This window comes from Puma concolor, chromosome A3 (assembly GCF_028749965.1).
Source record: "Puma concolor isolate L17-30 chromosome A3, mPumCon1.1.hap2, whole genome shotgun sequence".
Classification (NCBI taxonomy): Eukaryota; Metazoa; Chordata; class Mammalia; order Carnivora; family Felidae; genus Puma; species Puma concolor.
The window spans coordinates 115,793,040-115,999,384 of NC_141669.1; the positions used below are offsets into that span (position 1 = coordinate 115,793,040).

Genomic DNA, 206,345 nt, shown 5'->3' on the forward strand with positions numbered 1-206,345 from the left:
TTTTCTTTTCTGTGTATTGTCTATTCATCCTCTTTGTTCATTTTTCTTTATTTTTAAGTAATCCCTATGCCCAACGTGGGGCTCAAACTCATAACCCTGACATCAAGAGTTGCATGCTCTACTGACTGAGACATCTAGGCATCCTAACCATTTTTCTATTGAATTATCTTTTTCTTCTTAATGTTTTATAGTTCTTTATTCTGAATATTGATTCATTGTTGAATATGTTGCAAATATTTTATCCCAGTCTTTTGCTTGTAAAAGAAACCAAACTCTACTTATGGTGTCTTTGTACATGGAGGAGTTTGGAATTTTTAATATTTTAATTTTAATTCCTGTTTTTGATTCTTTGGGAGGCAGCTCAAAGAATTGGGTCTGAAGTCAAAGTTTTGAGGATCCAACCCCATCTCTGCTTTATGTTAACAGTAACCCGTGGGCAAGTTGGTCGGTGGAAAAGCCCTTTCTGCATATATAGAAAAGGGAAAATAATACCTCTCTCCCTCATTGTGAGGATTGACTGGATGAGTGTATAAAAGTAGCACCTGAAGATGATGAAGTAATACAACGGTTATTATAGCTAACGGTTATTAATATTGTGATGACATTTTAGACATTTATAACAGAGTAGGCCAAAAGAGGGTAAGTGACTTACCCCATGACTTGTTCAGGGCGACAAGGCCTTAACCTGGAGAACTCAGGTGTGGCGCTGTCCCCTCCCCCCTAAGCTCCACCCCCTAGGCCTTTGCCTCCACCTCCCGGCCTGGGTCACCGCCCAGGCCACAGCCGGAAGCCCAGTGCCAGACGAGTGGGCCTTGCGCGTGACGGGCGCGCGTGACACGGGGGAGGCGGGCTTGAGAAGCTGGATGCGCCAGGATAGGGCGGTAGGTTCGCGCGGAAGGGGCGGGGCTTAGCTGGAGCGGGTCTTGGGGCCGGGCTTCCGTGTGCGTTGGTCGGGCAGGCGCGCGGCGGGGGCGTGCCCGGGGGGCGGGGCGGAGCCAACCAGGGGGGCGGGGCGGCGCGCGGCCTAACGGCAGCGTTGGCGGCAGCGGCAGCGGCGGAGCTGGAGCTGGCGAGCTTTGCTGCTCCAGGTCTCGCGGCGGCGCCTCCGAGGGACCCGGGCCGCGGGTGGAGGCGGGAGGCGCACGGCGGAGGCGTGCGGCGATGGTGGGCGTCCCTGGAGCGGCCGCCTTCCAGCGTAAGCAGGGCGGGAAGGCGGGAGGCTGAGGGGGGCGTGTGAGGGGCCTGCTGCTCCACAGGCGCCAGCTCCCGAGAGGCCCCCGGCGCCAGGCCAGATTGGGGAAACTGAGGCCCGAAGCAGGGCGGCGGATCCAAGGTCACGCGGCGGGCCGGGCCTTCCCGGGTTCTCGAGGCCGCCCGGGCGCTTCCTGCGCGGCCCGGAGGGCTCGGAGCTCGCGATGCGAATGAAGCTGTGGGGACCGCGGCCTCGGAGCCCAGGCCGGGCCGGCGTCCATCGGACTTCCTCGCGGACAAGGATTGTTTTGTCCTCCCGGTGCTGAGGCCACTGAGTGTTGTTTCTGGGGGAGTATTCCACACGCCCAATTTCGAGGGGTGTGCGGCGGATGGTGGGGGAGGCGAGGATGGCCTCTTTGAGGGGGCCTGTTGAGTGCAGGCTCGGGGATCAGACTGCCTGGGTTCACATCCTGGCTCCCCGGCTCAGGGGATATGACCTTGGGTCTTTCCTAACCTCAGTTCCATTCTGCAAAATGGGGGTGTAGAGAGCATTTCCACATCCCCACCCCCCATCCCCTCCGCCACGGTTCTTGGGTTTGTGAGGCCAGTAGAATGCTTGGCACAGACTGGGACATACACAAGCGTGAAAGCTGTTATTACTGTAATCGCTGATAAATTTCATCCAGGGTGAACCTCACTCGGAAAAGCCCGAAATTGGGCTCTAGTTGTGTATTTGTTTTACGATTTTTGTCTTAGGTTAGTCCTGCTTTATGATCCAGTTGTTTTTCTTACCTCCATTTCTCCATTCCAGCATTTATCTAGTGTTCCTCCTAGAATTTTGAGATCCTGGTGTCTCTTAATAACAACAATAAAATTTTAATTGTTTCTCGTTACAATAGCAGTGATAGTCAACATTTTTTCAGCAGCAGGCATTTTGCATTCTATTCATTCAGTGTTTCTTAAATCATCTATTAAGTAAAAAGTACCATTCTCAGCCATGGGAATATAACAACAAACTAGATGGACCAAACTCAGTCTTTAAGTTTAGTTTGGGGAAGGGGAAGACAGGTAAATGAGGAAAGCAATAAATCCATTTTGCATGTTTTCTCTTCATTTAATCCTGGTGACAGTGTAAATAAGAGTTAAGAATTTCAATATGACCATTTTGCAGAGGATGAAACTGAGGAACAGAAGGAACCCTGTGATCTAGCCCCAGAGCCCACGTCCTTCACAAAAAAGGGAGACTTTACACAGCCTCTCTTCTTTGACACTCATTAGATACTGGATTGAAGAAATGCAAAGTAGATGCATCCAGCAATGCCTCTTCATAGTCAAGCCCAAAATCGCTGCTTTTTGTAGTTTGCTCTGTTCTTCTTGGAGCTTATAACAAAAGAGAGGCAGAGCTGACCCTTTAGGTCTAAGATGCACCATCTCTGTGAAATGAAAGGAGTTTTAATCTGAACTTAAATGTTTTATGTCCAAATCTCTTTCATGCAATTTTTAGTTTAAAATATGTCCCCAAAGTACAATTTTAGTTCTATTATGTAACAAAGTTTTATATGTTTGTTTATTTTAGTGTTCCTAAGACAATTCTATATTACATTCTTAGCATACTTAATACAGTTTTTCTTTTAATCTGGAAGCATATAGTAAACTGAATTAAAATATTGGGAGGATTTTTTCTGTGAGGTTCCCATGATACAGTTAGATTCAGCATTGACCATCTGCTAAGCTCCAGGCCCTGTGCTGGTGTAGGGTTTACAAAGATGAATAAAAGCAGACTCTTGCCTCTAGGAGCTTACCTATAGGCTTGATTGGCTAATGTTTTTAACGGAAGTGCGGGGCAGAGAATGTAGGAGCTCTGAGTCCTTGGAGGGGGGCGGGGGAGTAGTCTAGAGCATTGGCCTAAAATGTTTTTCCATGTTCTTTGTATAGTAGATAGGGTTGAGTATGCACATACATGTGAATGTTTTAAGTTACAATTACATTGCTAATTAACTGTAGTCTATGTTAGGTACATTTTATAACATGCAAAAATAGACCTTTTTTGCAAAAGGATGATCTAAAATGTGAGTAGAAGTTCCAATTATTGTGTTTTCACATGTTGGTGAATAATAACTGGGCATCTTAGGGGTGGGGACCTTTGGTCTTGTGGTGGGACCTTCTTCTTAACCTCTGAGGTTGGTTGAAATTCAGTTCTGGAGTTGTGCTGAGGTTGAAATCTTGGGGTCCAAAATCCTATTAGCTTTGAGACTTTGGGCACATTATTTAACCTTTTTGTGCACTTTATTTTCCTCATCTGTAAAACTGAGTTGATGAGAGCCCCTGCCACATTTACAGTTTTGTGATGATCAGTAATATGTATGGGGTATGCATATGATAATATATGGGAGTACTCATACTGTGCTTGACATAGTGTTCTGTATGCAGTTTGTGCCTGAGGGTATAAAGAAAACTTAGGATCTCACAGGCTAGTAGGGGCCCTGCACCTGTATGTGGATAATGATAGTGCTCAAAGCAAAGTCTTTTGGGAATACAGGGTTGGCATAACTAATGGTTCTTTGAGGGTCCAAGTAAGTTTCAGTTAAGGAGTTAACATTTGGACCAGCCTAAGAAAAAGAGGGGCTTTTTTCCAGGAGGAGGAGGGGTGGACCTCTTGTGTGCTTGGTGAGTTGTTCTCCAGATCTGGACCTGCAGGGAACCTGATTGAAGCTTTTGTGTACCTTGTTGATAGGATAACAGTGAGTTCTGGCTGGACTTGTTCTGGCAGGGGCCAGATGGCAAGGAAGCCCATTCCAGAACTTTCCACAATACCGCAGCTCTTTTCTCTCTGGTGACACTTGACCTCATTCTGCCTTCTTAGTTATCTAAGAATATAAACTCCTAAATGTAAGCTTCTGCATTTTTGTGATCTTATTTTGCCTAACAAGGTAAGTGGAAAGTCCCTAAGGCTGGAGAAAGGTCTGTAAATTATTGGACTTTCAAAGAATTGTGAAATTACAAGTAGAATGGTAAATGACCACACTTGCTAGTGAACAAACTTGATTACAAATATGGTAGACAGGCCCTGTGCCTTACCTAATTCAAAAGGGGTGAGAATTGTCGTGTTCAGTAACCTTTCCTTATCTGGCATTTGTCCATTAGCATGAAAGAAGAGATGGGAAAGTTTACCTGAAAGACTTCCTGGAGGTTAAATTAGGTACCTTCCATTTGTTCTTCTAGGTCCTACTTTCCATCTGTTGCCTTTTCTCTGCCCTGGAAGGCTGACTTATGCGAACTACATCAAGAGTTTCCTTCTCATCTAAGGTTAGGGAATTTTAATTTCCTTTCTCCCTTCCTATGGGTGTTGCCTCTGGCTGGCTGTTCCTTGATTGAAGATTGCTATTCCTCGAAAGGAGGGTTCTTTCTGCGACTCACTCCTTTGGATTTGCAAAGTTTTAATTTCCTTTGTTCCTCAGGCTTAGAAGTGCTCTCACTAGTCTCAGGATACTACAGCTATTCCTTGTGATTATTACCTATTTGGTCCTGTTATTAAACCCTCCTTACTCTGGAATGTGTTATCTTTCTTGCTGGGACCATGACTATGATTAAAACTTGTATACCTAGTTAATAGCATAACACCTCAGACTTTCACTTAGAGCTCACTCATATTCTGCACATTCTTCAAACAAAGATACCTGTCTGAGCCCAGCTCATAAGCAGATTTTACAGTTTATTTATGTGTTTAAGTAATCTCTATACCCAACTTGGGGCTCAGACTCAGGACCCGAGGATCAAGCATTTGCATGCTTTTCCAGTTGAGCCAGCCAGATGCCCCTTTTCAAGCAGATTTAAAAAGCCACAAATCAGATGGAGAGATGGGAGGCTATCCCAGGTAAGCATACTGACAATGAGAGACAGGGTCTCATCCTCTCCTGTGGTCCTTAAGTACTATGCCACACTGATGCATTTAGTCCTTTTCGCCTAAACTATTGGATAAGAAAAAAAAAAAAGAATACAATTAAAAGCACCATAATGTGTGACCACACAATCAAGACCTGTTAAATTTCAGTTAGTAGCCTATTTAAAAAGGCAGAGATAGGGGGCCTGGGTGGATCAGTCAGTTAAGTGTACAACTTCAGCTCAGGTCATGGTCTCACAGTTCATGGGTTTGAGCCCTGCATCGGGCTCTGTGCTGATGGCTCAGAGACACTTCAGATTCTGTGTCTCCCTCTCTCTCTGCCCTTCCCCAGCTTGCACTGTGTCTCTCCAAAAAGTAAACAAAAAAACAAAAAAAGGCAGAGATGTGCATGATCGCATATCATCATACATTGTGGATCCATAATGGAAAAGCAAAATTTGGAGGCAGACTTTGGGTTTGAGGTCCAGTTCTGGGAAGTTTTTTAACTTCTGAGACTCCATTTGTTTAATCTATAAATGAGGATAATTCTTGCCTAAGAATAATAATAATAATCCCTAATAGTCCATGTTTATTTTGGGCCAGATGTCATAAACTTTTTGCCTTTTAATCCTCTACTCTTTTAGGTAGGTATATGTCCTCATTTTACAAATCAAGAAATTGACTCATTATAGAACTAATAAGTGACCAAGCCCAGATTAAAATCTAGATCTTTCTGACTGCAGAGCCTAAGTTGTTGACATTAAAGTAACTATTATTTAAAAATGTGTTAACTGGGGCACCTCACTGACTCAGTCCATGCAGTTTGCAACTCTTGATCTTGGGACTGTGAGTTCAGGTCCCATACTGGTGTAGAGATTACTTAAAAAAAAAAAAAAAAAAAATCTTAAAAAAAAAAGTGGGCATCTGGGTGGCTCACTTGGTTAAGCATCTGACTTTAGCTCAGGTCATGATTTCATGGTTTGTGAGTTTGAGCCCCGTGTTGAGCTCTGTACTGACAGTGTAGAGCCTGCTTGGGATTCAGACTCTCCCTCTCTCTCTCTGCCCCTCCCCTGCTCTCTCTCTCTCTCTCTCTCTCAAAATAAATAAATAAACTTAAAAAAAATGTGTTGGGGTGTCTGGGTGCTCAGTCAGTTAAGCATCCAACTTCGGTTCAGGTCATGATCTCACGACCTGCGAGTTTGAGCCCCACATCAGGGCTCCATGCTGACAGCTCAGAGTCTGCTTCAAATTCTGTGTCTTCCTCTCTCTCTCTCTGCCCCTCCCCTGCTCACGCTCCGTCACTCAAAAATAAGTAAACATTAAAAAAAATGTTTTAAAAATGTGTTGGCCTTCAGAGTATCTGTCTAGCTCAGTTGATAAAGCATGTGACTTTTGAGTTGTGAGTTCCAGCCTCACTTTGGATATAGAGAGTACCTTAAAAAAAATGTGTTGACCATCAATGAATGGGAAAATCAAACCCCTGTTCCTACACTCGGTCACTGTGAAGTTCCTACATTTGAAAAGTCATTTAAGGGATACCTGGGGGGTTTTGTTGGTTAAGTGTCCAACTCTTGGTTTTGGCTCAGGTCATGATCTCACAGTCTTGAGATCAAGCCCTGAGTCCATCAGGCTGAGAATATAGCATTTATAAGGGAAGGGAAGCAGTACTTACAGATATCTAAATATTACTGCACTACAGAACTTTTTCTGGTTGTTTCTCCCCTTTTTGAGGGTGATGTTCAGAACCTTTGTTGCCTCATGTCTCACCTCTATCCCATGGCAGAGTCCAAGTGAGCTGAAGGCTTTTAGAGTAATAATATTGCTACAAAACTTTACTTAGTTACTTGCTATCTGGATGTTAATTTAGAGTTGATATTTCAGTGAGTCCTTGTGTGGAATTTCAGTGAGTCCTAGTGTTAGAATTGGGTATAGGTTTTCCTATTAGGAACAAAGTTATCCTTTGATTTCAGTTGTTTTGAGAGGGTTATTGACTTTGGTTAATTGGAGAGTTGGGACTTCTTCACTTGATTTCTGTCTTCATCTTTGACTGTTGAATGCATTTGTGCTGGTTTGGAACCTGTTGGCTTTCCTACATACAAATAGATTCTAAAAGTAAGCAAAGATCGACTTTAAGCTTGTTCTTTTTTTTTTTTTTTTTTTTTTTTTTTTTAAATTTTTTTTTTCAACATTTATTTATTTTTGGGACAGAGAGAGACAGAGCATGAACGGGGGAGGAGCAGAGAGAGAGGGAGACACAGAATCGGAAACAGGCTCCAGGCTCTGAGCCATCAGCCCAGAGCCCGACGTGGGGCTCGAACTCACGGACCGCGAGATCGTGACCTGGCTGAAGTCGGACGCTTAACCGACTGCGCCACCCAGGCGCCCCTCGACTTTAAGCTTGTTCTTGAGCCTGTCGTGGGACATGCAAATCTAGACTTTATGATTAGTTATTTGAATTAAAAAATGCTTTTAGGCAGAAAAGATCATTTAAAAGATAGTGTCCAATGAACGAATGCAGCACTAGGAACAAGATGGGTTAATATACTAATAAGTTCCAGGCTAAGGAAAGGAAGAAAAAGGAGGAAAGAGGTGTAAAAAAAAGATTTCTCACCTGCCAGTTTTATCCTCTTTCCTTAGTGTTAGAGTACTGTTTTGAGCCTCATATTATAGAAAGGAGTCACTGAATTGTAAAGATTTACTTCAATTCCTGAAAGCTTGAAGGCTAATGAGGGACAATCTCTCCCTGGTTATTTTTTCTACGCTGGTAAGATTACCAAGAAGAGGGGCCTCACTGTCGCTATACTAACTGGCCCCATGTGCAATATGAGCCAGTATATGTACATGTGACAGATCCTGTCTCTGGGTTTTATTATGGCTGGTTAAGTAGCTTTTTGCCTTTGTCTCTGGTTTCTGTCTCTGGCCCCTTGAAGGCCTTGAGGCTATCTGAAATTATAGGGGCTGGGGTACCATAAATTAAACTTGTGAAATGAGTCCATTGCAGATATATTGACTGAATGAATCTGACTTTTTTTTTTAAGTTTATTTATTTATTTTTGAGAGACAGAGCGAGCGTGTGCGCATGCAAGCGGGGGAGGGTCAGAGAGAGAGGGAGACACAGAATCCGAAGCAGGCTCTAGGCTCTGAGCTGTCAGCACAGAGCCTGATGCAGGGCTTGAACCCACGAACCGTGAGATCATGACCTGATATGAAGTCTGACGCTTAACTGAGCCACCCAGGTGCCCCTGAATCTGACTTTTTTTTTTTCTTTAACGTTTATTTATTTTTGAGAGACAGAGACAGAGCATGAGTGGGGGAGTGTCAGAGAGAGAGAGGGAGACACAGACTCTGAAGCAGACTCCAGGCTCTGAGATGTCAGCACAGAGCCTGACGCAGGGCTTGAAACCATGAACCTTGAGATAATGACCTGAGTGGAAATCAGGCACGTAACCAACTGAGCTATTCAGGCGCCCCTGAATCTGACTTTTAAGTCTTCTTTTAAAAAGGGTTCTTTGCTAAATTTTCTGCTGGGTGCTTTTCACTTAAGTCATCTCATGTAATTCTTGGAACAACCTTGGGAGGGAGTCAATATCTCTGTTTCACAGATAAGGAAATAAGACTCAGAGAACTTAAATAAATTGCCCAAGGTCACACAGTTAATCAGTAGCAGATGCACTGTTCAAACTTAGTTCAATCCTGGTGTTGAGTTTACTCATTTTACGTTGAGATCTGAGTCCAAAATCCACTGTTTTTTACTATCACATGGCTTCTGCTTTTTGCCAACTAGACTAGAGGTTTTTAAACATGTGTTCCTTGGACCCCAGTGTTCCCTGAAAATGATTTCCCATCATCTATCTTCAGCAACTTTCTTTGCCTACCATCTTCTCTTATTTAAAAATGCCCTAGGAATTGGAATATGATTTAAAGACTACTACTGTACTAGGTCTTGGTCTTGTTCAGAGGTATCCTGATTGAAAGAAAAAAAAAAAAGCAACAGAAACTCTCAGCATCCTTTACCAATTCATCCCATATGTTTCCTGGTCTTAGCAGTGAAACAGATGATGGCAGTGAACATCAAAAGCCCAAGAAATGTCCATAGTAATTTTGCATGGCCCTGTGAGGAGCTGTCAAATGTGGATCATCCAATATAGTTCATGGATTTATGCAGTGAACCTTTTCTTTGGAACGTGTCCCCTTAAGATTTGACTCTATCCTTCTATTTTGTATTGCCATAATTAAATGCAGAAATCAAAGTAAAATTTAGAATAACCCAGAGCTAGGTATCCTTCTGTCTGAATTTATAGCCTTGGAGTCGGCTAGACCTTTCAATTAAATTAGCTGATGGCGACAAATATGTAATCTGACCTCTCCAGCAGCTCAAGTGAAATGTTAATACCAGGCATAGCACAGCTCCCTTGACACACTACTTTGACCTTTTCCTCTCTTACAAATGTTTCTCTTATTCCTTTGTTAACTTAGCCATCTCCTTGCAGAGGTCATGCCTGCTTTTAATTTTTCGAAGCCACGTGAGAACAGACATTCACCAGCAGAAATTTATTCATTTTTACCTTAACTTCCTAGAGATACACTAATTATACAGTTTCCTCTAATTCCCATGTATTTTTTAGCTAGTTTACAGTCTCCTTATGACTACCTGTTCTCTGCCTCCCCTCTCTATAAAATCTAAAATACCAGTGACATTTTTCTCTACCAAAAATATGACTAGGTTTTTTGGTCCTTAATTTTGAGAAAGTGATTATGTCTTTGATTTTTGTTTCTTTCTAGAGAAGTAGAGCCAACCTTGCAGGGAGAAGGCAGGCATAAAGTAAGCCCTCTTTGTGGCTGAGATTAAAGGTAGAGATGGTTTAGGAGAGGGAAGTTCTGAGTGGTGAGGGAACAGGAAGGGAAGAGGTGATGTTTTAGTTCCTCAGGCATTCATTCTCTAGCCTCCTAGAACTGCTTAGAGTTCAGTAGCTCCAGATTTTGTAAGCTTCACCTCAGTTTTCTCTTGGTGGGTTGGTCTGGCTAAGTGATTGTTGTTGTTGTCTTGTCTTGTCTTGTCTTATTTTATTTTATTTTATTTTATTTTATTTTATTTATTTTTGAGATTTTATTTTTAAGTAATCTCTGTACCCAGTATGAGGCTTGAAATCACAACCCCTAGATCAAGAGTTGTATGCTCTATCGGCTAAGCCAACCAAGTGCCCCATTTTATTGTATTTTATTTATTTATTTATTTATTTATCCGGTATTTTTATTTAATTTATTTTTTAAATTTATATCCAAGTTAGTTAGCATATAGTGCAACAATGATTTCAGGAGTAGATTCTTTAATGCCCCTTACCCATTTAGCCCCTCCCCCTTCTCACAACCCCTCCAATAACCCTCTGTTTGTTTTCCATATTTAAGAGTCTCCTCTGTTTTTGTCACCCTCCCTGTTATATTATTTTTGCTCCCCTTCCCTTATGTTCATCTGTTCTGTTTCTTAAAGTCCTCATATGAGTGAAGTCAAAGGATATTTGTCTTTCTCTGAGTGACTAATTTCGCTTAGCATAATATCCTTTAGTTCCATCCACATAGTTGCAAATGGCAAGATTTCATTCTTTTTGATTGCCGAGTAATACTCCATTGTATGTATATACCGCATCTTTATCCATTCATTGATGGACATTTGGGCTTTTTCCATACTTTGGCTATTGTTGACAGTGCTGCTATAAACATTGGGGTGCATGTGTTGCTTGGAAACAGCATACCTGTATCCCTGGGATAAATACCTAATAGTGCAGTTGCTGGGTCATAGGGTAGTTCTATTTTTAATTTTGTTGGGAACCTCCATACTGTTTTCCAGAGTGGCTGCACCAGTTTGCATTCCCACCAGCAGTGCAAAGAGATCATGTTTCTCTGCATCCTCGCCAACATCTGTTGTTGCCCGAGTTGTTAACGTTAGCCATTCTGACAGGTGTGAGGTGGTATCTCATCGTGGTTTTGATTTGTATTTCCCTGATGATGAGTGATATTGAGTATTTTTTCATGTGTCAGTTGGCCGTCTGGATGTCTTCTTTGGAGAGGTGTCTATTCATGTCTTTTGCTCATTTCTTCATTGCATCGTTTGTTTTTTGGGTGTTGAGTTTGATAAGTTCTTTATAGATTTTGGGTACTAACCCTTCATCTGATATGTCGTTTGCAAATATCTTCTCATATTCTGTCGGTTGTCTTTTAGTTTTGCTTATTGTTTCCTTCACTTTGCAGAAGCTTTTTTTTTTTTTTTTTTTTTAACGTTTATTTATTTTTGAGACAGAGAGAGACAGAGTGTGAACGGGGGAGGGTCAGAGAGAGAGGGAGACACAGAATTGGAAACAAGCTCCAGGATCTGAGCTGTCAGCACAGAGCCCGACGCGGGGCTCGAACTCACGGACCGCAAGATCATGACCTGAGCTGAAGTCAGACCCTTAACCGACTGAGCCACCCAGGCACCCCAAGAAGCTTTTTATTTTGAGGAGGTCCCAATAGTTCATTTTTGCTTTGGTTTCCCTTGACTCCGGAGACATGTTGAGTAAGAAGTTGCTGCGGCCAAGGTCACAGAGGTTTTTGTCTGCTTTCTCCTTGAGGGTTTTGATGGCTTCCTGTCTTACGTTTAGGTCTTTTATCCATTTTGAGTTTATTTTTATGTATGGTGTAAGAAAGTGGTCCAGGTTCATTTTTCTGCATGTCGCTGTCCAGTTTTCCCAGCACCGCTTGCTGAAGAGACTGTCTTTATTTCATTGGATATTCTTTCCTGCTTTGTCAAAGATTAGTTGGCCATACGTTTGTGGATCCATTTCTCAGTTCTGTATTCTGTTCCATTAATCTGAGTGTCTGTTTTTGTGCCAGTACCATACTGTCTTGATGATTACAGCTTTGTAATACAGCTTGAAGTCAGGGTTTGTGATGCTTCCTGCTTTGGTTTTCTTTTTCAAGATTGCTTTGGCCAATTGGGGTCTTTTCTGGTTCCATACAAATTTTAGGATTGTTTGTTCTAGCTCTGTGAAGAATGCTGGTGTTGTTTTGATAGGTATTGCATTGAATATGTAGATTACTTTGGGTAGTATTTACATTTTAACAATATTTGTTCTTCCTATCCTGGAGCATGGAATCTTTTTCCATTTTTTTCTGTCTTCCCCAATTTCTTTCATAAGCTTTCTATAGTTTTCAGTGTATAGATTTTTCACCTGTTTGGTTAGATTTATTCCTAGGTATTACAATTGCTTTTGGTGCAATTGTAACTGGGATCGATTCCTTGATTTCTCTTTCTGTTGCTTCATTATTGGTGTATAGGAATGCAACCGATTTCTTTGCATTGGTTTTATTGTCTGCAAGTTTCCTGAATTCATGGATCCTAGCAGTTTTTTGGGTTTTCCATATAGAGTATCATGTTGTCTGCGAAGAGTGAAAGTTTGACCTCCTCCTGGCTGCATTTTATTTTATTTTTAAGAAAACTCTGTACCCAGCATGGAGCTTGAACTCACAACCCTCAGTTCAAGAGTCCACATGCTCTACCCACTGAGTCAGCCAGGCGCCTTTAACTTCGTATTTTGACATAGTTTCAAACTTATGAAAAAGTGCAAGAGTAATATTAACGTTCTTATATGCTCTTCACCCTGATTCTCCAGATGTCAATGTTTTACTACTTTTCTATATTATGATTCCATTTATATTGCATATTACTTTACCCCAAATAACATAATGTATATTTCCAGTAAACTAGGACATTCTTACATAACTACAATACACGTATCAAATCAAGAAATAATTAAAAAAAATTTTTTTAATGTTTATTTTTGAGAGAGAGAGAGAGAGAGAGAGAGAGAGAGAACACACACATGCATGAGTGGGGTAAGTGCAGAGAGGCAGACAGAGGTTCCTAAGTGGGCTCTGTGCTGACAGCAAACTGAGATGTCACAAACTGTGAGATCATGACCTGAGCTGAAACTGGCCGCTCAGTTGACTGAGGCACCTGTGTACCCCCATGATTATCTATTCCTATTAGTTTTTCTTCAGTTACTATTTAATATTCTACATAGCATTTTCTTTTTTTTTTTAAGTTTATTTATTTTTTAACATTTTTTATTTATTTTTGAGACAGGGGGAGACAGAGCATGAACAGGGGAGGGTCAGAGAGAGAGAGGGAGACACAGAATCGGAAACAGGCCCCAGGCTCTGAGCTGTCAGCACGCAGCGCGTCGCGGGGCTCGAACTCACAGACCGTGAGATCATGATCTGAGCCAAAGTCAGCCGCTTAACCGACTGAGCCACCCAGGCGCCCCTAAGTTTATTTTTTTTGAGAAAGAAAGAAGTACACACAAACCCTGTGAGTGGGGGAGGGGCAGAGAGAGAGAGGAGGAGAGAGAATCCCAAGCAGGCTCTGCAGGCTCTGCACTGTTAGTGCAGAGCCTGACACAGGGCTTGAACCCATAAACTGTGAGATTGTGACGTGAGCTGAAATAAAGAGCCAGTCGTTTAACCAACTGAGCCACCCAGGCGCCCCCAGAGCATTTTCTTAGCCATACTTCCTTATATATATTGATAAAGATTCTTATTCAGTAGGTTATAATCTGTTGTTTATTGTGGTGTTCACATTATCCTAGTAGGAGCCCCTTCAAGCTAGTTCTTGTATCCTTTGGACAGGTTTCTAACATTCTTGGGCTACTACTTTACTTTCTGGCACAAAAAGGTAATCCAGGCTTATCTTCTTTCCTTTCTTTGAAAAAAAAAAAATATATATATATATGTATTATTTAAAAATATATATTTATTATTATTATTATCTTCTCTTTCTACCTGAGCCTTGGAATCAGCTATTTCTCCAAGATGTTTCTCTCATAATTCCTGTTAATGGAGAAAATTATTTTGAAATCAAGATCTGGGTGCTATGTGTGCTTATTGCTATGTGATAGGATTGCTTCTAGATTCTTTTAATGGACAGAGCTAGGAAATATATTCGTATACATACATATGCATATACATATACACACCCACCTCACTTTGTCTCTACTTATATCTATATATAATAAAAGTCATGAGTTTATACTCATGCCTCCAATACCAAAAGTTCAGTTGTTCTTTTTTTTTTTTTTAATGTTTATTTATTTATTTTTGAGAGAAAGATAGAGAGTGAGCAGGGGAGGGGCAGAGAGAGAGGGAGACAGAATCCCAAGCAGGCTTTGTGCCGTCAGCACACAGCCCGATGTGGGGCTCGAACCTGTGAACCATGAGATCATGACCTGAGCCGAAACCAAGAGTTGATGCTCAACCAACTGAGCCACCCAGGCACCCCTAAAAGTTCATTTATTCTTTCTCTTTTTTGTATTCTTAAGTCTCTTCTCTTGCCAAGGGATAATAAACCTGACTCACACAATCTACAACATTACTTATTCCCCAATCTTAGAATATACAGAAAGTGGCTTCAGAATTGTTAATCCATGTTTCTGTGAAATACCAACCAAGTGGAGTTCAGTTGGTAAACCTGTTTGTTTCCAGATTGTTGTCGTCTGTATAGTGGGGGTATATGGTTGTGTATTGTATTGAAAAGTTACTCTGGGGTAGCTCTTCAATCATTAAAAATGCAATTCAATGTAATAGAAATGAGATGTGTACTTTTAGGAACAAATTTATCATGTAATGCCAGACGTAGGTGAAAAAACAATTTATGTTGTATGGTTTCATTGTTTTCTTGGTGCTTCTGTCTTAGTAAAATTTCAGAATAACTTGAATTTCTTAGTTTCAAATAAATTTCAGTATTTTTGTTCACCTTTTGGGAGAATATTTAATTGATTCTCAGCAATGGAGTGTTTTCCTGACTCTAGATGAATAGTTTTTAATTTTTAATTTTATTTTTTTTCAGGTAAATAGTTCTTAAATTTCATCTGGACCTAGTAATTTGCAGATGCTGACTTGTTGGTTTTGGCAGGTAGTGAAAATTCATTTTTTTTTTTAAAGGCAGAGTGATTTGCTACTGAGTGATTTGCTTTTGAAACTTCAAAGAAGGAATTTTGGTGTTCCAATTTTTCAAATATGTTTGTAGGAGAGAGCTATAGTTGCCCTTCTGGAGGGTTTCGTATGGAGAGAAGAGAAGGAAGGAACTAGATGAATGAAAATCAAGTAACAGTGACTACAGGAGTGAGCACTGTCAACTGCTATTGGTTCCTTAGGAAGAGAAGCCCCTGCCTTGTGACCATAGCAGCAAAGTTCTCCAATACTGATAGAAGAGCAAGAATGGTTTCTGTGAACATATGCCGTCTCTGGTAAAACCTCCATAGAGAGGTTTAAATCCAGCAGTTGTTAGGAGGTTTCACTGAAATGTCTTGATTTGAAGAAGTGCTGAACTGCACTGAGAGTAAATATTGAGGTAATTAAATTCCTCTCCCCTTTTTCCCGCCAGATGTGTAAATGGGGTGGTTTATTTATTTAATTAATTAATTTTTTTTATTTTAGAGAGAGGGAGAGCACATGAGCAAAGGGCAGAAGGAGAGAGAGTCTCTAGTAGATTGCATGCCCAGCACAGAGCCAGACACAGAGTCAGGCATGTGGCTCAATCCCACATCCCTGAGACCATGACTTGAGCTGAAATCAAGAGTTGGGGGGCGCCTGGGTGGCTCGGTCGGTTGAGTGTCTGACTTCGGCTCAGGTCATGATCTCACAGTCCGTGAGTTCGAGTCCCACATCGGGCTCTGTGCTGACTGCTCAGAGCCTGGAGCCTGTTTCAGATTCTGTGTCTCCCTCTCTCTCTGCCCCTCCCCTGTTCATGCTCTGTGTCTCTCTGTCTCAATAAATAAACGTTAAAAAAAAAAAAAAGAGTTGGAAACTCAACCTACTGAGCCACCCAGGTGCCCCCGCCATTTTTTTTTTTTTTTTTTTTTTTGTAGAGTAAGCTGCTTTATGCCCAGTGTGAGGCTTGAAGTTAGGACCCTGTGATCAAGAGTCACATGCTCTACCCATTGAGACAACCAGACTGCTGCTCTTTTTTAAAATTTTTTTTAGTTTTTAGAGAGTGAGCACAAGAGGGTCGGGGGCGGGGGTAGAGAGAGAGAGAGAGAGAGAGAGAGAGAGAGAATGAATCTTAAGCGGGCTCCACACTCAGCCTAACAAGGGGCTCCATCCCTCTGCCCAGAGATCATGACTTAAGCAGAAATCAAGAGTCGCACACTTAACCAGCTGAGCCACCCATCCACCCCCACTTTGTGTAATTTTGATGGATGTTGCTAAATTACTCTCTGGAGATAGTATACACTTTTTGTACTCACATGAAGGTGTAGGAGATGGGGGAAGTTAGGAATGGACTGGGTTTCGGGGGGTACTAAAAGCAGTTATGTTATTGGAAAATAAAGTACTAGGGGAAGAATAGCAGAAGATAAGATTAGAGAAGCAGGGAGGGGTCAGGGTTTTATGCTGGGATTTTATTCTATAGCTAGTGGAGAGCAATAGAAAGGATGAGGGAATGACATGGGTAATATAGCGTTCTAGAGTATTCTGGTGGTCGTAAGAAGATGGATTCAAAGGAGCAAGACAGGAAGCAGCAAATAATTAGGTTAATGCAGTAGCCTTCTTGTCAGACCTTTTCATCTGTATTTTGGGTTTGGAAACCAGCCCTGTAATTCCAAAAGAGATACCTTATGCTAAGGGAGGTAGAGGAGATAAATTTAAAAGAGGAAGAGCATATATCATTGAAGGTGTAACAAGAAAGGCTTCACTAAATAGCTGCATTTTGATGGATCTTGGATTGGTAGATATGGAGAAATGGGATAAAGGAAATCATTTCAGGTCCTGAGAGATGGAATAAGCCAGGAGTTGGCAAACTTTCTATAAAGGGCCGAATAAATGTGTTAGGCTTTATGGGACATATGGTCTCTGTCACATATCCTCCTTATTTATTTATCTTAATGCTTAATGTTTACTTTTGAGAGAGATTGCAAGCAGGAGAAGGGCAGAGAGAGAGGGAGACACAGAATCCGAAGCAGCCTCCAAGCTGTCAGCACAGAACCTGATGGGGGGCTTGAACCCAGGAACCATGAGGTCATGACCTGAGCCAAAGTCAGACACTTTAACAACTGACCGAGCAACCCAGGCGCCCATTCCTCTTTTTTTTAGTGTAGAACTTGTCAGCGACAGCGTTTACTGAAACAGGCTATGGGCAGGGTTTGAAGGGGGTGGGGTGGCAGATTGCTTTAGTTATCAACTCTTGGAATAAGAAAAGACATCCAGCCTGGACGGTGCAAGATACTTAATGAGTAAAGGAGAGGAGTGTAGGCAGGTTGAGGCAGAACTGTGGAAAACTGAATGTTAGGCTAAAGAATTTATCCCTAGGTTAGGGGCATTAAAGAGTCACCTGTTACATTGACACTGATGGCGACATCTTGCTTAGTGCGTAAACTTACTGTATTAACAGCTACAGAAAGTCTGGGAGAATTGCTATAGATGGTTGTACTGCACATTAATACTGCCACAGATTGCCATTAGCATGAAATACTGAGGTCTGACCTACTCACTAGGATGTTGAGTGGTTTAGTGAGTGGTTTAACATAAAAGAAGTTAAGGAGGCTGCAAGTTAAGGAGGCTGCTCCTAGCTGGTTCAGTCCATAGAGCATGTGATGCTGGATCTGGGGGTCGTTAGTTCAAGCCCCACATTGTGGGTAGAGGTTACTTAAAAGAAAGACTCAAGGAAGAAGAAAAAGAATAGTACAGCTCAGAATTTCAGGAATTATATAGCTGTTGCTAAACCTTTCAGTTTTTTGTTTTGTTTTGTTTACTTCTGGTTTTAAAGAATAGGAAATAAATTGTACAACAGTTTGGCTGACTGATTAAACAGTTTCTTCAACTCTATACAGACTTGTAAGCTTTTGTTTTAAGCCTCTGGTTCTAGATGACTGGGACACTGGTTTTCCTTGGGGTGAGAGTCAGGATGGGTGGATTGGTGGTGTGATCAGAATTACTATGGGACTTATTAGAATATCAATAGGGCACTCATATCTTGATCCATTCTTTGGGAGGATGTCCTGGAGGTTTTTGGAAATAGCCTCCCAGGGGATTCTCCACCATTTTTTCCTGGTTAACAGCCATCGTTTGGAAAAATTTCTTTTTTTCTTTTCTTTTCTTTTTTTAATGTTTATTTATTTTTGAGAGAAGGGGGGGGGGGGGGAAGCGGGCTCCAGGCTCTGAGCGGTCTACACTGAGCCCAACTTGGGGCTTGAACCTAGGAGCAGTGAGATCATGACCTGAGCTGAAGTCAGATGTTTAACCGACTGAGCCACAGGCGCCCCGTTTGAAACAGTTTCTGTCCTTTCCCTCCTGCCTTCACTTTATATTCAGTGATGCTGGTAGGATTACATTCCTTTATATTCTAGCATGACGGAAAAGTTGAGATGGAACTTGGTACCCTGTAAATACTTCTGACATATGGTGCATCTTTTGACAGCGAACATTACTAACTCATATTGTCAACTTGCTGATCAGCTTTTCCTGAGGAACTCTGGCCTTATGTTATTTTCAGTTATTGTTGGTTATAAACTTTGTGCTTGTGTTAATAAGTCAGCTTCTTCTCACTTTTATGAAACTGCCTTTTATCAGCACAAAAACATAGACAGTGATGGGATGATGCTCTGCTTTAGCTGCCTCTGTGTCCTTGAACTCAGTTTGAGCCCCTATTATGTGCACATAATGGGTACACAGACTTTTTGAGAAGTAATGCTCTAGATACAGAAAAGGCAAAAGATAAAGGATCTTTGAGGTTCTTCTCATTCCACAATCTCTGCTTCCATGAATTAAAAGACAGTAAATCTTGAGGCCGGCGGCTGGCTCAGTTGGTGGAGTGTGGGACTCTTTCTTGTTTGTTTTATTTATTTATTTATTTATTTATTTATTTATTTATTTATTTATCAACGTTTATTTATTTTTTGGGACAGAGAGAGACAGAGCATGAACAGGGGAGAGTCAGAGAGAGGGAGACACAGAATCCAAAGCAGGCTACAGGCTCCGAGCTGTCAGCACAGAGCCCGACGCGGGGCTCGAACTCACAGACTGGGAGATCATGACCTGAGCTGAAGTCAGATGCTTGACCGACTGAGCCACCCAGGCGCCCCTTAAAATTCCCCAATTTTTAAAAGTACATGTTGGTTGTGGCAGTGAAAGCTATAATACGCAGTGATCAAAGCTTTTTTGATTATAGCCCATATTCATAAATGCCAAGTTGTAACTAAATGTGACAGGATTATCTGGATGGTTGATAGGGGTTTATAAACCAAGAGGAGTTTATTTAAACTTCTATCAAAAATGGAAAATGGGTATCCCATTAGGGTTGAATTGGTTGACTAGCTTTTAAGCTTGGATGCTGCTGAAGTTAATTTATTGTGTGAGAGATTAGCTGAGTGTGGAGTACAAACTTGTTTTAGGAAAAGGATCTCTTTGTAGGTTTATTCATTTGCCAGATCAGTCCTGTTTATATGTGAACCTTTTTGATTCCAGGGAAAACAGGCAGACAATCCATGCCAATTAAATGTTAGAACATGACAGGGGCGCCTGGGTGGCGCAGTCGGTTAAGCGTCCGACTTCAGCCAGGTCACGATCTCGCGGTCCGTGAGTTCGAGCCCCGCGTCGGGCTCTGGGCTGATGGCTCAGAGCCTGGAGCCTGTTTCCGATTCTGTGTCTCCCTCTCTCTCTGCCCCTCCCCCGTTCATGCTCTGTCTCTCTCTATCCCAAAAATAAATAAACGTTGAAAAAAAAAAATTTAAAAAAAAATAAAAAAAAAAAATGTTAGAACATGACAGATTGATTTTAAGGAGGAAAAGAAGGCTTCAGGTTTTATTAAATTTATCCTGAATGATGATACTTTAAAAAAGAAACTTTTATGGAAAGATCTGTCAGTAACAGATGAGTAAATTTTTCTTATTTAAATAGGTTCTTGTATCTAAATAGACAGTATGGCATATTGAGAAAGCATCTTTGGGTTTGTTTTCTCAACACGTGGATTCTAGTTTATAGGTGACTGAAGATGTGGCTTTATAATTCACTTAATCATGAGTTATATTTTATTTTTTTTCAACGTTTTTTTTTTTTTTTTTATTTTTATTTTTGGGACAGAGAGAGACAGAGCATGAACGGGGGAGGGGCAGAGAGAGAGGGAGACACAGAATCGGAAACAGGCTCCAGGCTCCGAGCCATCAGCCCAGAGCCCGATGCGGGGCTCGAACTCCCGGACCGCGAGATCGTGACCTGGCTGAAGTCGGACGCTTAACCGACTGCGCCACCCAGGCGCCCCTCATGAGTTATATTTTAAATGAAAATTATTTTTTTAAGTTTATTCATTTTAGGGGCACCTGGGTGACTCAGTTGGTTGAGCATCCGACTCTTGATTTTGGCTCAGGTCATGATCTCATGGTAAGATCGAGTCCTGCGTTGGGCTCTGTGCTGATAGGGCAGAACCTGCTTGGGATTCTCTCCCCTGTCCCTCCCCCACTTTCTCCCTCACTGCCTCGCTCAAAATAAGTACACTTAAAAAAAAAAATAAAGGGGTGCCTGGGTGGCTCAGTCGGCTAAGCATCTGACTTCAACTGAGGTCATGATCTCGTGCTTCCTGGGTTCGTGCCTCACATTGGGCTCTGTGCTGACAGTTCAGAGCCTGGAGCCTGCTTTCAGATTCTGTGTCTCCCTCTCTCTCTGCCCCTTCCCTGCTCGTGCTCTGTTTCTGTCTCAAAAATGAATAAACGTTAAAAAAAATTAAAAATAATTAAAGTCTATTCATTTTTGAGAGAGCGCTTGAGTGGGGAGGGGCAGAAGGAGAATCCCAAGTTGGCTGAACTGTCAGCTCAGAACTGGACACAGGGTTCAATCTCATGACCTGAGCTGAAATCAAGAGTCAGACATGTAACTGACAGCCACCCAGGCACCCTGAAAATAATTTTTTAATAAAAAAATAATTTTGCTGTAGCTATTAATAGAAGGATGTTTAAAAGATAAATGGAATATTAGTTGAAATAGCTGTTTAGAAGATTGCTTGACAATGTTAATCTTTTCCTGTAATTTTTCTCTCTTTATGCAAAATTTCTAAATTTTTTAAAGTTTATTTATTTATTTTGAGAGAAAGGGAGAGAGAGATCAGGGGAGGGCCAGAGGGAGGGAGAGGGAGAGAGAGAATCCCAAGCATGCTCTGCAGTGTCAGCATGGAGCCTGATGTGGGGCTCGAACCTGTGAACCATAAGATCATGAACTGAGCCAAAACCCAGGGTTTGGATGCTTGACTGACTGAGCCACACTGAGTGCCCCTATGCAAGGTTTTTATTTAAAAAAAAAAAAAAAAAAAAAATCATATGGGGCGCCTGGGTGGTTCAGTCGGTTAAGCGTCTGACTTCAGCTCAGGTCATGATCTCATGGTCTGTGAGTTCGAGCCCCGCGTCGGGCTCTGTGCTGACAGCTCAGAGCCTGGAGCCTGCTTCAGATTCTATGTCTCCCTCTCTCTCTGCCCCCTCCCCTGCTCATGCTCTGTCTGTCTCAAAAATAAATAAAAACATTTTAAAAAATTAAAAAAAATCATAAATATACAGCTCAATGAATTTTCACAAACTGATCATACTTATGTAAGTGCTATCCAGATCAAGAAATAGAACATTAACACTATATGCTAACTAACTTGGATATAAATTAAAAAAAAAAGTTTCAAAAGACTTTCACACACATTAAAAATATTTCACTCATCAAACCTAGTTAAAAAAAAAAGAAATAGAACATTAACAGCAACTACTTGAGAAGCTCATCTCTCACCTGCAAGTTACTGTCCTTCCCTCTCCCCCAGAGTAACCAATATCCTGACCTCTTCACCATTCATTATTTTTAATTAATTAATCTATTTATTTTTATGCAATTTTTTTATGTTTCTGTTCTACTGATTGTTTATTATTATTTTTTTTTATTTAGAGAAAGAGCTCGCACAAGTCGGGGAGAGGGTGAGGGAGAGAATCCCAAGCAGGCTGTGCTGTTAGCACAGAGCCTGACATGGGCCTCGATCTCATGAACCATGACATCATGACCTGAGCTGAAATCAAGTATCAGATGCTTAACTGACTGAGTCATCCAGGCACCCCAGTTCTGTTTTTTGAAAAAATGAACATGATATATAAATAATCACATACTGTGTTTTCTTCTCTATCTGGCTTCATTTGCTCAACAATAATGACACATGTTCTTGTGTTAATAATTCCTTCTCATTGCTGTGTAGAATTCCACTGTAAAAATAGACCACAGTTTGTCCATCCTGTTGTTGATAGATATTTTGATTGTTTCCAGTTTGGGGTTATTAAGAATACTGTTGCAGGAACATTCTATATCTGGGCATATGTATGTATGTCTTTCTGTTGGGAGTGGAATTGGAGGGTCACTGATTATGTGTATGTTTAGCTTTAGTAGATAACTGCCAAAAAGTTTTCCAGAGTTGTTGTATCAGTTTATACTTGCATCAGCAGTCTGTAAGAATTCCATTTGTTCTACATTTTCACCAGTCTTTTTTTTTTTTTAAGTTTATTTATTTATTTTGAGAGAGCAAGTGGGAGAGGGGCAGAGAGAAAGGGGGGGGAGACAGAGATTCCCAAGCAGGCTCCGCACTGTCAGTAAGGTTCTCCACGTGGGTCTCAACCCCATGAACCGTGAGATCATGACCTGAGCTGAAACGGAGAATCAGATGCTTAATTGACTGAGCCACTCAGGTGCCCCCTCACCAGTCTTTTAACATTTGCCGAGCCTCTTCTTTGTACGAGGTCCGAGGGAAGCAGTAGTGAACAAAGTGAAGCCATCACAGATCTTGAAATTTAATGTGATTAAAAATATATTTTATACCCACTTGTTTAGTATAGTTAGGTAGCAGTAAAGTATTAAAAGGTGTGTTAGATAGAAGAGGGTGATGGGGAGTGCTATCAGTGGTTGAGAAAGACTTCTGATGAAGTGCCATTTGAGCAAAAATCTGAAGGAAATGAAGGAAGTAAGCTAGCCATGTGGACATCTGGGAGAGGAGGAGTCTGGACAAAGTGAATAGCAAGTGTCAGTACCCTGAGGTGAGAGCATGCTTGATGCATTCACAAAACAGCAAGGAGGCTAGTAAGACGGGAGCACGTTGAATAGGGGTGACAGTGGTAGCAGCTGATCTCGGGGAGGTAAACAGGGCCAGACCATAGAGAACCTTAAGAGTCATAAAAGGATTTTGGATTTTCTAAATGAGACGGGAAGCCTTTGAGGGGTTTTGAACAGTGACATCCCCTTTACCTTTTAAAGAGATCACTCTGCTCTTGGGGAGAACATTCTTCACAGAGCAAGAGCGGAAGCAAGAATGTGAATTAAGAAATTACTGCTGTAGGCCAAGAGAAGGGAGGTTGGTGGGTTTGGACTAGAATGTTAACAGTTGAAGTAAGGAGAGATAGTTGGATTCAGGATATTTTGAAGGTATGGCTGATATGATTTGCCTCAGTGGATTGGACATGGGGGGAGGTTGTGTGTCAGTGGTGACTCCAAGATTATTGGCTTAAGTTGCTAATTTGCTGATTTAAAGAAGATTGGGGCAATGTTAGGAACCCCAGGTAGGTTTGGGATAGGATGGTGGACCAAGAATTTGTTGGGACATTTTGTACGTGAGATATCTGTTAACTATCCAACTAAAGATGTTGAGTAGGCAATAGGATATGTAAACAACATGGTGAATGAAAATAGAGATTGGATCTAACATGGCCTTTGGAGTGATGTAGAGGGAACAGATAAATTCTCTTTGTCAGTTGAATACTTATAAAGCTCCTTATTTAGCATTTAGATTGTACAGACTTCTATTTTTGTGAGACTTATTCGACAAGGAAGTAAAATATTAGGAATTTATTTATTGAGAAAGTTCCTGGGTATTTCTTTGAAAGATTTATGATTGAAATTTATTAGACTTTGTATAGATTTACTCTAGTCTACCACAGTTTCTGTGTCTGTTACTCTGTGTAAAATGATCGTAGCTATAATGGCCTTAGAAGGTCAATGACTTGTATACAGTAGTTTATACATATACTTCGTATAAAGTACATTGTGAATATCTGAAGAAAGCTTTAACCATATAGTATTTTGCATTGTATTTTAGAGCATACTTGTAATACATACAGAAATTGAAAAATCATAGTAATTTTTAAAAATTTTATTTACTTATTTTAGTTTTTTATTTTTTTAAATTTTATTTAATGTTTATTTATTTTGAGAGAGACAGAGTGCAAGCAGGGGAGTGGCAGCGAGAGAGGGAGACACAGAATCCAAAGCAGGCTCCAGGCTCTGAGCTGTCAGCACAGAACCTGATGCGGGGCTCGAACCCACGAACTGAGAGATCGTGACCTGAGCCAAAGTCAGACGTTCAACCAACTGAGCCACCCAGGTGCCCCTAAAAATCTATTTTAGAGGGAGTGTGCGAGTGGGAGAGAGAATCTCAAGCAGGCTCCATAGTCAATGTGGAGCCCTACGTGGGACTTGATCCCATGACCCTGGGATTATGATCTAAGCCAAAATCAAGAGTTGGGACACTCAACCAAATGAGCCACCCAGGCACCCCGAAAAATCATAGTTTATATGGGGATTTCACATACATTATTCAGTGCTCAAAACATCCTGTGAATTGAGCGGTATTACCATCTACAGTTTATAGTTGAGGAAAAAAGACTGAATGGATGATGAATTGACTCACTCAGGGCCTGTCTTCTCTGATTATGTAGAAGAGACAAGACCTGAACCCAAGTCCTAACTCCACAGCCATATGTAAACTGACACACTTTCTCAGCTATGTTGGATGAATGATCATTTTATAGTATTCTGCTTTGACGGTAAAATTTTTGAAAAGTATTCTACAAAAGTAATACAAGACATTCTTACAAGAAATTTGTATTAAATAGAGTAAAAAGTAAAAATTCCCTTTTACCTCATCACTGAAAGTTTGTGGGTATTTCCAGACTTTTTTGGATACCTTTACATATACATCTGTAATACATAAATGTACAGTGTTTGGCACAGATGGAATCATACTATATGTAATATTTTACAGAGTCTATAAATTTCTGGTCAGACCGGAAGTCCGCAAAATTGTTTTGTCAGATCTTTGCTTTAAACAAGAACAAAGATATTTATCTCTTCAGGTGTTTTTGAATGTTGGAATAAATTTTATGAACAACAGCAACATTCAGTATTTATTTGTTCAGCGTTAATAGATGCCTTTAAAGTGATCACACCTTTCATTTCAGTGAACTTTCCAAATGCTCTATAAAAAGGCAGATACATGATTGTTTCATGAGGTGGCCAACCACCATTCAAACCTTTTTCCCTTTCTTAGAAAGTGCAGGGTTGTCCATTTTGGGGCAGTTGCGTCTTGCAGATCCACCTATTACCTGTGTTTGTAGATGAGCTTATAACTAGACAGAAATGTACTGGAAATGTAAAAAATAGGTCCCTTATGTTATTGGTGACAAAGAGGGTAAAAAGCTTCAGGTGGATCAAACTCTCCAGGCTGCTTATAGAAGCTTTGCCAGTTTTCATCTCATCGCTACCACAAAGATATTTTGGTGATTCCCCCCCGACCACCATTTTTTTTTTTTAATATTTATTTTTGAGAGAGAGCGAGAGTGGGCATGTGTATGCAGGTGCGCGTGCAAGTGGGGGAGGGGCAGAGGGAGGGACAGAGAGAGGGACAGAGAATCCCAAGCAGGCTCCTTGCTGTCAGCTGTCAGCACAGAGCCGGTCGCTTAACCAACTGAGATACCCAGGTGCCCCTTATCCCCCACCATTGTAAACTAACACATATGACAGATTATGCATTTTGCTTTAAAAATCTAACTTAAAAATCTAACTTAATGATACAGTCATCAAATTGTAATCAGATTCCCATGCTGTTCATATTTTTCTCAGAAGGAAAAAGAAATCGAACTCCCATTGTGGGATAAGTTCAACGTTTGCACAAGACCTGCTTTGAGCCAGTCAGGGAATCAAGGAGGCAAATTGGGGAGACAACCAAGTAGGCTCTTGCTGGAGACTGGACAGACCAAACCGGAAATGAATTTGTATGTGTTTCAGAATTCCAGAGTAATGAAGCTGAAAAATGTCAAGCAACTGGTAAATGTATGCTTATAGTAAAATATAAGGAGGGATGGGTACCTGGGTGGCTCAGTCAGTTAAGCGTCAGCTCAGGTCATGATCTTGCGCTTTGTGAATTTGAGCCCCACATCGGTCTCTGTGCTGACAGGTCAGAGCCCGGAGCCTGCTTCAGATTCTGTGTCTCCCTCTCTCCTTGTTCCTCCCTCACTCTGTCTCTCTCTCTCTCTCAAAAGTGAATAAAGATAAAAAAATGATTAAAAAAATAAAACGAGGGAAAAATTACTATATGCAGTATACACTTTGGTGTGCATCTCAAGAATCTGGAAGACTTGTTAAATGTAACATCTGGGACTTCACCTCCCAGAGAGTTAAATACTGGAGGTTGGGACAGGGCCCAGGAATCTGCATTTTCACCAGGCTACCTAAGTAAGTCTCATAAAGGTAGTCTAAAGACTACTTTGGGAACCATTGCCTTAGAGGGTCTAAATCTGACAAAAAGACCATCTAAATCTTGATGGAAGAAGCATTACAAGGAAGGAAAACTTACAGGACACTTTGTGGTAAAAGCGATAAATGAGAAAGTATTAGGGAGAGAGATTAGTTAATACTGACTGAGGTAGGGAGGAGGAGGGACTGATGTTTGGTTTTTTTCACCCAGCGCATATATCTTTATTTTTATTTATTTATTTAAAAAATTTATTTAAGTAATCTGTATACCCAGATTACTTGGAGCTCGAACTCATGACCCCAAGAGTGAAGAGTCACATGCCCTTCCAACCGAGCCAGCCAGATACCCCCAAGGCATATGTCTTTGATTGCTTTTTATATACCAGATAATGCTATGTTGTCTTTCGGTAACCAGGCTCTCATGTATTCTTGGGTTATCCCTAATTTCTAATATTTCACACCATTTTCTCCATAAGCATCAAATATCCTAAAAGATACAACTTTGCAACATTCAAACTAACTCATGGACTATGGCATGAAATCATTGATCGCCTCATGAGTGTTTTTATTTGCTCAGGAGATGATCACTGCTTTTAGTTTACCAATAATAGTGAATCTTCTTCAATGGGGAGAAAATAATTCTGAGGATTTAAGTAGAAGTTAATTTAAGGTCCAAAGTTAGTTGTAAAGTTTCTTTTTTTTTAATTTTTTTTTTTTACATTTATTTATTTTTGAGCAACAGAGAGAGACAGCACAAGCAGGGGAGGGGTAGAAAGAGGAGACACAGAATCTGAAGCAGGCTCCAGGCTCTGAGCTGTCAGCAAAGAGCCCGATGCGGGGCTCCAACCCACAAACCGCAAGATCATGACCGGAGCTGAAGTTGGACGCTCAACCGATTGAGCCACCCAGGCACCCCGGTTGTAGAGTTTCTTAAGTTAAAATTAGGAAGAAAGTCTCATTGCTCACATGATTTTTATTTAGCATTATCCATTCATTTACTCTAGTGACACTATTTTTTTTTTTTTCTGACACTATTCTTAATAAGTACTGGCTGCTGGTGGTTAATGAGCTCGTGTTACTAGGATTATCTTACTATAAATGTTCTATATTAAGGAGTTTGGGCAGTGGCTAATGACTAAATTTGTAATCTAGGATTATCACACTTTATAACAATTCTTTGACATTATTATTTATTTTTAAATTCTTTGATGTTATTGTAGTTTCTTTAACTTTGTTATATTTTTATTTTGGGAATGAGAGGCATTTTAGCATGCTGTAGTTTAAAATGATGTTGGTCTTAATCTGGGCAATAAATGAAAATGCTGACCTGGGCTTGCCTGATCTGCAGCTAGCATTGTTCTAGCAAACTGCATGGAATGGATGTACAGAACCAGGTGTTTTACTTAAGCTGCAGCTGTACCATCTGTGGGAGCAGGTGGGCAGAATCAGTGTCATCAGGAAAACACAGCTGGTAAGACTTAGGAGAAGAGCTAATTGATTGCTTTTCCTCAGCTACAGCTCTTTCCAGTCACATACACCTAAGGATAGCTTTTTTTTTTTTTTTTTTTTTTTTTTTACCTGCATACAGGTGTTGACTCTGGTCGGGATAACAACAAAAGTGAGCAAAAAAAAGTGTACATTTGGCTGTGTTTTAATTGGATTGGCACTGAGAAAAATAAACTTAGAGATTATTTTTTTTTTAATTTTATTTATCTTAAGTAATATCTACACAAAACGTGAGGCTCAAACTCATGGCCCCGAGACCAAGAGTCGCATGTTCACCTGACTGTGCCAGTCAAACATCCCACCTCGGTTTTTTTAAACCTTGGTTTTAATTTTTTTTTTTTTCCTGAGAGAAAAAGCATGAACGGGGGAGGAGTAGAGAGGGAGAAAGAGAGTAAGAGAGGGAGAGAGAGTCCCAAGCAGGCTCTGTACTGTCAGTGCAGAGCCTGATGCAGGGCTCAAACTCAAGAACCATAAGATCATGACCTGAGTCGAAATCAGGATCGGATGCTTAACCGACTGAGCAACCCAGGCACCCCTAACTTTAGTTTAAACTTTTGACTTTAGTTACTTCGGCATATTTTCAGCTCATTTTATGAACTTCTCTGAGAGAGTTCCTTGTAAGGACAGCTAAATGTATGAATAATGTATATATACTTTATGGCAGGCTCTTTGGAGAACTGAGAAGTAAGCAGAGGGCTTTTTATTAGTCAAAAAAGAGCAAAATAAAGGTCACAGATCACATGCAGTTTGAAAGGAACAATAAGAGGGAAATACAGGCTCTAGAGTCATAGATTCTTGAAAGTGAGACTAGAGAGCAATCATGACCTTTGTCCCTAACTATTCACTGATGAGAAAGATCTATTCATAGATCTAGAGAAAATACTTCTCAGTACCAGGGCTTGATTCCTTAGAGAACTGGGTTAAAGTTCAAAGTAACTTCAATTCTCAAATCCAGTGATACTTAACAAAGAAATAGCAGCATGAGTAAGCCTGTTTAAATAGGGGAGCAACCGGTTATGTACATAATTTCAGATCATCTGGGACTACAAACTAAAATGAATCTGGGGACGCCTGGGTGGCTCAGTCAGTTAAGCATCCAACTTCGGCTCAGGTTATAATCTCATGGTCTTGTGAGTTCGAGCCCTGAGTGAGGCTCTGTGCTGACAGCTCAGAGCCTGGAGCCTGCTTTCAGATTCTGTGTCTCCCTCTCTCTCAGTCCCTCCCCTGCTCAAACTCTCTCTCAAAAATAAACAAACATAAAAAAAAATAAAATGAATCTGCATTACATTGTTGTTTCAGAAACAGTCATACCATTAGGTTGCATGAAGGGAAAACTTAAGGTTTAACTTCATATTTACATACCTCAGTTTAAGAGATACACGTCGCCAGCATTTGAGACCGTTCAAAGAAGATCCCTGGTTAGGATTAACAAAAACAGTTGAAAGATTCAAGAAGCCATGTCTGATGAACAGAAAGCATAGAGGATGGATGAGCCTGTAAGGGTCTTTTTTTTTTTTTTTTTTTTAATGTTTGTTTTTGAGAGAGAGAGAAAGCACAAGTGGGGGAGGAGCAGAGAGAGGGAGAGAGGATCTGAAGCAGCCTCTGCGGTGACACCAGAGGGCTCAGCAGAGAGCCTGAGCCCAATGTGGGGCTTGAACTCAGGAACCATGAGATCTTGACTTGAACTGAAGTCAGATGCTTAACCGACTGAGTCACCCAGGCGCCCCGAGCCTTTAAGCATTGTTTTGCAGCAGTTGCCTGATTGTATACTTACTTTCTTTAGAACTAGACAGGAAGGAGCAGGCATCATCAAATTTACCTTAGCCATGAGAAAGTAGACAGACATTATGTATCCTGGGAACTAGCAGCATCACCTGGGAGCTTGTTAAAAATGCAGAATCTCTGGGCATCTGGCTGGTTCAGCTGGTAGAGCAGGCAGCTCCTGATCTAGGGTTGTGAATTTGAGCCTCATGTTGGTGTAGATTACTAAATAAATAAATAAACAAACAAACTTAAAGAAATTTTTAAAGATGTATTGGGTTAAACCATAGACTTTATACTGAATTAAGATGATGAATTACCATTTGCCAAGAGCATATTTTAAAAATGGGATGAAAGAAGTTTTACTTTTTTTTTTTTTTTAATATTTACACTCTTCTTGAGAAGAAGTAAGTAGTAGACTGAGGATAAAGGGAAATGATATCAGCCTGAGCAAAAGCACAGTAACTAAATATGAAGCTAATGAGGTTCCAAGCAAGGAAGGTAAAATGGGAACCACCATGAAAAGTATGGGTTATACCAATGTATAGCTTCCTTTTCTTTATTTTTTTGAGTTTTATTTATTTAAGTAATCTTTACATCAAACGTGGGGCTTGAACTCACAACCCAGAGGTCGAGAGTCACATATTCTTCTGACTGAGCCAGCCAGGCACCCCAGTGCATGGTTGTTTCTTATTTCTGCCTCTTACGTGCAAGGTTAAAGTGAAGTTTTATAAAAATTATTCTGCAGGGAAGCCAGAGAAAAACATCTGAATATTTGACTTCATCCACAAATATAATTTATTCACTCAACTCAAATATTTATTGAGTCCCTCCTATGTGCCAGGTACAGTTTTGGGTTTTAGAGATTCTAGAGCAGTGATCAGAATGAAGGGCCTTGCTCCCCTCAGGTTCAGTCTAGTGAGGGGACCACTGATAACAAGCAGACAAATATGTATGGTGCTAAAGCCCCAGCTGGAGATGTATGCTATAAAGAAAAAGCAGGCAAAGGGAAGACGGTGGGAAAGGAAAGTTATGGTGAAGTGTGTTGCTTTTAACATGGAGTTAACTTTGAGTATCTTTTGGTTTAAGAGCTAATTTAGTTCTCTAGTCTTTTTTTTTTCTTTCTTTTTTTCCCCCATGTTATCACCTGTCTCAGGTTTGGGAGCCAGCTTTGGTTTTAAGGCCACTAAAATATTTATAGGTATTTTTACTTTTGGGGGGGGGGCATGTGTTATTTTTACTTTTTGATTCAGAGAATTAGGTGTAATTCAGTGCCTGGCACATAATTGGCATTTAATAAAAATTGGAATGTTTCCTAGTAAACCTCAAGTAAGATCTTTTATTAAGAAAATAAAAATTATCCTGCCGTGAGTCACACGGGCTAAATTCTTGGTTGGGTAGGAAAGGATGTGTAACCTAGGTAGATTAGGTGACCTTTACATGACTTTTTAAATTTATTTTCTTTTCTTCCCTTTTTCATATTATTGTGACTCTTGAATCTTTGAAAAGGTTGCTGGAATCCAGAATCTGAAAGTTTGAACAGAGAAGTGGTTTCCTCCCACTGCTGCTTACATAACCAGCAGCTAGATGGGTATGGCTTTGGAAAAGCTAAGGGGTTTTCAGACTGTGGGTTCTTGAGTGATTGGTAACATTTCTCTCCCTTTGTTGTTGTTGTTTTCTTCTGAACTTGCCTAGGTGGGCATGCTACATACTTGCAAACGTTCTCTTTTTCAAATAAAAGAATTTTGTTGCAAATTAATTTTAATTTTAATTTTTTATTCCAGTGTTCGGTTACATCCTTAGAAATACCAGGATCAATTTTAATAGAGCAGTGTGGGCTTGGAGGAGGGTTAACTGTATGCTTTCTGTGCTAGAAATTAGCTGGTTAAGTTACACATAGGTAACAAAGTATGATAAGGTACAATATATACATATTTATATATTTTTTTTCGGTATTAATTTGAAAAAGTCATATGTGGGGTACATGTGCATAAGTCAGGAAATAATGTGGAAGGTAGGGATTTTTTGGTAAGCAGCTTTATTGAGATATAATTCACATATCATGTTCTTATGAAGTATACAGTTTAATGGGTTTAGTATATATGTAAGGTTATGCCACCATCACCACTGTATACCAGAGTATTTTCATCATCCCCGAAAGAAACCACATGCCCATTAATAATCACTCCACTGTACCCCAATGTTTATAGCAGCACTCTCAACAATAGCCAAATTATGGAAAGAGCCTAAATGTCCATTGACTGATGAATGGATAAAGAAATTGTGGTTCATATACACAATGGAGTACTACGTGGCAATGAGAAAGAATGAAATCTGGCCCTTTGTAGCAACGTGGATGGAACTGGAGAGTGTTATGCTAAGTGAAATAAGCCATACAGAGAAAGACAGATACCATATGGTTTCACTCTTATGTGGATCCTGAGAAACTTAACAGAAACCTATGGGGGAGGGGAAGGAAAAAAAAAAAAAAAGAGGTTAGAGTGGAAGAGAGCCAAAGCATAAGAGACTCTTAAAAACTGAGAACAAACTGAGGGTTGATGGGGGGTGGGAGGGAGGGGAAGGGTGGGTGATGGGTACTGAGGAGGGCACCTTTTGGGATGAGCACTGGGTGTTGTATGGAAACCAATTTGACAATAAATTTCATATATTCAAAATAAATAAATAAATAAATAAATAAAATAAAATTGAAAAAAAAAATCACTCCACATCTTTCCCTTTCCTAGTGCCTAATCTACTTCTGTCTCTAGATTTTCCTGTTCTGGATATTTCATATAAAGTATTAGAAACATTCTTTGTTTGGCTTGAATTTTATTTAAACTCTCCTGAATTAATTGTCATTATTTAAAATTGGGGGAACAATGCAACATGTGGCCTTTTGTGACTGATTTCTTTCATTTGGCATAATCTTTTTTTTTTTTTTTTTTTTTTTTTTTTTCAACGTTTTTAATTTATTTTTTTTGGGACAGAGAGAGACAGAGCATGAACGGGGGAGGGGCAGAGAGAGAGGGAGACACAGAATCGGAAACAGGCTCCAGGCTCTGAGCCATCAGCCCAGAGCCCGACGCGGGGCTCGAACTCACGGACCGCGAGATCGTGACCTGGCTGAAGTCGGACGCTTAACCGACTGCGCCACCCAGGCGCCCCTGGCATAATCTTTTAAGGTTATCCATCTTGTAGCACGAATCAGTACTTCGTTCCTTTTTTTTATACTACATTCCTTTTTATGGCTAAATCATATTCATTGTATGATACACAATTATCATTATAATCAGAATCAATTTACAGATTCTATATTTGCAAATTTGCCTACTTGATAAAATGTATTTGTAATCCCCGAGCTAATATTTAATTGTCATTTGTGGACATAATCAGGGTAGCGAAAATTTTTGAGTCCCTGAACACTCATCGACAGCTGAAGCTGAAGAAGGTGATGCTCTGCCTTTTGCTTCAGCTCTCATACTCTAAACCAGTCTTTTTAATGGTCTATTTAGTGCTGTTTTCATTTCACATTTTTGTGTTTTTTGTTGGTGGTTTTGCTCTTTAAAATGGTACCCAAGTGTAGTGCTAAGTGCTGTCTAGTGTTCCTGAGTGGAGGAAGGCTGTGATAAGCCTTAAGGAGAAAAAAATGTGTGTTAAATAAGCTTTTTTCAGGCAGGAATTCTATTGTTATTGGCTCTGAGTTCAACGTTAACAAGTTAACAGTATATATTAAATAAGCTATCTTTAAAAAATATGTATCTATATATATTTAAAAAAATTTTTAATGTTTATTTTTGAGAGAGCGTGAATGGGGAAGGGGCAGACAGACATAGAATCTGAAGCAGGCTCCAGGCTCCGAGCTGTCAGCATAGAGCCTGATACAGGGCAAGAACCCACGAACCCACGAATCATGAGATCATGAGCTGAGCTAAAGTCAGTTACTCAAACGACTGAGCCACCCAGGAGCCCCTTTTAACTTTTTCTTTTCCCCACTAGGAATTTGCACTGTGCCAACAGCTCAGTTATTTTCACATGACATTTCTTGCTCTTTTTAATAACTAACCTTCTATTCCTCTTTCAACTCTATAATAACTGTAGAAGATCTTCCCATCCCTTTCCGTTTTACTTTGTTCTCTTTGAGAATGACGGAAAAACAAAACAAAACGAAACAGGCATAAGATTACTCCCAGTACCTTTGTGTCAAGAAAGCAGTAATACTTAAAAAAGTGTTGTTTTTTTTAATGAAAATAGAGATTTGGATATCACTTAGGCCACTGTTGCAGGGGCAGAGGAGGATATTAAGCAAAGACTTAGAGGTGGGAAAGCACAAGATTTGCTTACAAAATGGCAAATACTCTCATTTTTGCCAGAATGCATCTCACATACTGTTGCTTTATATTCTCCTTATCTTGTGTCTGGGGATTTTGAAAATGCATTTTTGTTGGATTATTGCCCTACTAGAAAAAATTCTGATCTGTCGCAATTCCACATTTGAAATTGCTTCCTTTTGGATTCCTTATCCTTAGATCTTCTTAATAATTTCTGCGGTTACACTGGGTCTGATCCATTCCTGTGCTAAACGAAAGCTCACAATCACAAAACTGTGTAGGCATAAATGAGAGTCATATGGGAGTGGTGTAAAAGGACCTCTAGGAGTCTTCATATGCCTGGGTGGGCGAGCTGAACTAATAGCTCCCAGCAGTTCTTCTGAATCAGACATTGTGGAGCCAAGAGTCTAGCATTTGGAATTCCACTGCCTGTGCGAAGGGTCTGTCTTTTATCCTCCAGACCACCATTTGTTAAACGGCTAATGACCCAGTGGACCTGTTGACAACAAGGGGGGAGGCTGGCAAAGATCACATTTAAAAAGGAAAGGAAAGTTCAAAGGTAGGAAAGTAAGAACAAAAAGGGTTTGATCATATCTTCATCTACCTTTTATTTTTTAACAATTTACTGTGGAGAATTTTGAATATACACAAAGTAGAATACTGTAGTGAACCCCCATGTACCCATCCTCTTAGACCAGTAAGCTTGCGGTTTCCACACTTAATCAAGGGAAACCAGAACTCTGGTGAGCCTTGGGTTTGCTCTAGGCCTCTTTAGGTCTTGTCACCTTTGGCTTTATATCATCAACCTCTTCTTGGTTTTAGCACCTGTTACATACAGAATACTGTGTTTCGGCTTTGTGATGAGTAGGACATCTATTAACCTCTAATAACTTAAGGAACTAAGTGCTGTTGTTCCAGTAGAGTTATGAGGGCAGAAAAGTGTAATTAATTCTATCAAGGGAGCACAGTGAGGAGGGGACTTAGGAAGGCTTTATTGAGAAAGTGGCCTTTGGGTTTACTGCAGAAGGGTGGGGCACAGGGTTAGGGACTGGATCCCTGATCCAGACAGCAGTGTAAGCAGTCTGTTAGCTCTTTTCACTGGACTATTTAGAACGTGACATTTGTGTTACATTTATGACAAGAAAACTTTGGATAAACTTATCCTCCTTGTTTTAAGCAATTTAGAAATATGTTAGTTTCAGATATTTTCTCCTAAACTGTGTGTCTCCTTGAATGCTTATCATCAAGATGAATTATACAAGGTGTGTTTGATTCTTTTGAGAAATACCATTGCAGAGCAAGCTGAGCCAAGTTTGATTGGACGGGACCCATATGAGAATATGCGCTTTGTCTGGATCTCTTATTTCAGTTGTATTTATCAGTGAAATAAGGCAGGAGAGCAGTCTGACTTTTGCATTTTCAAAAACTGACTGGCCAAGGGGAATGTACATACCATGAATAGTGTGTTATAGATTAATGAGGTATTGAGCCAACCTGGCATCTTTGCCTTACGCTCTGTCCTCTGCTCTTTCTCAAGGAACGATTCCTCTTTGTGTTTCAGACCCATGTTTCTGACTGCCTACAGATGATGTTTGGCTTATTTCAGTATCTTATATCCAGATGTTTGAGACTGCATGGAATCCTCAGGGATCTATCCACTTGTCCCTGAACAAACAGTGCTTCTTCCTGACTCTTCTTAAACCTTTATCCCTTTTTTTCCCTTCCGTATACTTCTTTGCTTTGAGTTTTTGAGGAACTGAGATATAATGGACACACAATAAACTGTACTAAACCTTTTAAAATGTACAGTTTGATAACATGTATACACCTGTGTGAAACCATCACCACAATCAAGATAGTGAACATGTCAGTCACTCCCAGAGTTTCCTCCTTCCCCTTAGTAATCCCTTTCATCATGCTCCCGTGCACCATTTCTTTTTTTTTTTTTTAAACTTTTAAAATTTATTTTTGAGACAGAGAGAGACAGAGCATGAACGGGGGAGGGGCAGAGAGAGAGGGAGACACAGAATCGGAAGCAGGCATCCAGGCTCTGAGCCATCAGCCCAGAGCCCGACACGGGGCTCGAACTCACAGACCGCGAGATCGTGACCTGAGCTGAAGTTGGCTGCTTAACCGACTGAGCCACCCAGGCGCCCCTCCCGTGCACCATTTCTAAACACTGATCTGTTTTCAGTTATTGGAGATTAGTTTGCATTTTCTAGAATTTTATGTATATACATATTTACCTTTTATATAAATGGAGTACTGACTGTATTCCCTCCTTCTTTCCCTTCCTTTTTCCTTCTGGCTTCTTTCAACATAACATTTTAAGATGTTGTTGTATGTATCAGTTGTTCATTCCTTTTTATTGTGGTATTCCTTTGTATGGATATGTCACATTTATTTATTTTTGATTCATCTCTTGATAGATGCTTAAGTTTCCAGTTTTTGGTTATTACAAATGAAGATACCTTTTAAATACATAGGAGTGGCATGGCTGGACTGTTTGGTAGATGTAGAACTTTTTAATTGCCAAAATATTGTTCCAGATTTTTTTTTTGAGAGAGAGAGAGAATATGCCCATGAGCTGAGAAGGAGCAGAGAGAGGGGGACAGAGCATCTGAAGCAGGCTTTGCGCTGACAGCAGAGAGCCCCATGTGGGGCTCGAACTCACAAACTGAGATCATGATCTGAGCCAAAGTTGGATGCTTCATCAACTGAGCCATCCAGGCACCCCTCAAATATTTTCAAGTACTTATTTGCCATCCATGTATCTTATGTGGAGGGTGAAATGTCTATTTAAAACCATTTACCCATTAAAAGAAATTGACTCTTGGGGCACCTGTGTGACTCAGTAGGTTGAGCGTCCAACATCAGCTCAGGTCATGATCTGTTTCATGGCTCGTGAGCTCAAGCCCTGTGTTGGGCTCTGTGCTAACAGCTCAGAGCTTGGAGGCCTGCTTCAGATTCTGTGTCTCCCTCTCTCTGTGCCCCTCCCTGCTTGCTCTCTGTCTCTCTCAAAAATAAACATTGAAAAAAATAAAAAATAAATAAATAAAAGAAGTTGAGTTCTTTATTTTCTTATTACTGAGGTTTGAGAGTTCTTTATATATTTTGGGTATAAATCCTTTATTGGGTACATGGTTTGCAGATATTTTCTCCCAATCTGTGGATTGTGTTGTATTCTCTTAGTTTGTTTGTTTGCTTATTTTTGAGAGAGACAGTGAGCATGAGAGGCGGGGGTGGGGGGACAGAGAGAGGGAAAGACGGAGAATCCTAAGCAGGCTCTGAGCTGTCAGTGCAGAGCCTGATGTGGGGCTCGAATCCACGAACTGTAAGTTCATGACCAAGCCAAAGTCAGACGCTCAACTGACTGAGCCACACAGGTGTCCATCTCTTAGTGCTTTTGAAGAGTAGAATCTTTAAAAACATTTTTTGAAGTACAATTTATTTATTTTCTTTTACATGCTGGCTCTTCTTTTGGTTTTGTATCTAAGAAATACTTCCTAACCAAAGTTTGCAAAGATTTTCTTTTATGCTTTTTTCCAGTAGTTGTATAGTTTTTGGTTTTACATTTAGGTCTGTTACCATTTTAAGCTCATTTTACATATGGTGTGAAGTATTTATCAAAGTTTACTGTTATTTTTTTACAATGAATATACAGTTGTTCTAGCAGCAGTTTTTGAAAAGACTATCCTTTCTCCATTGGATTGCCTTTATACTTTTGTCAAAAATCAGTTGTCCATATATATGTGGGTCTATTTCTAGACTCATTCCATTGATATGTTTGTTTTCTTTGTATGCCTGTACCACACAGTTTGATTTACTATAACTTAAAATTGGGTAGTGTTAGCCCTCCAACTGTATTCTTCTTTTTCAAAGTTGTTTTGCCTAATTCTAGGTTCTTTGCATTTCCAAATAAATTTTAGGACCAACTTATTGATCTCTACAGAAAAAGCATGCTGGGATTTTGATTATGATTTTCTTTTTTTTTTTTAATTTTTTTTTTAAGTTTATTTATTTTTGAGACAGAGAGAGACAGAGCATGAACGGGGGAGGGTCAGAGAGAGAGAGGGAGACACAGAATCAGAAGCAGACTCCAGGCTCTGAGCCATCAGCCCAGAGCCCGACATGGGGCTCCAACTCATAGACCGCGAGATCTTGACCTGAGCTGAAGTCAGACACTTAACCGACTGAGCCACCCAGGCGCCCCTCTTTTTTTTTTTTTTTTTTTAACGTTTATTTATTTTTGAGACAGAGAGAGACAGAGCATGAACGGGGGAGGGTCAGAGAGAGAGCCGGAGGCACAGAATCTGAAACAGGCTCCAGGCTCCGAGCTGTTAGCACAGAGCCCGACGCAGGGCTTGAACTCACGAACTCCGAGATCATGACCTGAGCCGAAGTCGGACGCCTAACCGACTGAGCCACCCAGGCGTCCCTGATTATGATTTTCAAAAGCATTGAATGTTGGGTGGTGGGGAGAATTGACTTCCTGAACAATACTGAATCTTCTCATCTATGAACTTCATAGATCTCTACATTTATCTAGGTCTTCACTAATTTTTCCTAACCGTGTGTGTGTGTGTGTGTGTGTGTGTGTGTGTGTGTGTGTGTGTGTGTTAAGTAGGCTTCATGCCCAGGACAGAACTTAAAATGGGGCTTGAACTCACAACCCTGTGATTAAGACCTAAGCTGAGGGGCGCCTGGGTGGCGCAGTCGGTTAAGCGTCTGACTTCAGCCAGGTCACGATCTCGCGGTCCGTGAGTTCGAGCCCCGCGTCAGGCTCTGGGCTGATGGCTCGGAGCCTGGAGCCTGTTTCCGATTCTGTGTCTCCCTCTCTCTCTGCCCCTCCCCCGTTCATGCTCTGTCTCTCTCTGTCCCAAAAATAAATAAACGTTGAAAAAAAAAAAAAAAGACCTAAGCTGAGATCAAGAGTCAGACACTTAACTGACTGAGCAACCCAGGTGCTCCTTTCCCCGTAATGATTTAAAGTACAGGTCTTAAACGTCTTTGTCAAATTTATCTCTTAAGTATCTCACAATTTTTGATACCACTGTAATTTTTTTTTTAATTTTTTTTTTTAACGTTTATTTATTTTTGAGACAGAGAGAGACAGAGCATGAACAGGGGAGGGTCAGAGAGAGGGAGACACAGAATCCGAAACAGACTCCAGGTTCTGAGCTGTCAGCACAGAGCCCGACATGGGGCTCGAACTCACAGACTGAGAGATCATGACCTGAGCCGAAGTCGGCCGCTCAACCGACTGAGCCACCCAGGCGCCCCAATTGTCTTTGTTTTTAATTTCAACTTTTGTTTGTTCATTGCTACTATGCAAGAATACACTTGTTTTTTGTATATTGACCTTGCATCCTGCAACTTTGCTAAGTTCACCTAAATAGCTTTTTTGAGGATTCCATTGAATTATCTACACTATCTGTAAGTAAAGACAGTTTTTAATTTTTTTTAAAAGATTTAAGTAATCTCTACACCCAACGTGGGGCTCAACACTGAGATCAAGAGTTGCACACTCTATCGACTGAGCCAGCCAGGCGCTCCGACAATTTTACTTCCTTTCAGTTATCACTTATTTTATTTCTTTACTTCATACCAATGTTTTCTGTGTTGTCACTGCTTCAGAAATTCTGTCCTTTTCCATCCCTTCTTGTTATGTTCTTGGTCCTAGGCATTATCATATTGTATTTTTTGTTTTTGTTTTTAATCACTTAATGCAAGTCTAATGCCAGACATTCTTCTCTCAGAGTGGCTTTGAAAACTTGCCTTCAGAAAACGCTGGTTTCTTTCTGTTCAAGGCCATATCATGGTTCCCAGGTCTCACTTACATGAAGTCCTAATATATTTATCCCTCCACTTTGGGATTTTTTCTTTCCCTTCTTGGTAATAATTGACATCTGTGTTCCCCAGTCCAACTTATTACAGGCTGGTCCCCACCCAAAAAGCATATAAGGGGTGTGTGAGCATCAGAGTTGAGATTGAGAGATTTGGTTTGAATTCCTGCTTTGCCACTTAATATTCTTGTAATCTTGGGTCTTTAACCTCTGGTTACTGCGTACTCATCTGTAGGAATAGAATAACATGAGAAGTTCTTCACAATATGTTGTGAGGGTTAAAAGAAAGAACATAGTAATGCTAGCTGTGTGTCTGGAACATAGTGTGTGGGTAGTCAGTAAATATTTAGCCTGGCACTAATGTGAGTACTGATTGAGAGAATGAATGCTTGCTTGCTTATCTTATTTCTATATTGTCATTTAAGCTGTTAACCTATCTCAATGTACCCTCTTTGCTTTTCAGATTTTCTGAATTCTGAACTCATATTTCAGGATCAGTGAAATCTATTTCAGTTACTCATTTCCCTGCATTCTTTTGTTTCCTCTGCATTCTTTTAAAAAAAATTTATTATTATTATTATTTTATTTGAGAGAATGCACAAGCAGGGGAGGGCAGAGGGGGAGAGAGAGAATCTTAAGCAGACTCCATGCTCAGTTCAGAGCCCAATACAGGGCTTGATCCCATGACCCTGGGATTGGGACCTGAGCTGAAATCAAGAGGCAGAGGCTCAAACAGCTGAGCCGCCCAAGCGCCCCCTTCTCTGATTCTTTACAATCCCTGTTGAATTGACATCTTACTAAACTTAGGATTGGGACCCTGTGAACATCTTTGCATTCATCAAAGAGCCTAGCACAGATATGTCATAGATGCTAAAATAATTAGTTGATTCTACACCTAAATTATGAGCAGTGCAACAAAATACTTTGTAAAGTTTGTTGGTCTTTTGGATGAGATTAAAATTTTAGGGGGAAATAAATTGAATTTTATATGATATAATGGAAATGTTAGAAATATTTTTATCTGATTAAAGGTAGCTTTAGGGGTACCTGGCTGGCTCAGTTGTTAGAGCATGTGATGACTGTTGATCTCAGGGTCCAAGGATCGTAAGCTCCACGTTGGGCCTAGAGCATACCTAAAATAAAAATTCGGGGTGCCTGGTGGCTCCGTTGAGCATCAGTGACTCAGGTCATGATCTTGCAGTTTTGTGAGTTTGAGCCCCACATGGGGCTCTGTACACTGACCACATGAAGCCTGCTTGGGATTCTCCCTGTCTCCCTCTCTACCTCTCCACTGCTTACGCTCTCTCTCTCAAAATAAATAAATAAAAACTGTAAAAAATTCTATAACAATAAATTGAAAAAAAAATTTTAATGGTAGCTTTAAAAGAATAGTAATTAACATGTATGTATATATTTTAAATATTTATTTTGAGAGAGAGAAAGAGAGTGCCCCTGCACTAGCAGGTGAAGGACAGAAAGAGGGGGAGAAAGAGAATCCCAAGCAGGCTCTGAGCTGTGGGGCCCATTCTTACAAACCATGAGATCATGATCTGAACTGAAAGGAAGAGTCTGAAGCTTAACCAACTGAGCCACACAGGCGACTCTAATATAATGAGCTTTAAACCGGAAGATGATACAGGTTACTTTTACTCGTTGTGTTAAATATCCACAGCAGTTATTCAGAGCTGTTAGAACTTCCCTTAGTACTTTGAAAAGAAAGTATGTTATTAAATTCTTGACAACCAGGATACTTGCTGAAACACCTAACTGGCATATGGCTGGCTGTCCAGTAAGTCCTGATCACCATTCACATTGTATTCTGGAGTTGAGCTCTAGGGGGTGCTATTCACATAGAATATAATGTGAACTGGAACCGTAGAGTTGTAGAAATAGGAGGTACTAACTTCTTGCGTTTAGCTCTAATATGTCAGTAAAGCAACCTGAAGATTGCTGAGAGCTAGAGTTTCAGATGCACTATGGGACACTGGAAAGAGATCTGGGTTCTGGAACCCTTTGCCAGCTGACACCTCAACTTCCCCCTGTGATCAGATGTCTTTTGGTTAATATTTTTTAATTTAGGTGATAGGCTGAAGTCAGAAATGTGGCCCAGCACTGAGGATACTAAAGGTGGCAGAGTTATGAGGTTGTTGAGAGGTCAAGTAAAAAGCAGTTTAGGCCAAGATTACAGTCCTGATTTTTGTTTAGAATGCAAAAGAAAATCCACACACCTGCCCCATCTCCATTGGCTGGAGGTTGACTGGTCATCATTCTTAAGCTGTACTGTGGATATGTGGAAGGGACTTGTAATTGATAATTCACATAGCTGAGAAAGGAAAGAAAAGAAGTAGTTCAGTTCCTTAGATGTAGGCCTTCCTAGGGCTGAGGGTTTGTTCCTGCTCTTGTCCATTGCTAAGTAGTAGCTTGATTGTGGTGGACAAAATGGCCTATACATTCTATTCTAGGCTGATGCCCTGTCACTTTGATATGCTGTCTGCATGAAACCGTTTGGTTTTTTTTTCTTGTCGTAGTTTTCTTTCCATTTTCCTTGGTTATAGGTGCATTTCTCCACAAATCATTTCATGTTCTTTGCTTAGCTGGAAGAGACTTTCTCTGTCTTTTTGGTACTTTTTACTTTATATCTCAAATTACTAATGTAGTGCTATAGGTACATTTATACCCTACTATATTACAAGCATATCAAAGGCAAGGACTTTGTTTTAATTATCTTTGCATCTCTTAGCCCCATGATTTCTCAGATTAATTTTTTTTTAATGTTTATTTTCTTTTTGAGAGAGGGAGAGACAGAGCATTAGCAGGGGGGAGAGAGACAGAGCACTAGCAGGGGAGGGGCAGAGACAGAGGGAGACACAGAATCTAAAGCAGGCTCCAGGTTATGAGCTGTCATCACAGAGCCCGACAGGGGGCTAGAACCCACGAACCGCAAGATCATGACCTGAGCCAAAGTCGGAGGCTTAACCCACTCAGCCACCCAGACGCCCCAATAAATGAATAGAACGGAAGCAAGGTAGAGACACATGGTCCCTGTTCTCGTGAAGTTTACAGTTTGTGGTTTGCTTTCTACAAATAAATGAAGTTAACCATATTTTCCATATTTTTTATTCAGTTTAAATACATGTAATTCAAAATCTTTGTAAAATAATAGACATTTACATGTTGAGAAACATTATTTATTAAAAAGAATGGACTCTTGAGTTGTGCTTTAGAATCAAATGAAAACTTATAAAACATTAAAATAGAAAAGCCATATACCAGAAAAGGTGATGACATGAACAATCTTTGAAAAATACTATTAGGTCACTTTGGTTCTTAATTCAGTGCAGTAGAACATTTAATTACAAAAATGTTCTGTGTCCTTGCAATAAAGAGAAATGTTTTGGCTTATAAGTGGGATTCACAAATCAAATGATTTTAGTTCTCATCGAGGGTTCTTTTATTCCTTTATCCTTTGTAATCTACCATAAAAAAATTTCTAAATTTCATTTAAACCCCAAATTCTGTGGTAGAAATCAAATATGGAAGACTTTTGAACAAATATCCAGTGTTGAAGGAAACGTAAATAGTAGATATATTGATGCCAACTGAGGAAATATGATTAGACTTAGTCAATAAATAAATCTGTTAACATAATCTGCCATGTGCCAATTTAAATAATGAAAGCGTTACTGTAGGAGGAAGTTTTGTTAAATGTCCTACAAGGCCTGAGTCTTCTGTGCATGCCTACCATGTAATAGACTCTTAATAATTGGGAAATAATAAGACTGAATTTTCTGCCTCTTGTTTATCTGAGGGAGAAGGTAGTTACTCATACATAAAATGTTAATGGGACTGCTAACATATCTTTTCTATTAGTGACTGACACTTTTTCCTCAATATTTGCAGTGATATCATAATAGAATAAGCATTTCTGTGATGGTTTTTATATTTTAAAAATTAGGATAATTAGCACAGGTTATGAAACTTGACCTTAGTGGCCATACTCTAAAAACTAAAGGAAAAGCAATTTTCACTTGGTGTCTATTTTGAATTTGTTTGTTTACTCCAAAAAGTTACTTTAGCACACCAAGCCTTGTTTGGATGTATGTTCTTTTCAATTAAATTTTATCACTTCTAACAGCAAAGAAAAACAAGCTGATATTGCCTCTCTGTTTTAGAGCCAGAATTTGTTAAAAGTGTGAAATATTAATGTTAAATGCAGGAGAATAATTACAATGATCTGAAAATTTTATAGGGATTTTCCAGCAGGATGTATGAATTGTATATTTATCTGGATGTTCAATAGTTATTTTACAAAAGTAGAAAACTATTAACCTTACTATGTTGTGTCTCCAACAGAGATGTTGACTGTGTGCTTCAACTACTGAATGGTTTAAATTTTCATGTGTTTCGTTTTTCCTGTTCTATCAAAAGACAGGAAATAAAAAGTCAGTTTGGCAGAAAGTTAATTTAGGTGCGTAAAACACTCTGTATAGGCACTCCTACTGTTGAAATGAAGGAATTCTGACAAAAGTAGTTGTAAAAATCTCTCTGAAGTGAATATTTTCCTACTAACTTTTGTTAATAAAGCCAGAAACACTTTCCTGAAGATAAAAAAGAAGAAATAATCCCAATAGACAAAGTGGGAAATTTATAAGTAAAGTAGCATCTCTGGATTATTCTGGCTGTTGTATAAATACTAGGCCTGTTGTGTGTTTTAATCTTCATCTGTAGGTGTGCTTTTATCTTGAGAACTGGGAATTTGGGTTACTTAACTACTTGTCATGGTCTTTGGACTTTGGTTTCTTCTGGGTAATAGGCTTCAGTAATAGGTATACTTAATAAGTTATTCTAGGTTTTTCAGTTACAAACCCTATATATAAAATTCTATTTCAACTTAAGGATGAATTAGGAAAATGAAACCATGAGAACACTAGAAGAACATATGTAGGTGTATGTTTTTATAATCTTTCTAAACATGACACAAAATCAGACAAAATACTGATAAGAACATAATACCAAAACAATCAGAGAAATTATCACTTAAATAAACTTGGTTAGAGTGGCACTTCCAGAATGGTAGGGGGGTAAGGAACTTGGCAAATTCCCTCCCTCCAAGACAGATTAAAATTAGGCAAAATTGTTTAAAACAACCATTTTAAACTTGTATTGGACTGTTCCCAGTGGTGTTATTCAGTAACCAAAAATGGAAACAATACGAATGTCCATCAGCCCTGTGATAGAGTATATAGAGTGTGGAATATCCATCAATAGAATACTGCCCAGCAATAAAAAGAATATTGGTACATGCTATAACATTGATGCATGCTACAACATGAACTTGGGAAACATACTAAATTAAAGAATTCAGACACAAAAGACAACATCTTATATGATCCTACTTATGTGAAATGTCCAGGAATGGCTAAATTAGTTGTTACCTTGTATTGTGGGTTGTAAATAGGGTTTCCTATAAAGAGACATAAGGAAAAAAAAAAAAAAGAGAGACATGAGGGATCTCTGGGGTGACAGAAATGTTCTAAAATGGGATTGTCGTGATGGTTGTACAGTTATATAAATTTACTAGAAAGCATTAAATTGTGCATTTAAAACAGATGAATTTGGGGGCATATTGGGTGGTGAGCCCAATATGGTTAAGCAGCCCAGCTCTTGATTTCAGGTCAGGTCATGATCTCATGGTTGTGAGATCAAGCCCCACAAGGAGCTTGCCTAAGATTCTTTTTCTCTCTCTCCCCCTTACCCTTCTCCCAAGCTTGTACGCTCTCTCTGTCTCTAAAAAACAAAACAAAACTGGTGAATTTTATGGTATATATTATGCCTCAATAAAACTCTTATTTTAAAATGTTTTTTTTCTTCCCCCACCCCAGAATGGCCCTGCAGATGACATTCACCTAGATGGCTGTTGCTTTCAGCTTATTTAGTTTAGGTGTTTGAGAGCTTGGTGCAAGCAGGACATAGAATACTGGCTTTGTTGTTTAGGGTTCTTGTTGTGATCTTAGGCACATCAAAGATACCAACCTTATTTGTTTTTAAGTTTATAGAATAGAAATCAAGAAATACCTAACTTAAAATCTTATAGGAACTTTTGCTCTTCACATAAAGCCTTCTGAAACATAGTAAGAGCCGTGCTCCCAGTAACTTTATAAGTGTAATGCTCTATATAGTCTTTGCAAATAGGAATATGCCTCTAGGATGAATGATACCTTATTTGAGACATAGCTGGGGCAGCAAAAATGGTCACAGTGTTTAGGAAAACCAGTACTGGGCTAGTAATGTTTAATAGTTGTTAGCAAAGTAGTCTTAAGATTATTAAAATGTTTTGCCATTTCAAAAACCAATAGCTGTCCCATAATAATTCTTAAAAGAGAACATAGTTTGATTTGAATACACTGTAACTATAGGAATCTAATTCAACTATTTCAGAATTTATTCTCCCTCTGCCCTATTTTAATTAAATAAAAGAGCTAGATTCAGTTCTTTCTAAAGCTTAATATTCAGTGGTTTGATCCTCGAATTTGTGTTTTAAAGTTTATTTATTTTTGACAGAGAGAGAGTGTGCAAGCGTGAGCTAGGGAGGGGCAGAGAGAGAGAGAGAGAGGGAGACACAGAATCCAAAGCAGGCTCCAGGCTCTGAACTGTCAGCACAGAGCCTGACGCGGGGGCTCAAACTCACGAACTGTGAGATCATGACCTGGGCCAAAGTCAGATGCTTAACTGACTGAGCCACCCAGGTGCCCCTTGAATTTGTGTTTTAAACAAATGAGATCTTTTACTTTATTTGTCCAACAAGTAAGCATTGAATATGTTGATCAAGACATACCCCTGCCCTCAGAATAGTAATGGAGATTCTGGGCAACCAATAACTGAAAATCTTATGTACTGATGTGGTATGATGTACTGTTCAGCTTCTCGGACGTGGGGCGTCCGTCAACTCTGCTTGCTTGCTTTGGAAATCATCTCCCCCAAAGGGAAAACCCTTGAGATAAGTCTTTAAAGATGAACAGTTTCCCAAACGTGTAGAGAAAAGCTTGACAGAAGTGTACATAGTGAAGGAAATTGGTTGGTAATCTGATTTGGGTAGAATAACTGGTTGTGATCCCTTATCCCTTAGAATATAGGGGTATGTGTTGATTTATTCCAGCAAATGAAAATTTCGGCTTCATTTATTTGCTGTGCTTCTGATTCATCAACTTTTAAAAATCTGCTATCACAAATTGAACTCTTGATTTTAAGTGATGACCCACAGCTGCCTCAGTCTGTCTTGTGTCCCATAAGGGCTGGTGACTCAGACATTAAGAGAATTGCTTTTCAGTTTTGTTTTCAAGATCACTTGTGAATTTGACTGCTTCTCACTTTTTTTTTAAGTTGACGCAGAATTCTTCCAAGCTTCGTAATGTTAAGTGTATAAAGCAAATAATCAGCAAATTATCAAGTTCTTAATAACTAATAAAACAGAAATCTGTATGTTGTCATATAAATTGGAAAGTTAGCATACCTTATTTCTGGAGAGCCCCAAACCTCTTTTATTTTCCGATTGTTTAACTTAATGATATTATACACCACATGGTCAATCAGTTTAAATGAGACAAAGAAACAAGTTTAAGCAGGAAAGAAAGCTGTACAGGACCTCATAACACCTCATCCTCACCTGTGATTTGACAGATGAATGGGTTAGTGATTTAGATCATTCATTTATAGCTGAATCTGAACAGGTACTCTTTCTATTGAATGATGAGAGAAAATCAGTGTCTCCTAAAATGTTTGCTGTAAATGACCTAAAAAGCAAGACACTCCATTTTCTGATAAGCCATATATTTCAAACTTTAAACATTTGTTACCAAGCCCTGTGGAACTGAAAGGTGAGTGAGACAGCCTTTGACCTTGGAGGAGTTTGCAAGATTATCTGACATGTAGAAACTGAGACAAATTGGTCTATGTTGTCCGCCTGCCCCCCCTCGACAGTGTTCTATGTGGTCTGGTCCCTTGCTTGTCATTCCCCTTCATCTTCCTTCTACAGGTTTAATGCTGTCTAGTCATACTCCTTCCATTTCCTCACTCTAGCCATGCCACTTCCCAGACATTCTGTTCCCTCTGCCTGAAATACTCTTCATCTCCTTTAAAAACAAAAACAAACAAAAAAACCTAGTTCAGTTTTCAAGTTTCACTTCATCCAAATGTACTCATATAATACACCTTTCACTAACCCTCCCTGTACCCCCTGATGTGAGGCCAATGTTTCCATTTCCTTGTGTTTTTTTTCCTTTATCTCCAGTGCTTCGAATAATGCCTGGCCCACAATAGGTGTGTGAATCTTTCTAAAGCTACCCTATTGGTATAAGTCGGAGTTCAACATAGTTTTTTATAAAGGGCCAGATAGTAAACATTTTTGGTTTTGTGGGCTACATGATCTCGGTCCCAACTGCTGTTGTCATGGGAAAGCAGCTACAGAAAGACAGTATGTAAAGTAATGGGCATAGTCTTGTTCCAGTAAAACTTTATTTACCAAAACAGTAAGCAGGCTATAGGTTGCTGATCTCTGCTATAAATAATCATCTCTTTTTATTATTTTTTAAAAAACTTTTAAAAAGTTTCTTTATTTTGAGAGAGAGAGAGAGCATGAGCAGGGGAAGGGCAGAGAAAGGAGAGAGAATCTGAAGTAGGCTCCATGCTCAGCAGGGAGCCTGATGTGGGGCTCGAAATTACAAACCTTGAGATCATGACCTGAGCCAAAATCAAGAGTTGGACACCCAGCCAGCTGAGCCACCTAAGCACCCTTGATTCATTTTTAAAAATGGAGTTTTTAATTTACATGTTATGCTTCATTCCATTACTGTCATTTCTTGTGATGCTCAAATTGTCCCATAATTGACCATAGCAGCTCCTTCTAACTGGCTTCAGTATCTTTTTGACTTATCTCCATCATTTCTGAGTAGTCCTTTACTTTCTTGGACAAGTTGTTGGAAGCTTCTCTTGTACTTTCTCTTGCCCGCCCCCCCCCCCCCCCCCCAGTATCAGCCATTTCTCCAAGGAGCTGTTGGGGTTTACTAGAAAACGTAGCTTAGAAAATCAAAATCTGGAAATAATATGTGTTCATTGCTACAAAGTGTAGTTGTTGCTTTTAGACAGACTCAGCAGACAGCTAGGAAGTGGAGGAATGTGTTTGTGTTTCTGTGTATTTTTTTAAAACTATTTATGTATTTTGAGAGGTGGGGGAGGGGCAGAGCTGGAAAGAGAGAATCACAAGCAAGCTCCGTGTTGTCAGCGCAGAGCCGGACAACAGGGCTCAATCCCATGAACTGTGCAAGATCGTGACCTGAGCTGAAATCAAGAGTCAGACACTCAACTGACTGAGCTACCCAGGTGCCCCTCTATGTATACTTTTAATGTGGAAATATAAATATAACAAAAATCCAGTACCCCCAGCATATTCCAGTTTTCTCATAGGAGGACATTAAAATAAAAAAAAAAATTAACCCCTTTACGAATTCTGTTGTAAAGCAACCAGTGTAGCAGTTGCATTTACTATTCTGGATGTATTGCACCATTGGCTTCTCATCTTTTATTTATTTATTTGTTTGTTTGTTTGTTTGTTTTATTTTTTTAAGTAGGCTCCATGCCCTTCATGGGGCTTGAACTCACAACCCTGAGATCAAGAGTTGGAGGCTCTACCACCTGAGCCAGCCAGGTGCCCCTCATCTCTTATTTTTAAAAGCTGATGGCTCAGAGCCTGGAGCCTGTTTCCAATTCTGTGTCTCCCTCTCTCCCTGCCCCTCCCCCGTTCATGCTCTGTCTCGCTCTGTCCCAAAAATAAATAAACGTTGGAATAAATAAATAAATAAATAAATAAATGTATGTATGTATGTATGTATGTATGTATGTATGTATGTATGTATGTATGTATGTTGGTGTATCAGGGCGCCTGGGTGGCTCAGTTGGTTGAGCTTCTGATTTCAGCTCAGGTCATGATCTCTCATGATTTGTGAGTTTGAGTCCTGCATCAGGCTCGGGGCTGTCAGCACAGAGCTGGATTCAGATCCTCTGTCCCCCTCTCTCTCTGCCACTCCCCTGCTTTCTCACTCTCTCTCTCTCTCAAAAATAAGCAAACATTAAAAAAAAAAAAGTTGATGGTGTATCAACTCATGATGTGGTCAGTGAGGTAAATGAATATTTTGGTACCACAGTAAACCTCATGTCAGACTTCAATTCCTTTTGTCTGAGTTACTTTAAAAAAATTGTCCGATCCATCTGCCAGCCTCACCCATAATTTGGCATACTGCTTAAAGAAATCCAGTCTTTTTTTTTTTTTTAAACTTTATATTGTGGAATATCAAACTGCTCTTAAAATGGACCCTCATGTGCTTTTGGCTCCTCTTGAAATCTTAGACCACGTATAAACTTTTTAGTAAACGTTTCTGTATGTATCTCTTAAAAGATAAGGACTTTTCTTAAAAATAGTAGCAAATCTATTATCATAGCCAAAAGAAGTTTTAAATAATTCCTTAATATAATTAAATATCTAATGAGTTTTAAATTTTTCCCAGTTATATCAGGTTATTTTTTTATAGTTGGTTTGTTCAAATTGGAATCTGAATGATGTTCACACATTGCATTTTAAGTCTTTTCTCTTTTAATGTATAGCTTCTACTCCAACTTCGTTCCCCCCACTTCCCCCTTTTTTCCTACAAATCTGGGTTGTTTGCACTATAGATTTTCTCACATTTTGGATTTTCCTAATTGCATTCCCATGGTGTCATTAACATGTTCCTATGTCTCCTCAGTGTTCTATAAGCTGGTTATTAGATCTAGAGGCTCAATCAGACTCAGATTTACCTTTTTTTCAAGAATGCTTCATTAGTGGTATGCTTCCATTAGGCACATTAATGTCCATATATTTCTCCTCATATTTGTGGGAATTGATCATGACCTACATTAATGGTTTTCATTAGAGATTAGCAAAATGATTTTGCAAATATAGAATTTTTTCATTTTCGTTGAATTATTTCAATAGGGTTTAGTTTTCACCAACTATGTATTTACCTAGAGGTACAATTCATATTAGAAAGGTAGGTATAATCAATTCACAAGTTTCAGAATAATGAATTGGTTTTCTAGTATCCTTCAAACAGTGATCAGTTTTTTATAAGCACTATTATGAACTCATGAATTCTAACATTTTGCCTGTTTTGATCCATTGCAATTATTATTTTTTATTGATACTCAAATTATCCCATCTTAGTTAGTGGGAGCCTTTTCAAGTTGGCTCCTGAGTCCCATGGACACAACCCCAGAAGTCTTTGGTAACTTAATTGCTTTCTGACATGACAAGTTTTATACGTTTCCTAACCCATACCTGGAGTCAACTATTTTTCTAAATAGCCTGGCTTCCTTGTAGAGGGAAATGGTATTCAAAGTCTATATCTGGTGCTAGAAGCAAGAGAACCATCTTTTTTTTTTTTTTTTTTTAAACAACAATAAATATTTACACTCATGTAGCTCCTATGGGCCAGAATTCCTAGGCAATTTAGCTGGTTGGTAGTGGCTAGGTATGTGAGCAAGTTGATGCTGGCATTGACAAGAGATTTCAATTCCTTACCATATGGACCTCTTTAACTTAGGGCTGCATGAGTGTCTTCATGACATGGTGGCTGGTTTCTCCCAGAACCAGTGATCCAGGAAAGCCGGTAGCATCCTTTGATTCATTTTCCTATTAAAAAGTAGAGTTTAGTGTTCTGGCTTTGGATCCAGACCACCTGGTGGGGGGTTAAATAACTAAGTTACTTAACTCTTTTTGTGCCTTACTTTCCTTAGCTATAGCATTAAGATAATGATAATACCTAACTTAGAGGCCCGATAATACAAGGTTTTTGTGAAGATTCTGACAATTAAAACAGTTTCTGACACTTAGCACTTTTGGGAAGCACTTAGTCCACTGCTATTGCTGCTGTTACTACTACCACCACTGGGATGAACTAAAGACCCAAAACCTAGTCAGTAAATTGCCCTTGACGGAAATAGTCTTTCTTCCTATTTGCCAGCAATTGCCATGACAGAAAAATCGTTTACAGATTCCAGATATTCGAAGTATGATTGAAGATTAAGGGTTAGAGTATTATAGCCACACCTGTTTGATTATGTGTGTGGAGGATGTTTCATTCCTAATCTGTATTCACAGAGATTTTTAGTGCAGGATATGTGTTCATATAATGTGACCCAGGAAGCAGCCAAGTTACCTGCCCCCTCCCCCACCCCCCGCGCCCCTTAAAACTTTTTATTTTAAAGTAGGGATTTGTAGGAGGTTGCAAGAAAAAAAAATGTACAGGGAGGTCCAGTGGACCCTTCACCCAGTTTATATCCCAGTGGTAACTATAGTTGAACTATATAGTACAGTATCACTTTTCAGTGATAAATTTTCACTCACTAGAAATTGAGCGGCTATATACTAGGTATTTCAAGGTATTAAGTGATTAAAACTGACCTTGAGCAGTTCAGTCCTTCTTCTCTGGGTTCTCATTATTTTATTTCTAAAAATGTTTTTTAGTTTGGCTCTTCATTGTTGACACTTGCATTAGCAGTTTCTTTAATGCCAAACATTGTTATTTTTCACATTCCTATTTGCCTTGTTTTAAAACAATTTTTGCATTGTGTCCCCATCTTGCATTTATAATCTTTACAGCATCAGAACCATGTCGTCTGCATTGTCTTATTTTAATCACGTGCCAGTTTTGCAGTGCTACCAAGTCTGGATCTGAGAGGCAGCTTGTGTGAATCATTTACATACATTTCTGTTTATATTCCCCAGATTAATTTGCAACCTTACATTTTTTTTATCCAATTGCATGGTTAAAGCAGAGTTTTAATCATTCATTTTAAGAAGAAATTTGTCATAAGTAGGATTTTAAAACTGGCTCAAAGAGCAGAAGCTATTAAACAATAGCAGAAACCAGACAATATGTAGGACTTTAAATAGTAATTGTTAAGCATTTGAATGTTCCCAAAAATATGAGTCTGTGTATCTATGTGTGTCTCTACATGTTATTCCACTAGGGACTTGCACAGATAGGTTTTGCACAATATCCTTGCTGTTATTGTCAGCCATAAACAAATTACACGTATTTAACAAGTTAATGTCAGATTGGCCAGGAGCCACTGGGAGGTGTGTACTTAGTGACATCAGCTGGCAAAGAGCCCTAGTAACAGGGAGGGTTGGAAGGATAGTGGAGGGAGAGGGAGCAGGAGGGAGGGAGAAAAAGAGAGAGACAGAGAGACTGACTGTATCTGGGGATTCTGGCAAGGTGAAGAGCTGGTCTGTTTGGCAGGACCTTCCCATCTGGGATCCATCTGTGTTTCCCTGGAATGGGACAGGCAGCTCTAGTCAGTGAGAAATCGCAGATGTGAGAGAGCTGACACATGTCCAGCTAATGAAAGAAGGAGGAAGGCTGGTCTCAGATTGGGCTTTGAAGATTAGGAGGAGGAAAAGAAGAGCTTTTTTTATATTTATTTTGAATAAATTTGGTATATTAAGAATCTGGATTGTTATAATCTGGTCATTTGGGGTAAGTACCTTTTAATTCAGTTTTAGGGGCTAATGTGGGCAATTCTCTGCCTTTCAGAGCTTTTTACTTATTTCAGATTAATGTCATGAATTGTTTTATATTTGTTTAGCTCCTCAGTGTTGATTTGATGCTTCATTTGGTCATATTTCTGTATCATTTTTTAGTTGCCACCTTTATATTTGAATGCCATGCTATTTTGAATGGAAACTTGAATCAGATATAATATGAATTCTATGGCTAGGAAAGTAGTCTCACAAATATTTCTGTAAAGTATTCTACATAGAGTCTGTGATATGTTGAGGGAAATTTTTTCTCCCTTAGTATGCATAATACAAATAGGCAGTGTTAAAAAGATGGCTCATAAAATACTCTTCCTTATTGTCAGATTTTATTTCACTGTATTCAGGTAAATTACAACTAAAAGAATGACAGAAAAACTTAGCAGTATCTTTTAATTGTAATGTAGTTGGCTTTTTTTCTTCATTACATTTTACCCCATGCTGATTTCTTCTATTTACTTCCTACGTACAAAATAAACAAGTAACATCACAAATCTGACTTGAATTGTGAGTTTGGAGTAGTTTTGTCATAAAATAAATTCACATGTACATAGCTACTGTATTCTATAGTGCTTGTTATTTGTGCAGCATAATTTAGCTTTTTGCTATTTCTGTACATTGTATGCATGTCTTCCAGGCCTCCAAATGCAGATAGCTAAGGGAAAAGCATGGGTTTGGGAGTTACACATACTGTACAGCCATTTTTCACTAGGTTTTTGGTCTCAAGCAAGCTACTTACTCTCTTTAAGCCTCTATTTTGTGCACTTCCTGCCTGTTGTCATTATTGGGTAAATTTGGCACATAGAAGGCATTCAAATTAGTTTCAGAAGTTTCTAGATATTCGTTATTTTCCTGTGATTCGTTCCTAAACCCTTTGCATTTTTTTTTTTAAGATTTTATTTTTCAAATAAAAATACCCATACCCAACGTGGGACTTGGACTCAAACCCCCAAGATCACGAGTCCCACGCTCCACCTATTGAGACAGCCAGGTGCCCCATAAACCTTTGCATCTTTAACTTCAAACTCTCAGGCTAAGAATGAATCTTGCCTAGGATTCTAGTTTTCAGGGTACCTTCCTCTCACTGTACCTACCTCCCAGATCATCTGTATCTGTTATAAATGATATATATGCTTTCTTTGTTAAGCCTTGCTATGATTATAAATGATTTGGAAAGCATTTTAACTATTGTAATGTAAATAAGCCTGTTATATCAGAATAGAACTTCCGAAAAAGTCAACAGGAGTGAGATACTGAATTATATTGCTTTGTTACAACACTGTTCAAATTGTATTTTTTATTGTTGAAAATTCTGCTAGTTCTCAAATAGGGACTTAATAAAATACATTTATTCCTTAAAGTTCTTCAACATTCACTAATGTCATTTAGGTAATTATTTTAAGAGGACAGTACAATTCAGTTTTTTCTTTCAACTTTACAGTCACATTTCTTGAGGTGGGGGAGACTTTTTAAAGGAATCTTTTTATATAAGTATTCTGTTTTACCAGATTGGCTAAATGATTTAGTAAGAATATTCAAGCTTTGGGGTGCCTGAGTGGCTCAGTTAGTGAGCGTCCTCCAACTTTAGCTCAGGTCATGATCTCACGGCTCATGGGTTTGAGCCCTGCATCAGGCTCTGTGCTGACAGCTCAGAGCCTGGAGCCTGCTTCAGAGTCTGTCTCTGTCTCTCTCTGCCCCTGCCCTGCTTGTGCTGTGTCTCTCTCAAATATAAACATTAAAAAAAAAAAGAAAAGAATATTTGAGTTTCTGTTTTGATAGGTGAAGGGTTCACCATCTTGCTGGACTTGTCTAAATATTTGAGAGGATATATGGAATTTACATGATAGTCCTTCAGTGAGCAAGCACTTCTGGGCACCCTGGGAGATGTGCTCCTTGTTTCACTGCTGAAGTATAGCATAGGCTGGGCCTACTATGAAGGGCTTACCAAAGAGATTTCCATGTGCTGTATGTCCATACTAGGAATACTTTTGATGCTAGAGTTTCAAGAAGCATTAAAAAATGGTAAATGATATACATTATAATATGTGAAGATCCACTGATTGCAAGTAAAGGTGGTTGATTAAAAGTCCTTGCAGGACCCACACAGTTCAGGAGAGTAGCTGCTTGTTACTGAGGTAGTAACCAAGATAATCTTTGAATTGAATACTAGAGAAAATCATAGTACTTTCTGAAGACCATGAAAGCATTGTGAGAAGCTTTACTGCTGTGAAAAGAAGAAACTTCCTAAATTGGCTTCCAGGAATGACCCAACCAAGGATTTTTTTCATATCAAGGGTCCATGTTGGACTGAAGTTATATAATACAATAATGTCAGTAAACTGGAGTTGGGGATAATGACATTTAAATTGCATCTTTGAAATATCAAGGAAGGATGCGTTTTGAGTTTGAATGAACATCTTTTATACACAACTGGAAGAATTCAAGTGAATCTGAAAGATTGGTTGAGTCAGTTCATTGAAGGTTATTTTAAGGCCACACTAGAAGTGTTCATAAGCCCCCAATGATGACCTATAAAAAGTGTTAGGATTGAAGAGGATCTTAAGGACAATCTAATCACAAATGCATTATTTTATAGGTAAGGAAAATTGATGGAAGGGTAGTAGAGTTGTAAAAAGTCTGCTTGGCCTAGTTTAATTACCCTACTTGGTTGTTGAGCTTGGACTGGAATTGTCTTCTGAGTTTTCAGGACATTGATTTTACAAACATTTTTTTCTTTTAAAAAAAGTTGTTTGTTTTTTAAATGTTTGTTTCTTTTTGAGAGAGAGAGCAAGGGGGGGATGGGCAGAAAGAGAAGAGGACAGAGGATCCCAAGCCAACTCTGCGCTGACAGCAGCAAGCCCGATGTGGGGCTTGAACCTATGAACTGTGAGATCATGACCTGAGCTGAAGTCTGATGCTCAACCGACTGAGCCACCTAGGTGCCCCTACAAACATTTTTTGACTGTCGTATGTGATGATATGGTAAGGGATAAAAAATGTCACATAGAGGAGATAGAATGTACATGAATGCAAAAAAGTGGGTAAGTCCTGACGATTAACTCAGGCAATCAGGGAACTTTCACGAGGGACAGTATTTGATCAGAACTTAGGACAGAAGCATTTAGACTTCTTGTCCAAAGAAGCTTGGTGGGTGCATGGAAAGGTTCACTTTCCATTAGACCCCGGTGCCTTAAATAAGACTTTGTCAAATGCATAGCTACACAGTGTTAATTTCTACTGTTCTTTCCATTATGCCTGGCTGTTATGTTTCCAAATCCAAAAGTAATTGCATGGTTCTGAGATATTTATCTGTCTATATCTATGTCTATATCTGTATTTCTATCTATTTCTATCTACCTATCTATAGATAGATATACACATATCCCCCACCTCTTTTTTAAACCAGGAAGGTCTAATTTAAAATTTCTTTTTAATGTTTATTTATTTTTGAGAAAGGGACAGAGCGTGAGTGGGGGAAGGGCAGAGAGAGAGGGAGACACAGAATCTGAAGCAGGCTCCAGACTCTGAGCTGAGGTGTCAGCGCAGAGCCCGATGCAGGCTTGAACCCACAAACCACGCGATCATGACCTGAGATGCAGTTGGATGCTCAACCGACTGAGCCACCCAGGCACCCACAGGAAGGTCTAATTTAAAAGGTTTCTACTCTGGACTGTATGGGTTAATTTTCCCTCCAAGTTGAAGTCAATAAATACAGGAATTGGTGATGAGTGTATCTTGCAGAAAAACAACCCACTGTAACTGGCTTTTATATTTTCACTGGTTGATGGGCTTTCCAAACAGTGTTTAACTTTTAAGACTTATGTGGCATCACATTTATTCTGGGAAACTTAAAATGCACATGGATTTGCTTTTCTAAAGCATGCCTAAACCTGCAAAAGCCACTTTTTGTGCTTGTTTAAAGCAACTACTGGAAATCCTGTTATTATTCAATCCTGAGCTGCTTGTTGGAGATGCCTACCTAGCTAGGTGGGGTGCAAGTCTGTATAGAGTACATATGTACATGTGTCTGCACTTGCTTCTCATAGCTGGAGTTCTGAAGTAAATACAGTATGTATTTTCATTTGGTTGTGGTAGGGCTGGTGGAGGAAAGGCAGTGAATAGATTGCATATAGACTTTGGCATTAGGCTATGTAACCATGAGCTGATTTAGCCTTCACCTCTAAGCCCTAATTTCCTCACCTGTAAAACAGGTAAAAATACACGTTATTGTGATTTAACAATAATTAAATTAAGAATAAAGTTAGAAAGTAGTAAGCATGATGCCCGCTGCATGAATACTGAATAAGATTTATCTTTCCATATGATTTTTCTTAGTTCCCCTTAAACATCAAAGTAAACCAAAGACTTAGTTAAAATGTGTTTTTTGCACATTTTCAGTAAGTCTCTCTTCAGACTGACGAGGAACCAACCCTGCTTCCTTAACTAATTCTTAGTCATGGGAGAAGGGTGCGTGTAGAGAATGCAGCAGCCTTAAAAACTCAAACCTGTTGCTGTGTGGCAAGCTGTTAATGTTTAGGGACCTTGCGTTACTTACCCTGCTGGAAGAGCTGGGGGATGGGCCGCTTGGAGGGTGACAGATGTGCCCTCTGCTGCCGGCGGGCGCGTGCCGGCTCTGTCCCTCTGCTCCCAGCACCAGGTGCAGCCATTGTTCTGGCTGGTCTCTCTTCATCCGGCCTCGTCTGTTACTCTGCTCTTTCTAGCTCATTGTTTCTGTAGGAAATTAGCATTAAAAACCCATCTGAAACCCCCATGTCCCTCAACTGCAGGTGACTGTTATTGGCCCCAGCTGCCACCCTTGCGCTTGATTACTTCCATATGGGTCTGTGCAAAGAAGTAGTAGCCATTTATTGATTTCCACCACAACCCCCACCTCTATTACTCAAACTATAATACCCTGAAATCTATTAGACCCCCAATAGGCTGTATAGCTCAGTTGGCACTACAACTGTGATGAACGTTTTACAAGCAAAACTAATTACACCCTCTTTCTCCCCCTTTACCACCTCCTACCTAAATATTAAACGTAAAAAAACCAGAGTGTTGTAAGTGGAATAGTAAATCTTCTAAATGTCTGGAGATGAATCTGTTTCTGAGTGGTAAAGCTTTTTAGACTTTGGATGGGCTTTTATGGAAAATTTTAGTCATTGGTTTAAATATTTCATACTACACTCATAACATTCAAGCAAACCATGCCCAGTAAGCTTCTAGGGTGGGGGTGGGGGACACAGAAGTTTTGGTCATTTGCTTTTCAGTTTATTAAATTTAATTGGGATGGGCAGTATGTTAGGAAAGGGGCCTAGTTTAAAATGATAATATGTTTTGTGGGAAAACTGCATGCAATTAGAATTAGTTAAATCCTTTAATTTTGCATTGTGTTGCTTGACTTCTATGTTTGCACAAATGGTTGTTCCAGTTTATTTATTAGGATAAATACCACAGCGAGGAATTTGATGTCCTAGACTTCTTTCCTCCTTCATCTGTAAACAAATTTAAGTGTTCTATTTTGGTTATATTGGCCTAAATCAAGATTGTAATCTCAAACAGGTTACCAGGCTTAAAACCCTAAATTGAAATTGTTATTGGCTCCTGATTGTGACCTTGACAAAGTCACTACCGAATCTGTCAGTGAACAGAATCTGGTACTGGTAGCTTTTACAAGTAAATAGCCCAGAAAATCACAGGGGAGGTAATTGACTAAGATCTTTTGACTGCTCAATGTTTGGCTGTGCAACCTGGTCTTAAGGTAAAATCTTGAGTTTACAACTTTTCAAATTAAGTTTTTTAATAATTCTGATATTTAAAGTAACAATTTCAGTATTTTAAACTAAAATTAATACCACAGTATTAGCTCTGTGGTACTTCTATCATAATTAATTATAGAATTTAAAGCCATTTCTGTTAGGAAAATGTCTTTTTGCCTTTCTTCTCCTCCTCCTCCTCCGTTTTTTTTCTTTTACTTTCTCTTCTGGGATTTTGAGTTTTAAAAGGTCCTAGAATTTGAAGAGCCCCTAGCAGCCAGCATTGTATCTGACAGCTCCTAGGAAGGCAAGCCTCTAGGTAAGGTGGTGTGATTACAGTTAGAACAGATTAGGATCTGTAGTTTTTAAGAGTTTTTTGAGAGGTTTTAAATTTGCTGCCTCATTTAAGCAGTGGAGATAATGGAAGGTTAGAGAGGTCAAGAAAGGGGAGAGTTGAGATTTGAAATAGTCTCCTGACTCCCAATTAAGTGCTTTCTTTTGAAGTTTGGAGCTAGTAAAAGTTGGGACTGATTGTAGTAGGCATGATATTGCATCAGATATTATTGTCTCAAGGTGTGTGCAAGTGGTCTTGAAAGTTTTTTCTTTTTGTTGCTCATAAAGAATGGGGTTTTCCTTTAGTGGCCTGGCGAAACAGAAATAGAGCTCTTTTATTCGTTCATAGGAAAAGGAATCTGCAGTCTAGTGTGAGACTGATTTTCTCTTCATCCCATTTAATGAGATAAGTTGTCCATACCCTTCCTGGGTCTAATGCCATGATGAAGCTGACAGTAGCTTTTTTTGTTTTTGAATGGGAACTGTATATTCAAAAGCACAGCATACTTCTGTTGCCCCAAGAAAGGAAGCATGGCCGATAGCCACCTGGACTTTGATTGCCCAAAGAACAATAGTAGAAACTCTTCAACAGAACTGGGACTGGTGAGGCAAATGAGGTTCCCCAACAAAGTTTGAGGCACTCATTCCCAGGGTTGGCTCTGCCCTGAAATTTTGGGCCCGAGGAAGCTCACTTGCCACCCTCCCATCCTGGTTCTGCTTTTCAATAATGTCTAAAGTAGGAAGAAGATGCCAGGCTTAGTAATTGATACAGAAATGTTTTCTGTCTTTATTTTGTTTTGAATTTTTCTTCCAATGTTAATTTTTGAGAGACAGAAAGTGTGAGCAGGGGAGAGGCAGAGAGAGAGGGAAACACAGAATCTGAAGCAGGCTCCAGGCTCTGAGCTGTCAGTACAGCTCAGCTTAACCAACTGAGCCACCCAGGTGCCCCATCCGTCTTTATTTTGGAAAGTGAATAAAATTAGAAGTGTATCTGGGGCAGTGCTCAAGCTCACCTGATGTGGGGCTTGAGCTCACCCAGTGTGGGACTTGAACTCACAAACCATGAGATCATGACCTGAGCCAAAGTCAGACGCTTAACAGCTGAGCCACCCAGACGCCCTTCTGGAATCACTTCCAAACACTTCAGTACAAGTATTTGAAGGTCCTTCAACTTTTTGGTTTGTTTCTTTTTAGTGTGTCACTTTATTCTATTTTCATGCATTTTGCATATACACGTCAATATATACACCTAGCTGGACAAATGAAAATAGTAGGTGAGTTTTAAGATAGACTTTAAGAGACTATTCCATACTCCGTATTTTCTGCTCTTTTGAGGGTGACTGCTCAATACCCTTTAAGTATACTGTACAATCTCATCTTCCTATGGCTTTACCCACACCTATATGCTCATGACTTTTAGGTTTATGTCATTTTTGGTTTTTTGTATTTTCATTTTAAAAATGTTTAATTTATTTGAAAAGAGACACAAAGAGGGGGAGAGAAAGAGTCCCAAGCAGGCTCCACACTGTCAGTGTAGAGCCCAGTGAGGGTCTCGATCTCATGAACTGTGAGATCATGACTTGAGCCAAAATGAAGAGTTGTATGCTCAACCAACAGAGTCATCCAGTCGCCCCTAAACTTTTTTTTTTAATTTGTTTTTAATGTTTATTTATTTTTAAGAGAGAGAGAGGGCGCCTGAGCAAGGGAAGGGCAGAGAGAGGGGGAGACACAGAATCTAAAGCAGGCTCCAGGCTGGATCTCACGTCAGGAACTGTGAGATCATGACCTGAGCCAAAGTCGGACGCTTAGCCACCCAGGTGACCCTGAGCCACCCAGGTGACCCTGCCCCTAAATTTATCTTTAAACTATATTTGTATTCAAAAAAAATTTTTTTAAATGTTTATTTACTTTTGAGGGGTGTGGGAAGGGGCAGAGAGAGGGAGACACAGAATCTGAAGCAGGCTCCAGGCTCTGAGCTGTCACACAGAGCCCAGCATGGGGCTCGAACCCATGAGCCTGAGATCATGACCTGAGCCGAAGTCGGACATCCAACCGAGTCGCCCAGGTGCCCAAATCATATTTGTCTTTTGAGCTATGATATCATCTTACTGCCTAATGAACATTTCCATTTGTCAGACTTGTGTTGTTCATATATGTTGTTCTTATGCTAATTTTTCAATCTTACTGGTTTTTAAGAAGATGTATTAAAACTTTGCACTGTGATTGTGTATTGTCCATTTCTCTTTGCAATTCTATCAAAATTTTGTTTTTGAACATGTGTTGTTGAGTACATACTTTGTTCAGGATTATTATATTTTCCTTGTGAATCATTCCTTTATCATTGGGATAATGACCTTTTTTGGGGGGTCTGCAGTCATGCTTTTTGGATTAAAGCCTATTTTCTCTAATATTAACATTTAATACCTGCTAATCCATTTGCCTTTTTTCATCATTTTTTTAACCTTTCAGTATTGCTAGGGTTTAGACATGAGTTATATCAAATGAGTCTTATATCAAATATTTGGATTTTGTTTGTTTGAATTCAGTCTAGAAATATTCTTTTACTTGGTAACTGATCTATTTATATTTAGTAGGTTACTACTATATTTACACTTATTAGTATCATTTTAGTCAGTCCCCCTGCCTTAACTTCCCTCCAGCCTCTGGCAAATACTTATCTGTTTTCTGCCCTTTTTTAAAAAAAATTTTTAAATGTTTTTTATTTATTTTTGAGAGAGAGAGAGAGCGTGCGCACAAGCAGGAGGGGGCAGAGAGAGAGGGAGACAGAATCTGAAGCAGGCTCTGGGCTCTGAGCTGTCAGCACAGAGCCTGATGCAGGCTCACACTCGTGAACTGTGAGATCATGACCTGATCCAAAGTCAGACGCTTAATTGAGCCACCCAGGCACTCCTGTTTTCTGTCCTAGTTTTACCTTTTCCAGAATGTCATATAAATGGAATCATAGGGTATGTAGCCTTTTGTGTCTGGCTTCTTTCACTTAGCCTAATGCATTTAGGATTCATGCATGTTACTGCATGTATCAATAGTTTGTTTTTAGGGCTGAGTAGTATTTCATTGTGCAATAAAGTGACCAACTTTTCCACCTTGTCCTGGTCCTCAGAGACCCCTCAAACTTGCTTTTCTGTATGGATTTTAGATAAGGTCTATAGATTAGAGAGTGCTACGTTATTAATGTCAGTTATTTTGGTCACATACTGTGGTTATATAAGCAGATATCCTAGCTCTTAGCAATTATGCTATGAAATATTTATGTTTATTTATTTTTGAGAGAGAGACAGTGTGAGCCAGGGAGGGGCAGAGAGAGAGGGAGACACAGAATCTGAAGCAGGCTCCAGGCTCTGAGCTGTCAGCACAGAGCCCGATGCAGGGCTCGAACTCACAAACTGTGAGATCATGACCTGAGCTGAAGTTGGACGCCCAACCAACTGAGCCACCCAGGTGCCCCTCTGCCCTGAAATATTTAAAGGGTAGGGGGTATCATGTCCGCTTACTTTCAGACAGTTGAGACAAAAAACTGTAGAATGAGTGGTAGAGTGAGTAGATGGGTAGATAGGTAAGTAGGTAAACAGATAATGATAAACAGAAATAGGTAAGTTAATTAGTGAAATTGGGTGAATGGTATGAAAAGGTTTCTTTGTACTTTTCGTGAAAGTTTGAGATTTTTTTAAGAAATACTTCTAAGTTCAGATAAAAGAAATAGATACAGTTAAAAATAGAGGGTATTGATAGTCAGTTTAGAGCTGCCTAAAGAAGTAAACTGAGGGGCGCCTGGGTGGCTCAGTCGGTTGAGCGTCCGACTTCGGCTCAGGTCATGATCTCACAGTTTGTGAGTTTGAGCCCCGCGTCGGGCTCTGTGCTGACCGCTCAGAGCCTGGAGCCTGTTTCCCATTCTGTGTCTCCCTCTCGCTCTCTCTGACCCTCCCCCGTTCATGCTCTGTCTCTCTCTGTCTCAAAAATAAATAAACGTTAAAAAAAAAAAAAAAAAAAAAGAAGTAAACTGAGCTATTGTCTGAATAGCATAAACAAGTTAGCCTAGGGGATATCAGATGTAATACTATTCCAGACAGAGGAAAGCAGTGCAGAGGTCTTCTGGTGGGAATGAGCTTGATATGGGTCAATGGGTAGAACAATGGCTAGTATAGCTACAGGGTAGTAGATGAAGAGAAGGTAGGAAGTTAGATAGGAAACAGTTCCTGTAGACTTTTGTAAGCCAGGGTGAGGAATTTGGATTTTATTCTAAGCATGATGGGTAGCCATTGAAGGGGAAGTAACATGGCCTCCTTTATATTTTATAAAGATCACGCTTCCTGTGGTACAGAGAGAATTGTATGGGGGCATGGCTGAAAGCAACACAACCAGAAGTAAAAAAAAAATGACAAGTTTGGATTAGGTTCATGGTGGTGGAGGATAGCTGGTTTGGTATGTTTTGGGGGTAGGTTGAGTTTTCTGAACTTGTTGATGGAATGAATGTTGAGAGAGAGAGAAGAGTGCTTTCAAATAATTATCACATCGGCCCTCATTGGTATTCACCCATTCATTTAAATACTTACGTGCTCATTCCGTGTGTGCCAGGCACTGCTGTAGGCATTGAAGTTACATTAGTAAGTAAAGCACAGCCCCTGCCTTCATGGAGATTAAATTCTATGGGAAAGACAGTTAATAAAGATGATTAATAAGTAATAGATATGTAGTCTACAATATATATGTTTTATGTATTTTTTAAATGTTTGATATGTATGTTACAAAAATGAGAAGTGCTAAGGAGAAAGGGAAAGGGAAGGGCTTAAGAATGAAGATCCAGGGGCGCCTGGGTGGCGCAGTCGGTTGAGCGTCCGACTTCAGCCAGGTCACGATCTCGCGGTCCGTGAGTTCGAGCCCCGCATCGGGCTCTGGGCTGATGGCTCGGAGCCTGGAGCCTGTTTCCGATTCTGTGTCTCCCTCTCTCTCTGCCCCTCCCCCGTTCATGCTCTGTCTCTCTCTGTCCCGAAAATAAATAAACGTTGAAAAAAAAATTAAAAAAAAAAAAAAAGAATGAAGATCCAGGTTAAGTTGAGGAAAGTATAGAAAGGGTAAGGATAGTCCCATCTTTTAGGTGGTGATTTTGAGAATGCAAAGAGATGATGGATATACAGGGTTCAGCACTTAATGTGACACTGTGCTTCTCACCTTTTGAGTCAATACTATGATGAAGATCGAGGATGATAGTTCCTTGTGCGGTACAATCTTGACTCTACTGGTGATGTTGCATTTATCTTTTTGAGCGTAGGCAGTAAATCACCAAGTGAGAGGCTCAAGAATTTGGAGTAAGGTTGAAAGAAGTATAGCTCTCAGTGAGGCCTGGAAAGGTACATGTGAAACATAGAGTAGAAGACTAATTTGATAACAAAAATCTGCTCTTCTCTACAAATAATTTACAAGGTCTTTTTACTTCAACATTCACCTGTATCCACATGGGTTTTGAGGTGGTATGTGATAAAAGATATAAAAGCCCTTAAAACCAGCAGAGGTTCAAAGCCAAGGAATTTGGGGAAGGATCCTTAGTGAAATGGAGCTATTGCCACTCAGCCATACACTAACCTTTTAGCTAAAACAAAAAGTAAGAACACCTATCTAGAAGAGTCTTTTATCCTAGCTTAGTGAATCAGGAAAGATATGCCGTGAAGAGGTGATATCCAGGCCAGCCGTACATGTATGAATGAAGATTAAGAAGATTAAGAGAAGAGTTCCACAAAATATGAGGTCAAAAGTGGAGAATAATAAGCCTATGGAGGTAGTCAGTGTCTTAATTATACAGCATATTCTATGCTGTGTCCAGGAGCCTCAATTTAGGAACAATGTAGAAAGTAGGATTAAGACTCTTAGAGTCTGTTTTTTTTGTGTGTGTGTTTTTTTAAGTGGGCTCCACACCCAGCATGGGGGGCTTGAACTCACCACACTGATACCAAGAGTTGCATGCTCTCTGGATTAAGCTAGCCAAGTGGCCCTGTTTTTGTTTTTAATCAGGGAAGTGTGACTTGATTGACATTTTTGATGATGGAAGCTTCTGGGCAAAAAGTGAATTTTATAGGTGTTGTTTTAGAATCAGGGAGACCATTTTGAGATGATTACTATAATCTAGGCAAGAGATGGTGACAGTCGGAATTTTGTTGAAGGTTGAATAGAGGGCCAAAGGGTTTTTTTTTTTGTTTTAATTTATTTTATTATGTTTTGAGTATTTATTTGAGAGAGAGAGAGAGAGAGAGAGAGAGAGAGAGAGAGAGAGAGAGAACAGAGCATGAGTGGGCAGGGGTACAGAGAGAGGGAGACACAGAATCTGAAGCAGGCTCCAGGCTCTGAGCTGTCAGCATAGAGCCTGATGTGGGGCTCAAACCCCTGAGCCATGAGATCATGACCTGAGCGGAAGCAGGATGCTTAACCCACTGAGCCACCCAGGCACCCTGATGGTCAGAGGGTTTGAACTGGATTGGGGGAAGGGTGTGATTCAAAAGTAATGATTGGTTTTAAAATACAAATGAAAATGAAAAGACTGAGCTGATCAGTTATTGGTTTTAATGTGGCCTGTAAAGAGTTTTTGTGCTTGCTTTCAAGGGGAGGTTTTAAAAAGGACAAATAAGCTTGAGTGCTGTATGTATTTTATTAGACATCTGGGGGTGGCAAAATAATTTCTGAAATATTTCTAGCAACTTTATTTTCATTTTTTATCTGCAGGACAAAAAAGTAAATTCTGGGGTTCTTTTTGATTAAATTAGCAAACCATATGGTGTTTACACAGACTGACTGCTCTGCGAGGTGGCTGTGTTATTTTTCTCTTTCAGGATATGATGCTTTACCTGATGCCAGTGTTCTGAAACATTTATTTTCTAATGAACAGTACGTGAAACAGTTATTCTAGTCATATTCTTTCTTTATTTCATTTATATTTTAAAATTTAATTCCAGTGTAGTTAATATACAGTGTTCTGTTCGTTTCAGGTGTACATTATAGTTTCCATATATTAATCAGTGTTCCTTATGTTAAGTGTACTCTTAATAATCTTTACCTATTTCACCATTACCCCCCCCCCCCCAACCATCTGTTTGTTCTCTATGGTTAAGAGTCTGGTTTTTTTGGTTTCTCTCTCCTCCCCCCACCTTTCCTTCTTTCTTTTTTTCTTCTGTTCATTTGTTTTGTTTCTTAAATTCCACATGAGTAAAATCATGGTATTTGCCTTTCTCTGATTGGCTTATTTCACTTAGTGTTATACTCTGTAGCTCCATCAATGTTGCAAATGGCAAGATTTCATTCTTTTTTATGGCTATATAATATTCCAGTGTATGTGTGTTTGTATACACGTAGAGATAGATATATATATTTATCTATGTATATATTTATCTATCTATCTCTACACACACACACGTATATGTATAAAGATGTGGTGTAGATATATATAGATATCTACATATATATCTATGTATATATCTACATACACCTATATACATATATGTAGATATATGTGTGTGTGTGTGTGTATATATATATATATATATATATATATATATATATACCACATCTTTTTTCTTCATCTAACGATGAACACTAAGGTTGCTTCCATAATTCAGCTATTATAAATACTGCTGCAGTAACATAGGGGTAACATGTGTCCTTTTTATTTTAATGATTTTTTTTTTGGAGAGAGAGCACATGGGCACACTCACAAGTGGGGGAGGGGCAGAGAGGGGACGGGAACAGAGGTTCCCAATCAGGCTCCTCACTGACAGCAGAGAGCTGCATGTGGGGCTCAAGCTCATGAACCCCAAAATCATGACCTGAGCTAAAGTCGGACATTAAACTGATGAAACCACCCAGCACCCCCATGAGCGCACCCATGTATCCTTTTTAGTTAGTGTTTTTGCATTCTTTGGGTAAGTACCCAGCAGTAGAATTACTGGATGATAAAGTAGTTTTATTTTTATTTTGTTTGAGGAACCTCTGTACTGTCTTCCACAGTGGCTGTTCAGATTGAATTCTGAGCAATAGTGCATGAGGGTTCCTATTTCTCCACATCCTCGCCAACAGTTATCGTTTCTTATGTTTTTGATTTTAGCCATTCTGACCCATGTGTGGTGGTATCTCATTGTGGTTTTGATTTGCGTTTCCCCAATGATGAATGATGTTGAACGGCTTTTCATGTGTCTGTTGGCCATATGTATGTCGTTGTCGTCGTTGTCTTCTTCTTCTTTTTTGAGAGAGAGAGAGAGAGAGAGGGAGGATACAAGCGAATGATGGGCAGAGAGAGAGAGAATCCCATGAGGGGCGGAAAGAGGGAGAGAGAGAGACAGACAGAAGTGGGGCTTGAGCTCATCCAAAGAGGGGCTCGAGCTCATGAACAGTGAGATCATGACCTAACCCGAAGTCAGATGCTTAACCGACTGAGCCACCCAGGTGCCCCGGTATGTCTTCTTTGGAGAAATTTCTGTTCATGTCTTCTGCCCATTTTTATTTGGATTACTTGGATTTTTTTCTCTTGTGTAGAGTTATGTAAGTTCTTTATATAATTTGGGTTTTTGTTTTTTTAAGTAATCTCTGTGCTGAACGTGAGGCTTGATCTCAACTCTGAGATCAGGAGTTGCATGCTCTACTGACTGAACCAAACAGGTGCCTCATCTTTATATATTTTGGATACTAACCTTTTATTGGATATGTCATTTGCAAACATATCCCATTCCTTAGGTTGTGTTTTAGTTTTGTAGATTGTTTCCTTTGCTGTGCAGAAGCTTGTTATTTTGATGTAATCCAGATAGTTTTATTTTTGCTGTTGTTTCCTTTGCCTCAGGAAACATACCTAGAAAGTTGTTATGGCCAGTGTCAGTTCCTGTGCTCTCTTCTGGGATTTCTATGATTTCAGGTCTCACATTTAGGTCCTTAATCCACTTTGAATTTATTTTTGTGAATGGTGAAAAAAGTGGTCCAGTTTCTTCTTTTGCACATAGCTGTCTAGTTTTTCCCAGAACCATTTGTTGAAGAGTCTCTAGTCATGTTCTTTCTGGATGCCTCAGTTGATGTCACCATTTGTGTAGTGTTTAACTCTACTTTTCTATTAGTTTAATATTTTATAAAAATTAAATCTGCATTATGGGTTTATACAGGGCTTTTCAACCTTTTCCCATCACAGCACACCGAAAAATTGGTAAGTTCTGATTGGCCATCCCAGGCTGAGGAAATCAATACTTCAGTATACCCAATCATTCACACCTCTTCACTGTTTCTTGGATTATAGTTTGGGAAGTTCTGCTGTAATAGAAGAGGTATAGAAACCTTTCTGTATTACATTTTAGTTAACTGGAATTAGGAAAAGAGTTCTAGGCTATACTGTGTATCAGATATGCTAGGTAATTTCCAAGCGAAGAGCTCAAGGAACCCTGTGGGCTAGTGGAGAGAGACAGGCACAAAAAATGGTAGTACAGCTTGACAAATGACATCGCACAGACATTTGTAAGGGGCTGCGAGAGTGCAGATGTGGGAAAGTTTAATTCTGTCAGAGTGCAGTTGAGGAGTCTCTAGGTGGGCTAATGAGATGAGGTTTGAGTTGGGCCTTAAAGTAAAAGTTTCCAAAGTGCCTGAGACAAGGAAGGCAGGGCAATTTGTGGAGAGGGAACAGTCTGTTTTATAGATTGTATGCCTGTTTAATTTCTATTGGAGATCTCCTCATAATCTATAAGTAGATGTTGGAACTTAGAAGTTTACTGTGATGGCAGATACGGTTATTCACCCTGCCAAAGTGCCCATCTACTTTCCATTTATGTTGTTTGGATTCATTCCCCACTGTAATAATAGCCTTGTATTTGCATTGTGCTTTTAATTTTGAAGGCTTTTTATCTTCATAATAGCCCCCCCAGGGACGGGGAAATAAAAACCAGGTGGTAGTATTTTTATTTTCATGGAGGAAAAAAGTAGGACATTGTCATCATATCAGCAATTTTTCCCCAAGCTTGTTCATTAAGAGGCAAGGATATAAAATCTTGAAGAGAAATTTCTATGACGAATATCATTTCCCAGATAAGTTGTTTTTCTTTTGCTTGATTCCAAAGGGTGCTGCCTAACAGGAAGAACCTCTCACAATTCTCTGGGCACAGTCATAGTGCTGACTGATGGGGCGGTGACCTGGAGGGAGCCAGCAACGCGTATAGCATGGCTGCTGATCACAGAGCTAACAGCCTGACATCTGCAAGGTGCAGCTGTAGCCTTTAGCGGCAGCATATTCATATCTGTCTTCCTACTTGCTGAAGAAGCATGGGGTTTGGAGGAAGAATGCAAGATAAACCATTCCAAACATAGAGCGTGCTTCATCCCTAGAACTTACATTCTGTATTGGGTGGAGTTGTTCATGAGATCCCATAGTTGGTACTTTTCCCAGTTCATTTATTGCCATGTTTATTCCATCTTTCCCATACCAATTTTAGTTTAATGCCAAAATAAGATTGGGCGATCTGAACAGATGAATTGAGTGGGTGCTAATTGCACCACTAAAATGTTTGCCAAAGAGATCTTATTTTCTAGCTGGTTTTGACTTGTTTCTATCCTTCAGCCTCTCTTGGGAAACACAGTAGAATACCTGGTTATATTTTAGGGTGTCATCATGAAAATGGTCATTGTAATGAGCAGTGATGGCTATTGACCCTTTATATTTGTGCCTATATGCCTCTAGGTAGTATTTATCTCTTTTTCTAAAGGTATCTGCATTTTTGGAAATACTGAAGGAAGAAACTTCTTAGGTCATTGATTTTGAGGATCTATACTGAGAAGAAAAGGATGATCTTGGTGTGGAGCCAACATTTTCAAAATTGTGGTTTAATTTTTCTTACTCCTTGAGCCCATTCATTCGACAGACTGGGCCTGCTTTGTCAGAAGCCTCTCTGATTGTCAGTGGAGGTCATAAATGGGTGCCTATGTAATAACTTCTACTTCCGTGTTCTAACTTTACCTGGGCCTACATTAGCTATAGACTCTACATTTACCTTCACACATTTTTGAAGAAAGAAACTGTATAAGAATATGAAGTCTCTTTGCACTAAGATCAATGTTCATTTCTTTTCTCTTATTAAATCTTTGGTCACAGTGTACAAACTTGATGGAATTCTATAATAATTTACTCTTTCAGCATCATTCAGTGTAGATTTCTTTTGGTATAGTTATGGGCTCTGGAGTCCAACAGAGCTATCACCTCTTAGCTATATGACCTTGGACACAATTTAATTTCCCTGAGCCTTATTTTTCGGCTGAGTAAAGTGTTAATCATGATGGTATGTCCCATTGTTTTGCTCTTGTGTAAATAAAATATTAACAGTGTTTAGCACCAATCTTTGCACATAATAAATTAATGTTATGTTATTTGCAAAGAATAAATGGAAATGGAGAGTAGTGGTAGCTGTTATTATTATTATTGTAATTGCTTCCTGACTTCTGTTATCTTTCCACGCAAGAAGGTTGCCCTACTCAAATCTTAGGTACATTGGAAATTTGCTTCATTATCAGTATGGATTAAGAAAAAGCGTATTGTGGGGTGCCTGGGTGGCTTAGTTGGTTGAGCGTCTGACTTTGGCTCAGGTCATGATCTCGCAGTCAGTGAGTTCGAGTCCCGCATCGGGCTCTGTACTGACAGCTTAGAGCCTGGAGCCTGCTTCAGACTCTGTGTCTCCCTCTCTCTCTGCTCCTCCCCCAATCACACTCTGTCTCTGTCTCTCAAAGATGAATGAATGTTAAAAATAAAAATTAAATTAAAAAAAAAAAGTATTGTGTTCATTAGTATCTGAAGAAAGGCTTTTAAATCAGTTTTCCTTTGTTATCAATTGGTCACTGTTTACTGCTCTGGAATAGACTAGATGGCTGCATAATACTAATAACATCAAAATGTCACACCTTAATATAAGCCTAATTCAGACAGTTGCAGGAACAACGTAAAACCAAAAATAAATGGCTCCCTGCCAACGCACATACACCTGACTTTTTTCCTTTACAGCTAATTACTTTGGTGTTTGTACATCAATTCAGATTTTATAAAAGCAAATTTTTACACATCTCTAAAATTTTGTAATGCTTTCTAAGGCAATTTGTATGATTGAATTGATTTACACTGAGTGTTAGTTTCCTTGGAAGTATTAGGGTTTTTTTCTGTTTGCTTGGTTTTAAGTTTTTTCCGTTTTATTTATTTGAGAGAAAGCATGAGTGGGGGAGGAGCAGAGAGGGAGAGAGAGAATCCCAAGCAGGCTCTGTACTAACAGCACAGAGATGGATGTGGGGCTTGATCTCACGACACTGGGAGCATGACCTGAGCCAAAATCAAGAGTCGGATGCTTGACCGAGCAACCCACCCTGGTGCCCAGAAGTGTTAGGTTTTTTTTCAAATAGATCCATGGAAAATGGTAGAGTTGAAAAGTCAAGGCTATGAGTAGATAGAAAATTGGGACCTAAGTTGAATATGGAAGTGAAGTAGACAATTCCTGTTTGGGAAAAGAATGATAACCAAGGAAAATGAACTTGTGCTTGCAACCATTTGCTACTACTTTCCCTTCAATCATGTCTTTCGTACTTTTTTGTATTAGCAGGTTGTGGAGTTGCTGTACTGTCGTGTCCCACGAGGCTGGCACAGCAACCCTCTGCTTGCAATGCCTACAGCTATCATCCACAGGGACCAAGCACATGGCGTTGTAGTGTATTTCCAGATGTCCTTCTGTCTGGTTGGATGACTTAGAGCCTAAGCAGGGTGTTTGCCCTAGAATAGGAGAAGAATTGTTACTTTGGCATCAGGCCCTTCCTGGCAGCATTCCCACATCTGTTATTGATTAGAAGTGAATGCTGGTCAGTCAGGATGCAGGAGTGCTGGTCTGATTATCAAGCTTACCCTTCAGGATGAAAAACTGCAGGAAATTTGAAGGATGGCATAAGCTGGCTCTAAAGTGCTGAAAGAAGATCCTTTCATAGCTATTGTACCGAGACCTGATGTGCAGCTTGAGTGATTTCCACATGCCAAGGAGATATCCTACTGTCAGAAGCTTCCCTTAGAGGAGGGCAGCAGAACAGGTGGTGGATAGCCTTTGGAGCTGATTTTTCTTAAATGTATATCATTCAAATAAAATGCACAGATACTATGTTCTAATAAGTTTTTTTTATAGTTACCACTTTTGTGTAACCATAGTGTTAACTAAAATTTAAAACACTTAGATTTACCAGAAAATTAACCTCCTGCAACCAATATCTCATTTCTCTCCCTGTATTTCCGTTTCTTTAAATACAATTGTTTGTTTGTTTGTTTGTTTGTTTGTTTGTTTAGAGAGGGAGTGCATGCGAGCAGGGGAGGGGCAGAGGGTGAGGGAGACAGAGAATCTTAAGCAGGCTCTACATTCTGCATGGAGCCTGACGCAGGGCTGATCTCAGGATCCTGAGATCATGACCTGAGCTGAAATCAAGAGTTGGATGCTTAACTGAGCCACCCAGGTGCCCCATCCCCCTATATTTCCATTTCATGTAAAAGGAATCATGTAGTGTGTATTCCTTTGTGTCTGGCGCTTGTGTTTTTGAGTTTTATACAATGTAATTATATGAATGAGTGGCTTGTTCCTTTTTAATGTTCTTGGTATTCCATCGTATGGATGTACGTCAGTTTATCCATTTACCTGTTGCTGGACATTTGGGTTGTTTCCAGTTTTTTGCTAATATGAATAAGACTGCTGTAAACATTTTTGTAGTTTTTGTGAACATTTGTTTTAATTTCTCTTGGTAGAATTATTCAGTCATTGGGTAGATATGTGTTTACTTTTATAGAAAACATCTAGGCAGTTCTCCAACAGTCCAAAATGGTTGTACCTTTTACACTCCTCTATCAGTAATGTATGAGAATTCCATACGCTTCATATCCTCCTTAACATTTTTTATTTTAACTATTTTAGTGATTGTGTGATGGTAGCTCATTATGATTATAACATGCATTTTCTTGATGATTAGTGATGTTGACTACCTGTATGTATTGGACATTGCTTTATCTTCCTTTCTGAAGATACATTTGTTCCATCTAAATATTATCTATTCACATCTCACTTTCAAAAATTAGATATTTAAGTTTTTATTGTTGTTGTTTATTGTCAGAATTCTATATACATTCTAGATAAGAGTCATTTGTTAGATATATGAGCTGTGAGTAATTTTTTTTTAATCTATGGCCCATCTGTCCATTTAAAAAAAATTGTTTTTTTAATCTTTATTTATTTTTGAGAGAGAGACAGTGTGTGAGCAGGGGAGGAGCAGAGAGAGAGGGAGACACAGATTCTGAAGCAGGCTCCAGGCCCTGAACTGTCAGCACAGAGCTGGACACAGGGCTTGAACTCACGAACCGTGAGATCATGACCTGAGCTGAAGTCAGACGCTCAACCGACTGAGCCACCCAGGCACCCCGCATCTGTCCATTTTCTTAATGGTATCTGCTGATGAGCAGAAAATCTTAATGTTCATAAAGCCTAATTTATCAATTAAAAAAATTTTTATGGCTTGCATTTTTGTTGTGTAACCATCCAGGTTTTGTGTGACCATCCAGGCTTTGCTTACCATAAGGTCATGAAGATACTCTTCTGCTCTGTTTCTAGAAACTTTCTTCATATTAGTCTGTAATCCATGTTGAAACAGTTTTTGTAGATGGAATAACAGTATCGAGACTAGTTTTTTTCTATTTGAATAAGCAGTTTCAACAATACTTGTTATAAAAAGACTTTTCTTTCCTCGTTGAATTGATTTGGCACTTTTACTAAAAATCAGTTGCCATTGAGTAGTTTGTTCTCTAAGTTTGTTCTTTTTTGACATTGTTTGACTGTTCTGTACCCTTAACATTATCACATAAATTAGCTTATTGGTGTGTTTTTCTCTCTTTTTTGCTTTTTAATGCAGAGATAGTCTGGAATTTCTAAAACTTTTACAAAATCAGGAATATACATTTTATGCAATTTCAATAAAAAATTGCAGAGTAATATTACTGTACAGTATAATTTCTCTGTTATGTTTAAAATACATATTTATAAAAGCATGGAACAAAGTATTAAAATAGAAGAGGGCTTTGTGTTATCCCCCAATGGAAGCAAGTCCAACATTTACCTTGTTTTTATTTGGATTTAAATCAAGGCTGAAGTTCTGGTCCTAATTTCCCATCCTAATTGGTTTTTAATCTAATAGTCTTATTATTGAAAAAACTTGTATAGCCCACTAAGAAAGAGTTGACTTAAACAAATTTAAAAAAATTAAATAAAGATCAAGTGTGTACTATGTTCTGGCCTTTGGACTTGGAACTGGAATACAGCAGTGATCAAGAGGCTCCAAATCTCAAGGGGCTTACAACATGAGAGGCAGAGGCTGGCCTCTTCTGAAACAGAAATGAATGAATTATAAATCAAGCATTTGGGATCTTTTTTTTTTTTTTTTTGTCTGGGTATTCTCTCTTTTTTTTTAATTTTTTTTTAACGTTTATTTATTTTTGAGACAGAGAGACACAGAGCATGAACAGGGGAGGGTCAGAGAGAGAGGGAGATACAGCATCTGAAACAGGCTCCAGGCTCTGAACTGTCAGCACAGAGCCCAACGCGGGGCTCGAACTCACGGACCGCGAGATCATGACCTGAGTCAAAGTCAGACACTTAATCGGCTGAGCCACCCAGGCACCCCCAAGCATTTGGGATCTTGTGATATGAACGAAAGTTTCTTGATGTTCTTTATTATGTTACAGCTGATAGATGTGTTAAAAATATCACCCCCCCCCAAAAATATCACCCAAGTGATATACCTTACCATTTGGGTAGGACTCATCTGCAGCATACAGCTACCCTTGCTAACTTTTGTATTTTCTTTTGTTTGTTTGTTTTTAATTTTAATTTTTTAATGTTTGTTTATTTTTGAGAGAGAGAGACAGAGCACAAGCAGGGGAGGGGCAGAGAGAGAGGGAGACACAGAATACCAAGCAGGCTCCACGCTGTCAGCACAGAGCCCCATGCAGAGCTCGAACTCACAAACTGTGAGATCATGACCTGAGCTGCAGTCGGGCCCTTAACCTACTGAGCCACTAGGCGCCCCTGTTTTTGTTTTTTAATGAAAATATGTCCTGAGGCCTTACTATATAGTATGAACATTGGGATGATTGAGTATGTATATCCATGGTTTTGTCAGGTATGTAGTTACCTTCTAAAATTTTCATGGCAAAGATTTGTTTTGTACCTGTGATCAGTATTGTGACTCAGGTTCTTTGTTTTTGTTTTGGGTTTTTTTTTGGAGGGAGGGGTGTTTTATTTTAATCCAGAGGAACCAGAGGTGTTAGCCTATGTTTTAAAACTCACATTTGATAGTGGTACAAACAGCTGTCACACTGAATAATTGTCAAGTCATTATGAGGGTTTCTGTTGCTCACTAATCTAGGTATAAATCTGGATTTTTAACCACATGTGATGGGTAAAAATTAGTTCTTGGGAGAGTTTATGCTGTGTAGGCCATCTGTTCCGACAGATGAACAGAATGAAATGTTAGCCTTAAAATTTGCAAGCCAGTGAACTAAGATGTGTGATAAGGTGGGCTGAGTGAAGTTTCTAGAGAAGACACTTGAAACTTGGCATCTGTGTGCGGATGACTATGGATTTGGTTGCAAAAGGAGTAGTGTTTGTGGCTAATACCCTTTATTTGATGGACAGGAGTCTTTGTTTTTTAACTGATTCTCCATGGTGGCCATCAACCTGTTTTATCGTCTAACACAGTATGATTTGATTGTTTTTTTATAAGATTCAGGTAAATTTTCCCTTTTCTGTGTGCCTCCACTCCCAGTCTACTTGAGGTCCCCTCCTTTAATTCTTATCACCTAGCTATATCATTAACTCCTTTGAGGGTTGGAATTGTAGCTTCATCTTTGCATTACATGCACTTAGTACAGTGCTTGGGTCATGTTAGTCTTTCAGTGATGATTGATAAAATGAATCATCATTGCAACTTCTTGCTTTAGGAATGACAACAACTTATTTTTTCCACATTCCCTTTCAGTTTTGCCTATGAATATATATGCCTATGAATATATATGCTTTTTACGTGTTATTTCCATGAATTTTTTATCTCTTGTGCCTCCTGTCAAGGCGTTTTCTATGTTGCCATTTATTTATCTGTCATGATTTCAGTGAAGAAATAGACCCAGACTGTGCATTGTTTTCGTCATGTGACATTTGTAATTAGATTACAATTTTTTTGTAATTTGTAATTATAATTAGATTGTTGATTAATTAGGTTGTATTGCCATTTACCAATCCTCTATATATATAAGAGCACTGTTGCATGTATTTGAGCAATCTGTTGTTTCAGTTTAATCATTACTGTAAAATAGTCACAAGATAATGGGCCTGTTCCCAGGGCCCAGCCCAAGCCCCTTATCCTTGGTCTCCTTTTCTTTGGACAGAGTAACCCGTATTGTTTTGTAGTTTAATGTTCTTCAACTAATTGGGGAGATCCAATTATTTCTCTGAACCAGTATTTTGATCTAATGTTTGATTAGGTTTTAGAGAGTATCTTCTTTATTTCTGAGTTATGTGTACATGAAGTCTTAGTATTTTATTTTAAGTAAATTGTATTTAGTAAATATTTTTAAATCACCTTGTTTCTGAAAAAGATAAAATCACACACGCTTGACAATGAGTTATTTGTTGAATTAAAATAATAAATCCTAGAGGGATGTTGGTTAAATATATTTCAGTCCTAAGTCATCTTGTTTGGATTTAGGTGGTAACCAAGTCTCTGCTAGCAGTGTATTTAGAAACCACTTCATCAGATGTATTTTTCTGCAGGGAGTTCTGTTGTAGTATGCATTCATTTTCAGTACTAGCACACTCAGAGGACAACTGTCTCAAGGTGATAGGAGCACTTTCTTGTACCCCCTCTTGTACCAACTGTATCATGCATTTCATTGTGGACTTGCTCTCTATATTCCTTCTTGATTGTGTGCTCTTACCTTTATCATTAGGTTTAAGTGAAATTTTAGGTTTAGATTTTTTCCTCAGCCCATTAGGTAAACTCTAGCCAACTTCTACAGCTGGCTTCCAGGTAGGTGTAATAGAAGTAATAATAATAGTAGATGATGGTGGTGATGGTATGTTTTGTAAGTGGTTTGCAGTTTAGAACAGAATTATTAACTTTATTTCCTGATGACAAAACAGGTTGGACAGAGAGGCCCGCTTAACTGCCTATTTTACTTAGATGTGAACCACTGTTTTAGATGTACTTATTTGTTTAAGCATTTACTGGGTACCCCTCCCCCCCCAAAAAAAAGGTAGCCTTTAAACTCACAATGAGATTTTGACAGGTTAACTGACATGCTTTGGTCATACAACCAAGTTACTGGGATTGTATCCTAGGACAGTTGGGTTAACTAAGAGCATGTTTTTACCTATTTATGCCTCTCAGGAGGAGTAGGACTGGGGTCTAGGGCTTCTGACTCTCAAATTTTGGTTTTTCTGTCATGCTTCCTATTTCAAATAATTTGTCCCATTGTTCCTGACCCTAACTGCTTGTCAAAATTTTGGTTTCAAAAATGAAGTCATGGTAACTAGATCATATTGCTTCTGTGTGAAGAAAGACTTCACATGTTAGGAATGCTTGGCAGCCCAGAGGATGTCTTATAATTCTCCTGTAGAAAAAGAAGTTTAGTGAGAGAGCAAATGAGAATAGTTTATAAGCAGTGTTCCAAAAGGATTCGAGGAAATTGGTATTTACCCATTATTCCCACATGTCCTCAATTCCATTTTTGTGTTCCTTTCCATACTCTGACTACATGTATTTGTTTTTTTTTTAATAAATAATTGTAATTGTACTGTACATATAATTTTTGTAGGAAGCTTACCCACACAGTTTTGTATTGTATGCATTTCCCCAAGTGTTGAATGATTTTCATAATTATAATTTTTAATGCTTTCACAGTTCACATTGACATGCGGTTCCGCCATTTAATTAACCATTTCTCTGTGGTATAAATTGGTTTTTCCCTTGAGTTATTTTCTAAGGACATATTCCCAGGAGTGAGGTCACATAGTCAAAGTGTATGAAACATTTTTCTGGCCAAGAAATCATTTTTTAACCACACTAATTGAATGTCGGTACTTTAACATACATTTATTTCTGCGCTTTTTCTTCCTAGTACATTAGTAATCGGATACTGTAACTAATGGAAGGTAACAGGCATATAGATAAAGCCTTACAGTTTGAACTGGAAATACATCATAATTTTCTCCCAAAATTCACTATCCCATTTCGTTATGCTTTGCCAGAGTGATGGAGGACTGGCTGAGGAAATGTGGAGAAATTGCTATTAAAACCTTGGCCATGGTAAATTGAAAGTAAACTTCAGGAGAAAAGCTTAGCTATAGAAGAAAAGCATGATTACTCTTTGTGGTTGGCTATTGAAATAAGACTTTAATCCTTTTGTCCTTTGCACACCAGTCTCTATTTGATATGTGATATTTGCCCACTCCCCTAAAAATGTAGCTAATTAATGGGTATGGTACTTTATGTTGTAATTCTGTCAATACTGCAATTAATTATTATCATTTTTCACTTATTTTAAAAATGAGTAAATGAAGGTTCCTGTTAATGTTCGTTCTTTATTTACTCAAAACAGTGGTATTTGCTCATCCTATCTTCTATGAAAGTTTTTTTTTTCTTCTATGAAAGTTTTAAGCAGAGATGGGATTCATGAAAACCGTTTATATTCTGTAATAGATTCTTGCATTGAGTTTGAGTTCAAAATAGATAAAATCTTGAGATCCTTCACAGTCAAGAGTTTCTAAGTAATCAAAAGTACTTTGTGGAGCGTAGAGGGCCAAGGGGACTCATAATCAGGAAGTAAAGATAGAAAGGCAGCTCTGAATCAGGATAAAGTCCTGTGATCCTATAGAGGTATGTATTTTGACTATTAATTTTTTTTCCTTAGAAGATTCATGATTAGGGCACAGAAATTCAAGATTATTCTAGTTAATCTTGAAGCTGGAAACTGGATTGATAGCTTTCTCAAAGTACATAGGAGAGTCTACCAAGAATTGTCTTTACCCAGATCTAAACTTCTCTACTTAAATGTAATATTCTTTGCTTTTGCTGATTGAAATTAGTTTTAATTACATTCCCTTAGATAAGTATGGAAAACATTTTGGATGTTTCCAAGACCAAAGTTTAAATCATTTTACATGTACTTCATTTTAACTTGTTATGTCTGGGCTGTTTTGGCATTTAAAGCCATTAATCTTAACTCACAATTTCTGTCCCAAGACAAATGAGAGGCAGATGCTCACATCTGGACCATTTGTTCCAAACATTGTTTCATTCACATAGTTTAAATTGCATTAGAAATTTTGATAGTGATTTACTCAGGAATTTAGAGTGAATCATTGGGTCTTTCCATTGAATGGGGAAGATCGTAACTTCCAACTTAATATAGACCTATAGACTTAAATATTTTTTGTGGATATTATAATTTACAATATGCATTGTTAGTCTGTTTTAGCTTTCTTAAAGTGTTATTTAAAATGATAAACTTTTAGGGGCTCCTGGGTGGCTCAGTCAGTTAAGCGTCAGGCTCTTGATTTCAGCTCAGGTCGTGATCTCATGGTCTGTGGGATCGAGACCGACATCAGAGCATGCTTGGGATTTCCTCTCCTTCTCTCTGTGCCTGCTTGCATGCGCATATGCATGTGCTCTCTCTCAAAAATAAATAACATTAAAAAAAATTAAAATGATAAACTTTTAGAGGGAAAAGTGAACACTTGAAGTATTGTCTGTAATTAGAATAGAAAGTTAGGTGTAAATAAATAAATGTATATATATCTAAACCCAAAAAGTACCATTGCTGTTCAGCTCACTGTATTTCTTTCTTGTCCTTTCATTTCTGGCCAGTTTGAAAGACTTAAACTGCATTATCGTTTCTTTTATTCCTTGGTTTGTTATAAAGAACAATACTGTATGTAAGAGTAACACAGCATAATCAAACAATATGATCCCATAATGCAGGGATAGTTCAACATTTAAGGACCTAAAAGAAATAAACTGTCATTTTAATAAATAGATCCCTTCTCCTTATAGAAAAGCTTTCAGTTTAATCAAAACTGAAGACCTATTTTTAGTAAAAACAAGTAAAAGGCCCCAAGTTTTTGGTAGATGGAAACTTCAAGGATATAAATGCAAAACATACTCTTTAAATTAGAGCTCACACTTAAAGATGGTGAAAGGCAGTAAAGTTTGGTTTGGGCTGTGGGAAATGCACAAATGAGAGAACCCAACCTACAGTTTGGGGGTTGGAAGTCCAGCCAGACACAAAGAACACAAGGAGGCTGTGGCGACACCTCCCCTGGTCTTTATCTGATGTGGACATAAAGACCACATCAGATTGCTTCTCCCAGATTCATTGTAATAAAGCATCTCAGCAACATACGCATCTTACATTCCTCAAAGATTGAGATCAATAAAATGATTAGTTAATTGAGTTCTCTTTATATTTACCTTACTTTCTGGAAAGGAAGAATAAAGCAAAACTATCCTGCCCTTAATTGCTCAACTTTAATTGTGTGAGGTCATCATTGTCCAAATTTCCCTTGAAAATGACAAAAAGATGAATTTGTTTCTGTGGCTTGGGGTCTCTGCTAGGTTGTTCTATTTTTATTTAATTTGATTGTCAACAGCAACCCTGGCAGCTAGACAGTATTGACTGCATGTTATAAGCAAGAAAACAGACTTTGAGAAGGAACTATTCCTGCTATCAAAGAGCTAGACAAGGGGCACTTGAGTGGCTCAGTTGGTAAAGTGTCCAACTTCAGCTCAGGTCATGATCTCACGGTTGTCTCCCTCTCTATCTGCCGCTCCCCTGCTCGCTCACTTGCTCTCTCACTCACTCTTCAAAAAAAATAAAAAAATAAACATAAAAAAAAAAAAAGCTAGACAAGTAGCAGAGCCTCAATTTGAATCCTGATCCTCTGCCCGAATCTAGAGACCGTGTATATCAGTCTCTATCAGTATATCATATTCCTCTAAAAGAGCTGTCCAAGAAAATATAATGCAGTCCACAAATAGGGGCCACATATGTAAATTTTCTAGTAGCTTTATTTAGAAAAACAGATGAAATTAATAATATAGGTCTAAAATATTTCAACAGGGGCGCTGGGTGGCTCAGTCTATTGAGTGTCCAGCTTCGGCTCAGGCTATGATCTCACTATTGGTGGGTTCGAGTCCCGTGTTGGGTTCTGTGCTGACAGCTGGGAGCCTGGATCCTGCTACGGATTCTGTGTCTCCCTCTCTCTCTGCCCCTCCCCTGCTCATGCTCGCTCTCTCTCTCTCTCTCTCTCTCTCTCTCTCAAAAATAAACATTAAAATTTTTTTTAATATTTCAACATATAATCAGTATTAAAACTTGAGATATTTTACATTCCTTTCTTTAGTACTAAATGTTGAAACTTGCTGTTATTGTACTCAGTATATTTCAATCTAGACTAGCCACATTTCAAGTGTTCATTAGCCATTTATGGGTAATGGCCACCATATTGAGCAATGCAGCTCTATATTGTGAAATCCTCTGCAAAAATCTATACCTTGAAAACGTGAATTTGTGTAATATTATAGAAAGAATCTTTGCATTACACATGGATTTGCCAGAAACTTTTTCTGAATAACCAGAATTTGGAGGATATTTGTTGACATGACTCGAGGACATCTACTCATATACTCAAAAATGTCTATAATCCCGTTGTCCTGTCAGAGAACTTCCAGAAAGTAGTTAAAAGAAACCATCAAACCTTTAACTAATTTTTGTTATTTTTTAAAGTACTTGTTTCCCAGAAAGGGGGTTTAATAAATAAACTGTTAGAAACCAGGTTGAATCGAATACATAGAATTTCCCCCCCTTCTTGGCATCCTGTGGCTGTAGGTGCCATAGGAATATATAGTTTGGTGGTTTTGCACAACCATTTGCTTTTGATTACTCATGATGACATAGTTTTCTTCAAATATTTGACAATGTTAAGACCCCTGGAAACAGAACTATTAGTGACCATTGCCCAGAACTACTTCTTAGCTGTCTAGCAGTGGCATGTGCTATTTTTGTAATAAGGCAAACTGCTCAGTGCCCAGAGTTCCTTAACAGAAGCTGGTATCAGCCATTCAGGGAGGTTGTCCAGACCTTCCCATTTTGGATGACAGCTTGATCTTTGGTCTCTGATATACTCCTGGCTCCGCAGTTCTGTTTTTTGTTTGTTTGTTTATTCTTGAGAGAGAAGACAGAGCGTGAGCAGGGGAGATGCATAGAGAGAGGGAGACACAGAATCTGAAGCAGGCTCCAGGCTCCAAGCTGTCAGCACAGAGCCTGACACGGGGCTCGAACTCATGAACCACAAGATCATGACCTGATCCAAAGTCGAACACTCACCCGACTGAGCCATGCAGGCGCCCCACTGCGGTTCTGTTTGTATGGTTATCCACCCTAAGGCCGAAATTGACAGGCTTCATCATCATACTTCAGACTGGAAAAACATTTGAATCAGCTCTTCAAATATTAAAGGGATATGGATCCAATTTGGAACCCTAGCACTGGCAAGCTGTTTATAAAGTTTGAGGAATAACTGTGTACAGAAAATAAAAACATTTGTACATCCAAGTTAACGGAGCATGGTCCTGTGATTTAGAAAAACAATTTTTTTTACATATTTATTTTGAGAAAGAGAAAGTACGAGCAGGGGAGGGGCAGAGAGAGAGGAGAGGGAGAATCCCAAGCAGATTCCACACTGCCAGTGCAGAGCCCAACACAGGGCTTTAACTCACAAACCATGAGATCATGACTTGAGCTGAAGTCAGACACTTACCTGACTGAGCCACCCAGGCGCCCCAGAAAAAGTTTTTTTAAGTTACAGTTAATTTGGTGGTTACCTTACTAATATTTGAAAGATACGGCTGGGTACATATGCCTTTGCATTGGATAAACGTTTTTACTTACTAGAATATAATTAAAATAGTGAAAGTTAATAGCCTTTACAATTTAGTATTTTCAATCTGAAAGGATAACAGCCACACGTGCGCGCGCGCGCGCACACACACACACACACACACACACACACACACACACACACATACAGGGGAGGATGGGTATTGAGGTAAATTTAGCATCTTTGGGATGTAAAAGGCTATTGAGAGAGTTCATATGAACAAAAGATTTGAAGTCTGGGAGGATATTCCCCAGCAGTTTAAAAACAGATATTCAACTTCTCTATCGTTAATAGAATTAATTGCTTATGATTTATATAACATTATACTGCTTTCATTTATGTGTAATAATGCTTTAGTAGTATGTATATTTTTGAGGGGTGATTTTTAAGTGGTACTGATGGAATCATATAATTTTATCTTCATACTTGGTCTCCCTATTGTTGAGTTAAACTATATGAAATTTTAAGATAAATGGAATAGTTTGTGCTCTAGAATTAGAGTAAGCATAACTTGCTTATACTTGTGCTATTAATACTGACATCATGCTTCAACAGAACTAATAGCATAATTACCTCTTATGGATCCCCCCCCCCCGCCCCGTTCAACCAACAATTGTTATGAAACCACTATTCTTGAGCTTGTAACATCCTAGGCATGGTGACAGATGATGAAAATAAGGACCAACAAATTGGAACAAAAGTATCGGGGAAGATTTAAGTGTAACTAGAGAAAGGAGATGGAAGAAGTTCTAGGAAATAGAAATGGTATGACCAGAGAACGACCATGACCTAATAGGAGACCAACCTAACTGGGATGTAGAACTGTTCATGAAAATGGATGTGGGCAAGTATTGGAGTTTAGTGACTGGGAACCATGAAGGCCAGTCTAAGGAACAAAAGATACAGAGATTCTTGAAGAAATGGCTGCTGGTAGGAGAGTGCATAATAGTCTGAAACCTGGAGAGAGTCTAGTTAGAGGTAAAAGGGACTAATCTAAGGCAGTGGTTCTGAGAAAAGAGAGAGGTTAAGAATGAAAAGGTAGAAGTGACAAGTCTGTACTGACTCAATGGAAATAGGGAGGTGTGAGAGAGAAGAGAACTCAAGTCTAGCCAAACTTGAATGTGCTACTTTGGATCATTGTGATTCAGTACTGCCTATTCTAAGTACTGAGGGTATTGTAAAGAAATAGATGGAGCATTTATTTCCCCCAAAATGGGCATGAGTCAAGCAAACAAATGATTGGTACAATGATAATAAATGTAATGAAGAGAATAAACAAGGACATGGGATGGTCTGGTAGGGAGAATGGAAAGCAGCTTCAGATAGGGAAGCTCTCCCTGAGAAAAGTGACATTAGCTTTGACTTCTGAGTGATAAGGAGTCAGCCGTGCAACAACTTGGGGGAAGCCAATTCTAGGCCAGAGGGATAGCCTGAGTTAAGTCACTGGAGCACAGATGCATCAGTAGATGGAACCAGAGAGACCAGCTGTGTGAGAAATTTTTATCAATTTTCCTGCTCTCCGGAAAAACAAGTAAGACAGATTTTTATTTAACCAGGACTGCAGTTAGCTTATCCTTTGACTGTCTCAGATCTCTGAGTTATCTGATTTGGACTATATGTGTTTGGCCAGAATAATAATGTTTCACAATGTTCAGAGGTCAATACTCAGTAGGTTTAGATTGTGGTAGGGGTAACCTCCACGGGAAGGCAAGATGCAAATCAAATGTAGTTTTAAGTCCTTTCTGTTCATGTGAGAAATATTAACTTGGTGGAGACTTGAAACAGATGGTGTGCAGTTAGAGTAGATAACTGTATTATTCCAAATAAACCATTGCTGAAGCTGGGAAGCAAAAATCCATATTTCACTTTTTCCTATTGACATTATCAAGTCAGCTGTGTTGCTGCTGCGTTTAACTTGCATTAAGCTTATCAACAGGGTTTGATGTTGGCAGGCAATTCCAACATATCTTTAAATATTAAAGTTATTAGCTTCAGAGGAGATCTGTTAGTTACTTTCAATATATAGTTACATAATGATTGTTAATACATTACTGATGGATAGCTGTCTAGTAGTATCTTGTACTTAGTGTAACAGCACTTCTCAGTGGTTACTGTATGGCCTTTCCTAATCTCTCTTTCCTCTCGGTTACAGAGAAGGAAAGCAGGAGTGTGGAGTGACTTGCCCAAGATCCCACAGCTGATTAATTGTGAGAACAATCAGGATTCAAAGTCCTATCTCCTAGTTGTATTCTAGCCTTCTTTCTTCTCCATCAGAGGCGTCAGGAAAGCAATTGTGGCCAATACTGAACTCATCATCTCTCCTCTCCAATGTACTGTCCCTCTTGTGGCCTCTGTCTTGGTCACTTGTCTTATCTTCCACATCTAATGAGTCAACAAATCCTATTTATTGTAACTCTAAATATCTTTGAAATCCAATCCCATTTCCCCATTCCTGTTGCTACTCCAATCTCAGGCCATAATCATCTCTCATTATAACAACCGTGTAAGTGGTCTCTTCCGGAGTTATGATCTTACTATTTTTCCTATTGCAACCAGTGATTTTTCTTTTCTTGTGAAATAGTTCAAGCTTACAAAGTAAGAAAAAAGCACAGCATAAAAAACACTCATGTAACCACTCTTAACTTTATCAAATTTTACTGATTTGTCTTACTTATGTTTTGCTTCCAGTATTTCAAAGAATTAAGCCATTAGGAGATGCCTGTGGTTCAGTTGGTTGAGCATACACCTCTTGATTTTGGCTCAGGTCGTTATCTCAAGGTCATAAGATTGAATCCCCTTTGGGATCCGTGCTCAGTGTAGAACCTGCTTGAAATTCTCTTTCTCTTTCTCTGTCCTCCCCGCACTTGCACACACTTTCTCTCTCTCTCTTCAAAAAAATAAATAAACCATTGGAACTACAGTTTGTACCACCTGATTCATGCCCTTTTCTTCCCTTTGCAGTAGTCATCATCCTGGATTTGATGTTTTATTTTTATTTTTTTGTATTTCCCCTGCCCTGGGGATCATGACCTGAGCTTAAATTGGTATCTAGAGTCAGCAGCTCAGCCAACTGAGCCACCCAGGCACCTCTTCAATTTGATGTTTATTATTCCCTTGTTTTAAAAAAGATTTTACTATGTATACATATGTAAATTTACCATATGTAGATTGATCTATTAGCATATGTAAATTTTTATGGTTTTAGGCTTTTATTAAATTAAAAAAAAATTTTTAATGCTTTATTTTTGAGAGCGAGAGAGAGACAGAGTGTGAGTGGGGAGGGGCAGAGAGAGAGGGAGACACAGAATCTGAAGCAGGCTCCAGCCTCTGAGCTGTCAGCACAGAGCCCGATGCGGGGCTCAAACCCATGAACTGTGAGATCATGACCTGAGCCGAAGTTTGACACCCAACCAACGAGCCACCCAGGCGCCCCGAGGCTTTTATTAAAGTATTCCTCTATCTGTATTTTTCTTGCAGTCTGTTCTTTTTACCCAATAATACTACATTGTTTGGGGATTTATCCTTTTAATACATAAGATCTAGTTCACTTATTCAGTAGTACTATTTCATTTGTGAATATGCCTCAGTTTTGTTGCTGGACATTTAACATGTTAACTTTTGTACCTAGATTTTAGTATTTGCTCATCAAGTTACACTAAAAATCTTGCATGTAATTAGAATTGCATTGAATTTATACATTAAAATGAAGAGAAAATAATGGGGACAAGTCTTCCCATCCATAAGCATGATAGATATAACTATTCTTTTTAAGAAGGAGACTTTTTTCTCTTTAAGTTTATTTGGAGAGAGAGTGCATGTGGGTGTGCACAGGAAGGGGCAGAGAGAGAGAGAGAGAGAGAGAGAGAGAGAGAGAAAGAAAATCCCAAGCCAACCCCACACTGTCAGTGCAGAGCCCCACAATGGGCTCAAACCCATGAACTGTGAGATCATGACCTGATCCGAAATCAAGAGTCAGATGCTTAACCAATTGAGCCACCCAGGGGCCCCTTAAATCTCCTTTTATGTCTTTTCAGTCAACTTATCTTCTTCATAAAGGGCTTATGTATTTTGTGTTAGGCTTATTTCTACATTGTTTATAATTTTTATTGTAATTCATATCTTTTTGAAATTAGTGTTTGTTTGCCAGGATATAGGAATGCAATTCATTTTTAAAATATTGGACTTCTGGGGTGCCTGGGTGGCGCAGTCGGTTAAGCGTCCGACTTCAGCCAGGTCACGATCTCACGGTCTGTGAGTTCGAGCCCCACGTCAGGCTCTGGGCTGATGGCTCGGAGCCTGGAGCCTGTTTCCGATTCTGTGTCTCCCTCTCTCTCTGCCCCTCCCCTGTTCATGCTCTGTCTCTCTCTGTCCCAAAAATAAATAAACGTTGAAAAAAAAAAAATTTAAAATATTGGACTTCTATCTAACAATCTTGCTAAACCTGCATAATCTAATAATTGGATGGTTAGATTCTCTTGGTTTTCCTTATAGAAGGTCATCTAGTGTGTATAAAATGACAGTTCCATTTCTTCCTTTCCTATACGTATTATTTCTTCTTAACTGTTCTGCTGCTGTGGCTTGACTGGTGAAAAATGTTGCATAGAAGCATTGATTTATCTTCTTTCTGAGCTGAAAGACATTGCTTTTAATGTTTCATCAATAAGTATGACATTTTATAAGGGTTTTTGGAAGAGAACCTTTGTCAAGTTAAGGAACTGATGTTCTATTTCTAGTTTTGTTCATATTGAGTGGAAATTGGGTGTTATCAAATGCTTTTTCTGTAATTATTGACGTGATTTTAAAGTGTTTCTTTTAATCTGTTAATATGGCGAATTTTTCTGTATTTAAAAAAAAATTTTTAATGTTTATTTAATTTTGAGAGAGAGAGACACACAGAGCATGATCAGGGGAGGGGCAGAGACAGAGGGAGACACAGAATCTGAAGCAGGCTCCAGGCTCTGAGCTGTCAGCACAGAGCCCGACGCGGGGTTCGAACTCATGGACTGGGAGATATGACCTGAGCTGAAGTCAGACACTTAACTGGCCGAGCCACCCAGGCACCCCTCTGTATTTTTTTTAAACTTTTTTTTAAGTTTATTTGTTTTGAGAGAGAGAGTGCACATGAAGGGCGGAGAGAGAGAAACCAAAGCAGACTCACACTGTGACATTGTGGAGTCTGATGTGGGGCTCGAACTCATGAACCATGAGATAGATCATGACCTGAGCTGAAATTGAGTCAGTGACTTAACTGACTGAGCCACCCAGGCACCCCTGTATTTTTTTTTATGTTTATTTTTGAAGGAGAGAGAGAGAGAGAGAGAGACCAAGCATGAGCAGGGGAGGGGCAGAGAGAGAGGGGGAGACCCAGAATCCAAAGCAGGCTTCAGGCTCCAACCTATCAGCACAGAGCCCGATATGGGGCTCGAACTCATGAACCATGAGATCATGACCTGAGCCACCTAGGTGCCCCTTACTGTATTTTAAATATATAAAATTATGCTTGCATTCTTGGATAAACTCAACTTGATTGTGATTATAGAAAAATACACTTCCGTATTTGGTTTGCTAACTTTTACTCACCTTTATTGTGGTATAATTTAGATAGAATTAGCATATTACAGTCATAATGTAAAATATTTCCATCACCATAAAAAGATTTATCATGGGGGTGCCTGGGTAGCTCTGTTGGTTATGCGTCCATGCCTTAATTCCAGCTCATGTCATGAACTTACCATTCGTGATATGGAGCCCCCAGTCAGGCTCTGCGCTAGAGCCTGCTTGGGATTCTTTCTCCCTCTGTGCCCTGACCCGAGTGTGTTCTCTCTCTCTCAAAATAAATACAAATTTTAAAAAATTAAAGAGAGGATGTATCTCGCCCCCCTAATGTGCCTTGTTGTAGTCTGTTTCTTTCCATCGGTCCCAGACAGCCACTTGGCTGCTTTTTGTCCCTAATTTTGTCTTGTCACAAAGTTTTATATAAAGAGGGTAATATGGTGTGTAGTTGTGTTGTGTGTCTGGTATCTTTCACTTAGTCAAATGCTCTTGACATTCATCTATATTGTTGGATATGTGTGTCCGTAGTGTTCCTTTCTGTTGCAGTATTATAATTTGTGTTTCTTTGATGACTGGTATGCTGAGCATCTTTTTACGCCCTTATCAGCCATTTGTAGATTTTCTTTTGGGAATTGTCTCTTTAAATCTCTTCTGTTCATTCTGAGTTGCTTGTTATTATCAAGTTATTAGGGTTATTTGTATAGTCTTCATGTCTCTGTGTCTGGGATCAGAGGGCACTTATAGAAGATAGAGAAAGGAGGGATGACTAGGGGAGAAATTAGCATCCTCATGAAGCAAGTGATCCTTCACAGTTAGGTAGTCATCTTTGAGGTTCTTCTCTTAGTTATAGGTCTGTCTGGTTTTGGAAGAACATCAAATAACTAGCATCATTTTTGTAACTCCTCAGCTAGCTCTGACCTCAGTTGTTAGTATTCTGTCTTTAAATAATGTTTTCTTTAAAAAATAATTTTCCCTGTTTTTAAATAAACTTTTGTATGTTATTTTTCTTGGAGGTCCGTACGTAAATTGTCTTTATATCCAGTCTTAAGGGAATAAAAATGTTATTCAGATGAACCACTTCAGTGGAAGCTGCAAAATAGATTTTATACGCATAGAAATAAACTAAGAATTAGAAATTTAATTTGTCAGTTTTTTAATCAGCCTTTGCAGAGGTCAGTAAACTATGGCCACTGGTATTTTTGTAAATAAAGTTTTATTGGAGCACGGCCACACCTGTTCCTTTTTGCATTGTCTAGAGTGTGCTGTAACAGCAAAGTTGAATAGTTGTGACAGACACCATATATCGTCCACAAAGCCAGAAATATTTACTGTCTTGGCCTTTGCAGAAAAAATTTACTGATCCCTGAACTATAAGAATGTATTTGATAAATTAACTTTATGTATTTAAAAATGTGGAATGGAAAAAAAATATTTTCCAATCTATTTTTAGTATACAGTAAAGTATTTATTTTAATGGATCTCTCTGTCTTCAAGAGCCCTTGTAAAGCATCATTTGGTCATTTCTTACTTGAGTCCTTATGCCTCAATTTTTGTTGAATGATAAATTATCTGTCATTGTAAACAGTTATTCCTGGCTGTCTCTGCATGTGAAGCCTGCATGTTATTAGAAAGTTGGATGTGTTGTCAGGTTCATGGCAGAGCTACATGGATGAGAAATGTTCATCCTTAAGCAGGTGCTATGCGCACAATCAATTTAGCCAGCCTTACAAGCCTACAAGTGCAACAGTAATTTCGATGTTCTTTCCTCTAACTTCAGCAGATTAGAATTGTCAATCTTGGAAATGTTTCTCATCTGACAGTTACGCATTCAGAATATTTCCCTATTTTTGGCAATGGTTAAAGAGAGACTGTAGACAAGGAAATCTTTTTTTTCTGATGTTTTCCTTGGTTCTGATCCCAACTTTAGGGGCACTATTTAAACCATATCTTTCATGATTTTGTCCTTATGTGCTACCTGGCAAGCTCATGTAGCCTTCCCACTGAACTACTTATTGCTCTGTAAAGACATCCTTGGCCTTCACACATGGTAATGTTTCTACTTTTTATTTTCTTAGTACTTTGCAAACGTTTCAATATATATGTTTACCTTAATCAAGGCCCTATCTTCTGTTGTCTCTTTCCCAAAGCCTGGCAAATACAGGATAGTCAGTAGCATGGGATCTAGAGAGCCTCAAAATTCAGCTACAAATGATAACACATAATCCAATTATTTCTCAATAGAGGATTGTTTAAATGAACTGTGGTACTTCCACACAGTGGAATATCACGCATCTGTTAGCAACAAAAGGTTGTGGAATTAAGCATTGCAGGACATATTTTGACATTGTAAAACAAAACAAAAGAAAAACAAAAAAACCAAGGAGCAGTACAGTTTGTGGTATAGATCCGTTGCCTACTAGTCTACTGCTCTGCAACAAACCACACTAAAACCTAGTGGTCTAAAACAGTGTTGATTTTTTTTGCTCATGACTGTGAGTCAGGCAGTTGTTCTGCTTTTGGTTGTTCTTACTTATTCGTATGTCTGCAGTCAGCTAGCTGCAGACCAGACTCCCTGGGATAGGCTCTCACGTGTTTGGGGTCAGCTGGCCTTAGCTCGGACAGCTCATCTCTGTTCCATGTGGTGTCATCCTACAGCAGAGGAGTCTGGATTTGCCTTCATGGCTGGGTCAGGATTCCAACGTTTATTTATTTTTGGGACAGAGAGAGACAGAGCATGAACGGGGGAGGGGCAGAGAGAGAGGGAGACACAGAATCGGAAACAGGCTCCAGGCTCTGAGCCATCAGCCCAGAGCCCGACGCGGGGCTCGAACTCACAGACCGTGAGATCGTGACCTGGTTGAAGTCGGCCGCTTAACCGACTGCGCCACCCAGGCGCCCCTGGGTCAGGATTCCAAGAGAGGCTCAGAACTGGCACTCTGTCACTTCTATCGCATTACGTTGGTCAAAGCAAGTCAGAGGCTCTAGCCAGATTCTGGGAATAGGGAAATAGATCCCACTTCTGGATACATTGCAAATGGGGTGGATGCAGAGGCCATTACTGGGGACATTCAATTTAACATCATTATGCTTTCTTTTTATAAATAGGGGTGGGATAGGAATTTATATTCGTGTTTACTCATTTGTGCATGGAGAAAGAATGGAAGGATACACAAGAAATTAATTAAAATGGTTATGTATGGGGGCTCCTGGGTGGCTCAGTCATTTGGGCGTCCGACTTCGGCTCGGGTCATGATCCCGCGGTTCGTGGGTTCGAGCCCCATGTCGGGCTCTGTGCTGACAGCTCAGAACCTGGAGCCTGCTTCAGATTCTCTCTCCCTCCCCTCCAAAATAAATAAACATTAAAAAAAATTTTTTTTGACGAAAATAAAATGGTTACCTTTGAGGTGGGGTAGAGGTAGGGACAGGAGCAACAGATATTTCTTTTTATATCATGGTGATTTCTGAACCATATAAATATATAGAAAAGAAAATTAGGTGGTTTTGCCTCTGCCCCCAAAGATTTAGAGGTTTAAAAGGTTTAAACCTTCCCATAGTTTCTTAGTAAGGAGTCTTTTTTTTTTTTTTTTTTTTAAGAAATAGAATGACTTCCTTGGTCAACATGTTTGGAGTGATCAGTATTCCTGTTCTGTTGATCTGAAAGATGTATATTCATCTCATTTTTCTCGGTGATGATAATCAGGAGCACTTGACCATATCTTCTACCCAAAACTCAGCATACATAAACATCTCAATGGCCAAATAAAATTATTTATTTTAATAGATTTGTAATCTAATTCAAGTAAGTACGTACTGTATGGCCATTATTATATATGTTATGGTACCCCTCACAGAACCTTGTTTTTGATGTGTTATCCTAGGAACACATGAGGAAAATCATTACCACACAAAACTAGTAAGTGATAAAGCATTTTTCACATCAAGTTCACCTTCTTTTACCTAAACGTACTTTTTCCTTGTAGCCCTGGGAGTTTCTCTTCTTTCCAGTAGTCTAGGAAGTCCTTCTCCTGACATAATTGCATTTTTCTTATCTCATATTTACACCTCTTCTATTTCTTTTTCTGTTTTCTGCTTCAAAGTAATTTTTTAGAACTTTTTAAAAGCAGTTTAGGGGCACCTGGGTGACTCAGACGGTTAAGCCTCTCCAACTGTTGATTTTGACTCAGATCATGATTTCACGTTTCAGGGGTTTGAGGCCCTGCATCAGGCTCCTCGCTGATGGTGCAGAATGTCCTTAAGATTCTCTCTTTCCCTGCCCCTACCTGGCTTGCGCTGTCTCACAATAAGTAAATAAACTTAAAAAAAAAAAAAAAAAAAAGTAAAAGCAGTTTATAATGCTTTGTAAATACTTTTGTTTATGGGCAGTTTAACATACAGGATTCTTCTCAAGTAATATTTATCTGGGATGTTTGTGTTTATGTTCTGTATTACTTCTCTTATAGAAGTGTTCTGCTCTTTAGTTCCATGTCTGATTCTTCAAATTCCTGTGTGAGGAACAAAAGCTCTGCTGTCACACAGAGAACTGTTCATTACTGTGTTCTCTCTCTCATCAGTTTTCTGTTTTCATGACATCCACATCATATTGCACGATGGAGAACTAAAATCATCATTCAGACACACTTTTTCATGTTTGCTCTTCTTTTAGTTCCACTAGTGATATTGGAAATGCATGTGGTCATGCATTATTATTATTAATTTTTTAAGGTTTCATTTTGAGAGAGAGCACATGTGCCTGCTCGAGCAAGGGTGGGGCAGAGAGAGAGGGAGGCAGAGGATCCGAAGCAGGCTTCAGGCTCTGCACTGACAGCAGAGAGCCTGATTTAGGGCTCGAACCCACAAACTGTGGGATCATGATCTGAGCTGAAGTCAGATACTTAACCGACTGAGCCACCCAGGTGCCCCTCGAGTTTTATTTTTTAAGCCATATATACCTAAGTCTTCAAAATAACCAAAGCACAGACTCAGAGTGACTAAATCAGTTACGCTGAATCTTAAAATCTATGTTTAGAATCAAGTTGAACCTTTATGACAAAAGTAAGGGTTATTTTGATTTTCTTGGACTGAAGACTTTATTCCTTTTTGGTATTCCAAGCAGTGGTGTTTATGGGTTCAGAGTGCCACTTGAGAGAAAGGAATTTCTTCTCTTTGCACTGTATCTAAGGTTCTCTGGCATTGAAAAGATCTCAAGATATGGTTGGTTTTTTTCAAAGAATTCAACTAGAATATAAAACATGAGTATCTGTTCCAAAAAAATTCAGAAATGAAGTCACTGTAACAGTGATGACATAAAGGCATGGCACAGCCAACAATCAGAGGGTTAAAATGCCTACTTTGGAATGTACCCCTTATCCACCATTTGAGCAGCTGCTGTATTGTCATGTTGTAAACCACTTGGATAGATCTCACACCATGAAGTGCCTTCATGCCACCCAGCCTCCAATAAAAATACCCCCTTACATGGTACTTGGTGCTTTTGCAGCTGTTAATTCTTGAATCATTCCATGTAATCTCGCTGAGGTTAGATGGATTAGCTGTTGATAGTGTACCCATTTTCTATGGAAATATTAACTCGGTCATGGTCACATAGCTAGTTAGGTGGTATATCCAGAACTTGACACTAGGCTTCCTGTTTCCTAATCATCATTTCTGTTTACTGAGTACCTTCTCCAGCCAGCACTAGTTGAGGCATTGTTTTTTACCCTCACCTGTTTCCTACCAGGTAGGTCTTATTACCTCTTACTTTACATTTGTTAGAAATGACCCAGAAAGGTGAAATGATTTAATAAAAGTAATGTAGGTTCTAACAGAATGAGAATTCACATGAAATTTCTCAGCCTCCATACCCCATGTTTTTTCTACTAGTCGATGTTACTGAAACATGAGCTACAACACTAGTGTTGCAGATTTATGAGTAGTGATGTGAACAAGAGATGTGGGTAGTTTCAATCTGTAAACGGTACACTGCGGGGTGGGTTTTGCCCAGTATCTAAGCTTTCACTTGGTGTATAATTCAGTGTTCTGCAGTTGGGCTCCTCTCAGTTTTTCATTCTGCCAAGTGCTGAACGTTAAAACACATCTTGCTGTTACGTCCTCCTCGGGCCTTTGGCGCCCTTGCTGTAAAGGCAGGTGGTCTGAAGAAAGGCTCCCTCTAGGTTGTTGCACACTATACACAACACATTATAGTGCGAGACAACTGTCAGTTCCTTCCTTCCCCTCTCCCCCCACCCTCCAGAAAGCTGGGCCCCAGATGGGAGAGCTGGAACCATGTCAACCATTCTCTGAAGGGCATTGAGAAAAATACTGTCAAGAAGAAAAAGGCAAACGCAACAGCTCATTAGTCCACTAATCAGACAGGACGACCATCAATTTCACAAAGAAAATGTCCTGGACAGAGAGATGGGAAGAGCTGGCAGAGTGTTGCCCACATGGCTCTCAGAGAGCCGCACATTTTTGTCAGGGGTTTTGTAACTTGAGGACATTACTTGATAGACTTTATGTATTCATTAGATCTCTTTCCAAAATATGACCAATGCAAACTGAAGCATAAAAATAATATTTGGTGATATTTTCCTCATTAAAACATGCTCATAAATGTGCAGAGATGGGCTTTTTTGCCAGTGTCATGAATGTATTGTGTCTACAGCTATGATCTCACAGAAAGAAATCTTTGGTTTAACATTCTCATTTGAACCTTTGGTGTATCCGTGTCTTGTTCTTTAAATTGAATTCAACAGTTATTGGAGAATAAATACATGGCACTTACATGAAAAGCTTGGAGTTACCGAGAGGAACACAGTTCAGTTTAAAGATGATTATGGTGACCCTGGTCCTATTATTAACCAAGTATGTAACATGTTCTTTTTAATGGGGGAAAGTAACTGAAGCTGTTTTAGAATATTGCTCCAGTCCTGTTGATACTAGTCCAGACCTATTTCTGATGTCATTAAGTTTAATCTGTCAAATTTCTTTTTCTGGAATTTGTCGTTCCCTACCGTTATCAAACAGCTGCTTATGAATTGTCCCCATGGTGAACTAGTCTGTACTTTGTTTAGATTCAGCTCTACTTTTCATCTTTTTAGATACTGTACATCATAAATGACATTTGCATGATTGATGTCAGGGATGTTGATTCCACCTCTTTTTCCCTGCTTATCCCTAGTTAATATATATAAAAATTTAGTACTTAGTCATTTGTGGTAATTTATATACAACTGATTATGATTCTGTTTCCCTGCTGTGCAATTGATGCCTACTGGTCTAGACAGTCCCACGTTAGCTTTTTTCCCCCTATTATTTGATGAATTTATAAAAAAGAAGTCAAAAGACAGTGCATTTGAGACAGGCTGAATATGCAACCTGGTTTCTTCCTTTCTCAGCCACTATCTTCACTGTTAACTTTCAGGTCATGTTACCCTTTGACCTTGCTGGCTTGTTTTAGTTTCCTGTGATTGCCATAACAGAGGTCACAAATTGGGTGGCTTCAGACAACAATAATCTCTCACTGTTCTGGGGGCTAGAAGTCCAAAATCAAGGTGTAAGCAGGGTTGGTTCTTTCTTGGGACCTCTGAGGAAGAATCTAGTCCATACCTGTCTCCCAGCTTCTGCTGGTTGCTGACAGTCCTTGGCATTCCTTGGCATACGGATGCATCACTCCCGTCTCTGCCATCATGGTCACGTTGCCCTTGCATTGTGCAACTATGTCCATCTTCATGTAGTCTTCCCTCTGTGTATGTGCCCCTTCAGCTCTTCTTAGGAGGGTATCATTCATAATGGGTTTAGAGCCCCCCTCAATAATCCAGGATGATCTCCTTCCAAGATCCTTAGCTACATCTTCCAAGACCCTTTTTCCAAATGAGCATATATTCACAGTTCAAGGTAGTCAGAGGTACAGTCGTCCTGCTCCCCCAGACTTTAACCACAGGAGATACATTCTAAGACCCCAATGGATACCTGGAACTGCAGATAGTACTAAATCCTAAATACATATTATGTGTTTTCCTATACACATACCTGTAATAAAACTTAATTTATAAGTTAAGCACAGTAAGAGATTAACAATAAATGAAAATAAAATAGAACAATTATAACAATATACTATAAGTTGTGTGACTGTGGTTTCCCCCTGTCTCTCCCCCTCTATCAGAATATCTTATTGTACCGTACTTACCCTTCTTTTTGTGATGATGTGAGACAATAAAATGCCTGCATGATGAGGCGAATGACCCAGGCATGATGACCTTATGTTAGGCTACTCTTGCCCTTCTGACTCTCTACCCATCAGGACGATCATGGGTTTCCAGACCATGGTTGGCCACAGGTAACTGAAACTGTGGAAAGTGAAACTGGCTGAAAGGGAACTACTGTAGATACCTTTTGAGGGCCCTCCATACAGCCTACTCAGATAAGCATCTTCTTAACTTCTCAGTCCTCTAGGAAAATATACTGGTGTTTCATATTTCATATTTCAAATTACTGTTACGATTTTTATTACCTTGTGGACAACTCTGACCTCCATTCCTTTTATTCTCTCTAGTTGGTGCTGAGAAAAGAGTGCCAGCAATGCCTGGATCGCCTGTGGAAGTGAAGATACAGTCAAGATCCTCACCTCCCACCATGCCACCCCTCCCACCAATAAATCCTGGGGGACCCAGGCCAGTGTCATTTACTCCAACAGCATGTGAGACCTCTTAATTTATTTGGGTTTGTGGTTCAGGGTGACGTTTAGATCTAAGTGACTGGCTGCTATGAAGCCTTCTGCATATGCTATTCAACATTTTCAAAATAGCTGTAAGGTATTTTATATCTACACACACACATATGTACATATACATATTACACACACACGGTTATTTCTTTTATAAATTGCTTTTGCCCTCTGAGAATAGTACTTAGCTAATTTAGGCATTTGAAAATTTAGTGGTATAGATACTTTGTTTTCATACTCTGGCTATTAAGTAGCTATTTTAATTTCTTGGCTCTAAAGTGAATTTAAATTATTATATTGCTTTATAGGAATCAATGTAAATTTCATATAATTACCAAACAACTTCTAAAACTATTCCAGGACTACCATGGTAAGGCTCTTGACAAAAGAGAATGAATATTGTATTAGTTTGCTAGGGCTGTCACAACAAAATACCACAGACGGGTTGGCTGAAACTCACAGTTCTGGAGGATAGAAGTCCAGGATCACGGCGTCAGCAGGTTTGGTTTCTTCTGAGGCCCCTCTCCTTGGCTGCAGATGGCCACCCTTCCTGCTGTGTCCTCCCATGTCCTTGCCTCTGTGCATGTGCATACCTGCTGTCCTTTCCTCTTATAAGGACAATAATCATAGTGGATTACGGACCACCCACATTACCTCATGTAACCTTTAAAGGCTGTGTCTGCAAATACAGTCACATTCTGAGATGCAGGGGATTAGAACTACAACATAGGAATTTGTGGGGGGGGGCATAATTCAGTCCATAAGAATTACATTAGCCAGCGGCGCCTGGGTGGTTCAGTCAGCTAAATGTCCAACTCTTGATTTCAGTTCAGGTCATGATCTCACAGTCATGGGATCAGGGCCCACATACAGCTTTTGTACTCAGTGTGAAGCCTGCCGGGAATCAATCTCTCTCTCTCTCTCTCTCTCTCTCTCTCTCTCTCTATCTCAAAATAAATAAACACTTAAAAAAAAGAATTACATTAGCCAATAAATATATAATAGATGTTCAACTTTGCATCAAGTTAATGCAAACTAAAACCCAATGTAATACAAGAATGTTCAAAATGGAAAGTAATATCAATCTTTGGTGAGCATATGGTGAGCTACCTGAACACTCCTACATTGTTTGGATGTGAGAAAATTATTTGGTAGTATTTAGTAAAGTTGAATTTTCACAAAGCCTGTGTAACTCAGCAATCAGTCCTATATGTATAGTTAAACACACAAACAAAAGTCAAAAGAAGACCCAATTTAAAATCTAGACTTACATGCATACATACTAACTTGTGTGGATTGTTTTTTAATTTTCTTTTAATGTTTATTTATTTTTGAGAGAGAGAGAAACAGGTCATGAGCGAGGTTGGGAGAGAGAGAGAGAGGGAGGTAGAAGATCCTGAGCTGTCAGCACAGAGCCTGATGCAGGGCTCAAACCCATGAGCCACAAGATCATGATGTGAGCCAAAGTCAGACACTTAACCAACTGAGCCACCCAGGTGCACCTTTACGTGTCTAGATTTTAATCTGAATTTTTCTGCCTTTCTGTGCCTGTGCATGTTGACTCTCTCAGATACTGTGCCTCATAGAGCAGAGGAGACGCAGTGTTTATGGAGTACCCACAATGCATTAGAGCACTTTGCTAGGCATTATATGCATTTTCTTATTTAAATGCCTTTACATAAGCTTACACACTATCATTGCTCAAACATGTACGTTTTTTGTGTTTATTATTTTAAAAGGCAAAAGAGTCTAAGCGGTACAGCTTTAATAGAAATTTTAATTATTATATTTTAAAACATTTGAAATTGAGTAAGTGGCAACTGTAGCAGTCTGGAACTAGAAATGAAGTTTCATATCCTTTTTAAAATTCTATTTTCGGGGCGCCTGGGTGCCTCGGTCGGTAAAGCGTCCGACTTCAGCTCAGGTCATGGTCTCGCGGTCCGTGAGTTCGAGCCCCGTGTTGGGCTCTGGGCTGATGGCTCAGAGCCTGGAGCCTACTTCCTATTCTGTGTCTCCCTCTCTCTCTGCCCCTCCCCCGTTCATGCTCTGTCTCTCTCTGTCTCAAAAATAAATAAATGTTAAAAAAAAAAAAATTAAAATTCTATTTTCTATTTCAAAGTTCTACATCCTTAGATATAGGTGCTGTCTTGAAATGAAGAGATTTAAACCTAGGCTGTCATTCAGATTTCAAGATACAGACAATAGGAATAGATATATCTGCACGTAAATTCAGCTCTTTTTACCTCCATATTTGACTACTTCATTTTACTTCAGAAAATGTGCTCATATGCTTTCACTGAAGAGGTTGTGAAAAAGCAGCGTGGCTAAAAGCACAGTAATATATTCCATTTATGGATTGCTTCAAAAGGGGCAGCTCTCCAATGGCAGTTGACCTTTCTGTGAACACAAAGAAACAGCAGACCATTGCAACTAATTTTCTGGATTGCTGAGGTTGAGTATTGAGCTTTCCTTTCCAGTAGCTCTAGTGATCTCTTTTAATGAAAGATACAGAGGAGAATTCGCCCTTTCTTTCTTAGCCTGTTAGTCTTTTATGTAGTGAATCATTCAGCAGCTTTTTCCTCAACACTTACACTTTGCTAGCTAATGAACAAAGCCAATCTATTTATGTATGGTATATACAGTCTACAAAACTTAGTATAGTATATACAGATATAGAACATAGTGTTCATTAAGAAGTGCACAGTCTTGGGGCCCCTAGGTCGTTCAGTTGGTTGAGTGGCCGACTTTGGCCCAGGTCAGTCTCATGGTTCGTGGCTTCAAGCCCCGTGTTGGGCTCTGAGCTGACAGCTCAGAGCCTGGAGCCTGCCTCAGATTCTCTGTTTCCCCCTTTCTCTGTCCCTCCCCTGCTCATGTTCTCTCTAAAATAAACGTTTAAAAAAAAAAAAAAAAGAAGAAGTGCACAGTCTGTTAAGACAGTACAAATCTAGAAAAAGTAAGTAGGTACCATAATGGAAGTATTTGTAGGCAGCGCAGAGAAGAGTTATTAAATCTATCAGGTTTACCTTAATGTGCAGCCACAGAATCTGTTAAAGAATGTTTCTTGATACAGTGATACCTGAGCATATATAGGATGAGGAAAAGTTTGCTAGATCAAATTTGAATCTGGATCAGTCAAGTAGTAGGAACAGTATGGCTGACCAACTATGACCGGCATGGAGGCAGAAGGAGGGACATGGAAGATTTTTCATGATTAATGACTTGGTGTTAAGCCCAGTATAAGTAAATGGTCAGTTTTCTAAGTTAGGTAAAGATTAAATAATTGGGCTCTTTTCTTATGTTTTTTAGACATATGTTTTAATTTCATCTTCCTAGATGTTCAAGCCTGGGTATGATTAAGTGAAAATCTATTGACGCTTAGTCACCAGGTAATTTTATTTCACCATTCAGTGAAGAAGGAGAACTTAGTTCTAGGGTGGTGTTGCAAATTGAAACTAGCAAGAAATGAGTAAGAACGATGGGGAAACAGTAATTAAACTCTCATTAATCATTCACATGTATTATAATTTGAGCAGAAATTGGTGTGTTGTCCTGTGTAGTGTCTAGAAAATGCTTCATTGAATGATCAAGAATTCGGCACTATTAATATCACACTGTTGGAGCAGAGAGAAACTGACTGTGATGGGCATGAATATTCTGAATGGTCCAAGAGATGTGTACCTTATATATCTTTTTGCAGCAATAGGTCATTAAATCTATAGCCTAGAGAAAACATTTCTCACTTCAACAGAACTCTCTTTTCTGATTGTCTATTCACATGCTACATTGTAACTGATTGCTTAACTTCTTTGGAACCCTAAGATCAGGAAGGAGATGTCACATGAAAGGTGCGCATTTGTGCGCATAAGTGTCCAGTACACTGGAAATACGTATCCTACCAGACTCAGCTTCTGCAGTACCTGTTGCAGGAAATCTTTACCTACCCGGCCCCATAGCAACTATAGTTAGATAGCCTTCTCCAAGCTCTTACAGCACTCCGTACTCTTATTTTAACACGTCTGTGTTATTCTGTTAAGATTTTTGACCTGGTAGTCTGTCTTCCTATGTAGTAGTCTCACTGAGGGCAGAAACAGTTTCTTGTATATTCTTAATATGTGCTTTACAAAATTCAAATGAATAAACGAAGGTTAATGCAAACAAGAAGAAATTAACAAAGACCTGTGTGTTTTGCACTTAAACAGAGTCTTTCATTTTGGCTTTCTTTTAGTAAGCAATGGCATCAACCATTCTCCTCCTACCCTGAATGGTGCCCCATCACCACCACAGAGATTCAGCAATGGTCCTGCCTCTTCCACATCATCTGCACTAACAAATCAACAGTTGCCAGCCACTTGTGGTGCTCGGCAGCTCAGCAAGTTGAAACGCTTCCTTACCACACTGCAACAGTTTGGCAATGACATCTCACCTGAGATTGGGGAGAAGGTGCGGACTCTTGTTCTAGCACTGGTGGTAAGTACGGCATCACTGTCCACAGCTATCTGAGTATGTGGCTCAGAACCAAAGCCAGCAAACCTGGAGCAACATGGCAAAATATGCAGACTAGATTAGTTATTATATAACTCATATAAACCTGTGGAATTGTGGATTTCAATTATGGATAACAATACTTATTAAGGAAACAAATCTATAATGTTTACCTTATTATTTCTTATTATGTTGATTTAATTCCAAGAAACAGCTTTGAATTCATCGTCAACTGAATTTCAACAGGCTACTGAGGTTCAACCAAGCTAACGCAAGGTTTTGTTACTTAATATATTCAGTGCCTGGTGCATTGTTTCCAAACCTGAGAGAAAAGAAAAACAGGGAGTTTAATTTTCAGGATAATAGTTTGTAAAATTACAAGTCTCGTGGTTTAAATAGTGTCAAAGGGATTACATTCTTCAGCTCTTCATGCAAATATAGTTTCTGTAGAATTTTCAAACCACACATAATTTTTCTTTGTACAAGGAGTATGGTGAACCCATGATGGTATAAGGCAGTAATTTCTGACATAGACAGCTGGGTGGGGTTTGCGTATCACTGTATATAAGGAAAGTACTGACAGTTCCCTATGTTTGTAAATTGAATTCTACAAGATTTACCTCTTGAAAAAGCACCTCATGGTTCTGCATGTTAGGCTCTACCTGTGTAAAAGTGAATCACGTTACTAAGCCTTAATGCTGTAGTTCTCAAAGTGTAATCAGGGACCCTTGAGATTCCCCCAGGCCCTTCCTGGAACTTCTGAAGGCGAAAATTATTTTCATAATAATATTAAGATGTTTCTTGCATTTTCATTCTTACTCTCTAAGGAGCATACAGTAGAATTTTCTTGAAGCTGCATGATACAGGCTGTTGAAATGGATTAAATGCAGAAGCAGATAAGAGAACCCAGTTGTCTTTTAATAACCCAGATACCAAAAAGATTTGCAAAACTGTAATTACAGTGCCATTCTTCCTACTACATTTTTGGGGAAAATACAATTATTTTGAAATGGGTTAATAATAAATGGTTTCCAAATTCTGAAGTTAATTATTAATATTGGGATTATTGATAGATATAACCCACATAAATTAGAGGAGTCCGAGGCTAAAAAGTTGAATAACTTAACAGATTTCTCAGTCTAGTGTAGAAGAAACAACTTTCATACAAGGCAGAATGTGATAAATGACTTTTTCATCATTTCAGATTTAATCCCTTTTGCTTTTTAGAGCTGTTAGGTTGTTCTTTTTTTTTTTTTTCTTTTTTTTAAGGTTGTTCATTTTCATTGCTATATTATATAGTATTTTATTGTAGGAATACAATTTGTACTTTTTGCTCTTGATGGGCATTTGAGTTGTTTGCATTTTGAGGCATAGTCAAAGAACCTAATACAACCCCCAAGTTCTGAAATTTCTTAAAAGAATTCACAGGACTTGGCATATAGCTGTGCTCACAACTAAGATTTATTACAGAGGCATAAGGTTACACAGCTGGGTAATAAAGGAAAGAGATACTGTTGGAATCTAGTGGAATCCATGTGCAGGCTTCCTTATGCTCTTCTCTTGTATAAATAGTCACACAGAGCTCACTCTTCCCCCAGCAGTGAAAATGTAGTGACATATGTGTGATGCTTTTGCCCAGGAAAGCCTATTCGAGACTCCGTGCCCAAGGTGTTTACTTGAGTCTGGGTACATAGGCAGTCTTTGCCAGCACCTGCTGAAATTCCAAATTCCCAGAAGGAAAAATCAATGTTCAGCAGAAACTGCAATGTTTGCAAAAACACTGTCTAGGCACAGTGAGCCACCCTTATCAGTTAGAAAGGTTTTTTTTATTTTTGTTTTTAGGGGAAAAATGTTTTTGGTCAAATTTTATGCTACTAGATCTAGAGTAATAAAATTGGGCTTTAAATGTCAAAATGAGTTTGAACATAATTGTAAGCAAAGCAGACATCAGAATGTCATACCAATTCTAGCAACAGATTTAGGCACAACTCTGTGTATATATATTTTTAAGTTTATTTATTTATTTTGAGAGAGAGAGAGCACAGGCAGGTGAGGGGCAGAGAGAGAGGGAGAGACAGAATCCCAAGTAGGCTCTGCACCATCTGTGCAGAGCCCGATGTGGGGCCCAAACTCTCAAACTGTGAGATCGTGACCTGGGCCGAGATCAAGAGTTAGATGCTTTACTGACTGAGTCACACAGGCGCCCCAGCTTTAAGTGGAGTCTAAGGTTGAAGATAATTTCAAGAGTAAAAGAAAAAATGATAGCCCTCATTTGCAAAAAAAAACAAAAAAACAGAAAAGAAATCCATTTTTTTTAAACTTCGTTTTTTTTTTTAATGTCTTATTTATTCTTTTTTTTTTTTTTTCAACGTTTATTTTTGGGACAGAGAGAGACAGAGCATGAACGGGGGAGGGGCAGAGAGAGAGGGAGACACAGAATCGGAAACAGGCTCCAGGCTCTGAGCCATCAGCCCAGAGCCCGACGCGGGGCTCGAGCTCACGGACCGCGAGATCGTGACCTGGCTGAAGTCGGACGCTTAACCGACTGCGCCACCCAGGCGCCCCAATGTCTTATTTATTCTTAAGAGAGAGAGAGACAGAGCAGGAGCAGGTGAGCGGCAGAGCGAGGGAGGGACACAGAATCTGAAGTAGGCTCCAGGCTCTAAGCTGTCAGCACAGAGCCCGATGTGGGGCTTGAACTCCTAGACTGTGAGATCATGACCTGAGCTGAAATTGGGCACTTAAGCAACTGAGTCACCCAGGCGCCCCGTCAAAATTTTTTTTATAGCTGAAGAAGTATTTGTATGTACATGTAACCAGTTGTGTCCTTTAAATGGCCATTCTCAGGTTAATTTTTTTTTTCCTAATGATAATCATCAGTAGGTGGTAAAAATACACATAACAACCAACTTACCCAGTTTTAAGTGTGTAATTCAATGATTTAAGTGTATTGTTGTGCAACCATCACCACTATCCACCTCAGGAACTCTTTAAATCATGCAAAACTGAAACTTTGTGCCATTAAACAATAACTCCCCATCCCTTACTTACCCTTCAGTTCCTATCAACCACCAGTCTACTTGACTACTCTAGCTACCTCATATAAGTAGAATCATACAGTATTTGTCTTTCTGTTGCTTATTTTGCCTAGTGTAATTATCCTCAAGGTTCATCCCTGTTATAGTATTTATCATATTTTTCTACTTTTTTTGGCTGAAAAGATTCCATTGCATGTATATACCACATTTTGCTTTCATCTTTTGATGAAATTGGTATTTCATCAGCAATTGGAATTGAAACTATGAATTTATTTGGAGAAGATGCAGAGAAAGAAGTGTTACTTGAATTTAACATCCATTATTTTATTTAATTTTTAAAAATTTTTGATGTTTATTTTTGAGAGAGAGGCAGAGCGCGAGTGGCAGAGGGGCAGAGAGAGAGAAGGAGACACAGAATCTGAAGTAGGCTTCATCTTTTGCATTCATCTATTGATGTACACTGGGGTGTTTCTACCTTTTCGGTTAGGGAAAGTTTTATATCTTTATGGGAAACTGTTCATCAGCCAAATTCATAGGTGCCAGCCAATGGCCCAACCTTGTAAGTGCTCTTTAATAAGGTTATCAGTTTTAAACCTGCTATATTAACTCTTTTCTGTATAGGAGCCATTGCAGATAATGTTGCTGTAAGCATTCTTTTACATGGTACACATGTGCAAGCATTGCATTTAACAGTGGAATTGGGATTTCATAAGGTATGCATATATACCAATTTAATATGGGACGCCTGGGTGGCGCAGTCGGTTAAGCATCCGACTTCAGCCAGGTCACGATCTCACGGTCCGTGAGTTCGAGCCCCGCGTCAGGCTCTGGGCTGATGGCTCGGAGCCTGGAGCCTGTTTCCGATTCTGTGTCTCCCTCTCTCTCTGCCCCTCCCCCGTTCATGCTCTGTCTTGCTCTGTCCCAAAAATAAATAAAAAACGTTGAAAAAAAAAATTTAATATGTGAGGCCATTGGTTTTCCTACATATTATACTAATTTATACTCTGATATAATGGGAATTTTATTAAAATCCGTGTCCTGAATCGGTCTGTTCAGGCTGTTACAACAGAATACCAATGACTGGGTGATTTATAAACAACAGTCATTTATCTCACAGTTCTGGAAGCTGGTAAGTGGTGCCAGTAGATTTTGTATTCTGTGAGAGCCTACTTCCTTGTTCCTATATAGCTGTCTTCTTACTGTGTCTTCACAATGCCGAAGAGACAAGGGAGATCTCTTGAGGTCTCTTTTACAAGGGCACTAATGCTGTTCCTAAGAGCTCTGCCTTCATGACCTCTAATCATCTCCCAAAGGCTCCACATCTAAATACCAACTCATTGGGAATTAGGTTTCAACATAGGAATTCTGAGTGGCACAAAAATTCAGTCTATAGCAATTGGTATTGAAACTATGAATTTATTTGGAGAAGATGCAGAAAAAGAAGTGTTACTTGAATTTAACATCCATTATTTTATTTTATTTTAAAAACTTTTTTAATGTTTATTTTTGAGAGAGAGAGCGCGAGTGGCGGAGGGGCAGAGAAAGAGAAGGAGACACAGAATCCAAAGTAGGCTTCAGGCTCTGAGCTCTCAGCACAGAACCCGACATGGGGCTCCAACCCACAGATGGGGAGATCATGACCTGACCAAAGTCAGACGCTTAACCTACTGAGCTACCCAAGCACCTTTCCATTCATTATTTAAAAAAAAACACTTGGCAAAACAATTAGAGCAGGAACTTTCTTAATCTGATGATAGTTGTTATCTTACAAAAAACCTACAGCAAGCCTCATGCTTGCGAAATTTTGAATGCCTTCCCTCTAATACTAGGAATCAGATGAGAATGTCTTTTCTAAAAAACAAAAGAATGTTTCTTCTATTCAGCATGATCCTGAACATTCTAACCTAGCAAATAAGATATCAAGATTGGTGAGAGATCAATAAAACTGTCACTGGGGCGCCTGGGTGGCTCAGTCGGTTAAGTGACATTTGGTTTCAGCTCAGATTATGATCTCGCAGTTTGTGCGAGGGAGCCCCATGTCAGGCTCTGCACTGACAGCATTGAGTCTCCCTGGGATCCTCTGTCTCCCTCTCTCTATGCCCCTCCCCTGTTCACACTCTCGTAAAAACTTAAAAAATAAAAGAAAGTAAATTCTTTAAAAAAAAGTATTTATGTGAAATGAGATAAGCTTCAAATACTTTAACATCGTTTAATTTGATATACTCTTTTCTCTAAAAGGAAATATTTTTAATTTTTACCAAATATTAGTGTGATATATTTGGAAAATCCAACATAATTTCATATCCAGAAATAAGTGCTGTTGTACCTGTCTTTTTAGGCACGTAAGATACTATATAAGTGTGTGTGTGTAATTTCCATAAATGGCTTATAGGAAAGCATGCTGCTCTTTTTCTGGTTTTTCATTTCACAGTATATTGTAAACACCTTTCCTTATTAATGCATATAGTCTTTCCTGTTCCCTTAGTGTTCTGATGTATGACTGTACCATCATTCTTTTTTTTTTTAATTAATTTTTCTTCCTCTAAAAAATTTTTTTTTTAATTTTATTTTTGAGAGAGAGAGAGAGAGAGAGAAACAGAGTGTGAGCAGGGTAGGGACAGAGAGAGGGAGTCACAGAATCTGAAGCAGGCTCCAGGCTCCGAGCTGTCAGCACAGAGCCCAACGCGGGGCTTGTACCCACAAACCGTGAGATCATTACCTGAGCCGAAGTCAGATATACTTAACTGACTGAGCCACCCAGGCGCCCTATGTACTATCATTCTTTTTGAATATTTTAATATTTGTGTATTTATTTTTTTGAGAGAGAGAGAGAGGCAGGTGTGAGTGGGGGAGGGCAGAGAGAGAGGGAGCCCAGAATCCAAAGCAGGCTCCGGCTCTGAGCTGTCAGCAGGGAGCCCCATGTGGGGCTTAAACTCATGAGCCATGAGATCATGACCTGAGCTGAAGTCGGATACTTAACTGACTGAGCCACCCAGGTGCCCCTTCTGTACCATCATTTTTAATGCAACTTCCTGGTAGTGGACCTTAATGTTTTCTGTTCCTTATTGTCAAGAAGCAGTATTGTGTTGATAAATAATCTGTATGGTACTTGTTACAGCTTTGAACCATTGATGATTTTATAAAATAAAATCCCTAGAAGTGGTACTTGTTCTCTCAGGGAAGCAAGAATAATGCCCAGTTTTGTTCTTTAACTTGGTATTATACTATGTTTTAGGGAATTGAATAAAACTATTTTGTGAACTTTGAGGAAAATATTTTTATTTGTACATTCACCTGAGCAGAGGAGCTAAGAACCCTATTTAAAGCTAGACTTTTGAAAAAATACATGGAAAGTGCTAATAACCTTACGGGAAATAACTGCAACCTTCCCAGTGGGCGTGTGCCTGTTTCCAGGTTCTCTCATATGCAGGCAGACCACTTGAAGGTAGAAGGCACTGATTGTTTTGCCTTGGTTTTTTCGTTTGTTTTTAAATTTCTTTAGAATATTTGGGGAACTGATGCTAGGAGGAGGGCACGATCTATGAAGAAGTGAACTTCAGAAGTTGATATCCTGGACTCATTCAGGATTGTTCCATCTGGGAACGTTGTAGGTTTGGTTTCCGGTACCCAAGGTGGCTTGCCATGAGCTCCTTGATACGAGAGGCCTGAGTGCCTTCTTCACAAATGCTGAGGAAAGCGGTAGCTGAGTACAGAGGACAGTTTAGGTTTAGGGTATTAAAGAAAAGAAAATCAATGAGGCCACACTTTATTCATAAAGGAAACAATTTGTTTAACCTTTGAGAGGGATCTGAGTTTACAGTGGTGTTCTTGGGATTATCCTTTTCCTTGATTTAAAAAGAGTTAGCATTATTAGATGTGTATTGGGGAGACAGTATCCAGTTTTAGAAATTGACAGTGTTATTTGTCTTTTCAGAACTCAACAGTAACAATTGAAGAATTCCATTGCAAGCTCCAAGAGGCTACAAACTTTCCTCTTCGTCCTTTTGTGATTCCATTCCTCAAGGTAATTTTTATAATTACTGAATGTAATTTATCTTCAGCATTTCCTCAAGTGTTCCTGCTGCTGATCCCTGTTCTGTGATCTAAGCCAGGGTAGCTTGCCACACATTTTCATATCTTTCTTTTATTTGAGTCTGCTAAGAGGAATGGGAGTGTGGTCTTGCAGATGTGCCTTATTCACACTTGGTAGGATGGGAATTACAGAAGCCTTGAGTTGTGGTCCACATGCAGATACTGCTGATAACACATAATAGCAGGTGGGGAGCAGGAGGTGAGTGGGCTGAAGGTGAGTGTGTGGACGGTTTGGAGGCTGGGCTTTTAGCAGAGAAAGTAACTGAACATTAAATCTTTTGTTTGTGGCCAGTGGGGAAGTGTGTGTGTTTTCTGAGAAGGCTGTCAGACAAAGGAGAGGCCTTGCACTTCCCACTTATCCTAAGAACAGAAGAGCATACAGAAAGACAATGTTGCTGTCTCCCCAACCCCAGTTAGTCTAGCTTCTGATTAGGTCCTCTGGAATTAATGTTCCCTAGAACATAACTTTTGAGAGACGTTGTTCAGAATTGTACTTACCTGAGAAGTAAGGCAGTATTAAATTTATATGTAATATGCCCTTTAAAAAAAAGTGTTTTATTTCAAAATAATTTCATACTCCTAGAAAAGTTGCAATATGGTACAGTAAACTTCCTATATACTGTACCACCGTCTCTTTAGTCACATTCTCTACATGTTACCATTTTATCACATCTCTATTATTATTTTGTCTTGTAATTATTTTTTTCCCTCATATATCTGAGGGGTGCCTGGCTGGTTCAGTCGATAGAACATGTATATGACTCTTTATCTCAGGTGTGCAAGTTGGAGCCCCCACGTTGGGTATAGAGATTACTTAAAAAATAAAATCTTTTGGGGCACCTGGGTGGCTCAGTCAGTCGAACATCTGACTTCGGCTCAGATCATGATTTCAAGGCTTGTGAGTTCGAGCCCCACGTTGGGCTCTGTGCTGACAGCTCAGAGCCTGTAGCGTACTTCAGATTCTGTCTCTTTTTGTGCCCCTCCCCTATTCACGCACTCTCTCTCTCTCTCTCTCAAATATAAATAAACATTAAAAATATTAAAAAATAAATAAAATTTTTTTAAAAAATGAAATATTTAAGAATAAGCTGCAGACATGATACATCTCAATACTTTTTAGTATAATTAACAAATCAAGAAATTAACATTGATGAAGCACTATTATCCACAGCCCTTATTCATGTTTCACCAAATGTCCCACTAATGTCTCTTACAGTGAAAGAAAAGCTTTTTTGTGTGGTCTTATATCTGATACAGGATCACATCTTGCATTTCGTTGTCATGTTTCTCTAGTCCACTTTAATCTGAAATAGCTTCTCAGACTTTTATGACTTTGACAGTTTGAAGAGTTCAGGATAGTTATTTTATGGAAGGTACATCACTTTGGATTTTTCTGAAGCTTCCTCATGATGAGGAACGGGTTATGCATCTTAGGCAGCAAGAGCAGGTTAAGTGGTATCACTGCATTCTCTTTGTAGACGTAGATGTTAATCTGTCTTCTAATTGGTGATGTTGACTTTGATCACTTGGTGAAGGCAGTGTCTATCTACCATGCTTTCCCATGGTAAAGTTACTGCCTTTTCCCTTTTATACAATAATTTTTAAAAACAACAAAGAGCAACAAAACAGGTAACATTCTGACTAGTACCAATAAAAGATGAACCTGTGTCAAAGATTTTCTTTAACTCATTAATGAAGGAATCAATAACATGTTACAACCAGTTCAGGGGAGAATCCAAAGAACAGACACATTTATATAGGTCAGGATTATTGATACGAATGTGCAACCAGAAGTAAAATTGGCTTCTATAGAGAGCACAAGGGAAGTCATTTGAACCTCTATTGGACATAATTTTATTCATGTCCATAGATAGTAATTATTTTGCATTGGTATCATTTATCTATAACTTGCCAAAGTATAAAGTAGCTCCCCAGCAGTGAAAAACTAGGGTCAAATACCAGGGTGTTCTAGACCAAGCATAGTTTGGAAATCTGTGACCCCCAGACCAGCTCACCAAATGGTTTCATACAGCCCTGGAGAGAAGAATTTGTTTGTTTGTTTGTTTTTATACTCTACACCCATGTGGGGTTCAAACTCACCACCTTGAGATCAAGAGTTGAATGCTCTACTGACTGAGCCAGCCAGGTGCCCCAAGAAGAATAATTTTTACAGGTGCACGTTTATAATCGATTTGTAATAGGGAACACTGACTCGGAGCCCCAGTTAAGCTAAATGTTATCCTCAATCCAGCCCCCCAACAAAATGCATTCTATTCTTTGCATTAGTAGGAGACTGATACTACAAAAAGTTATACTCCGTTTGTTATTGGACTTTTTTTATACACTGTTTGAGACCCACATGATATCTTCACTTTTGCATCTTGACTCACAAAGTCTAATACACCCGGCCAAATAAATATGCCCCTTTTACCTGTATTTCTGCCTTCACTTCCTAAAAAAAAAATAATAGCATCAGAGAGATGGGTCAACTTATTGAGGTATTGTTACCAGTTTTTTAAATCTTTTAAAATGAGAGTAGAGCAAACAAATGGGAAAATGCTTAGGTGTCAGGGGCCCAGGCTGCGTGTGGCTCTGTTTTGATAGCATTGAAGCTTTGCCTCAGTCTGTGGTGCCTTTGTAGCCCCGAAACAGCTGTGCTGCTTCTATCTTGGTCTCTTTGCTGTATGTCAGAGCCAACAGACAATTATTTCCCCCTAAGACTCCGGAACCAAGATTTGTGAAATTTGTGTTAATAGGAAATAATTAGCATTAAAAAAAAAATTCATCAAAGGGCACATGTCACAGATGTAAAAGATATTTTACACAGTATTTTTTTCAGTTAAGATTTTTTTTTTTAACAGTTGTTATAAGATGGAGGCTATAGAACAGACTTAAAAAGTATTTTATATTGTCACATTCCCTATTCTTAACTCTGTTGTTTTGGAAAACAGCATGAGATAGGTCGTTATGGCAGTTTTTTGGCTAACGTTTGGGTTTTCTCAATTTATTTCTGCTTTAAGAGAGTCACTAATTATGGTGCCTGCTAAATTAACCCTTGGTAAAGGGGTGACTACCCACATCTATTAAAACTCTCCATTTACTTGTTCATCTGTTTCCCTTGAGATAAAGACATCTTTTATGTGCTCAGTCTGAATTGTTCTTAAATTTGGGAAGAAAAGTATAATTCTTTATTTTCTTTTAATAAAAGGAATATAGGAAAAGTACATTTTACATATGAAGAATGAAGTTTAGAGATATATACGGTTTGTTTTATGATTCGTCCCCATTAAAGATTTCTAATTTTGAGAAGGAAATATAATAAGTACATAGTTAATTATCCTTTTACAAAATAAGGAAAAAGAGACCCCTGGGTGGCTCAGTCAGTTGGGCGTCTGACTTCAGCCCAGGTCATGATCTCGTGGTTCGTGAGATCGAGCCCCGCATCGGGTCACTGCTGTCGGCGTAGAACCCACTTTGGATCCTGTATCTCTCTCTCTTTCTCTCTCTCTCTCTCTCTCTCTGCTCCTCCCCTGGTTGTGCTCTCTCAAAAATAAATAAACATAAAAAAAATAATAATAATAAGGAAATAGATCCAGCTAGGGTGCCACAATAAGAAATCGGTTTTGCCCCTGGGTTACCTGTGTGTCATCTGAGCTTAGTCTAAGGCTTGTTGCTATCATTTACATCACTCCTGATACTTTCTTCGAAACCCCATGTTCCTACCAAGCCAAAGTAATTACCACTTCCAGAATTCCGTGACAGCTGTCATAGAGAACACAAAAAAAAAAATGTTGAGCAGTCCTGTCAGAGACGAGTTGGAATTTGACAGAGAGAATCCACGACTTACTGATAATCATAGAGGAAAGAGTGAATTTCTTCTACCCCTGTGTAGATGGTACTAATTCTCTAACTGGCCAAAGTCTTGAAAAATGTATAAATTAAAAAAAAAAATTTTTTTTTTTTTTTTTAGTTTTAAGTAGACTCCACACCCAGCGTGGGGTTTGAACTCACAACCCTGATATCAAAAGTCGTATGCTCCACCCACTGAGCCAGACAGATGCCCCAAAAAATGTATAAAGTTTTAACTTCTTACATTCAACACCTTCACTGAGCTTTGACTCTACACTAGGCCACAAAGGTAAATAAAGCACAGGCTTCCCGTTGAGGGGATTTATACCTTGTGGGGGCAAGAGACAAGGTAGCCAGTAATTCAAGTTCAGTATTTTAGATGTCACTTTACTCTTAGAGAGGCATATAAAAATCAGGCTGATGAGAAGGGCTTTTGTCTTGTGTCGTCATGTTTGTGAAAGTCTTTTGAGGTGCTGAGCTCTGTTGTGTGGGGCCCAACACCTGGAAAACTGCCTTCCAGCCCCTGCCTCTTTTTTTCAAGGCCAATCTGCCCCTGCTGCAGCGAGAACTGCTGCACTGTGCTCGAGCCGCCAAGCAGACCCCGTCCCAATACCTGGCTCAACACGAACACCTTCTGCTCAACACAAGTATTGCGTCACCTGCTGACTCTTCTGAGCTGCTCATGGAAGTGCATGGAAACGGAAAGAGGCCCAGTCCGGAGAGGTGAGCAGAGAAGTGCTTTGTTGTCCTTGCTTTTCTGGAATTACTCTAAGCTTCCTCTTTGCTTGTGAAAGAAAGAGAATTTAATTACTGTGGTTATACATAGGTATGGACTCAGAATTTCTAAGATTGGCTTTGCGCTGTCCCAATATCAGAGACCAGAATGTTTCTCAAATCTATAGGTGTGGCTCCCAGATACAAATATTTTTCAGAAATTCTTCAGATGACTCTGTATACCCCTGGTGAGAGATTCTGCTCTAGGGCATTCTATGGGTGCACTGCTCCAGAACCATCAGAAATAGAATTTGTCCAAAGCATTTTTTCTGATGTGTGAAGTCTAATAATAAGTATAACAATTACTAATTGTTACTTGGTAATGAGTCACCTTTACTTTGAAGATTGAAATTGTGTTAATTTATTCTGGAAATTTCAGTATGAGTGAAAGTATTAGTCAAGGAAGCAATATTTTAACAGTGTTGAAAAATTTGTTTTCTGCCTGGCCTCTGGAGACATTTCGGTTCATGCCTCACGTCAGACCTTTCCTTATCTTCCTGTTTGGGAAAGTACATAACACAATACATAACACAGAGTAGGTACTCAGGACATGTTTGTATGAACACTTGTGTATGGGCTAAGATATGTACTTCCGGTTCTTCTAAAGGAGGGAAGAGAGCGGTTTTGAAAGAGATACTACAATTCCTCCCGAGCCTCCTGCCAAGAGAGTGTGCACCATCAGCCCTGCTCCCCGGCACAGTCCTGCCCTCACTGTGCCCCTCATGAATCCTGGGGGCCAGTTCCATCCTACTCCTCCACCTCTTCAGCACTACACGTTAGAAGATATTGCAACTTCACACCTGTATCGTGAGCCCAATAAGATGCTAGAACATCGAGAAGTTCGTGATAGACACCACAATCTTAGTAAGTGACATGAGCAGCATGGTAATGGTTGAAATTCAGATTGAATCTTTGCGTTTCTTTCCTACTCAGTTATAAAGCAAAATAATACAATCATCGCTTTTTTCCACTGATAGATAAAACAATATTATACATAAAAAGGAATGTTAGAGTTGTATTTATTTCATTTGAAATTGATCTCCCTTCATACTTTGTTACTGTTATTCTTATATTATAGAAGTGGGACTCGGTAAATTTTAGGAAATACACAGTGAAATATTTAAGGATAAGGAGATACCACTTTTCCTTAAATGGTGCAGAAAACTAGAGAATGGTGAAACAAATCAACTAAAATATTAACATTTTGGAAACTGGGTGAAGGATATATGAGAATTCTTTTACTATTCTTGCAGTGTTTCTCTAAGTCTGGATTTATTTCAGAGTAAAGTGTTTTTATTATCTTTTTTAACTTATCCATTTTGAGAGAGAGAGTGCAAGCGGGGGAGAGACAGAGAGAGAATCATAAGCAGGCTCCACCCTGTCAGCCCAGAGCCTGACATGGGGCTCCATCCCACAAACCATGAGATCATGACCTGAGCCAAAGTCGGACGCTTAACCTACTGAGCGTAGCTTTTTGTTGGTTTTATGTCATTTTGTGGGTTCCACACTCCCTTGTGAATCGTTGCCCTGGTAGAGTGCTCATAGGTGGCATGGATGTGTTCTGTATTTACTTGGTGGAATTCTGTATATTATATTCTTCCTTCTATCTTCACATCTAATCTCTAATTTCTACTAGGTCTAAATGGAGGCTATCAAGATGAGTTGGTAGACCACCGTTTGACAGAAAGGGAATGGGCTGATGAATGGAAACATCTTGATCATGTAAGGATCTTACAGTGTATAATTTTCCTATTACATTTAATTCTTATTACCGATAATAATAATAGAGTATATATGCCTGAAGTGAATTTAACCAGAGCCACAGTGTCTTTGCCATAAAAACTTGATTTATCAGGGCACCTGGTTGACTCAGTCAGTATAATGTTCCACTCTTGATCTCAGGGTCATGAGTTCAAGCCCTTCAAGCCCCATGTTGGGCCTAGAGCTTACTTAAAAAACAATAATAAAATAAAATTGAAAACTTGTTTTATCTACTACTCCCGTAGCTAAAGAGCTAAGAGTAACTCTCAAATCTTTTTGGTGGGTTAATCACTTCAGGATATAACCAAGTTAAGTCATATAGTATAAGGGTTAAAAGCAGAAGTTTGGGAGTTCAGGTCTCAGCTTTGCTACTTCCTACTTTGTATGATGGATGAGTTGTTTTACCATTTCTAGCCTTAATTTCTGTATCTTAAAAAATAAAGAATACTGTTGTTGTTGTTGTTTAATGTTTATTTGTTTTGAGAGAGAGAGAGAGAGAGAGAGAGAGATTCCCAAGCAGGCTCCACACTGTCAGTGCAGAGCCCAGTGCAGGGTTCCATCCCACGATCCATGAGATCATGACCTCAGCTGAAATCGAGAGTCAGACGTTCAACCAACTGAGTCACCCAGGCACCTCAAGAATACTGTATTATTTGAATTCGTAGGGTTGTTCTAATATGTAAGGTGCTTACATAGGATCTAATATATAGGAAATGCTAAATAAATGGTGCTTCTTAAAAACAAATGAGAATTCGTGTCCTAAAAGGGAAGAAAAGATGTACCTGCTTGAAATATACATACAATAGTTTTTCCTACTTGAGTGAAATTGTCTCTGAATATTATTTCTCTGATTGCATTCTTAGGCAAATCTCCAGCTTATCAGATAACCTGATGTGTTTAGGCAGAGATATAATGTGGTTTCACCATACATAGTGTTTAAAGGACTGTATTATGGTGAGATTCTGGCTGAGATTCAACCTGGAAGAATCCAAAAAGGATTATTTTGTTGTTGTTTTTTTTAAATTTGTTTTTAATGTTTATTTATTTTTGAGACAGAGACAGAGCATGAACGGGGGAGGGTCAGAGAGAGGGAGACACAGAATCTGAAACAGGCTCCAGGCTCTGAGCTGTCAGTACAGAGCCCGATGCGGGGCTCGAACTCACAGACCACGAGATCACGACCTGAGCCGGAGTCAGACGCTTAACCGACTGAGCCACCCAGGCGCCCCAGGAAGGATTATTTTGAAATCCAAAAAAAATTATTTGCATCTACATATTTAAAAAGAAGTTGTTAAGAATGGCTTTCATGTGTTGACTTGATATTGCTGATCTGTAAGATACTTAAACCTTCCTTCTTTACATGTTACCTATCCTTAAATTTCAGTATTGGTTGTTTCAAAGTCCTAATCTTATCTCTGACTTCCTCTCTGGCTTAGGCTCTGAACTGCATTATGGAAATGGTAGAGAAGACAAGGCGCTCCATGGCAGTCCTGCGGCGCTGTCAGGAATCTGATCGTGAAGAACTCAATTACTGGAAAAGACGATATAACGAAAACACAGAGATGAGGAAGACAGGGAGCGAGTTGGTCTCTAGGCAGCACAGTCCTGGGAGTGCAGATTCTCTCAGCAATGGTAAGGGGAGGGTCTCACGTAAGATGGCAGAAAGACGGTGCTAGATGGTGGAGTTAGAAAGACTCAGGTGATTGTGAAGAGAATGATAAAATATGTCAAGGACTCAGTACCTGGAATGTTCAAGAAATACTGTCTTTCACATGGATAATGGGAATATTTGTCATTTTGTTCTGTTTTTAACTCCCTCTATATGTGCTGGGTGGTGATCAAAGAGTGGTTGTTAAAGTCAGCCTCGTTGAGTGTCCCAGGTACTCACATACATCACATTTACTCCTCAACGGTAGCCCTGAAAATCTAAAAATGTTTACCTCACCTTCCCTCCTCTGTTTCCCACTCCCCATCCAGGAAGACACCATTTATCAACCTCTGTCTGGAGGCCTTTAGAAAAGTTTTACCATACCTTTACTATACCAAGCTGGGTTAGCCCATCTTGTCTTTTCTCAACCTGAAGCAGCAGAGGTAAGAACAACTGTTCTGTCAGTCCAGGGTACATCTAGGACACCACAGCCGTTTCCCCAAAAATGTTCCATCACAATTATCTAGTAACTGAAAAAGTGCCCTATCCAAAGACACAGACAAACGAGGGGCTATCTGTGATCAGACTTTCCCCCAACTACCCACTTCAAGCTCCCTCTTCTTATCACGGAAAATGAATCACTTATCATGACAGACCTAGCATGTTCCACAGAAGACAGCTGTTAGTCTAAAAAAGGCTTCAAGGGGCTCCTGGATGGCTCCGTCGGTTTAAGCATCTGACTCTTGGTTTCAGCTCAGGTCATAATCTCAGTTTGTGGGTTCGAGCCCCGCATCTGGCTCTGCACTGACAGCATGGATCCTGCTTAGGATTCTCTCCCTCTCTCTCTGCACCTCTCCTGCTCTCTCTCTCTCTCTCTCTCTCTCTCTCACAGAATAAATACGTAAACATTTTTTTAAATAATAAATACAAAAGACTTGAGCAAAAATGGGGCAAAGACATTGGTAACCAAAGGATCCCACTCCCACCGAGATGACTCTTAGGGCAACCATTGATTAGCAATGTTGTGTGGAATATCACAGCAAGACATCAAAGAATACTTGTAGCTACACTGTGATTACTTTCATAAAGACTTCAGAGCTCAGGACACCTGACTGGCTTAGAAGAGCATGTGACTCTCTTGATCTCAGGTCATGAATTTGAACCTCATGTTGGGTATAGAGATTACAATCAATCCATCCATCAATCAGTACATACATACAAACAACTTCAGGGCTCATCCTCAGGTATCCCTCACCATCTGAACCTTCATGAATAGCTCCTGTAACAATTTATAGAAACATCCGAAGTTCACCATCCAAATCACAAACCTTCCACCAGTCAGTCTGCATGTGTTTAGCTAGGAGGCATCCAGTGCAGAGTGAACTGTGGTCCTGAGGCGGTTCTTTTCCAGCCAGATGGCAGGTCTTGCTGGGCCATTTAAACATTGTTTTGCATTACTCTCTACTCATCCTTTTTTTTTCTTTCTTTTCCTTAGAGCACACGAGTGTGTGCACGAGTGGGGGAGGGACAGAGAGAGGGGGGGACAGAGGATCTGAAGTGGGCTGTGCACTGACAACAACAAATGCAATGTAGGGCTCAAACTCACGAACCATGAGATCATGACCTGAGCTAAAGTTGGATGCTCAACTGACTGAGCCACCCAGACACCCCTTACTCATCTTTTTCACGCCTTGCTTGAGGGTTTAGCTTGAGTGACTGCATGTTCTAATTTGCCTGGGACAGCCCCAGTTTATTTCAGTTCTCCGGTCCTGATTATTACTAGCACATCCCTCACTCTCAAACATGCGGACAGTTGGGGTGTGAAATTATTTTGTCACTGTAGGTTTAGCTCTCCATGGGTCCCAGTTTCCTTCTCTCTGGTGTTTCAGGCCGCGGTCAGTCTGGCTGACTTAAATAATATCTTTCAGTATGTGCATTTATGCATAGTATACGTATTTCATATTTTTATTTCACTGTTTATTTCTCTCATAGCACATTTGTTACAGTGTAGAGAGAAAGCATAATTCATATCTTGAATAATCCTGCTATTCAAAATGTGGACCAAAACCATTCCAAAAATGAATTGTTACTGGACCATGATGACCTCAGGAGCTTGCCACAGCACATGCTGGGCACGGTTGCTGACTTTGAGAGAAGTCCTCTACGTTACGCAGTGTGCTTAGAGACATGGTGCTTATGCATATCTCTTTATGGACCATAAAGGTTTATAGACTAGCATTTAGAGCAACACTGTTCCACACTGGGCAGTACTCTTGGGCATATTATACAGACATACCTATGACTTTTAAATAATTAGACAATTTGTGGTTTGTGGGTTTGTTTTGAGTTTTTTGTTTGTTTTAATAATTCGTGTTTTAAATGCTTAGGGTGTTGTAGAAATCCCTGGTGGATTATTTGCTTAGGATTTAAGTGTTTTGGTGATTTGGAGAGAAATTGATTGGAGACTGGATAGCATTATTACTTTTCCCATTGAAAATAATATAGGTTCCCTCTATCTGAACATTGGTGAGTCACAATATATTCAGAGATAGATTTGGTTCAGACGATAAGGGATGCATTTTGGTATCTTATTTAAGGATGCATAAATAGTTAGGAAAAGCATAGGGAAAAATCAGAAAATCATTGTCACAGAGTTCAAGAGAATGGTTTTCTCTGGGGGTGTGAGGTGGAGGCTGTATGTAGGTGATGGGGAGTATAGAGTGAGCGCTCATCATCTCTACCACTGGCTCTTCTGAGGACAGGATTGTAGGTCTGGCTAGTATCATTTAAAAAGGACTGTGGTTTACCACTACTCACCTCTTAGGGATTTGGGGTTGCTGGAATTGTCTTTCTTGACCTGTAGGTTTATAGTATTCACTTTATCATTTTTCACCAAATCATGCATTAATATTTTTATGAACTTGTTAGTCATCTAATCCAAATCAGATGAGTTCCAGAAATTGTGAACAGAAAGTGAAGATAAAGTAGTTACTGAAATAATTCAAAAAAAGTATCTAGAACTGAAAGGCAGTACTCCGGCTTGAACCAGTCTGCCAAATAAACAACACTGGAAAAAACAAGCATCAGTTATTATCATAGAATGTTCGAAGATGACTCTGAAGTTATTTTAACGTAGACTTCTGTGCTAGACCAAAACAGTTAAATGTGTGACAACCCACAATTTTTCAAAAAATGCACCTCCTATCTACCCTTTATCGGGGTGTCTACCACAGTTGAGCAGGCTATGCCCTAACACAGGGAAGTAAACCAGGAAGTGGAAGACATGGAATTGATTACACTAGATCCGACCTGAGAAGGAGGACAGAAGGCAATCCCTAGGCTAGTGAGGGAGGGTCCCGAGCAACAGGGTACAGCAAGCCTACAAAGCAGTTGAGGCTGGAATCGGCCAAAAGCTTGCTGGAGATTTCTTCTAGAAAATGAAATTTATAAAATGTCTACACAATAGAAAGAGAAGGTGAGATTGAATTAGAAACAATTACATGGGAAACTTAGCATATGACTAAATAAGACAATTATTACCTTTTTTTTAATGTTTGTTTATTTTTGAGAGAGAGTTGGAGCATGAGCAGGAGAGGGGCAGAGAGAGACAGGGAGATACAGAATCTGAAGCAGGCTCCGGGCTCCAAGCTCTCAGCACAGAGCCTGATGCAGGGCTCAAACCCACAAACCACGATATCATGAACTGAGCCACCCAGGCGCCCCTCAATTATTAACTCTTAAAAAAAATAAAAACTTGTTCAGGAAGATATAAAGATTCATAGAACCTGAACCACATGACCCAGCTGTGATTAGTATTTACATTAAGTATCGTAAATGTTGACTACGGGTATAACAGAATTTGAGTAGATCTCTGTTGCGGGGAATAGAAGAGGAAGGAATTGTGATGGAGTGGCGGTGGGGGTTAAAAGAGAGTGAAATGTCTGGTCAATCTGTAATGCCCACAACTGAAAAATCAGGATGTAGCAATACTGGAAGAATCAGCTAAATAAAGACACTTTACCTTTGTACAACAGAAAATGTATCTGACTGACAGAGAGGTAGTGCTCCTGCTGTGGTTTGGAAAACCTTAACCATGAGCACCAGCTTCTAAGTCAGGCACTTTTCTTTAATGGTTAACCCTCAGTGCCCATTAGATCCCACCTGGGGACTTTTGGAAAAAATTCCTGATGCCCTGGCCCCACCTCAAGATTCTGATTTAATTGGACTAAAGTGGGACCAGGGCTCCCAGAATTAGGAACCATTACTTTATGTATGTTACCATTTAATTCCCAGAACAGTCTTTCAGAGTAAGTATCATTTTTTAGTTGAAACTACATGGCTCATTGTAGAAAATACAGGAACTTACGAAGAATTTATTGGCTCATCATCCCACACTGAAGAATTTTGAAATGTATCTGAGAATCCTATTACAACTTTGTATTATTTCCTTGAAAACATAAGTTCATATTAAGCATGTTCTCACTTCATTAAAGATTTTATAAACATAATTTTAATGACTAAACAGTATTCTAACATGTATGTACCTCATAATTTCCTTATGCCGTTTTTGTTGTTGAACATTACATATTGTTTCCTTGTTTTATTTTTGTTTTTCAGTGTGTAATCCAATATTTACAATTTTTCATATGTAAGGATTTTCAAACATCTTGCATTTCTCTCATAGGCTATATTCTCAGCTGTAAAATCAATGGGCTGTGAATATAGGCATTCTTGTATTTGATCTTGGTTTTGTTTTTGTTTTCTCCCCCACCCCATCTTGGTTTGTTTTGATCGATAGGATAGCTAATATTTATGGAATCAAATTCATCATTTCCCTTTATAGTTTGTTACTTGACCTTGATCCCTATCCAAGGTACAACAAATTTCATCTATGTTATATGCACGTTTGTGTGTTTGGAATTAGCTCACTTAAAATTTCCCAAATTGTTTAAATTTTCCTATCGATTAACTGATGCCTATCCTTTAAATATTGAAATGACGTAATTATCTGACGCTACATTTTGTTAAATACTTCAGTCTGTTTTCTTCATTAATCTTTCTCTTAAAATTTATTTGAGAGAGAGAGAGCCGTGTGTACAAGAGGGGGAGAGGTGGATAGAGAGAATCCCAAACACGCTCTGCAGTGTAAGCACAGAGCCCGACGAGGGGCTCAAACTCAAATTGTGAGATCATGACCTGAGCCAAAATCAAGAGTCAGACACTTAACTGACTGAGCCACCTCAGCATCCCCTTATTAATCTTTCTGACTATATCACTTATCAGTTATAGTTTATCTGGGCTCTATACTGTGTTCTAGCCATGCTAAACCTGTCACGTGTATTTTCAAAACTACCTATTGAGATATAGGAACTATTATATTCTTTTACAGATGACAAAACTGAGGCTTAAATAAATTAAAAAGTTGGCCAAAATGGTCATATTATAGTTAAGTCAGGATTGTAAGTTTGGCATTCCGGAACTGGCACACACTCTTAGCCATTATGTTATACCACTTCCCAATATAATATCAAACTTTTAATTAGTACGGCATTAGGTTGTGTTTTGATATCTGGTAATGCTGGATCCACTTCATTTTCTTGGATATTTTGTTTATTATCTAAAATGAGTTTTTTTGGGGGCGCCTGGGTGGCGCAGTCGGTTAAGCGTCCGACTTTAGCCAGGTCACGATCTCGCGGTCCATGAGTTCGAGCCCCGCGTCGGGCTCTGGGCGGATGGCTCAGAGCCTGGAGTCTGTTTCCGATTCTGTGTCTCCCTCTCTCTCTGCCCCTCCCCCGTTCATGCTCCGTCTCTCTCTGTCCCAAAAATAAATAAAAACGTTGAAAAAAAAATTAAAAAAAAAATATATAAAATGAGTTTTTTTTAATGGATTGCATTGTATAAAAGTCCAGCAATACAGGAACATATAAATTGTGAAAATCCTGCCGCCACCCAGTTTTTCTCTCCTGCTCCCATAAGCTCACTTATTAACAAATTAGTCTGTTCATACAGAATTTTCTATGCATATACTTAAAAGAACATTTTTCTCAGTTTTTTATTTTGAAGTTACCCAAACACAAAAATGTTAAAAGTGAGCACTCATATATATGCCCTATACCTAAGCCATTTTCCACATTGGCCATATTTGCTTTACCCCATTATAGATTGGCAGATAGGTACAATCTCCCCCAAATATTCATGACACTAGCCTTAAATGTTTTGTTCTACTTCTTCTAAGAACTAGAGCATTCTGGGGGCACCTGGGTGGCTCATTTGGTTGAGTGTACGACTTCAGCTAAGGTCACGATCTCACAGCTCATGAATTTGAGCCACACGTTGGGCTCTGTGATGACAGCTCGGAGCCTGGAGCCTGCTTCAGATTCTGTGTCTCCCTCTCTCTCTCCCCCTAACCCAGTCACATTCTGTCTCTGTCTTTCTCAAAAATAAATGAACATTAAGAAAAAAAATTTAGAACTAGAGCATTCTCCTACATGACCACAATACCATTAGTTGCCCATTTCTGACCCAATTTACTTGCATTATCTGTCTGGCCTTTGATTACAATAGCCTTTGAGACTATAGAGGTTTTTATTTTTTATGTTTGTTTTGTTATTATTTTCTTAATTTTTAATGTTTATTTATTTCTGAGAGAGACAGAGTGTGAGCAGGGGAGGGTCAGAGAGAGAGGGAGACAGAATTCAAAGCAGTCTCCAGGCTCTGAGCTGTCAGCACAGAACCCAACGCAGGGCTCGAACTCACAGACTGCGAGATCGTGACCTGAGCTGAAGTCGGACACTTAACAGAGTGAGCCACCCAGGCGCCCCCATATTTATTTTTTTTGAGAGAGAGAAAGAAAAAGAGCATGAGTAGGGGAGGGATAGAGAAAGAATCTCAAGCAGGCTCCATGCTGTCAGCATGGAGCCCAACATGGGGCTCAGACTCACCAACTGTGAGATCATAACCTGAGCTGAAATCAAGGGTCAGACACTTAAGCGACTGAGGTACCCAGGTGCCTCTGACACTCTACTTTTTTTAGTGAACCAGCTGAAAATACTGATTTCTGTTCCTTTCTGGGTTAGAGATATAAAAACAGTTACTCTGGCTTCTGGAAATGTCATGAAAATGTCCCTAGTTTCCAGCTATGTCCTGAGTAAGCTGAGAAGTTCCTTTAGGGTCAAGTGCATCTCACCTTTTTCATCTGTTAGAGAAATAAAATGCTGGGACCAGGCAGATATAAAGGATATGACCAAGGCATATTGCTAACTGAAGTGAAGTGGCTTTTCTTTTGGTTGGTCAAGACTTCCCCCATAGCCCCACAAGTAAACAAGTGTTTCTTCTGTTATTTAATACCAACGGCAGCTTGTCTATATACTCAGACCTTTTTTCTCACTGATTTTCCTTATTGAAGATTCTGTTGAAAATGACCCACTGCCTTCTCTAGCTTGTGCCACTTTGATTCTTCTGATCCTAAATTTTTCCCTGTATTTATTTCATGAATCTCATCCTTGAGTTTCTAGGTATGTGACAAATGGCTGCATGAAACAGGCACCTCACCTGTGTTGAAGAGAGCCCTTCCATTTGTATTTTATTGACAGTGCTGGTAGCTCTTCTAGAGACCTCAGTGTCACAAAAAAGTATTAGTCCTATCAGTATTTTAAACTTATGGGATTGCTTCTTGTGGTGATAGAAATGTTCTGAAACTAGATAGTGAGGATGGTTGCACAACATTGTGAAAATACTATGGGGCACCCGGGTGGCTCAGTTGGTTAAGCGTCTGACTCTTGGTTTCAGCTCAGGTCATGATCTCGTGGTTGGTGGGATTGAGCCCCAAATCGGGCTCTGTGCTGACAGCACTAGAGCCTGCTTGAGATTCTGTCTCTCCCTCTCTCCCAGTATGCGCTCTTGTGCTCTCTCCCTCTCTCAAAATAAATAAACTTAAAAGATTGTACTGGATGTCTCTAAATTATATTGAAAATGGTAATTTTATTTGTATTTTACACGATTTAGAAAAAGCCTCCCTATCCCCTCCTATCTCTGTAGGAGATATAGATGTAGGTTCTTTGTGCTGATAGCCCCTGGAATGGGAGAGATCCTTTCCCCACCCCAGGGAGTTTCCTGCCTCACAGCCAGTTCCTAGACTTTCCCATGAGGACTAACCTTTTTAGAAAGCTCCTTTGGCAAACATTTCATGCCGGGCTACCCTCCCCTGTCAACTGACTGGTCCCCTGATTCCTCTTTGCATCATGGTTTGGTGCGTATTCAGAGCATAAAATTGTATATTAGCCTCAGTAAAACATAAGGAAATGGAGAAGTCTTCTGGGATTGACTCCTTAAAAAAATTTTTTTAACTCAGTGGAACCACTTCTTATAAAACACTATATCTTAAAAATCACAATAAAAAATATATATATACATATATATAAGTCACCCTCCACCCTTACGTCCTTCACAGCAACTGTGTAGGTCACCTCCTTGGGCTACATTTGAAATGCACTGTTCCAGATCAGAATATTTTCTTTACTACTTGCTTTTTATTTGTTTGTAAGCATTTTAAGAAACTCTGAAGGAAACTGCCTTAAATCACATGTAAAAATTCAGAGTTGCCAAGAAACAAAAGCCATATTCTCTGACATATCTACAGAGCCGCTGAGAGAGACCTGTGCATGATGGGAAGTTAAGCTGGATATGATATGCACACATACATATGTATAAGTATCTGTAGTTATTTTTTAGGGAGTATCATAAAAATACATACATGTTCATAGGGAAAAGATAAGAACATATAGATAAGAGAAGGAAGTGAAAATCACTTTTAATCTTACTCCTTTGAATTGGAATACTGTTACTATTTGAGGCACGCACACACGTGCATGCATGTATGTGTTTTACAACTAAATATTAAGTATACTTTACTATCTGATTTTATCCCTTATCAGAATAATTTTTGCACTAAGTGAACATGTATCTTCGAATCTATGTGGTGAGTGAGAGGCGCTATTTTTCATTAAAAATTTTCATAAAAATAAAACATGTTGTTTATAGACAGCTTCTAACCCTGTGCTATTTATCTCTTCTGTAGATTCTCAGCGAGAATTCAACAGTAGGCCAGGAACAGGATATGTACCTGTGGAGTTTTGGAAAAAAACTGGTACGTGTCTGTCTGGTTCTAGATCACATATACGCACTAATTTGGGAGCACAAATTTGGGGGCTCCCGCCTCTCCTTCCCCAGCTTTCCCATACATCTGGACTGCCTCTCACGTTACTTTGCAGGTCAAGAATTTGGAATGACTCCCTACAGTCTGTCCAAGTCCTTTGCACACCCTTCTGCACCACCCTAAGGCATTAAGTAACCAACTTTTCCTTCCCTGTTTATATGCCTTATTTCTGAACATATAGCTCAGTTCATTTCTGCCTGTTTTCACTCAAATCTACACACACTATGTCCACGCACTACCACATTTCGTTCATTCTGGTCTTGGAACAGCCCCCTGCTTTTCCTTTCACCTCCATTGTCCCTAACTTTGTCAAGACTGTTCTTGGTGGGCCTTATTTTCTAGAAGACTAGAGGAGGGTAGGTCTGCCTATTGTGATAAGATGGGGCAGTTAACACCATGTCCCTAATCCTGCCCTTGTCCAGATATGAGCCTTCCTCTCCTTTTTTTTTTTTTTTTTTTAATTTTTTTTTTTTTTCCCAACGTTTATTTATTTTTGGGACAGAGAGAGACAGAGCATGAACGGGGGAGGGGCAGAGAAAGAGGGAGACACAGAATCGGAAACAGGCTCCAGGCTCTGAGCCATCAGCCCAGAGCCCGATGCGGGGCTCGAACTCACGGACCACGAGATCGTGACCTGGCTGAAGTCGGACGCTTAACCGACTGCGCCACCCAGGCGCCCCTCCTTTTTTTTAAAATTAATTAATTAATTAATGTGAGTGTAGAAGGGGCAGAGAGGGGGAGAGAGAATCTTAAGCTCCATGCTCAGTGTGGAGCCCAACATGGGGCTCGATCCCACAACCCTAGGATCATTACTTGAGCCAAAAGCAAGAGTCGGATGCTCAACTGAGCCACCCAGGTGCCCCGAGCCGCCTTTTCCTTCTAGCCTCCCTTTTCCAGTACCATTTTTTAAATTGAGGATTTTCTTTTTATGTTTATTTATTTTTGAGAGAGAGAGAGAGGGAGACACAGAATCTGAAGCAGTCTCCAGGCTCTGACCTCTCAGCCCAGAGTCTGACGCAGTGCACGAACCCACAAAATGCGAGATCACAAACTGAGCCAATGTCAGACGCTTAACCTACTAAGCCATCCAGGTGCCCCAGATAAAATTTACTTCCACAAAAGTTAATACCTGACCTTCATAAGACTCTTCTAGAAGCATCAAGACCGTAATAAACAAACAGACAAAAGATAGGAACAAATTGTGGAAAATAAGAATAGACATACTATAGATTATTGTTCTTAGGAAGGTACAAGATGGGGGCACCTGGGTGGCAAGGTCGGTTGAGTGTTCGGCTCTTGGTTTTGGCTCAGGTCGTGATCCCAGGGTGTCATGGAATCAAGCCCTCCACATCAGGCTCCAAGCTGAATGTGGAACCTCCCTAAGATTCTCTTTTCCTCTGCCCCTCTCCCTTGCTTGCACTTTAAAGATTTTATTTGTAAGTATGGGGCTTGAATTCACAACCCTGAGATCAAGAGTTGCATGCTCTACTACCTGAGCCAGGCACCCCAGTGCATGCAAATTCTTAAAATCATTCCTGTTTCATGCTTTTGAATTCTTCCTTTCAAAAGCATGTTATCAAAATTTATTTTGCCATTAAAAATAATTTGCAAAACTACCTAGGAACTTGGAAAATCTTTGCAGTTGGAAACAGGGAAATGTATATCATCAAGAAGTAGGATAGAATTATGGGAAATGAAGAGAGTAGTTGTTAAGGTAGAAAGATTACCATGTACAAGATCTCGATAACTAGTGATTTCCTGCCTGCGAGATAACGTTGGGTTAACTATGGTTAAGAGCCAAAATTTGGTGTTGAACCAGCTAGATTTGAGTTCTTCTGCTGTGGTGTCATCTGTGACCTTAGATGACTTTAGCAAGGTAGTTATTCAAACACTGACTCTTATTGATTGTCCTTAACCTGAAAGGAAAAAAGGTACTTCAGGGCATTATTATGTTGGCTTAAGACACCTATATCTGGTAACTAAGAAGAGGCTTATGATGGGTAGCTGTGGTGGGCCACAGTGGACCTGTCTGGATACCAGGAGTAAAGGAAGCACAGAGGTCAGTGTCAAGTCAGTTCAGCATTGTCCCTTGTCCTTTGCAGTAAAAATGTCTTTTTTTTTTTCTTTTTTTTTTTTAACATTTATTTATTTTGAGACAGAGAGAGAAAAAGAGAGAAAGCATGCACAAGTGGGGGAGGGGCAGAGAGCGAAAAGGAGAGGGAGACACAGAAACCAAAGCAGGTTCCAGGCTCTGAGCTGTCAGCACAGAGCCCAACTCAGGGCTCAAACTCACAGACCGTGAGATCATGACCTGAGCCGAAGTCAGATACTTAACCTACTGATCCACCCAGGCGTCCCAGGTTTTTTTCTTAAGGGTAGAGTGATAAGATCGAAGCCTACGATGGCAGCCTAGAACATTCTTTGATTCTTTGAGCCTAGGCCATGTGAAAGAACCAAGCAGTAAAGGAGTTTCCTTAGGCTTCTGGGTTTTCCAGTTGTGTGGACTCGGGAAGGAGGTCATTCACTTGGGGAACTTAGAGATGAGGCTCAACGCGAAGAGTATGCCATTTGGAGTGTCCGTTCTGTGGAGACCAAGCAGGATGGCAGTGATGGGAAGAAGTGATCAGGAACCAAGTGAGGCGATGGTGACTGGACCGGGCTTTGGAAACCCAGGCTCCTGGCGTGCCCAAATCTGTATCTTCAGCCTGCGCTTCTCTGCCAAGTTCAGTCTTCTGACCCTAACTGCTTCCTGGACATTTGTGTCTGGACGTCCCAGAGCACTTCAGTCTTCTCACTAGCCTCCACCTGGCATTTTGCTTACTCTCCGTTGCATTTCATAGCACTAGCGTTCTCCACCTTCAGCTTCACCTCCAGACCCATAGCTGCCACCTGCCTCATTCTGCCCCATCCCTTCCTCTGTGCCACTTGCTCCCGCCTAAATTCAGTCTCTTCTGTCAGCTGAATATCTACTGCCCCAGCCTCTCCCTAGGCTGTCTCTGCCTCCAGTCTTTTCTCTTTGCATAGAACCCTTCAGGAGTTCAAGTTTTCTTTAGAAAAAGGGCCAAAGTCCTTAGCATAGGATGTGAGACTTGTCCAAAAATTCATTTCCACTTACCATCTCAACCAGGACACGTTTTCTTGATCCTCCCCTGCCACTTGTAGAGCTGACCACTTTTCTACTTGATCACAGTTAGGAGAATATGGAGTCCATCTTAGTCCTCTAGGTATCCCCAACCCATGGCACAGTGCCTACTTCCATCTACACACCCAACAAATGAATACACGAACAGGCAAGTGAGCGTAAGAATAAAAGTGAAAGAGTATGTTGTATGTTACACCCTCTGTAATTTTGGAAAAGTCCTCTCGTTTCAGCTCTGTCTCTTCTTGCAAGCGATAGGGAGTGGGAGGGGAAAGATTTCTCGGCCAGTTAATTTTACTGTCACTTTCTTCTAGAAGAAGCTGTGAATAAGGTGAAAATTCAGGCCATGTCAGAAGTACAGAAAGCGGTTGCTGAGGCAGAGCAAAAAGCCTTTGAAGTGATTGCAACAGAGAGAGCTCGGATGGAGCAAACCATAGCGGACGTCAAACGGCAGGCCGCAGAGGACGCCTTCCTCGTCATAAATGAGCAAGAAGAGTCAACAGAGGTCAGAGTTCTGCCAGCCCTGGGGACTGGGGACTGGGGCTGGGGCAGCTGCAGTGACCAAGCTCACGGTTTTCTCAAGTGCTAGGCAGTAAGACACAACAGTGCTCTTGAACTAGACGAGTGTAATTTTTATCTAGTACCAGAAGAATTTTCTTTCTTAATTATTATATTCTTAAACGAATCGGCTCATTTTGTCAGTTTAAATGTTGAAAACTCAGCCTAAAGACAGAGTTTGTGGAATTGCATGATTATGGTGACTACCATTGACTAGTGGGCTCACCGTGTGCCAGAGACACAGAGTTAAGCATGTATGTTGCCTTTTTAATCCTCACTATGACCCTGTAAGGTAGGTATTGTTGGGTTCCGATTTTCCCAAAAGGAAATGGGAGCTCAGGAGGATTTAACTGTCATAATCCCACAGTGCTAAAGCCAGGGTGCAGGGGTAAGGAGATGTGGGGCCCTCCAGCATTTGGTCTGTTTATGAAGAAGATAGTTCTTTTATGGATAAAGTGACAGATTGGGCAGATGTGCCCACCTCTTCAAGACCCCAAGCCAGGACTCAGTGATGTTCGTGTACAGGATACTCTTGTACTGCAGTGAGGACAAAAGTAAACAAACTGGAAAGAAAAAAGCATATGACACAAACATCCTAACAGTCCTTTGGAATGTAAAGTTCTGTAACTTTCATTTCTGTCATCTTTCAGCTTTGGGATAAACTTTAAGTCCTGAAACAAACCTGTTTCTTTAAGTAGGCAGATCCATCTACCAACTGAGACATAAAGAACTGGGTGGGGTTTTGTTGTTGTTGTGTTGTTTTTTAAACTAGAGAAACAGGGGCACCTGTGTGGCTCAGTCAGTTGAGCGTCCGACTTTAGCTCAGGTCATGATCTCGCGGTCTGTGAGTTCAAGCCCCCCGTTGGGCTCTGTGCTAACAGGTCAGAGCCTGGAGCCTGCTTCGGATTCTGTGTCTCCCTCTCTCTCTGCCCCTCCCCCGCTCGTGCTCTATCTCTCTCTCTCTCTCTGTCAGAAATAAACAGACATTAAAAAAATTTTTTAAACTGGAGAAACATTATTACCTCAGGATCCCACGTAAGTGATCCCCATCAGCGTAGCAGTGCCAAGCATGGCTGTGTAAGGGTGAACGTGCCTAGGCATTACGTGGCTATCACAGACGATGTTGGAAAATTCCTTGTTGTAGCACCCTAACAAGTGCACTGAATTGTAAGAAAATGGTTCCTTTAACCCTCTTCTTGCCTTTCTCCCTGGCAGCTTTTTCTTTAGAATTGTTTTTGAGCAGGGATATCTCTGTGGTATTTACTTCTGTATCTGTAGCTGTCTATTATCAATATCATTATCTGTTCATATTTACCTGCTTTTATATCTGTGTTTACCCTTAACTGTGTCTGCCTCCAAAAAAAGGAGTGTAACATTTTGGCTAAGAGCATGAATTCTGGATCTAGACTGCATGGTTTAAATCTCAGCTCTCCATTTATAGCATTGGGGTGTTGGTTGGGACCTGTAATTTTCAACAGTGCACAAAGAGGCCTGCAGGTGAGGCATGCACCAGCATCCATCCCAGGCAACTTTCCAAAGCAGGGGAGTGTTAGCAGGACCTAAGCTGTGTGTTAGTTTGCATCGGTCCAGATGGGCTGAATTCCCTTTATCCCATCCAGAAAATTCTACTTGAAGTCCAGCAGGCATCTCTGGGATTCTTGTTCATTCTCTCAGAAGTGGTGGGGTATAATGGAGGTTAAGAGTCCTGAGTTCTAGTCCCACTCCCCCCTCATACTGGCAGTGTACCGTACCTTAAGGACTCAGTTTCCTTCTCTGTATAGTGAGTGTTGTAGCAGCTCCTGGCCTGCTGGTCTCATAGTTTTTACAAAATATAATGAGATCAAAATTGTGACTGTGCAAGTGTTTTTAAATTGTAATGCACTGTGTAGACAGAAAGGATTTTGTTATGGTGTAAAAACACAGGTATAAGCTGTGGCAGCTCCTGCTTTTATGGAACAGCTGCGTCCTCTGAGGCCAGACCCTAAGAGTCTGCTCTCGGGCACAGGGATGCAGTAAGATGTGTCCTCATCTCTGCCAAAAGACACCTTCTGTCCTCAGCCTGGATTTCCTTGCAAACCTAATGAGCTAGCTATTGACTGTAAAATGGGTAGTCGTTTCTCCTTTGGGCCAGGTTTGCAATAAGGTCAGGAAGGCCTGGGAAGGATCCCAGGGATTTTGATAAGCCCCCAGGTCATTCTGGTACAGGTGGGTCCCCAGGCCACACTTAGAGTACAGGTATCCCCTGCTTTTTGAAAGTTCACGTTATGCCTTTGCTTTTACAAAAGATGTATGATAGTACCTGTTTTCACTTGCCAAAAGAAGTCTGAGGAGGATTTTCACTTTTATGAGAAAAGGCAAAAAGCAAAAATAGCGTTCAGCATTTGTTACACAGTGAGCTGTTCTAGAAGCAGCACACGCCCTGAGCAGCAAGAGTGGCCCTGCCAAGCTCCTTCCTTGGGAACTACACCCTCAGCAATCCAGCTGTGAGAGCTTTGAACTGGGTTTGTGAGCATCTGTGCTTTATCTCTATTTTGTGCATCCATTAGCAAGATGTGTCCTAAGGAAAAGCCTAAGAGAAGTTATTTTTTGGGTCTGGAAATTTTTCCATGTAAATTAATGCTAATTGCTTTTTCACTTTCCACCATTTCAGCTTATAGAAGGTTTCAGAGGAAGGCTCCACTTCCAGATAGCAGGGGAACCCGTAATAATGGCATAGACTGATCTTTGCTTAACAAAGGAAATTCAGCAGTCCCCTTTCTGACTTGGCCAGTAACTCACAAGGTTTATAATCTCTCCCCACTCGCTACAAAGGACTGTTTGCCACATGGGTCCCTCCAGCATTGAGGAGTGCCGACCTGAAGGGCAACTACGTGTACAATAATACAGTTTTACCTTATATCTTGGCAAAAAGCCTCATGATTGTCAGGGGGGAGAAGCCACAGGAAAAGGGAACCTACAGTATCCTTTTTACTCTAGCTGCTCTGGCACTAACCACCTTGCTCTTGCATTCTCTGATCCTGCCTCTGTGGGGGCCAGTTACCTTGTTTTATTGTATCCCATAAATTCAGAAATAATCTATTTTAAATATATAAGGGCAGCCAAGATGATAAACTAGGGGTTTAATACTCTTTCCCCATTTCAGGAGCGCCTGGTGGCTCAGTTGGTTAAGTGATTTCGGCTCAGGTCATGATCTCACCGTTCATGAGTTTGAATCCCGCATCGGGCTCTGTGCTGACAGCTCAGCTGGAGCCTGCTTTGAATTGTGTCTCTCACTCAAAAATAAACATTAATTTTTTTTTTTTTTAATATTCTTTCCTGGTTGGAGATGCTCTTGCAGGCTTGGACAGAACTAGTAGAGGCTCTCCCATTCGGCTGGGGCCGACTCATTGGCCTGTGTTTCCACAGCAGCCCCACGTGGGCAATAACCGATTTCTTCCCCACAAGTGATAATGTTCTGCCACGGCATCACTTGGGGCCAGCCTACCGGGCTCAAAAGGATGAAATTCTCTGGAACTGTAGTTTGCTTGAGGTTCTGTAAATGTAACCTGGGAAAGCCATCGGTCACCTATTCTGGTCCTCTGTTGTTGGTGCTGGGCAAGTTTGGGCCGTCCCGAGTGTATTTCCTGACAAGCCAGTTGTGTTTGAAGGGAGTCTGCAATCCTTTGTAAGCTCTTCAGAACTAAGCTTGTACATTGAGTCTGGCTGAGCCAGGAGGTCCAGGTTCCAGGCTTGACACAGACACGTGATCACTTCATAGCCTTAGGCACGTCCCTGCCTGCTGGCTCTCTGTGTCCCATCTGCACAGTGCAAAAGGTGGACTAGGTGGCACCACGCACGTGTCTGTTGTTTAATACTTGAGCAAGTGTCAGATTTCACTGGGGATAGTGTCTTTCTTCCCTGAGGAGACTACAAAGTGGTCAGGCCCGGCCTCCGGCCTCTGCCATTCTGGAGAACCTGTGGAGGGGTAGGGGGGTGCCGGCCAGCTGGTGCTCAAGTCCTTTGTGACACTTGACAAAGCCTTGCCTGCTCGTGGTAGTTTCATCTGGCCAGTGCCAGAGGATTTTTCTCTTGTAGGTGGGTCCTGAAGGCGTCAGGGGCAGGCTCACTGGTGGGGTCCTCATGGGAGCCTAAGGGAAGAGAGAGTTCCAAGGGGCAGGTGCCAGGAGTCGCACTGGTGTCAGCTTTCTTCATGACGCTGCTTTGCCTTAGCTGACTGGGGGAAGCCCAACACTGTCTGTTCAACAACTGTTCGGCGCCTTTCACGACTGCTCTTTATAGCACTAACCAGGTCTCAGCGTGGCTCATCCCTTCTGGCGGAATTAGTGCTCTCTTGGTTGGTGTTCTCCCTTCCTCACCCCTACCCCCATGCATCTCTGCTAAGCCCCAGCAATACCTGCCCCTTCTCCGGCAAGTGGAAGGAGTGGCAAGGAACCTTCTGGGCCGCTGAGTTCTGAGGAGTTGTAGGGCTCCCTTAAACGAGCCAGAAGCAGTCCTGTGACTCCCAGCCCACCCCTGACACGACAGATCCCTGACGGAGAACAGGCACAGAGGAAGTAGCACAACTACCCACTCTTACACGCCCATCCTGGTCCCCTGACAGGGGACTTTTCTCGAAAGGATTAGGTGGTGGTGGTGGAAACACCCAAGATCATTCCTCTGTTGGGAGGAGCAAGAGAAGAAACATTACCTAAACACACGTCTGCATGCGTGGTATCGGGGACCCCAGGACAGAGTTTGGTTTGGTCGCTGAGGATTAAATGGGACTCAGAACAATGAGTAGGTACCTTTGGTGGGCGATGTGAGACCTCCCACCTGCCCTCCCCTGGCACCCTTCGTCTTGCTGTCCCTCCGGCCTGTGGTAGGTGGTTTTCCTCACAGATGAAGGAGATTCCGAGAGGAGTGTGTGTTTCCCACGCACGGGAAACCGCAGTAGAGGCGGGACAAGCACAGGTACACGTAGCTCCAAATGCCGCGCTCTCCCCGTGTAGCACAGGTGACAAGTGATGATAAGCCTGCCCCGCGAGATCCAAGCGACTAACCCGTGCCCGTGTCTTGCAGAACTGCTGGAACTGTGGCCGCAAGGCCAGCGAGACCTGCAGCGGCTGCAACATCGCACGATACTGCGGCTCTTTCTGCCAGCACAAGGACTGGGAGCGGCACCACCGCCTCTGTGGCCAGAACCTGCACGGCCAGAGTCCCCACAGCCAGAGCCGGCCACTGCTTCCTGGAGGGAGGGGCTCCTCGGCCAGGTCCACCGACTGCAGCGTGCCGAGCCCGGCTCTGGACAAGACCTCGGCCACCACCTCACGCTCCTCAACACCTGCCTCTGTGACAGCCATCGACACCAACGGACTCTGAGCCCCAGACTCACTTCCCTCTGATGACCTCACAGCACGGCAAACCATGGCACAGAGGGCCCGGCTGTTTGAACCAGTGCAGTTAGCTGTTGGGTCATCAGCACGGAGTGAAGTGGAGGCAGGAAGAGTGCAAGGCCGGCCAACACTGCTCCACAGCCCCTCCGGACACTGGCCCCAGTTTCCTGTCTGTGTCCTTGGGGGAGCTAGTGTGCCACTCTCTCTGCACACAGGCAGCTAGCCAGAGCCGCTCCTCCTTTCTTGGCTTCCAGGTTTGTTCCCGTTCCAGCTGAAACTGGCGTGGCCGTCCCCTTCTCAGTATAGACCACCAGCTCCCCTCCCTGCCTCTCCAGGCAGCAGACCCGTCAGAGGTACCCGGCCGGGCTGGAGGGGGCTCGCCCCACACACTGCCGCCTACTCCACCGTCCTCCTGCGGCAGAGGCCTGGAAGCTGACAGCAGGCCGTGGAGGAGATTCCCTCCGATGGGGGTGGCCCCTCTTGCCCTGGAACAGCTCCTTTAGCCCCATTTCCACCCTCAGCAGATGCCACTGACTAGCCCCCGCCCCCGGACATGGGCAGGCAGAAGCAGCACTCAGGACCCTCTCTTCGACCCTGCTGTTCAGACTTGTTAAGAGTATCCGAAATCACAGGAAATAAGTTACCATTTCACTAAAAGCACCCGTAATAATGAAAAACAAATAAAACTTCTCCAAGCATCACAGATCATTTTGGACAAGATTTTCCAACCTGGCTTGCTACTTTAGTTTGGGACCCATTTTTTTCTCTCTTACCTGATTTTGCTTATGCAGAAATAGTTTCCAGCGCATGGATTGGTCTGAGGGAGAAAGACTCAACTGTGGATAGTCTGTTCTCTCTGAGCATGTTGGCCAAACTAGTATCGTCAAAACATTGAATGGATTATCTATTGGAAATGCAGAACCTTTTGTCACCGCTTGGCTGTTTGCACAGTCGTCTTGTTCTGTGTCCCTTTTATCTCAGACCGCGCACGTCCAGATCACTGTGTGGATCTTCTCGTGGTCTCTCTTTGGCCCCTGTTAAGCTATGGTTGTCCCATAGGATGTGATGTGTTGTGGCTAGGACCTGCCTCAGCAGTCAAGGCCTGCTCACATCTCAGCAGCCTTCCTGGACCTGAAAGAATTCTTCAAACCTCGTCCATAGTACATATGATGTCAGTTTATTATCAGGCATACAGTCTCGGTTTCCTTTATGGTATCTGTTTGATACCTTCCCTCTCTGAGCTAAGAAAAGTTCTGTGAAATGTGACAACCATTTTGAGAGAGGCTCACCAATTTTCCTTCCCATCATCAGGAAGTTTTCTAGATTCTTGCCTGGCTCTCCAAAGGTGACATCACCTATACCTCTTTTAAAATATCAGGAACTGCCACACACATTCTTCCCTGCCATTTGTGTTTTGTTGGAAGCACAAGGACCCTGACTCTCCCACTCTCCCCCTCCAAGCCTCCAGCACCCTCTTGCCCCAAGGAATCTGTTGGGGTGAGTTGGTTGGGCCTGCTCCTGGCCCGTGAAAGCCCAGCTTTAGATGGCTACCTTCTGTGCGCTGACCAGAGGGAAATAAAAGCTCTGTCTCATCAAGGAAAAGGGATTAGCGTAGTAGCGTTGTCCTCACATACAGGGGTATCTTACTGCGAGAACTTCTAAGTCCCTAATTTACCTAAAGATTCTGTATCTTGCAAAGGAACTCAGTACCAGGCACCTTTAAAATACCTGGATTTCCAGTGCATAAAGTAAGATCTTCCCAGAGAATGAATAACAGAATAATGTTATCCATTAAACTGGAATTCCTTAAACTGCAGCTGTTGGTGGGGCATCGGGACCAACAGGAATGAAATTAGTACTCCGGGAATGACTTGCCTACATTTTACTTGAGACATGGGGTATCCCATGAGGAAGTCATAGAGCCTATGAATCAGAGCAAGAGAGTATCCCGTGGTACCCGTTGGGTCTGTCCCCAGGTCACTGCCTTTTCATTGACAAGATGTACACCTGGACAGGTTCTTTAAATCTTCAGTTGGCCACAGGACCAGCCAGGGTAGCCCAGGTTTTTCCTGGTTGGAATGAAGAGCCAAAAGCAGGGCCCACCGTCCATTTCTGTAGCTATGGTTTTAGTTTAGTGTGCGGGTCCTAGGTGGCTGTCGTGGGCTGTGGTTCTACTGACAGCTGTGTTGGCAGAGTTACTGTGGTGCTGTTCTAGACCGCTTTGCTCACCCGCTGCCCAGAGGCCAAGCTGAAAACCTGGGTAGTATTCCACACTGTAGTTCAGTTCTCAGACCTTTTGCTGTTCATTTTGGTCACTTTCACATCTAGGTTGGTAGGGCATCTGTCCAAGACTTCCTGTTTAGGTGTAAAGAATCCCTTTCTTCAGCTCCCTCCTCTGAAATTCTGTCTGGTTGGGAGAAGGAGGGGCACTGCCTTGGGGTGGGCAGGGAGGGGATGGAAGGGGCAAGGGTGACTGAGTCCGGCTTCCCTACTTGGTCTCCAGTGTCTGCTCACCATCCCAGCCACCAGGTTTGGAGTACAAGTTCAGGCTTCCCGCTTTCATCTAGTTAGGCTTAAAATAACTTGATACAGTCAAGCTACTTAGAGGACCAATCTTCATAGTTAATATTTGGGGGAGAGAGAAAAGACAGAGGGGATGGGAGTGGTGGTACTGGAGGTGTCGGGGCGGTCCCGGGCTCTTCAATATTATCGTAGAAATGAAAAGCAAATGTGACATGTGCCTGCCCACCCATCAGAGCACACCTGGAGGATGAGGCCAGTGTTCAGCATCGCCCACTGAGGGACACTGAGAAGTGACGGGACTTCACTGTCCTCTGCTTGCGAGAAGTGGTTGCAGGAACCAGGGAAGGCCAGGGTGGCCAAACTGGGAGCCACCTTTAAATGTTCGGAGGGATGATTGAGGGCTGAATCTTCACACCCACCCTCAGTCGCCCTTTGGGTCCCCACCACCTGCACCATGTCTGACTCCGCCCAGTGGTGAAAATGGACTCAAGAAGAAGTTGGCTAATTCCACCTGCTCAGGAGTAGGCAGCCTACCCTAGGAATTGTGAGCGTGAATGGGACTTCCGCTTTGGAGGGTCCCTGCAGCTCCAGGGTGGGCCTCTAGCACATGTGCTCAGGCACAGGCATGTGACCCTGAGGTCACAGAGCGAGTGGATCTTGGACAGTGCTGAGTCCTACATGTCTCAGCGAATCGAAGTCTGGAAACCAGACGCATCTACCCAGCACAGATCGGTGTCATGTTGGCTGCAGTGTGGACATCCTTTGCCCATCTGGGCCTGCTAGTCCACCAGGAACTCCTCACTTCTTGGGGTCAACATGAACATCTTCAGCTTCTAGACAGAAAATCTACACTTTACTCTCTATGGCCTTGTTCCAAAGTCAGATTGATCCCCAGGGCTGTCACCTGCTTGAAAGGGTGTAGACCTTATTCTGGATAGTTCCAGAAGCTATCTCAGCAAGTGGAGTTGGAGGTTCAGCAACACTATTGGAATTGTGTGGTAGTGAGTTCTTCAGACCGAAATAATGACCAGGTAGCCATTTGTCCTGGAAACTGTAGAAGGGATTGTGGATTGAATGAATCATTTAGAACACATCTTCGAAGCTTTCTTCAGAACTGGTGTCAGAACCAGGTCAGTAGACCAAGCCACCTTAGGTTCTTTTGTTTTGTTTTGTTTTGTTTTGTTTTGTTTTGTTTTGAAGCTATTTACAGAGAACTGGGTGGTGGCGTGTTTGAACCAAATGTAAGAAAAGCCACAGGGACCTGGACTGTTCCAGCATGGGCCAGCCGGCCAGGTGTCCGGGAGGAGTCTTGTCTGGGTTGGGGAGGGGGAGCTGGGCGAGCTATGAATAGGGCCTTTCTGGCTCTCTAAGTGTCTAGTTCTTATGAAACCAAAACATTGACTACCTGCCTCTTTGCCCACATGCATTGACACGCTCATTTCCAAAGATGATGGTGCAGGTGACCTTTTCCATCGTGAGCCAGGAGAAGGTTGGGAGACCTGAGGGTGGACCTTGCATCCCCCTTCCGCTCCACAGCCCCAGAAATGGCACTTCCCTGCAGACCCCATCCGGTCAGGCCCACAGCTGCCCAGTGTACACGCGTCGATGCTTATACCAAATAGGGCATGTGCGGCTGGTGGCTGGCGGAGGCAGCCCCGTCCCTGCATTGGAGTTGGCGGAGAGAAGCATAGGTGAATGATTGAAAGTGCTATTTGGCTCAGCGGCCTTTGGTCTACTTTCACGGCTTTCCAAGTTCCTGATGAGGCTACAAAAGCTCCATCCATAAAAGAAAGCCAATAATGTAAATAAAAAAGTATGCCTCCGAGCGTGGATTTTAAAGGGGGATGATGAATGTGAAACCACCCACAGGATGCGGTAGTCTGGTTTTTCTGTGCTTTGTCATTTTACTCTGATAGCGATTTTTGTTACTTAACTCTGTGCATAACTTATTTAATGTACTGTATAAATGAACCAAAACTGTTAAATATGTATTTAGTTTGTTCTACTTAAAGTAGTCAATAAAAAGGCTATATTCCTTTTCTGACTCGGGCTGGAAGGGGACTGGGAGGGCAGGTGGTATATCCACCGGAAGACATCCTTCCCGCAGGCTTCCACAGACGCTCCCCCCTTTTGTGGGGCGGGGGTCCCAGTGGTTCCGCGGTGGCCTAAAGAGCACCCCAGGGAGTGAAAGCCGGAGGTACTGCTGAGGAGACGGTTCCAGCTGCTACACCTCTGGGCGGCCAGCAGAGGGGCCCGGCCCCGGGCCCAGCCAGGCTGGCTGCTGGCTCTGGGCCCCTGGCAGGGGGCAGCGACAGCTTACAGACACTCCCGGTTCTTCACTGGGGAGTGAGCTTTTGGGACAGAAAGTGAAAAATAGGGGAGTGGCCTCGGAGCTACTTTTTTCTAACAGCTCTCACGTAGTTCCTTAGAAAGTTTTCACATACCAGGACTTGGGAATATTCATTCCTGTTCTTACACGGATGTTAAATCACGTGAGTTCACGGTTTCCTTCATGCTCACTGGCTCAGTGGTTGTAGGATTTAATTGGGGTTATACTTTCATGGACTCTTCGCCTCCTGTCAGGTAATTGGATTGCCTTCAAGGTTTCCCTGTCCAACATACTGAAGTGAACATCTTCCTCTGCCTGCTTTATTTCTTTGGGATAATTTTCCTAAGTGGGAATTCTAAAACTGACCATTTCTTGCATCCGTGGAGAATACGTTCCGACTGCTTTCCTGAAAGCCCACCAGCTTGTGGTGCCCCCAAGCAGGCCGTGTGTAATACTTTCCACGGCTCTGAGGTGGTCTAACCAGCCGTGACGTGACCCAGATTGGTGCAGGCACACCTGTATGTATGGAGTCTTAGGCTGTCAGTCCAGTTTCCTGGCTAGTGACCCAAGGCCTCACTTCCCAGGGCCCTGGCCCCATCCTCCCTCCTGTGACCCGAATACCCATCTCTGGCCTCTGCCCTAGACCTACTTCGAAGCGGCCTTGCCCGAAGAGACTTGTTGACACCAGCAGCTTCACAGGCCCTCAAAAAGCAAAGGGAGTGATCTTGGGGTAGGGGAAAGGGCTGGGCCGTGGCCATGGCCCCAGAAGACAAGGTGGCGGCCTTGCTGCGTGATCTTTCACGCAGATGGTGCCAACTGCCAGTCTCTTGGCAGCTGCCCAGCGCTGCAATCCGACACCTAGAACAATAACAGGATCTCAGCCTTGTGACTGCCAGCCTCGCACAAAAGCACATTTGGTAGACAAGTCAGCAATCCACAGCCTGCCTTGGCTCTGAAAAAGAGACCCTCGGGACTCCAGTGATAGTACAGTAAAATAACTATTGGCTATAGAAATAGTCTAAGAAATTGCCATTATCATAAAAAAAAACCCAGATGCTGGATAAATTGCAAGGAATGGACTTTTAGCTGCATTGCTGAGGTTACAGATGAGGAAGTCTAGGGAATCCCCAAGGGCCAGGACAAAAAATTAGAAGAGTACAGCAAACCAAAACCACAGAGGTAGTTGAACACAAAAGAGGAAACCTGTACTGCCTTGGGTCAGGAGAAATTTCAAGAAGGTGGAGTCTGAGAGGTTAATTGCCTCTAGGGGCAGTGTGAGGCTCTGAAGGGCTTTGAGCCTCTACAAAATGCAGAAGCAGATCTGGGGCCAATCTGTCCACCCAGGTCACTCTGGCTTTGACCTCAGTGAAAAGGCAAGCAGGGAAAAATCTGCAAAGGGAACTATGCAGAACTCTCTGCCCGTCTGAAGGATGAGAATCTAGAGACTCCTTATGTCTGCTCTCTCCTGGGGCTGAGGTTCAGATTTTCATACTCCTGAGGCCAAAGCACTCCTGGGCTGAGGAATTAAGATAATTCTAAGCTTGCAGGTATCTCCTGGTGTCTGACAGAAGCAAAAATGAAAATCCTCTAGAGAAAAAAACTATCAAAAATATAAGTCATAATATAGCAACCAATTATAAAGTGTCCAAAAAAATTACTGAACATCCGAGGAAATGAGCCACTATGAGCAAGAGTCAGCAAGAAGAGTAAACAATTGATTTAGACCCCAGGAACTTCAGATAATAGTACCAGATACAGAATGTAACTATGAAATCTCTAAAGATGGTGCTGGAAAAAAGTGAGCACAAACTAAGAAACTAAATAACAGGCAGATGTGAAAATCAAATTCTGGAGAGGACCACTCTGCAGAGTAAATACCCTGCACTACCGGACAGCATAGTAGATGAATATGAAAGCGGGTGAAGCATAGACAAGGAGATGGAAAACAGGAAAAAGTTGTTCCTTCCGGAACGTGTCGAGTGGAGAGCCCTTTCAAATTTTACCAAGCGTGGAGTCAAGGAGCCTACTGACTTGTTTCTCAGCATGAAAAGGGAAATAATTGGCCTGAGATGATTCGACCTCAGTATGAGCAAATTGCATCGATCTGAACTCCTCTTGCCTCTCAGTGCTGGTTTCTTACTGCTGGGTTTTTAGGGTCCCGAGTTGGGTTTATCCTCTCCTCAGCTGTCCTCCCTCCCAAGAGGGTTGCGGGGAACCCACAACAAACCACCCACCGACCCCTCCCCCATTCCCCAAGAGAGCTTCACTGTCTTGGTGCTGGGCGCCCTCTTGTGGAAAGAGCCTGACTTGCTCCCTCCGTTGCCTCGAGCCCGCAAGCCAGATTCCTCTCCGGTGCGCACCCCAGCAACTTTTCCTTTCTCCTTTGCAACCTTTTCTGCCTTTCCGCCCCATGAGTTCGGCTAACATTATCTGGGTGCCTCCTAGGGAGTTTCGGAAGTGAGTAAATCAACCCCACCACCACCTACCTTCGGATGGCTGGGCCCTGAATAGCCCGCACCAGGTCAACCCTCCACCTTGCGCTGTGCTCCCATGGCTCTTCCTTGCTGCCCCATCTGCCATCCTGCAACCCCAAGCCTTGGCCTCCTTCCTTCCTTCCTTCCTTTGTTCTAGCTGCCACTGTCCTCTAGCCATGCGCTGGCTTCCATTGCTAAAGGATGCCTGGGATCTCCCTCAGCCTTGTTCGTGCTTGACAGCAAGCAGCTACTGGTGCCAGGGAGTAAGTCCGGCTATGACTTGGAGCAAAGTGTTTGCTAGCTGAGCTTTCTTCTTTCTCTTTAAATTGGGCATGCTAATGATGCCCACACCATTGAGTTGCTGTGAGGTGAAATGTGATGATATGGGAGTTGTCCCAGCACAGGGCCTGGTGCCCAGGACCCTCGGTAAACAGAGGCTGCTCTCATAGCCTGCTTCTCCCTCTGCCACTATGTGATTTCCTTGAGAGGATCCATCTTTGCCCCAGTATCCTGCCTGGAGCATGGTGTCATACATATGTACTTGTTTTGAGAATAACTTCCTGGGGGCGCCTGGCTGCCTCAGTTGGTAGAGCATGCGATTCTTGATCTCGGGGTAGTGAGTCCAAGCCCCATGTTGGGTGTAGAGCTTTGGAAAAGTGTGTGTGTGTGTGTGTGTGTGTGTGTGTGTATCCGTGTGTGTCTTCCTGAAGGCCCACCTAATTCTCAGGTCCTTTGTTTTGACGAATCAGAGGCTGTGTTAAGGGGACTTGGTGTGTTTCCCTCTGAGAGCTGGAGAGCAATGACAGCCATTTAGACTGTTGCTGTCTCTCCCACACCTGGCCTGGCACTGGCCCAGTCGCCAGGACAGGTTTGAATGTGTACAGGTGAGTCACTGGCACAGGTGGGAGAGGTGAGGAGGCAGGTGCAGGGAGTGGGTGAAAGGGTGGGGATGGCAGCTGGTGGAAGGACCCAGGAGCTCTCCCAGCTTCAGTACTCTGCCTGCCCTTGACCTGGGTGCTGTCACCAGCTCAGGGCATTTCACCATCCCCAGCACCTGCCACAAAGCAGGTGCCCAGTGGCTGCTGAAATGAGATGAAGAGCCACCAAGAGCAGGGCATTGAGGGCAAGGGCTGGAAAGGTGACCCAGACCTGATGGCTTTGACCTGCTACTTAAAGGCTAAGGTGGCGTTTCTGTGGTGGACAGGGGCAGGGGTGTGGGGGAGGCCAAGAGGGAGTGACAGGTCACAAATAGCCCAGCTCAGCTTGTGTGTGTTTTAGGGAGAGGAGCCTCCACAGAGTGGGAGACGGGGCTGATTGCTAAGGGTCTTGAATGCCAATTCAAGTAACCAAACTTGATCTTGATGCTGAAGCCAGCGTGGTGCCATTGAAGGGTCTTAGCCACAGGGGTGTGGTCCTCACGTCAATGTTTTGAAAGCCCTTTGTTTCTTATGGAATGGATTTGGGGCAGGGGTAGGGGGGATGCAGATGGGAAGCCCAGTGAAGAGGCTGCCACAGTCTTCTAGGCCAGAGGTGATGGTGGACACGAGCTGGGGGTTAGGGTGACTACCGGATGGAGATGAAGGTGGGCTCTCAAGAGGTAAGTAAACACGACATAAAGGCTTGGCAACCTCCTCTGTGCTCCTGCAGGCTGCCGAGAACTTTGTTCTCCCTGTAAGCTCTAACTCCAGTGTCGGGTCTACAGTCCAGCCCCCACAGCCACCGGACATTCCTGACGGCTTCCAGGCTGCCCTGTTACCTGCAGGCCATCGTGCAAATTCCCTCTGGTCGGGCCCCCTGCCTCACCTCCAATCCCTTACACTCCATGGCTCCACCTCTGCTCCCTTTGTGTGCCACGTTCTCCCTCCCCAACCACCCCTGTCAGAGACCCCAGCTCAAAGCCGGGACACCACCCAGGAGGCCACCCCCGACCCTGCGGGACCGGCCCGCTCCCCTCCACCTGCAGCGCCTTCCCCAGCACCTGCAGGCTTCTGTAAAGGAGGAAGGCCACCACCAGGTGAGGCGGGCAAGGGCAAAAACCCTCCGGAGGCACTCGCTTCACAGGTGTCAGCTTGAGGATTTCAGCATCATTGTTCGAAGATGCCAACGGGAAGTGTTTTTTAGTGTTGAGGGTTTGCTGTTGCTGTTCATGTGGAGGAAACGGAACAGAAGCAATTAGAACCTAGGACAGAAAGCAGGACTGTTTCCTCCCGGATGGGCTTCTTGTCTAACCAGGACACCGAAGCCTCCTCAGGCCGCCCAGAGCAGTGCGGCACCGGTGCTGGCTGCCCTCTCCAGGAACCGCTGGGAGCCTGCAAAGAGGCATGGCGGGGCACAGCCCGGCACGGTGCTGGCCAGCGAGCCACCAGGGACCCCCGTGCTGGGTCTTTGGCCCGGGTGGCCAGGCCGGCGGCATAGCTCTGTGGCCCCCCCTCACGGGGAGACACCTCAGGGAAGACCCTGCCTAGAGTCCCGGGCCAGGACGTCCATCTGAGCTGTCTTCCTGGCACCACTGGGGCACTCGGAACACCGGTGACATGTCAGCCCACTGGCCAGTCACCCCCGGCTTAAAACCTACCACAGCTTCCTCAGCATGAAGCACCTTTGAGGCCCTGCCGCCTCCTCACTTTCGCCTCAGCCCACTGCCCCCTCACCCCAACCTTAGCCCGCTGCTGGGCTTCCTTCAGTTCATGAGGCAAGCTCTCCTCCCCCTCAGGGCCTGAGCGTGTGTTGCCAGCCTAAAGACTCCTGACCCCAACACCTTCCAGACCAGGTCAGAGGCCATCCTTTGCTCTTGTGTTGCCAAGTGCCTCCCCTTTAGAACCCACGGCTGTGGCAGTCGCCTCTCCCCAGATGGCTCAGAGGAGGGCCCCCTGGTGCCTGGATGGACCAACTTGGCCATTTTGCACCTGATTCTGTCAGGTGACATGGGTGGTGACAAATCCAGTCTGGAAGGGGGGCCGTGGGGAGGAAGGTTCTGTCAGGGGACAGAACTTCTCACAGGCATGCAGTTACACTATCTGGGACTCCAAGAAGGTTCTGTGCCCCCAACTTCAGACCACATCATGTTGGCAATGAGGGTGGTGGTGAAGCTAGGACAGCCAGATGACTTTCAGGGGGTTGAGAGCAGAGATCCAATCCAGTCTACCCCCTTTCCCAGACAAGGCCCAAGAACCAGGGCTTGTGAGCCTGAGGAGGTCCTGAGTTGAGGAAACGGAGACGAGCTGTGATTTAAGTTATCATCATCATCATCATCTGTTCACAAGGGAGCTCAAGATAGGAACTGACTGATTCCTAAGGATAGGTTGTCTGCCCTAAATCTCTCGTCTGAGTTGCAAACCAACCCCAGGGCCTGGCCTTCTTGCAGAGGGAGAGAGAGGACACAACACCAGAGGTGACCACTGCCTTTATTGCCTCTGTGCTGGGGTCTTGGGCTGGGGGTTGGGGTTTGGAGGTATCTGGGGGGAGCAGGTGACACTGGGCCCAAATTATTGCTACTTGGCAAGGTCACCTTGGGACTTCCCATAGTGCCCTGAGTGTGGGTAGGCATGAACATGCAAAATATATGCAAATGACATGCAAACCAACCCAGGATCTTGCCGAGGTCTCTGGTGCAGCCAAGGGTGCTGGAAGAGTTGGAAGCCTGCTAACCCAGGAGGGTGATGGGGACACCCAGGTCCTTACCCCACACTGCAGACGGATCCGGCCCAGCCTCAGGGGTCGAGGTTTGGTGGTGGGGGGGTGGGGGTGGTGTCCCTGAGCATCAGCCCTGGTTCTGCTGCTGGCTGAGGAAGAGCAGAAGCCTGGCCCCAAGACAGCAGGAAGAAAGCAGGGTACCCACTAGGCAGCCAGACAGCCCGAGGCCCACCCAGAGAGGGAAGCGACCTCCTTCCTCTGTGTCACACAAGGCTGGGACAGAGGTGACCAAATCCAAGCTTCTTGAGCCAGGCAGAGGCCAGAATGCCTCAGAGGCCAAAGCTACAAACAATAAAATACACTGATAAATAAATAGAAAGCGAGCAGCCCAGTCCCTGATCCCTGGGCTGAGAGACTCTCCACCAGCTGGGTCTGGGGCAGGGGGACCTTTGAGAGCCCGGCCCCAGTTCTAAGAGTGGCAGCATCCTTGGTCTTGGTGCTGAGTCAACCAGTCGAGAAGCTCCAGAAGGAGGCAGGTAGGGCCCCAGGGCCTTGGCTTATGCAGGTCAGGCTCAGTTATTATTCATAATCCACCAGGAGGCTAGGGGTCAGAGGTTGAGGGTCAGAGGCCATCAGGGGCCCACTGCCACTCCGTAGGGCTGTAGAGCAGGGTCGGGGGCCACAGTATACCTGGGAAGAACACAGTGGTGAGGATGTCTGGAGCTCGCAGGTGGTCAATGAGGATGCGCTGGAAGGCCTTACTGCAGGCGGACTGCTGGTGCCTGGGGAGGGCCGTGGAGTGACCTGAGGCTGGAGCTGGTCCCTCGAAGAGCAAGACCACATGGCTGAGAGCTCCCCACCCCCACCCTGTTCTACCTACTGTCTGGATTCAGATCCCGGTCCTGCCTCACATTGGCTCTGAGCCTCGGTTCTCTGTCTGTGAAATGGGGACAATAGTGCCTACTGTACCGGGACACTGGGGGGATGACGTGAAATAATACGTGGGTGCTTGGCATAGACCGTGGCACGGTGGTAACAGTGTGTATTCACTGAGTGCCCGCCATCTACTGTGTTCCTGCCATCGTGCTCAGCTTTTCATACACCATCTCGTTTGGCTCATAGAAGGGTAGACCTATTATGACTCTCATTTTGGAAAGATCACTGGGGCTCAGAGTGGATGAGTAACTCTCCCGAGGTCACACAGCCAGTGATTAATAGAGGATGATTTGAACCCACGCCTGACTCACTCCAGGGCCCATACTCAATAAACTTTAGCTTTCAGATACCATTCATACCTTCTCCAGGAGGCCTCATCCTGCCAGAACTCATATAGGGTGAAAGAGGCATTGTCCAGCATCTTCTGGGCAGACACACTGTGGGGCCAAAGAGATGGCCAGGCCAGGCCCAGGCTACCACCACCACTGCCCACCCAGCCTGGGTGTCTGACGGGAGCCTTGGCCAAGGACGCCCAGCCCCAGCACTTTGCCCTGCTCACCCCCCTCCCCTGACCTTGGCCAGCCCACTGGCCAGCTAGGGACTCACTGCAGGCAACGGCTCTGGGCCCCTGTGAAGTCCACATAGCAGCACAGGGCACGGTGGAAATCCTGCAGGGCTTCCTCTGCCACGTGCACCTGCCTCTGGGCCACGAGGATGTGCTGGCAAGAGAGGCAGCCTGGTGAGCCAGGGTGAGGCAGGGCCCAGGGGAAGGACTGGCTCTGGCCTTCAGGAGGACTCCGCCCTTCTTGACTTGCACCAGCCCCGCCTACCGTGAGGTCAAGCTCCTGCCCCAACCTGGCCCCCAGCATCCCTGCCTCCAGCCTCTCCTCATGGCCAAGATCATTGCCTTGATCCAGCCACTGCCCCCCCCTCCAGCAGCATGCCACCACTTCCCCCTCTAGCCTCCACCCACACACCCCAGACCCAGCTTTCAGGAACACAGATGAAGTGAACTAATACCCAGAGAGCGACAGTGATTTCTACAGGGTCACAGAGGAAGGGCCAGAACCCAGCACCTGCCAGGCTTGGGGGACGAGGGCTGGGCCAAGCCTGGGAAATGGGCATGTGTGTAACACAGAGGCCAAGCAGGCAGCAGTCCCCGTGAAACCCCTCATTTGATGAGCACCTCGTCCTGGCCCAATACCCAGTTGCCTGTCCCTCTCCTGGACTCACCGAGCCAGGCCCCTTGGTAAGCTCCTCTTCATGCAGGGGTTCCAGCCGGGGGGCCTATGAGGGACACAGAGTGTGGGCAAGGCCCCCGGTGTGTGCCTGGCTTATGTAGATTCCAGGAAGAACCTCCCCCTTGGGGAACTGGCCACCTGGTCACTCACCTTACACTCAAGCTGGTCAATGAGCTCCTGGAGACGGTTGACCTGGAGCCGCCACTGCATCTCAGCTTCTGAGCTCTGCCCTGGGGTGGGACACCCATGGGGGGAAGTCAGGCATGGGCCCCCTCGGGTTGGGAAGCCTCTCAGGATGAGCTGAGAGGCAGTGGGTGAGTGGGCACCGGGGGCACCTGTGTCCGAGGAGCCAGGAGACCAGGTGGGTGACCGACTGACGCTCCGCGGGGCCCTGCGCCCTGCCCTCCGGCAGCCATGGGGCCTGCTCTGTACCTCCACACTGTCTTCATCTGACCTAAGAGAAGTGGAGGGTCAGCCCATTGCTCCCAGACCCACAGGCCAAGGACTGGGGCCCCTGCACAGGGCTGGGCCTGGGTGGAGCAAGACAGGCTTCCTGGGACACTGAGGCCCAGCCAGCCGCTCCCTCACACCCCTTCTTGGCCTCCCTGTCCAAGAACAAGAATAATGGGCTCTGGGATGCTGGAGCTGCGGAATGTGATGAAAGCTGAAGGCCCTGGAATGTGGAGACAATGACCAGCAGGGCACCTCACATACCGTGGGCCACGGGCCTGGGCCTCCAGGGTATCTGACGCCCCTTCCAGCGAACTCTGCAGGGCTTGTAGCTGGCTCACCGTCTCCCGCAGTAGGAAGCGGGTCACAAACTGGTCCACCTTGGAGGCCCGCTCATATTCCTGGGGGCAGAGGGAGCATGCTCAACATATCCTGGCCCCAAGCATATATTTCTGAATGGGGAGCCACTGTCCTGCTCCCCTACCCTTGCCCATCCAAGCAATAGTACAGCATGAAGAGCAGAGAGCATGCAACCAGAGCAGGACAGTTCTGGGACTGGGAGCAGGGCCTGGCCTCCCTTCCTGGGAGGTGTAAGGCCACCTTTACAGGGAGGCATCTGCCATTTTCTGGGCCCTAAGGCCCCTTCCCTGTTGGGCCACCTTTAGCCAGGCTGGTGGTGGCAGGGGCAGAGAGGGGGGTGTAAGGCAGGTCACATGGCATCCGAAGGCATGAGGCAAAATGATGGTGTGATGTGGCCCCATGCTCACCAGTTGGCCCTAAACTCATGATCTATGCATGCATTCATTCATGCACTCATCCATGCAACAAATACGTAACTTCTACTAGGAGCTGCAGATACAAAACAGTGCTTATACACATAGCACTGATTCCTACATCACTAGCCTCCACTCAGCCCCTCCCAACGTGGGCAGAGAGACAAGGCCGACATGCCAGTCCCTACACTGCCCATTTGAGATGCTCAGAGACTCTCCAACTACCTTCGCCTCCTTGTGCCTTAGTTTCCTCACCTAGAGAACAGGGAGGATAATAGCCGTCTCACCGAGCGGTTGAAAAACTTCAGTGAACTAATTCCTACATAGGACACAGCCCAGGATGGGAGTCCTGAGAAGCCAAAGTCCAGTGCTTGCCCACCTTCCACAAAGGGCTCCAGAGGCAACATCCATCAGGGGCTTCATTTCTTTCCATGACCTGCCTCTGCTCAGCCATCAGATGGGCCCTGCTGGGCCAGGCTCATGAGCTGGGAGGCAGGAACAGAATGGGGGCCAGGTGCTCTCACTCTTAGGCCAGTGGTTTCTGCCCTGTCTCCAAGCCTCGTTCTCCAGACTTCCTGGCCATGCTCTGAGCTCTCTGAAATCCTTCCAATAAATTCCCTTTTGAGCGCTTAAGATGGTCGATCGAGTCTCTGTTGCTTGCAACCAAAAAACCCAGCTGCCACAAGCACCCTCTGTGCCATGCCCTGTTCCAAGCAGAATTTCATTTAATCCTCATAACAACTTATAAAAACCATAATGGACCCCATTTTGTAGATGAGAAGACTGAGGCCTGGAGCAATTAATTACCTTGGGCCAAGATCACACAATTAGTTAGTGGCAGAGTCAGAATTCAAACCGGGACCACAAAAATTCCTCTCTACTCACCACTAAGCGCCTTCCAAGCATTGCCTTATTTGTGATTATCAGCCCAGTTTTACACCTGAGAAACCAAGGCCAGAAGTCACAGCCAGAGTAAATGGAGCCAAGATTCGCCTGTGGGTTCTAGGAGGAGGAGCTTAGAGCCTACAGCGGGTGAGGGTGACCTATGAGGTCACAATGTGGCCTCCCCAGGATAGAGTGGGGACAAGAGTGCCCCTCCCCCAGCCAGAGGGCAGGGCAGAGGCAGCATGGGCTGTGGCCTCCAGTGGTGACCAGCCCTGCCATGGGAAACAACAGTTCTCACAAGAGAACCAAAGTGCCCAAGCAGGCCTGCAGGGAGAGGCCACCTGACATGGACAAGGCTGGGTGGAAACAGCAGTTCTTCAGCCATCTCAAGCGGAAGAAGCCAAACGTGAGTGCCAGGGTGTTAGGGCAGGTGGGAGTCAGGGGAACTTGAACAGGTGGGCAGGAGGGGATGCTGGGATTCTAGGCGTTGTGGGCATAAGTCCGAGGCGCATGGAAGGGCTTGGATAACCCCTCTGAAGATGGCAGTCCCAGGAACCCACGTAGTGTGGTTGGGTCCTAAAAGCCCAGAGGGAGGGCAGGGATTCAAGCAACCAGGAGAAATTAGGAGACGGGAGCCCAGGAGGGTGGGCCGGAAGGGATTCTCCCAACTCCCCACAGAGAAGTAGAGGGTTCTGCGTGGTGAATCAGCCTTAGTTGGTACCGCAGGGGCTATGGGCACAGGGAGGTCCTTTATGCCCCCTTTCCAGCTCCCAGCCTCAAAACATGCTACTTTTCCCCTTCTTCGAGTGGGCAGAGGCCCTGGAGGGGGTCCGGGGGGTGAGACTCCCGCTACTAAGGCTGGGAGGGCAGGCAAAGATCCCATAATCGCAGACGGTGCAAGTCTCAGGAGGTCAGCTACGGTGGGTGAACGTTTCCAGAGGGAAGCCAGGTGTCCTGGGCAATGGGACCGGGAGAGACCCACTCCCGCCCCCGAGCACGGGAGGAGAGCGGGAGTCCTGGAAATGTAAAGGGGGCAGAGTCCTGGGAGACTGGATCTGGGTGGGTGAGGATCCTCAAGAAGAAGGCGCTGTACGCTCTTCCCCCTCACGCTCCCGCCCCGCCCCAGGCCAAGATCGTGCTGCTTTTCCCCTTGGACAAGCAGCAGCAGCTATCCGACGTGGCGGCGGGCTCAGGCGCGCGGCCCGGGCGTCCAGGCGAGGACGCGACGGGCGCCCCCGTGGGCTCCCCGGCGGCGGCGCCCACGCTGCGAGGAGCGGGCGACTGCGCTGATCGGCGCGAGGGCGCACGCGCGCGAAAGATGAAGACGCTCTTGGTCCTGCTGCTGCTGCTGGACGCGCGGCTGCAGGAGGGGCGCTGCGCGGCCGGCGCGCCCGGAGCGGGGGGCGGGGCCAAGGTCGCGCAGGGCTGGCAGCGGCTCTACTCGCGCCTGCTGACCGACGTTCAGGCGAACCGCGAGGCCGACCCCGCCGAGGAGCAGCCGCGCAAGCGGCGCCGCTGCCCTCGCCCGCGGCCCTGAGCGCCCGGCCCGTGGCCCAATAAAGAGCGCATAGCACCCCTGGCGCCTGCTGGCTCTGTCTTAGGAGGCGCAGAACTGGGCGGGGGTAACCGGGCCCAGAGCGAGACGCGGATGAAACGGTAGGGCTGAGGGCAGAGCAACGGCAATGGCTTGGCGCCAAAACCGAGCCTTCTCCTTCCTTGTGACCCAAGCGTCAGAACCCCTGCCCCCAGGTGGGGAGGGACACCCTGCCACAGTGGAGGGAAGCTGTTTCCCTCCTCCTCCTCCAACTCCAGGCCCGGGTCAGACCTTCGGGTTTGCAGGCCCAAGGGAGGTGAGTTTGGGCAAACCCCGGTGTGGGCACGCTAGGAGGAGGGACCTGCCTCCAGCCAAAACCTAACATCTTCAAGAGTCCTCAACATCCACAAGTCCTTCTTAGGCAGGGGGCGGAGGCAACAGACACCACCATCCTGGAAAAAACTGTGAGGGTCCCACGGTCAGCTGGGCTGGGGCCTGAGACTCACATTCTGCCTGTGAGAGCACCCAGGAGGAGAGGCTGGGGTCTGGGGGCTTCTGACCCCTCACTCCTACCCCACTCTGCTTGGTAACCCCCAAGCCACCTCATCACTTGTCCCTCACCCTACCTTGTGCCATCCCCTTCCCCACATTGCAGTCAGAGACTTCTTCCAAACCACTTAGCTGTCTGTAGGACAGTTGGCTCCGCTCCTAAGCTCCCACTGATTTCTCCAAAGCCCAGAGGGAAACGCCCAAACTTATTGTTGTCAAATGCAAGCTCAGCCCCCAGCCTTAGTCTTTCCCTCTAGGGCTTCTGAGTGACTCATATCCTCACCCTTGCTCTGGCTATATTGCCACTGTGGTCTCCAATGCAAGGTTCACCTCCCTAATCCACCCAGGAGAGGCCTGGCATGTTATCTGTAAGAAAGACCCAGCTACTTCTCATTTTCCTGGGCCCCAAACCCAGCTCCAGACCTGAGTGCTGCCCCAGCCCTACCGAACCTGTAGCCAGCCTTCCACTGGTGACCACCTCAGAATGTCCCAAAGGGGACAGATGCAGCAGGGGGTGAAGGTCCCAGCTCATTAAAGACACAGGCCCGGCTTCTGCTACAGATGCACTTCCGTTAGTGTCAACACAATTGACATCCCTTCCGTATCCCCTGCGTCAGGCTGGAGGTTGCATGACCCACAGCATCTCCCCAAATGCTTATAAAAACATACCCTTTCTTGCCATCCCTGTGGTTAAAATCAAGGTAACCATGTCCTTCAATGTGGCCACACATCCTGGCCATACGTGATTGGCCTAGGCTGGTCCTATCAGCCTCTTTCCTGGGACTGTAATTCAGAAGATGTGAGAGACTGTTTTCTACGTGAGCATGCATGGGCTGAAGCCAGTCTTCAGAAGAATAAAACAATGCAGAGCCTGTACACATCCTGCAGCTAGGCCCTGCGTCCAGTCTGTTCCTGAAACCTGATTTCATCTTTGTTCTTGGCGTCCATAAGGCCTACAAGATCCTTGTAATCAAATCCCTATTTTAGCTTAAGCTCAGTTGAGTAGGTCTTCTACTTACAACCGAAATGGTCCTAAAGAGAATAATAGACTCTGCAGAGACTAGAAGTGGCCTTTTTCCTATGTGAGGATTATTAGTACGTTCTGGAGGAAGAAAGTGAGCCCAGAGAGAGATTAGGACTTGCTCAGGGGGGCACAGTGAGTCATCTTCAGAACTGAGTCACAAACTCCTCGGGTCCACTGGAGTCCATACGTGGAAGCCCCTGCAGGTAGGGTCCCTATGTGGGCTGCCTGGGCCCCTCAGGGCTGAGCTCACATAGGTCCTATGAGTGGCTACAGATCTGTGATTAAGAGCTTTCCCTTCAGCATGAAGGGAGTGGGGAGGAGACTGCTGCACATCGGCCAGAGTACATCGGATAATCTGAAGCATTCTGGTTGTGCTGGACAGCTGAGGCCGGATCCCCTGATGCCAAAATCACTGCTCTTGGTCCTGTCTCAGGAGAGAGGATGGGTCCAGGGAGTTCTCATGGGAGAGGTCTGTGGAATACAGCAGGTACTGAGGACTGAGGTCACAATGAGTCCAATCCGAGTTCTTTTCCTTCCTTCTCTGACCACCCCCTCTTACCTTAAGTCAAGGCCAAGAGAGAGGTGCCAGGAGACCTTCTGGGGCTCAAGGACTGGGCTGGACTCCTGGGTCCCCAAGTAAGGATATATGTCCGGAGGACACTGCCACAAGGCCCCATCATTGTTAGAGCCCTGCTGCTCCCAGAGGCTTCTCATCTAGAAGGATTGAACGAGGCCCTCTCAACATCTACGTCCACCAGGACTGAGGGGGCGGAGCCACATAGCGGAGGCGAGTCCTCAGAGGGGTGGGCCTGGTGCAAGGTGGGTCTTGAGCCTTGAGCCACAGGAGGGCAAAGAGGGCCAAAAGCGGCCGGAGCCCGCAGGAGCGGAGACTGACGCTCAAATTAGTGGCGGGTGCTCGGGCCTGTGGGCAGAGCCAAGAGCTGAAAAGAGACGTCCAGTCTGGCCGGAAGAGTGGGAGCTCAGGACCAGAGGCCGGAGCCAAGAATTGAAGGCGCTAGTTCTGTAACCAGAAAGGCCAAGACTTAGGCCTGGGGCCCGAGCCAAGAGCTGAAAGGCGGGCCTCCAGTGAGGCCGGGGGCGGGGCCTCTGGCGAAGGGCGGGGTCGAGCCGGGAGAGGCGCCGTGGCGTCGGTGTCCCGGAGGTCCGGGAGCCGCCGGGTCCGTCGGCTGCCCTCGCTGGGCCGCGTGGCGGTGGTGGTAGACCAGGGCTCGGGCTTCATCAAGGCGGGCTTCGGGGGCGAGCGCCAGCCCCGCCTGGTGCTGAAGAGCTCCAGCCTGGTGCCCACCTGGGACCGGCCGGTGTGTACCCGCGCACCCGGCTGCGGGCTGGCGGGCGGCGTGGAACGGGCGCACCCCATCAAGCACGGCGTGGTGGTGGACTGGGAGGCACTGGAGGGGCTGTGGGAGCGCCTGCTGGTGGGCGGCCTGCGGGTGTGCCCGGAGCAGTGGCCCGTGCTAGTGAGTGACTCGCCGTCGGCGCCGCCCGCGAGCCGCGAGAAGGTGGCCGAGCTGCTGTTCGAGGCCCTGGTGGTGCCTGCGTGCCACATGGCCAGCACGGCGTTGTTGGCGCTCTGCTCCACTGGCGCGTTCAGCGGGCTGGCCGTAGAGGCAGGTGCAGGCGTGTGCCACGCCACACCCGTCTATGCGGGCCACTCGTGGCACGAGGCCACCTTCCGGCTGGACATCGCAGGCAGCACCCTGTCGCGCTACCTGCGGGACTTGCTGGTGGCAACGTGCCCTGATCCATCGCTGCGGGCCTTGCCCCGCAAGGCCATCACACAGCTCAAGAAGCGCTGCTGCTATGTGTCGCTGGACTTTGAGGGTGACCTTCGTAACTCTGACCGCCACCATCCGGTCAGTTTCTGTTTAGGCAACGGGTGCTCTTTCTGCCTCAGCAGCGAGCGCTTCCGCTGCCCGGAACCCATCTTCCAGCCGAGTCTGCTAGGCCAGGCCGAGCCAGGACTGCCTGCACTGGCCTTCCAGGCACTGCAGAGGGTCCCTGCGACTCTAAGGACACGGCTGGCCGATACCGTGGTGCTGGCCGGTGGTTCCACGCTTTTCCCTGGCTTCACTGAGCGCCTGGAAATGGAGCTAGAGGCGCAGTGCCGGAGGCATGGCTATGGGGCACTGCGGCCTCACCTGGTGGCCAAGCCTGGGCGTGGCACAGCAGTGTGGACAGGTGGCTCCATGGTGGCCTCCTTGCGTTCCTTCCAACAGCGCTGGATAACCCGGGCCATGTACCAGGAGTGTGGCTCCAGGCTGGTGCACGAAGTGTTCAACTGAGTCATGTTGGACTGGAGGGGAGGTGCCACATGAGGGGCACGGTGGGCTGAGCTATAGCTCTATCAGAGGCATTGAGTGCCAAATAAAAGTCTCAAGTGATTGGAGGTGGCAGAGTCATCATGTGCTGATGAGTCACTCCTACCCCTTACTGAGCCAGGAGGAGGTGGTCGAGATCCCAAGGACCCTCACTTTGACCTGCAGTTTGGATCTACCATAACCAGTGCCAGTTCAGAGAATACCAGTCCAGGTGCCTACCCCCAGGGCCCCGTTTCCATGGCAACAAGGAAGATAACACTCCCACTTGTGTCCAGGCCACAGATATGGAAATTATCACAACACATCATGGAAATTATCACAACTGCTCATCATGTACTATTTGGATTCCCATCCTATGCTAAGCCTCAACGGCAGAAAACCTACTAAAACCCATGGAGAAGCAACCAGAAAAGGAAACCCTGTCCTTAGCTGATCATTGACTCACTGAAGGCCTCAGTTTCCCCTTCTGTAAATATGGGGTCACACACAATCCTCACTGTTCCCTCCTTGCCTCCTTATTAAGAGCTATGGGACAAAGGGAGGTGGAGACATTTCTTAAAAGAAACATACAAAGGGAGGGGTGGCTTGTGTTTTTGAAGTCGCTCTCCAAGAGCCTAGAGCCCTGGCTGTGAGCACTGTTTGTGCTCGTATACACACGTGGCCACGCATGCATACAAACACTTGGGTGCTACATGTCTGCCTGCCTTACACGTGTCCTCAGGCCAGGCCCTGCCCCACCAGGTTCCACACACTAGCATGGGCCTGTGGCTGTGTGTGAGTATGCCCACCTCCCAGCCCATCCCTGCTGGGTCCTGGGCTTGATACCCCACAATAGTTAGGTCTGGCCAATAATAAAAACAGCAGCAGCAGGAGCTCCAGGTAGCAAGTGGCTGCTGTGTGCCAGGCACAGCTCTGGGTGCTGGGAATAGAGAACACGAAAGGCAAAAATCCCTGCCTTCATTCTCATTTCTCTGTCACATCAAATGTATGGAGGTAAGCTCTATTATTATCCCCAGTTTACAGATGAGTAAACTGAGGCCCAGAGAGATAAAGGTACACAGCCAGAATGTGGGAGAGAACCCAAGCCTCTAGCTTCACAGCCCTGAGCCATGACAGTAGAGGCTCCCATAGGACAGCAGACACCCCTGCCCTCATTCCAGGCCCTCCACCATCAACCCCTCCACTCACCAGCTTGGTGGTGTCCATGGCAGTGAGCACGGCACAGTTCAGTGACTCCAGTGCGGCCAGCACAGGCCGGTAGACACCCAGGTGTTCTGAGAAATAGTCTGCAGGCAGAGAAGGTGCTCAAAGGTTCCCAGACCACCCCCTACTCCTGCTCCGTGGCCTCATTTACCCAACCTGGGATTCCTCAACAGCCAACCAGGCCTCATATCCTGAGGCAAGCCCATCTTGTTCCATTAGGAGAGAAGGAACAGCCTCCAAGGAACATCATGCCCACCTGCCCAGGGGCGCCAGGAGACCAGAGCTCCCGTGGACCTACTCACCACATAGTTTCTCCGTTTCCAAATTGCTGCAGGAAAAAGAGGAGGCACGCTTCAGTCCCACAGACTTAAGCTTGGTGACCTGAGACTTTGAAGCCAATGTTCCTCCCACTGCCCACCCCAGCTCAGCCTGATGAGGAGGCTGCTTCTGCCTCCACCCAATTTAAGCTGCTCAGTGGGCCAATGGGGTCAGCAAGGGTATTACTGAGGGCGAAAATTCAGACCCACTCTTGGCCTCCAAGGGGAACTCAGGACCAGGGAGAGAAATGTGGACACAGGCCAGAGAGGAGTATAATCAGAGCCGGGAAGGGAAAACCAGGTCTGGGTAAGTTCAGAGAAGGCCTGGGGTATTACTTGGTAGGTTAGGGAGGACTTCCAGAAGGAGGGTGCTTAAGTTAGGCCTTCAAGGACAAGGAATTTGATCTGAGTGTCTGGTGGTGGGGAGGTGGCAACATTGCAAATAAAAGGTCCAGCCCAAGCCTCAGAGTAGGGAAGGGCATGGAAGCCTTGAACGCTGACCCAGAGTTTGAAATTTATTCTAAGGAGATGGGGGAGAGGGAGGGACAGCTGTGTATGTGTATGCACCCATGTGAGGAAGCATGGGGAGGGAAGCATGCAGACTCCTGCTAAGGCCCGTAGATGTGGGAGCACACATGGGGAGGTATGTGCGTGTTCATGAACCTGCATCGATGCGTGGAAGCAGGTGAGGCCCAGCTATCCTCAGGCATCCCCTTGTCCCTGCAGGAAGCGGGAATGGGGAGGGGGGTAGGGGGACACCTGTGGGCTGAACCACTGGCTGGTGACTCAGACCGGGCTATTTTGGGGTCCCAGCTGGAAGGAGTGTGATGGACAAGGCTGGAGCCAGGGAGGGAGTGAGTGGGCGGGTAAAGCTGTCATCAAGCCCTAGCACCTCTCTCCCTATGCAACCCCCCATCCTCCATAAGGAGGCAGGGGACACCGTGGGGCTGGGAGAGCCTAGCTTCACATCTACACCCAGCTCACCCACCCGTTCTCGTACTCACTCAGTGGAGGGCCCATCAATGCCGCTGAACAGTTCCCGCAGCTCCCCAGGGCTGAGAACCCCATCAGCAAAGTAATTCTGGAACTCCTCAAATGAGAGCTTACCATCATCTGGGGTGGGAGCAGAGAGCAGAGCTGGTATCCCTGACCCCTGGCTGCACCCCTGCCACCAGCTTCAGACCCCCTAAAGCTACTTGGCCAGGTGGAATGGAATTCTGAGCTTGGGGGGACTTGGCTGTTGGGGACAAAAGAGTCTCCAGGGGTGCCCACTTAAGGCAACAGGGTCCACTCTTCAGGCACCCAAAGGACAAGGCAGCACACACATGGCATTGCATAGGGACTCAATAAATGCTTGCCAAATGAAGAAGCAAATGGAAAGCCTGGGACATGGCCAGGTCATGGCAGAACCTAGACATCACTCGGAGGACTTGGGGGCTCAGTCTCTGCCCGCCAAGCCTGGCTCCAGGCTGCTCTGTACCCACACCCTTCACAGAGAAGCCACCAGGAGGCAGATGAGATCTTCCTAAGAGTTGGAGCCCCTGCAAGAAGCCGCAGGCTGGCAGGCTCAGGAGGGAATGCCCTTCTCTTCACAGGGGCTATGGAATAGTCTAAGAGCACCAGGGGGATGGCCAAAGACACCGGGAATTTGCCTGTAAGGTCTCTAAGCAGATGGGGTTGGGGGAGCAGAGCTGGGGGGGTGGGGTGGTCTGAGCCTCCCCAGACAGAGTGCTATGATCCAAATGTGTGCTGGCTGATCAATGGGTTGGGACACGATCCTGTCTCCAGGAGGCTGAAACACCAAAGGGTCTGAAGACCCCAGATGGAAGTAAGGCCAAGGCTGACCGGCTGCCTCAGCTCAGACCCTCACCTGGCCAATCAGGACACAGTGGGCTGCTCCAAGTTGTGGGCAGCAACTTGATCGTGGGCTCCCTTGAGGGCTCCTGCTTTAGCTTTCAAGGTTTTCCCAAACCAGGGTCTGAGACTGCCCAGGACCCAGAGCAGGGGAAGCTGATTCCCAGCAGCATCCTGTGCAAGCCTTCCCTGGGTCCAGGTGGTTAGTCATATGGGAAGTTACTGAGCCCTCTAAAGATCTAACAGCACAATCCCCTACAGCCTCATCTCCATCACCCAACCTTTCCAAGCCCCTTACGCAGGAAGCTTGGAACCAAGCATCACACAGACCTGGATTCAAGGCCCACCACTTAAAGGCTGTGTGACTTCAAGCAACCTGCTTCACCTCTCTGGGCCTGTGCTCCTTAGTCTGTAAAATGGGATGAAGAATTCCCATCTAGCTGTTGGTTGTGAGGACAACATGAAATCATATAGAAGAGTTATCCATACCTGTGCCCGGGGCATTGTGGTAGAGTATGCCCCCACCTCCAGCCTCTGGCTAAACCACATTCCCTCCACTCTCCATCCTGCCAAACTGAATTCCAAATGGCACCCCCTCTGGGAAGGACGGCTTGACCGATTCTCCTGATTTGGGTCTTCCCAAGATTTTTCTCCATTCTAGACTGTGCTTCCAAACCCGTGACACTCCCCTGAGCCTCCTTGATGGCCCCCACCCCTCCCCACACTGTAGACTCAAGGGAAGGCGCACTCACCATTCTTGTCTGCTCTGCGGAAAACCTGGAGGACAAAGGGGCACAGACGGGAGCTGTGAGTGCCGCCTAGGAGGCAGGATGCCCCCACCCAGCTCATCAGGGCCCCAGCTGGCCAGCCTACCCCCCCACAACCTTGCCTTTCCTCTTGCCCAGCCTGGTCCTAAACCCCTGCCCAGAGCAGCCCTGTGGGAGGCTTTCCAACAAGGAGAGCACAGGAAGATCACACAGCAGGTCTCACCACTTGCTCACATTTCCTGCAGGTCCTGGCCCCACAGGGGGTGCTCCACACCAGCTTCCAGCACCCCCACCTCCCACACCCAGAGGCTACCCTGGGTTCTGTCTGAGGTATGAGCCCTTGCCACAGTCCCAGCTTGAAGAAGGTGGGGAAATGGGCCAAGTTCCTGGGCACTACTTGTCCCAGACCTGAACCCCTTAACTCTGCAGCATGGCCATGGTCCATCCCAGACTCTGCCCACTCAAGGCTCTTTCCCTGTGTGCTTAAGACCCTGATATGCAAACAGTGGCTAGTCCTTTCTTTGTGGGTGTCTGGGGTTAAGCATTCCAGGGCCAGGGCTTCTTATGAGGCTGATTCAGTGTGAAGGCCTTGGGCAGGCTCGCACGCGCGTGTGTGTGTGCACGCACACACATGTGCAAAGGGGAGTGGGAGTGGCAGAAAGCAAGGGTGGACAGATTGTATTTACAGAGAAGCAGAGATGAAGGGCAACAGAGGCAGAAAGGGACAGAGTCAAGACGTGATCAGGGACCAGAGACTCCCAGGTCATCCAAAGCAGCCCAGCAAATGGGAGACCAGCACACCTGGCAAGGAGGGGCCGGCCAAAGTCTGGACAAAGAACCCTTAACAACTCCAGGTCCTGAATGCCACTCCTCTCCAGCTGTTACCTCTGGGTCAGTGAAGCATTGGGATGAATCTAACCCCTAGCCAGAAGCCTGACTCAGAGGTCTGCCACTGTCTCGGGTCACACAGCAGCCCAGTGTGGCCTGGCTGGGGCAGATGGAGATGGCAAGAAGGGGTGCTATGCTGTGAATGAGGGCACCTGGGGCCACACTCAAACAAGCCTCTGCCTCTGTGTGATTGTGGACATGTTCCTAACTCCTCCGGCCTTGGTTTTTCCATCTGGGAAGCGGGATGGACAGATTCCTTCCATCCAGGACTGCGGTCAAGGTGCTGAGTCACTGGGGGCAGCGGGGAGTGGACAGGAGTGCCGTCTTTCCGTCTTTCCCGCAGGCAGAGACCTCTGAAGCTGGGGGCGGGGGGGTAGTGAATGGGCCAGGATGGGGCTGAGCACTAGGGGAGGAAGGGGCCTGAGGCAGTGACTGAGGCCTGGCTATGCTGCCCTTAGTTGGTGCCCCTGGGGGCGCTGCAGGGCCACCTGCCACACACAGGAGGGAGGTACAGACCACTGTGGGCAGTCCTGACGAACTATGGGACTCCATGGCCCCTGGGTCAGATCTATGGGACTCTGGGATCAGCCCTGGATCAGCAGTCTGGGGGGCTGTTTATTCTTCCAGCCTCCCCTGACTGGGTCAGCCCAGCCTGGGATTGCCAGAGAGGGGACTGCTCCTGTGATCAAGTGTTGACAGCCCCCACTGCATCAGACACATAAATGGGGTGGACTCGGTGTGGGGGGGGGGGGGGGGGCAGCAGGGGCAGTGACACCGAACCAGGAGATAAGGAGAGTGAGAGTCTGAGAACGGACACAAAAGAAAGGAGACAAAGATAAGGGAGAACGGAGACAGCAGGGTCAGAGAGAGATGGTGAGAGGCAGAGACCCAGAGACAGAAGCAGGGCCCCAAACAGACCTGGAGAGAGAGAGAGACGCAGAGACGGGGGTAAGGAGAGACAGCGACAGACTGAGAGCCCAGCGACACAGGGAGAGAGCAGACAGACCTGGAGAGACTGACAACCCCAGGGCTAGAGAGCCTTCGCCCCCTGCCCGCTCCCCACTCACGTCCTGGAAGAGCGCGTGTCCGGCGGGCCCGGAGGCAGGCGCGGGCGCGGGGGACCGCCGAGGCTCGGGCGCGGGCGGCCGGATCAGGCACACGGTGAGCAGCCCCGCGCACGCCATGGCGCCGCCACCCACTCGGCTCGGGCTGGGCTGCGGCTCCGGGTTCTGGACGCCGCCGCCTCGGACTCCGGGGGACGCCCGCCCATCGGCGCCGGCGCGGACGCCCGGGGCCCCGCCCCCCGCGGCTCCACCCCCCGCCCCGCTGGCCGCGGAGGCCCCCTCCCCGCCCGCCCCTCCCTAGGGCCTCGCCTTCCCGACTGGAAAGGCAAACTCCAGCCTCCAGGTGGGCAAGAGCTGCACAACGTAGAACTCCCAACACCTTTCGCCTCTGCAGCTGTTACCAGAGGCTCCCGGAGGGTTGGCAACTGTGGAGTAAGGAACGACCCGAGGGGTCACTGTCAGCCGGGACCGGCTGTGTAAATGACAAGTGACGGTCTGCTTGGGAGTACTACACAGCCAGCAACAGAACAGAGGGCTGCGCGGGGCGGGGGCACCGAGGGCAGGTCCCACACCACTGTAGGGTCGACAAAGCAAACTGCAGAACAGACTGACACCTTGTGGGTAAGACCTGCAAGGGACTTCAGCTGAGCGTCTGTATCCGTTTCTGCAAAATGGGGGTAATAGTAGATACCATATAGGATTGTTGTGGGGACTCACTGACTGTAAAGGGCTTAAAATAGGACCTGGCTCAGAGAAAGCTCACCTAAGGGTTAAACAGATCCGTGTGGATCGCCTCCCAGTCACCCTCCCCTCCCCTTTCAAACTCAACTCGGCCCTTTTTACCCTCCCCTCTGCCATTCTGACCCCTCTTCAGTTCATCCAACACATAGCAGCCAAAGGGAGCTTTTAAAATATAAAACAGGGTATGTCACTGCTATCTCAGGCTCACGAGTGAGTCCTTGTCCCCTGAATAAACCCCAACACTGAACTTCTCTCCACTCTAGCCCTCACGTCACAACTCCACACTGGTTTCTCTGAGGTCCTCTGTGCCCCTCTCTCTCCTGCCCTGGGGCCTTTGACCACAATGTCCTGTCTGCTAAGTGGGTTCTTATTTTCCTCCTCAGGTAACTATCCTACAGCTCTCAGCTCAAGCATCACTCCTTCCAGGAAACCCTCTGATCTTCCCATTTGTGTAAGTCTCTTCCAACAGATCCCAAGAGTCCCATGAGGGCAGGGAATGTGTCCCCAGAACCTGAAAGAACCTGACACATAATCAGCCTGTTGTAATTATTTGTTCCATATTTATAAATGCCCAGAAACATCTGGAAGGAACACAGCAATCAGAGTGGCCTCTCTGGGACTGAGAAAGGGAGGGGAGTTCACTTACCACTTCACTGGATCAGTTTTTAAGTTAAGATAAAAATGGTGATGAAGTCTACCTTTCTTGTGGCTGGGAGGCTCAAATGAAATGAAACCAAGCAGGGGCAGGGAGCGGGGAAGTAGACAAGGGGTGTTTTCCCAGCAACCTTTACCTCTCCCTCTCTCAGATTTGCTCCCAGAACACAGTCCCAAAACCCAGCCCAAACACCATCAAAATATTTATTAAAACCAAAGCAAGAGGGAACAGAGCAGTTAGGAAGGCAAATCAAAGTGCAGATTGGAGGGTGGGGCAGAGCAAGAAGTGGGGTAGAGGGGGCACTTCAAATGCCACAGGAGGGGCCCCTGTGGTCTGGGCTAGGAACAGCCCTTCACCCACCCCTCCTGCCCACCCTGTCAGTGAAGGTCCCCCACTCACCTCTCCCATCTCACATCCATCCTGGGGGGCAGATGGGGTCCTGCAGTGACCCCCTGGGAAGGGACCACCCCCTCAATCCACCCATGGCTGTCAGTCAGTCAGTCTGTCTCCCTCCCTCAATATCCCAATAAATAAACCGCTCAGGCCTCAGCTCCTTCGGAGTGGGGCAAATTACAGCTTAGGGACCCCCGCCCTCGCTCAGGCGTATAGGGAGTTGGGGCATCAGTCCCACATCCTTCCTACCCTTAGCTGGTGCCCCAGGCTTGCCAAAGAGGCCTTGATAAATAAATAACGCTCCATTAAAGCTTCGATCAGAAAAACCTTTTAAGACGACAGAAGTGCTCTCGCTGTCCTGCAAACAAGCAGGCCAAGGCCTCTCCACCTGGCCTGGTCAGCACGCAGGATTCTGGGGGCAGGTGGCCACCCTGGGCCTCATGGGGCCCCTGGAGCAAGGAGACCAAAAGTGCAGTTAGAGCCCCCACCACGCGCACACATGGACTCATGCACACACACGTGGACACACTGGGGCGTGTTTTCAGTGCACGCACAGATGTGTTCACCTTCATTCCCCGGTACATGCACACACACATGCTCACACACCACTCACCCCGTGTACACACATGTTGGGTGCTGGGTGCATGCACATACACACCACAAACAGAATCCTTCCCTTCCTGGCTTGCTCAGCCTCCTGGCCATAGCCAGACTCCAGAGCTAGAAGCTTCCGGAGATAGGGGAGATAGGGTATAAATTAAACATTTCCAATCGGGCTGGGGGGACGGCCAGGGGCAGGGGGCTCCAGGGCTGCAGAGACAGGGTGGGATCTCAGGAGGCCCTGGTCCCCCGAAGCCCCGTCAGAAATCCAAGGGGGTAAGGTCCCCAAAGTCACAGTCGAAGAGGTCTTTGATGCCCTCACCCTCCTCAAGGCCAAAGTGGTAGTCGAGGGCCTCGTGGGGAGGGGACAGGCTGATGAACTCCTCAGGGAGGAGGCCGGAGAAGTCCTCCCGCACATGCTCCAGGAGCGAGTCGGCCGCCACCAGCGGGGACAGGCGGTCCTCGTCCACAGGGGCCCGCAGGCCACCCATCCGGGAAAGCAGAGGTTCTGGGGAGATGGGGGAGCATCACAGGCCGGGGACGGCCCGCGGGGAGGGCAGAGGGGGCTGTCACGCCTGCCCACCCAGCTGGGAGAGGAGCCCAGACCCACCCCACCCAGCCACCCACCCTTCACCCACCTTGCTCCAGGCTGAGCAGGGACTGGCTGGGATCCGCAGCAGGGGATGAGGAGGGAGATGACGGTGGTGGCACTGTGGTAGCAGGGTCAACTGCCCTGTCCTCCTCCCCAGAAGCTGTCCCCTGGGATGAGGTCTTCCCAGGGCTGATCCCGCCTGCACTCTCCTCAGGGCACAGGAAAACGTCAATGGGGCCTTGTTTGCTCTTAAGGGAGATCTGAAAGGTCTGGGTGGAGGCAGCAGGCAGGGTATATTGAGGCTCAGCTGACCACCAGCCCACCCCAGCCTGTCCTGGTCAGGTCTGGAGTCCCGAGTCTCACCTCTGAGGAGTCTATGGCTTGGAGCTGGGTCTCTGGAGGAGCCTTAATCACCATAACCATCTGCTCTGCAGGGTCTGCGATGCTACGAAGGTCCTGGCAGGTCACATAGGCCAGGGTTGGTGGAGTCAAGGACCACGTGATCTGTGACCTCTGGGGCCACCCACCCAGAGGATTCATAAGAGCCCACACCTACCTAGTCTCTCTTGTCCTCTCCATCCCCCACCCCAGGGCCTGGCACATAGTTGGTGCTTGGGCCTATCTCACACCTTGAGCCCCAATTTCCACATCTGTACAGTGAGACCATTCTACCCATCTAATCCCAAAGTAATGATGGTTGCCTGCAATAATTTCATGTAAGTTATGTAAGACAACTCCAGGCCTGGTGCTGAGAATTTATTCTGACCCATGATCTTGGTGTCAATTGGTGGCTGTCTCCAAAACTTTTAAACATAATTTGGGTATTTACTAACAAAACAAAACAAAACAAAACAAACCCCTTATTTGAAAATAAAGTTTCTAGGGGTGCCTGGCTGGCTCAGTCAGTGGAGTGTGCAACTCTTAGTCTCGGGGTTTTGAGTTCAAGCCCCATGTTGGATGCAGAGACTACTTAAAAATAAAATCTTAAAAATAAGTTACTATTTTTCTAGATGAAAGAAACAAGAACTTAGATCTCTAGCTATGAAGCTATGGCCATGTACTGAATCACTACCAAATAAATGTTTACTATTGCTTGTACTAAGTTTTCTTGTTTTAATCTGTGCAATTTCAGAATTGATTACTTTCCCCTTTTACAGATGAAGCTGAGGCTCAGAGAGGTTAAGTAACTTGTCCAGCATAACAACAAGTAAATGCTGAGCCCAGAACTTGCATCCAAAGCCAGAGCCCTCTCCTGAATCCAGGGCCCAGGGTAACCTCACAGTCCCACTTGGATGGGACGCCCACCCGCCAGTCCTGTCCTCCATGGGGGCCATCCCAAAGATCCAAGGATATCGCTGGCTGTCAGAGTCCTCAGAAAGCAGCCGCAGCTGGGCGGTACAGATATGGATGAGGTGGTCCAGCTGCCGCTCACTCTCCTGCAGTTGCCGGAGGTCCTGGGTCAGTCCTTCAAGCCGCCCACTGATCCCCACTGCTGCATGGCTGCCTCTGCAGGAGGCAAAGAGAGGGCTTGTAGCTCCTGGCCCAGGAGCCCGGACCCTCAGCACCCAGTCTGTTGCTGCCTGTTCTGTGAGATCTAAGTGAGCCCTTGTCCCTCTCTGGGTCTGGCTTCTCACTGGGAAGCAGCAGAGAGCTGAACTGGGCTCCAAGTCAGACTGGCAGGGGTCTAAAGTTGGGCCTGAAAGTCTGTAAACACCAGCATATCCCTCACAGGGAGCAGGATAAGTAAATGATGGTGCAGGCATGCTGTGGAATACTATAAAGTTGTATAAAAGGATGAGAATGCATCGGATGTACAGGCGTGGAAGCACTTCCAAGACATGTGGTCAAGTAAAAAGGAAAAAAATGATGCAGAATGGAATCATCTGCTAAAAACTGAAAAGGCAGATGTGTCAATGAGAGAGGAGTAGGATGGCCGGGGGGGAGAGGAGAGGAGAAAAATAAAACAAGAATTAACAAGAACAAAGCAGATGTGTTAGACAATCCCATTGATGGCAACAGAGGGCAGAAGAGTGATCACCTAACGGTGTGAGGGGTGGGCAACAACTGGGAAGCAGCACAGGGAACTTTCTGTGGTGCTGGGTGTGTTCTTTATCCTGATCTGGATGGTGGCTCCCCAGGCAAAGAAATACATGAAGGTGCATTAAGCTGCATATGTGAGATCTGTGTACCTTCCTCTACTCCCTAAGCCCCAGTTTCCCCAGCTATATGACAAGGATGCGGGCAGCCACGGTGGGTATTGCTCTCAGCTCCTCCAGGCTGGTCCAGCCCTGTGCCTCAGTCTCTGCCTGCCCTCCTGTTTGGCTGGTACCTACAGCCACTGGATGTGATTCTTGGACTTCTTGGCAATGAGCTGGATGCCCTCGAGGACATTGGTGATGTCATAGATGCGCCGTTTCTGCACCTTCAGCACCTCAGCCGCCCAGTTCAGATCAACAACACCATCAGCTGAGCGGCTCAGCAGCTCCAGGAAGCGTTTGGTGGTCAGATTCAGCGATGTCTCATAGCGTGACTTCTCCCCTGGGGATTTCACACCTGGGGGTCCAGGCGAGGTGGCTCCCTCAGCAACCCCCCACCCCAGGCAGGCCAGCCTTCCTGGCAATGCAGGGCAGAGGGATAGGGGTGGGAGGGATAGATGGCTCCTTCCCCTTGGCAAAGCTGACGGGGAGGCCCTGGGGCTGCCGCCTGCCAACCACATGGCATTCCTTTTCTGGCTGGGGAACTCCCCACCCCCCAGGGTTTGGAAAGCCATGCCGGGCGGCCACTCCAGCTGCCCCTCGGGGCCTCCAGAGGCCTGGCTCAGGTCCAGGCCTGACAGCCAGAGCTCACTTTGCAAGCATATTTGTCTGTCCACACCCCCAACTTGGGCCGGGTCAGGGGGCCTGCCCCAGCCCAAGTTCTGTGGGTACCTTTTCCTGGGTGGCGGCCTCTGCCCCGGGCTGGCCCGCTGCTCTCGGCCAGGTACTGATGGTCAGTTTCCAGGTCCAACCTCCGTTTTACCTGTGGTAGAAACAATGGGATGATGCCCAATAACCAGAAGTGAGGCCAGAATAGACCTAATTTAGGGCTTGGTGCTCCTGGGCCACCCCTGCCCCACTTTCTCTACCAGGCATTCTAAGTGTGTGAGGGATCCCAGGGGACACAATCCTACCACACAGGACAGATCACTCAAGTGGAGGGCAGAAGACCCGAGTTCAAGTTCTAGCTCCACTACTATCTCCCTGGGGGGCCTGTGGTGGTTTAAAAATATGTCTGCAAATTTCTTTTTTTTTTTTTTATTTATTTTGAGAGAGCGCGTGCGCACACGGGGAGCACGCATGCACACACACATGCACAAGTAGGGGAGGGGCAGAGACGGAGAATTCCAAACAGGCTCCACGCTGTCAGAGCGGAGCCCGAAGTGGGGCTCAATCCCACGCACAGTGAGATCATGACCTGAGCAAAAGTCAAGTTGCTTAACCGACTGAGCCACCCGGGCGCCCCTGTCTGCATATTTCTTGGTACTCTTCCTTTCGAAAAACAGGGCCTAATTCTCTTCCCCTTGAATATAGTTCTGATCTGGTATCTTGCTTCTAATGAGCAGCGTGATGGAAGTGGTGACCAGTCACTTCTCAGACGGGGTCCAAGATGCACTGGAGCTTCCTCTTTGTTCTCTGAATTGGACCATTCACTCTGGGGACCGCTGCTGCCATGTCACACAGACCCACGGGGACAAGGAACTGAGGCTTCCTGCAGTAGCACCACCGGTGAGCCTGGGAACAGGTCCTCCAACCCTCGTCATGCCTTCTGATGATTGCAACCTGGCCGGACACTTGGGCTGCAACCTCAGAACAGATCCTGAGGCAGAGGCACTGAGCTAAGTCTCCTCTGAATTCCTACCCCACCAGAACTGTGTGATAATAAATGCTTGTTTTTTTTTTTTTTAATTAAGCTTTTAATTTCAATTCTAGTATAGCTCACATGCGGTATTGTATTAGTTGTTTGTTGTTTTATGCCATTAGGATATAGGTCCCTTGGGCGAGTTGCCTCCTCTCTCTGGTTTTTGTTTGAACATGGCGGCAGCTGGTGCTCACACATGCTCTGCATGTTCAGTCCGTCTTGTGGGACTAGCAGCACAATAATGGCCCCATTTTACAGATAACGTAACTGAAGCTCAGAGAGGCAAATTGTCATACTGCCCAGAAGCGGCTGAGCCAGGATCTCCACCCAGAACACCCCACGGGTTAGTCACCCACACTGGAGGATGGAGTCTCACAGGCCTCTCAAGTGCAGCCTGACCCAAACCAGCCATACCCCTCCTTCACACATAACCCCAGTTAGAACCTTCGGCAGCCATGCCCTCATCACATGCAGTTGCCAAGAAAGCCCATCACCACAGCCACTATCTCCTCCCATGTGGACCACTCAGCCATCTCCCCACCTCCATCTGTCCCTCTCTACCCTAGTGTCCACCTCTGCCACTTCTCCACCTGCACTTCTGCTGAGACAGGTCTCTAAGCCTTAGCCCATACTGGTTCCTTCCCGGGAGTGCCCTCACCTCCCTCCCTCCTACTCTTCACACCAATTCCTTCCACCTCCGGGGGCAGGCACCTTCCCCATCACTTTCTGATCCTGCAATAGACCGGGTCCCTTCGCCCACTGAAGTGCCTCATACCCGATCTTTCCCCACATTATCTCTCAATACAAATTTCTGCAGATGTGTTTGTCTCACCTGGAGGGCAGGGCCCCCTCGGAGGCAGGCACTGGGCCTAAATAATCACTGGATGCAGTGCCTGGCATCAACTACTGTTTATTATATGAACCTCCACACAGACCCTCCCTCTGACTGCACATTCACAGGTTCCCTCAGGTGTCCCAGGGACAGAAGCACTCACACATGCTGAGTGCCTCTTGTGTAATGGGTACTGCTAAATCATTGCTTTGCCTGCATTCGGTCATCAAAGCTTCTGCCTGGACCTTGCAAGCAGAGGCCATGATGACTTCCACTGCCCGAGGAAACTGTACCTCGGAAAGGTTGCACAGACAGTGAGAGGCAGGGCCAGGATGAGTCCTAACAGGCTGGCACTGAGCCCACGTTCCTATCTACCATGTGTCCTGCCTCCCTAGAGCCTCGTCCAGAACCTAGCCCCGAAAAGCCAACCAGAATGTACCTCCTCTCCAGCCTTGCCCCTGGCGCCTGAACCTAGCATGCTCCTGCCAACGGCACCCCTCCCCTCCTCTTCTCCCTGTTCTGCAGGCCCCTGCCCCCCCTGAAGACAGGTCAATGCCACACCCTAAACCAAGGCCTCAAGCAAATGTCAATTTCTACCACTGCTCTCTAGAGATCTTAGCACAGGGGCCTGGGAAGGCAGAGGTGAAGAAACACAGAACACTGGCAAAAAAAAAAGAATCTGTACAGCTCAAATACCCATCGGTGGAAGGGGAGGCACAAAAAGTGTGGCTCATTCAGCCCCTAGAATACCACACAGCTGTCCAGGACTGAGGCAGGGTGACACAGAATCCTCTCGAAGACATAATGACAAGAAAAACGTTAGAGGGCAATGCATTTGTATGATCCCTTTTTGGACTAAAAAGCTCACGAAACATTTTTCTCCAGTTTCTAAATATCTAAAATATTTTTTAGAATCCATTCTAGGAGCCAGCTCTGTATGGTGTGTGGGTGGGGGACAATCATGGGGGACTGTTACCATATCTGTAAGGTGTGGATGATCCACTGTTTGAACACAGAAATAAAGGAAAAACTACAATTTTTGAAATTTAAGAAAAAGAAAACTGTCACAACCACCTTAAAAAAAAAAAAAAGAGGCTTAGGAAAAGAAAACAGAAGGAAAAATGGATGGGGCTGGCATTCTGCCCCCTTCAACTTTTTAGTCTAACTCTTTTTCTGTAGTAAATGTGTATTTTCTTTAAATGTTTATTTTGAGAAAGTGAGCACGCGTGGAGTAATGCATGGGGGAGGATCAGAGGGAGCAAATCCCAAGCAGGCTCCAAGCTCAGTGCAGAGCCTGACATGGGGCTCAATCTCACCCCAGAGATCAGGACCTAAATAGAAATTAATTTCGAGTTGGAGGCTCAACCAACTGAGCCTCCCAGGCACCCCAGTAAATGTGCATTATATTTGTTTGTTTTTTTGTTTGTTTGTTTTTGTTTTTTTTTCCGTTTATTTATTTTTGCGACAGAGAGAGACAGAGCATGAACGGGGGAGGGGCAGAGAGAGAGGGAGACACAGAATCGGAAACAGGCTCCAGGCTCTGAGCCATCAGCCCAGAGCCTGACGCGGGGCTCGAACTCACGGACCGCGAGATTGTGACCTGGCTGAAGTCGGACGCTTAACCGACTGCGCCACCCAGGCGCCCCTTTAATTTGTTTTTTAATAGCCATGACAGGACAGAGGTGGACAGGAAGGGCCTGGAGGAATGGCTGAATTGCATAGAGACTTGTACACCAGAGATGCTCAATGAATGCTCACTGATGCAGAAGCTGAACCTGTAGCTTGTTTCAAAGACTGTCCCAAACAAATGCCAGTGCAGAGGGCCAGTGGCTACCCAGAGGTACAGGAGTTGGGAGGTATTGGAGGGCAAAAGCTGGGCCCATGTTTCTGGGCTTTAGCTCCAGGATGGTGCCAGCCCTCGCCCCTACCATCCACTGACAGGAAGTGGCTACTATCACTTAAGTCCTGTTGAGGGCAGAGGTTTTTAGTTGCTTGTGTCTACTACCTCTTGGGTGTTCACTAACTCAACAACAGCTGAATGAATGGAATGCTCAGGCTCACAGAGGCTGCCTCTGACACCACTGGGGGTGGGGTGGAGGACATTTCCTCAGCCCAGTCTCTGGCAGTCCCTCTGAGCGTGGAGCTCAGCTTCTACAGCCCCAGGTCTGCTAAGTACTTATCAGTCAGCTAAATGCAGTTTTCATGTCCAGGACCCAAGCTGGCACCGGCAGAGACAGGCCACTGGGATATAGGTGACCCACCCCTGGTAGAATCCTCCTCCTTTCTTTCACCCATTAGAAGGGTCTGTGAACTTCCTTCGCCCTCTATTAGCATCTCCAGGAGGCAAGGCATCTCGGTGGTTAATTGGTTAACCGCTCAGGAAGTTTGGACTGGCCCCACCATTTCACTAAGCTGAATGACCTACCATCTCTGGGTCTCAGCTTCTCTATCTGTAAAAGGGGATGGTTGTTGAGAATTAATTGGGTGAAGTGCTTGGCACAGAGCCTGACACACAAAACAGTCTCAAAACAATGGTGGCTCCTATTGTTATTATTATTAGCATCTTGGTGATTCCGGAAGGAAGGCAGAACTGGGCGTGAGGCCAAGGGAGTTAGGGGAGACTTGCTGGGATGCCTCAGGGACCAGCTGCCACCCAGGCCCCCATAAGCAGTTGGACAGCTTCCACCTCCTTGCCCTGGGCTCTGCCTCACCCCTCCCACTTGTTCCAAGCCCCCTGCTGAGACCCCATCCTGCCAGGCTGGCCTGGCCCCTGCTTGCCTCCCAAGCCCCACCTTCACCCACAGGCTCTGCCAGTCAAACTGGTCTCCACACCCTGTCCTGAAGCCCAGGGTCCAAGTTCTGGGCCTCTACTCCCTTCTTCCAATTCAGCCACCTCTTCTGCTCCCCCCCAGTCTTGAGCCTCTTGCTGCTCCAGCAGCACTTTATCAAAGCATCTCCCTGGGATGTTTCCTCTCTCCTGGCACTGGGGGCTTCCACTCCAGCTCCCTGAGGCCCAGCCCACCCAGTACTTCCCTGGGGGCCTAGGGGTCTGCCTGTCTCATTAATGAGGTTCCATGGCAACCAGGGCCTGTGAGGGTGGAGGGTGGCAGATGGAAGGACAGGCAGAGGGAGGGGATCAGCAGCTGGCCCAACCACCCCGCCCCTGCAGAGAAGGCCTCCCAGCCAGGAGGCCTGTCCCCAGAGGCCCAGGCCTGCACCTGGCAGTGGAGCATCTAAGCAGGAAGGAGGGTCTCCTCAATGACTCTTCAAAAGTTTGGCTCCAGGACACCCCCCCTTCACCTCCCCAAGGCGCCGTGGCCACTACCCCGCCACGAGTTCTGGTCTGAAGCCAGCAGGCCTCAGTTCAAATCCCTGACCCGCCACTTGCAGCCGTAGGACCGGGGGCAAGTCACTTCCCCTCTCTGGGCCTCAATTCGAGATGGGCACAGTGACAACACTGAGCTCACAGCATGGTGGTGAGTTTTAGCTGGCTCCAAGTCTGCCAGAGACCTGGCATACAGGCAGCGCCAGCTGAATACACGTGGGCCATTATTATCACTGAGTCTGACCCTCGAGCGGCTCTGGGAAGCCGAGGCCCAGAGCACAGAAGCAAACGGGGACTGGCCCGAGGTCACCCCGCACCCCGGGGCGGGGCCCGGAGGCCCAACCCAGGCTCGGCCCCGCCCAGCCCGGGAGCCTCGGCCCACCCCCCTCCCCCGCCGCCTCCTGGCCAAAAACCGCGCCCCGCCCGGGTCAGCACGGGGGTCCAGACGCGCACTCGGCCCAGTGTCCCTTGTGTTGTCCGTACCGGCGGGCGGCCGAGTGCAGGGCGCGGCGCGCTGGGTGTGGGCCGGGGCGCCTGCGGCGTGGCGAAGAGCAGCAGGTCGGGGTCGCGGGGGCCGGCAGCGGGCGCGGCGGGACCGGCGGGGGCCGGCGGGGCGCTGGCGTCCTGCGCCGTGGAGATGATGAGGATCTGCGAGGAGTCGAGCAGCCGCAGCGCGCCGGCCCCGAGCAGGGCCTCCAGCGCCGGCGCGCATGGGCCGCCTGCGGGGGCCCCGGCCACGGCCATGGCGCTCACGGCCCGCGCGGCCCGGGTGGCAGGCGGCGGCGGCGGCGCGGGCCCATGGCTGCAGGCCGCGGCGAGGGCTCGATCCCGCTCCGCCCCCGGCCGCCGCTGCCTGCAAAGTCCCGGCCACTTTTACGCGCCAAATCCTTTTTGCCGCGAAAGAGCCACGAGCCGCGGAGCGCTCCCATCATTGGCTGTCTGGACTGTGACGTGGGCGACGGCGACAGCACCCGTTGGCTGCAGCGCACCGGACCGGCGGCGGTGGGCGGGACGGGGCGTCGGCGCGAGGAGGCGCGGCCAATCGCGGAACCGGGCGCGCGCAGGCTTTGTCGGGGCGGTGCCAGGAGGTTTCGCACTCCCCGCCCCCAGCGGGGACTGTCCCTACCCCAGGCGTGGTGGCCAGGTTCCCGCCCCGACTCATCGCATCCTGCTGATCCCTGTGTGTGGAGACCTTTAGGACAGAGGGTCCGTTCTGCACTTCTCACCATACGCAGACCTCACGTGACCCCCAGATTCCTCCACCTGTAGCCCCAACAAGCTCGGTCTAGATAACTAGGTGCTGCTGTTCCGCGTTTCTAGCTTCTTAAGCCCATCTCCAAAGTCCCAGCTGCTGCTCCCATCCTCAACTTGCCCCACCTATATATTTACTTTCAAATCCTGCACCTGCCTTGTCCTTGTCAGCTTGAGCAGAAGGGGGCTGCTAGAAAATGGGGAGGGACATCTGGCTCAACACAGCTTGGGGCTTTCCTATAAGCCCCCTTTTAGCTGGAATCTTCAATAGCCAATGCACAGCTTCTTGAACTCATTCATTCACTCCTGTATTCAACAAACGTTGTGAGAGTCTGCTTTGTGCCTCATTCCTAGTTCAGACTTTGAACAGCTCAGTCTAGTGAAAAGAGGAGGAGAGGAACAGAGGTAACAAATGTTTACAACATGATGAGGAATTTCCACCATTAACTCCATGTTAGATCTCACAAAGGGAGGAAGTGAGGGTGCTGAGCATGAAAATGCATTTAATCCTGAGGCCCTGTGACCTCTCCATCAGCCATTTCTCTTTGCTCAGGTCAGCTGATTTAACCAATATTGTCCTCTTCTCTGTGCCAGGCCTTGTGCCAGCTCTGAGGGCAGAGATCTGAGACTTGATCGTTTCTATGAACTTGCCTGCCATCTGGTGGGGATGACCCACAGGGAAAAAAAAAACAAAAAAAACAACCAAGTAATACACAAACAAGGATCAAATCCTGAGGCCCAGAATAAACATGACTTCCTCCAGAGAGCCCTCCAGAGTCTTAGTTATTCACTGCCGCCATTGCCCAATGCTGCCTCTGTTCCAGCACGGACCACACACTCAATTTCTCCATCTGCCTCTCCTACCAAGACAGGGAGCTCCATTAGGGCCTCCTCCCAACACTGGTCGGCCCAGAGCAGATGCTGAGAAAGGTTAGGGAAGAAACAGCCTGATGCCTGAAGCTACCCAGCATACAACAAGGAGGCCCTGACTCTCCAGGAGTAGTCCTTAGGCACCAGGCTTCGGAATTACCTGGGCACTTGTTACCTTTGGGCCCACCCCAGCCTTGCCAATTTAGAGTCTCTTAAGTGCCCAGGAATCTACATTTTCACAAGGACTACCCTACCCACCCCACCCCTCAATTCCAGGTGATTTTTATGCAGGTTCACATTTGAGAACAAATAGTATACCTGTATAACCAAAATGTGTGGTGCAGACTCAAGTTCTAGCCCCTTGAGGACAATTCTCAGCTCCAGTTTCCTCATCTGTAAAATGGGCACTTTACCTTGGCCTCTCCCAGGCTTGCCATGAGGATAAGAAGCATAAGGGAGCTGAACGTGTTTTATAAACGATGAGGTGGTTTAGGTAAGCAGCAGGAGTTTCCTAAGCAGTTTTTGAAATTGCTCATTGTAAATCTTAGATTGTGTCAGCATTGGAAGGGACCATAGAGACTGCACAAGCCTCTTGCTGTAGAGATGGGAAAACTGAGGCCCATTCGGGAGTAGAGACCTGTGATGCCAGCCAGTGATAGAATCTGGCCTATGCTGGATTGCCAGCCATGGGATCATCCTGTTCCTTCTCCCCAGATAAGCCACCATTATTAGAATGGTAGGTCTCATTTGAAATAACCAAGCCAGACTCTGACAGAGGGTAAGAGAAATCAGCAACAGTCCCATTCCAGATGGGAGTTTCTTTTCTCCCTATCTTCCCAAAGGGTCTCAATAACAGCAACATTCTCTTTGTAAAGTCCTCTCATACCCAATAGTCACTCAACAAACAGTTATTGAGCACTTGTCATACACCAAGCACTGTACTGGTTGCTGGAGAAGGAAGACAGATGTTGTTATTGCCCCATTTCATGATGGACAAGCTGATGCCCTTTGGGCATGAGCTTACCTAGCAGATGAAAGGCTATCATTCATGCTTGGTGAGGTCAAAGCTAGAGGTTTACCAAAGCCCTGCTCTCCCCAAAGTATTCAAGTACCCAACCTCCCAGGTAGAATCAGGTGCCCTTCTTCCCACAATCCCTCCTGTCATGCTGCAGCAGAAAGGAGGGAAGACCAGAATTCCCAGTGTGAATTCAAGGAAGAGATAAGGTCCTTCTGGATCTATTAATACCCACTTGAAAGCAGCAAAGGCCTGAAAGATGGGCCCCTTGGCCTCAAGCCTGGGAGATACTGATAAGGCTGTTCTCAACATCAACAGTTCTCTTCTGGCTGGTAGGCTTCCAAAAAATCCACAATTACTGGGCAGCCACTTCCAGTGATGATATCCTTTCAACCAATAATCCCCTAAGTGAAGCTTATTTATCCACATGGTGCAGGAAGAAGGAGGCTCAGGGAGGGCCACTCGCAGCTCAAGGTCAGGGAGCAGAAATGAGATGAGAACTTAGCCTGTTCCACGGCAAAACCCTAGGGCCTGCACTTTATACCTCAAGACCTCCTATAAATACCCCGCGAGCCAGGCTCAGGTCTGTCAAGATTATAATGTGCGGTGTCCAAAAGGTATTATGATGGATAGTGGCCTAACTTAGTAGGCGCTCACCCCCATCATCACATCTCTACCAACATCTAACTCTAAAAGAGTCCAAAGGTGTGGAAGCTCCTGGGCCCATGATCCTCAGTGTGGAGACATCTTTCCTTTGGGTTTTTCCAAGAGGCAGGATTGTGCAGAAGTGATAGCATGAACTTCTAAATCAAGTGGATATAAATGGGAACATTGGTCTGTGTGACCCTGGACAAGTCAATTCACTTCCACAGATATTTATTGAGCAATTGTATCAGACATTCAATCTACAAGATATTTATTGAGCAGTTCTGTCAGACATCACGCTTAGGTGCTGGGGAGACAGCTGGAAGCAAAACTGACCCATCTCTCATACCTGGAGCTCACAGTCCAGTGGGAGAGTCAGAATTATTTACGCGAACATGTACAATATGCTCATTAAGAAGTTTGACAAACACCACAAATAATTTCAAGGCTATTTATTCCACATACACCACCTCACCTAAACATACATTCTTAGGTTTAAAAAAAAAAAAGTCTCCAAACATGAACATCCCATCATTATAAGGAGTGCCTAATTGGGAGAAATGATTCTGTGGTGACTAAATTTTATTAAGGGGCACAGAGACATCCATTGTTGAGTTCTGGCAGAGGGAGGTGGGGAATTTTATGTCTGCAACATCACATTTGTCTCAAATGATCCCTCACTGCTACACTGAATTCTCTGACTGACGGTTTGCTGTCCCTGGAGATGTTCTGTCACCATGCCAGTTCTGGTTGTGTCTGAACACAGGCCTCTTACCCATCTGAGAGGCCATCAAACACAGGAGCAAGCTGCAGGAGTCAGACCCCAACTACGTGGCTTAGCTAGATGACCTTGAGTAGATGATTTATGCTCTTAAAGAGCTCGCCCCATCTGTACAAAAAGGGGCAAAGGCTCCTTCATAGGATGGGTGTCCGGGTTAAATAAGCAAACAAGCAGATTTGCAAACTGGCTCCCAGGTATGGTTTAATTTGCCCACAGGTTTTTTTTTTTTTTTTTCCTGAATTGTGAATTAGTTTAAAATTTTCTTAAACCGGAAAATGCTATATAAAAATTCAAATATCTGGCTTTCCTTTAAAACCGTAATATCTGGCAACACTAGCCATGCCATCACAGTGCTGAGCAATTGCTGTTGCCCCATTTCACCAGAGCCTTGACCCTCTAGGCCACCATAGTCCCTGTATGGCTTGCCTCACCTAGTGACCTTACTTGCCCTGCCATCTGAGTTTGCAATCCCTGATGCCTGTGCCTGGCAGAGAGTAAGCGCCCAATAAATGTTAACTAGCATTAGTGATATTCTTACTGTCGAGGAACTAACTAACACCTGCACAGCCCCTCTGTTTTGCAGAGAAGACATGGGTGTGGAAGAGCAGAAAAAGTGGGCATTCATGGTGAAACAGGAGACACGGGGCTTGCCCAGCCAACAGTTGCCCAGCTGGATGGCCTTGGCCAAGTTCTTGGGCCATCCATCGGTCCATAGTTCAGTAGGGTGTGGGTCAGAGGGTTCAAGGTACAACAGTGCAAGTGGACAGGTCCCAGGTTGATAAGCCATCCTCCCTTCCCCCAAACCCTACTACCCACTGAACTCAGGCTCTGGGGACCTCTCTTCCCTTCAAAGCTCACCCAGTGTCACTTCCATTCTCTACATCATCTCCAACCTCTGAGAAGGGATGATGCTTTTCCAAGGAGAGGGGGGAAACCAGACACAGTAGCTGTGCTTGCCCGGACCAGAGCTGCAGTGTCAGTAAGGGACCCTTAGAGGGGAGGGGCTCTGTTTTTTTCATGTGTAAAATGAGGATGACAAAAATAGTGTTTACCTGATAGGGCTGTTGGGGCATTAAAGTGCTTAGGACAGTACCTGGCACAGAGAGAGGGCCCAGTAAATGTCAGCTGTTATTAGGAATGAAAGATGAATCACTGAGGCAGCTTGCCTACATCTCCTCTCAAGGAGGCAAGGAAAATCGTTCTAGGGAGGCTGCAGACTAGGAGAGTTTTCATCAGGCAATCCCTGCACTACCCTCCAAACTCTGGTTGGCACAGATAGGCACAAAGACAAGGAGAAAAATATGTTCAGAGGGCAATAAGGTGTGTAGATGAGGCGATCTCATAATTCCATGGATTCTAAGACTCCCCCCCATATTTCAATACCTCTGAAACTGAGGTGCATCATACAATCAATGGCCTGTCCTAAATTTTTCGTTGGTAGCTCCTTTCTTTCTCAGGGGCTCAAAATAATGTTGTAGCTCATCTTTGATGGTGTCTCAGAAGTAGTGAGATCTAGTGTACAAAATGCGTCGGGCACCATGCCTGCCATGTCACAAGCCCTCAGATTATTCTCATGATCTTCAGCATCACCAGCACATTCGAGGTTGGCCATGGTGGAGCAAGCGGCTTTTCTTTCTTTCTCTCGTTTTCTTGCTGACACCTGCTGACCTGCATTTGGTCGGGGCGGGGGGGGGGGGGGGCATTGACAGGCACATGGCAAGTGCGGTTAGGGAGGGGAGTACGGAGGGCTCAGGATAGGAAGAGAAAAGCTTTTTCTAATATATTAAGATATTCAGAAAGGAGGAGCCAGGGATTTTTGTTGTTGTTAAAAAAAAAAAAAAATCCCTGCTGGAAGCCAGAGTTATATATATGCCAAACAGGCCAGGAAACCCAGCAGGCCTCCTAGAGCTGGCAATGAACCGAATCAGGGGCATTGTGTCCAGGCCACTGGCTGGCTGAGGGGGCATTGTTAGGGCCTGGCCCTGTCTGGGAAGAGGGGGCTGAAAGGGGCAGGGGGAGTGTGTTCCCATGACTCCCTGGGGAGTAACAACAATTGGGGCCAGCTGGGAAGCCCGCATGCCAGGGGCCCCAGGGCTGTAGGGGGCTGAGGAGGCAAGGGTGGGGGGGCAAGGTCAGGGCTTTCCTTTCTCAGGTGGGGGGGCAAGGCCTAAGGAGGAGGAACATGGGGGTCATTCACTATACCCCTCTTGCTCCCCCCGCCCCCAGCCCTGGGCCACAAAGTCTCTCTAAATTACATCCCACATCTGTCCACTCCTCTCCACCTCATAGCCCCACCCTGGTCCAGGCTGCCATGGTCTCTCACCCAGACCATGACGTAACTTCCTTACTGGATCCTTACTGCCAACCTGCCCCCCTACACTCTTCTCCACTTGTAGCTAGAAGAATCTTTCCAAAATGTAAATCGCATCATATCACTCCCTTGCTAAAATTTGCCAGAGGCTGCCCGTAACACTTAGAAGAAAACCCAAACCACTTATTCTGCCCACAAAGCCTGCCTGATGGGCCCAGCCAGCTTCTCAGCCTCCATCTCCAACACTCACTCCAGCACTCCAGCGCACCCCCACCCTGCACTCTGTCCCAGCCACACGGGCCTCCTGCCAGGCCCTGGAATGCTTTCAGCTGGTTCCCTCCTCTGCACACTTTGCAGATCCTGTGCTGGGAACACCCTTCCTCTGTATCTCTGCTCTCTCCTCACCGTGGATCTCAGAGAGGCCTTCCCTGGAAAACGGACCCTCTTGTTCTCCCTTTCCACGTCATTCTATTACACTGCCCTGTGCTATTGACTTCAGAGCACCCACTGCTCTCCAAAATTATCTTATTTGTGTATTCATGTGCCAGCCTTCCCTCCCTTGACTCTAAGCCCCCGGTGAGCAGGAGCTGGCTTCTTCCATTGCCGAGTCCTAGCGTCCAATGTCACCAGGTACTTGGTACTGGCAGAGACTCAGACAACATCACCCAGTATTTTTATTATTCCCGTGTTCAGGGCTAGGTTAAGGACAGCTGCCATGTGGTCAGGCTGAGGTCACTCTCAAACATAAGTTCTGAATCTGTGACCCATAAACCCAAGTTCCAGGAACTTGGACAGGAAAAAAAAATATTACATTTATTAATTCACCAGCCTCTGACTACAATATAACATCTCCTTCAACTCCATGCAGGCAACAGACCAGAGGCAAATTAGCAGCACCAGGACTTTACCAGCAACAGAAACCACAACTACATCAGTGCCCTGTCACAGCTGCTGCCGGATCTGGAGGTACTGTTTATGCCTAATGCACCTGTGAAATCATGACACTTTTAGATCTGCTACTATTTATTTAGTGTGCTAAAAAAAGAACATATAATACTAAATCACAAATTTAAAAAATATTTTGATAATTAACTCTATAGTCAATATAATTCTTGTCTTTTGTAATCCTATGCATTTTATTTTTATTATTTTTTAAGATTTTATTTAAAAAGATTAAAAAAATTTAATGTTTATTTTTGAGAGAGAGAGAGAGACAGAGAGAGAGAGAGAGAGAGAGAGCATGAGTAGTAGAGGGGTAGAGAGAGAGGAAGACACAAAATCTGAAGCAGGCTCCAGGCTCTGAACTGTCAGCACAGACCCCGATGTGGAACTCAAACCCACAAACTGCGAGATCATGACCTGAGCTGAAGTCAGACGTTTAACCGACTGAGCCACCCAGGTGCCCCTAAAAATAATTTTTTTAATGTTTAGTTTTGAGAGAGAGAGAGCGAGCAGGGCAGGGGCAGAGAGAGAGGGGAAGAGAGGATCTGAGGCAGGTTCCTTGCTGACAGCACTTAGTCGGATGCGGGGCTCGAACTCACAAACTGTGAGATCATGACCTGAGCCAAAGTCGGACACTCAACCGACTGAGCCACCCAGGTGCCCCAAGATTTTATTTTTAAGTAATCTGTACACCCAATGTGGGGTTCAAATTCACAACCCCAAGATCAAGAGTCACATGTTTCATTGACTAAGCAAGCAAGGCACCCCAATAATCCTATGTATTTTATTTATTTTTAAAGCTTTATTTATTTATTTATTTATTTATTTATAGACAGAAAGCGTGAGCAGGGGAGGGGCAGAGAGAGAGGAGAGAGCAAGAATCCCAAGCAGGCTCTGTGCTGCCAGTGCAGAGCCCGACACAGAGCTCGAACCCAGGAACCATGATATGATGACCCGAGCCGAAGTCACACACTCAACCGATTGAGCCACCCAGGCGTCCCTCCTATGTATTTTATTTAATGGGTTTAAATACAGCATTCTGAGAAGAGTCCATAGGCTTCACCAGATGCCAAAGGGGTTCATGACACACATTAAAAAGACCCCCTAAAAAGGAAAGTCATAAGAGCTGATGTGGTCTGGCCCTGATCCTTCCCTCAGCTGACATCCAGCCCGTGAGGACAGTCTGACGGAGGAAGCCTGGAAAAGCAATGGGAACAAGGTTTTGGATGGAGACCCTATGACCTACATTTCCATTTTGCCTGTTTTCCTGTCTTGTTTGTGAAATCGTGACACCTGCAAAGCTCTGGGCACGGAGACCTGGTGCAGAAAGCAGGGAACACTCCATGAGGAAGCGTCTCTAAAAACAATGCCAGAAGGGAGCCCAGCTTTCCCTCTGTCGTCCACCTGGACCCCTGCGGCCTGTAGCTCATGAGCGAGTCCTGCAGGAGACTCTCCGATTAAAATGAAACCCCTCTTACCCAAATGCTCTTCAGGGCTGAAGGAAGACACACTCTTTCCCTATCCATCTGGAACATGACAAGGGGAGGGGAAAAGAAATAACGTTTCTTTTTATAAATACCCTCTAATTCGTTAAAGAAAGCAGCCCAGCTGAAGTCACAGATTGTGGCAACATGGGATTCGCTCTGGGGGGGTGGAATGCGTGCAGCACGATGTTCTGGTTTAGGAGAGCGTCAGGTTCAAAGCTTGATTCTTGTAAACCCGAGCAAACGATGGAGAAAGAAACACCATCTCTACAATTCTTTCTGGGGCCTGCGACGTAGAAGGGAGCAGGGAGCAGGGAGCGTCACAAGAGGCAGTTTCTTGGCATCTTGGCCTATGAATCATTGCTCTCACATGGGCCTCACGGACCCATCTCTAATTTGAAAGTGGAGCAGCAGAAGGCCCCAAATTAACCTCAGTTTTGTCCTTTCCCTTTCACTGGGAGCTCCATCGGCCTGAACGTGGGGTGTCACCGATGGTAATATCTGGATATCTAGGGAGGTTCACCTTTACACTGATCACAGTAACAGCCTGCCTGAGGGGGTGATGGGGTAGAGTTGGGGTGGGAAGCAGCTCAGAGAAAGGGCTCACTTTCATATTAGATTATTGATCAAAGGGAAACAACACGCAGAGGACAAGGAAGAAATGCCAAAGACTTGTTGAGATGACAGCGTGATATAAAGTTTCTCATAAGACAGGAGTGCCTGGATGGCTCAGTCGACGGAGCATGTGACTCTTGATCTTCGGGTTGTGAGTTTGAGCCCCATGTTGGGTGTGGAGATTACTTAAAAATAAAATCTTTTTTGGGGCGCCTGGGTGGCGCAGTCGGTTAAGCCTCCGACTTCAGCCAGGTCACGATCTCACGGTCCGTGAGTTCGAGCCCCGCGTCGGGCTCTGGGCTGATGGCTCAGAGCCTGGAGCCTGTTTCCGATTCTGTGTCTCCCTCTCTCTCTGCCCCTCCCCCGTTCATGCTCTGTCTCTCTCTGTCCCAAAAATAAATAAACGTTGAAAAAAAATAATAAAATCTTTTTTAAACGTTTCTCACAAGACAAAGATAGGTGGCTGTGTACAGAATATCTCAGAAAGGCTGTACTAGTAAGTGCTAACAGTGAATGCCCCTGGCAAGAGAGAGGGTTTGAGGGTGGAGCTTGGGGGTACGAAGGAACTTGATTTTTCCTTGTGATCTACCTTTTGTACTGTGTGAGTTTTGCTGAAAAATTATTTTGTATAGTCTTACGTGTCAGAAGACTTCATAGGAATGTGGCAGGTCCTTAATAAACACATTAAACCATTGTACTATTTCAGGAAGTAGCATTTATAGAGTGCCTACTGTGTGCCAAGGGCCCTTTGGCAATGCTCATTTTACGGATCTTAGGAAATGGAAGCTCGGCTAGGAGGGAGCCAAGTGGGGACTCCTCCCAGGTCTGCTGGAAGCCAGAGCTCTGCTCCTCAGCAAGGACCACACAGCCTTCCTCCCTGGAGTGAGCAGTTGGAGGCACCAGATGCTCTGGCAGGATCCAGAGAGATGCCATCTGTGAGGGAAACCTATTCTTAGAGAGCAGAGACAGTCGCTGGTGTAGCCGGCCAGGCCCCCACAGCAGTGGGGGGATGCTAGGCAGGCACACAGCCAAGGCTCTACCTTTAACTTGGGGGGGGGGGTAGGACAGGCTAAAAGCGGGGGGTACTCAGTTCTTAGGACCACACTTCCTCCTACGTTGGGATGCTATATTAGAAATAACAGCAAACATTTACTGAGTGCTTACTTTATATTCGTCATGTTGTTTAATCCCCCAGGCCATCCTGTGAGGTGAGTGCTATCAGAATGCATATTTTACAGATGAAGAAACAGAGGTACAGAATGGTTAAGCCATTTGCCTAAGGAAACAGGGCTGAGCCCAGGCGCTTTTGCTGTCCCCAATCAGCATGTTATACGGACTCTCAACCTGCTGCACTGGAGGCCAATTTTAGTTTGGGTTTCCTCAATAGCAGACCCCAAGACAAGGATTTCAGTGCAAGTGGTTTATTTGGGAAATGGTCCCAGGAAGTACTCGTAGGGGCATGAGGAAGGGAGACAGAGAAGGGAGTGTTATCAAGCAAGTGACCACTGTGGGCAGCCAAGTTCAGTCCCGCTGGGGAACTCTGGGAGCCAGTGTGGAGCATGTGCCTCGGAGTTACCCCACCCGGTGATAATGGGGGGGGGGGCATTCATCAGTCATTGGTTGAGGGCTGCTCCTGGGATGTGGTAATCCTCCAGACCTGCTGTGGGGCGACGGAGCAGACGCCAGTAACAAGAGAGGGCCTTCAGGCAGAGACACAGGGGTGGCAGGTGGAAAAGTTGGCTGGTGTGCGGTGAAGTGGTAAGTTGGAGGAGATATGGGTGCAGCACCCCCAGCATCTGCTTGCTGATGACCACCCCCCTCCCCCGCGTAACCTTGGGATCTCATTCAGCCTCCACAGAGTGAATTCAGAGACCTTCCAGCTCACCTTCTCCAAACGTGTAGTACAACACCATGGCTGAGAACACTGCTATTGGCATCAGATGTGATGCCACCATGATTACCTAACAGCTCTGTGACTCAGTTTCCTCACTTATAACAAGGGATAATAGCTGGCTGCATATCATTCCCTACTGCCTCGTTACTCAAGGTATGGCTTAGACCAGCAGCACCACCAGCGGCACCTGGAAGCCTGTGAGAAGTGCAGAATGTCTGGCCCTACGGCAAACTCACTGAGTCAGAATCTACATTTTAATAAGATCACCAGTGACTCATGTGCACATTTCTACTAGTAACTTCTAAAATATAAAAAGAGACTGAAGTATTCTTACTAGACCAAGGGTCTCAAATTGGTGGGCCATGGACCAAATCTTCCTGGAGACCTGTTTGATTTACCCAGCACACTGATTTTTAAAATCAGACTGGCCCGTGAGTCTCCAGTTGACCGTGTCCCCACCACTCCCTAGTGCACATTTTCATTTATGCCCCTTGCCAGGTCCCTGTGGGCACCTGAGTTTGCACCCCCGGCCTGGAACCGATCCTATAACCAGCTAACGTTTGCATAGCTTAGGTTTCTAAATTTAACATAAGGCACTGAAAAAAACCCATGGGCTTTGAACTCAGACAGGTCTGGGTTCAAACCCTGATTTGGCCATCATACTAGTTGTATTACCTTCAGCAAGTTACTCTTCCCCTTTCTGATCCTGTGTCTACATCTGTGAAATGAGGATCAGAATACATACTTGCAAGGTCACTGCATGGATTAAAAATAATATGTGCAAAGCACCGGGAGGAAGTAGGAGCTCACTAAATGGAAGTAATTAGTAGTAATAGCAGCTGTTGTAGTTATACAAGTCCAATGAGGACACCTGCTGTGTTTTATGATTATCCTCATTTTACAGGAAACTGAGGCTCAGAGAGGTTAAGTACCTTCCCCAAGGTTACATAGTGGTGGAGTGGGGACTCAAACCCATATCCCCAGCTCTGTATCCATACTGTCCACTAGAATTTTCTGTAAGGACAGAAGTGTTCTACATCTGTGTAGCCACTAGCCACATGTGGCTGACTGAGCACTTGAAAAATGACTGGCCCAAATTGAGACATGCTATAAGCATACAACACATACGTGACTCTGATGACATAGTACTAGAAAAAAGAATGTAAAATAGCTTGTTACTTTTTATATTAATTACATGTTAAAATGATAAAATTTTAGAAATATTGGGTTAAATATATAATTAAGATTAATCTCACCTGTTTCTTTCTACTTTTTTTAATGTGGCTACTAAGAAAAGCTTTAATTACATATATGGATCCCATTGTGCTTCCACTGGACAGTGGAATTCTAGAGCTTCTCCATTAGAACACCTGAGCAAGGAATATAATATTTTCTAAAAACGTATTTGCAACCCACTGCCCACCAGCAAGGAGCACTCCGTTACTTAAGAATGACTGAAGACCGTACACACCAGTAAGAGACTTCAGGGCCCTCCTCTGATGCCCAGAGGGGGTGTCTTTCCCTGGTCTCACAGAAGTCAGCAGCAGAGCTGGAATCATGTCCGAGGCTCCACAGCCCGAATCGCCACTTGGTCCACCATTTGGGAGTACCTAACGGGACTTGGAAATCAGTGCTTTTGCTTCAGCAAATGGAACCCTGGGACAATAGAATCTGGAGTCTGAGAACCATGATCTTGAGAAGAAGGATCCACTGGGAGGATTCACCGATGGAGCCAATCTCGGGTGCAGATGCCCCCATAAGCACCTTGGGAGCATGTTACTTTGAGGGAAGGCTTTTGTTGTAGAGGAGGAAGTCTGAGATATCGTGCCATACATCGCTGTCCTGATACAGGTAGGTCATGGAGGACTGCAGTGAGGGTTGTAGAGTGCGCTGGTGGTACTCAAAGAGCCACAGCACCAGCCCCCACACTATCCCAGTGAGCAAAGGGAAAGGGTCCCACCTGGGTTCGGGAATGTAGCCCTTCTCCACGCCCAGGCGGCACAGGGCAAACAGGAGTCGTGACAGCAGGTACATGTTGATCTGCAGGAAGGGAATGACAGGGGATTACAGGAGGGCCCAGCCACTGGGAACCTTCTCCCCCTGACCCATGCACTGGGGCACCTACTGTGCAGTGGACTAGTGTTTTTCTTTTTTTTTTAAGTTTCTTTATTTAGAGGTGCCTGGGTGGTTCAGTCTGTTGGGCATCTGACTCTTGGTTTCGGCTTAGGTCATGATCTCACGGGTTCATGGGATTGAGCCCCATGTCAAGCTCTGTGCTGACAACACTGAGTCTGCTTGGGATTCTCTCTCTCTCTCCCTCTCTCTTACTGTCTCTCCCCCACTTGTGCTTATGCTCTCTCTCTCAAATAAACATTTAGAAAAGTAAATAAATAAAGAATAAAGTTTTAAAATTTATTTTAGTAATCTTTACACCCAATGTAGGGCTTGAACCTATGACCCCAACCGAGTTCAAGAGTCTCATGCTCTTCTGACTAAGCCATCCAGCAGCCCCTGGAACAGTGTGCTGGTATGCAAGGTGATTTGAAATAGTATGTAGCGGGTATTTTAACATTGCTATTCATTTCTTAATTTATCATTCTTGTTAATTAAAAATTTTAGAAAATAGGGCACCTGGGTGGCTCAGTTGGTTGAGCGCCCGACCTTGGCTCAGGTCATGATCTTGCGGTCCGAGTTCGAGTCCCACGTCAGGCTCTGTGCTGACCGCTCAGAGCCTGGAGCCTGCTTCAGATTCTGTGTCTCCCTCTCTCTGCCCCTCCCCTGCTCGTGCTCTCTCTCTCTCAAAAATAATCATTTAAAAAAATTTAGAAAATGAATACATTTACATGTTTCAAAACTAAAAGGTAACTTGACACCAAAAAATACAATGCACACACACACACACACACACACACACACACACACACACACATGCACACACAATTAATAGGTTGGATCTTATCGAAATTTAAAATTGATTGTGAAAGCCCCTATGAAGAGCCTGAAAAGAAAAGCCACAGGTGAGAGAAAATATTCACAAACACATATCTGACAAACTGGTATCTGGAATATATTAAAAAAAAAAACCTCTTAAAACTCAACGGTAAAGAAAAGAAACAATCCAATCAGAAAATAAGCAAAAGATGCGAACAGATGCTTCACTGAACTGGTTATACAGATGGAAAATAAGGACATGGAAAGATGTTCAACGTCATTAGCCATTAGGAAAATGCAAATTAAAACCGCAATGAGAAGCCCTGACACCTATCAGAATGGCTAAAATTAAAAATGTGATCAACCAATGCTGGCTCGGATGTGGAGAAAATGGATCATTTGTATATTCCTGATGGGAATGTAAAATAGTACGGTCCTCTAGAAAACAGTTTGGCAATTTCTTAAAAAATTAAACATGTAGGGGCACCTGGATGTCTCAGTCGGTTACGCGACCAACTCTTGATTTTGGCTCAGGTCATGATCTCACAGTTCGTGGGTTTGAGCCCCACCATCAGCATAAGAGCCTGCTTAGGATTCTCCCTCCCTCTCTGCCCTCCCCTAATCGCATGTCTCCATGTGCGTGAGCTCTCTCAAAAAAATAAATAAACTTAAAAAAAAAAGTCAATCCTCAAAGGTTACATACAGCAATGACTCTACTTCTAGAACATTTTTGAAATGACAAAATTTCAGAAATGGAGGTCAGAGGGGTCAGGGGAAAGGAGGGATAAGAAGATGGTATGACTAGGATTCCTAGGCCTTAGAAGTTCATAAACCAGTGCCATTTCTTTTATTTATTTTTTTTAAGTTTATTTCTTTTGAGAGAGAGTATGCACCCACACAGCAGGCGAGAAACAGAGACAGAGGGAGAGAGAGAATCCCAAGCAAGCTCCATGTTGTCAGTACAGAGATCTACGCAGGGCTCAAGTTCACAAAATCTGAGATCATGACCTGAGCTAAAATCAAGAGCTGGACACTTAACCGACTGAGCCACCCAGGCGTCCCAGACCAGTGACATTTCTAACAACAAAAACTGGGGAAATTTTCTCAAAATACAAAATGCTCATATCCACAGACTCCACAATCCCATGTTGAGGAAATTTCAGATGGATTGACAGACAAACGCCCAAAGACGCAGACTGCAATGTGTGTGTACTGGCAAAAGGCTAGAGACCCCCTTGTCCATCCAGGAGACTGGGAAAATCAAGCCTGGTCTATCCACCCAATGGAGAACTTTGCTGATGTTAAAAAGAATGAGGGATTGACAAGAAAGGTTTCCAAAATACATCATTCTGTGAAGAAAAAGTGTGGTGTGATCTCATTGGAGGAAAACTCCTGATATGTTCAGACACAAGCACAGACAATTTCTGAAGAGCACACAAGACACAGTTGAAGTGTTCATGGACAGTGGCTGGACAATTAGCAGGGGGTGGAAACTTTCTTTTAAATCCTTTTTTTTTTAAAGTTTATTTATTTTGAAAGAGAGAGAGCATATGCACACGCACAAATGGGGAGGGGAAGAAAAGAGGGAGGGAGACAGAATCCCAAGCAGGCTCTGCCCTGTCAGATGTGGGCTCGATCTCATGTCTCACCAACAGTGAGATTATGACCTGAAACGAAATCAAGCGTCAGACGCTTAACTGACTGAGCCACCCAGGTGCCCCTTTTCAATTTATTTTCTAGTTTTATTGTGACCATACCCCAAGCACCTAGGAGTATGCCAGGCACACAGGGGTGCTTAGTCTGCATTTTTTAAAATGTGAAAATAAAACGTTTTATAATTTGAAAGTATTTAATAAATTTGAGGGAGGCAAAGAGAGGGTCTGCCAACTTTTCACGATGACCAAAAAGGACTTAAAACAATAACTAGCATTTCATTTCACAAAAAAAAGAAGAAAAAAAAAGGATTTTAACCTAGAAAAAGGACAAGTTAAAGAATAGATCATTCTTCGAGTGTAATAAGTTATGTTTTATGGGGAGCCTGGGTGGATCAGTCGGTTAATAAGTTATGTTTTATGGGGCGCCTGGGTGGATCAGTCAGTTAAGTGCCCGACTTCAGCTCAGGACATGATCTCACGGTTTGTGAGTTTGAGCCCTGTGGCAGGCTCTGTGCTGACAGCTCAGAGCCTGGAGCCGGCTTCAGATCCTGTGTCTGCCTCTCTCTCTGCCTCTCTCCCACTTATGCCCTGTCTCTCTCTCTCAACAATAAATGTAAAAAAAAAAAAAAAATTTTTTTTTTTAAATAAGTTATGTTTTATGAATATCTTACTCCAGGCCAATTTAAATTTTTTTCTTTTACTGTTTATTTTTGAGAGAGACAGAGACAGTGTACAAGCAGGGGAGGGACAGAGAGAGAGGGAGACACAGAATCTGAAGCAGGCTCCAGGCTCTACACTGTCAGCACAGAGCCCGACACGGGGCTCCAACTCACAAATGGTGAGATCATGACCTGAGCTGAAGTCAGATGACTAACCAACTGAGCCCCCCAGGTGTGTGGTAGCCTTTTTTTTTTTTTTTTTTTTAAGTAAGCTCTACACCCAATGTGGGGCTTGAACTCATGACCCATGATCAAGAGTCATATGCTCTACTGACTGAGCCAGCCAGGTGCCCCCAGAGTGGTGGTGTGTGTTTGTTTTTTGGTTTTTTGTTTTTCAATCTTTGCTCCAGTGCTCGCTTCGGCAGCACATCTACTAAAATTGAACAATATAGAGATTAGCATGACCCCTGTGCAAGGATGACACACAAATTTGTGAAGTGTTCTAGATTAAAAAAAAAAAAAGATCTTTGTTCCAGAAAACAGCACACACACTGAGTTTTGGGAAAGACGGAATTTCAGCAAGCCGCTTGCTTGGTTTACAGATAAGGAAATTGAGAAAGTGACCTTCCCAAGGTCACACAGGGACTGGTGTATCACAGACCCTCGGACCTCTACCTCTTTGACCTCTACCTGGACCACGTCCCTCCCACCCCCCACCCCACCCGCAGCCCAACCCCTATCCTGGGGCAGGGTCTTTACCTGACTGTTGATGTTATTGTTATCTCTAAACACCAGCAAGGCCCCGATGAAGGCAGCCAGGAACGAGTGCACCTGGTAGGTCTCGCCCTGCACGTGGGACTGCAGGGCACAGAGCCCCTTATAGGCGAACACAAAGCAGGCCAGGTTCCAGGAGTGGGTGTACGTGGCCTGCAGGATGGCCCACAGCTTCTCCTGGAGGCTGCACAAACACAGGGAGCCCCCATGAGCACAGGCCCACTGTTCCACGTTCACTCACTGGGCGTGCAAATGTGAACCAGGCGAGGAGCTCACGGCCACTGCTCTTTCAGCCCCAGGCCTCTAGCTTCCATGTCGTGGGGGCTGCTGTCCCATTGGATTCAGGCCTTGACTCCATGCCACTTCCTCAGAGGGCCCTTGCCTGACCATCCGACTCAAAAGAATGCCCATCATATCCTGTCCTCTTTTCCTTCACAGCTCTTACACCAGCTGACACTTATATGCTTGTTTATTATTTCTCCCCACTCCCACCCCACTCCAGTGCAAGCTACTGAAGAGTGGTGTCTACATCTGAACAGAGCCTGGCACATAGTAGGTACTCAATACGTGTTTTTTTGGAGTGAGCTGTGAAGACATGAATCAGAGAGTAAGGGAGAGCCTACTATGTACTGGAGCTGGGGATACGATTCTGAGGGAAAGTGCTTGCTGCCTTCATAAGATATATGATCTAAAGGGAGAACATAAATAATCATGAAGCAAGGGTCAAATTTCGACTTGACCAGAGATGATCCTGGGATCTGAAGGATTGATGAGGTGTCAATGAAGTCGAGAGGGGAGAGGATTTGCATCCAGGCAGAGGGATCAGCACATGCAAAGGTTTGGAGGAGGGACAGAGAGTAAGGAGTAAAGGGACAGAGAAAAGCCATCAAGGCCTGAGCAAAGAATATGAGGGGAAATGATGTGGGGAGAGGAAGGGCCATGCTCTTCTGTCTTTATCCTGAGAAAAGTACACATTTAAGTAGGGAAAGGATTCTATTTATCTTTTAAAATTAAGTCACTAGGGGGCAGTGAGGAGAACACAAGGACAAGGGCAGAGTGTACTCTGGGAGTCAATTCAAGGATGACACAACCAACCTAGAGGCTAGATAAGGACCTTGAAGTGGGTCAACTGGAACCTGTGGAAATCGGCCTGGTGAGTGGGGACAGCCAGGAGTCAGCTGGCTCTCGCCTCACAGGAACACAAGCCCCGTGTTGCCAGTTCTTAATCTTTTTTTTTTTTTGAGTAAACTCTATGCCCAACATGGGGCTGAAACTCATGACCTCGAGATCAAGAGTCACATGCTATAGTGACTGTGCCAGCCAGGCATTAATGCAAGAAAGCTGGATTTACCAGTTATCAAGTGTTGGTGCTAATCTTGCCTTCAAAATGTTTCGAGAGTCTGACCACTTTCCTCTCACCTACACTGCCACCACCAATGTCTGGGCCACCAGCATTGTTCCTCTTGATCACTGACTGCTTTGTTCGCTCCTCTATCCCTAGCACCTAAAATGGTGTCTGGCACATAGTAGATGTTCAATAAATATTTACTGTTTGAAAGAATGAGTTCAATTTTAAGAAAACAGAGGGCAAAAACCAAAACTAAAATCAGCGAATCAATAAATAAAGCAAAAATACAAGAGGTGTGAATTCAAGCCCCATGATGGGTATAGAGCTTACTTAAAAAAAAAGGGGCGCCTGGGTGGCGCAATCGGTTAAGCGTCCGACTTCAGCCAGGTCACGATCTCGCGGTCCGTGAGTTCGAGCCCCGCGTCAGGCTCTGGGCTGATGGCTCAGAGCCTGGAGCCTGTTTCCGATTCTGTGTCTCCCTCTCTCTCTGCCCCTCCCCCGTTCATGCTCTGTCTCTCTCTGTCCCAAAAATAAATAAACGTTGAAAAAAAAAAAAATAAAAAAAAAAAAAAAAAAAGAAAGAAAAGAGCAACCCTAAAAAAATACAAAAAAGGGAAAATCTTGCGAGCTGGATTTGGCCAATAGGCTGTCCATGTGTACTTCTTCTAAGCTCTAGGTGAAGCTACATACATTAAAAACCAGGCCACAGGGGCGCCTGGGTGGCTCAGTCGGTTAAGTGGCCGACTTCAGCTCAGGTCATGATCTCACGGTCTGTGAGTTCGAGCCTCGCGTCAGGCTCTGTGCTGACAGCTCAGAGCCTGGAGCCTGTTTCAGATTCTGTGTCTCCCTCTCTCTGACCCTCCTCTGTTCATGCTCTGTCTCTCTCTGTCTCAAAAATAAATAAACGTTAAAAAAAAAAAAAACCAGGCCACAGACGCTTAGTTAGCTAAGTGTCTGACTCCTAGTTTCGGCTCAGGTCAAGATATCACGGTTTATGAGTTTGAGCCCCACATTGGGCTCTGCGCTGAGAGCATGGAGCCTGTTTAGGATTCTCTCTCTCCCTCCCTCTCTCTCTGCCTCTCCCCTGCTCATGCACGCTCCCTCTCTCTCTCAAAATAAATAAATAAACTTTAAAAAGAAAAAAAGCAATGGTTCACCCAAGGAGGACCCATGGCCAAATAAATCTCAGCATTAAAAACGAGGCCACAGAGTAGTTTCTGAGAAGTGCAATGAGGGGAAAGTCACGGGGGTTGGAGGAAGACCAAGAAGTTTGAGTAAGGGAGGGAGGTCATGGACAGTTTTCCCAAGGAAGTAACCCTCATAAAATTGGTATTGGTTGCCAGGAAGGAAATAAAGGTAGGGCAGAAGAGGAAAGAGCATGCCCGGCAGCGGGTGTTGTATAAGTAAACGTGTGGAGGTGGAACCACATGTGGCATGGCAGCGAGTCCTATGTGCCAAGGGCACTGCAGGCTGGATGAAGGGGAACAGTGTGGGGATGCAGCTGAGACCAGGCAGCCGGGGGGCCTTTTTTTTAAAGTTATCTTAAAGTTTTTTTAAGTTATCAGTATACTTAATATACACTGTTATCTTCATTTCAGGTGTACAATGTAGTGATTCAACAATCCCATACATCATCCAGTGCTCCTCGTGGTTAGTTGCAGAGGGGCTTTTAAGGAAGGAAGTTGGGCTTCTCTGGAGGATCGTGGGAGCCAGGGGAGTTTTTGAGTAGCAATAACAGATCAGACTTGTACTTGAGATGGTGGTGATGGGGGATAGGCTAGACCTAGCTAGGAAGCTAGTGCAACCGTCCTGGTACTGAGGGCTGAACATACTCTCTCCCAGTTTGAGGAGGGGGTGGGTACCTGCCACTCCGGAAGAGAAAGGTCATGACCAGCGCGTGAGGGGCCCGGATTTTGACTCCATAGCTGCAGAAATGAAAGGAAACAGTTACTATGGCGTCACTGCCTCACAGAGTCTCCCTGGGCAATCTGACTCCTCGCCCCCTCTCCAAGCCTAATCCTAACATCGTCCTGGAAGGGGAGATAATGCTGGCTTTCAGGTTAGATCTGGGTTCAAGTTAGATCTGGGTTCAAATCCCAGTCCTAACACCTTCTTGGTAGTGTGGCCTCGGGCTTGTTATTTAACTTCTCTGAGCCTCAGTTTGCCTAACAGTAAAAGGGGATGTCAGCGTAGAGGGCTGGTTATAATTCCAATGAAAGGGGACCATGTGTGTCAAAGGCCTCCACCAGCCTCACCCACCTGGCTGTGTGGAGTTGCTCCCTCGGTTCCACACTGACTTACCATTGCAGCCAGACTCATTTTTTTTTAAAGCATAAATCATATCACATCCCAATTTAAAAGCCGCCAATACCTTTCCCCTACTCACAGAATAAAATCTGGGCTCTTCCCACAGCCTTGAAAGTGCTGCAAGATGTGGCTCCTGCTTACTTCTCCTACCTCTTGCCCCCTATTTCTCCTGCTCCATCCAACCCCCCCGGCCTTCCTGTAGGTCTTTGGACTGCCAGTTTCTCCCCTGCCTCTGGGCAGGCTGTTCCCTCTGCCCAGACTGTCCTTTACTCCTCACGTAGCCACTGCTTCCTCAGCTCTCCAGTCTCAGCTGGGGCCTCTGTGGAGGCTTCTTACACAACAGCCTAGGTTAGGGTAATATTTGCATTGCCGCAGAGCCCCAAGCTTCTCTGTGGTACTCTACACTCCTGGGTTAATGATTCAATTTCTCATAACTACTTATTCTATTCTAATTATCTCTTTCTTCCACTAGACTGTGGGCTTCGTGAGGGACTGTGTTTGATTTGTCCTCCACAGAGTCCCCAGCACCTTGCATGGTACTTAACATATAGCATGTGCTTAGTACATGATGGCTGACTGATTCTGGAACAACTTTTAATTATCTGTGAGGGAAGGTAATTTCTAGAAGGTTCTATCTTCAGCTTGGTTTATCTTAACGTTAATAAGTTCCCTAAAATAGTTGCTGAGTAATATAATTCCTTCTACCTGTTCCAAATACACCTCTTTCCAACTATTATAGACAGGAGGACCTGAGCTTTGTAAAACTGGATTTAAAAAATAAAAAACACTGGAAAGAAATATGCCACAACGTTAGCAATGTCCCCAGAGCTGGAGAAGTATGCGAATTTACTTTTATCTTTTAACTTTTCTATACTTCCAAAATGATCTATAATGATTAAGCATTGCTTTTAAAATTAAAGCAATTGGAATAAACATTTTTTTTTAAAGTAGGCTCCATGCCCAATGTGGGGCTTCTTGAGCCCATGACCCTGAGATCAAGAGACACACGTGCTATGTACTGAGCCAGCCAGGCATGCCGAAATAAATTTTAAAAGTTACATAAAGGCCTCTTTTTAAGACTCAAACCTCTTCCCCTGACCCTCCTTGTACTTCCTCATTTGAGCACTGGGGATTGTGTGAACATGAATACTTTCATCCTCATTGTTTTTCATTTATTTTTTAAAGATTTTATTTTTTTTTTTATTTTTATTTTTTTTAATTTTTGGGACAGAGAGAGACAGAGCATGAACGGGGGAGGGGCAGAGAGAGAGGGAGACACAGAATGGGAAACAGGCTCCAGGCTCTGAGCCATCAGCCCAGAGCCCGACGCGGGGCTCGAACTCACGGACCGCGAGATTGTGAACTGGCTGAAGTCGGACGCTTAACCGACTGCGCCACCCAGGCGCCCCTAAAGATTTTACTTTTAAACAATCACACCCAATATGGGGCTCAAACTCGCAACCCCAAGATTGGAGTTGCATGTTTCACTGAGCCAGCGAGGTGCCCCCTCTGTTTTAACTATATTCAAGTGGGTAGTAGAAAAGAAATACTGTAGTATTTGGTGCCAAAGCCCTGCCACGTTTTACTGTGTGAACTTGGATAAGTTACTTAACCTCTCTGAGCCTCTCTTCTCCCATCAGTAAAAAGTATTCTCCATTTCAGGGGCGCCTGGGTGGCGCACCAAGTTCTCCAGCTGCCAGGCCCTGATCTTACCAAGCTACAAGGTCTAAAAACCCTTGGCACAATGACCATGACTACATATTGTCATATGAGTATCTGTGACTGTTCACCACAGGCTTGTTAGAAACAGCAAAAGACTGGAAGCGAACCCATGTCCATCCACAGGGAGCTTCTGGATAAATAAACAATGGTCCCACCACTGAGTGGAATACTACACAGATGTAAAAGATGGAGGCAGCTTTATGTGCACTGCAGGATATATTAGAGCAAGATGTGTAAAATATAAAGTTGCATCAAACGAGGTAATTCTTCCATAAATCTAAAATTATTTCAAAATAAAACTTGTCTTGGGGCACCTGGGTGGCTCAGTTGGTTGAGCATCTAACTTCAGATCAGGTCACGATCTCGTGATTCCTGAGTTCAAGCCCCACACTGGGCTAGCTGCTGTCAGCATAGACTCCACTTCAGATCTCCTGTTCCCCTCTCCCTTCCCCTCCCCTGCCTGCGCTCTCAAAAATAAATAAATATATTTTTTAAATAATAAAATAAAAAAGAAAACTTGTCTTAAATGTGTGTGGGGGAAATATATGTATTTGTTTGTACATACAGAGAATACTTCTGGAGGGAGACATGAGACTGGATATAGGTGTCACCTCCAGGGAGGGAGACTGAGTGATAGAAGAATGGGGTGAGCAGGCCTTCATAGCATCTACCTTTTTTTTTAAGTAGGCTCCACGCCCAATGTGGGCCTTGAATTCACAACCCTGAGACCAAGAGTCTCATGCTCCACTGAATGAGCCAGCCAGGCATATCATCGAATTTTTTATGCCTTTTCTGAAAGTTATGTAATTAAAAAAAAAAATTTTTTTTAAGTTTTATTTATTTGTTTTTTTGAGAGAGAGACAGACAGAGTGAGTGGGGGAGGGGCAGAGAGAGAGGGAGAGAGAGAGAATCCCAAGCAGGCTCTGCGCTGTCAGCATGGAGCCTGATGTGGGGTTCGAATTCACACACCGTGAGATCATGACCTGAGCCGAAACTAAGAGTTGGACTCTTAACCGACTGAGCCACCCAGGCGCCCCGAAAGTTACCTAATTTTTAAAAAAGATTTTACTATTAAGTGATCTCTACACCCAGTGCGGGGCTCAAACTTACAACCCCAAGATCAAGAGTCTTATGCTCTACCAACTGAACCAGACAGGCACCCCTAACGTTACCTAATTTTTAAAATATAGGGGTACCTGGGTGGCTCAGTCAGTTAAGCATCCGACTTCAGCTCAGGTCATGATCTTGCAGCTTGTGAGTTCAAGCCCCATGTCAGGCTCTGTGCTGACAGCTCAGAGCCTGAAGCCTGCTTCTGATTCTGTCCTCCTATCTCTCTGCTCCTCCCCTGTTCACTCTCTCTCTCTCTCTCAAAAAATTAACATTAAAAATTAAAATATATATACATATATATAAATTAAATTTGTAAATGTTAACAAGTTGAAGCCAGTGTTATTGTTGCAATGGCCATGCTGAATTGCTTGTCTCCTGCCTAGCAGTGCGCAGGGCCCCCATCTTGGCCACAGCAAGCTCTCTGCCACACCTCATCCAAAGCCATGTCTCTTTCCCTTGAACAAAGAGGCCCTCAGCCTCCTCCAGCTCACCAGGGTGAAAAGGGCCCTTGCTTATACCCCAGACATAAGTGGAATAGTGCCCCCACCTCCGTATATCTGCCAGGCCTCATTCCCAAAGCCCTCAAACTCAGGTGGGAGCCAGTTACTATCATTCACAGGATTACTCTATGTCCTGAAAAAGGGGGGTGCCTGGAGTTTGAAAGGAATTACAGGACATAATGACAGGTTCAACATGATGTCCAGGAAGAGCCTGGTCTCAGCAAACTAACATTTAGGGAGGACATTTAGGGGACAGCCAGGACAATTTGACTATTAACTGGACAGTAGTCAACACTATAGATTATTATTAATTTATTAAGTATAATCATGATAATTAGCCATATAGGAAAATGCTCTAATTTTTAGAGATGCACACTGACATATTGAGGAGTAGAAATCACAGCGAGTTCAATTTTACAAAGCTTATATGTCTTAGTCGTCCAAGACTGCCTCCCTGAATGGATAGCGTCTCTGCACAAACCGCATATTCTTTTCCCCCTCCAGGCCTTTGTTCAAACCATTCCCTCTGGTTGGGATGCCCTTCTCCTCCTGGAAAATTCTAACTTGGCCTTCAAAATATCACCATCATCTCCTGTGTAAAGCATTCCGGGCACTGCCATGGTACTTTAATGATGAATCTCATTAGGACCTTGAACTCTTGGTCCTTACAGATGGGCATGGTGCCTTAGCACTAAACAGTAATGGGATCACTGCCTTAGATCACTCCGTTTGAGTGAGGCTGTTTCCATTTTACAGAGAAGGAAACTGAGGCCAGAAGAGATGAAGGCACCCAGCTTTGAAATAAAGGAACTAGGCCTGAGAAGGGCCTGATCTTAGCAAGTGCCTGCCCTGCCTGGGAAGGCTGAGACAACAGGAACAACTGGGTTGAAAGTAGATATACAAAGCTAGCATTGGGCAATGCCCATTGCTGCTTTGTCCTGAGAATAACTTGGCAAAGGGCCACTTATATTATCCCATCTTAGTCACACCTCAGCATGGCTGATAAAACCTTCAGGCCCAACAGGTACCAATTCCACCTGACTCTGGGTTTCCAGAGAAGCCAAGAGCCTGGCATTGGAATCAGGCATCTCTGTGTTTGAATCCTGGCTGTGACACTGGCCAAGTGATGTGACCATAAGTAATGAGTTTACCTTTCTGAGCTTGTCTTCTCATTTGGAAAATGGGGACAATTGCAATTCCTACCCTGTACACTCATACATGCATTCAGAAAATGTTTGAGAGTATCCTATGTACCATGTACTAGGAATACACCAAGGAACAAAGTAGATAAATATTTCTGTCCCTATGAAGCCCACTTTCTAGTGAGAAAGACAGAATATAAAAACAGTATACATAGGTGAACTTAGTGTCAGATGGTGACAAGTAGTATGGAGAAAACTTAAGTATGCGAGGAAGTGAGGAGTTCAGAGATGACCTTATTGAGAAGGTGACACTTAAGCAGAGACCTGAAAAGGTGACGGTGTGATCTAGGCAGACGTCCTTGTATACACACACACACACACACACACACACACACACACACACACAACCAGCCAACAGATATATATACCAGGCACTGTGCTGAGCATTTCACATACACTGATTCAATCCTCTGGACAGTATGATGTAAGTATTATTATCGTCCCCATTTTATAGAAATTGAGGCTTAGAGAGGCTAAATGACTTGCTCCAGATCACACAGGTCGGTGGCACCAAGATTTGAACAAAGGCAGTCTCACCACCATGCCATGATGCCACTAGCATGCCAACTCCAGGAGAACAAATCTTTGGTTTTTTTTGTTGTATCCCCAGTTCTGGCACAGTACACTCTCAATAAATGACAACAGTTATGCATGAGTTTTAAAGGAGGGGGAGCTCCCCTCCAGTTACCAGCCAGGTGAAATGAACCCAAGACCTCCTTTCCAGCACATCTGATGGCCAGGGTGGAATCAATTTAATGTCGAGCAAATATCTGCAGCTTCTTTCACAGTTGTTCTCACTCCTCAGGCTTATGCCTTAGGAGTTCCCTGGGCAGGATGGGGACTTGGCGCTAGATCATACAGATAAGAAGTGAGAAGTGGGATATGAGCCCATGGGCTCCTTAATGGTGGGAGCATAGGCAGAAGGCACCGCTGGCCTGCTAGAGGCCAGTGGCCACTTCTCACTGTGTAGATGGGACCGCTGAAGCCAGGCAGACCCAAGGACACATAGCGGGGTATGGGGGGTGGTGTGGGGAGGGGTGGGCCAAACGAGGGGATACAAGGGCTGGCGTGGGAGGTGGTCAAGGCAAGTGGGCCAGGTTGCAAAGCATGTAGAGCCCCAAAACAGCTTAATGGGAGCCCCAGCTCAGAAGGCTCACGGAACCCCAAATCCAGCGCCCACCGTGCTGGACACCTCGGGAGACCGAGGCCTAGGGAGGCTGCTCAAGGGCACACGGCGTTGCGGTGGGCCCAGAATCCACTCCTCCGACCCCAGCAGGACCCACCCTTCAGCCCGGGCCCGGCCCGACCGCCCCACTCACACTGCCCCGTTCCGGAAGCCCTTAAGCATGGCCAACGCAGCGTGGTAGCGGCGCTTGCGCAACAGTGCGTTGATCGCAAGGAGCAGAGCCCGTAGCTGCGGCGGGACGGCCATAGGGACGAAGAGACAGCGCAAGCAGCAGGACCAGCACTGGCAGGATCCGGCGGCGCACCTTGGAAGCGCGGGGCGGAGCAGCCGTGCCTTTGCACCCATAGGCTTTGTCTGCTGTCACTCTTAGGGGAAGAGCCAATCAAATGGCCCACTCATCTCGCATGAGGAACGGGATGTTGGCACTCCTCCCGAGTAGCGTCTGATTGGAAGAGTGGGAGAGCTTGTAACCAATCACAAATGGGCTCCGCCCGACCGGCCCTAAGGGGGCCAGAATCCTGAGCCCGTATTTGTCCCACCAGATAGACTGTAGACCGTGGTTGGAAGTAGGTGGGTCACCCGTGAGTTTTCAAGGAGGCTTCTTGAAAGAGGAGCTGCCCTCCCTAGTATTGGGATAGTGACCCTGGGAGGAGCCAGACCTCACCTTTACACATGACAGTTCTGATTGGATAACAGTGATCATAGCAAATTTGTCAGAGCATAAATCATATGGCATCTCAAAAGCTTCCGTTTATTCTTCAAATCCAAACTCCTTCCCACAACTCACAGGAGAAGACTGTATAATCTGGCCCCTGCTTCCTTCTCTAACCTCATATCCTGTCACTTGCCCCCTCACTCATCTCCAGCAAAACTGGTAAGAATGCCATTCCTTGATCATGCCAAGAATGCTGCTGTCTCAGCGTCTTTGAACTTGCTATTTCCCTGACTGGTATACATCACCCCCAGTTCTGCCCATGGCGGGCTCCTTCACAAACGTCAGGTTTCAGATCAAATGCCGCCTCTTCAGAGAGGGCTTCCTAGATGCCCCATCTAAAAGTAGCACTGCCCTCCCTTTTATTTTCTTCATATTAACTCTTTACTCTTTGAAATTTGTTTGCTACAAGTCCATCGTCCATTGTCCCTACCTACCAGGTTGTAAATTCCATGACAGCAGAAACTTTGGCGGTCTTGTTTTCTGCTGTAACCCCAGCACTTAGCACATGGTGGGTGTCCAACATATGCTTGTTGAAGCAATACAGTTTGGGGTTGACATCTCCCAGAGCACTGGTGGGTAAAATTTATGTATGTTACTATATGGAGTTGTCATTGGATAACAGCTACACATTGAGTGGTGGCTATGGCTTGTGAAGGTGACGTATGTGGTACTTGGGCCACGTGGTATTTATCTGGGATATTATTGCCTGAGTCAGTGTCAGAAAATGGTGTCAGAGGTTAGTAAAGGAGGAATTATACTTGGCCTATTTTATCACTGAAACTGGATTTTGTTTCTTTTCTCTCTTTTTCTTTCTTCCTCCCCTTTCCTTTCTTTCTTTCTTTCTTTCTTTCTTTCTTTCTTTCTTTCTTTCTTTCTCTCTCTCTCTCTCCCTTTCTTTCTTTCTTTCTTTCTTTCTTTCTTTCTTTCTTTCTTTCTTCCTTCCTTTCTTTCTTTCTTTCTTTCTTTCTTTCTTTCTTTCCAGTAATGGTGGACTGGTTTATTCAGTTAATCCTCTGAAAATAGTGGCAATGTTAGATAACGTTTATAGGTGGCTGTCTTGTTGTGTCTTCACATAGTCTTCCCTCTGTATGTACCTGTGTCCAAATTTCCTCTTTTTATAAGGACATGTTGGATTAGGACCTACGTATATGATACATAACCTCATTTAATCTTAGTTACTTCTTTAAGGGCCCTATCTCTAAATATAGTCACATTCTGAGGTACTAGGGGGTTAGAATGTCAGCATATGAATTCTTGGGAGACCCAATTCAGCCCATAGCAACTACCATGTCTTGCTATCTCCTACCAATAACAATGAACAAGATGTCAGGGCCCAGTACTGCTATGTGTGTCCTAATTTCCTTTCCCTTGCAGCTAGGAATCTGGTTTAAGCTGCTCATGATGTCTCTCCTCCCCACGGAGAAAGTTTACTTTTCTGGGATGGTTGGAGCACTCATTGTGGAGAGCAACACTGGAAGTTTCCCAAACTTTCCCTCCTCCCTGCTTGGCTCCATACCTAGAATTACTATGTTACTTATACCAGGACTCTCTAAGCTGTGATTTGATTCAGTTCAGTGCCAACCAGCTGGTCCCAGGGAAATGGGACCTAGGACTGGTAGATTTGGGTGGAGGAAGAGATGAAGGCGAGGAGCAGAAAGTTCAGAGCAGGGGGCAGCCTGAATGGGGAGCCTAATGGAGATGGGTTCAACATCCCTGAAAGCTCATTCAAGTGTTATATCAGTCAGGTAGTCAAGTAAGGAGCATTTCACAGGTTACTCTGCATCAAGCTTTGAGTTCCAACCAACCAGAATGGATCAAGTGCCTCCCCAGCTCAGAGAGCCCCTTTTGATGGGGTGGAGAAACTGGGGTTTCCAAGAAAAACATCACATGACAGCAGTAGTACCAGGTACTGTGAGAAACTGGAACAGCAAGGGAGGGATGGATCCCATCTAGGCAGATCAGGGAAAGCTTTTTAGAGGGGGCACAAAGGCAAGCTTGTGGTGTCCCAATGAGGGTGGAAGAATAGCATTTTGGTAAGAGAGAACAGCATTTGCAAAGGCCTGAAGAGCAGATAAAAATCAACGATATGCATATGCACCTGGATATATGAAAATGTATGGAAAGTTGCCAAGACTTGTGTTGGTGGAATCTTTTACTGTCATGTTCTTGTGTCCATACCTCACTTATCCTCAGTTGCCCCTTTACAGTCCTTGGCCTCCTTTCATTTTGGCCTCAGAGTCCGCCTTTGCCCAAGATGATTGAGCTGATAAGCTCTGCGTGTTTCCTTTTCTCCATATGACTCCATCTCATTTCTCAAGTCCACCTCCTCAGAGAGTCCCTCCCTGACCACCCAGACAGTAGTTTCCTTTCCTCCAGGAAAAAATAAATAAATAAATAAATAAATAAATAAATAAATATATATATATATATATATATATATAGAGAGAGAGAGAGAGAGAGAGAGAGAGTCACAGAACATTTCTCTCTCTCTTTTTTTTCTTGTTACAGCCCATCTTGCCTGCTGGACGATGACTCCATGAAAGCAAGGATTTTTGTCTTTTTATTCATGGCTGTGTCCCCAGCATCTAGGACAATGTCTAACACAATACGTACATAGTAAGTATTTTAAGTTATAGTTAACCTTGAACAACACAGGTTTGAACTGTGCAGGTCCACTTTTATGTGGATTTTTCACAGTACAGTGCTGTAAATATTTTTTCTCTTATTTATGATTTTCTCTCTCTTTTTGTAAGATTTTATTTTTTATTATTTTTTTTAAGATTTTATTTTTTAAAGTAATCTCTACACCCAACTCAGGGCTGGAACTCAACCCCAAGATCAAGAGTCGCATGCTGTACTGACTAAGGCACCCCTTTAAAGATTTACTTTTTTAAAGTTTTTATTTATTTATTTTGAGGGAGAGAGAGTGAGCAGGGGAGAGGCAGAGAGAGAGAGAGAGGGAGGGAGGGAGAATCCCACTCATGCTCCACACTGTCAGTTCAGAGCCCAACATGGGGCTTTATTTCATGAACTATGAGATCATGACCTGAACTGAAATTGAGGGTCAGACACTTAACCGACCGAGCCACCCAGGAGCCCTTAGTTTTATTTTTTAACTAATCTCTAAACCTGATGTGAGGCTCAAACTCACAAGCCCGAGATCAAGAGTCACATGTTCTATGTACTGGACCAGCCAGGCACCCCTCTTCCTTAAGATTTTCTTAATAACATTTTCTTTTTTTCTAGTTTACTTTATTGTAAGAGTACAGTATATAATACATATAACATACAGAATATTTGCTAACCAACAGTTTATGTTATTGGTCAATAGTAGGCTATTAGTAGTTAGATTTTGGGGGAGTCAAAAGTTATACACAGAATTTTCAACTGTGTTCAGGGTTGGTGCCCCCCCCCATGATGTTCAAGGGTCAATTCTAATTAAATGAATGTGCATGTATTAATATATTACTTAAATAATTGTTTAAAAGAACAGTTATGTTGAGAAGCTCTTGAAGGGGAGAGATAATGAGACTCTAAGGCCATTGGATCAATGGTGATGTTAAAGGAAAGACATGGAGGGGCGCCTGGGTGGCGCAGTCGGTTAAGCGTCCGACTTCAGCCAGGTCACGATCTCACGGTCCGTGAGTTCGAGCCCCGCGTCGGGCTCTGGGCTGATGGCTCAGAGCCTGGAGCCTGTTTCCGATTCTGTGTCTCCCTCTCTCTCTGCCCCTCCCCCGTTCATGCTCTGTCTCTCTCTGTCCCAAAAATAAATAAAAAATAAAAATAAAAAAAAAGAAAGACATGGAGGAGGAAGCCTGGCCTCACTCCTGCTAGAGAGTCAATGGGAAGGAGGGTTTAGGGCTTGAGGAGGGCCCTAGGTCTCCAAGGTTCCCAGGAAAGAGGGTGAGGCATACAATCTGGGAAAAGGGTAGGTTCTCTGTGGTGGACATTTGCTCAGGGCTTGCTGTGCAGGGGAGAATAGGAAGGGGAAGGGGTGTAGTGCTGGGGGAGACAGGTGGTATTCTGGGTAAGATGGGGAGTTCACCAGCAGAAATGAGCCTTGAGGGGGCGTGTAGACAAAGGATCTGTGAGGCAACTTATCAGGAGCAGTGGCTGGTAATGTTCCACAAGGGTAAAGTACTCTTGAACAAATATTTTTTTTACTTTTAGGAGTTAATATATTTACTTAGTGAATATCAGAAAATGAAAGTTGTGATTTTTTACGGTTATTGCTTTAGATGAGTCTAAAATAGGTAAAAAGAAAAAAAAAAACCAAAAAACAAAACACAAAAACAAAAACAATGAGAACATTTAGAGTCAGATCCATGGTAGTCCAATGGGAGGATTTGGCTACATTCATAGGAGAGAGAATGATTGATGGCACCTCTCTGGTTTCCTCTCCCCGCCACACACTCCCCAACTCTTCCTTGTGACCCAAGTATACTCCTTTGGAAACACTATCACACCTTGTTATTAAGTAATTTTTAAGATTTAATGTTTGTCTGCTCCCTCCATCCCTAACTCCATGGGAAAGGAACACTGCATCCTGGAGGTATTATAGGACTAGGTGCACAGTAAGCCCTCAGTGGCTGATGGAGCATGAACAAGGAA

General features: G+C 43.8%; 6 protein-coding genes and 1 non-coding gene across 15 annotated transcripts; 4 read left to right on the plus strand and 3 right to left on the minus strand.

The window, feature by feature from the left end:
- The first annotated feature begins 1,016 nt into the window (after window positions 1-1,016).
- CBFA2T2 (CBFA2/RUNX1 partner transcriptional co-repressor 2) lies at window positions 1,017-140,559 on the plus strand. 6 transcript variants are annotated; one of them, XM_086701994.1, is made up of 12 exons: window positions 1,029-1,195; window positions 4,414-4,497; window positions 97,902-98,045; window positions 102,298-102,539; window positions 109,527-109,616; window positions 114,075-114,256; window positions 114,915-115,171; window positions 115,944-116,029; window positions 117,505-117,700; window positions 126,793-126,861; window positions 130,384-130,574; window positions 135,686-140,559. In XM_086701994.1, the coding sequence occupies exons 3-12, from the start codon at window positions 97,928-97,930 to the stop codon at window positions 135,983-135,985; spliced, it is 1,731 nt and encodes a 576-aa protein (XP_086558120.1). In that variant the 5' UTR covers window positions 1,029-1,195; window positions 4,414-4,497; window positions 97,902-97,927; the 3' UTR covers window positions 135,986-140,559. The 6 variants fall into 6 exon arrangements, with proteins under 6 accessions (XP_086558116.1, XP_086558119.1, XP_086558117.1 ...); XM_086701990.1 differs by lacking the exon at window positions 4,414-4,497 and having other exon boundaries at window positions 1,017-1,195; XM_086701993.1 differs by lacking the exon at window positions 4,414-4,497 and having other exon boundaries at window positions 1,017-1,195; window positions 130,387-130,574.
- Window positions 140,560-146,710: 6,151 nt separating this feature from the next.
- Window positions 146,711-162,992, minus strand: NECAB3 (N-terminal EF-hand calcium binding protein 3). Of its 2 annotated transcripts, XM_086701997.1 has the most exons (13): window positions 162,786-162,989; window positions 160,816-160,840; window positions 159,214-159,322; window positions 158,195-158,220; window positions 157,878-157,975; window positions 149,850-149,986; window positions 149,471-149,589; window positions 149,286-149,365; window positions 149,128-149,181; window positions 148,501-148,613; window positions 148,254-148,331; window positions 147,649-147,740; window positions 146,711-147,559 (listed from the first exon to the last, which is right to left on the minus strand). In XM_086701997.1, exons 1-13 carry the CDS (start codon window positions 162,900-162,902, stop codon window positions 147,531-147,533), a joined length of 1,077 nt encoding a protein of 358 aa, XP_086558123.1. In that variant the 5' UTR covers window positions 162,903-162,989; the 3' UTR covers window positions 146,711-147,530. The 2 variants fall into 2 exon arrangements, with proteins under 2 accessions (XP_086558123.1, XP_086558124.1); XM_086701998.1 differs by lacking the exon at window positions 148,254-148,331 and having other exon boundaries at window positions 162,786-162,992.
- CA3H20orf144 (chromosome A3 C20orf144 homolog) lies at window positions 151,425-152,819 on the plus strand. Its single transcript, XM_025932061.2, has 2 exons — window positions 151,425-151,649; window positions 152,370-152,819. The coding sequence occupies exons 1-2, from the start codon at window positions 151,521-151,523 to the stop codon at window positions 152,778-152,780; spliced, it is 540 nt and encodes a 179-aa protein (XP_025787846.1). The 5' UTR covers window positions 151,425-151,520; the 3' UTR covers window positions 152,781-152,819.
- ACTL10 (actin like 10) lies at window positions 155,798-156,755 on the plus strand. Its single transcript, XM_025931765.2, has one exon. It carries the CDS (start codon window positions 155,916-155,918, stop codon window positions 156,651-156,653), a length of 738 nt encoding a protein of 245 aa, XP_025787550.1. The 5' UTR covers window positions 155,798-155,915; the 3' UTR covers window positions 156,654-156,755.
- A 1,375-nt stretch (window positions 162,993-164,367) lies between the features above and the next one.
- On the minus strand, window positions 164,368-174,680 carry E2F1 (E2F transcription factor 1). The gene is made up of 7 exons (XM_086702003.1): window positions 174,301-174,680; window positions 168,691-168,781; window positions 168,097-168,316; window positions 167,117-167,269; window positions 166,127-166,241; window positions 165,810-166,032; window positions 164,368-165,679 (listed from the first exon to the last, which is right to left on the minus strand). Exons 1-7 carry the CDS (start codon window positions 174,559-174,561, stop codon window positions 165,432-165,434), a joined length of 1,311 nt encoding a protein of 436 aa, XP_086558129.1. The 5' UTR covers window positions 174,562-174,680; the 3' UTR covers window positions 164,368-165,431.
- A 5,144-nt stretch (window positions 174,681-179,824) lies between these two features.
- On the minus strand, window positions 179,825-201,327 carry PXMP4 (peroxisomal membrane protein 4). Of its 3 annotated transcripts, XM_086702001.1 has the most exons (5): window positions 201,153-201,326; window positions 194,855-194,917; window positions 191,630-191,828; window positions 187,586-187,665; window positions 179,825-180,047 (listed from the first exon to the last, which is right to left on the minus strand). In XM_086702001.1, exons 1-5 carry the CDS (start codon window positions 201,263-201,265, stop codon window positions 179,966-179,968), a joined length of 537 nt encoding a protein of 178 aa, XP_086558127.1. In that variant the 5' UTR covers window positions 201,266-201,326; the 3' UTR covers window positions 179,825-179,965. The 3 variants fall into 3 exon arrangements, with proteins under 3 accessions (XP_086558127.1, XP_086558126.1, XP_086558128.1); XM_086702000.1 differs by lacking the exon at window positions 179,825-180,047 and having other exon boundaries at window positions 185,137-187,665; window positions 201,153-201,324; XM_086702002.1 differs by lacking the exons at window positions 179,825-180,047; window positions 187,586-187,665 and adding an exon at window positions 189,422-190,223 and having other exon boundaries at window positions 201,153-201,327.
- Window positions 191,280-191,382, plus strand: LOC147582709 (U6 spliceosomal RNA). Its single transcript, XR_015249624.1, has one exon. It is a non-coding gene; the product is annotated as a U6 spliceosomal RNA (small nuclear RNA).
- Window positions 201,328-206,345: the final 5,018 nt, after the last annotated feature.

What these genes read in the sequence shown, in the direction of transcription:
- CBFA2T2 (XM_086701990.1), top strand. Translation starts at nt 1,162, where the DNA reads ATGGTGGGCGTCCCTGGAGCGGCCGCCTTCCAGC. An exon ending in TGGAGCGGCCGCCTTCCAGC is followed by an intron (nt 1,196 to 97,901) that starts GTAAGCAGGGCG and finishes TATTCTCTCTAG; the next exon opens with TTGGTGCTGAGAAAAGAGTG. An exon ending in AAGAGGCCCAGTCCGGAGAG is followed by an intron (nt 114,257 to 114,914) that starts GTGAGCAGAGAA and finishes GTTCTTCTAAAG; the next exon opens with GAGGGAAGAGAGCGGTTTTG.
- CA3H20orf144 (XM_025932061.2), top strand. Translation starts at nt 151,521, where the DNA reads ATGGGAAACAACAGTTCTCACAAGAGAACCAAAGTGCCCAAGCAGGCC. An exon ending in TCAAGCGGAAGAAGCCAAAC is followed by an intron (nt 151,650 to 152,369) that starts GTGAGTGCCAGG and finishes GCCCCGCCCCAG; the next exon opens with GCCAAGATCGTGCTGCTTTT.
- ACTL10 (XM_025931765.2), top strand. Translation starts at nt 155,916, where the DNA reads ATGGCCAGCACGGCGTTGTTGGCGCTCTGCTCCACTGGCGCGTTCAGC.
- NECAB3 (XM_086701997.1), bottom strand. Translation starts at nt 162,902, where the DNA reads ATGGCGTGCGCGGGGCTGCTCACCGTGTGCCTGATCCGGCCGCCCGCG. An exon ending in CCGCAGAGCAGACAAGAATG is followed by an intron (nt 159,323 to 160,815) that starts GTGAGTGCGCCT and finishes CTCCCACCCCAG; the next exon opens with ATGATGGTAAGCTCTCATTT. An exon ending in GATGAGGCCTCCTGGAGAAG is followed by an intron (nt 147,741 to 148,253) that starts GTATGAATGGTA and finishes GGCCCTCCCCAG; the next exon opens with GCACCAGCAGTCCGCCTGCA.
- E2F1 (XM_086702003.1), bottom strand. Translation starts at nt 174,561, where the DNA reads ATGGCCGTGGCCGGGGCCCCCGCAGGCGGCCCATGCGCGCCGGCGCTG. An exon ending in AGGCCGCCACCCAGGAAAAG is followed by an intron (nt 168,317 to 168,690) that starts GTACCCACAGAA and finishes CTGGACCCCCAG; the next exon opens with GTGTGAAATCCCCAGGGGAG. An exon ending in AAGAATCACATCCAGTGGCT is followed by an intron (nt 167,270 to 168,096) that starts GTAGGTACCAGC and finishes TGCCTCCTGCAG; the next exon opens with AGGCAGCCATGCAGCAGTGG.
- PXMP4 (XM_086702000.1), bottom strand. Translation starts at nt 201,265, where the DNA reads ATGGCCGTCCCGCCGCAGCTACGGGCTCTGCTCCTTGCGATCAACGCA. An exon ending in GGCTTCCGGAACGGGGCAGT is followed by an intron (nt 194,918 to 201,152) that starts GTGAGTGGGGCG and finishes TCATTTCTGCAG; the next exon opens with CTATGGAGTCAAAATCCGGG. An exon ending in TTTCTCTTCCGGAGTGGCAG is followed by an intron (nt 191,829 to 194,854) that starts GTACCCACCCCC and finishes GTGTTTGTGCAG; the next exon opens with CCTCCAGGAGAAGCTGTGGG.